Source organism: Dermacentor variabilis, chromosome 10 (assembly GCF_050947875.1).
Source record: "Dermacentor variabilis isolate Ectoservices chromosome 10, ASM5094787v1, whole genome shotgun sequence".
Classification (NCBI taxonomy): Eukaryota; Metazoa; Arthropoda; class Arachnida; order Ixodida; family Ixodidae; genus Dermacentor; species Dermacentor variabilis.
The window spans coordinates 50,164,363-50,436,991 of NC_134577.1; the positions used below are offsets into that span (position 1 = coordinate 50,164,363).

General features: G+C 44.4%; 7 protein-coding genes and 1 long non-coding RNA gene across 13 annotated transcripts in view; 3 read left to right on the forward strand and 5 right to left on the reverse strand.

Moving 5' to 3' along the window:
* Nucleotides 1–1,081, reverse strand: part of LOC142560508 (neprilysin-1-like) — a 7,210-nt gene extending 6,129 nt beyond the window's left edge. Inside the window, exon 1 of the mRNA XM_075672667.1 lies at nt 648–1,081. Coding sequence (XP_075528782.1) covers nt 648–878 — 231 coding nt within the window. The 5' untranslated portion in view covers nt 879–1,081. The remainder of the gene's footprint in view (nt 1–647) is intronic.
* Nucleotides 1,082–23,137: 22,056 nt separating this feature from the next.
* On the reverse strand, nt 23,138–44,050 carry Ada3 (transcriptional adaptor 3). Its single transcript, XM_075672668.1, has 5 exons — nt 43,378–44,050; nt 42,098–42,247; nt 39,658–39,839; nt 31,668–31,947; nt 23,138–24,269 (listed from the first exon to the last, which is right to left on the reverse strand). Exons 1-5 carry the CDS (start codon nt 43,714–43,716, stop codon nt 23,982–23,984), a joined length of 1,239 nt encoding a protein of 412 aa, XP_075528783.1. The 5' UTR covers nt 43,717–44,050; the 3' UTR covers nt 23,138–23,981.
* A 460-nt stretch (nt 44,051–44,510) lies between these two features.
* Nucleotides 44,511–69,446, forward strand: LOC142560512 (uncharacterized). Its single transcript, XR_012823383.1, has 3 exons — nt 44,511–44,696; nt 66,667–66,963; nt 69,161–69,446. It is a non-coding gene; the product is annotated as an uncharacterized LOC142560512 (long non-coding RNA).
* Sara (Smad anchor for receptor activation) lies at nt 60,039–115,532 on the reverse strand. 2 transcript variants are annotated; one of them, XM_075672670.1, is made up of 15 exons: nt 115,402–115,532; nt 114,703–114,794; nt 108,023–110,037; nt 101,253–101,352; nt 93,182–93,345; nt 88,713–88,893; nt 87,026–87,082; nt 83,653–83,721; nt 82,109–82,422; nt 80,332–80,458; nt 79,110–79,192; nt 70,403–70,636; nt 69,128–69,390; nt 67,738–67,884; nt 60,039–66,924 (listed from the first exon to the last, which is right to left on the reverse strand). In XM_075672670.1, exons 2-15 carry the CDS (start codon nt 114,758–114,760, stop codon nt 66,657–66,659), a joined length of 4,080 nt encoding a protein of 1,359 aa, XP_075528785.1. In that variant the 5' UTR covers nt 114,761–114,794; nt 115,402–115,532; the 3' UTR covers nt 60,039–66,656. The 2 variants fall into 2 exon arrangements, with proteins under 2 accessions (XP_075528785.1, XP_075528784.1); XM_075672669.1 differs by lacking the exon at nt 115,402–115,532 and adding an exon at nt 114,925–115,357.
* Nucleotides 115,533–125,032: 9,500 nt separating this feature from the next.
* LOC142560514 (putative phosphatidate phosphatase) lies at nt 125,033–171,105 on the forward strand. 5 transcript variants are annotated; one of them, XM_075672673.1, is made up of 7 exons: nt 125,033–125,328; nt 129,759–129,910; nt 131,633–131,734; nt 143,783–144,055; nt 145,813–145,995; nt 161,181–161,309; nt 165,522–171,105. In XM_075672673.1, the coding sequence occupies exons 1-7, from the start codon at nt 125,244–125,246 to the stop codon at nt 165,627–165,629; spliced, it is 1,032 nt and encodes a 343-aa protein (XP_075528788.1). In that variant the 5' UTR covers nt 125,033–125,243; the 3' UTR covers nt 165,630–171,105. The 5 variants fall into 5 exon arrangements, with proteins under 5 accessions (XP_075528788.1, XP_075528792.1, XP_075528790.1 ...); XM_075672675.1 differs by having other exon boundaries at nt 125,035–125,328; nt 161,181–161,235; XM_075672674.1 differs by lacking the exon at nt 125,033–125,328 and adding an exon at nt 125,794–126,001.
* On the reverse strand, nt 170,508–232,824 carry Rich (Guanine nucleotide exchange factor subunit Rich). Its single transcript, XM_075672671.1, has 26 exons — nt 232,307–232,824; nt 230,118–230,225; nt 227,737–227,816; nt 226,350–226,457; nt 220,121–220,266; nt 214,953–215,086; nt 213,850–213,941; nt 212,330–212,582; nt 208,669–208,788; nt 208,363–208,497; nt 206,515–206,553; nt 205,406–205,516; nt 203,754–203,843; nt 200,986–201,139; nt 200,248–200,513; nt 199,580–199,666; nt 197,729–197,831; nt 195,843–195,937; nt 194,521–194,567; nt 193,037–193,161; nt 186,844–187,034; nt 184,815–184,987; nt 180,799–180,945; nt 179,671–180,022; nt 175,740–175,858; nt 170,508–172,159 (listed from the first exon to the last, which is right to left on the reverse strand). Exons 1-26 carry the CDS (start codon nt 232,445–232,447, stop codon nt 171,997–171,999), a joined length of 3,579 nt encoding a protein of 1,192 aa, XP_075528786.1. The 5' UTR covers nt 232,448–232,824; the 3' UTR covers nt 170,508–171,996.
* A 751-nt stretch (nt 232,825–233,575) lies between these two features.
* Nucleotides 233,576–234,609, forward strand: EMC6 (ER membrane protein complex subunit 6). Its single transcript, XM_075672679.1, has one exon. It carries the CDS (start codon nt 233,717–233,719, stop codon nt 234,068–234,070), a length of 354 nt encoding a protein of 117 aa, XP_075528794.1. The 5' UTR covers nt 233,576–233,716; the 3' UTR covers nt 234,071–234,609.
* A 692-nt stretch (nt 234,610–235,301) lies between these two features.
* Nucleotides 235,302–240,234, reverse strand: mago (mago, exon junction complex subunit). The gene is made up of 4 exons (XM_075672678.1): nt 240,018–240,234; nt 239,436–239,494; nt 238,014–238,124; nt 235,302–235,533 (listed from the first exon to the last, which is right to left on the reverse strand). The coding sequence occupies exons 1-4, from the start codon at nt 240,106–240,108 to the stop codon at nt 235,351–235,353; spliced, it is 444 nt and encodes a 147-aa protein (XP_075528793.1). The 5' UTR covers nt 240,109–240,234; the 3' UTR covers nt 235,302–235,350.
* Nucleotides 240,235–272,629: the final 32,395 nt, after the last annotated feature.

A 272,629-nucleotide genomic window follows, 5' to 3' on the forward strand; every position in this document is an offset into this window, starting at 1 on the left:
CTACATTCCCATTTTTCTACACTTAAAATAAGTATTAAACTGGTCCAATTAACGCACATGTTGGTATCTACGTGAATCGGGCAAACAGACGCCATAACATTCCTCGTTTTCGGCAACGCGTCCTGCAGCACAGAAGTTACGTGCCTGACCGGGAAATCGGCGGGACGCGGAAACTACCACCACGCGACCCACGCGATGCGCGCGACCGCGCACTACACCACCTCCCGTATCGGTGCACTTTTTACCATGCCATCTCCGAGATAATCGCATTTTAATTGCACTATCTCCAGGACCGGCCCACCTTACTCGGCGAGAAGATGACCTAGCAGACATGCTGAACCCCGGCAAAGAAGGCACAGAAATGAATAGCTTTAATAAAGGAATTATGAACTCAAAGGCGCACATTTGTTGCACTAGGACACTTAAGAGTCTGTTGTTTCACGCGCAATTCAGTAGAGAATGGGGCCAGCAACTGGCCCATCTTTATGGGTGGTACCAAATGGGGTTACATATAAGCCGATTGAACGCTATCCTGTGTGCGTGCTACTCGGAAAGACTACGACAGCCGCAGCAGCCGCGGTCAGCAAAGTCTGAGACAGTTCGCTCAGAAAGTTTCTCGTTAAGAAAGCAATAACAACAGCACCCACCGGCGACGAGCACGACGGCGCCATAGCCGGCGACATCTTCGACGTGCAGGAGGACTCGACCATGGCCCCTTCGTTCGGGTATGGCGATGGAGGTCCGCGCAGAGCCGGCGAAGGTAGCGACAGCGACGGCGAAGGCAACACGGGCAGCGCCTCGCGCGAGCTCTCCGTGTAACCCAGCAGCTCGGACGAGCAGCCACCCCGAGGGTTGAGAATCTCGCCAACTGCCTTCATTGTCTCTGGTAAGTGCAGACGGCAGCCCGCCTTCCCTCTTCCCTTGCTTGCTCCAAACTTAACCACCACGGCGGGTTGGCCAAGAAGCGGGCGGCGCCGAAGGAACGGAGGGTTACCAGCTGAACAATTGGAATCGACGGATACGATAGCTAAAATGGGCTGGTGATCTTTAAGTAAAAAGTATACGGCTTGGTCGCGACGCTCCTTTCCCTTATCTTCTTCTTCTTCTTCTTCTTCTTCACCTCGAGGCTTTCCGCGCGCGTGTAGGGCGAGAGGTGACGATGATGATTTCTTTAACAAACGGCACAAACTCGCTGCGTGGAATAGGCCAAGAGAAGTCGTCAGCCGAGCACATCAATCGTAGTAGCTTTTCTTTCCTTTTCTTTTTTTTCCCTTGTCCTAATGACACCCACGTCAAGTGGGGAGGCCATCGGGACATGGAAGGAAATGAGGCGGCAACACGCCGCTACTCGCGAGCATACCAGCCGGGCCTTCCTGCCACCCCACAAAAGGCCGGACACCAACGTTGCTGACATCAACCTAAACTACTTGGAGCTTCTGCAACACCACCGACTAAGCAGAAGAACGTACCCTTCACCACACAAGGACCTGAGCAAAGAGGAAGGAGTCATCCTCCGCCTCCTACAGACAAACACGTATGTACACGGAATAATCATGCACATATTATATCCTACGCAGTACCCGTATATGTGGCCCCACTGCGAAGTTCCAGACACCAGCTTTTCTATGACGTCCTGGTCGACCAATACAGTCTGGTCGCCCAGACCAAGGAGACAGCCCAAGCCAGAGGGTTCCTGGAGTAAGGAATCCTCCCACCTAGGGTGAACCGGGTCCTTACTCGAATTACCACTTCAGAAAATAAAAGTTTATTTCTTTATCTCCTAATGGGGCTGATTTCTACGAGCCATTGAAAGCAAAGAACAATTATGTGAAGCGCAGCCTGTTGGATGAAGACCCGTCGAACACACGGGGGGCACGATTAACTGTAAATCCTACAAAGCTCACCTTGGAGGTTCATTGATTTGTGCATTTTTGTGCTGATCATGTACGCTGATTGATTGATTGATTGATTGATTGATTGATTGATTGATTGATTGATTGATTGATTGATTGATTGATTGATTGATTGATTGATTGATTGATTGATTGATTGATTGATTGTCCTACGGTGGGCATAAATATGGTGATGATGACGATGATGATCATCGCACAAATGTTAGGAAAAGATGAAGTAGACAGAGATGAAAGAAGACAAATTTGAAAGCGTCGTCATTTCAGTAAGGTACAAGAACAAAGTATGGAAGTCGTACCATGGAACAAAAATAAGCTGCGACAAAGAAAGGAGCGACGGCTGTTTTCCTGAAATTTATCTGGTCGCTTTGGCTTTGAGTCATTTCCGTTGCAAATTGTGGGTTCTCGGTTGTCGCTTTCGGTTTAGCGCTGTTTTCTAGCATTGTCAACTGTTGCTCAAACTATGGTCTGTGTCTATTAGGGCGCCGAATGAAAACGCCAGGAGTTCTTCATAGTTGCAGGCAAAGATTTCTGCTCACCCAAATGAGCTGTGCCACGTCAACGGCAAAGTGGGATGTTCAGTAATTTATCTACCTCAGTAGGAACAAAGAGACTTTTCGCTAGAAGCTTATCGTTTTATCCCGAATACTCCGCACACTCCATAAGAGTGTTGAATTGGGCTGATGGCAAAGCTAGAGTAGACAGACACGGCACTAACAACCGACTTTATTGCGTGCCGACGCCAATGTGTGTGTATATGTATATATATTGTAGATATACATCGGCCCTAACACATGTGCTGGACGTGTAGTACATCACTTAATTGTGGTGTAGTGAGCACGCTGACACCATTTGACACTTTCATCGGTGGAAAGGCTTCGAAAATTTCGCATGCCTGTTTCTCGTGGTATCTACCCAAAATTGCACCCTTATATCGTATACCAGCGCGCAATATACTATTGGGCACTCGAAAATTGCACATAATCTACCGCAAAATTCGCGCAACAAGCTTTCCTGCTATTGTATAAGAGGGTCAACAGAGGCGATCAAAAACAACGCTGCGCAGCCAAAAAGAAAGAGGAGAGTTTGCAACAATTCGTTGACTCTCTGAGCGCGGTAATGTACCGGATACCACTTTCCTGCAGACATGCGGATTCGCTAAAAGGTTCAGTTACCAGCCGTCTAGCCGACCACTGCAAGATATGCAACTGTGAACCCACGTTTGCTAAGCGACTTAAGTGGGTCGCGGGCATTGCTCAATTGGCTTTTGCAAAGTGATGCCACAGTATCACGTCCGATTGGATGTTCTTGATGTCATTTTTGGATACTACAACAGCATCGGCGTCTCGGATATACTTTCACGCTCAGCGCTCTAGTAACGACGAGCTTTGCTCGATGTTTAGACCCTGCAATCGACGACACAGTCAATGTGCCCGCTTGAAGAAGGCACCGTGCATAGGCCTTGAGCTGGATTCGCCAGCTCAAGGTTCTCTCGCCAGTCTAGCGCAGCCAAAAGCTCCAACAATTTCAACTTCCGTCCTCTCCTTTACAGTTTCTTGCAGAAACTTTCCACGATTTTTCTTTTGAGGGGAAGAGGGGGAGGGGGATGGGAGATGATCTGACCTCGTAGCTTGGGTGTTGCAATGCGGGTTTGTTAATACGTAATCTTGGAATACTGTAGTGTAGCGCGCACACATACGAGGACAATTCAAGGCACATGAACAGGCAGAGCGTCGTGTCTGTGTGCTCATGTTCCTTCTCTTTCCCTGGCCTGTGTGCGCTACGCCAGTATTCTAATTAAGCCGCCGTATAGATGTGTTCGCAGGTGGCCTGGCCATTGACGCGGCCAGAACCAAAGCAGCGCGGGAACGGAAGCGGGAACAAGTGAGACGAGCCAAAGAAACAACGTCACGCAGTCATCCTCACCATCGTCGTCACGCTAACGTCTTGTTGTTACACCCCCGCCGTAGCATTATACACAATTCAACGTGTCAGACAGAAGGTTTACACGGCGCAGCTACCACTGGACTTAGACGATGATCGCCCAGAATCTCTACCTAATCTCTTTCTTCACACCCGCGAGTAGCTCTGAAGGCACTAAATGTCTTTATCGGGTATGCAAATTTGTCCGCATAACGTGTACGGTTACCCAACTATCGTAAGGTCCTCGTTGTTCCGTCACTCTCTTTTCGGGTTCCGATCTCACCGACCCTAAGCGAGTAATTAATCCTCGCCGCGTATGACAGTCAGTGAAACATCGTATTTATTTGCGCAGAAAAGACGCGCGGGAAGGGCGGTATACCATGCACTCACGACTGCCTTGAGCCAGGCTTCCTGGATTCCCTTTATCACGTCTCTTTGTTTTGAAATGCGCGTTCAGCGGGGGCCAAGTTCCGTCTCTTTTCTAGCCACCAGCGTGTGCAGCATGCATGCATATAGACCAGCGCTACGCAGCGCGGCAAAAACAAGACACACAACAATCTGAGGAGGGCCCTCCTTTGACCCTTATCTTCATCGCTGTGCTATACCAAACCCCGGATGTGTGCTATAGAGCAAAGAACGTTATTGCTAGCCGTACCGGAAGTTCCACGCGTTTTGTTGGCAAGTTTTGTTGCTTTTGCGGTCCGCTGGTGAAGCTATAGGCCACGGCAGTTAGTAAATTAAAGCCGCTGGGAAGACACTGGGAGATTTTCCGGTTGGAGGGAAGCCAATGCTTTGCTCTTTGCGATAGCAGAGAGATAGTGCACAAGCAGAACTAAAGTAGAAGAGAAGGGGGGGGGGGGGAGGTTTCTCTCGAGTTCTGTCTAATTGTAAGCGCAATCTGCGGTTCGAGAGTCGGAACGGCAGATGGGCGTTGTGAAGAGACAGAACAGAAGAAACACGGATACTTCCTCATCTCTCTCTCTCTCTCGCACACACATACATCCCTCGTTCACAAACTTTCCTTTGCTCCACGCGCACCAATGCGTTCAACGAAGTGCCAGGACGGCGACGACTGGGGTAATCTCCTTTCTCCCTATGCGCTTCCTCGATCCCCCTTTCCTTCGCTGCGCTTGGCCGAGGGCAAAGCCACGGTTGAGCGTCGACGAACAGCCCTACAGCCAGAGAGCGAGAGAGGCAGCGCTTTCAAAAAGCAAGAGATCGTTGTAACACCACCAGCAGCAGGAGATGCAACAGCAGCACTAAACAGCGCCGCAAACGAGGCTGTTCTATCCCATCTCTCGGAAGCGTGGCGTATCATTTGCGCCGACACCGAACCAACGCAGCCACCCGGCGGCCTTTCGAGCTTGCGCCGTTGGGGCTACACGGCTTTGGCGCCGTAATTAGCGCGCCAAACCCGCCGATTATCGCTCGCTGCAGTAACGGACTATAGCGTATACACGCGCGAAGCAGCGCCGGGTGGTGGTTTCCTTGTTGGCGGGGCGCGCTTTGTTGACTCCACTGCCGCTGCTCCTGCTGCTGTTGCTGTCGGCGATGGTGTTGTTGCCGCTGCAGCGAGTGGACCCGCGGTCTAAAGTGGCCTTCTGCCACACAGCCCCATTTTCTTCCTCCTTCAAAGAACCGCTGCACGAGCGAAGATGAACGTAATGTCCTGGACGAAAAGTGTCCGCTTATGTGGGGCTGCCAGAACTGTCACTGGAAAAAGGAAGCCATCCGTGAATTTCTTCTTCGTTGAGCTTTTAAGTGGCAATTAAAAAAATTGACAGCTTTTTTTTTTTTTTTCTCTCGGCCCGAAGCACGCACGCGAACGGTGTCAGTTTCTCGTCTCTGCGCGCAACGCGTACGTGTGTGTGTGTGAGTGTGCATGTGGGTGAGAGCGCCCACGTCCTGCACTTCATCCTTCGCTCTCTATCTTCCTCGTGAATGTTTTTTTTTTTACTGTGCTTTTTTCTCGAGTGTATATCAACCGGAAAAGCGAAGCAGCATGCGAATATATATCCAAACACGCACACACACACATGCGTATGTTGCGGAGCGGTTAGTCGAACACTGATGTGGACGAGACGACCTCAGTCGCATACATATTAATTAAAGAGCGCTGATGTGGAGGTTCGCGGAGAGGCTATGGCTGCGACCCGTTCATCCAAAGTACCACTGTCCGCTGTACCAACCTAACAATGTGCAAGTACCTATGTCCGCTGCCAGCTTCCGCACCGGCCGATATTCAGCTCAGGATGTATCTGTCCATGATGTGTAAATAAACAAGGCTGTCATAATCATATTAGGGTTCCAGTGAAAGAATCAGCCACGAAAAGAAGCTCTGTTTGGTCCTCGCTCTGTAGTCGATATGTTTCGCGACGTATAGTCGTCCATGTCGCCATTGTCTGGGGTTTTCGGGCACCACTTCAGTCTAGAGGCACGCACTTTTTTTTTCGTCTTTTTTTTTCATTCTGTCAAGGAGAAGGGAAGATAGAAAGGACAAGTATGGAAGTCAACCAGTCGCGCGCTCGGTTTGCTACCTTACGTGGGAGAAAGGAATTAGGGATGAAAAGGAAGAAAGAAGAAACCGCAGCCACTAGCATTGGGAGCGCGTGGGGCTGCCCGTAACGCTTAATCATCATAGGCCACTGAGGTTAGGCGATTTCAGACACATATAGCCGCCTTGCTTTGCGGGCTTGTGATGGTCATGAGTTGCGATTTCAGGAAACGGCAGGAGACACAAAAGAAAATTTTTTGTACATATTTCGATGTTCTGCTCGCCAAAATCCTAACACGCTCTGAGTCTTATATGTTCGTGCATTATTAATGTTAAGGCGAAGTTACGTATCAGAAACAGAAACAGTAACGGCATTTAAGTTTTCCATTAGACGCTGCCAAGTACGGAAGGAATGGCAAAAACCTGTGATGATGCATAAAGTACGTGGCAAGGATTGGGTTGCGGCTTTGTTGGTACGATATTTCGGACTGGTGTTCTAGCACGAAATATATATTAATGCAAAGGCGCTCACGACAATGGCGCTTTTGTCGTGCTTGCATGTAAAGTCCTGACAAGTCTTGCACTAGAACACCAGTTTGTTGCATAACAGTTCCAAACGGTCGCTCTTGCATGGTGTCAAAAATGCTGAGAAATGTCTGTCCTGAACAAAATAATACCAGAGGTATGGCGAGCACCATTGAAGCGACCATATATGTATTTCAGCGACCATGAACGGTCAAGGCAGGCGACTATGTGCATTGCGATGCCTGGGAAATGCCGAGCACACCCACCATGGTTTCATGACTAGAACAGCAAGCACCGTCTTCCGATACGTACTGGGAAAAACGTAGTCGAATACTCTCTCTCCTAGCAGTACTTCGCGCTGTAAGAGAAATGAAGTATGTACGCTCTACCCTCAATTTTATTAAGAACAAGAAGAGCGCCTGCTAAAGAGCTCCGCTGCTAGGTGGCCATATAAAACTCGCAACTCAAAAAAAGACGACAAAAAAAAAAACGATGACGTACAAATTCAGCATGCTTTTCAAAACAAAAATGTAGCATTTGGCTCTCAAGCCTTATCATCAAAACAAAGTAATGTCACAAGTTTCGAACGAAAGTACGCCACAGCAAATAACGAAGTAATGAAATAATGGAAAACTCAGCAATGACTGACGTAAAACAAGGAAAGAAAGTTCATAAGCACAGCACAATTGTGTACAAAAATTGAAAGCCCTTGTTGCTTGCTTATAATGAAAGGAACTATACAGACGGTGGCACGGCATATGGACGAATCGCTCAACCACTTGAATGACGTCATTATCGATGCCCCGATAAATGGAAAGCAAAGCAAGGCCTACAGTCGCTTTTTTTCCCATCGCTGACCGAATCCCAAGTCTCCAGCCGGCGAGGAGTGTAAAAGCTCCTCTCTGCTGTGGCAACGCCTTATCGCCAGAGTCGCGAGAATGTGCGCCAGAAAGTATGTCGTAGGAAACAAGTCCTTGTCGCAAGCTGCAAAGGGCGCGAGGGCTGCTGTCGGCGGAAGGTGTGCATCACGTGTCTCTTTCTCGGCGCCAATTCGCGTATCCCACAAGCCATACTCAACGTGGAGCGCCCTTTCAGGACTGCACTCATCGATGCAGAAGTGATTGGTCCGTGCTCCTTTGTAATGCTGCTGCTAATTGGGCTATCCTCCGAAGTGCTAGTAGCAGTTACTGCCGAACGCAGCAAAGAAAACAGTTTAAGCATATCCAGCCGCAAGAAACCGTGGGTCAAAACGTCAAGAACTGCGAGGTGAGAGGAAGGCTGCAGCTGGGTCACGACCATGTGGCGTCAGACATTTAAGCCATGGGAGGGAGGGGGGGGGGGGGGGGGGGCTATCGCTTTACTTGTACAATCGTCTCCGATGGTTCTCGCCCAATGATTACTGCGCTGTGCTCTGCAAAATTCAGTAAGCTTGTTGGGCTACAAGGCTTTTATTTAATCCGAAAACTCTCATCCACAGACTCACGTCCGACTTTATTTAACAAAGAAGAAAGACGTCCGCGAATTCAGACCCGTGTTTGTTGTAGTATTAGTCATAGTTTAAGCGATTCAGGTGAGCAGAAAACGTTGATTTCCGCACCTTTCGAGGGAGCCGGTCTTAGCGTCGTGAAGGAGAAGAAAAAAGGAATGAAAGGCAATCAGTGTCATTCAGGAAAGCTTTGGCAAACCGTCTCCCTTGTCCTCATGAGAGCATCACCCACACAAAGCTACGACCATTATGCTCTCGAAAAAAAAAATGGATACATGGAGCTCGTTCACCTTTCATGTTTTCCAGCAAGCGCACCTTACCTCGAGTGCAACAGTACTTTAGAAACAAGGATGTCTTGGTTGAAAGCAACTTTCCAGGACAGCCAAACAGCGGTCCTTTATGTCTCGAAGAGGGAGGGGGGGGATCTGCCCCTAAATCTTCCCGTGAGGATAACTATGTATTGAATTTCAAGGATATCGGTGAGATGATACACAAGATCCGCTAATCGACGCCTAGACGCTCCGAGTTCGTCTCCGAGCTACGGTTCCGCTTGTTGGAATCTCAGTAGACATATACATTTCTCTTCTGACGCATCCCCACGCGGCTCCTTCGATGTCGCCGACAAGCTTAGATAGCCCACCGTGGTTTTACAAACTAAAAACTCCCCAAGCCCCGAATCAGCCATGAGACACCGCCGCGGAGTAAGGCACGTGTGCCGTGATCGGGGTCCCGGCCGGCTTCGATATGAAGGAGGTAGAGAGAGAGGGAGAGATATACAGACGGACATGCACGCACGCATACGCAAAACGCGAGTGGCAAAGTACCGAGGTGAGCGAACCTCTTATCTCACCCTATAGCGTCCAGCCACGCCCACTCGGGCGCTGCCTATTTCTCACTTGCCGTTGCACGAGTCATCTGCATAAAAACCAAATCCAAGATTACGTAACACAGACGCGTGCCGGCTGAATTGATGCAATGGCGAAAATTCCGAAGAATAAAAAAAAAACGTAGAGGCAGGCAGCCAGGGACAGAGAGAAGAGCAAGCTTCGGTGGATTACTCAGCGCCCGCTCTTTTGTCCGACGCGTTTGTCGCGCACTCGCCAGTGTGCATATGCGCGCACGTACGCGATCACGCAACCCAGAGATACGATGAAGGGAACGGAGTGCTCGGCGCTCTCTGTACGCTCGAGAACGGCGAGCGGGCCGCGTTCCGTTGTCGACGACGGTGACAACCGAGTGTGAGGCGACGGCGGTGGCAGTGTAGGCGTTTCCCGAGCGGGGTTGGCTTTTGTGTGCCCGCCGGACACGCCCACTTCGTGCGCTACCCTAGTGTAGTGTGTGTGCCCCCCCTTTCCCTGAGCTGCCAGATGAGAAAATCGATGCCCGGTGCGACATCACCGGGCAAGAGAGCCCCCCCTCGATGAGACACGCGTCTACGTGTGTGAACACGCGAAAAAAAAAAGAATACGCGATCAGTCGACGTTCGTCTCCACTGCCGCGACGGAAGCTGAAGTCGTATGGATTTACACTGCCAACCGGGCCTACGTAGGGAAATAAGTAGAAGCCAGCAAACACGGTTAGCCCTCTCAAAGCGAGCCCAAATTGGCGGCGCGACGCGTCTAAAATTAGCCGGAGACAAGTTCTTTCGGGGATTTCACAGCTGCATTTGCGGCTTGTCACTGGAGATCCCCGGTCGTGGTCGTCATGATGTCATTGTCCAGGGTCGCCACTAGTACCGCATACGCGGTCACTTGCAGCTCTGAAGCATTGCCAACGGAACTCGACGACCCGAGGAAAGTCCAACGCTCTGATGAAGAGTGCCGCACGCTCATCACGTACCCCGTGTGTTCCGACTGAAGTTAACCAAGCTCTTCTAAGAAAAAGAATATTTTAGAAAAATGCAGTGCAAGATACGATCTTAAGACCTATTGTGGTTGGTCCTCGATGTTTGACGACCGAGAACCGCATGTCCTCAAACCGAATCATGTTCTTTGTCTTTTTTTTATCATTTTCTTTGAACAGCTTGGCTTACGCTATAGCTGGGACACTCCATCCATATATGTCCAAAGGAGTGCGCAACCTCAGAAAAGTAAGAAACGCGCTGGCAGTCAGCTTCATTATTCCCCTTATTGTGCATATAAAAAAGCAATGAAACTTGAACCTCAGCATCTTGCCTCCAGCTGCCAACCGGTCCCTCCTGAGCGAGACTGTCGCCTTAGCAATCCTCCACGGGAGAGACCAAGGTGTCGCTGCAAAGCCAACGCTTGCAAAAACGTTTGCTGGCCGAACGTCATGGCGAAAAATCGCGGGACTAGTTGTCATGTGTGAATAGTGTGCCTCGGCGCGAAAGAACGCTTTTAAAGTTCTAATCTTGGCCGTTCAGCCTGTGGGAAGTTTTGAGTATGGACGTTTTCCCCTGCAACAGGCCGACGTTGCACCCTCTTACGCACTATAGCTGGATGCGGTCACGGAGTGCCTCAAGAGTTTGTTAGTAATGGGACTCCCAAGAATGTCAGGTGGTACATATGTTCCGACTTCGGCATCCACTGAGATAACTGCTTCTGCAAGTTCTTATGACTTTTACCTGCTAAGAAGTAGCCCTGGCTTTCCCCATTCCAATGAAGCAGAAAAGGTGGCTCGAAGCGGCAAGAAAGAGAGAGAGAGAAAATGATAAATGAAAGGTAGGGAGGTTAACCAGGACCACAGACCAGGACTGAGCCCGGTTGGCTACCCAAAACTGGGGAAAGGGAAAGGCGGACAGAAAGATTAAAAGAAGAGAAAGTCCACTGGGGATATCAGTCGGTCACTCAGTCCGGATCACAGACGCTGACTTAATCCGGTAGCTTTCAAATATCGCAGCAGCGCTTTTGTGGCCTTTTGTAGCTGCGATATGCGAGGCCATAGTCGCAAGATCTTGTTCAAGGTGGACGGCTTTCCATCTAGCTGATTAAGCGCTGTGCAGATGTCTTGCCTTTCATTTTCAAAAGATGGGCAGTAGCATAGTTCTATGGTTTCCTCGACACCGTAGGCATTGCACTCGGCGCTATCAGCCATTCCATTCAAAAATGCATAAGCATTGGTGAATGCAAGGCCCAAACGTAAGGGGCACAGCACTGTTTCCTCATTTCGCGGAAGACCTGGTAACAGCCGCAGTTGCACAGAGGGATCGAGGGAATGCAATCGATGCTGAATGAATTCAGGTATGTGCCACTTCTCCAATGTCAAAGATTGCGCTAGCTTGCCTAAGTGTTGGGCTGCGCCGGTCCGCGATAAAGGTATAGAAACAAGGGCTGCTCCTCCGTGTGCTTTCCTAGCAGCTTCGTCAGCGAAGTCGTTGCCGGAGATACCGCAATGACCAGGCAGCCACTGAAACACGACGCCGTGTCCTTTCGCGATAATGTGATGGTGCATTTCTCGTATCTCCGACACGAGTTGTTCACATGACCCGCGACGAAGAGATGACAGAAGACATTGTAAGGCCGCCTTCGAATCGCAGAATATTGCCCACCGATTAGCCGGTTGGTTATTATATAATCAACGGCACCTCGGAGGGCAACAAGCTCCGAACCGGTCGATGTTGTCAAGTGAGAAATCTTGTATTGGATGCTTAGTGATCGTGATGGTATAACCACGGCGCTGGTGGAGCTGGTCTGAGTGGAAGAGCCATCCGTATATATGTGGACTCGATCAAAGTAGAAAGTGTGCAAACAATCCAGAGCTGCTTGCTTCAAGGCCAAGGTAGGCAGGTCGGTCTTCTTTCTTATCCCTGGAACCGTAAGACGCACTTGAGGTTGTTTTAAACACCACAAAGCTGAGTTTGAACATGCTGAGGGTGTGAAGCCCGATGGTAGGGAGGCACGATGGATGTTGACCTCGTTGGAGAAGGACGCCTGTGGTCTTCGTTCTGGCAGGCAGGCAGGAGAGTTTGACTGCATCCGTGAAACATGACGAACATAGGCCCTAAGCGTGTCAGTGCTAATGTAAGTCGTGATCGGATGGTCTTGAGCCATTATAATGGCTCCTGCTGTTGAGACGCTCCGCGGACGTTCTAGGCAAAGACGTGGTGCCTGTGAAGTGCACACTGCGAGGCCAGTGTGCACTTCAGCACACTGGCCTCGCACGTGTTTGTGGTGTTGGGCCCAGTGCAGCGAGAACAGACGGTAGTGTTATTGCACACACTACTCACATGGCCAAGCTTCATGCACGTCCAGCACTGCAGCGGTTTTGGTATAAAGGGGCGAAATGCGTGTCGGAAGTGGCCCACTTTTACATTCGATGGGAGGGATTCGCCCTTAAGTATGATCTTGACACACCGTGACGTGCCGAGACGAAACGCGTTCGTGATGATGGTGTTTTCCGTAGCTGGCTTGATTAGGATTGACAGACCGGAGTCGACAATGGTCTCGTCAACATCGTAAATTACGCCAGTACGGACTTGTTTGCCCAGCAGAATATGAGGGCGGACTTTCATCCCGCCAAGTTCCGTGACCTTGCGCAACGAATCCAACGCAGCCGCGTGTTCTACGTCAATCGCTAGCACGTTCTTACGGGTGTTCGCTCTGATGTCTTTGATTTCATTTGGAACCAGCGCCTCTAGATGTGGCTCGCATGTTGAGGCGTCTCAGGTTGTCAGTGGCGAGAACTGGCGAGAACAGGATGGTGAGCTCCACGGTATCCCGCGAAGTTCTCACGGCGGACTCACTCGAATTCGATGATGCGCTGAGAAATCTTCGCTTTGCTTTAAGACTCCGCACCAGCTCGAAGGTGTCGTCACAAGAATCTTCACTGCTGACATAGTATGGTGTCGTCGCTGTCGGTGTCGCTCTCGGCGCCGTTGCGCTTCCTGGAGGCAGCCGCCGCGGGCACTGCCGAGTCCGGCGGACGCGCGTGAGACTCCATCTCCATCGCAAGAAAGTTTCCACGCAAGCCAGTTACATCTACTCTGATCAACTACCGAGACCCGCCGGGTGCCGGTGGGCCCAGCTCTGCTCAGCTTCTGGTGGACAGGCAATTAACCACTCGCATATACCAGGAAGGGAGCAATTATTCCTGCCCGAATGGTCGACTTCAGTTTAAGTGGCAGAGAGACATCCGATGTACAAAAAGCGAGAAAAAAGATCAATGGGTAGATATCTACGAATCTACACGAGCAACTTATACATATAATTAAGACCGCGAAAGTGTGTAAGGGTCCGGTGTTCTCGCATACGCATCACTATATCCGAGCTTTGCACAGAGACCTGCACTGTCTTTCCTTTAGAATCATTTTCAAAATATGCAACGGCACGAACGACCAGAACTCGCACACGCGATACCCACAAAATGTTTAGTCGATTTGGGCCCCTCTTTGCTGACCTCCAACAACGTGGAGCCAGTGGAACGGGACGTAAGGAACAAAAATTGCGGATTGCGTTTGATACCGACCAGGTCTCCGCACGCTGCCGTCGCCATTCACCGCCGCCTCACGAATGACAGCTCGGCTGTAATTATTGCCTGCGAGCACCTGAGCCCGCGCCCCCAAGATCTTGGAGGCAGTGCTGCGATACTCGAGACCGTCATCGTGCTCGACAGTTGCTGGCACTGGGATCAGGTGGAGCGAACGAGTTTAGTACGCTGTGGTAAACTACAGGGCACTGTGCAAAGCTCAGCTCGGCGCTCAAGATTCTATTGCACGAAAACAGAGAAAGGCGCACTGTCACAACGCAACTGTCACAGCGCAACTGTCATCACCTCGTGTCATTCACCGGTTCAAGTTGCCACAGTGCAACCTAAAAACAACCAACGAGGTAGCGGAACCCTACTGTCCAGCTAATCTGACAGGGAATAAACTGCCTCAACCAGCTACAATATACAGTAAAATCGGCACAACTGCAGTTACTCTAATTAGCTTCCATACAGTAAAATCACCACAGAGAAAAGTTTAATTACTCTAGTGCTACACTATGCACTCCGAAAGAGGCAGAGTTAAAGTACACCGAGTAAACTGCTCTACAAAAAAATTATGCGGATGCCACGCACTGTGGGAATCGATGTAAGAGAAGTTCCTGTGCTGCTTGCATTGAATGACGATGATTAGCGGTTAAGTCGACGGCGGATGTTCAATTTATTCAGTGTTTAGAACAACCACTGCTTTTGTCTGCGCAGTACACAGAACACGCAGCGAGGCTCACATGGCACATCGCATCTGGCAGAAGTGCTCAACTTAAATTGAATTATGGGGCTGTACGTGGCCAAGACCACGTTATTATCAGGCACGCCGTCGTGGCGGACTCCGGAATAAATTTGCCCACCTGGGGTTCTTTAACGTGCATATAAATGTAAGTACGCGTGAACGTTTTTGTATTTTGCAACCGTCGAAATGCGGCTGCCGTGGTTAGGATCGAACCCGCTACCTCGAGCAATGCCAAAGCCGTAAAAACTGCCACGGCGGGCGCTGTTGATTTGACGTTCGGCCGCTTCCGTGGTGTCGCCACGCTATGGTGAAACAATGAAAGGGGCTAGTTGGTGCACGTTCGTGATTAGGTTGCGCTGAGTTTTGCAATGGCAAAACAACGAGGAAGAAGGAAACAAGGGCACGGACGGACGAAGCGGAGTCGTCGCATTTTTGCCAGCGTAAAACTCAGCGCAACGTAATCACGAACGTGCACCAACTTGTGCACTTTTGCGTCTGCAAACCCTGCGCGAGTTGTTCGCTTGACAAAATTGCAGGGTGTTTATTTTTCAGAAATAGTACAAACGTATCATACCGTACTTTAAACTTAAATTTATCCAGTTTGCACTCAACCGCTGTTGTGTTCTTACGTCTTTTCCCTCTCCCGCCCTGCCTCCATGTACGCGACCTGCAAGCGCAGAGTGGCAAGGCTCTTATTCCTAGCGCGCCTCCATGCCCTCCTCACCCATCGCGGAGAAGGAGGTGCACATTGAGGCACCCTATTATACTAAGACTAGTTATTCCCTCGTTTCGTGACTGCGTAGGTTCTACGCATCATTTGCCTCCTCTCTCTACATCCTCTCTACCATCCTATCTACCTCTCCTCTGGACTGTTGCCCGTTAGCGCAAGGGTGAGCGCTACAGCCTCAGCAATGCTTTTGCGGTGGATCACGTATAATTGCAGCAGACAAGAAGGCTTTGTGGCGACGCGATGGAAAGGTCCAAACGAGTTTCTCGCGTCGCCTTTCCTCTCTGCCTCGCTCCTGCCTTGTATATGCGTGCTCTGAACCACCTGCCGACGCAGCGTGCAAGCCAGCGACAGCAGCAGCAATGGAAAAGTCGAAGGAAGAGGCAAAGTAAGCTTCACTTTAAGAACCTCCGTATATGTGAAAAGCAGCTACTCCATTCGTAGAGTCACTTTTCAACTTTAATACACCGTTAGTTTTGAGAGTATGCTGACAACCTCTTGATGCACGCAAGTTATCGCCCCGCTTTGCAACTTACTCGGCTGAACTTATCGCTGCATGTTAACGAGCCTCTTTATTCTTGGTGTTCGAAAGACGGCGACGTCGAAGCCACCCCTGGTTCGTCCTTTTGGTGTGTCTGGTGGTGCCATCTGAATAATGCGAGCTCTATTATCAGCCGATGAAAGAAAGGACTATTTGTTCTGGTCCAGAACTGCAGCTCAGTCCTGCTGCTGGTTTTGAAACAAGAATCGCCGGTGCTTAATTAGTATCCCGACGTGGAGGCACATCATGTGTATCACTGTGCTTATTGTAACAGGCGCGGAACCAGCTTCTCGTATACTTTCTCATGAAGGCCATTCTCGAAAATGAGAACGCATACCCACAGCACCTTCAGTCTAAGCATCCTACCAGTAACACGCTCGGTTTAAACACGCGCTAACTTTGACGAAAGCGGGCAACTATAACAAGCCCTGTTATTTTTCCTTTATTATGAGTGGCGCCGGGCAGTACGCCTCGCTTACTCACAACCACGCTATGCAACAGGAGCAACTAAAATAATAAGCGTAAAACACTCCTTTAAAGACATGTGTTGGCGCTTCACTCACCTGTCAGTTGAGCGGGTAGCAATGAACTATGCATGAAGTGGCAAGCAACTTTGACTGCTTAAGAATAGCATTCGCCATTCACAAAGGGAAACAGACAAGCTGTTTCCTTCTGTACAGTGTTTTAGTTCAGCTTTCAGAACCCGTCTTATTCACTACTTAGCCGCGAGTTGAGGCGTCTCCGCAGAGCCACCTCCTCCTAGAAAACTTTTCTCGGGCCTGTGCGCCTCGTGGAACGGAGTCAGTAACGTTAGGGCACGCCAGCCGACACCGACGTCATGCGCATTACAGCGCCTACGAGAAAACTGAACTCTAGCAAATCCGGATAAGAATGTTTTCTTTCTTTGTGTGTGTGTCCTACATGTACATAACATACTAACTAACGGTATTGCGATGACTATGGGCATGAACAGCCGCAAAATAACATGAATACATAGCAGACATACTCTTATGCCCACCTTTCGTGCTGTGCATATATTTTTCCACAGCTCTGTTTGCCGTCAGACTAGCAATATAGTTACAAGCGTCATACATATCCTTTCTTCCTAAATGGCACTCGTCCCAACTCTGCGACCTTTTCACGGGTCAAGTCACATAGAAACAGTTGATTATTCGTAATTATAAGTTTGTAGGAGGTAAAAGGGACGGCTAAGAGAAATACTGAATCAATTTGTACCAATTAAGTATTCATTGAACAAAATTTTGGCAGAACCCATCTCACAATCATTGTCGATGTTAATGTAATTGGCATTTAAGGAGTACTGACACGATATTCCAGAATATTCATTCGTTAAATGAAAGTCCTAGACATTTAAAGCTTAGAAAAAAATTGTGACAAGCCTCGAAGCACCGGTAATAATTTAATAATTTTTCTACAGCCAATTTCGGTTTCGTTTCCGGGAGGACACTGTGCCGTAACGTCACGACACAGTAGTTATAGGAGCAGAACACCGCGACGTTTTGACACTACCTCCGACTCGCTCGGTCGTCCGCTATGCTGCTGCATTGCTTTCGCAACGAGCATCAGCATACGAGGCGACTGACCATGCTGGAGCGAGTGTGAGGGGCGTTTTTCACTGGTCGATCTGGAGCGGCCGCCGAAATCCTCGAGCGAGCGCTCGGGTTTCACAAATCCGAATCGGCCAGCGGAGCGCAAAAACGCTCCGCGGCGCATCACACAGGAAGTCTGCGTACACGTCGCACGAACCGGTTCCGAAAACCATGCCCGACTTCCGTTCTGTACGTTTCCACGGCAACCAAACTCGCCGTCCCCCGTGTGTAATTTGACCGTGGTAGTTGCATAGTCCGTCATTTCCATGTCGCGCCCGCAAGGATTGTACATGGACAACGTGCATAGAAGGCTTCGTACAGCACCTGCTTCACTTCATAATCGCTGTCGTCCGAGCTCTCATCGCTAAACGCGAGCGCTGCAGCAGCACCGAACGCAGCCATCCTGCGAAGCAACACAAGGTGCGTACCAATCGGGTGCCGATTTCGCTTGAAGACGGAAGTGACGCGTGCTATTTCCGCCCGAATCCGCGCCTCGGCGGCGGAGCAAGTGCGAGCGATCCGGCGCGGAGCGAGTTGATCCGAAACGACCAGTGGAACGCGCGAACCCGATCCAGATCGACCAGTGAAATTCGGATTCGTTGGCGCGGAGCAAGAAATCCTGCTCCGAATCGACCAGTGAAAAACGCCAACAATGTCCTGCTCCCCCGTGATCACATACCGCATCGTGACGTCACAACGCAGTATCGTCCTGCTGGGAACCTAAACCGAAAGCGACTGAAGAAAAGCTATTATATAACATTATTTACATTGCTCTGAGGCTCGTCCCTTTTTCTGCGGTTTATAGGCACACGACCTTCGTTTAACGCAGAACAATGAATAGTAGAACATATGTCGGAACCCCTTCGAGCTACTTAGCGACACGCCGCATTGCCATCCGAAATGCGTTATGCATGAGCCGTGTGCTGCAGCGGGGCTCCCCTCTTGTGCTTCCCTTTGGACACGCTGCGCCACCTATTGGCTCTCTCGCGGAGTTCCGGTGTGGCCTCCGAGATGCGTGACAACACGGAGACTATAATTACCGAAACAGTCCGGAAAATTGGGCTAATTGGTTTACGGTGTCTCCCTTCTTCGTTCTTGTGTTGCGCGAAGCTAGCGCTATACGCAAGACCACGTTTAATAATAATAACCGCGGCGGGCTCTTGTGGCGCAGTGCGTTTAAGCGTCAGGCTGCTAACTACGTTCCGCCCATCACCGGAGAAATTTTAAACGTTTCTTTTATTATACGGCCGTACCCCGTATACACGCCGGGCGAAGTTCCCCGTGAACGCTAATCGCATTAACACGTTTTCTTTTTTTTTTACATTCGCGGTTAAAGGCTGATTATTATAGGCGACACATTGAAACCACTACAACCTGCGGTAAACGCCGCGGTAGTCAACTGTATGTACAAGACGGCCTCACGTGCAATGGGCCTAACGTATCACGAACTGTTGACGCAAGAAAATTAAATAACGCGAGCAGCGGTGATTGGGGGGATCAGACGTCAGAAAGAACCTTACCTGCTGGATTAGCGCACCGGCCACAGTTCCACAGATTTGCGGCTGATTCACATCCTCCGAGTGTTCCCACTTTTCGGAATCGAATGTACTACCCATCCATCATCCGCCCAATCAAATTATTTTCACAAGAGAAACTTGAAATACGCAACACTCGCTTTGCGCTGCATCTGAAGCCTTCCGTGGCACACATCGATAAATGCGTCAATAAAGAGCCGGCGGGAAACAACTCCGCAAACGAACACGGAGCAAGCGAAACGACGTTGAAGCCCCGTCAAGCTGCTGTCATGAACTAAAATCACTCGGGTGATGACGCCGCAAATTTGTGCGCACGCCCGAACGGTCACCTATGTGGGAAGTGCTATAGATAACAGAAGCTTGCGGCGTCAAAGCGCGCCGTGCTCCACAGGTCACGCTGGCTGTGCCCGTGACACTGCAGTAGAGCGTACACTTTCCGCCGGCCTATATTCGCGCCTTATCTCTCGGTTCCGCGACGTTACGATGCTTAGACCGATGACGATACAATCATGCGGATGCATTTACGATCGCCTACCGGCGATTGTCGCGCTCACGCTCTCCTCACGCCATGCTCGGCAGTGCAAAAGCAGATTCAAACAGCCTACGTGGATTAACACAAAACGAAAATGGATAGAACGACTGACAAACGCGCAAAAACCCTTCGCGCAGCGTGTCTCTGCGTGCCGGGGCGCCCTGACGCATGTACAGTTTTGTTTCTCGCGGGGCTCGTTAAGGCGGCGCTGTCCAGAGAACACTGTAGGGCCATGCTGTAGGGGTTTTGAGCACTGTGGCGACTACCAGGGAGCTCTTCGTGTAAAGGCCTTGAAGACCCCCAACCGAGGGCATGCTTTCTGACGTCACCTTTTCCCTCTTCCGCCCTCCTGCCATGTAAATTATACGCGTTCTCAACCATCCTCCAACGCGGCGCGCACGAGATCAGCAGCAGCAGCAGTGGAAAGTCGAAGGAAGAGGCAAAGAAATACAGGGTATATATATTCTTTGAAAAATGTCGAGAGAGAGAGAGAGAAGGGAAAAATGTCAAACATTTAATGTGCGCCAAGGAGGTCATATAACCTTCTTGGTGTGCACACAGCTAGTGCTGAATTTAATTACGCATCAACGTTTCAAAACCAAATCAAGTGGAATTATTATTCACCGTACATCGCTTGCTTTGCAAGGTTTTTTGTTTCTTTTTTTTTTGCTTTTTTTTTCGCCGGTGGTCTCGACAGCTGCACTGACTCCCTGCAGTTTCTTCCATTTCATGCATGCATCAAGCTTGAAGAAAAAGCCTATTAATTGATGTGCGTTTGATCGTTCGTTCAGCAACAACAAAAAAGGAAGAGCAGTGATATCACAAGGTCAGTGCATATTTTTTTCTTCTAAAGTTCCAAAGATATTCTTGGTTTTGAGCGCGATGGGACAGAGGAAACCTAGAAGCAGACAGGACGAGCGCTAGCCACAGATACCAAAACTGCGACGAAAATGGGAAGAAGTCTTTTTAACCCCCTAAGAGTTTGTTTATTTTGACCAAAGGTGAGCTTATTTTGCTTTATTAAGGCCTATTTTCAAACTACACTCCCTCGAAACGTTTTGTAAAGCTTTTTCTACCAACTTGCTTTATGTTTTTAATGCCAAGTGCAACGAAATTATGGACCACGTAAAAAGCCATTTCAGATAATTTAGACACACAGTAGCCTCTGCGGAAAATTTTGCACTTGAAGTGCGAGTGGGCATTTCACAAAACACTCGCAGAAGTCTGTGTTTATCATACCGAAACAAGAAGCCACGTCATTACCAGTCACTGGAAGTGACGTACCATTATGGAGACAGCACGCACCCGGGTCGTCTTGACAATTAAGGTAATTTAATTGGCAAATAGGAATAAAGCGAGTGGGCACCTTTCTACTCTTTGATTGGCATGCCTGTGTAAGGCAATCATGAAAGAAGTGAAGATATTGTGCCGGTGCCGAGATAGACAAGCGAGAGAGTTACGAGAGGCGAATCATATAAAAAGGAAGATGAATGTGTCAGCGACGCCTCAGTTTATCTGCACAACAATGAGATGAGGTTTATTGATGGACATAGTAAGGTTGCGCGTTGCTTGAACTGAAAGTTTTTGGGTGATTATGCTTTCTCCACGGACGCGCAGTGGTGTATTTCTGGGATGTACTTATGCGTGGTCTTTGTGGAACAAAGATTAGTTGCAAGACTTGTGCCTGTTCTCGCGTGCTCTCTCTCTCTGTGGTTGTTTGTTTGCGCAGTTATAAAACTGTTTGCTATTTTCCTAATGTTGGAAAAATAAATCAGATGACGATCTCCAGACTGCTCCTAACCCCCCTCCCCGGCCCCTCCCGTCCCGCTTTGGCATCCGAGGAATGTAATATATATAATATTTGGGGTTTTACGTGCCAAAACCACTTTCTGATTATGAGGCACGCCGTAGTGGAGGACTCCGGAAATTTTGACCACCTGGGGTTCTTTAACGTGCACCTAAATCTAAGCACATGGGTGTTTTCGCATTTCGCCCCCATCGAAATGCGGCCGCCGTGGCCGGGATTCGATCCCGCGACCTCGTGCTCAACAGCCCAACACCATAGCCACTGAGCAACCACGGCGGGTCTCCGAGGAATGTGGTCACATTACCCTAGTCATAAGGATTAATTGGAAAAGCACCCATCCCTCCAATTAGCAAGTTCGTTGATTTTGTTGTTGTTGATCAGCACTGTTGAACACAGTTCTGTAATAGGAAATAGCTTTTCACTCAGCTATTAGCTGAAAGTTAGCCTCGTCAACACAGTCAGTACTTTTTCAATGAATAGCAGTGTCCATTCAGTGGGGTCCTCATGACTTCATCTCTCCCTCAAAACAAAAGAAGTGCACAGATGTCGCACCTATGCACAAATAGTAGAGCCAACGAAGAATACTAAGGTCTCACAAGTATGTCAGTTTACCACAAGTCAAGATTTTAAAACGGAATATTGATATCAAGAATCCAAATTAAAAACACAAAAGAATGTGCATGTACACATGCACTGACTGCATTGTCTATTCTCCCTACTTCGGTCTTTTGCACTGCATTTGCTTTGCTCGGACACTATACTGATAAAGTATTCCTTGGAAACTTCATTTTCATTGAATTACAGTTAATAGGTTGGTTATTAGAATAGAAACTGAAGGCTAAAGTTGAATATCTTGAATTTCAGTCAGGTACATCAGTGTGACATCATGAATTTCAAAATATTTCTTTGTATTTGAGCTCATTTTGCTCAGTAGTACTCAAAACTTGCCAAGTTCAGGCTCTGGCTCTCTTAGAATACAAAGTACAGTCCATCTTTATCAATAAAAAATTAACAAGGCCCCAAGCAAGTGCAACTGAATCCATGACGTCCAGCAAGCTCGTGCAGGAACATTGCAGCAATGTCGCCATCTGTCATTCATTGTTGCATCTTTCTGGGCTTACCAAACGTCTTAGCAGTGTGGCTTTTTCTGGTTTTTTAGAACAGCAATTTATTAATATACAGCTCAAATGACATAATTCTCTTTAGTCTGTATATAGTTTAGTCTGCAGATACCAGTCTGTAAAAACTTAACCAACTTGCACCTTCTTGGATGCAGTGGCATTCATACTCTTGGGGAGGAAGAGATTCCCTTGACAAACATTGAAACAATCTTTCTCCTAATCCACTTCTGATGTATATTACCTCATTTTACAGGCCCCATTTTACAGGGTCTACGCTTCTGCTATTGATGTTCGCTGTTCAATGTTGCTAAAGGGTGGCCTATTCTCTAAAAAAAATTACATTATGGGGTTTTACGTGCCAAAACCACGATCTAATTAAGAGGTACGCTGAAGTGGGGGGCTCTGAACGAACTTTGACCACCTGGGATTCTTTAATGTACACCTAAACCTAAGTACCCCCCCTCCCCCCACGGGTGTTTTTGCATTTCACCACCACCGAAATGCGGTCGCTGTGGCTGGGATTTGATCCCACGACCTCGTGCTTAGCAGCGCAACACCAAAGGCACCAATAAGCAACCATGGCGGGTGGCCTATTCTTTGCATTTGTGCGAATGGTAAAGAAACTAGTTTTGTGGAATCGAGAGCTGGCGCGCTATACGCTGTCCAGTAAACAGTAAATTTTTTGTACAGTATGGAGCCTTTCATGCATTCTTGATCTTTCACTGACTTGATTGAAATCACTCTGGAATCACAGTGCATTCTGCAATGTATTCTCGTAAGCACAGAAACCACCTGTCAGCAGCAGAAAGTTGTCATGCTATTCGGTTAGCCAAACTTTCAATAATGCAGCATAATACAACTGTTTTGAGGCAATAAAGAGTCCAGACTGAGAACTGGCAAAAATGAGAGATTCAAGTCCACATACAGTGGTCCCCTCTGCACTGCTGCCTTTTATATCCTTCCAAAAAAATGTGATGATGATGAATATGGTAAACATTAACAGTATGGACCACATGTGAATGAAGTTTCACACACACACACACAAAAAACTTTAAAATGTCACATGATAACTGGAACTCATGTAACGTAAAGTTTGTGTTTTGATGCCTGCTCCATATTTTACAGACATGCTCCTTTGTTGCCTTTTAGAGATTGGAGATCAACAGCTTGAACAGTGATCTTCACTGTCAGTTTACGTACACTTGGTGCTACATCTTGAGAGCTAACTGTTGGCCTGATGATGGTTGCAGCTTGAAAACTTGTCTACTGTGCGGCACTGGGGCAACTAAGTTGCATATTTAGAATGACACTCACACTGTCACATAGAATTTGCTCACTTTCCTAGAAGCTTCTCACAGCCTAAGGAAGCCCATGATGCCAATGACGGATTGTAGATAGTCGAATGAAGAGTAGCTGCTTTACTGGTTACACGGCTTTCCAAGAGTTTACTGTCGCACTTAGAATGGCTCCTGCTAAAAGAAGGTTGCACGGATCCTTACTGGCTAACTGGCAGTCTTTCTTGGGCAGGCATTCTTTCGGTGCAATGTTGTACAGGCAGTCCAACTCATCAGCTCAACTGACACTTTCTTTCTGGGAATTTATCGATGCACTGCTGATGCTCGCTGCTTGAGGAGGGCTTGTCGGTCACGCAGTGCCTTTGCAGCCATGTCACGGTCCTTCTTGGATGGGGTCTTTTTGCGTTGCCGTGCCTGAGCCAACCGTCGCCAGGCTTCGAGAAGCTCATGGTCTGCCACTCGTAAGCGCCGGTTCAGTTCCTGCTGCGCCAGGCTCTCACGGGCACGCCTCAGAAGTGCATTAAGCTGAGCTCCATTTCGATTGCTGATACTCCGGAGCTCTGTTTGGCATCTTCGTAGTTCTGTCATGACCTGCAGTAAGAAAGCGCAGTTCCATGCAGGATTTATGTCAATAGCCAACTGCTTCGGTGCAACATGTACACACACACAGAAGACAAACAGAACTGACAATAGGGCTTTTAGGCCAAATTATATTGGGAGTAAAAAAAAAAAAAATTCATCCCAAAAGTAGGGCCTTTATTCTACCATAGTGGCCAGAAAGGCTTGTCAACACACTGCTACAAGCACTTGCGTGCGACTTAGTCTGTATTTTGACCAGTGTCATGTTGCCACTACAAACAGATGAAAGCATTGTCAATGCATGCACCAGACCTCCATTCCCTGGTAACTTCACCAGCGTTTGCCTATGGTCCACTAGTTTAACGAAAGTGAGTTTCATCGCAACCGTCATGTTTGGCACTTCCCTTGCTTCACTGCTGCCTTTATTGGCACTCACAACTAGTCTGGAGCAGGCGTGATTTGAAGCTGCCTTCATATTTCTGAGTGACAAAAATTCAGCAGGGACTGGACACACAGGATGTACATGAAAAACACACAAATGCAGCCTTAGCAACATAGCAGTCCGGCTTGCCCTGTGGTTGGAGCACAGTCAGTGATTAGTAGATTGACTAGTCCATAGCTATCTATAGCAGTAGCACCCTTTGCTACTTTAAATTTCATATAGGCCCGGGCAATGCACCAAACAAAAGCACTGCTCTCTCTCTTTGTCTCGGCAGTTAAATTGGCATGCAGTTGTGCATACTTAATGCAAACTAGTGAACAGTGCATTGTAATTAATGTGTCTGAAATTTAGGTCATCCTAATGCATTACATCTATGGTATGAGTGACAGTCCTGCAAGGGTGTCTGTATGATTAACAATGTCCGAATTGTGGATCAGCAACGGTACAGTACAGTTAACACTCAATATAACAAACTTCAGTGTGACGAAATATTTAACTTTTCATTCCTTTTTATCAAGAGAGCACCGCGTTGTTCGAACCTCGGTATTACAAAGTGTGTTTACACACGACTTCAATATAATGCAACTTTACTGCTGCTGCAAAGGAATACCGAGAATCTTGCATATATCTTGCAGCCACTTCCATGTAAGAAGAATCCATTGGAGACTGTACTTATTTGCATAAAAGATAAAATTTCAATATAATGAAATTTTGATACAGTTAGACATCTACATAATGAAATCGGTAAAATTGGCACTTTGTTTCGTTATAGGGAAATTAAATTTTTTATGCAAATAAGTACAGCCACCTATTGAATTTTCGTGCACAGAAGAGGCCGCAAAATTTTTCAAATTATAGAGCAATTGAGAAAAGTAAATTTGAATGAGAAAAAAAAAACAATTTTGCCATATTTGAGTCGGCAATTAAAGATACGGTTTCATACCGTGTTAATGATATCTTCATGTCGGCGGTACAAAGCGAAATTATCCACACTTTCGCATCCACTCCATCCCAGTGACTAATAGGTTCGCCTGCAGTGGGACAGTGCTATCGTGGAAAGCACCGGCAGCGAGAAATGAATGCTCCGTCTGCCTCTCGCTTCAATGTGTCTCACGAAAAACTCCACTCAATGGAGACTCATCAGTAACCTCCAGTATTAAACATGCAGGGAGACAGCGCATGTGATGGCAAGCCACTTCGGCACACCCACTTTTACACACGTGGCAGATTACCTCTAAAACAGGGCACGTCAGATGCGTATGCGCTCAGCCACACTGAGAGCCATGCACAGCCACAGCTGCGCTAGACCGACCTGGCTCCCCGCACTCCCCCCCTTCACACTTGATTGTGTTACCTTGAGCTCACTCTCCTACCCCATTTCCCCTTGCTCACGCAAAAACAGCACTCTTCCTTAGCTCAGCATTCAGCATTCTCCAGCAGTTTCAGTGTAATATAACAGGGAATGCCACATGAGGGTTCCTGCTAAACATGAGAAATACATGGTGGCTAATGCAGTGCCCTTTCTATATTCACTGCTAATACAGTCACTGTCAGATTTTTCGGACTCCGAAGGAAGCGTAAAAACGTCCGAAAAATCAAATGCATGCAGAAAACACACTGTTTTATAGGTATTTCTCAGATGGAGAAGATCAAGTATGGAGTATCAGATTTGTGCAACTCTGCTAATGTATCATTGAGGTGGCTCTGCAAAGAGTCATTTATAAAAATAAAAAACAATCTGACAGCGGGTGCCATCAATGTCGCCGGCGTTATCTTGAGCTGAGTCAACGGTGTCTGTTACTGCCTTAGCAGTGCGAAAAAATTGTTGATCCCCTTTTGCATGGTCTTCCGCTTACACGTGATTATATTTGCTTCAATTTCAGCCAGGGCCTTATTATCACTATGCACTGATGACAGCAACATTAAGTGCTCACATCAACTCTGAGCTTGTGAGGCACGCTGGCTCTTCTTTCTTGGTGTCGAGGCATCCAGATCCACCATCACTTGACGGATGATTTCATCATTGGTTAACGCTGAACAGAGTTTGCTATCTTTGTCGACATTGACGAATCCTTTGACATTGACGAATCCATTAACAATCCCAATTGGATTGAAACACCGGCGGCGCACAGGTTGTTGAATGCGAAGTCCATGGAAGGAGATTGATCACACACGCTGTCAGGTGAATCAGCTATCTCAGTGCCACGTGTGAAGCCAGCGTGGAGAAAACAGTTGCGAAGCGTCTCTCGTGTAACCGTTTTCCACGAGTCCACAAGCATGCCGACAGCACACGTATGGTCAAAGGTGTAACTTATGCCGCTGTCCAAGCACAGCACCATGCAATTGAGCACGTGTGACCTGTATAGAAGATTCAGGTAGCAGATCAGGTCTTGGTACATGGTGGTGTGGTGTTTGGCGGCAGAAACTTCACCTGTATAGCCCTTAGGTCTTTCACGTGGCCATGTGCACCACAGTTGTCCACAAACAGCAGAACTTTTCAATTCTGCCATTCGAACCTTCTGTCCAACTTGCAAATATACACTTTGAATAACTGCTGTGTTATCCAGGCCTTCTTGTTTGCCTTATACTGAACAAGTTGGGTTGCCCCTTAAAACACCTTGGATTCTTCGATTTCCCTATGACAAGCAATGGAAATTTCTCGCTGCTGGTCACTCCCACAGAAACGCACCCAGACTACCTAGGAGAAGCAAATGAGTGGCTAGATCGAGACATTAAAGTATGGGAAGTAAGGGTTACCCTGCCCAATCTTACCAGCAAGTCCGCTGCTGGTCCCGACCACGTTATGAACAGAGCGCTGAAAAATCTTAACGAAGCGGCCATCGAGAGCCTCATGACATACTTCAACAATTGCTGGCAAGCCGGGTCGCTACCCCGGCAGTGGAAAGCTGCCAAGATCATCTTGATTCGCAAGCCGGGCAAGCCACCTAACATTGAGAACCTCCGGCTGATCTTGCTTACGTCCTGTGTGGGCAAGGCGTTGGAGTATGTACTCTTGTACAGGTGGCAGAGGTACCTGAAAGATTCGGGGCTTTACCCAAACACCGTCATCGGGTTCCGAAACAAGCTCGGAACTCAGGACGCCATGATACAACTGAAAAATTAAATCCTCGATGATACTACCAATACGAAAGGCAAGCGAGCCATCTTGGGTTTGGACCTGCAGAACGCGTTTGATAAAGTGAGACACTCTGCGATCCTGGCCCAGGTGTCACGGCTAAACATAGGCAAGAGAACATATGCGTACATCAAGGATTTTTTGACGGAGCGGACCACCGAGATCATCGCCGGTGACCTGCGGTTCCAAAAGAAGAAGCTCGGCAGTATCAGAATCCCCCACGGCTTGGTCATCTCACCCTTATTTTTCAACCTTGTAATGATAGGGGTGGCCGAGCGGCTTTCGAGAGTCGCGGGAGTCCGACACACCATCTATGCCGACGACATAACGCTCTGGGTCCCAGGAGGAAGCAACTGACACATCGAGAGTACATTGCAAAAGGCGGTTCACACTATTGAGGAGCAGCTGGACGGGTCTGGGCTCGTCTGCTCCCCAAGCAAGTCTGGGCTGTTGGTGATTCCACTGAAAGGAGCAGCTAGGAAGAGGAAAGGCAACGAACCTGCGAGAGAGCAAGAGACAGTAAAGATCAAGACGAGCGGCGGTCACACGATCCCGGATGTCAAGAAGATCTGTGTGCTGGGGATGCTGATTGAGCGCAAACGAGTGAACGACGAGACGGTCAACCGCCTCACGGCCAAAGTCACCATGGCCATTCGCCTCATCAAGAGGGTGTCACAGAGAACAGCAGGCATGAAGGAACAAAGCCTCACCCAGCTAGTGGAATCCTTTGCTATAAGCCACATTGCATACGTTGTTGCTTTCCACAACTGGAGGCAGTGCGAGTGAAATAAGATCAATGCGCTCATACGTAAAGCGTACAAGGCAGCACTCGGACACCTCGACTGCACAAGCCCCGACAAGTTCCTGGCCCTGGGAGTGCAAAGCACCCTGGAAGAAATCGCCGAGGCACAGAGGACCGCCCAGCTCATGCGGCTATCGGAAACAAGAACGGGCAGACAAATGCTGCGTGACCTAGGCCTGAGGCCAAAGGAACGGGGACCCGAAAATACAGAAGTGCCTGTACCGGACACAATTAGTAGACGGGTACAGATATGTCCGGTGCCAAGAAACATGAACTCTGAGTTCCACAAAGAGCGGCGGGCGGCGAGGGCCAAGGCACTCATCGATCTCCATACCAAAGACAGGGGTGCCGTGTTTGTGGACGCGGCAGGGTATCCAGACGACAAAAAGGCATTTGCCGCAGCAGACGTCAGGGCACTGACCGGCGCAACGAAAACTGCGGCGAGTGTACGGACACGAGCGGCGCATCGAGCCGAGGAGGTGGCCATTGCCCTGGCCATCGCTGACCCCGAATGCACGACTGTGCTATGTGATTCTAGGACGGCAGTGAGAAATTACGCCAGAGCAAGGGTGTGTGGTGAAGCCGCACATGTGTTGCGTGCGGTCGATGTTGTGAGTGAAAATCAGTGTGTCGTGATAAAGTGGTTTCCGGCGCACATGGGTAGTGATGTGTCGGATCGCGACAACGCAAACCACAACGAGACGGCGAACGGGGCGGCACGATGACTAACCAACCGTGCCAATGCTACTGCAGTCAACCCGTCGTGGTGTTGGGGAAACCAAGGACAGAATGACCTCCTACAACGAAATTGTGAAGTGGTACAGACTAGAGAGGACTATGCTGCCACTTCATCCGGCCTTGACCCATAAGAAAGCGGTTTTATACCGACAAATTCAGACGGGGTCGTTATTCATGTGTCCGAGTGTTTATGTTAGTGACCTGTGTGGTGTGTGCTGAAAGGAAAGAGCCACTGCAGCTCACATCCTTTGGGACTGTGTCAAGAGCCCGCATGAAGCTGCAACGATGACAATGATCCCGCCATGGCTCAAGGCCACAATGAGGTGCTACGATCACGAGGTCCAAGCCCAGGCCCTCTAGCAGATTTCAGCGGCCCTCGAAAGGCAACGACCGAGCGAAACCGGAGAGAGGCTGCCACCGAAAAGAGGGACAGGCGCGGTCGATCAAAGGGAGTAGTGTGGCCACGGCTGGATTAGAGGCGTCACACGCCAGGAAGACGTCATGGCTGCGTCACGGTGACGCCTCCCTTACAGCGAAAGGCTAATCGTTCTGCAGGCATTCCTGATAAAGCTGCTTCGTTCGCTCGCTCGCTGCCTGACATGATGCTGCCAACAAGGAGAGTCAGCCGCTCTTCGCTGTGTTTGCTGCCATGGAAGGGGTCACCAGCAAGTGCAAGCATTTCCTCTATGAGCATTTTGTAGAACAATCCAGTTTCATTGGAGTTGAAAAAGTTCTCAGGCATGAACTGCTGCAACAAAGACTGTAGCTTTCCATTCCGATACTGCACAACAGCTGAATCATCGACAGCACCGCTTTCCCTGCACATCTTCTTGAACTTCAGGTCATAGTGATTCTTGAAATTTCTGAGCCATCCATCGCTGAACTTGAAGTCCCCGAAATTCATTTGAAGTGCGAAAGCCTCCACCTTTTGCTTCAAGATGTAACCAGAGACTGGGATTCGCTTTGCGGTCATGGTATTTAGCTACACAAGGAGCACTTCTTCAAGCTTTGGATAAAAACCCCGACTCGCATTCTTTTTTCGAGCCCCTGTTGACTCTCTGGCCACTTCCAAGATCTTCAACTTGCTTTTCATGAAATCCAAGACTGCTTCAAAATTTCGAACTCCTTTCTCACGCCAGCTTGTGACTGGCTGCTTTCAACTTGCTTGATGATGGTGGCTTTCTTTTCCATTGTCAGGCTACAGTAGGAATTTGCGCACTTCGTAGCCATAGGCGAAGATGAGAAAGGCGTAGTCGGCGCCATTGCTGTCAGCAGTGAATCCGCTCTATAAAAAGCGCAGCACCGAACAGCGGGAAGCTTCAAAGCAAACCTCAAAGAGAGCACACAGCAGCACAACACGATCACATGACCTATCACAAAGCTAACCAAAACACATGAGGATAAAGACAAAGGCTATGGCCATAGCTATGGCTGGCTATGGCTACCAACAAATTGGCTTGTGAGAGCACTGGTTTGAGGTGTCAATACGATATGGTGGCCGTGGTGCTGTGGCGGGCTATGGCTGGCTATGGCTAGCGGTTCGGTGTGCAAGAGTGGGGGGTTGAGGCTACGAGATAATTAAAATTGCGGCAATGGACGCTGCTTTGGGGGGGGGACCTGCGGTTAGGGTTAGGGTTTGAGCGTCCTAAATTTCACAGGTTTTTATACAATGGTTCTATGGGGCACTTTGACGGTGCTGTGAAGGAGTCAGAATTATCAGGCATGTCCGAATAATTGGGCATCCGGAAAATAGGATGTTAACTGTACTCCCAAAACAGTGCTCCGTGTCAGTGATCATGTCAGGGTTGCATTTCTCAAGTTCACGACACTAAGCAGCATGCGCTTTGATCGCAGCTGTAAGTGCTCATGAAGAATTCAATGAAAGACTATTTCACTGCCCATTAATTCAATGAGCATTAAATCTTCTCATGCTGTAAGCAGCCGCTGCCACAATCAAGTATAAACCTTACAACATGGCTAGCCAGCAAGGGCTCCTGTGTCGTTGTGTGAAATGTCTGGCACGTCTTTGCAATACGTTAAAAAGGGGCCACAAATATTCATCGCATCAGTGGTACTTCAGCAGTGTCCACGTAGTGCTCCAGAAAGTGCAGCTTACAGTGGACATGGGCTTTATTTTTAGCTCACAGGTGACACGGGCAGCAGCAGACCGACATGCATTTGGCCAATCGACAAGCAGCAGTTTTGAAATGAAGAGACAGTCAGGAATTTCGCAAGCGTGACGACTTGATAAAACTTAATTGGACTGGTGATTATGAAATATCTGATGCCAACCTGGTCATCTGGGTTGTCAGTCTCAGTCAGGAGGCCATGCTCACGAAGCTCTCGCCGCACGCGTCGCTCCAGCTGCTGCGCAAGGCCAGGGTTCGGACCAAGGGGGGGTCCCAGCTGGTTTTCCTCCAGGGGAGGGCACAAGAGGTTCTCCTCCAGCAAGCAAGAGACGAGCCGTTGTGTCAGGCTTCCCAGGGGCTCCCCGCCACTGCCTCCCTTGCTGTTGTTGCCGCCCGATGATGGCGTGTCACAGTTGAGGCTGCCCTTCGTCTGCTGTGGCGACCTGGGTTCAACACACCAGAAGTGCAATTTCAAGCTTCAGTATCAACCTTTCTGAACATGAAACAAACAGTAGCAATTCATGATGTTTACCTGTGCATAATTTTGTTATTGTCACGCATTACTGAAGAACTTTCGCATGCACATAACTTGAGCATGGGTTAATCAGGATTCACGCAAATTTTTCTTAGGCACAACCACTTTCGTTTTCGGCAGTAGACTGCGCCGTTTTGAATTGATATCTTAGGTCCAAAACCTGCACAGTCGGCTATAAATTAAGAAGGTACTGATATTAATGAGAAGCTGGAGAGAGCATAAGGGATGCCACAGTGCAAGGCTGTAGAACAGCCTAGCAGAACAGCCATAGCTAGTGATTCATAACTACATGCATTTGTAGACTGTAAGCCACATATAAAAAACCTAAAATGTAATTCTGGCAACTGCAAATCGTATTTAGGTTGTAAGAGACTTACATATGTGCATTTTCTATCCACGATTCTACATTAAAGGATACTTAAGAGGAAGTTCTAACTTGGGAGCTCCTATATAGTTACATGGAGACAAATACGTTGTTTTTATCAGCAACCACTGCATCGATTTTGAATAGGTTTGTCAAAACCCCCCCAAAAAGAAATGTAATCCAGTGCCTGTATGAAGCAGATTCTTTAATTTAGGCCACACATTTTTCCTGAAATAGTTAAGAAAATTTTCAACTCTGTAACTCACGAATAAAAGGCAATACGTATATCGCAATCTGTAAACTGCACCTAATAATACATCTAAAGCTAACAAAATTCATGTACATACACCACTCTAAAATATACCAATAATTTCTGAGTAGGACACATGCAACACCCTCATAAATGTAACAATTTTACGTAAGCTGTAAATTCACATATCAAATCTGTTTGCTTTAAATGCTCTAATGGATGTGGTTTACAGAATTGGTGATATCTGTTTTTGGTGCAGAGTTACAAATTTGTAAACTTCGCACTTTAATTTTTTTTATACCAATTTTTGGCGATTTCTGTAAAATGATTCCCAGCACCAAATACAATTTTGTTTCCTTTTTCTCACAAATGCGACAATTTCATTCAAAGCGGTCAAGTGGTTGTTTCATAAAAGCAAAATAGGTATTATTCGCACCTGTGCACCGAAGCAAGACAACTTTATTCAATAAGCTTGAAATTCCCTATGAACTGTGTTTGTGCTGAATGCTAGGCACTCAATCATATTAAAGGGACACTAAAGGTTAATATTAAGTCACCGTGGACTGTTGAAAGACCATCCCATAAACCTCGAAACGTTTGTTTCATGTGAAGAAGAGACTTATTTTAAGAGAAAATGCGTTCTGAAGCGTCCGCGTACCTCTAGCGCAGTTCAAATGACCCGCCCTCCGATCGAGGAGTATTGACGTCATGGTCTCATAGTGACGTTGCGCCGTCGGTGAGTAAAACGGCTCCCGCAGACAGCGCTACGGCTTTTCTGCGCAAAACGCAAACGTGCGGCCAGAAACAGAGCCAAGACAGAGCAGAGAGCAGCGCAAAAGCGGAACTATGGTGGCTAGCGGAAGGGAAAGCGCACTACGATAAGCTTGTTCTTTATTTTATGACGCCAACTTCGATGCTCGTTGCAATGGATGACCCTGACAACGACACATTGGCTCGCGATGCTGGGTTCGAGTTCAGTGATTTAAGCACTGATGAACGTGATCTGCTGCTGAGGGCTTGCGCTGCCGGCATCGTTGCATACTACTACGCCGGCGGCCTGCTTTGAAAGGCACTCCATGCGACTTCAGTAAGTCGGCGTTGAACTCGTAATCCTCTGGACGAAAGTGCAGCGAGCACACTACGTGATTTTTTGGCTCTTTGCCAGAATGCTGTGGCAGAGGTGCGGCACTTAACCATTTCGAACGGACAGGTTCACTCGTTGGCACACAGTGATAAGTAACGTTGCATTCGCCTCTGCAACTGCCCTTGGCCAAGTTCCGCGGACCGTTCGCGCATCCCACGACATCACATGGACGTGGCATTCTCGCTGCTTGTTCCAAATGCAAGTTTCGCGAGCCAGCAGGACCACCGCAGCACGACGCGATAAAGAAACAACTGAAACTCCAAAGCGCGCACGGCGCAAAGTCGAGCGCGCAGAGTCGAGCAAAAACGAAACCTTTCGATCACCCATGCTACTCAAGGGTAACGTCAAAATGTTACTTTTTCTTAGAATCGAATAGAAGTAGGCAAGTAACATTTGCTTCCGTCTTATAATCTAATGAAATTATCTTTTTAATAGAAGTAGTTGAGTACTAGTGACATAAACTGTGATGAGGAGTGCTTTTGTCATCGGGCGAGTACCGGAACGTCGCTGGGGGGTGTCAAATCGTGTCATGTATTTACCTCAATTTCTCGATTACTAAAGCTCTGTTCGCGATAATATTGACGCCTTAGACGTTCTAGAGCATTGCTTTATCACTTTAACTTGACTTTCTGGTAACCTTTAGTGTCCTTTTAAGGGCACACTGCTATACAAGAAAACTTAAAGGAGCCCTGAAACACTTCTTAAACATAGTAACAAAACATTGCCAATCTCTTAACAAGACTTCTGTCAACGTGTGAACCAAACATTATTGCCCTGCATCCAGCAGGGAAATTAGACTTGTGTCAAAACCAGTGAACAGACGCTTGCTCTCACATACGCAAATGGGCTTCTTCGATTATGCAGTCCCGGACTGTCCGCAAACCGACCACGGCTTCCGGTCTGACTAGCCCTGACAGAAGGGTATGCCACAGTCATGTGATTCAGCTCTTGGGGACTGTCCCTAGGTTTCACTTGAAAGCACCGCGACTGGAAGTCATTCTCCAGCATGCCGTCGTCTGCTCGTAGCTACTCGTACATAGCACCACTACTCAACAAAATCGCAATCTTGCCGAGCTGCTGTTCACGCATAAAGCGCCCGCCGTTATTCTCAAAGCTCACGACACCGTCAACAAAACGCACAAGTATCTAGGACAGAGCGCGTGTACACCATCTACCAATCTCGCATGTCAAAACACAAATGCTCAAACTTGGTGGCAGAAGGAATGATCGGCGAAGCTTCGATTGTGTACCAACCCAGCTGCCAGCATGAAATAGCCACATGCGACATCATATGCTTCCTTGTACACCAGCTTCACTCACCTGAAAAGCGGAATCCGTCTGTTTACTACACATACTATATAGCAATTAGCCATAACAGATTTAGTGAGACGCACAAAGAAAGTAAACATGTGTGCCTGATCGCTGTGCTTCTCTTTTAAAGAAACATGAAGACTTAAAGCTGCAGAATTTTCACGTCTCATGAAAAGCTGGCATGATGGCTCACAAAGCAATGACTTAACAGACACGATAGCTGAGTGCACAATATCTGTTGTCTAGAATGTACAAAGTACACAAAAGCACACGGCATCTTTCACAACATGGCGGCAAGCACCACATGCATCTTCTTCAGACAGCTGTTGTCTGCTAGCTGCTTGCGCTGGTCCGAGCAAAAATCTGCTGACAGCTCCGAGAGTGTGCGGACAATCCATGACTTCGGGTCCGCGAAAAACAAAGGCAATTCTTGCAGCTCTTGGACTGGTGGGCGGAGCTTCTAAAGCGGTCCAAGCAAATTGGAATGCGGCACAGCAGCGCCATGCAGTCCAGGACTGTCAGGGACTGATAATCACAGAGGCTCAATGTTGTAATCAAAAGCTGATCGAAAGCAGTTGGCTGTCCAATGCTATTGGCTGATTTCATGATCACGAAACCATTCTGTAATGCATAATTGCCAATTTTTAGCTAAATAAATGAAAAATATACCTGTCTGCAATTTCAAAAAGACAGAAAAATTATTTTATCTTCGCAGTGCATGTAGCTGCGTCTGCTGCGCGTGGCCTCCTAGATGGCAGCGGCGTTCTGTGTAGTGTAGTGTACCACAGCCACCACAGAGTGCCGCGGAGAGTTTTGCCACCACAACACTCAGCTTTTGCTTCTTGGCTATGTATCTTCCAACATACCAGCAAAGCCAAAAAAGAGAGAGAAAGCCAGGTATCGGTGAGATAACTCTTAAAGCTTAGAGCTTATACCTGAAGTATTTGAAAAATTTTTGCGGCTGAGATTCGTGGAACAATGTACTTCAATAGTGAGGCCATTCTAAGGTTTGTTAAAAAAGCATTTCAGGGCCCCTTTAACATGCATCAAAGAATGAAAAAAGTGAAAACGAGCATTCTTAAAGAATCTCAAGGCCACGACAAGAAAAATGTATGTAAAGTATGATGATGATGATGTGTGGTGTTTTATGGCGCAAGGGCCAGGTTTGGCCAAAGAGCGCCAAGCCAATGGTAATTAGATCAAAGTGAAGCGATAAATTATGAGCAATGAATGTTACAGGGCTGTAAAGGGGCCTAAAAGACGATCACTGTAAAGTGTGTAAGAGCTACATGTAATAAAACTATGACAATGACTATAAAGCATGCCAAGAACGCGAAAGGTGCATTGTAAAAGAGTTACGATGTGCTAAAATTGGTCATTTGGATAAAAATTCGAAAGAGCACTGCTGTCCTAACAGACTCTTTGAAGTGCAAGGACCTGAAGGTGTGTGCTGTACAAGGACTACTATCACAGCAGTATCCTCTAGAGAGAGGATGCGCTACGATACTATTGGGCTATTAACGTGTAAAACCACATCATTCAAGAAACCTAGGACAGCTTTGGTAGTAAAAAGGGATTCCTTACCAAGAAACATACCGGGATGGAGAGGGAGACAATATCGGTATGCTAGAGGAAAATGTTTCCTTCTTTCTCTTTCGGCTTCCAGACACTACACGAGGACGTGGAGGACAGTGAGCCTTTCACCACATCGACCACAGGTTGGCGTTTCATTTCCAACAAGCAGAAAATTGTGGGTACCAAATGTGTGCCCTATTCTGAGGCGACAGAATAGGAAATCTGTTCGCCGAGATTTTGTTGGGGAGGGCCAAAAACCTAACTGTGGCTTTATAACGTGCAGTTTATTATTTGTCTCTGCATTCCACATGCGCTGCCAGTGTTGTCGCAGTTTCCTTCTTGAGAAAGGCCTTAGATCTGCGACAGCCGTAGGAAAAGTGGATAGTGATGTGAGTGATGTGGCCATTTTGTCAGCTAGCACATTTCCCTCGATTCGCCTATGGCCAGGCACCCAGCATATTACTACGTGTCTATGTGATAGGTAAATATTGCATAAGAGCGAGTAAAGTTCAATGAAAACAGGATTTGTATGCTTTTGTAAGGAAATTTGTAAAGTAGAACACCATTGATATGTTCCTTGTTCATACGTTTTCCCAGGTATAAAGTCACTGAAGCCTGATCCTAGTAAAGGGTTCATAGACAGCAGGCTCGTACCCAGGAATTTTTTTCCGGTGGGGGGGAGGGCGCAACTCAAGGTAACTTTTCAATGTAAATGGGGGGGGGAGGGGAGTACCTTTACTAGTACAAATGTGAATAACGCCCACCATTCGCCAAAAAAATGCATAAACTCACAAAAGAGAAATGAAATAAGGTGTATTCTACAGGTACACCTGTGTGATACACCTCTCCTTTACTTGGCAAACAAAGAACTACGTCAAATGGACTCTCGCATAAAAGAAGCACAGGAAGAACACAGCCAAGAACAAGTAAAGAAGCCCCCAGAAAGTGTAAAATAAAGATTACTTTGGTAGAATAGAATTTAAAAACAACAGTTAGCAACAAAGGCACACGTACCACGCAGAGTTGTGTTATTCCGCCATCCAATCACAAAAGCAAACAAGATCGTCGTCATGCAGCCTTTTCAACATAGCATCGTACTTGATACCTGCGGAGCTCCTGCTGTTCTTGAAGAGTCTTTTCATTGGCGGAAGCAATGAGGTGTGCAAAAGACATGGACAACATGTATGGAGCCTGCGCATTTCGCATGAAACTTCACTGCCAACTGAAGTGAAACTTCACAACAAATAGTTGTAGCGAAGCAAGCATGTTATTTCAGTTTAATAAAGAATTAGGCATTTACCATTCCACTATAATAGGCAAGGAAAAATTACGCCCTAATAATTTTATTTTTGTAGTTACCGTCTTATTTGGGTTGCATAAAAAAGTTTGAAGTAAGAATTATTTGCAGCCTCGCAGAGGAACAGTCGCTGGCGGTAATAAGGGCGTGGGCAGGGCTTCACTGCAGGCTTAAGTTGTATCCGACTATAGTAGCGTTTTTTTCAATTAGCTCTGGAAGAATTATACAGAAATATATATTTGCTGAACAATCACAGTTCTTTTAGGCCCCTCGTTTACTGCTCTAATAAGTTAAGTGCCACAACCGACTCATATTGTTATTTGGGAAGTTACGTAACGATGCGTGGCCGCCAGTCGCGTACAACCGCGTATGGCGCAGGAAGCTGCAATTCTACACGTACTGCGCCCACCGCGGAAGGTTAGAAAAACACCTACATAAGCACAGCAGAGAAGTGGCAATACGTTAGGCGGCTTGAATGATAACTGTAGCAGCATCATTCAGACCACACGGAATTGTCCTCCACTTCTGGCGGCGTTTTCTCTACTTCCTTTTTAAATAAAAAGACGTTAATATATGAATATTTTCATAAAGAACGGTTAAATTTGTTCATTTTTGCTTTTCCTTCTTGTTTGGCTGTTGCCTTGGCACTCTCCCTTAGTAGATCGCTTAATTTCTCAAATCCTTGCGACTCTTGTTTCCAGTTGGCAATTTTGCGCGAAATGAGCTGTACAATTAGGGAAAAGCCAGACGAGTTAACGAGTGACAGTCATATTGCCTATGAGTGTAAGAGTTATTGCCGGGTTTGATGATGGACGCGGTCTTATTTTCCACTTTATCTAACCCGTATCATGGGTATAAGGTTCCGAGGATCTGTCAGCGTCACGGTGAGCCGTCACTCGAGGAAATAATGAAGCAAAAAGAAAAGTTAAACGCAACTGGCATTTTCTCTGGCCCCAACTCGTTCCATGTATGTTGACCACAAACTGAATCCCTTTCCTGGCCCCTGGATCAGTCTAAATGAAGAAGGTTGAACTAACGAAGCAACAACGATGCGCGTGACCGTCGAATAAACGGTGACAACTGAATGCATCTGAAGTTATCCGCGCGGCCATCGAATTGATGAGGAAACTGGCCTTCACATCCCAGGAGACGCCAGTAACTACCGCCAACCAAAAGGAGAGAAAAAGGCAGCAAAATGTTGAAAGCCGAATAGCTGTCAAGTCTCAATACTGATTTGGCAGCGCTTTAGGGATGAGTGTGAGAAGTGGTGGCTTGGGCACGGAGGGGGGGGGGTGTATGCATGCGCCCTAATTTCGTGGGGGGGGGCCCCCCCGGGCCCCCCCTTGGGTACGTGCCTGATAAACACCTGTGCATCAGAATTACCTCTGATACGTCGTCATTCCCACAACATTTCTGCATTATAGGTTAGCATTTCGGCATATAATTATAAGAACAATATGATGCGTACCGTCTACGCCACCAACATGCACTTTTTATGCATGGCCTTGGTTTTGGCAGAAATTTCAGACACCTTATAGCGCGCCGATCAATATCGGAGGAATGCTCGGGATGTTCAATATAATTAAGGTATTTTCGTGTCGGATGCAACATTATGACAAGGTTTCACTGCCTACTCTTGTGACTGCAAAGGGTTAAAGAGCAAGCACCGCACAGCACCTCGCTCCCTGGGCTCCACCGCCGGCGGCTCGTGCCCCCTGTGTTTGTTCCTCCTGAAGGTCCTCCTGCGCCCACCGCTGGGCATAGTGACGGCCAAGGGCTGGCACCTTCAGGTACTCCGAGGCCTCTTCCTCACGGGCACGCATCAGCTCTTCCAAGGCACGCACGTCCTCAGCTGTCACCTGCCGAGTGGCCCAAGATGAGAAACAACATAATGCTGGAACGCGGAAGCCAGACTAATTGGTTTTCCATATCGGGGCTTTTTTTTTCACCCAATTATCACAGTTATCGATTTGACACTCAGCGCAAGTCGCGCCTGCTGTGCTGTCCCGTTTCTTGCATATGCAGTTTCTACACGTGCTAGTAGCCCAAGATGGCTGCGACGATGATGTCAATGCAACAAATGTATGGTCTTAACAGTATACAAGGAACACTTTACGAAAAGGTTCCACCTTTTTGTAATGCTCTTGGAAGACCACGAAGGCAAAGATGTCCTCCAATAGGCAGGAGCTTTCTTTTAAAAGCCTCAGTCATATTACGAAGACCCACCACAATAGCTTAGCGGCTAATACTCTTTCCACAAGGGCGCAGAAAATGACATTAACTTGCTGATACCTTAAGACTTAATGCCATTCACAGGGTGCCACATGGACATGCTTAGTGGCATTATGTAAAACTTAATTCCATTTGCGATGTAGTGCGCACTTGTAACTCATTTGGCCATCAAATGGGTACTCTCATTCCCAATGTCTCCACATTCTGACAATACGAAATGAATTTGTAGCAAAAACAATTATTATATTCTTCACTTTCCTTAAGAAAGAGCTCTTTTTTTTTTTTTTGCAGCATAGTGCGTTCTCACAACCATCACAACTCACTTGGCCATCGGATGCATCTAAAGTTTTGGCTTCAAATAGTTTGCAGCTGGGTGCAAAAAGGACATTCCTGAAGTAAACTACATAAAATATATCTACTAATGTTTTTCGTGCCATTTCTTAAATGTTTTCTCCCTAAATAATTTTTTAATCTGTATTACGATTGGCAAGCAACCTTAACCATTTCACTGCAGCTATCGTCATTGCGACATTTAATGCCATTAAGTATGCCCATATAGCAGCGAACAAAATATAATGGCATTAGGAAACTTAAGGTCTTACATTTTTAGTGGCATTAAGCTCTCCTGTGTGGCATGGGTATAAGGTGTTGCACCATTGAGCTAAAGGTTGTGGGTGCAGCAGCTGCAATTTGATGGGGGTGAAATGCAAAGAAAAGCTTGTGTACTTGGATTAAGGTGCACGTAAAGGAACACCAGCTGATCAAAATTAATCCAGAGTACTTCCTCATTACGGCATGAATCGCAATCAGATCAGGGTTTTGAGATGTAAAAGCCAGGAATTTAGCAAATTAGTCACATTATGCATTGCAATGCATTTGCCTAGAGCTGAAGATTGCAACAATAGTGCATTTGAACCTATGACTGTTTATACAACAAAGAAAGATTGCAACAAACACAGGTGAATAATTTTCAGGGTTGGACAAAATTCAGGCACACACAAGCAAAAGTGACAGTTTCTGATATGATCACTTGCTCAAACAAACAAAGACTAGCAACAGTACACGACGTGATTATATAATGACATGGAATGAGAAAGATTTGTGGCATTTTACAAACTTCCTTTTGCCGCATCCAGCACGGGCCATTAAGTCCTCTGTATGAGTCAACAGCAAGTGCAGACTGTGAGATATGATCCAGACGAGATGTATTGAGGCTTAAAATTCTTAGCCTTGTGCAATTCGATGGTGCCATGGCACGTGCAAATGCACTCTCTCATGCACACCCATATTTAAATACCAACCAGACCTTTCTCAGAATTGTACGGAATGAATGTTACATGGAGCCCATACATACGTGACATGTACAGAAGCTTATTTTTGCATCATATTTAGAGCATTTGTATTTTAATATAAGATTAATTTTAGCCATTATAAGAGCAGTAATTACATTTGGCACAACGAAAATGGCATCATGGCAGTGTTTTTTCGGTTGTCACTATTTCACCTTATCTTATATCCGTGGAGTTAGTTATACTGACTCCATAATAGCAGTAGTCTACAACAGAATGACTGCCAACTGTGCTTGGTTAAATCTGATTTGCCAAATACCAAAGAAAAAAAATACTTTGTGTGTGTGTGAATCCACCATGCAAATGCAAGGAAAGATTACCCTACAAAGCACTGAAGCTCAAGCGGTGACACACTATCAAAATTCCAAACTATATCAGCCTTATCACACCTCTCAAGATAACCTTTCATCGTCCAGACATAGCGGTGAGGTAGTAGGACTAAATAGAAGCATCATAAGCTGTACCCAATCATTGAAAGTCTCACGAGAACAATCTATTATGATGGTAGGCACCTAACAGAAAAAAAGCAGGCTTACTTGACCGCAGTAAGGTTCCAGGGAAGCCCAAAAACGGTTTGGTGCGTCATTACGTGCCACTGACGGCCCTTCTTCACTGGTGACACCAGTGGCCAATGTAGATGAGCTCGATGCCACCTGCTTGCGCGGCGGCCGCCCACCTGTGAAAACCTGCAGCATGCAATACCAAATGAAGTTCACACTTCATTTCAGCGAAGATGCACACAAAGCAAAAACCCACATTCTGTATCTGATAGTTCGTGCAAAACATTGAATGACATTGGCACAAATAAGAACACAATCTGAAAGACATCCTTGCCTTTCCTTTGTTTATCTCTCCTGCATGGTAAATAGAGTTCTTCAGTAGAGTGATTCAAGCATTCGGCTGCACTTGGAAGGTACGTAAAGGCAGGGAGCTGGTACTGAAGTTTCTTTTGTGCTGCACAAGCTAAGCACTGCAAACAGTCTAAATGAACTCTCTGATAGCAATAGTCCATAGTGGAATGACTGGCAACTATGATTAGATAACACAAAAACCGGCTTTGATTGTTACAAGCAAGAACGCAATCTGATGTGTGCAAACAATAGTAAAAAAAATTCACTGTATGTCCAGGAGCAGTTTTCGGTTAACCAAGTAAAATACAACGGACTCCCGATAAACGAAGCTAATTTACATGGGACTGGAACAGGAACTGCCATGGTTTTCACTGGCTCTTGCATAGCCTTTGAAACCGTGGCAGTCCAATGACCATGTGGTAACGTAATACTAAACATAAATAACCAAGAAAATCAAATCTGCCTGGAAACTGCCGCTTTTACGGCAACGGATCCTCTGCAATATTTATGTTCCTCAGTTGCGAGTCCTGACGGTTATATAGTGGCTGCACTAGGTACTTACGAAAGTGATTCCATCGATCTGATAATGAGAGATAACAAAAAGGAAACTTCGTTTTCTGACTGGCTCATGCACTAAATTTGAAATGAGAGACAACGTTTACCTGGATTATTATTATTTTTTTATGTCAGATTTCGCCGACCTCCCTTTCTTTACCGACGTAAAATGTTCGGTAAATTAGACAAATTAATTAACTGATTTAAAACCTTGTTAACAAGACAGGCATTCCCCAAAATCTGCCACACACTTCCGTCCCCAGTGTGCAAGGAATGAGAGCCCGCACACCAAAAGCAGTGAAACCACCCTCAAATGTACACAATCGCCGCGCAGCCGAAACGTGCTTTTGAACGTGCCGCCCTTAGGTTGCCGGTCATTCCCTATATATCCCTAAAAGCGCACCGCTTACCTTTCCGCCGTCCCTGAACTTCTTCGACGGCTTGCCATCAGGCGACACTCGACTACGTTTTCCTGGTGCCGACGGTGTGCCACTACCGCCGACAGGAATCTTCTTCTCCTGCCACGAAAGCAGCAGCTGCGTCTCGTGCGCCAACCGCCGGCGCCTCTCGCACACCGACACCAGAAGCGTCTCGAGCTCGAGCTGCAGTGGCTCCAAGTCCTCGAGAGAGAGCGCAGCGTCTCCCTGGGCGATTGCCGTGTAGCGCGGGCACTCCTGTACGTGGTCCACCGGACTCACGTCTGGAAACTGCAGCGGACACTCCTCGGAACCTTTGCCTTTGCCCTTCATGAGCGCACTTCCACCGTCACAACAGTGTCGCTTAGGAGAGAACGCGGAAGCAGCGCTTCGTACACGGCGTCCCCGCACCACTCAAAAATAAAACAAAAAGGAAAAGCGCGGGTGCCGCTGCAACGCACTGTGTGAACCCAGCTCACGGATCTCCTCCTCCTACGTTGGCCATTTGTGCGCTTCTGAACTGGTAGCAGGCCGAAACTGTTAGCGGTGTCAGACTTTCTAATGGCAAGTTGGTCAGTGAAAGAGAAAACGAAGCGCGATATCTCACGCAGCGGCCCGAAAACGGCTAACGTCCGCCATGACAGGCAGGTAACAACGTAAGCACTATATGTGCTGTAAATAAACGCGTGTCGAAGCAGAAATGTAAGCAGCGCCACCTTTGAAACCTCTGCCTTCACTAATACTTCAAAATGTCCTAATTTTTATTTTTCTATTTTAGACCAACAGTAGAGTTTGCTGTTGCTTTAGTTGGTAAACAAACGCAGCGCAGACTAAACTAACGCAGCAGTACGCAAAATCTTGGCTTTCGAGCTCGCGTCTGCACTTCGGCATTCGTTTCGAGTGCCGCATTGTGCCTGTCATAGAGTTTCTCACTACATTACCTAGAGGGAAATCTGGCGCTGCTGCGCTGTGGTATGTAAAGGGACTTTAGTGGTATGTATGGGAATGCCGGTATATTGTGGATTCTCGTAGAGACAGGACACCTTGAAGACGCGCATGGCAAGTACCGTTCCGTCTGTCACAACGATTCATTTTCTACTAGAACAGCACGTAAAAAGCTGTTTTAGCTTTATTATTACGCCAAAAAAAGGTTTTTTTTAACTATGAGAACTTGTTATTGTGTGTACGACTACTTGTTACGTAAGAAGTATCAGCGGGCCGCTAAAGTTGGAGGACAGACGACAAGGTTCGCGCTCGCTTTGAAACAGTTGGTCGTCTGTTCTTGCTTTTCTTCGCTTGGTCATGCATCGTGGGTGAGTAAAGATGTAATATGCATGAATGGAAACATTTTATGAAGATTTTACTTTGAGAAGGCGTTATTTGCGTAGCCATATCCACGTTTTAGACGAAGCCTCTTACAACACGAGCCTCGCAGACACATAAACGGTGGCGCCAGATTACCCTCTAGGTGTTATAGTGAGAAACTCTATGGTGCCTGTGCCACACATTGTGTACCACACGACCACACACTTATAGTGCCTAGAATATACTGGCTAGTGTGCCGTCCGCGGTCTCCCGGGTGGCACCGGACATAGAGTTTCCTAAACTCTATTGGCGTTTTTGACTGGTCGATCTGGAGCGTCCGCCGAAATCCTCGAGCGAGCGCTCGGGTTTCACAAATCCGAATCGGCCAGCGGAGCGCAAAAACGCTCCGCGGGCGATCGCCCAGGAAGTCTGCGTACACGTCGCACAAACCGGTTCCGGAAACCATGCCCCACTTCCGCTCTGTACGTTTCCACGGCAACCAAACTCGCCATCCTCCGTGCGTAAGTTGACCGCGGCAGTCGCAGAGTCCGTCATTTCCATGTCGCGCCCGCAAGGATTGTGCGTGGGCAACGTGCATAGAAGGCTTCGTACTGCACCTGCGTCACCTCGTAATCGCTGTCGTCCGAGGTGCGTACCAACCGGGTACCGATTTCGCTTGAAGACGGAAGTGACGTGAGCTATTTCCGCCCGAGTCCGCGCCTCGGCAGCGGAGCAAGTGGGAGCGATCCGGCGCGGAGCGAGTTGATCCGAAACGACCAGTGGAACGCGCGAACCCGCTCCAGATCGACCAGTGAAATTCGGATTCGTTGCCGCGGAGCAAGAAATCCTGCTCCGAATCGACCAGTGAAAAACGCCATATGGCACCGGATGCAATGAATGCCGGCGGCTGCCGCTAGGAGCGCTGCAGTGCAGGTGGGTGCCGCGGCACCATCCAGTCTTCGTAGCCCGCCGTGTTTCCACAGCATTGGCAAGCGAGGTGCTGCGCTTTTTGTTTTTTATTAAGCCGTAGCAGCAGCACATTTCAAATGTGGGCAGCTGATTTATAAATCATGGTTTGTTTCGATTACAACAGGCTTCTCTAGCGCTTGTCGCTTGCGTGAAAAGCGTGTGCTATCTCAGCTCGGCTTCGAGCGGGGAACCTGATGTGTTTCTATGCTGGCGAAGAGAAAACGTAATTTTTAGGCAAATGCCTTAGATCTCCATGTTCCAAGGCCGTGTTGCGAGGTACAGAAAATATCACACAATCCAAGGAAGGCCAGAAACGAACCAAAGCATGTCCAGCCGTGTATAAGAGATGCTAAATGATTAGCAAATTTAATTATTGATTATAGTGATTGGATTAAGAGGGATTAGGATAAATTAGGGGGATTAAGGTGTATTAATTAAGGAGGATTAGGGTGCATTAAGGTGAATTACAGTAGGCTTCACAAGGCGTTCGCCTTCGTGTCTCGATCTTCGGCGATAGCTAAGGACACTTGTTTTTTATTCTAGCCATGATGGCAGCGTAATTTTTTTAAGGGTAAGCTTTAGGTTACATTTTTCATTCTAATAAAGTAAAGGAATTCTAAGGTTACGTTACTGTTCTATTGATGTTATATTAATGCATAACCATTGAAAACCGCTGTAACCGATCATCTTTTGAAATGACTTGAATTTCGCTGTACTTTCTTTTTATTTTATTTGCTGCTATTTCTGCCTATTATCTTATTGTTGTCCTCATAGGTTTGAATGTTTTTGATTGTTTGTAAAGCATGTACCCATCTCCTCATAATGCCCATTGGGCCACGAGGATAGGATAATAAGTAAAAAAAATTGCCTGTAAAATGGACTGCACGCGGTGTTCTGTGTACTATACATTTTTTAATACATGGTACACACGCGCAGATTTCTTTTTATGTCTGATATAAGTGAACTAAAATGGGAAAGAGATCTTTCATTTAAGCGTAACAAATATTTTATTCTCGCGTAACATCAGTCAAACACGGGCATATAAGACAGGCCTAGAGGAGATAATGCACACATACATGAAGAAGATAGATCTAGTGGCAGTGACGCAGTTTAAAGAGCTTCTGTCGTTGCCTTTGCGCTTCCCGCTCTTTGTTGATGCATTTTACAAAAAAAAAACCGAAACCTCAAGAAAACATAAAACTTCACAAGTGTTGTCAAAGCTGGTTTTTCATGCTCTGGGCACCCTAGTTGGGGAAAGGCCAGTGTCTGCATGCTGACATGAAAAATCAGCTAGACTCGCTAGATGTAACTTGTTTTTGCTAAAGAACACAGTAAAAGCATCTTCCACGGCCTTCACGGTGGTTGACAAGGTCTGACTAAGATAGACAAGGCCTCCATTGTCAAAATGCGTAGTGCAATTGTGAAGCAGCGTCGGCACTAGCTTCAGCTTTACTTACGCAAAGGAAGCCTGCACACTATGGTCAAGAATTTTGGGCAGTGATCTTTCGTGCAACATAAGAGTATAGTAGATCAAAGCACTACTGCTCCTTTTTTCTTGTTTTTTTTCCCTGGTACTCACGAAAAGTAAGGTGCATGCTTAGGATACTCAGGAAATATCGTGGGTATAGCGTACGGTTTCAGGCGTGGTTTATCGCGGGGAATCTCATGGACAACGCCGTTCACTGTGATAGAGAACGCACGCTGGAAACTGTTTTCCAAATGGTGGTGGTGGTGGTAACAACTTTATTGACACTCTGCTCAGTTATGACCTGGCAGGCCCGAGTCCTAGAATGGCCCCTCACGAGGAGCGACCCTTTCGGCCCAGGCAACGAGAGCTTTTTGTACTTTTTCTTCCGGCGTTCTGAGCAGCTCTTCCCACGCCTGTTGTGAGGGAGCTGGCAGGAGCGACCTGGGAGGGGGTAAGCCCTCGCACCCCCAAAGAATGTGATTTTGGGTAGCCAATGTTTGATTTGCGCAGTTTTTACATATTGGGGTTCCATTGCCCGTTGGTCATTATGGCCAGCCAATGTTGGTTGGGGAACTATTGGTCCAGATGGTGATATCATCGGCATAGATGGAGTGTTTGATATGCGGGATGCTTTCCAGTAATGGAGGCAGGTTTCGAAATGTTTTTCACAAACCACAGCAGTTGGTGCAAGCCTTCTGTCCGTTCTCCTGGTCATTCTTGCACATTCTGCTACTGCTTCGTATCAGATGGTGGAGTGAACAAGGATACACGCCCTTTGTTCGAGCGGTAACCGCTTCTACACAACGGCACAAAGCAGGTCCTCTCCTTGCACTCTAGCTTCGGCATTTTTTCACCGCCACCGCATAGTTCTCGTAATGACAAGCACACGAACACAGCAGCGACGCACTCACTCTTTGACAACACCAGGAACAAACACGCAACGCTGTAATAACACTTAAAACGCCAACATAGAAACCGACGCAACAGCTGCGAAATTGATATGCGAAGCAGACGACACGCGCAGTCTGCACCCACCCGTGTGGCAGCGACCTCTGTCGGCCTCTGTGGGCATCCATTGCAGGCGGCGCCACGCTCCTCCATTGAAAAGAGCGGGTGCACGGCACACTAGCCAGTATATTCTAGGCACTATACACACACTCTTATATCAAAACGACACCCTTTTGCCACACAACGATAATAGTTATCTGTCTTGTCCGCATTTCCTTTCTTTAACGCGGCGAGCCCGGTACTTTCCAGTAACGAACGGCATGCGCGTTATCAACATGACATATAGCATTCCCGACAGGAAAGTAACGAGCGCAGCGTTTTCAAGAAAGGAAATGCGGGCAAGACAGATGACGATTGTCGTTACACTCTTAGAAAAATTTACACCCTTTGGGGCGTATCTTGTCCCACAACAATAATCGTCATCTGTCTTGCCCGCGTTTCCTTTCGTTAACGCTACGAGCCCGGTACTTCCCAGTCACGAACGGCATGCGCGTTATCAGTGTGACGCAGCATTCTCGACAGGAAAGTAGCCAGAGCCGAGTTTTCAAGAAAGGAAACGCCAGCAAGGCAGATGACGATTATTGTTGTGGGACAAATACACACACCAAAGGGTGCAACCGTTTTAAGAGTGTATGGGGCATAGATACACCCCAAAGGGTGTAACTTTGTCTACATTCTTCGTTCTTAGAAAAATGTACACCCTTTGGGGCGTATCTTGTCCCACATCGTCATCTGTCTTGCCCGCGTTTCCTTTCTTTAACGCTGCGAGCCCGGTACTTCCAAGTCACGAACGTCATGCGCGTTATCAGTGTCACGCAGCATTCTCGACAGGAAAGTAGCCAGTGCCGAGTTTTCAAGAAAGGAAACGCCAGCAAGGCAGATTACGATTATTGTTGTGGGACAAATACACACCCCAAAGGGTGCAACCGCTTTAAGAATGTTATAGAAAAATTTACACCCTTTGGGGCGTATCTTTTCCCACAACAATAATTGTCATCTGTCTTGCCCGCGTTTCCTTTCTTTAAAGGGACACTAAAGGCTACTATGAAGTCAAGTGATAAAGCAATGCTCTAGAACGTCTAAGGTGTCTATATAATCGCGAACAGAGCTTTAGTAACCGAGAAATTGAGGTAAATGAATGACACGATTTGAGACCCCCCCGTGACATTCCGGTACTAGCCCGATGACGAAGGCACTCCTCATCATAATTTATGTCACTAGTACTCAACTTTAAAAAGAACATTTCATTAGGTTATAAGACGGAAGAAAATGCTACTTGTCTACTGTGCGATTCTAAGAAAAAATAACATTTTGACGTTGCCCTTCAGTAGTGTGGGTGGTCGAAAGGTTTAGTTTTCGCGTGACTCTGCGCCGCGCGCGCTTTGGTGTTTCAGTTGTTTCGTTATCACGTCGTGCTGCGATGGTTCTGCTGGCTCGCGAAACTTGCATTTGGAGCAAGCAGCGAGAATGCCACGTCCGTGCGATGTCGTGGGATGCGCGAACGGTCCGCGGAACTTGGCCAAGCGCTGTTGCAGCGGCGAATCCAACGTTACTCATCACTGTGCCAACGAGTGAACCTCTCTGTTCGAAGTGGTTAAGTGCCGTACCTCTAGCCGATCGAGCGCCACAGCGTGTTAGCAAAGAACCGAAAAATCGCATAGTGTGCTCGCTGCACTTTGGTCCAGAGGATTATGAGTTTACACCCAAATTTACACCCAAAGGGTGTAAATTTTTAGGACTGTAGAGTGCGCTCTTAGAATTTACACCCTTTGGGACGTATCTTGTCCCACAACAATAATCGTCATCTGTCTTGCCCGCGTTTCTTTTCATTGTAACGCTGCGAGCCCGGTACTTCCCAGTCACGAACGGCATGCGCGTTATCAGTGTGCAGGTAGCACAAGAGATACGTAACGTTTTCGTAGCGTTTATCCAAGACGATAAAAACGGGTTAAAGAAGACACGAATGAGAGAACTTCGGCGGGAAAACGTCGGATATCTCTGCTAATGTCCGGCTTAATTACTTTCTTGAGACGATCTAGAGCAGGTCTGCAAGACGTATTCGAAAAGCTGGTCTAGAAATAGGATTGGGAAAGACACAAGTAATCCCTTTGCCAAAACTATTCGTAACCAATTTCTAAACGTTTTTAGGACGTTATCAAAAAGCTGGTCTAGAAGCGGTCTTGAAAGGTTTACGATCATCTGAAGCTAATTTTCGCGGGTGACGGGCGCGATCAGACATCGTTGTTCAAAAAACGCGTTTAGTTTCGCCTCACGCGACTGGCCTATGCCGCGCAGACGTCGTCAGCCGCACCCGTTGGCACGGCCTAGGCCAATCGCGTGAGGTGAAACTGATCGGGCGTTTCGAACAACGATCTCCAATCGCGCCCCAGATGAGTAGAAGCGTCGGTGTCGACTGTAAGAGTCATGGCGCAGTGCCAAGCACTGTTCCCCGCATGGCCGGCGCATCCTCTACCAAGTCGCACGAAAATGAGCCTGTTAGGAATAATAAATCCTTAATACCGCCTTTTGTAAGCTACGATGCTTACAACCACAATGGGAATGACATCCTGCAAAGAACAAATGGCCACGTCTTGGCAGGTGGCTAGACCAAGCCCTTCATGCCAAGAGTGCATGAAATGAGAACATTGTGACAAAGCAAGAACACTTTATTAAAATGTAATGCTTATGCAAGGTTCGAACAAACTGTGTGAGAAATGCAAATAGAAATAAAAGCACATCAACAATGACAAAAGTCGCAGAAAGGATTCGTAATGAACTCGAAAGTGAACATTCACTAGCACATAAACAAAATTCCAAGTACACATACAAAAATGAACAGAAAAACCTGGAGTGTACTAAAATGTCTAATTTACATAGTAAAGTACGCGTGCTATTAGATGGACTAGAGTTATGCAGAAGTGACATCGGAGCGAATGGAAGAAGTAGACTGAAAAATGCAAGAGCATGAATTGGATGGTAACTGCCTCCAAGCAATGTTACCAATCATCTAGAAGCTTGAAAAGATCACAAAAAGAAATACCACCGCATACCATCATAAAGCAGTCCTGTGACAGAAATAAAAAAAAATGGGAACAATGCAAAATTGGAAATATTGCCTTTAGGATATATCAAAGAAGGTAATGGCGAGAAAAAATAACCATACAACAAAAAAGCAATAAAGTTAAATTAGTACAGAATACTTAAACGGGGGATTCAGTGTAACAAGTGAACACTACTGTAGTACAGCGAACGATGAGACAGTAATGCTGCATCTTGCCACTCCAGAACGTAGAAATGAATATGCAAGCCTCATATTAGAAACTTACATAAACATGGAAATAAACTGGAATGCACTGGAAGCTGCGTTTGTGTAACAAAGGAAGCAATGGTCATAATAAATAGTAAGTGTTTTATTTAAAAAGCCCTTTACAAGAGGCAAAGTTGTACCTCTCTGGCAAAAATAAAGTTGCAATGAATAATTTGCAAACCAGCAAATACATTAATTAGCACACTGACATGTCACACTTTGCGCACATCTCCAGTCTCCTAAAGTAAAAAAAAAGCACTCAGAATGAGAAAAACGTTTAACACATGTAGCCCAGAGCAAATTCTTTGCCAGTTCACTCACACTTTCACATCCAAAAACATTTGCCACAAAGTCCAGGCACAGTTCCACTGATGTTTACCAATTCACCCCCACTTTCACGTCCAAAAATATTTGGCACACAGTCCAGGCAGAGCTTCATAGATAAACAGCTTGAGAGCACCCTACTGATTATTGTGCAGTCCCGCTGCTGGAAATAGAACTGCCGCACATGCTGGTAGTGGTTTCAATCTAGACACACTTGCTGCCCTGGACAGGTATGTTCAGATATCTGCACTGGTGCTCTATTTTGTCGAAGTAGACACATTGATGCACTACGCTGGTAATTGAAATGTTTTGAATGCACAAGTATTGGCTTCACCAGAAAGACTTGCCCACATACCACCACTGGCATATATATGCACTTGCTCTTCACTCAGTAGCATTGAACTTAAAGTGTTCCCTATGTGGGAGCCATGTGTAAAACCGGTGTCATACGACCACTCTCGATCGCGATCAAGCCCGATCCGGATCGAAATTATCGATGCGACTGGCTCACTCTCGTAGCTTGCGCAGAGGAGCCATCACGACCGAGAAATTCGATTTGTAACGGACTGGATAGCGGCTAAAAGAGCCCCGTGTGAAACCGGTACCAAATAATGCATAGACGTACGCTAGGAAAATGTGTTGCACAAGGACAAAGAACTGCGACATGCCCTGTTGTGCGAAGCGCGCCAACAGAACACATGTATATATATATTTAAAAAAAACTGCGAGAGCGCTTCGCGAACTCCATGCGCACACATGGCACCCGCACGAACTCGGCAGGCCGCCGTAAAGCGCGAAGGGCGCACAGCGTACATTCCGACACATGTCCCAAACTGCAAACAATCGTACTACCTAAAGCATACAAGTTATTTTATACCAAGGGCATACTCGACTCACGTATGCAGTATGCACAAGCGAGTTATGCAGCGTACATGCTATATCCATTCGCCAAATAGTAAAATTGATAACAAGCACAAAGCTACAAGGGACTCAATACATTACTACCATTTGAGGCGTCAAATAAAATCGAATTTGGCCGTTTCATATATTGGACACAATATATGGACACATGTGGTACATGGTAATACCATGAAATACCCATCACGTGGCTAAAGGGGGCGAAAACACAATCGAGAACCTGAAGCGCAAACGATAAAAGCACGGTATGGTGCACGCAAAATTCTGTCAGTGCGCTGTAGCGCGAGGGAAGAAAATAGGGTGAGCACTTGACCTCACCTTTTGGGATACCGCACTAGTAGTGAATCATTAAAAAAAAGCCTGTTTGAACCAGTTCCCTTGTCTGCAACACTCTTGCTAAACGGGAGACTAAAATACCACGATGATGGCTCTATTGCGGAGATCGGCAAGGTGCGCACAGACAGAAATTTTGCCGCCTTTCTTCGCATTCTGCAAAATGCTTTCTTGTTAGGATCACGCATAGCGGCCGACCCCGACGCTAGGGACACACAGGCACGATTTCGTCCCTCTAACTTTCGTCCTTATACTGCCCTTAACGCCTTAATTACAGCGTCAGTGAAAAGGCGCCTCACATAACATGACAATGAACATGAAGAGGTGATTAGTGCCCTCCACTCCGCGCCCTCCAATTGAAAACACTACTGATTTCCAAATTAAACTACACAAACAGATCGCACAACCCAAACTAATCACAGAACGTCGTTTTCTTGACAGCAAAGCACTGCAACACTTACATGACAAAGGGCAGCGGCAGCACATTCAGAACAGTCGCAAACAGACCATAGTGCCATGCGAGTGCGATAACGTAACTATGCCCGGCTTCACGAATAACGTGGCCGCCTTGATCACATAACAATTGAAAACACTACTGATTTCCAAATTAAAACCACACAAACATATCGCACAACCCAAACTGATCACAGAATATCGTTTTCTTGACAGCAAAACACTGCAACACTTACATAGCAAAGGGCAGCGGCAGCACGTTCAGAACAGCCGCAAACACACCACAGCGCAATGCGGGTGCGGTGACGTGACGACGCCATGACGACGCGACTATGCCCCGGCTCGCCCGGCTGCCCGGCATCACGAATCACGTGGCCACCTTGGTCACATGATTTGACGACGGTATCGCCACCTTGCGCAAGGTTGGATCGCGTTGTTGGGTTCTTGAATATTGTAGAAGCCGCTAAAGAGGCTGACGCGCCGTGGCGTGGCGGTGGCGTTTTGAGTCGTTTGCAAAACGTATTCACCCCTCGTTTTTAAGCTGTCTGGCTTCCAACGTTATCAAAACGTATTCACCCCTCGTTTTTAAGCTATCTTGTTTGGAACGTCTTTGATGCGTCGATTTTGGTCAAAAATCCGTTTCAGACGTCGAATCCCTTAATACGACGTTTTCAAGACTTTGTGTGCTACCTGGGTGACGCAGCATTCTCGACAGGAAAGCAACGAGCGCAGAGTTTTTAAGAAAGGAAACGCAAGCAAGGCAGATGACGATTATTTTTGTGGGACAAATATACACCCCAAAGGGTGCAGCCGTTTAAGAGTGTAAGAGTGCAGAATTGGATCTGCACAATTTACGAACTTATCGTGCACCGCCGTGAACTGGTTCAGAGTGGCGCAGGCGAATCGAACGGATTTGAAAGTGTCCACAACAATCAATCTCCAAGGCTTTCGCTGGCAGCATAGAATTTCATATTAGTATAACTATACACTCTAAAAACAGTTGCACCCTTCGGGGTGTATATTAGCCACACAACAATAATCGTCATCTGTCTTGTCCGTATTTCCTTTCTTTAACACGACGAGCCCGGTACCTTCCAGTAACGAACGGCATCCGCGTTATTGGCTTGACATAGCATTCCCGACAGGAAAGTAACGAGCGCAACGTTTTCAAGAAAGGAAATGTGGGCAAAGACAGATGACGATTATTGTTGTGGGACAAGATACGCCCCAAAATGTGTAAATTCTAAGAGCGCACTCTACAGTCTTAAAATTTTACACCCTTTGGGGCGTATCTTGTCCCACAACAATAATCGTCATCCGTGTTGCCCACGTTTCGTTTCTTTAACGCTGGAGCCCGGAACTTTCCAGTCACGAACGGCATGCGCGTTATAGTGTGATGCAGCATTCTCGACAGGAAAGTAGCGAGCGCCGAGTTTTCAGGAAAGGACATGCAAGCAAGGCAGATGACGATTATCGTTGTGGGACAAATATACACTCCAAAGGGTGCAGTCGTTTTAATAGTGTAAGAAATGTTTACACCCTTTGGAGTGTATATTTGCTACACAACGATAGTCGTCATCTGTCTTGTCCGCATTTCCTTTCTTGAAAACGCTGCGCTCGTTACTTTCCTGTCGAGAATGCTGCGTCACACTGATAACGCACATGCCGTTCGTGACTGGAAAGTGCCGGTCTCGCCGCGCTAAAGAAAGGAAATGCGGACAAGACAGATGACAATTATCGTTGTGCGGCAGAAGGGGCACTCCAAAGGGTGTAAACTTTTCTTACACTCTTAAAACGGTTGCACCCTTTGGGGTGTATATTTGTCCCACAACAATAATCGTCATCTGCCTTGCTTGCGTTTCCTTTCTTGAAAACTCGGCGCTCGCTACTTTCCTGTCAAGAATGCTGCGTCAGGCTGATAACGCGCATGCCGTTCATGACTGGACAGTACCGGGCTCGCAGCGTTAAAGAGAGGAAACGCGGGCAAGGTAGATGACGATTATTGTTCTGGGACTGGGACAAGATAATCCCCAAAGGGTGTAAATTTTTCTAAGAGTGCACACTCTAAGAGAAAGTTTACACCCTTTGGAGTGCCCCTTCTGCCACACAACGATAATTGTCATCTGCGTTGATGCGTTTCCTTTCTTGAAAACGCCGCGCCTGCTACTTTCTTGTCGGGAATGCTATCATGCTGATAACGCACATGCCGTTCGTTACTGGAAAGTACCGGGCTTGCAGCGTTAAAGAAAGGAAACGCATCAAGACAGATGACAATTATCGTTATGTGGCAGATATACACTCCAAAGGGTGCAAAGTTTTTTAGAGTGAATGATCCATTTTCTAATAAAACAGCATGTAAAAAGCTGTTCTAGCTTTATTATTACGCAAAAACATGTTTTGTTTAACTATGAAACCTTTTTATTGCATGTACAATTATATGATACGTAAAAAGTATTAGCGGGCAGCTAAAGTTGGAGGACAGATGACAAGATTCAAACTCACTTTGAAACAGGTTGTCGTCTGTTCTTGCTTTTCTTCGCTTGGTCATGCATTGTAGGTGAGTAAAGATGTAATATGAATGAATGGAAACATTTTATGAAGATTTCACTTCAAGAACGCGCTATTTGTCCAGCCATATCCACGTTTTAGATGAAGCCTCTTACAACACCAGCCAACACAAGCCTCGCAGACACATATCCCGTCATTCCCACGACGGCACGGCGCCTCTCACTCTAAGAACAGTCTACACCCTTTGACGTGCCCCTTCTGCCACACAACAATAATTGTCATCTGCCTTGATGCGTTTCTTTTCTTTAACGCTGCGAGCCCGGAACTTTCCAGTAACGAACGGCACACGCGTTATCAGCATAGAACAGTTTACACCCTTTGGAGTGCCCCTTCTGATAACGCGCGTGCCGTTCGTTACTGGAAAGTTCCAGGCTCGCAGCGTTAAAGAAAGGAAACGCATCAAGGCAGTTGACGATTATTGTTGTGTGGCAGAAGGGGCACGCCAAAGGGTGTAAACTGTTCTTAGAGTGTGCTCTTTTACTGGTAATATTTGTCACACCTATTGCAGCAAATCTGCATATGGCTAGCCGATTCGTCCGTCTGTCCGTCCATCTGTTGGTCCCCTGTACACTGAAAACTTCTCCAGCACAACTCCATGCGCATACACGAAAAAAAAAAAAGAGAGAGAGAGAGAAAGAAAGAGTGGTGTGTGAATAGCCAACACCACCTAGATAGCACAAGGCCTGTTTACTACGATCCATGACATCACGCTAACTGGCCCGAAATTTCCATTGACAAGGCTTGCGTAATGAAAGCAGTGACATCAAAATCACTGTTGCCTACTCAGGAGCATCCTCATTAGATTGTATGGCAGTCAGGCCAGGTAACATGACATCATGGATCAGAATGAAGAGGCCTTAGACTATCTAGGTGGTGTTAGATTAGCTGTGCCACTAGTGACGTCGTTGCTCTCTGTCACAGCCGAGCATGCACAGCAGTTTCTCTCCGGCTCCGAAATGTGTAGGCCACGTGTCATTAGTACTCCTAAGGTGCAGGCAGCTCTTGATCAGCAACACTGGAAGCAGAACCATGAACAACGAGCTCGTCTACACTGTGCCGATACTGCAACCAGGGCACAGCAACAGGCTCGTGCAGCTGAGCGCAAGCAGCAACTGCGTTCCGATAGTCCAGCAGCCTACCAAGTGGTCGTTTAGTGAACCGTCAGGATTAACCCAGTGATAAACACAGGGGCCGCATGTTTCAGCTTCACTGGTTAACCATTTGTACAGATGTGCTTGGGTGGTGATTTTACAATTACTTTACCTTTTCTCTACTATCCTTATGAACCTAACACCTGAAACAGCACTCTCATTTTGCTTTTACTTAGACACAGCAACATACTAATAAAATATGCTCAATGGTTTCCACACTATTTATGCACGTTTCCTAGGTTGGCATACTCACTCACGAGTGCACTGGCTCATATTTGCTTCATACCCATTTCACAGGTGTGAGATAGAGCATTAGCAAATGACAAATGACATAGTGGATGTAAATATGAATGGTAGTGAGTGCCAATAAATTTGAGCAGATGTGCAGTATGAACAGGAGAGATGGGCTGGTTAATGTGAGTACAAACAAAAGTTGGTGATGATGATTTTGAGCAAGCGAGAGCATGAACATGGGCCACTGTTGAAGTGTGTGAGTGGACAAGAGTATGTGTGTGAGCAAGCGCCAGTGAACAGATAAAAGTGTGATTGTGACTGTGTGCCGATAAGTGCGAACGGAAGTGACTATGAACACGAGAGGAAATGAGTGGGAACTTTAGCGAGTGCCAACAACTGTAAGTGCATGGCCTGCAAAAATATTCATGGGAGTGTCCACTTATTCTACCGACAAATGAGTACTATGTATAGATAATTGTGAATGACAAGCCACTGAAAAGTATATATATATATATATATATATATATATATATATATATATATATATATATATATATATATATATATATATATATATATATATGTGTGTGTGTGTGTGTGTGTGTGTGTGTGTGTGTGTGTGTGTGTGTGTGTGTGTGTGTAAAACCTGAACTAAGAATGCGCATGTGCTCGTATGTTTATATGTATGTTTATATATGTTTACCTATGGGCCCCGGGTGCCAGATGACCTAGCTACACCACTGCTGTAATGCTTTTGGCAGCAATGTAATCTTTGTGAAGAGCAATCTTTTTCTCCTACTTATTTCTGTCAAGAAGAGGAGCACAATGCAAAAAGGTTGAAAAGCCCTTGTAGTCCTTGAACATGTCTCAACATGCCGCCAATAGTTGTTTCCAAATCATGACTGACATCACAATAAGCACCTCTCTAGACTGACTGGTCGTTTTTGTTTTCCAATGAGTTCACAAGGCACATTTACTGCAAATTTGTAAACACACAAAAATATTGTTATTAGTGTGCCAACAGAAAACATTTGTCCTGTTTGTATTCTTCTATTGAATAGCTGCTGATCAGTAATTATGCTATGGAGCCTGAATACCTTGACAGAGCAATAAATAATTATGTTGCCTCTTAAACTGACTAGTTCAAAATGTGTGCAAGGTACAGCACAGCTTTTGAACAAGAAAAAGTAGGTATTCCCAACACCAAAACCTGATGTGCCAGTCTTATGCCAGACACTACCTATGTGTACCACACGCTATCATCGTTCATACACCTCCTTGAAAACCCTTTCAATTTGGAGAAGAGCCCAGGGCCCTTGAAAATAAATGAGCTCCTTCATTTCCTTGAAAACTGTGGTTTAGTGTGGCTTCTGACTATTCAAAGTAGCAAACTCCACATCGGTGGCATGCTGTGGACGTTGTCTATTGGGAAACGATCCCATATAGTATCATCTTTTCAGAGTTTCCTCAAGCGATTGCAGTCCGACATGCCCACATGTAGATACCAAGTTGTTTTAAATAGCCATCGTGCTGCTACAACCGCTTTCTCTTAGTTGGTTTACATTGCAGCCATCATGGCTTCCTTTTTGAGGCTCGGACTCTAGAAATGATTGTGCTTAACTCTCACAAAGTACTAACACCATTTCCCATTAAATAACACAACTCATTCACATTTGCTTCTCACAATGGAGAGTATATTGGTATGAAGAAACCAGTGAAATTACAACTGATTAGAATTTAGCACGGTAATTAATATTGCAGTAATTAACTTGAACCATCCACAACTGAAAACTCCCTCCAGCATATCAAAAACGGTAGTGTGGGCTCTACATTGGTTTCCACCACTTAAATTAGAGTTTTTAGGCATCAAATATTCAGCATATCAAAAATTACACGGGGCTTTGTGGGGCAAAGCAAGTTTCAGCCATTCTGCTTTAACCTGACGAATATCTTTAAGAAGCTAGGTACTTACCTTCGAGTGAATTGCACGATCACTGATGTCCCACAAGTCGATTGACATTGTTACAGTGAGAAAGTTGACCTTGAAAAGACACCAAAAAGAGGTTGCAGCGTGCGTGCAATGCTTAGCTGAGAAGAACTGCAGCTGAGAATATATGAATATATATTTTTTTACTTTATGTGTGTGACTGACTCCAGCAGCCTGGAAACCCTTGAATTGTCCTTGAATTTTGCATCAAATGTTCTGCACTAAGACCATGCTGTCAAAAGTCCATTCAGCACATGACAGGACAAGAGTGGAGGGCGGGTTCCACTGCCCTCCGCTCTTGTCGAGAGAGAAACTATTGGAAAGGTCAATTTGGCAGCACAGTTATTGTATGGCCTTCAATCACTGCATCAGGCTGGCCGGCACAGTTGTTTATGATATCACGTGACTGCCATGTCCACTTGCAGTGACGTGAAGTACTCCGTCATGTCTGAAGCTGCATCACACTTCGCGTGCGAGTGCTCTAATTTGTGGCACTCTCAAGGAATTGAGGCTTTACACCATAATTACGGAGTTGACAGCTATTGGAAAAAAAAAAAAAAGCTAGGACGAAATTTTTGTTCAGCATTCCTCTAACCAGACTATGCAACAGGAAAACCAGAATCAAGGCAATAACAGTAAAAGCAACTTATTTATTGCGGTCTTGAAACCACGTGACACCATCTTGAATTGCACTGAATATGTTGCAGATTTCTCTCACAAGAGGCAATCATAGCACAGCTACCAATGTCCATGTTGTCATGACTCGTGCAAGTGACATGCCGGCACAAACGGTCCAGTCCATAGGCCAAGTGCCCAAGGTCAAACAGCAACATATGGTCACACAGTCATTGTGACGACCTATGCAAAGTGCTAAACAAGGCATCCTCCTCAACGAGGCACCAACCATTCACACTTTCCAAAAAGTAACCAAGCCACACAACTGAGGAAATAAAAATGTCGGTAACCATAACACTAACTAGCCACCGATTCAAATAGAAGCATGGACAGCAATTCTTTTACATCACCTATATTTTTTATTATTAAACCTAAAACAGTCACACGAATGCCTGGACATACAGCAACCTTTCACACTTGGCTGAGCATGCATTCTTATCTACATGAAGCTCTGTAACAACTAAATTCAGCTGGCCATTATAAATTTTTCTTTAATGAAAAGAGAAAACGTATTCTTGTAAAAGTAGTTATAAACAGTTAAAGATGCATGTTGTACGATGTTATCCTGTCCATCCCAGCAAGAAAACCTGCAAACGATATTGCACACACCTCTCATACGCCCATTCTGTTTAAGATGCCGAAAATAGTATGTAAGCTCCAAGTAGAACACGTGCAAATTGATTGGGCTCCAGTTAACCCTGCATCGAAGCCAAAGTAGTAAATTACACAGCATGCAAATGTCATAGATACTGTACAAGCAGCTCATACATAATCATTTTCACGACAAGCAAACGTGCCTAGAATAAATTGAACTTGTACAGCAACCTTAACATCGAGGTTGTTCAACGGCTTCCCGGCAGCAATTCACATCTGTGGAACAGCCTTGCGTGCTACCTAGGCACACGAACACTAACACACATCAGCTGAGTCATGTCAAAGGGTAGTGAGACTTTAGTTGAAGAAAGACCCATTAGCAGGCCACACATAAAGGCAGTTCCGAATGTTTAGTCAACACAGATGTTAAAATAAAGGAGTGCCTACATCTTTTTGAGGCTGTAGAAATTTTCCTCCACACTTCTGGCATGTAAAACAACAATGCTCAGCAAGTTTGAAGGTCGGGAAACAACTATAACATATAATACTAAAGTTAGCTTTGAAATACCAGACCTGGTGTCCTTGACTATTACGACACCACGATACAGACGTGGTCTGCCAACACCATGTAGAAAAAGAGCTAGATATGACAACATTGCTCATGATAGAGTAAACAAACGAATGTTCTTTTTCTGGCTGGGCTTGCATGTGGAAGTCATGTAGCGCGGAGCCAGCAAATGTATAGCAGCGTCATGACATATCCTCCTCCAGGAAACGAAGCCAAAACTGGTTCTTAAAGAAACACACTATAGTAAATCATGTGCTTGGTGCACTCTGATCGTTGCAAGCATTTTTTTTAAGGTTTAAAGGGCTTGGGCTATAGTTAAACAAAAAGAATGACAACTCGAAAACATTACGTCAGTACTCTTTACGCTTGTAAGCTGGTCTGGAGTAGCACAAATGGTCACGGGTTACAAATCCAAGTACTATAGTAATACGTCAAAAGCTCCATTAACACTGCTACGCCAGCAGCAACCATTGCAAGACTGTGACACAAGAGCTGCAGCTCTCAAGAGTGTGGCATCGTCACGTTTGCGCTACCTGTGTATTACCGGTGTATGGCGATGAGGTTAAGCTCAGTCAGATGCACAATAACCAGTCTTCTGCTAATAGCAAGTTTCTGCCGCCTGCCCAACCACAAAATTTAAAGCGCAGTGCAAAATGCCTCATTGTAGATATTTCAGTTAGCGAGTCAGCCCTGATGCGAAGCTCAGCAAGGCCAATGTTAGTCTTAGCTTTCCTGTATTCAAATAATGTGCAGCAGGCAAATTGAGCTTTATTTATTGAAGGCTGTTACGATTTAATAAAGGGGGCTGAAAATATAGATTTCACCCCTTTCACTCTTACGGGTGGAGATTGGAATTTTGACTTGCAGAGCTCACTCGTGTGCAGTGAGACAATGTCACGCTTTACCTTAAATCGCAGATTGAAATAAGCTGAAGAGAGCTGGTACATATATCACAGCTATGAAAGCAGTAATGCAAATGGGTACAAAAAGTTTTGAAAAACAAAAGTAAATTCAGACTTGTAAGCAAATGCACCACCGAATAGACTTCATATTACATTAAGCATTCTTTAATTACATTAACTATTCTTAGCACAGGCACTGTACTGCATCAAGTGCTAGTTTCAATTGGGGCTCTAACTGCATCTGCAATAGTAAAAGGAGCATTCATACATGACTTCCCTACATTGTCCATGATTGGCTTCTCAGGTATTCCTGACACCTGCTTGTGCACATTGTTGGTTTGGTGTGCAAATGCCAACAGCTGTGTCCAAGTCAGTTTGTTCAGAAACTAAAATTTCGTAGAACAAAGTGAATTAAGCTATTGTAGGGCATTTTAGGTTGTGAACAAAAGGTTCCACTTCCTCTCTGGTAACAAGCAGCGATGACTCCAGTGAGCCAAAACTGCAGCCTCCGAGATCACATTGCATGCCACAGAGGTAATAATGTGCCTCGATTTTTGGAAGCCATGCCAAAAAAAACTTGTTGCTTTGGTGCAGCAGGGACATCAAAGAGAAAACGAATTTAGCTGCATTATTATATTACTTTTCACAATACTGAAGAAAGTCACTCTTATAGTGAAAATGAGCAAAATGAGAACAACGTAAAGGTGACAGGATGCCTCATAAGCCAGGTGACGGTGCCACCATCAAATTCGCGCACCAGCTCACTGTGACATCACATTTTAACGGCACCTGCTTGTAAATAGTTAACTATATTCTTCCTGACTACACTGTAGACTGACCGCACTGTATTCTTTAAGGAGCCAAAGATTAAACTTGGCAATTTTCAGAACCTTTATTATGCCACAACAACTCTGACTCAAGAAAATGCTCTGAAAGCCTTAATGCAGCCCTTCAAGTACTGGTGCTGGGTTTCTGGCGCAAAGATTCAAGAAATTGAAGTTTTGCCTTCATTTTTTATTTCAGTAGCCGACCTCTTAAGGCAAAACTAATGGACTATAAGGTTTTGAAAGAATACTTATCATTCTGAACTGATATATTATTTCTCTTTTGTGTCCCTTTAAGCTGTGAGGAAGTGCCCTATAAAAGCAGAATGCTTGTAGACTGCTTTCTGATATGAGCTGCCATGAGCACACCTGCATCTTAGCTGTTCCCATGCTTGCTTTCCACAATTCTCATTCGACCTACTATCTCTTCGCATCGTGCGAGGAACTACCTGGTGCAATTCAGGCACCATGTATTTCCAAAGAGAAGATTAGCAGTGATGCACATCTATTAAATGCTGACCTTCTGCTTCGCATTCAAGTGCACACGGAGGCATGTAAAATTATGCCAACATTGAGGCTACCTAAGTGGGACAGTTATTGTTTCTTGTTGTAAAAGAACTTGAAGTACGTATAAAATAAAGCAGTTGCCTTTAGTGAGACAACACAGCTGGTCAATGCAGCTCATAAAGGACAGTTAGGCTTCAAATTCCTTCCTGTTTTTCCTGTACTGCCTCAAAGTACCATGCTGCACAGGCCTGCTTGATACCAAGGGAAGTTTGGGTTCTATACAGTGCAAATCAGCTATATAACATAGGTCACCAGAATCATGAAAATCTGCACTATAATAAAAACACACATGCGCAGTGTCTGTACACATGTGAAATCCTCAGCCCAAGTGGCCAGGAATACCCCACCATCATAACATCCAAACAGGATGTTCAATTTCCAGCACTCTTGCCACGAAAGCTTCCACTGCCTAACTTGTCTACAAAGTCTTTCAGCTTCTATTGCAGATATTCTGCACCAGATGACTGCATTATAGGTGTACAGTCGAACCCGACTATATCGAATCCTTTTACATCGAATTATTCTATATATCGAACAATTTCTGGACACGGTATAGTTACAACGAGTATATATAGCAAAAATTACGCTTACATCGAACAAAAATAGCAGCGACTCCCGATATATCGAATGTCGGTTGGCAGAAAGTGCCCCTGGAAGTTGGCTTTCCCTCGTAGTGACAGAAAAACTCGGCGGCGCGGCTCCAACCAACCGGTCTCCTTAACGTGACCACGCTGCCTCGGACGAGCCATCGACAGCCCCCTGCTAAATATGATCCTGGCCCGCCCGCAGCGCTTGCTCAGACAGCCAATCAGAGGCTCTTGTGCTCTCGTTGTGCAAGACGCCGAAAGATGCCGAAAGTGCGAGTTGTCTTGCTGCTTTTCTGGTTCATTATGTGCGTGCTATGTGGGCCTTCTCCCACAGTGTTGCTGTGATGAAGCAGCAGAATTCGCCCTTCGTCGTGAAGCTCGAAATCATAAATCGGGTCAAACGCGGTGAGAAGTCGGATATCCCCTAAGCGTACAAGATTCCGAGGAGCACTCTCATCACGATCATGAAGAATAAGGGGGAGATTTGGGCTAAAGCGGCCAAACTCGCGACCCGATGCCTGTGGCGTGCACCGTGCACTAGTCCGGTGCTTCTACACGAATGCGGAAAGTTGCGGCCCCAGCTGCTCCAACTCCTTAGACAATCTGGAAAGGTGCTTGCGTCGTAGGCAGCGAAATTGCTGCAGCATAAGAAAATATAGGACTATTTCATGCGAAACTAAGCTAGTTTCATTAACAGAAGTAATATTATAAATGGAATGTGCTTTTATGACATCCAATTATTTAGCAGGCTTATATCGAATTATGCTCTATATCGAACTGATAGGCATTTTTTTGCGAATTCGTTATAGCCGGGTTCGACTGTATAGTGTATGATCTTAACTTTATGATAGAAAAACCAGTATTAAGAAGGACTGCTTTATATCTAGATTTCCACTACATGCAGTTACAAGTGGTCTGAATTGTATAAAGAAAATTACTACCCACTGAAAACCGAAAGCAACCCAGAACAATGGTCAATAATTATGTCGGCAAGTAAATGCAATAATTCTTAATTAGGCATGGCCACTCGGGTTAGCAGATCTCAGTGCTGATGACATCAGAGAAGATATCAACAGCATGTTGTTGTGCTAGCCTTCCGGCTGTCTGTTCTTGGCTACAATAAATCGGTGAGCAACGGCTGGGCAGCATGTGTAACGGCACAAGTCTATGCTCTGTAATCAATGCGTTCACACTCCACAAACAAATGCACAACCCCTGTTTTCTGCCGAGGTTGCTACATGTAACCTCACTACTGAACCACAGTGTGCGATAATCTGCATATTTGTAGACCATACAAGAGGCTGATCCCTGGCTTTTGTTGCACCTATTACCCATGAAATCGTTACTCAAGCAACTACAAAAGCGTAGCTGCACACTTTTGAATCAACGTCTGCATCATCAGCACCATAAGAATGTGCCAAACCTTAAGTGAGAGTAGAACTAGTGAAGTTGGCATATAGGCACGCACATGTGGTCAAATTGCCAGGCAGCAGCGGGCATAACAGATTGTCCACCACTGAGCCATCTACCGCAGCATTTGCTGATAGTTTAATTAAAAACATCTTGAAACTAAGGAATAGGCTACCCACAATGGTAAAAAGAGCATTACCCCATACAAGTAATATAATTACCTTCAGCACTTGGCAAATCAAGCAAAATATGATAAGCAATAAGTTCTTCACATAACAGCTTCCACGTACATAAAGGAAGTGCGCCGACACTCTCACTATGGATGCAGCTGGCAAAAGCACAGGTCCCAAAATGATTGTGTCCTCTTTGCAAGCCTGAATGGGGTGTCATGGTCTAGCTGGGATTGATGCAGGTGTTGACCGCCACAACAAACAATGCATAGTGTGCGCACTAAATTCAAAGCCGAGAACATACGAGGCTTGTGTCCGCTTGTCCGTTTCAGAAAAGCTTAGGCGATAGTATCCCCATCACATGCCATAAGAGTGTTAGGAGGACTACAATGCTAACTATGCGGCGGCAGGTCCTCAATCTCTTGTTCTCAAGATAAGAACTTTGTAGCAATCAATGTGTGGGATAAAAGCAGCAAGATTGCACTGTCGGTAAAAGAAGAAAGTGGCATCGGTGACAAGCTCTCCAGGCCCCCCACAGAGTTCACAGGAACGGCCAGGCTTATGAAAATGAGCATGCACAACCTCTCGCACAAAAGTGAGTGGTAAAAAAGTATCATAGGTGTAGCTGTTTTGATCCCACTCGAGGAGTAAATGTGAAGCCGGTTCACAGGACTTCTCGGAGAGCTTTTCTCTGGGCAGTAGGCTGTTCACAATATTTCGGGTTTGATGAGGGGAAAACATGGTACACGTGACAGAGTGGAAGCCATGTAACACTCATCATTGTGGGGTGCCACTTAAAACAGCACACAAAGCGGCTAGCAAAGTCAGTCAGTCATTCAGGAGTGCTGTTGATGTAGTGTCCATTAGAATGGCTTGCTAGTGGAGCTGAATATACAGTAGTTAGCGCACATTTCTCATCCGGCCAGGCTGCTGCTGATATCCTGAATCCTTTCACTGGTAGATGACATGGAAGAGCATCTCGAGGTGCATGGGCTCCTGTGGCCCAGTAAGCAAGGGCACCAATGCGCAGTCCAGTGGCTCCTGACAGACAACTGGCAGCGGTTGGCCCTGCGCACCGGCTTCATAGCCGACTTGGTCAGGGCCTAACTGGGCACGGAGGCCAAGTGGAGACAGGGGCTGCAGCAAGGTCAGGTGTGGCAGCAGGGCCTCGCAGAAGGCCCGGGCCAGCCCCTCAGCAGCCCGCTGGGGGTCCTCGCACCTGTGACACACAGCAAAGGAATTCTTCTTAGACAACCAGGTTGAGACTGTTGATATTACATGCTTTTCATTTCACATCATAGGGATGGAGTAGGATGATCTGCCGGAACAAATAGTTACCCTTACTGATGTATCCAAATCTAGTCAACATTCAGCGACTCTAATTACGTCAATGTGCATGAAATCGATATTTCATATAGTATACCATATAGTATACGATATTTCATATAGTATACCTCTCTTGACTGTGATATGACACCTGTAGCACCCTCCTGCTTTGATATGTAAACACTCCATTTCTGTTGTACTTGTGATATTTTCTTACTTTCCATGGCATTTGTAACCTTGTTGTGCCTTATGATTGTATAATAATCCCCCCTATACAATGCCCCCTGAGCCCTTAGGGTATTGAAATAAGTAAATAAAAATAAGAACACCTCACTTGCGGCAAGTCTTTTCATCCACTTTCATTGTCATTACTTTTTATCATTTCTTTAATTCAATTAGTAAGCACAAGTAATTTCCCTTATGCTTTCCTTGGTGTCCTTGTTTGTTGGCTTCTCATGATATGATGAATAAAAATCGGGCCCCTCGGTTAACCCACTTTTTTTCTCGTACTAAAAGAATATGGGTGACGACAGAAGAGAAGGACCATCAAACATGGAAGCAGATTAAATGGTGTAATGAGATTACAAAATCTGTGGCTACAGAGTGGGCTCGAGTGACACAAGGTCAGGGGTGATGAAAGATCTCCAGGAGAAACCGCTGCTCTGCAGCGGCCTTGAAACAGGCTGTTGTTAATACAGCTGCTTACCCTCCCCACGTTGGTCCTCCGTCACAGGAAAGGAGAAAGAACTCGGTCCACCGAAGGCACAGGCCCCGAGCACAGAAGTCCGAGAATGCACGCAGGCGCACACCAGTAATGCCCTCCAGACTGCGGCCGTCTATTGGGCTTTGCACCCTGTAACAGCCGTGTCAGAAAATTAGATTAGGGCACCAAATGTGTTGGCATCATTGCCATTATGAATGTGGCTGTTTGTGCAGTCGAACCTCATTATAATGTCACATCCAGCAGAAAAGCAGTTCCATTCTATCGATTATTACTAGCTATCATATTTATTGTATTAATTACACGCTGATATCAGTGAAAAAGTTTCTGCATTCGTTATATCCGATAAAGGGTTACATCAAGGTTTAACTGTAAATAAAATTTCAAATAATCTGAGTATCTCTGGATTTTCTCTGTACAAGTTGTCAATGTTTCCAGGCTAATGTTGATATCAATCATGTTGGAAAACGAACATAGAATGAGGGACAAAGTAATCAACGGGGACAGGACATGCATGTGCCCATCACCCTTTATTTGTTCTTCATTCTATGAGCGTTCTCCACAACGAATACCAACCCAGCCAGTTCACTACTACAGCCAAAGACTGATTTTTTAGACATACCCGATAATTTGGACACGTTCACAGCCCCGCCACATGCCCTACAAAGCCAATTTCGGACACTACTCTTTGCCATCTGATTTTACAGACTGTTTGCTGTGACCGCAGGTCTGAAACAGCAATAATCAAAGCCACCGCTGCTGCCATTTTGTTTATCTCGCAGCATTGAACAAGCACTCTCACATGCCAATCCGCCAGCAGCCATAGCCACAATGGAAATGCTAGGCCTAGCTGCTTTGACGTTCACTACCAAGCTTCCTGCTTTTCAGTGGCATGTTTTCCATTGATAAAAAATATTTACCACTGTAGTAAATGGCACCGACACACCTTTTTCATTCTCGTAGATGGCTTCAAAGCTTGGGAAGTATAGCAAGGGTGTTGCATTGCATAATGCCGCCGCCCGAAAGTCACCTTCGCCGCACTACAGCGCTGTTACGCAGCCAAGCATACACAACGTATTAGGCTGATGCATAGTAAAGGTATGAAAGGGTCACTTTTTCAGACTTGCCAATTTTTTCGGACATTTTCGCGCCCTCTAGAGAGTCCGAAAAATCTGATGCTGACTGTATTCTCAAGGTAATATTGTTTCATGCTAGCACTATAGGAAGACCAAGCGCTCCACCAAACCATGTCATTCGTGTGAAAAAGTCAACATCTTTAATGAATTTGAGCAAGCACTGTGTTTATGTGGCAAATCGGACTGCTGACCAGGGAGATTACAGGTTTCCACAAAACAAGGATGCAAGTGTCACAAACCCTTTATTCTTTGGCCGGTCATCCTCTGTCCAGATGACGGCAATGTGGCCAGCGTCTTCGCCAGGCGACGCAGGAACCGCTGGAACATGCCAGTCACGCATGGCACGCAGCGCTGTCCGCAGACTTCCCATGCTGGCTGGCGAAAGCTGCACCAGCACACCGTCTTCGACGATGCTGTGCTTGGCTTCCCCTGGACCCTTGAGAGCACCGCTGAACACCACGAATGACGCCCCCGTGCATTCCACGGCACTTCCGGGACGTGCCTGCAAACAGAGGGACAGCCTCAACCAACAGACAACAAGTTTTTATTTTCCAATCAGCCTAGAATTTACGTTAGCAGAACAAAAGCACTTGAGCTGTGAGCACATTCCAGTTGGCGTGGCTCCCTTTTAGAGGTGAAAAGAGAAAATACCAGGGCTAAATAATATACCAGACCCGACAGAGCTAATGCATTTTCATGACCCGATTTTTGGGTTGAATCTAGGTCCCGATATTCAATTTTCCAGATTAATCGCTCATTCTGAGCCACGCTACCTTATCTTGGAGACTGCCATGTTGGGTTTTCTGCTGGCTTGGCTTCCAGTGGCCCACTCTAGAGCCTCCAAGATTGGGAGGTGTGCACTATCAACAAAAAGGGTGCATCATCCTTCAGTTTCGGAGGCCATGCCCGCTCTCCCTTGGCTGAAAAAACACTCCAAGGAATGGCCCTTTTTCTTTTTTTTTTTCTTTTTTTTGGTCAGCACTACTGTCATAATTATTTACTGTAGGATCTGTTTTTTCTAAAGTTTCAGTTGCTATTTTTTATGTGGTGTATCTACTGGTCAGGTGTGTCTCGAAGACATAGCATTTTTGTATGTGTTTGTGTGGCTTCACATTGGTGTTATCGGCACCACCTACTGCGCCTTTGTAAGAGCCAAGTGACGCAAAGAGACGTGGCTCCTTTCTTCGACCTCCATGGCAAAGTCCATTGGTGGAGATTACCAATGCGGTGACACACTTGTCGACTGTAGACGGAGATGACATCATTCTTGTGCAATTCCAAGCAAGTCTGATCGCCTCTAAGCGTAGTATGAGGCAGGGCATTATTAGATATTTTAAGCCACTCTAAGCTTAATACATTTTATTTTTTGGCTTAACGAATTTTTCAGACTGTGATTATTGTGGACTATTTTTCGATTCCCACGATACTGCTCCCACATGACAAGTTTTTTTTTGCCATGATTAAGTGACGAGGCACATGCTTCGATGGAGACCTGTGCTTTTGAAGCAGCTTACCTGGAGTGCCTGAGAGTGGTAGGTGCCTGCGTCAGGAGCCTGCACGCAGACAAGGTGAGCATCAGCCTCGGGGCTCATGTTCCCTGCCAAGGCAAGCACATGCTCGTTGCCGTCCAGGACCCGCACGAGGGCGTCATAGCGGTTCCGGGGCACCCGCACCGTCGTCTGCCGCCCCTCCAAGTGCACCAGAAGCCCCGACAGACTGGCCAGCTGGTACTGGAAGTTGCGGAAATCCTAGCACAGCGAAAGAGAAGGATGGCAGAAAAACATTTTCACATAAGGGCGTAGATGTCTTCATATTTCACAGTTTGCAAATGTCCACTATGTGGAGTTAGATGTATACAACTATGAAGAGTTGAAACTACAACTCTTCAGAGTTGCAGCTTCAGGGCTGTAATCTTTAGAGTTGTAAACACATACAGCTCTGAAGATGAGGAGAAGGCACTGTTTATACACTGGAACCTAATTATAATGAAGTTGAATGGGAGAAGCTGAAATTGCTTTGTTACTATATACATGACTTTGTCATACTGACTATTGTCCTTTACTGCAGCATATGCCCAATGGTATGCACAACTTTGAGCATGCAAAAAATACTATGGTTCTGCAGCCCACTGAACTGCCACGCAGTCGCGTATGCGATGAAAATTCAACAAAACAGCAAAGGACTCTCTGGCGTGTGCAACACACAACTTTTTAGCACCATGATGTGACAGCTGTTACGATAACATTATTATGTTCCAATGTGATGGTCCTTCACTTCCGTTTTTCACTTGGCTTGTTCATATTTTCGTGAAACCGGTGAAACAGTGATGCAGCAAAAGGGAGTAGCTTGCACGCTGTGATGCAAACGACGTTCATCGTGTTTGAGCACCACCACATGGCACACAACACGGTGTGCCGATGACGTTCGCAGCTGGGGCGCTATTTTCGGGTAACCTCCGTGACTTTCGGTGGTAGTTCAACCCACCAAAGTATAGTCGACACTCGTTACAACAGACCCTGATAATCCGGGGAAAAACGTTCATTTTATCCGAAGTCCGTAATATCTGAAAAGCCTCACTTTCGAAACTTTCATTGCGATGTCTAACAACTTTAACGTGAAGAGTGAGTGACGAACGTCAAAAGTAAGAAAAAAAAACATTAAAAGTCGCAGTTTCACCCAAAAGGTGAAGCATAGATTGTGATAGCAAATTAAGCAAGATAAGCGCAGCAGCAGTAGTGAGCAAACTGACCTTCGTGCTGTCTCTTGCTTCAACGCGAACCAAACGTTGAAAGCACAGAGCATATACGAAACTACCGGCACTGGGCACACTTTGTCCACATCGCAGGTTGCTTTTAAGGTAAGCAGCCGAACCAGAAGCAGCTGCCGGAGTAGAACCACTCTCTCTCGCCTCCCCCACCGCCCTGTGCATGAGAAGATAGCGCGTTTCTGCCCCACCTTCCTCCCTTGCACACGATATCGAGCCGCAATCGTTGACTGAGCCCTGCAAGTCAGCTGTCTGCCAGTGTTGACACAGTAAAGGTATGTTTTATATGCCCGATTTTGAAAAAGATTGCTGATAATTTCGTCCGCTGCCGCCGATAGCCTGTTTGTTTATTTATTTATTTATTTTACATATTTTCAAAGCCTGTAGGCGCTAGAGAAAGGAGTGGTACATACACAGAAAAAGAATGCAGAACAATGAATAAAAGATTTGCTAGACGGCGTGGAGAACTGCAGTCATGAACCTCGATGTGTCTGTAAAAGTGGTGACCAATGCGGAAAGGTGGTTCCAGTCACTGCATGTTTGAGGAAAAAAACGAGTAATAGTACGCGTTCGTACAACAAGATTGCACGAAAACTTTATGAAGGTGATCGCTGCAGGATGAAAAGTAAGAAGGAGGTGTTAAACATTTAGCTTTTTATACCAGGTTGTGGTAAATGTTGTGGAAAAGGTGACTGTATGCACGATGTACTGAAAGATCTGTTACGTTAAGGGTTTGCTTCATGAGTGTTACGCTAGCATGACGAGGGTGATTAGATAGAATAAAGCGGGACACGCAATTCCAAATGGCTTTGAGGGAGAGGGTTACTGATGCTCCAGGGGGATCCCAAATGGCCGAGGCATATTCTAATTTTGAGCGAACAAGTGTTTTGCAGAGCTTCAGGTTTAGAGATGCAGGAACTGCGTAAATGTTTCAGCGCAGATAGCCTAGCGTGCGACTAGCGTTAGACGTTATATATTCAACATGCTTGTACCATGATAGACCGTGAGTGATATAAAGGCCGAGATACTAGTAGAAATTAACTTGACAGAGTGGGGCACTATTCAGAAAATACATGCGTGTCTCAGTATTGTTAGTGCAGCGTGAAATGCGCCTATATCTACATTTATTCACGTTTAATTTCATGTTCCATGCCTTGCACCATATGGATAAATTGTTAAGGTCTTCTTATAGTTTAGTGGAATCAACGGGGTCACTAATCTTATGATATATTACGCAGTAATAAGCAAATAAGTTAATTGAAGACAATTTCACGGAGTCAGAGAGGTCATTAATATAAATTAAGAAGAGCAAAGGCCCAAGGTCAGATTGCTGCAGGACTCCTGATGTAACCGGAGAAAAAGTAGAGGAAGCGTTATTAGTAGTCACGATCTAGGTTCAATTAGAAAGAAAGCCCTTAATCCAAGCTAATACTATAGGATCAATGTTAAGCTGATCGAGTTTGAGGTTTTGTAGTTCATGCGTTACGGTATAAAGGGCCTTAGCATAGTCCATGAAAATAAAGTCAACGTCAAATTTATTGTCAGTTGCAGAAAAATCATCAGTAAAGCAAGCTAGTTGGGTTTCGCACGGGAACATTTTTCTGAAGCCATGTTGATAGGAATGAAAGAATTAATTGGTCTCCAAGAAGTCAACAAGGTGAGATTAAATGATGTGTTCCAAAAGTTCGCATGGGATGCTTGTCAATGAAATGGGACGGTAGTTCTCGGTAGCAAGCGCATTGCCTGACTTTGGGACTGAAACCACCTTTCCTTTCTTCCAGTCACGCGGGAGCGAAGAACACTGGAATGACTGAGCAAAAATTTTAAAAAGAATAACAGATGAAAACACCTCCATGCATGTTAATATTTTGGAATCAATACTATCAGGCCCAATAGCAGACGAAAATCTTTAGGTTATTGATTAGCCGGCTAATACCAAACCAGTCAATTATTGTGGGATCCATTACAGGGAAGTTTAAACTTGGTGCACTAGGTTAACCTGCAATGACATTAGTACAGTAAAATCTCGTTAAACCGCACCCGTTTAAATGTAGTAAATTCAAATCCCCGACTCAGCTGCCATTGAGCATATGTTTTGTATCCACATAAACTGTACCAGCTTATTGCGCACGTATCAGTTGACACGTACTGTTCCCACTTTTCGTCATGCAAACACGACGATGCGTCGTGTCTATTGGGCGGCCCGGCAGAACAATAAGCCTCGAAGATCAGAACGGCCTCTGAGCTGTGCGTTTGTGCGTGAAGCCACATCAACATCATTTCGGTGCCGTGCCAGAGAGCGTTGTAGTGTTGTGCGAAGAGGACTTGCGTCATGCCGAAGCTCGGAGAAAAAAGACGCCGGGTGCTCAGCATAGAAGAAGAATTAGAGTCGGTGCTGGCACGTGACAGGCATCTACTGTTGACTCCAGTGTGTGGCATTTGGAAGGCAAAGAAGTTGCTTGGCAGCGCTGCTGTGACCGCGAAGAGATGTCGGCTACAAGGTTTGGCTTTTCGCCATCGTTGCCTCTGTTGTTGCCGAAGTGTCGACTAGCGACAGTGATGAGGACGACACGGAAAGCGACAGCATGGGTGGTTCAGTCCTGACAGTGGCAGAAGCTGCGCGTTACGTCAGCCTCATGAATGCAATCATTGCGACGAGAACAGCACCCCGCAATGAAGAAAGTGCCCCACGACTTCTGCAGTGCTACCACCCGTGTGCACAAAGAACATGGAACGCCAACGAGGAATCTGCCATGTGAGTGTTTGCCGAGAAGAAGGGGCTGGCTGAAAAGCTGGTTCGCAGCTTCAGTAAGTTTGAGGCCGCTGTCGTCACTGCTGGGCTGCGGCGGCATCAAACGAACATAACACTTTTGTCGCGCGAAGTGAATAAATACTGCATGTCTTTTTCCTTTTCATCGCACTCTCTCCGAGTTCCGTATTTGACAGGTAAGTGGGCGATCTCATGCTATTTCGGTTAAGCAGTACTGCCGTTTAGTACGCACTTTTTCCGAGCTCCGGCCAACTACGGTTTAACGAGGTTTCACTGTATTGAGGAAAGAGACAAAGGCCTCATCAAAAACACTTCAACATTGATTAGGTGGAATACAGGTGCCATCAAGGTAAGTTAAATGTATAATGTCTGTTTTAGTGCCATTAACAAAACTCCAAAATTTGCGCGGGCTCGTTTGCAGAAACAAGGGCAATGTAACATTCAAGAAGGTATTGTTAGAATTTCCAGTTGTTTGGATGTACTCAGTTTCCACTTGACGGCACACTGACTAATGAGCAGGGAGATTTGTTTGCTTGGCCTGACGGAATAACTGTTTCTTTTTGTTTCGCAGGAATTTAAGAGAGTTGTTGAACTATGGCGATCGTGTGCTTGAGAGTATCTTTCTTTGAGGTACATAGCTGAAAATTAAAGATAATAGTTTATTTTTGAAAAGTTGCCAGTTACCGTAAAAACTGGACTATAGGTCGGACCAGAATATAGGTCGATCCCTCAACTAATGAATTCTAGAAATGAAAAAAAAAAAAATCTTTTCCAATGGCAAATGTACCGAAAGACACCCTTACCTTGAAACAAATGTGAATCATGCACAACAGTGACAGTATTTATTTAAATGCTGCTCGCATGTGCACCCGGACAATTTTTAACAGTATCGCGCTGCCATCGACCTGCATGCTTGTCAGCATTTTATTAATGGCGCTGAGCGGCGAAACAAACGTGATATGCGCATGTGTACACGTGCGCTTACTTTCGCTATTTCGCCGCTCTGTGCCGTGATGATAAGGTGCTAACAAACACGTAGGTCGATGGTCGCGCGATACCGTTAATAATTGGCTGAGTGTAGAGTACACAGAAAGGCACGAAGTGTGCAAGCACTACTCCGAATCAGGGAAACGCCTTTGATCAGAGTCGTCCGAACTAGAGTCGGATGACGAGTGCTTCTCACTGCCCAGTCCAGAGGCGCGCGCGATCTCTACTGTTTTCAAATGGATGCATTCGGCAGTCACAAGCAGCGATCCTACACGCAGCTCCCGGACGAACTCTGCGACCTTGTCATCCAGTTCTGCGGTCCGCACATGAAATGACATTTTCTGTTGGTATGCTGCTTCTACCTACGCCGGTACCGAATGCTCTTTTCGGATACTCCAAATCCACACTGTGCCGTGAGGTTGCTGTGGGCTTCCGCCCACTCAATCGCCTTGTTCTTGAAGGCGACGGTGAATTGCCGTCGGCTTCCGCTCATTTTGAAACAAAATGTGAAAAAGGAGCCATCAACCAAAATAACTTTGTGACAATGTGAACGCAAAGTGGCGATGCCACAATGTCGCCATGCCGCGCTGCTGCTGATGGCAATGGCGGCTCTTTACTTTATCCGCCCATTGTTGCAAGACTTCCGTAGTTTCTCTGCCAATGTCCGCTATATAAGACGAGGGTCGACTTTTCGCAAAGGTTTTTTGAAAAAAAGTTTGACCTATATTCAGGTTTTTACGGTATCCTCAACTGAGTGGTCGTCAAAACTGGTGATGTAAGCAGCTGTGAATGATTCATTCCATTACTGCCGTGACAGAAGCCGTATCGGCGTGCTTGTAATCATGAACTACCTTAAAGCTCTTTTTAGTAGAAACACGCACATGCAAAGTGAAATGAATAAACAAGTGATCACTTAAACCAGGGATGTAAGTAAACCTGGAAACTAAGCCAGGTGTAAATAAAATAAATTATGGAGTTTTAAATGGCAAAACCACTTTCTGATTATGAGGCACACCATAGTGGGGGACTCCGGAAATTTCGACCACCTGGGGTTCTTTAACGTGTACCTAAATCTAAGTACATGGGTGTTTTCGCATTTCGCCCCCATCGAAATGCGGCCACCATGGCCGGGATTCGATCCCGCGGCCTCGTGCTCAGCAGCCCAACACCATAGCCTCTGAGCAGCCATGGCGGGTAAGTCAAGTGTAGTAGTAAAAATGAGGTTAAGGATATTAGCAGAAACTGCAGTAGTACGAATGGGTTCGTCAACAAGTTGTGCGAGGTTGAAATCGGAATAAACATCAAGAAACCGTGCGCATTCCGAAGAATATTTTGTAATAGTGGCAGAACCATTGTGCCATGAGATGTTTGGAAAGTTGAAATCTCCCAGTAGAATATAGTTTGTGACATCCATAGGCAGAACAATTGTACTTTGTTAAAACGAGGTTTTAAGTACAGTTGCCGACTGATTTTCCGGACTCCAAAAATTCGGACATGCTCGATTATTCGGGCTGCTTCGCGGCACTGCCATACTCCCCATAGACCATAATGTATAACAACTGCCGAAAGTTCGGACACCTTGCAACCTCTCGTCTGATTTTTCAGACCCTCCTTGACCCAACTCGATCGAGCACACCATGCACCAACTCTGACCGGTGCATGGTTTGACTTGCTGAACGCCATTTTTGTTTTGAACGGAGCCTCCATGCTGCCCCGCGTAGCGCTACTGTAAATCCCCGCTCATCATCATCGTTTCTGCTTGGTTCGATAGAGTGGCTCTACAGCAGTTCTGGTTTCAGCTTAGTAAGCCATGTCAAGACAATCCAGCAGCTGATCTGTTTCTTCGCGTACGATGCTGCGAGTAGGCCACGTTTTTTGTTTGTGCGACTGGTGTCAGCATGGTGGTGTTTGCTTTGTGTGCTGTGTCGAGGTTCTAGTGATCCAACGCGGCATACGGAAACATAGTGTCAAGTGTCTAATAGCGCCGACAGTGCCAGCGCAGGCTGCGCTGGGGAATGCCAGCAAGTGGGTGCTGGGAGGCCTAAGATTTGTCGCCTTCTGATGTGCTCCCTACTGACGCGGAAAATGTTCTGCCGAGACCTGCGCAGTGGTTGCATTGCGATTTCGGACACCGTCTCATTTGACAGTTTCACAGGTGCTGACACTGCTGTACTGACATGCGCAGAACTCGACAATGGTGAGATCATTCGTCAGGTTTCTGCTGCACTGCCAGACGACGACTGAGTCGGAAGATGACGCACCATGTGCTATGCTGCCGTCGCATGCGGAGCGTGTACAAGCAGTAACTGTGCTTTCAGTCACCTATAGTGACCGTACGACCCTCTCCGAGATTCAGGCTTATCTGATTGCGCATAAAAGGAACAGCGTGCAATGGTGCATTCACGATTTCTTCAAGCCTATTGCCGAGCCCGAATAAGTGCGTGGAAATAAAGGATTTTATTTTTTTTTTCTTACTCTGCTTTTTCGGACACCCGTTTATTCGGACATTTCCGCAGTCCCCGTGAAGTCCGAATAAACGGTCGGCGACTGTACATGGATCTCTATGGGGATTTCAAGGGGAATTGCATTTACTTTGTTATTTCCAATCTCGTTATAACAAGGTTCAAGTGTACTTCCTTAATGACTCCTGCGAAGCTCAACCATTTGCCTTGTCTGTCTTTCCAAAACTATCCATGACTCTTGGCCAATAGGTGGCTGCAGGAGTGTGCATTCTGACTGGCCAAGCTAGACAATGCAAAAGTGCATAAAAGTTGAAAGAAAGCAACAAGAGCTGGAGGAAGTTAACCAACCAAGTGATAGAAGTCTAAGAACAGGTAAAGTCAAGTTTGCCCCTTTGTTAATAACCCTTCAGCCACAGGAAACAAGCCAAGATTAATTAATTAATCAAGCAAGCCAAGAAATAAGATGTTGCATAATAACCTGTACAAAAGTCCGCTTTTTGAGAAAGCACAGACAAAAGAACTTTACAGTTGGCATCACAAGCTTACGGACCACAGGATCTTGAGAAAAGCTGAATATTTCCATGGGCTGGGCATGCACCCTGGTATTTGGATTTTCAGCCTGCACTAGTGTATACATGGAAACAGCATAGTGTCATAAGGGTTTAACAGGTACGACACAAACTGCCCAGAAACAAATTTTTTCAGATCCCTTAGTTCATAAACTTTTAAAGCCGACTTTACTCTGTTGTCACACAGCTCACATAGAGTGGGATAAATTAAAGCTATGCGTCGCCTGCAGTGATGCTAAACATAATGCGCAGAATTAGTGAGAATGGAATGGTGGCATCGTCTGTCATTGTTAGGGCTAAACCATGGGCCATGAGAGAGAGCAAACTGACAGATGGCACCACATTACAGATTAACATAGGCGACGCATACTTATACACTAATTTATTTTACACTAAACAGAGAGGCAATGCACTCAAACATGTTCAAGAAATGATTCCACTGTGATATTTGAGCCTCCGTGCGAAATTTAACCACAAACGAGCCAGTGGTTTAACGTGGAGAGTAATGCGTACCTGGCACTCCTGCTTACGCCGAATTCTGTATATGCGTATTCATAGATCATGTGAAGAAAATGGCTATTACTGAAGAGAATAGATCGTGTGAGTTCTGTCAATAGAAGCAAGTGACTCAACCGGTACCACAGCTGCAAGCAGATGTTCATCACTCACCAATAGAACAGTCATAATAGTGTGGCCGATTTCAGCATAGACAGAGCGACGTCCACGGACGCTGACCATTGGGTACGGGTACACTGCAAGAGAATAGTGAAACTTAAATAACAATGTGCTCACTAACCACCTCCTCCATTTCAAGTTCAAGCTGGACAGAGTTAAATGTGCAAAATCAAATGGGCAGTGAGGTCGACCTCGATGTACCTGCCCTCCCACACTACTGAAGTCATTCCAAAAAAGAGAGTCAGAACAGTAATGACCCACATCAACTGCACTCGACTGCTTCACGTTGCAGCAAAGCTGTCTCTAACACACTTGATGGAGGTCCTGTCCCCTAGTTTGTCTATATCCTGAGCTCCTTGGCTAAAAACTTAGCAGTGCGGTGCAGTCCCTACCTCTTGCCACATTATAAAACAGCAATGTTGCAATGATGCAATGAACAACATGATTAACAACATGATCAACAATGATCAGCAATGATGAAAGGAATTAAGCAACGTACAGTCAAACCTCTACAGCGATGTCGGTAAAATTGACAACTTGCTTCGGTATAATGAAATTTTTTTATTCTGAAACTCAACCTTTTATGCAAATACGTAATGTCTCCAGTGAATTTTTCTTACATAGGAGGCACCACAAATTTTCCATGTTATCAGGCAACCAGAAAAATCAAATTTAAGTTAGACAAAATGTTTTGTTGACTGAAAGTCGGTGACGAATGACATGATTTTGTGCCACGGCAATGATATCTTCACATCGGCAGTACGATACAAAGCCAGCCACATTTTTGCATTCACTCTGTCCCTTCGGGTGATCGTGTTTCCTACAGTGGGACGACGCTATCCTGAAAAGCGCTGGCAGCAGCAAGTGAATGCTTCGTCTGCCTCTCGCTTATATGCATGTCCGAAACTTGAGATTACATGACCTTCAGCACTAAACGTGCAGAGAGACGGCGCATGTTGCCACAGCATCTCAGCTCGCCCAGTCTCTTCAAAAGCGGCAAATTACCTCTAAAACAGGGCACGTAGGCTGTGTTTGCACTCAGCCATGCTGAAAGCCTTGCGCAGCCATGGGCATGCTAGAAAAGCCAACCTGCCCTCCACTGCCCCTGCAGGTTGGCCCTGAATTGCTGCCAGAGTGAAAGAAATTGTTTTGCTACAATCGTTTCTAGCATGGAAAGGGCTGAAAGCAAACCAGCTTCTTGTGTGACAGCGCTCACCTTCGAATTCGGCTCCAAGCCTCAGCAGAAGGCGAAGAGGCAGCAACCGAGCCCAGGGCATTTCCATCCGTTGGAGCAGGACGGCACACAGCCATGGGTGACGGGGAAGAACAAGTCCACCCATGCGCTACCCAAACAAAAAGGTGGCAGGAAGAATGTGTTGATGCACTTTTCCACTTCCTTGCTGTCAATTTAAATAACCTTGCCACTTCTGCCCACTTTGACACCAGAAGGAAACACTTATCTGAGAACACAATCTTTGCCGAATTGGGCACTAAACTTGGGCTAATCCGTAAGAATGCACAAAGCGCTGTTGCTAGTCTCCCTGCAACACAAAAATGAGAACTTCAGATTTTAAACATTGGAAAGCTGTATGAGATGTGAGACTGTCGATGTCAATTGCTGGAACTGTCAGCATCACAGGTGGTTGGCATATACAGTAGAACCGTGTTGATGCGTTCCCTTTACGTACGTTTTCCCGGCACCAAAATTCGCAATAGAGAGCACAAAAAATGACCCAACAGAGTTACTCTCAATTTTTACCGGCTCATACGTTCCCGGAAAACACGATTTTTTAGCAACAACGTTCAGTGCCTCACCAAACTGCGATTGTATGATACATTTTCTGGCCGCTAGGTTTCACGTAAATAATAAATTGCGCGAGGGTGCGAGCGATCGTGAAAAATATGTAGCTGCCCGCCGCGGCAGTTTCACTGCAATACCCACCTGCCTGTCTCGCGTGAAAACGCCGGCGCACCCTCAATTCCTCGTTTCAGTACCAGCAAATCTTCTTCAAGGTCGTTGCACGTGGTATTCACAGCTATCACCGCCAATCCTATTGATATAAGCATTTTACAGCGCGTGGTGCCATAGGAAGCATAGCACACGCTTTTAAGGGGCCTTCACCAGGTCTGGCCATTTTGAGCTGACAAGCACAGAGCATACAATGCACAATAACGATCGTGTCTGCGAAGTATTACATCACTACCCACCGTGAAAAGATCTGAAATTCATTATATAATTATACATAGCAATACATTTAAATATCCGGGTAGACAAGTTGTGGAGTTGCATATTTTCTCGTCTAATGCACACACACACCGAGTATGCTGCATGCATTTCTCAAAATCCATCAATTTGCCTCTTGCAATCTTGCCGTCTTGTATAAAAGTTCCAGCTTTGCATGCTTCGACCTCGGTCTATGACATTGAAATGTCGTTTCAGTCTGAATAATTCCACCACAAGCCAGTAAGCATGCACTACATAACCAGTGCCAAGCGATCAGCGCGCAGCTGTACTCAAATAATTTAATATGGTGCTGCCTTAAGCATTTGCAAAAGACTTCCGTTTGGATGTTCAAAAAAGTGTGCATAATTCAATATGTAGCAGTCAATTCTTTAGGTTCCATGATTCAGGAACGGCGAAATATGCTTGCGACTAATGCCTGGTGCAAAAAATATGGATTTCACTGGCTGGAAGCAGGAAGGAAAGAGCGATAGGAGAAGGGTAGAATGGTGCTTCTGAGAATATTATACTGTTGGTCAAGTTCGTTGAATGCTATTTTTCAGTGCAAAAATGAAAAAACTGAATAGACAATTCCAGACGGCACTCTATCTTTTCTATTTGGTTGTTCCACCTTAGCAATGAGTCGGTGCTGTCCGTTGTCTGTCCTTCTCTGTTGTCCTTATCTCACTTCGGCTGAAGTTTCAAGATGAATCGAGACTAACTATAGCCCAGCCTTCGGTTCCTTTCTTTTTTTGCTCTCTCTTATGCACACCTGTCCCATGTGAGGCAGCAGGAGGAATCCACCGTGGTCGCTGCTGCCAAGCACCCCCTCAGGAAATGGCAGGCACTGGAATGCCCCCAAGACAGTCGCCGTCGTCATCGTCACACCGGGGGCAACTACACCCAACGGTCGATGGCCCCCCGTGGCACCGATACCCTGCAGGGTGGCAAACAGCCGCAGGGCATCCCGTGGGAACTGCGACTCCCCTGGCTCCCGCTCCAGCAGGAGCACCACCTCGTCAAGGCCCAGGGTGCAGAGGCCACGGCTGCAGAAGTTCCAGCACTGGCGCTTCCCGCCACACTCCACTGAACACAAACAGAAAGAAACGAAGAGGCAAATCAAGTGGAATGTGCTGTACACAAGCTGCGTGCTTCAGTGTGCTGTGTTACAAGCTGTGACTCACACAGCCTAAACAACTGGCATCACACAGTTAAGGTAACATGCGACATGTGCACTTTGTGACATTGCAATGACATGCGGTTCGTCCACACTGGGCTACACAAGGGACAAACGCAAAGCACTCGCATGTCCTCAGCCATGACAAAATTCAAGTACACTGAACCAAAATACCGAGCAAATGTCAATAAACAAAATTCCTACACCGCTGTTGTTGTAAAAAGGGCTCAACAACTTATGTTGAATTCCAATGGCGGAGTCGGAGCAGCCGACAGACTCCGCGAGTGAGCACTCGACTCTGGCGTAGAGCAATGCCTCCAAATCCGCGAGTGGAACACAACCTGCGCCGCCAGAGCAAGGCGGAAGCGGAACTTCTATCGCCGAGTTACCCAGGATACCTTGCGTGTTGTCATTTCCTTCCACTGTTTGATCCCAGCACTGCCGCACTGATCACTTGTCTCTTCAGCACCGTTCACCCGCTGTTTTTTTAAAAGTGCGGAATGGATATCTCGCCAAGCGTGCAGCAGCTTTTGCTTCCTCGCGAGTCATGACCGGTGGCGCCTCCCAGCAGACAAACGTGGTAAAGGAAATACGTCACCCAGAGTTCTGGTCCACTCCGCCGATTTTGGCGGAGCATCTTTTTCTGCTCCACAGAGTGACTCTTGCTCTCAATCCACTCTGACTCTCTCATTGGAACACCTTACTCCCACCCTCACTCTGTCATTGGAACAAACTTGCTCCGAAACGAGCAGAAAAACTTGCTCAGACTCCGCCATTGGAATTCAACATTACATTTTTTGTTTAAAATATATCTGAATGACAGCATATGGACAAAAAATGTTTTTCTCAAGCGGGAACTGTTTCCATCTTTGCCATAAAGCACCCTTTTCATATTTGTAAACTTAGTGCTGTAGTGTCAAGGTTTTATGCAAATTCCACAACTATTTACTTCAACAAAATTACTCGACACTGTTACCATTCACTCCAAGTTTGCTTAGAACGAGAAAAATTGATGCACAAGCCTAGTATGCAGGCTCAGCGACGTGATGCCTTTCAGTAGTACTAATAAACAACAACTCACAAAGCAGGAATCTTCTTTGTGAGGGACAGTAAGCATAAGTGGCATGACTGTTACACACCTGTGACAATCTTGACCAGCACGTGCAAGTTCCTTGTGAGTGCAAATGCCACGGGCTCCACATTTGGGTCTAAAATGAAAGCAAAAATTGTCTTGCATAAGGAAACTGTTGTGCACAGCAAAGACACAAATCTGAAGAGTGCTTATGCCCAATTCATTTGCAAACAGTGAAACTGCGAGCAAGCCTTCTTTGACAGTACGAAGTTTTAACCAGAGTGCCTGCACTGCTGGGATACTGTAATGAACTTGTTTTCTTGGAGAACTCATTTCCCCAATTATCATGAACAGCTTGCCATTAAAAAAATATTGGCTTTCCCAACAAATGACACATTATAATGTACGTCCATGCCTTCCACTGAACAAAATTTAGTGACCATAAATTATTCTGAAACATAATACTGGACTGAAAATGCAGAATATTTAGCTCACTCCCAGAACTCCCAGCCTTTTTAAGAGCACAGGAGTGACAACACTGAAGATATTCCTAAAGACCTGTTTCATCAGAAATTGTACATATGTATGCTACTGTAAACTGGCATCACTTCATAAGGAGGCAGGTTAATCAGCTATGCATTTCTGGGCGAATATTTTGTTGTGTTTTGTTTCTTAAATATTAAGGTGTACGGATACTCAAACACCAAAATAAATCAAATAGTGAATGTTTGAATCATTAGATTCGCAAATCAAACATCTGCTATTCAATTTTTCGAATATTCAAAATATTCTGTGAAGAGACCCACATGGTGCCACATCTCACGTCATCCTTGATGCTGCCCAAGTGGGTGTCTCACTTAGTTTTTGGTGCAAAAGGTGTGCCGAGCACACTGTAAATGGGCCTCCCCTGAATGCTGCTCTATTAGCATAAAATGCGTCTAGGACATCAAGACCAATCAAAATGATAATGCAATGCGGACAGAGGGAACAACAACCGATGCACTACGAATTTCATAAAGTGCAAAAGCACGTGCAAAGATTGGGCCGATTAGCCATTGATAGGCACGCAGATTATCTAACCTGCATGAGTGATCTCAGGACCAATCACTCATGAGTCACCCGTATGAACATATTAGTAGCAAGCATTCTGGGATGGGTTGGGGCTTATGACCACATCGACCAGGGGGCGAATTTTCGTAACTGCCACACTGCCTAGGACATTAGGCCTAATCGGCGCTGTTTCATCAGGCATCAGCAATTAAACTCACAGTTCAGTACCAAATCAATGCAGACTTATTCGCGTCAGCCCCGTGACACTCAGAAAGCTGATGAACCGCCTAACAGATGAATGCAAGCGCATGGAATGACAACAAAGTTTTCATGGCCGCTATCTTTGCCACACATCGAACAGTGGCCTCTTGTTCTGGGTACCGTTCGTAGATGCGCATTGGTCTCTTTTTGTAGCTTTGAGCAACCCGTCACAAGACTAGTTTTCAATTTGAACAGCAGGTGTGCGAGTGTCATGAGCCGGTTGCATCAATTTGTGCAGACAGCATATGAAAAGAAAGGGAAGTCAGGTCACTTGACTTGACCCTTCAGATTTCAGAATCTTTTGACAGGTAGCAAATCATGCCGAACTTGACAATAAAACGGTGATGATGGTGCCTACTTTTTACTATTGGCACCAGCTACACGCGGGGCAGTGATAGTCACATGATGTGCAGTCCTTTTGTCTACAGTGCAGATTGGCCTTATGATAACCCACCTGCTGTAAAGTTGGGATAGCCCAATTGGATTTTAAAGAAACACTGGGGGAAAAAAATTAAAAAGGAGAGAGAGAGAGAGAGAGAGAGAGAGAGAGAGAGAGACTTCGTATGCAATAAATATAAGATTGCTGAAGAACACAGGTTCACTATTAAACTGGGAACCTCATTGGTTTTCAATACATCAGAATGTGACTAATTCATTAATTTTAGAGGAAAGAAAGAACACTTGATTCTATGCAACAGAAATTCTTTTGATAAAAAAATATGTATTTTCCAGAACTACATATATTAGAAGTGAGCTGTAATCAGTACTGGCACACTAATTTGGTGTTCCCTTAAATATGAGATATACAGCAGACCATGCTGTATATCTCAATTCCCATTTTCCAATGTCGCTGAAGGCTTGCTACTTCCTCGTTTTGCAATGCTAGGAGATTGCGGAGCATGTGCAATCCTGTATTCCTTTAACCAAAATTTGTAGGCCTTAAAGTGGGAAATATTTATGGCAATCAATATTCGACTCCATATTTTCTCTTGATTCGATATGATATTTGGTTTCAAATTTACTATTCAGTATTCGCACACCTCTATTAAATATAGCTGATGCCAACCTGGGTAGGCATAACAATGATTCTATTTCAATTATATTCCTTTTTGCTCATCAGTGGTCCACGCAGCACCCAGGTTATTACCGAGGTTGACTTGCCATTAACAGTGAAATTGACCCTTTCAGGGTCAATGACGTAAACATACAGAGCCGCAAACAAGCCCAAAATGGTCGATGCCATATATTTACGGCGCCATCTGTACATTTAGAATGCGTGCCTATTTCCTAACTTTTTCGTTTCTGGCATGTGCTGCTACGATGTGGGAATACAGGGAATTTTTTTCTCATGCCTCCCTCTTTCGGTTTTCGTTGCATGGTTTGTTTCAGAGCTAGTTTGCTCCGGCGTGTGTATATACTACCGCTCGCAAGTTGGTGTGCGCGGTAAAACTATTTGCCTCTGTTTGGTGATAAGATGAAGATTAGCAGAAGTTTGTCACACGTTTTGCTTTTTTGACGGGCACATAACCACACAGTTTCCTTAAGTGCGCTCACCTACGCAGTTTGATTACACTATGGACGTAAATAATAGTGTAAGAGCGGGAACATTTGAGAGTTGTGAAATATTCTCGTGTGCACATTTTCTAAGCCTTGAACGATGTGTATAACAATGCATCAAATTTTGATACTTATAAGTTTATTTCCTTCTTTTATTGTTGTTATTCATGAATAAACAGTACATATAGACACACGCAAAATATTTTTTTCTCACATTACGGTCACCCGAGAAAAATTATGGTAATTGTTTTTTTTTGTTTTTTTTCGAAATAGGTTCCTCAGAAGAATTGGAATCTGCAATAAAAAAAAATCGACCCTGGGCGGTCGCATATGGAAAAAGAAAAATGACCCTGAAAGGGTTAATACAATTCAGTGAAAGGACTCATTACATTATGGAGGCACTGCAACCAGAGAGGTGAATTTAAATTCACTGTTCTTTTTAAAGCTGCGCATCATAATACTGCACAAATTAAAAGCCTGCACGAGATGTTTGCATGGGGCAATCAAGATCAACTCTCCCAACCTGAAAATTGAGGCATTTTTTTTTTTCCCGAGTGCTTGGTTTGTCTTACCTTGGAGCACAATCATCAGGTCATTCTCGTTCTCGAGCTTCAGATCTCGCTGTGACACTGTAAATTGATAATACACGGTTATTGAAAAAGCGCTGAAAAACTCACCAAAGATTTAAAAATAAATAAGATAAAGATGACCATCAGCTCTTATGCTTCTTTGCAGGTACAAGTAGAAAGAGCAATACAAAATAACAAAGCGTTAGTGCTACCATCAAGCATATATGCAGTGAACCTAGCAATTACTATTACTGACTACAGCCAACTCCACCCCTACAAGGCCGATGTGGAGGTATTCTTGAATATATGTTTATCTTACCTGCAGTTCACCTTGAATGAAGTGCACTGAATTAATGAGAAATTAGACAATGTCTACCAAACTTTTTAACTTATCAGTTCATTCTGAAGGGAGTTTGCTTCATATTAAATTTAGAAGTATTTGCCTGACACTAATGGCAAGTGTAGGACCACCGTGTTCTTATATCAAATTGCAACTGCAAGTAAGTTCAGCACCACGTACAATACAATATACAGCACCACATCCAGAAAGGTGCAATTTATAGTTGCCCTGGCATGGCTTTGACTGATTGCCCTCACTCTTCTCATGTGAAGACTGGCTTCAGAGTTGCTCCAAGGCACACGCGCATCAATGAATGATCCCACTTTGTGCGAATACAGAATGCCAAAAATAATTTGTTCCTCACATAAAAATGTGCAGCAAATTGCCACTTTGCTCACTATTTTGCAAGCAAGTAGCCGCAAGATAAGCTGCGTGAGTATTCCAGCTGCAAGCAGCGATCTCTCATTGTCAGAGTGGAAGGCTACTGAGCTATGCCGTTCAAATACATACCTCAGATCTTATAACATACCTATGTGCGGCAAACACTACCTTCAAGGCAATTCACTGGTTACCACCAAACAACGGCACTGCACATACTGTTGTGGATTTAGTCCTACGTGATGCGTAATATGAGGGCGAACCAGAGAGTCTTTGCCCCTATATTTTTATTACCCAAAATGAAGTACATACAGGTAATTACAAATATGTGTGCTGTTTTACACACCTTACACTATTTCTCCGCACAGTACCCACAGTGGTTCGGACATCCGTCCCGTCGAAGCAATAAATTTAGAGAAATGCTGTCATTAGTCAGCTACGCACACAGCTTCCCTGAATGCTCATTGTCATGCAAGTCTTCACAGCCTTTTACAAACTCAAAACACCACTACCTCATACTTCTCAAAGCAAGACACCCTTCCCCATACATTGCTGCATTTCCCTGTGGATTTTGATGGGCGTTCGTCCCTTGCTCCATAACAAATGAATCACACCTCGCTGCTCGTATACTGTGGACAGTGAAGCACAATCGCTGCCTTCAACAACTGACAGCAGTGCCGTGCCGCGGAGCTACTGGCAGATAAGGCTGGGCCGGTCCAAGAACAGTCCCCCACTGGGAATGGGTATGTTGACTTCACATTTAAAGTCGTAACTTGCCTAAAAAAAAAGGGGGGGGGGGGGCAAAGACTTTCTAATTCACCCTCATACTTATTATTTGCAACAAATACTGTATTTAACAGCCCAATAAAAAAAATATATAATTTTCTTGACATTCCCCTCTCTCGCAATTTGAAGCACACATGATCTCTGATCATCAATTCTGTATCCCGATTGTGGACACAAAGGGCTCACCACTGAGTGCCACTGGTGGTAGGGAGCCTTCAATATCTGACAGGACTACCCGACACTCTTGAAGCAGGCCCTCTGCGGGTCCATCAGGGCAGCTGAGCTCCCGAGGTGGGCCCGGCATTGCAGAGGGCATCACTTCATCTGACAAGTCACCACCAGGCCGTATTCCATCTGAGAACATCACCTGTAAGCCAGACAACAGTGCTTGTAAAAATACAGAGAGAGAAAAAGAAAAGAAAGAAAGAAAGAGAGGGAAAAAACACACCATTCCTAGGAGACAAGATAGAGAAGACATTTTTGTACATGATTTGCGCTAACAGTCGAATATCGATAATTCGAACTCAAAAGGGCCCAAAGATTTGTTTGAATTAAAAGAAGGACTCATTCTTTAAGTATTTGTGCACCATAGCATGATGCACGAGCAGTATGAGTTGTCAAATATCGCAACGCGCAAGCACACAGCGAGCAAGGACCACGAAATTGCCCATGCTGGCCAATGCTCGCTTCCCGATAACGGCAGAAAACGATACTTCGGGGAGCGGGATAAGCTGGCGCTGGGCCGGCGGGGCTGGCAGCGCTGGTGTGGTGGCGTGCACACATACAGACTGTCGAAACTGAATGAGTTACGAGGGAGTTGAGAGGGAGCGTGGGAGGGAAGCAGATTTGCTTTCCCGCCAGCTTGATGGATGGCGCTAGGCTTTACTGCCACCTAAGACTGCCACCGAAGCAGCAAAGTTGCTGAGGCCAGACTGGGCCTCCGCTGCTGTTTGCCTCTACATGCTCGCATGTTTTTTCCTTCATCTGCTGACAGGTCGGCTGTGTTTATGTTCATCTTGCGTTCTTAACACGAGTCATCTCTTATCGAGATGACGAAGACGTTGCCGCTGATCATAATCACGTTGGTGTGCTCCCTTCTGTTGCGGCGTCGCCACATTTAAAGGGACACTAAAGGTTACTATTAAGTCAACGTGGACTGTTGAAATACCATCACAGAAACCTCGAAACGCTTGTTTCGTGCCAAGGAGAGACTTATTTTAAGAGAAAATGCGTTCTGAAGCGTCCGCGTACCTCTAGCGCAGTTCAAATCGCCCGCCCTCCGATCGAGGAGTACTGACATCATGGTCTCATAGTGACGTTGCGCCATCGGTGAGTAGAACGGCGTCCGCAGACGGCGCTACAGCTTTTCTGCGCAAAACTCAAACGCGCGGCCAGAAACAGAGCCAAGACAGAGCAGACAGCAGAGCGAAAGCGGGAGTATGGTGGCTAGCGGAAGGAGAAACGAATTACGTCCCACATTACGTCCCACGGCACACGGAGAGTCTGTTTTCGTTAAACTATAGGCTGCGGCGAGCTTGCAGCGTGGTCGGCGTGGTCTGTGAGAAGTGACGAGCCTTTTCGCACTCGCAACAGGGCATAAAAAAGTGCGAATCGACGCAAAACTCGGCCTAGAAACGTGCTTCGACACAGCCAGGGCTCAATACGACCTAAGCTGGCGCAACCCAGATGTCGTTTCCCGCACCGCCACCAGGCGCCGCTATTATACCTCAAACTCCAGCGCAAGACGCCCATAAGCTGGTACTTCATTCTATGACGCAAACTTCGGCGCTCGTCGCAATGGACCCTGACACCGACAGATTGGCTCGCGATGGTGGGCTCAACATCAGCGATTTGAGCACCGACGAGCGCGACCTACTGCTGAGGGCTCGCACTGCCGGCGTCGTTGCGTACTACGACGGCGGCCTCGACACCGGCTCTCCGGAGCGGGAAAGCAACGAGGGCTTTCCACGACATCACATGGACGTGGCATTCTCGCTGCTTGTTCGAAATGAAAGTTTCGCGAGCCAGCAGAATCCTCACAGCACGACGCGATAACGAAAGTACTGAAACTTCAAAGCGTGCGCGGCGCAGAGTCGAGAGCGCGGAGTCGAGCGAAAACGAAACCTTTCGGACACCCATATTACTGAAGGGTAACGTCAAAATGTTATTTTTTCTTAGAGTCGAATAGACGTAGACAAGTAGCATTTTTTTCCGTTTTATAATCGAATGAAATGATATATTTAATACGAGTAGTTCAGTATTAGTAATACAAATTATGAGGAGTCCTTTCGTCATGGGGCTAGTACAGGAATGTCGCTGGGGGGTCTCAAATCGTGTCATGCATTTACCTCAATTTCTCGGTTACTAAAGCTCTGTTCGCGATTAAATTGACGCCTTAGACGTTCTAGAACATTGCTCTACCACTTTAACTTGAGTTTCTGGTAACCTTTAGTGTCCCTTTAAAGACAAGGAGAATGAGGTACTGGGTGTTGACTCCGCATCCTTGTACTCAGGGTCTGTCTTGTACAAAATCGGATATGGCGCACTGTCGCCAACAACCTTTCCATCAGGACGTCTCGGTTTAGACTCGTCATTGTAAAAAAACAAGCGCGAGCGAGACCAAGCCAAGCCAACCAAAACAAGCACGAGCTGACGTGAGTGAGAAACAAATGGTCCGAATGAACCAAATGCAAGTACAAATAGCGCGGTCGGGTGTGTCCGCATGAAACCATTTCTCGCATGTACGTCACTGTAAGGGCCTCATTGGTCTCCTCCACTTGCGGCTTGCTTGTTGCCGTGAAAAACCGGCCCAGGATCGATTCCTCCCTAGGCGCACATTTTGCCACTAGAGTGGCTCGGGCATTACGGCAAGACGCAGAAGCAACGACCTTGCCTTAAGTGATTAAAATTTCCGCCATGTATTTTTCTCTCTCTTTTTCACGCGCTGTTGAGGGGTCCCTCTTCAGCTTTTCCTCTATGGCAAGGTCAGAGCAACGCTGGTCGGAGGCGCCGCCGCATGCTTTGGTGCACTGCTGAGAGCATTGTCAAAGCGCGGTATGTACGAATTAATGGGCATTTTCTCTCATTGGCATACACATAATTTTAGCGGGGCCACAGTATCAGTTCAAATAAACCAGAAGTTAAAATTAAGCATGTTCAAATTAATGCGATTTGGTTGTATTAATACACATGAATAAAACAACAATATTTTATAGAGTTAAGGGTGTAAGAATTTAGACAATACACAAAAGAAAGAAAAAGTACACACAACAATTATAACAAGGACCACTGATATGCAGTGTGACCATATAACATTTTTCATGGCATAACATGCCATTGGCTATCCGCACGTGTGCAAATGGTGGTGATGTTTTCACTAGGGTTGTGTTTGTGCAGATGATACCATGTGGACACAGTGCTCTTAGTTCACAATTGTCAGCAAGCTGTTAATGACTCCTCGAGAGAAGCTGCGTCGTGAGACAGGAGCTGGGTTGGCTTTTCTTTTTCGAAATCGCTGTTGAGACCAGTGGGTTTCTACAGTCGCATGCACAGTGACCGTCTAGGGTGTAGTCACCAGCAAGAAGCAGTGCTGGCAAGTAGTGGAGCCAGCAGCAAGCCTGCTTCTCTACTTTCGATGCAATGTCCATCTTGTGGGGAATCTGGGTGCATGCTGGATTTGCATGACGCAAAGCGCTTGAAAAAAGGATCGGGTCCTTCCCACTTGCTCTCTTCTCCCTGGACAGATTCTTGTGCTCGTTGCGCTCAGTCAAACTTCCCTCACATACTGCGCTCTTCTCACTGAGTTCTCTGGGAATGCAACAGGCAGCTGCAGCAGAAGGCCTTTGCCTATTTGTCCTATGTGGAAGTGTGTGTTCCAATAACACCAGTCACTTTTGATCATACTCCTTTAACGTCTCTCTCAAGGTGCTCACCATGTCGTCCTTAAGTTGCTTCGTCATATCCGATCCCACTGCTGCCACCGATCATGCAAGATGATGAGGTTGGCTGTCTATCATAGTTTATTTACGTGCCATTCTTAGTAAGTGGCCTGCAATCCTAATGCCCTCGTCTGCCTCACTATCTCCCTGCATCCACGGATCTTCCTTTGGAGCCGAGTTGCTGAAGATGCTGACTGTGGGTTGGCCCTTTGACTTTCATCCGTAACAATACTGTGGTAGTGGCTCAGGCCTTAAGAACTGCTTTGTGCATTGTACTCTTTGTTGCACATGAATTCAAAGCAAAAGTGTCTGGCCTGTGCCTCAATACTGAGTGGTTGGGTTTTCCTCAGAGCCCAGCTGTTAAGTGGTTGAGCTTGCCATATTTTGAAGTGCCTAATGGGGAACAGGCGGTGAAGGCACCACCTCGAGTTACATTAAAAAGCATGGTCCTGAAATATGTATCATGCAAGATTCTGTCACGTGCCCTTTTTTAATCCATTCTTTATGCCTTTTTCCAATGGCTTGCACATGTTATTCTGTGCTGTTCTTGCTAAATGAGCTACTCGGAACAATAATCGTGGGCATGCATGTCACGTGCGCCCACGATTATCACACTGCAGCATTGGTCAATTTCTAGCGTCATGTATGTGTCTGGCAACATCATATGAGTGGGTCACCAGTTGTTAGGAAAACAAAGTACAAGTGGAAATGACTGACCTGCTTGGGGGCCTCTCCATCTGGTCGTGGTCCCCGGCGTAGCACGGGAACTAGGACCGTGAGGGGTGGCGACTGTGCTGCTCCGTGCAGCGGGGGTGGACCCCGCGAGCAGTAGGCCGCTGGATTGGCTGGGCTTGGACCGCCAAGCCGCTCGACCGCAGCCACTGCATGTGCCAATCAACACACATTACTAAGCCGATGAGCTGGGACTAATGAGAGTTAGAAAGAACCAACTGATAGGCTAGATGATATTGAATTATGTGATGTGTAGTGCAAACTGAATAAATGCAAGACAACAGGGAAGACAAAGACATGGTGCTACTCACAAACAACATGCAACAACTTAGAATAAACTGTCAGTTGCTAGTAGCGCCATGTCTAGGTTAATTCTGCTGTCTCCTCTGTCACATCCGTGCCATGCGTCACATAAAACTAATGGGAGGTGGTGCAGTCTTCTTCCTTAAATACTTCGCCTATTTGTAAGAACACTTCAGGTGAAGTTCACTAGCTTATCGGTTAGCAACAGTGACCCTGACGATGGCGCCAGTCCCAAAACAAGTTGCCGAACAACTTACTGAACACAATTACACAAATATATCTTAGTTTAATGCAAACCACCCTCTGGTCTTGGATATTGAAATGCTCATCAACTAAGAGCGTAAATCAACGGTATGCATGACTCGTTGCAATACTTAGAAAAATTGACAAGTCTTGTACAGGCGAGCCTGTGCTTAACCTCAAAAAGCATATTGAACCTCCTCTGGTTGCCAGATGCAACTATATGCCATACCAATCACAAGCAGCTGAGTTGGCAATGGGACACATAAGCGAGAGAAAGCTAAGTACAGTACTTACGTTAATTCCACCTTGATGGGACTGATAAAATTAATCGAATTATCTGGCGGGTCGAAATAAACAAGAAGCAGAAAAGACACCAGAACACATCGCCTAATTCAGTTATCAGGATTTTCCCAGATTCTAACACGCCTCTAAATTAAATGCAGGCCCACTTTTTACTTGTCCAAAGTAAAAGAAATAACGTAGAACCTTAAATAATAATCCAGTTGAGTTGGTAACCACTTATAGTACCTCGGTGTTCACATCCATTCCGACTTAACATGGAATCATCATATTAACCTTACTGTTGCATCATTTAATCGGTCTTTTAAAATGTAACTTGAAGCATGCCCCTTCCCACCTCCGATCACGTGCTTATACCACTCTAATCCGACCTAAAATCGAATATGCTTTGGCAATTTGGGACCCCCATCAAGCATATTTAATAAATAGCATTGAATCACTGCAGAACTGTGCAGTTTGTTTCATCTACTCCGATTATTCACATCATACCAGTATCACAGCATTTAATAAACATGCTGGCTTTCAAGAACTATCTCTCCACCATAAAATTGCATGTTTATCACTTGTTCACAAATTGTATCATCACTCAACCCTTCATAACTACTTTTTTTTGTTTGCCATCTGCTATTTTTGATAGACGCGACCATCCTTTCAAAGTCAAGCGCTTGTCATGTCGTTCATTTAACTAAGCCCATTCATTCATTCCACACACTATAACTGACTGGAATGCTTTGCCTTCACGTGTTGCTACCACCACAGATCACGATAAATTTCTAAATCTACTATCTGCCTGTACTACAGTGTAATCCTTGTGTAAACTGTTATCTATATGTGCATTGGTGTTTTTTGTTTTATTCCTTATACTTCTATGCTGATTGTCATTGTTTATTTCAATACATTTGTTTGTAGGATGTATAGCTGTTATTAATTTGTATGGTGTTACATAGTGTTATGACTGTATAACGAAATTCTAACTTGTTAGTACAGTGTCACGTGTGTTCTTTTTGTCGTAATTGTGCCCCCCCCCCCCACTTATGCAGTACCCTCGTTTGCGAGGGCCTTTAGGAGTATTTTGTATAAATAAATAAATAAATAAATAAATAAATAAATAAATAAATAAATAAATAAATAAATAAATGACATTAAAGCACCTAAACAAAGTCGAAATCTAACGCGCACCCGACTGTTTAGCAAGAAAAATGATCTAAATGTGTGTCCCACTACGGCGACGGTTTCTTTAGGTCACCTTCGCCGCAATACATTACCGTTATGCGGTAAAGCATACGAACGCCGCAAAGGCAGTATTGGTATTGTGTCCGACCGTGCAGGTAATTACCGACCCAATTTTCTTGGGAAAAAAAAGCCGGGTGTTAGAATCGGCTATATAACGTAATCAAGGCATTGTGAGCTACACTTAATGCTTGAAAATCTTAAGGGAGGCTGAAAATTGGCGTCTTCGAAGGGCGATGACATGCGTTCAATGCATTCACGGTCCCAAGAACTCCCCCCAAACAGACGCTGCCACTAAGGGGTCGCTATTGGGGTCACCATAGGGATCAGGCGCGTGCGTTCCGACTGAACAAGTACGAATCAAGCGGCGAAGGCTAAGTTTACGATCAAAATAACGAAGGTTTGGGCCGATAGACATGCATGGGACCTTCGGCCGGCATTGAATTAACCGAAAAATCGAATTAACCGGAGTCGAATTAATGGAAGCCTACTGTACTAGCGTCTTGTGTAGGCACCTAGCAATGATGTATTGGTGTGTCAGCATCTTGTCTGGAAAATGATGCCCTAGAGTGGCATACACATTTGCGTTTCCAACAAGGCTGAATTTGAAAAGAAACTTCTGCAGTTGCATTTGTTCAGGTGCACAAAGTGCAAAGCTTGTTTCTAGAACACAATACTGTTTTAAAGGCTCCCAAAAGACACGAGGTGTCTTTTACAAGTAAGAGTACATATGGCAAGAGATGTAACGATGTCAGCCTTTCACAAAAAAGGCCTTGAAAGTATACGGTCTGCAAGTATTCTTATGTGCTGTCGATGGCTATCAAAGATGATATATCCATATGTCTTCGACCATAACATGTCATATTTGCCTGTTAGAATTTGCCTCCATCCTTGTCTCACTCTGCACATATCATGGTCCATGTCGATGAACCAATTCTCGCTTGATTACTAAAGCTATGATGCATTCAATTCAGCAATTGCTTAGGACAGAAACCACTCAATTTGCCAATTGCTGGTGGCTCATTTTCTACTGCAAAATAGCTCAGGTGTTTAGCATACAACAAGTGCTCCCCTGCTCAACCAAATGAACAAATGCTTTAAGACACAAGTCAATTACTTTTTTTTAAGCAGTCTCTCTGAAGCTCTGTTTATGTGCGAACAGTACAGTTGGTGGTCTTAAAGACAAGGCGGAATGGCAGATCCATAAAGGGAACGCTCTTCCACAACCATATTTTACGATGCTTCGCACTATCTTTAGAATACAATGGTTAAAATATGTACAGTTGCTTATCATACATGCATACCTTCCCGTCATCACATGTGCGAGCTAGGAAGCTGCATAAACAAGAGGGAGGAGTACGTGTCGTAGCACATTTCGACAACAGTCGGTACAAGTTTGGTGGAGGGCTCGCTATTCTAACAAAAGAGGCATTTAGAAGCGGCTCTATGTGTTAAATATGCTATAAGACAAGATGCTAGTGCAGAATGCATTTAAAATGCACAAGAATTGCCCTTTCAAACACTGAAATCACAAAAATGATGCAGCAAAGCTCCAAACAGCTTTGAGGCAGTAGTTAATATGACAACTAAAACAACTAATTTCCACGCTTCAGCAGTGGCGTTGATGTAACAACTCTGTCTACCATGCTGCAGTTTCAGGTTCGATTCCCCCTTGGAGTTATTTTCTTTCTAGGTTGATTTAGTTTTTTCTTCCTTTTTTATATTATTTCCTTTTTTTCCAGTAGGTCTAACGTGGTGAAAACATTTTCGATACTTAGATCTGATAATGGCAAATAACAGCAAGCAATGCGTTCTCACTGCCACTCAACAGCCAGATCTAATGCACCATCGGTCACATGCTCAAGTATGTTTATTGCGCTGTTTCTAAAATATGCTTATTCTGCTGTTTTTTACACGTGTTGTGAAGGACAGAGCAAGAAACTTACTTAAATGCATGACCCGACGGTCTAATGTGTGTGGCTGCCCGGCAGCAGTAATGACGCACTGCTTCCAGTCATCTTGACTTGTCAGATGTAAACAGTGAAAAGGCTTTTCCCACATCAAGCAAACAACCACAGACAAAAAGAAAAAAAATTTTTATGAATTGGTATCCAACCCAGGTACCCAGCGCAAAATCAGAGATTTAATCACATAATTAAAAAAAAAAAGAAAAGCAAACTTGCCTTAGTTTACGTACTTGTAACATTAACCACTAACTGCAGTGACAGTGACAAGAACTTTATTAGAGTGTCCTGAGGAACTCGATTGGGGGGACCGATCAAGTTGGTGGCTCCGCCCACGACGGGACAGGGAGGTGGTGACTCTCCGCGACGTCGCGGGCCCTCTGGACGGCCTGTAGTTGGTTTGTGAAATCCGAGCTCTTCAGCAAGGCGTCCCACTTGGACTTGTTATGAAAGTCGGAGCCCGCATTGTACGGGCACAGCCACTGCAAGCTGTCCAACTTTCTGCCACGATTCTTGCACTTCTAAAAAGCCAGTTCTTGTGCACTTTAGGTACACTCTACTCTAACCTTTAATTTGTAAGATATTGTAGGATTCGGGAGTCATGGCCTCAGAGTCTGGTGTCACACAGAGGGCCGCTCTCTAGCCTATGCCACCAGAGCGTCTCGTAACGGGTAGCTGTTCTACACTACTGGGGCATCACACGGGGGCGATGCGGGCCCACATCATTGTTCGAGCTTACTTGATGAATGTCGCTTCTTTAGTGAAGAGTACGAGGTCGAGAGGATGAGGAACGGAATAGGGAGTTTACTCACATTGAAAAGGCAAACTTATTTCCATAGACCAAGGGGTACTTGTACTGGTCGGAGCATGGAGTGCAGTCTATCGTTTTTGTAGCGTGAGCAACAGGTCAGACCAGACTGCATCTTTCTGGTGAGCACACATCAGAGCACCCACTAGCCCACCAGAGCTACATCGAGGTGTCCACTTTTAACCCCTCTGTCCTCCCTAGATCCCTAGGCCAGGTAAATCCACGGCCACACCATCTTCCAGTAGGAGCGCTCATAATCTCCTTGAGGGCGAGAGTGCGCACCATCACTCCGGCACCTTTGTTCATGGAACGCCATTCCAGAAATACCCCCGGGCGCACATGGCTCATGGTCCCAGAAAAAGAAGGGGATGCTTGTAGACATGGTTTTCACACTTGACTCCATTCATGCGTCTTGGCTCCTGGTATGGCCCAGCATCGACTGTAATGAAGTGGCGCATAATGCACCTTCACAGGAGTGCCCTGGTCTCAGTGTTGTAGTCGGCGACCAAGTGCCATCCATTAACCCCTAGCAGTCAAACTTGTCTCACTTTCGTGTTGCCGCTGGTCTGTCCGAGGCAACGTAATGAGTCTCATGAAGCAATCCGTCACAGTAGGATACAAGAGGCTGGAAGGTCGCTTCCCCCACTGGCCAATCGTAACAGTACTGAACAGAAACAGCCACTGCATGCTTAGTCAGAAAAGTGAGCCCTCAGCCGCTTCTGCACTGATTACCACCAAAATGAGCTACTGTATTTGTATCCTCAACCCCATTTGTGCAGAACCACATCTATACAGCATTCACTACATTAAGTAGATCAAGCAGCATTGACATAGAAATGTGTATATTCTACTCATAGAGCATGATACAATAGTTACTAGAGGGAACTCTGGCGTCAGTGTCTACAGGATCTGCAAATGGGGTGGTTAAGGCAGCATTGGAATGATGGGTAGTACATGGATTTGCCTAAACTTCGTCCTTCCTTAAAACGGCATTGTGACTTTGTAAACTCATCACTTTCAACAATGTACTGTGTAATGAATAATTAAGTAAACATTATTAAAATTGCCCGATGGCACACAGGACCTCAAACACAGAAGCCTGATACTGATACTGTGCCAAGGATGGATGCATCGACAAGCAACATAGAATGCCCTTATGAATTTCTCGCAGGCAAGCCAGCACACTGAAACACTTAGTGGGTTTTGATTTGGCCAGCTCAACAGGCTGAACCGCTGCAATTAGTAGCCGCTATGTGTGTTCGCAGTGCCTTCTGCACTCAGAAAAGTACAGACTGCTCTGAAATTTAGGATAATGAAAGCAGATAAAGGTTAATAAAAAGAGTTACAAGAACATCTGAATCCACAAGCATGAAGATCAGATAAATCCATGTACTACCATCAACATGGTGGCTGAACGATTGCAGAACCAGAGTCTGCTCTAGTAATTACAGTAGGAAACCATAATTCTACTGACATGGACAAAAATGCTCTTAAACTTATGCAGAATAATGATGTCTGATATGACGCTGCAATTTGCACTACCCATTTTTAAGTTCTTATTATTGGTCAGCTTAGTGGTGTGATTAAATCAGAGTCCCAAAGAAGCATCAAGAAAGAACTGCTTTGAGTGACAAAGCAAATTGTAAGACAAAGGTCACTTGTTCCTGTTTAGGAAAGAAAACTGAGGGTGCCTTGAAGAGCGGTCCATGGAGCTAACTGTGCAGAGAAGAGTTGTGCTTACCTGCTTTTGTTAGTTAACAGTTCTGTTAATTTGTGGATTGCAGCTTCGACTTTGACAACTTCATAATTGTGAAATGCTGCCGCACGAAAGGATTTCAACCAATCACTTAGTGGATTCATAGCAAAATGTAATTTAGCTATTGCTCTATTTATGATAAGCACACGTCATAGCATCACATCGAGGCGCACCAAATGGAACTCATTTTTATTCCTGCAAAAGTGCTCATCAACACTGTGGAAGCAGATGCAGCAGCTGTTACAGCAATGATGAGCCCACCAGTCTGCATGCTCTGCGCCGAAACACTCATGCACTCATGTGAGGAAAGCACTCATGTGAGGAAAACATTTAACTTTTCAACGTGCTTAGGCTTGACGGGTCCTATTGTGAAGCATGGGGGGAGGGGGGGAACAGAAAGAAAAAAGCCAACAAGGAACGTCAGATGTGCTTTCATAAAAACACTGATGGGTCTGTTTAACATACCCGTAAAAAAGTTGGAAGGAGACGGTGGACATACCTTTAGCCACAGCCTTTTTTAATACAGTAGCCTTCGATTAATTTGACCTCTGCCGAAGGCCTCGGTCTGCGCCTATACATTTGTAGGGGCCATAACTTCCAACATTAATTATTTTGATCTTGAGATTGGTTCTCCCTAGTCATTCAAATTTGACTAATTAGAACCCACAAACCTGACCCAAATGATCAAACTAACACTGACCCGAATAGCAATAGCATCTGTCTTGGTGGATATATAGCAGAAAGTGAATGTGACGATGACAAATTATATATCTCCCATTAAAAACGCATACTTTCAGCCTGTCCTAGGTAGGTTCTCAAGTGAAACCAGTAGTTCACAATGAATAATTACCATATTTGCCCGAATCTAACACAGGCCTTTTCTTTAAGAAGACTGGTACAAAAATTGCTTATGTGTTGCAATTTGATAGAAAAATGAAACTGCATTTACAGCTTTTGCAACCGCTTACGAGTCAAATCCAGCATCACCGCACTGTCATCACAAGATGGCGATGATGATGCCCTACATTCAGTCTTTAATTGCAGAAGCTCATTCACATGCTAAGTTTTGTTACATGCTAACCCAGTGGTAACAAAGCTGCATCACGTGTTTTAGGTGTTCTAGAGACTCCATGCACAACATGACAAATTGGCGAAGTGGTTAACCCAGGCGCGGGCAACCACACTGTTGGAAGCTCTCGCGGAGTCATTCAATAAATGTGAAATGTCAAATGCAATGGACTACCCCGCAGATGCATCATCAGCAGAAATAACACATACAAATTTTTTCTGCTGAATAGTATATTAAATACCATTGGTCCCATCAAGGTCAAATTAATGGAAGTACAACACTGTATTAAATCTTCAGGTCATAAAAGAAATTATGAAGTCATGAATGGATCATACTCTTTGAGTAAATAAAACTGAAAGGGCATACGAATGAAGCTTGCTTACCCCTCTGTAGAATGGTGAGGCAGGGAAGGCAAACACGACCTTCCCGGTTCTCCAGGCAGGGCAGTGGTGCCTTCTGGTTGCAACACGAGGAACACAGCACCTGCGTATTTTACCTTGGCTCAGAGGAGACCAAATATTGAAAGGCAAACTAAATATAGATATAACCAGAGTGCTGGGTGCATTTCTTCTGGCTGCACTCGCATGTTGCAGCAGTAGCGATAACATGAATGGAGCAAGTCAACACATAACGACATCATGACGTGCCCACCTTTGTGTGTGCTGAAATAAGGTTCACAGAACAAAATATTTTAGAGTAACTTACTTACGGCATCGTAATGCTTGCAAATATCTTTTACTATGGTTTAGATGGCTTGAACTTTCACTTATTGAAAAAAAAAAAGGAATGGCAAGTCACAAATGTCATGTTAGTGCTCCTTTAACACCAACAATGTATAATAACGTACAACGCAATTCAAAATTTAAATCACGAATCGTAGCAAGAGGGTTTCACTAGCAGTTGAGAAAGAACTATTCCCACAGGTAAAGACTATTACTCAAGCAAGCCTTTTGTTCATTTGAAAAATGAGAGGTATACTAAAAGCAAAAAGCCTGCTGGCCATGAACTTCGCTGCGCAGCTTGCGATGATACTACTCGTAGCATGCACCTTTAGAATGGAACGTAACCATGAGCAATATGAAATCATAAAATGTGATTCAGGCAATTCTGTAACCATGACAAAGAAGTTGTATTGTGGTTTTACATTTTGCACCAACTACTGGCCCATGCAACAGTGGCCAATTTGCATTAAACCACAGAATCAAGCATAGGGGGGCTCATTGGTTAAAATTTCCGCAACTTTGGCATGCACTCCAAAGTAATTAACCAAGAAATTATTTATCTAATTTTTTTTTTTAGTTATAGCAAAATTGCTAATGCCTGCCAGCATGAATAATGCGTAAGTGAAAAAATAACCTCATTTCTGCTGCCACTCTGGAAGTATTAATTTGTCATTGTTCAGATAGCTGGTTGTGGTTTGGAAGCAGAACAAACTCTTGCCACGTTGGATGATATAATAGTACTGCAGAATTTTTCACTGAAAACACTTGTGGAATTCCCCTATCATAGGATGTACAAGGGTACACCAACTTCAGGTTCCATTTTTTTTTCTTTTGCATACAATATGCAGGTGTTGCACCAATCTGCAATGTCATGTTGGTAGACTGTGACATGAGGCCACTGTGTTCCACTAAAATTCCTTTGAAATTCCTTCTTTACAATCAAAGCGCTAGACTGACAAGGTGATCTGAAACAATGAGAAGCAGGCATAACAGTAATGGGCAAGCTGTGCTGTTACAGGAGAGTTACGGGTAAAGTAATTGTTCAACACAGATGGGCTAGTACAAAACATGACAGTTAATGATCTTTTTCCCATGCACTGCTAACAAAATCAGTAGACATTTTTTATTGAGAAGCTTTTGAAGAAACTAGATATTGCGATAAATAATGCATTGCAATAAAACAAGGACAAGGACGAATGACAGAGATAAAACTGCAGATGTGGTGGTAAGCCTAAGAAAGAAGGAGAAATCATATGGAGAAATTCTGGAAATGTGGATTAAATTTTCCCTCTCTGCCGCCATATGGTGCATGAGCCCTACCACTCCTAAGACTCCAAAACTTGTAAATTTCAGGAATAAGCAACCAAGAGACATACATGGATGGGTCACTGAATTTGATCGACAACACCATGGGAAATGTGGCAAGAAATAAGAAAACCAGGGGCCTCATTATTTATTATTTCTTTTCATATGATTATATTAATTTCATATTGTCTGTCTTGTCGAATGGACAATCTCAGGGATAACAGGAGTGCGGCTTCGTGCTAGCCATTACGAAGGACAAAAAGGAAAAATGAAAAGAATGCATAGTTACATAATATGGGCCCAGGGCCAGAAACAAACTTGCATTTGTCTTATCAAAATACTATATATCTTCATATGCCAAAATTAATTCAGTACTGCTCGAACGAGAGAGAGAGAGAGAGAGAGAGAGAGAGAGAGAGAGAGAGAGAGAGGAGCGGGGGCAGCAGGTTAACCAGAGGGGAAGATCTGCTTAGCTACAGTACTCTGGGGGCGGGGGGGAAAGGGGAGTGGGAAATAAACTGATAGGAAAGTAGAGAGAAAGGAAGAAAGGGAGCATAGATACACAATCACAGTCGGTCACTATCACCGCATACTATCACCGTACGGCACAGTGGTACTTGTAGCACTATAAACATCAGTTCAGATACACATTCACAGTCGGTCACTATCACCGCATACTATCACCCCCCAGCACAGTGGTACTTGTAGCACTATAAACATCAGTTCAAGCTACAGCTACTTGTCCAAGTCTGTTGTCCTCAAAAACTGCAAAAAGCCCTCGTCGCCCTCCACTACGATGGCTTGTGATGTTGGCATTCTAAAATTAGTTCATCTGTTAAAGTTCTTTTTTCAAAGTGTGCTATTGCGATTGCGAGCGATCATCTCTGTAAATTGTTGCGAGGAGAGTTGCAGAAAATGTGTTGAAGAGTCTCCTCACAGTCATCAGATGAGGCATTGTCAGCCCATCCAAGTTGAAAAGCAAGAAATGTCATAAAAGCCACTCCCAGCTGTATTCGACAAAGCAAGGTAGCCTCGTGTAAGCAGAGTCCAGCTGAGTGCATGAGTTGTTCTTAACGAGTACAAGCACATATCACCATTTTTTCTAAATGAAGCGACTATACTTAAATAAATGCAATTAAGCAAGTGCGATAATGTGCTTTAGTGGCACATTGAGATAAATTAAAGCAGAAGCTCTAAGGACATTCTGTGATTCTACTCTGCGAAGTACTTTCATCAGTAATCATTAGTTTCTGCCCAAATTGCAATAACTGCAATAATTTTCATAGGCTCAAATAGTTCAAGTAGTTTAAGTATATGGATCCTTTACATAAAAGACACTGTTGATGTATGCGTGATATGTGAATATGCAGAGGATATAGTGCTATGGAAGTTATTCCTATTGACTAAAAGAAGGCCTACTACATTTGAAAAGACAACGACATAACCTTGCATGGGCTGTTTGTTCTGGGCATTGCTACATATGCCTCCGTAAATGCACCTGCATAATTCTTTCCATTGCCTCTTTCTGCGTAAAATTTTCTAAATGGCTGTTCCACAGTTCATGGCCTGTTCGTAGATACTAAAGAAAGTCGGCGCTTCCATCATAAAGTCAGGTAATAATTCCTCGCGTCCAGAATTTCTGTACTTGATTGACAGAGTGCACTATTTCAACACAGCCCCTTGAGGTATATTAAAGTCCAACGGAGAAGCAAAACAATTACAAGCAGCCGTTCTCCAGAGTTGTATCTGCTATCAATGTCAATGGCTCACAGTTCAATAAAGAATACTGACAATTGTCTCTCTCTCTCTCTCTCTTTTTTTTTTCTGACACAAATACCAAGAAAGAGCAACACTGTATGTTCCCATCTATGCAGTCACACAAAAACTGCCATTGCAGCCTTTGCTAAATGCCTCGGCACTTATCTGCTGTTTAGATCAGGAACCTATATATTTTGCACATATTTTTCTTTATTTAATACCTGCCTTGGTTATTGTTGTGAAATATGGGGCTTAACATATAGAACTTACTTAACACCTATACTGCAGTAAAAGTGCACCCTAGGAATAGTAGCATTCTCCTTTCTTCATAACCCTAGTAGCATTCTGTTTATTGACACAAAATACCAATCATCAACTTCCCCTTATCCAACACCACATTTAACTTCCCACGTGCAAACACAAGGCAAGCAACTCACTTTACTTAAACCTTCCTTATCGCAGCAATTTCTATGGTGAACAATTATGAGAGTTCCTTGTTGATATAAATTGGAACACTGTGCCTGTGGAAATAAAAGCAACAAGAAACTTTGACCTTGCATGCAAACACTTCTTCATGTCTAGTCAAATGTAACAACTCTTCCTTAGCAACTTAATACTGTTCATATAAACAATGTTCCTTATTCATTGAGCAAATACATACATAGTTGACCTATACATGTTTTTTCTGCATTGGACCAGGTACTAGCCACTTAGCTATTGTTCCAACTATTTTTGTACATATTCCTTGAATTGTTTAAATAAAGCTCATTTTTGATAGATTGAGTGAAATGATGATAGCTCTCCCTCAAGCAAGGCACGTGGATGTCTGCAGTGATAAGAGATTACTGCCTCTAGACCTACCTATTCTTTTTATGGTGCATTGGCACCACTGCTATCAGCTGCAAGACAAAAGCAGCATTCTCTGCAACTGTCATCAATGTCACAGTGATAAGGCCGACAACATGTGTTTTCCAGGTTACTGCTCCTTGACTCACTGTGAATCACTGAGGAAGAAACTAAATGGCTGGGTCTGCCAGAACCATTAAACCTGAACAGCAGCAACGCCTCATGAAGTTTTCCAACGAGAAAGCCATGGCAGAAAGTAACAATCTTGTAAGAATAAATTAAGATAAGCATGTCACTGCAGTACCAAGGGCACAGTGAAGTCCTCTTGCTTAAAAAAACAATGTAATTATAAGGAAAATGTGAAATGTGACAGAAAATCGTCTTAAAAGTCTCCGCACTGCAGGAGTTCAAACATAAAGCAATCCCCCTTTCTCACTGTGCTGTAATAACCATCAAGCTATTGAACTGATAGACATTTATAGCCAGGCTAATATAAAAAATGATGGATAACAAAGGGCCTACAGATCAATTCTGACCATGTAGTGTCTGTTCTTCAACAAGCATCAGGGCATCAGCTCACAGCCACTTTTGTATTACGACTCCACCTAGCTGGTATGAGCGGGAGCTGAACCCACCACCTCAGGCTCAAGCAATGGCATGCCATGCCACTAAGTCATTACAGCAGGCAGCCTAAAGAGAAAAAATCCGCACCCCTTTGTTATTGCGTTCCAACTGTTGACAGAACAAAAGACGTACAAGCTGTCAAGGCACTAGTCAGCCAATTCTGTTCCCTGACAATAGAAACACATTGCCTAAAGATAAGCAAGAAGCACTCACTTATCTGTCTGTACACTTGTTTAGCCACAGCAAGCTAATGCTTGAGCAACTGATGCAATGTTTGTTAATTAAACAGCACATGATAGGTTCTGGGTGGATCATGACCAACAAACAGCAAGGAATTGCACAGAGTATCTGGCAAGACACCTTTCCCAAGTTCAACTTCTGCAGGTTTCCCTCAATTACTCTGGCAAAATTTCCATAAATGAGAAAGCTGGAAACGTTAATGCGGCAGCCACACGGAATGTTACTCTGAAGACAACTTCAGTCTGTTGATGCCCAGTATCATCCCCAATTTCCACAGCACAAATAAGTGCACGTTATGCCTGCGAAAACATGCTTTATATAGCTACATACTAAAACATCAAACGTGTAGCATGTGTTTTTATCCTGATAACACCAAGGTTATTATGCTTAAAAATAAACAGGCATGCAGGTGCTACACACTGAAGGCACATCACCCATTAAAGCCTCAAAAAATAAAAACATCTCCAGAGCAATTTTGTACCACCTTGGATTTTACAGAATGAATCACATGCATGTATAGCTGTCTTCCACCCTATTGATTCCTCAATCTCCTGGTTCACGCACAGTGTGCCAGATGTCAACACATATCTCACCGTCACGTAAGCGTACCCCTGCTCGCATGGCAAAATCAAAAAGCTTGAGGAGCAATTGTGGGATGGGAATAGCTGCGATATTTTTGAAACATACTTTGTAGAGCAATAAAACGATATTTGTAGCAGCTATCTACAGTTCTGCAGCAAATTCTTGCAGACCAAAATGTAATGCAAATGCCTAGCTTTCAGCGCCTCCTGGAGAGCAGCTGAAGAACCAAAAAGATACAACATAATGCAGAAAATAATTTTCTTTGATGAGAAGTTTGTGCAGTTTTCCCTTACAGTCAGGTGGTTTCCAAGGGAAGCAGGAGTTCCAACTGCCTGTTTGGTGACAGTATATAATAGCTTTTCATTTTAATGCTGGCAAACCATCTCCCACCTGCATCTAAAATGAACAATTGTGCATACCTTGGAAATTTTATTTTATTACTATTCTTTTTTTTTTTGCTTATTCCTTAGCCATGAAAGCTATGGGTGAAGTACTCTTATGCCAGTGGCCTTGTTCACCCAAAACAAGTTTAGTGTGTCTCCAACACGCACCTTTATAGACTGTAGCAACTGCTGTAGTATGTGTTGGTAATTTGGTGGATGTAATATGTTTGAGTCAGAAATTTTGTTTATGGGCATACAAAGAGCAAAAAGGAACTTTGAACAAAAGTGGCAAAAGAAGCCAAGTGTCAAATTAGATATACCGTTACAATGGAATGCATTTATTTAAAGATGAAGAGTTAAATGACTGCTGCTGTGCCAGCACCTAGTCGCTTCTCAGAAAAGCACACTTCATCCTTCTTTCCTGTCCCTCAACTTTAGTGTAGCAATACTGTGAGTTTCAGCAAAGACTGGCAAAATTATCTAAAAGTCATCTGTAGCACGGAGCACAGTTCTAGTCCTTGCACCAAATATGTAATTTGAGATCACCTTACGTCCACAAGCTGTAATTGTAGTTGCATGATGAGGCATGCAAAGTGATACTTCTGTGCATAGCTTCTGCAGCGTTGCCTGCCAAGCATGAAATCAAGTATGGAAAACAGCTAGTACATCCACAACACTGGCAAAATGACGCACCTTTCCGCAGGCTCGGCAGTGATGTCGGCGCTTGAGCACAGTGAAGCGCCCAAAACACAGCATGCACGCGGGTGCCTCCTCGTCGGGGATCCAGAAGGGCTTCACTTTGCCCAGCATCTGCTCCTCCTCGCTCAGCGGTGGCAAGAAATTCCGCTCGCCTTCGCCTTCTTCTTCCTGCAGCAGCCGGTCAAGCTCTTCATCGGTGACATCAGGTGCTGTGTCAAATCCAACCACAGGATCTTCGTCTAGGCAGCGGGCTTCACTTATCACAGTAGCCTCGTCCCCGACTGAATCCGCAGGGACACCCTCAGAGTGTGAAGTGTCGTCGGGTACATCTGTGGATGGGCCCGTTGAAGCAGATGACACTGGAGATGATGAGGCAGATGAAGCTCTGACTGGGGAAGCAGGCAACACACCAGGAGGAGCAGATGATGACCGTGGTGGGGAGTAGGAGAGCATGGCAGGATCAGGTGTCCGTACTTTCGGTGGGGAAGCAGGTGGCGTTGCAGGTAATGCAGACGATGCTTCAGATGGAGATGTTGACATTGCATCTGCATCTTTAGTCGCATCTTGTGTTGATGGTTGCATGCAAGCCTGTTGCTCCTGAGAAGCAGCAATGTTGGCAGGGCTGAGAGACTGGAAGACAGGCTGTTCAGATGTGTCACAGCCTGGCACTTCTGCCGGCTCAGCCAAAAGGACATCATTTCCTTTTGAAGGTAGCACAGAAGTAGCTGGATCGGATTTGTGGTTGTCTTGCAAGCACAAATCACTAATAGGGCCTTCCGACACTACTGTAGGAGCCGTTTCGTCCTTGGATTCTGGAGAAGATAGATGCAAAGTGTGCTGTGCGGGACAAGTAGGACTGTCAACAGTTTCCTGCTTGGTAGCATTGTCTCCAGATGCAGCTAATAAAGGCTGAGGCCTCTGCAGAGAAGCAGAAACTGCCTGTGAATCTGGCAGTCTGCTAGTTACCAAGTCAGTGCTTCCGTTTCTAGAACTGCTGGAGGCCTTGTTAAGGTCAATGTCTGGAGGACAGTGTTCACTGTCAAGCAATGAAGGAGCATAGTTTGTTTCATTGTTTTTTGTTGAACCATCTTGTGGAAACAACTTTGTGCCATCTGCATCTGGGATCTTTGCACCGTCGGGAGATAAACTAATGAGTGACTGTAGCGGTTCAGCAGTCTTGTGCACTGAGGTATCCCCAACGGGACTCAAGGTGAGCAAATCAGGGTACTGAAAGCTGTCTTGAGGAACTGAACTCTTTGGAAGCACTTCACTGAAAGCACCATCATCAGAAACTCTATTTGCATCTGCTTCAGATGCCGCAGGCAATGTTTTTGGTTCCACACGTAACACTAACTGTTCAGTTGCAGCATTCGTTCCCAACCTCGCTTCATCGCCGCAACTACTCACTTGCCCATTGTACATAGCACCACCATCACTGCTGTTGCAGACATCAGACTTGGAAACAGGCCTGCCACAAACATTTGAAACAGTGTTGCCACTGGGAGCCACTAAAGGCGGCAGTTGTGCTGAAGAGTAGCTGGGCAACTCAACTGAGTCTCTTAAACCACCGGTTCGGTCAGGACCACTGACTTGCACTGGAACGCACACATTGCGACCAACGCTGCATGCACCAGGAGAGTCAACACATTCTCGTAAGTGACCAGCTGTAGCTTCCAAAGGGATGGACGGTGAAGCACTCGAGGGCATGTGCGCAGGAGCATTCCTGACACCTTTCTGCGAGTACAATGATGTTGTAGTTGAGTCGAGCACTGTTGCCGGACTGCCATCCCAGAAGAACGCCTTGCCGCTACTTGCTTCATCGCTGTTCGGCTTCTTGGAGTCTGTTAATCCTTGTGCACTGGCAGAAGGCAGGACCGGAGGAGGCACGACACTGTGGTCCCCATTTTGTCGTGGCACATCTCCACGACACTTGGGGATTGTCTGAGTCGATGGTCTAGGCACTTCAAATTCGTGAAGTTGTGTCTCGGGAAGCTTTTCCGACAGCAAGCCTGCAAGAATCAGACACCACAGATTTATTAACCTTTCTTTTCAGAGTTTACCAACTGACTGAAGGGGGCTTAATCTCCCAGAGCAACACGCAAGTGCCTTAACAGAGGGCTCTGGATTAAAGGCCAACTACAATAAAATTTCACCTCGATTAAACTGGCTATGAATCAATAGTATTTACTACCAAAACAATCTTTGCAAAGCTGCAGGGCTGGTAATTGTCTAGCTTTCTTGTTAGATGCCTTCAAATAGCACGTAAAGAGACAACAAATGTAGCTGCCGGTTAGCAAATATGATGTACATCCCATCACGTCAGCTTCAAGATATTTTAACATGCCGCAGGTAGCCACCGTGCTGCCTAATCTCAGAAGGTCATGCTTAGGAGCTGCGCTAGTTCTTAATGTTTGGGGTCATGTGTCACTTCTGGCTAGTGGTAATGGCAGTGTTTTTCTTTTTACTTTCAACATTAAGAACATTATTTTTGCTAGCTTTTCCTTACACTTTCTATGCTGCTCTACATCTATGTAATCTGAAACTAGGCTCTTTACACAGCCCCAATTTCAGGGCTGTTAGCCTCTTAATTTTGAACAAGTGGTGTTTCTTAATGTACAGACAAATAGCAATACACAAGCATTTCTGTACTGTATGCAAGCCTTCGGAATACGGTTGCTGCAATCAAAAATTGAAACAATGTTTTGATGTGCACGAGAACACCACTGCCACTGGAATTTAAAGCCTATTCTTTGCACTTGGAAGACTGACTCTCGAAAAATGAGGGGCTCAAGAATGTACAAGCATGGAGTGCTGGCCTCCTCCTATTAACTAAAATGTAAGGCATGTGTGAAAACAAATTTTTAAAAACTAAATGGAACTGTCACAATACCAAATCAAACACTTTTGTAATACTGGCCATTAATTCTCGAATTCTATCTGAATATTGAACTTGAATTGCGCTATGAAGCAATTAGTCCCCAGGAGTTTCCTTTCTTTTTTAAACTGAACACATCTGAAAGTGCATTGTGCCTTTGGTCAGGTTTTTCACTTTTGGATCTACAGAATAGAGCTTCCCAAACATGAGTCCATGGACCATAGAGAATGCACTATGGCAGACAATACGTACAATGCCAGGTACCTTCTGAACAAAGTTGACAAGCTCCTCAACTCAAGAGGAAGATTTAGCTTGGGGTCAACGCTGATGCTGCCAATTCAAATACATGTAAAATGCAGAAATGCTTTTGGAAGAAAACTGCTCGATCGATCTGAATGAAATTTGTTGCATTCGAGAAAAAAGTTAAACATTAGTGACTACAGAAAGAAAAATTTTGATTTAGGGTCTGGAATTGTTTTAGAAAAAATTTCAAAGAATGGGAAGATAAAGAAAATTTAATAATGAAGTTCAAAAATCCGTAATTCTTCATCAGGACCTGATACCACAGTTCTGTAAACTGCATCTGTTAGCATCTTAAGTGGACAAACTTGGCATGTGTGTGTGTGTGTGTGTGAACATCTTTTATATGAATAAAATAGTATCTTAGATGAATTTGATACAGTATATATAAGGGAAAGTCCTACTCACATATTGGTGGTAAGTATCAGAACCATGTATAATACACCAATTTCATCCACTTTAGATGTACTATTAGATGCAGTTTAAAGAATAGTGATATTGTTTTTCAATGCCGAGTTGTAAACCTGATATTTGCTTTCTTTTATTTGCAATTTTTATGAAGTTAATAAAAAAGCTGACAATTATTTGAAATATAGCATCTGCTTCCTAGAGTCAATACATTTTAACTTTTTTGTAATGCAGTAAATTTCATGAAAATTGGTGCAGTGGTTCCAGAGAAAAAATATTTATCCATATTTAGACCGATGCTCGCAAGCTAAAGCTTAGCCTAAGAAAAAATGCAGGGCAACATGTCGTTTTCCATGTGCCTTCACCTACGTATGTGTCTTTAACCCTGTTCTTGCTTGAAAAAGAATACCTAAGAAAGTAGTAAAATCATTGTTAATTGAAGATAATCTTCAACACAGTTGTTGAATTCATTACCAGGCCTTACAGTGTATTTTTCACAGCTGCCTTATCTGAGGCTTGACTGTGTAATACAAAACTATCTCACAATGTTTGACTTTGTTATGTCGTTGTACATCCGCATTTGAATGTGCAGGTGTTCAATTGTTGCATTTTCCTGTTCTGTCATTTTTCAAGGAGTGTATGATACCTGAAATACTTTTTACTCATTTACATGTAAAGCCACTACTGTGAAACTTGTATTTGCTTATTTTGTTATGAATTTCCTGCTTGTCAAATTGTGCAGAAGAAAATTCTTCTGTCAACTTATATAGATTCTAGTTTTTCCTTAACTTTTTCTGTATTCAAACCTTGTCTGTAACAGAAAGAAATAAAAGTCACAAAAGGAAAAATTGTGAGTACAGAGAAAGACTGTCCATAAGTTTAGGTCTTCAGCTGTGTAGGAGTGTGACAGTAGGGTGCATAGGCAAGCTGGTGCTTTTTTTTGCTAGCAGCAGCTTGGGCTTCGTTTTCCATACTGGTGTTAACAGCAAATGTAGACGGGGACACGAGATGAGAAGACACCACCACGAGCGCTGACTTTCAACAACATTTATTTGAAAACGTTAATTTGAAATCTTTCAAATAAATGTTGTTGAAAGTCAGTGCTCATGGTGTCGTCTTCTCATCTCGTGTCCCCGTCTATGTTTTGCGCTGTTAACACCAGGATGCTTTATTATTTTTTTTTGTAACAAAGAAATGGTGACAAGGCAAATAACTGCACTATTTAAATCACCCACATAAACGTTTGATACCTGTACAATAATTGCTGCCGTAGCCTAATGGCTGGGACAACTCTCCCTTCTCATTTCAGGGCTTGCCATCAGCTGCACTAATGTGCTAGACATGCACAGCAAACTCGTGGCTGTAAAGCTACTACCATAACTAATTTCTATGAATACTAAGCATAACTAAAATTTTAGATCTACCAAAATACAGATTAAGGGCATGGAAATTGGTGTGAACAATGGCAGGAAAGTTGCAAGGGCTGTTTTGTTTTTATGTCTACAAGGTCACTGCCAGCACCATCAAATGACACCATATATTCCTGAACGCTATTGAACACTAAACAGGTGCATACATCTAGTCTTATGAATCACTGCAGTTTGCAAACAAATATTTGGTAATGGCATTACAATTATGAGAATTCAAAAATGTACTTTATATTTGGAAAAATAATTACAAATTTAAGTTGAAGGCCTAAAATTCGTCAAATTCAGATGCATGAAAATGAGAGGCTTAGCATTATATGAGAGAAGTGACTAAACAGACTTGCTGTAGCACAAGGCCAGGATCTCGCAGTTTTCTTTCTCAGTCTGTGCCACTGCAGCAAATAGCCCCAGCATGGCTAAACTGGCGATAGCAGGTAAGCTTGCATTATATGCATCTCTTGTATTATACGGGTGTCACACGGTAGACTTTTGATTGCGATAAAGCCTGATATGGATCGAATTTCTTGGTCATGATTGGCTCCTTCGCACAAGCTGTGGGAGGGAGCCAATCGCAGTCAAGAATTTTGATCCAGATTTGGCTCGATCATGATGAAAAGCACGGCGTGTGATGCCCATATTAGACTACTCAAGACTATGTTGTTCTGTTATTAATGCCAAGGTGATAAAGGTGTTGCACAAAGATGACTGTTCTTATACTATCTGTTGCTGAACTTGAAAAGTAGATACTTTCTGTTGTTGCTAGCTGGATGGCCAAATTCTCAACTTGTACACAATATTTGAAGTATATTCAAGAACCAAGTAAAATCAAATAATGCAACATTGTTTTGAATGGAAAGTTATCAGTATTCAATTTGGTATACGGAAGTGGTTAAATATTCATATGTTCCTACAAAATTGGTGAGCATATTGTGGAAAATTAGAGGTTTAACAAGTGGTTTGCAAGTTATGATGAACCTTTAGATATCGAGATCACTAGCTTACTTTGAAAACTCCATAAACCATTACTAGGATCAACAATCCTACGAAGGTGACAGGTCAATTGCAGTCTGCGCCACCATAATAAGAGGCACCTTGTCAATAGTACATGTAGTGTCTAGTGGCGTCAGTTTCCGCAAAAGCTCATTCAGTTTTTCAACCTCGCTACTAGGAGCGTCTCTGCAGCATTTCCTATTATCTCTTCACCTGTAAGTGGCTTTAAACAATCTTTTAGAAAGCATCTAGGCCAAAGCCTCGGACTACGCCACGAGCTTTCATCAAGCAATCAACCTTGGTCCAGTTGTCAATGATAAGATGCAGGGCACAGGGGCTTGTCAGGTGGCTCGAGGTCAGTTCAAGACAATTAGCGAGATAAGTTTGCTGGCGAAAGGATTAGGGAACACCGCGATGTTCGCCGCACTGCTGTCTGATGCCGCTACCAACGTTGGCCGCTACGAAGTCGCGCACGCATGTCGGCGTTCGAACTACCAGAGTACCTCTGGAACTACTAAGGGCGGAACCAGTAGCAGTGATTTTTTTTATTTCACAACACAGCAATAGAGAACCGAAAGACATTCTCCGTTAATTTGCCTCAGCATAGTAAGTCACGCCTCCTAGCCGCCTGCTATCAACAAGCCCGCGAATGTCGTGAGAGTCTTAACGCCCACCTTCGCTTTGCTCAAGCTCGTCAAGCACTTTGTCTAGATCCACTGCAAACTTGTCCATCGCTGCCTGGCATCCATGCCACGTTTCCGGATCACTGTAAAAAAGAAATTAAAGGGGGAGGGCGCGAGGAGCGAAAGAGAAACGAGCTCACAGTTTTGTAGAGAGAGGGAGATTAAAAAAAAATGTAACAACAGGAACTTCGCAGTGCTCTGTCGGCGGCTTACCTCTGCTGAAAGCGGCGGTTGTATCATAATTCAATCGACCACGGCGTCGAGTCCCTCCTCGAGCAGTATTTTGTAAAGCTGCCTTCGCGTATCCAACGCGAACCGGCAGAATACCAACACGGCAATAGCAACGACGTAGCAAATACACTCCCGCTGTGATGACGATCACTGGGCCAGTACACAACACACCACACGTCTCCAACGTCCGTCCGAGCGCTCCGTGGGCGAAGGAAAATAACCGCGCAGCGGAGTCGCGTATGACGGACACAGGACCTACAGTGGAGCGCACAAAACGCCTAATCCCAAGGGTGGGCAAGTATCGAGCAGTCGAGGCACGGGGAAGAAATTTTATCACAAATTACAACAGTCAATAAACCACCCGAAGAAAACCCTACTGTCGACAGATACCACCACACTGGACTAAAAATGTATATTGAGTGTATCCACGCGCGCGAACAAAAAAAAAAGTTTACTCACCCTTCGCAGCTCTTCGCTGCAAGGCTTGTAGCGCTGTAGTCGCTAACGTACAATTATTGCCACGACGGCATCGTTACCAACACCAGCTTGATGTCGCTGACGATGCACATGAGTCCTAGCATGAGTTCTAGGCGTGCGTCTAATTGTCGTACAAAAATCCCTCACGTGACCTGATCCTAGGTGCCTAGGGACAGGATCGTTTAGGGACTTTTGAGAAGGCATGATGGTTGCGCCGAGCGACGCCGCGGCGTGTTCGTTCTCGGCGTGATCGTTCACCGGCTCGCGCGGACCGCGCGTTGTTCAACGTTGCTTATGTGATTGTGCTTGCGTTGCTTGTGTGTTGGTTGTAGCGTTGTAGGTACTTAGCGGGAAAGCCGCGAGTAGTGGTGATGCGACAGTGCGGCTTTCGCCTCGGTGAGCTCTGGCAGTACAGAATCTGCGTTGTGTGACCCGTGCTTCCTTGACAATTGAAATGTCGAAGTGGCCTAGCGCCTCGGCAGCGAAGTTCTGCGAACCGCGATGCCGTGGCGTGCGTTGAATCTCCGGCCCACGCCGACCGCTGGTCGTGTGTCTCCGCAGTGGGTTCAGTATTTGTTGGCTAAAAGTCGCGCAGTAGTAGTGGTGTGGCATGTCGGCTTTAAGTCTCGGTGAACTCTGGTGGTGTGAGATCCGTATTTCTGAAGAATTCATTGGTGCTGACGATTGAAATATTCAAGTGGCGTAGCGCCTCGGCAATGCAATTAGCCAACCGGCGCTGTGCAGCAGCGTCGTCGTGTTCGCCCCTTTTCGGCAGCGTCATCACATCGCACATGCACTTTTACTTGACGGGACTCGTAGGCGGAGGTATTGCACGTGTGTTTCGCCACGACTTACGTAAGTAATATAATGCTTAAGGTGGTGTTTGCTCACAACTGTTCACGCGTCCTTGAAATAGGGCAGCGCATGTTTTCAATCGTGTTCAGCGCTAGTGCACTATCCGTCACTTCATATGTGATTTACTTTTATCGTGGGCTTTACGACAATTATCGCGTAGTGCTGTGAACATAACGGAGCTTTAGTAATGTCACATGATCTGCCAGAATTCCACGAAATGCAGAGCAGATGTTTAATATTATTCCTACTAAGGGCGCGATAAGCACAGTGAGGTGGAGCCGAATACTGTGCCCTGTAATCTTCAGCTGCATTTGTGCCCGTTTTTCGCGCTCTTAGGACGGGATGCAGGGTTCGGTGCAAAGTTGGGACGAATGAATGTGTATATACTTCTGCAATAACTTCACCGCAACACATTTGTTACCCTGAACATACTGCCCCGCCCGCTTTACTATAATCTCAGGTGCTCTCGAACTCTCTATTTGCCGGTATTTTTTATTTTCACGTGCGGAATGGTCCTACCGCAATACATATATATAGTGAGGTGAAGCTGATTAATGTTGCCAAATGCTTTGACAGTGTCAGATCTAACAGTTATAGAATGACATGGCCAATACAACAGCTCACACCTTCACTTTAACAATTCTATTAGGACTGTCAAACTAATCTTACGGCACAGAAAAGCAACGTAAACACCTCAAGAGTTGATTAGCAAGTAATACTGGAAAGTTCAAGTCTAGTGACCAAAGGTGTGGTGAAGTGCTTTAAACATTCAACCAACACACCTTAAGTGCTTAAGTATTTCTAGCATATTGATGCAGGCTGATCAGACTTACTTTGATATTGGTTGTTTTACAATGAAAATAATAGTACTGCATAAGAGGACGCAAGCAACTCGTGTGCTGCTTGGTTATGCAAACCACATGGGTGCCAGAAATACCCAAACATGGTGCTTGTTTACACACGCTGCTTGTGTCCACTAATCTAAAGCTCTCTAATGTCAGCAGTATAAAGAGAGGCTGTAAAAATATGGCTTTAAATTTCAGAACTCCAATTTTGTTTCTTCTGTACTTGTACAACCTATGCTTTCGTGACAGCATCTGCCTAGCTCATTGCCACATTTTGCGACAAAAGCAGTGATGATTCAGTCAGAGTTGCCTGTCCTAATATTACTCCAATAATTCTTTAAACAGTTCATTTTTTAAGCACGAAGCATGTCATGCCCAACTAGAAAATTAACCATGCAATAATCTACTAGAAGTGGCTAAAAAATCAGCAGTCTTCTGGAGTCAGCTTGATTTGCAGCTGCTAAAATTGGCTATTATTGAATTAGGGCAAGGAAGAAACTGCTTGAATAAACATATGTCTCATCAGAAAGTTGCGGTGGTGTGCTGCAGGCTAAAAGCCGTTTTGGCATTGGTCTACCTCTGTCCCAAAACCAGGCACCACAGCCAAGGCGACTTCACTTGGCTTTGACAGCTTCAAATTCGCTTTCACAAGCACGTAATACTCAGTCGAGGTGAGCTCAATGCACATCACCCACACTGGGGATGCAAAGACATACGGCCAAGAGGATGCCACCTTGACGAAGCAGACACCACAGACTTCGAATTAACAAATGACACCAACTATCCCAACTGGTATACCCTCCATTCAAACCAGAAGGGCAGTACACTTACCTAGCATGGGCAACTAGGGCCTTCATCCAGAGTGTCAATGCGACTCTGCCCCAAGAGGAAGCGACCATTATGTGATATAATACTTGATGTAGGGGTGAAAATGTGCCACATATAAAAATCGGGGTTTCAGGCTGGGACCGTTTCCGTGATGCACTTGAGTGTGCAGAATGTGAAGGTGTTGAAGAATCGCTAGCAACACGCATCCTTTACACACTGCAAAGAGCGACATGCTAACTAGAGCTTACTGGGCGCGTCATTTAAACATATAGGCCTCAGTAAGCTGTAACACATTCTTGGCTATAACAGGATGCACCAAATACTGTAATACTATTGAAAACATGCTGCTCGATTTTCAGTGCACATCTGAGAAACTTGAGGAACAAGCGGCAGATGTTTTCCCCGACCACCTCACAGTGACTGACCGTCGCCTGAGTTGTACGCACCTTAATGACCACTTGCCAAGGAAGGAATGGAAAGCCTCTGTATACGATGGCAGAACCTGTTGTTGCTCTCGAGCATGTCAACACTTAAAGTGCACATGGCAAAGATGGAGTCATTTTTCAGATGTTGAGGAATCTTGCCGAAACAAGGAAGCAAGCACTATTGCTTGTAATCAATGAAATCTGGAATATTGGAATTCCCCACAGAGTGGAAACACTTGGTCATGATGCCACTACCGAAACCAGGCAAGAAACCTGACACCATAGACAACCTTTGATCAGTCTCACTCACATTGACAGTGTGCATATTGACTGAAGGAATGTGCCTCGCGAGGCTGAACCAGCATCTGGGAAAGACAATAGCCTCTTTCTGCATCAAACCATCGTCAATGCCAGCCGCTTTGGAGGAAAGATGTATTGGTTCTTAGTCACAGTCCAACCAAGAAGGATGTTGAGCACAGTCTGCAATGAGGAGGTACTGGTGGCCTTTCGTGAAGCCTGCCCAGTCATTAGTGGTGTGAAAGCCTCTAATGCAACCATATGTTTGAATATGAAGTTATAGTAAACAGCCAAAGACTTTTACCAACTGCACAGGTGGAAATGCAGGTAAAACCCGGACCAGCACACTTGGTTGCAGGAGTGATTCGCTGATGAGGTAAGAAGGTGACTTAACAGTTGGTGATAAGGCACACCGAATGCAGGTATGCGCAGTATGTATACATACTGTTAGGCTGAAACAGATTAATTTTCTCCAAAGCAATATCAAAAGCTCAATTTTGTTTAGGATGCCACTCATGTGCTTTAGGTAAGTGTGGACATCATCATCATCAGTCTGGTTACACCCACTGCAGCGCAAAGGCCTCTCCCATACTTCTCCAACTACCCCGGTCATGTACTAATTGTGGCCATGTTGTCCCTGCAAATTTCTTAACCTCATCCGCCCACCCAACTTTCTGCCGCCCTCTGCTACGCTTCCCTTCCTAGCAGTGTGGACAGGGTTATATACAGCGGCATAGGCAAATGATACAACTAGGTACAGCTGTTGTGCGCAATATTTTTTTCTGGACTAAATTCTTGCTCCTTGAACTCATTCGAGATCATTAACTGTAGCACCGAAGTAGTGGAACACTACCGAACAAAGGCATGTAGCGTGCACATCTCAATTCTTCTTATGCCAGTCTTCTTTTTTTACACCAATAGCTGCTATGGGCCAACTCCCCTGGTTCTGATGTGTACTGGTGTTGTCACTCTAATTCCCAAATTTATTGCTAGAATATTGCAGATAAAGTTCTCATTGTGATGTGTGGATTCAAACATATGATCAAAAGATTGGCAGTCCACAATTCTACATCTCAGCCACTCTGCTGAAGGTATAGTCGTGGCGAATACCGATCCTGGAGAGTGCGATCTAGCCAACAGGTGCCATGATTGGCTAACACCTGTTCAGTGTCTGCGTGCTGTATATAGAGCTGACATCCACGCCTTCAAATTCTTACTCATCACTTTCCCCACTTGTGAAGGCAGTACTATGTTAATTTTTCTTTGTGAAGGCAGTACTATGTTAATTTTTCTTACATGTAATGACAGTGATTGGGTGCATCTGCTTTATTAATCTTCTAGTGCTTGGCTTCTCAGATTTACTGGATGGGGCTGAGCGAGAGACCTAGCAATGGGCAGCGCAAATATAGATTTGAGAAAACCAAATTAATTCAGCAGTAAGAAGCTAAAGGGTTGTTTTTCTGGAGACCAGAGACCAAGTCTGGATGTGAAAGAGGAGGAACAAAACTTGTCTTTCCACTTCAACACTGGGAGGCACAACTCCCACTTATTTTACTTTAAAGGAGATTACTGACTTGCACTGGCAAGTGTTCACTTCAACAAACACCGAATGAAGCAAGCTTCCTGCGCATATTTCACAATTTATTTCATCACTTTCACAGTATGAGTGAAACTCCAATTTTCGTTATGCCACAACTTGCCCAATCTTGTGTTTTGCAGTAGGATTTTAGCAGTGCTATTAAGGCACTTGCATATTCGTGAATAGTAGTAGAGAAAAAAAAGTAAGAAAACAGTGGCTCTTTGTGCATCGACTATGCATGCACCTGGTGCTCTCATGTCCATTTTTTCCGCTATCTGCTAAACCATTCTAAACAAGAAAAGCTTATACACAATTATTGTGCAGAGTCAGACAACTAAACCAGTATCCTTGGTAAGCAAGGTTTATTTATTTGGTAACATTTTCTGTGGCCCTGCTATTGGGCTTTCTTTTCGTCCTTTTCCGCTGTGCAGATTCATTAAGAAGTGACAAGACAGTTTGACAATTTTAATCATTGAAAGACTTAGCGAAACCTTTTTTGGGTTGTTTTTCCTTGCTTTCAGACTCTGCACATTGCCTTTTAAGGCATGTTTCAAGTGTTTCTTTTGTTTATGGAGAGGGCATGTTAACATCTTTTACACCATGTCAATTATGTGGTGCCATAGTGTGTTCTTGGATGGAGTCTTGCCCTTTCATTCAGTACAATATAATGTCGTTTTTTGTGTCGTAGGCCGTTTTACATTTGAGTATGAGTGTAGCATTTCGCTAAGTTTTGCCTCTGTCACCCAAGCTTGCTACCCACTGCTGTTGACATGTGACACACATGTGACTTTTGTTCAATAAAAGGAAGTCTGTCACTTTAACTGTGCACTGGTTGTCTTTTTGAATTACAATTTGTTGCCTATATTAGTTTTTTTGTTGTATCTCAGATTAGGAATGGCTATCACAGTTGACATCATTTAATCATATTGCACACAATGTGGATGATATGTACTTGCAATATATGGCCTCCATAAATAGAAGTTAATTCAAGAATAGTGCCTTTGCATGGTGGGGCAGCCATGAATTGTAGCTATAAGTTACCAGCACTGCAAGTAGCACTGTTTGTGCAGAATATAGTTCAACTCTACTACTTTCAAACATCATTGTTTTTATCTGCATTTGTATAGCTCCAGTTCCTGTGAACAACACGCATCTGGCGGAAGAGTGGCTTGCACCTGCACTGGGGCCCAATGAATAGCCAAATTTCTGCCCGTTTTCATGTTATTAGCATACTAGTTGAGGCAGTCGTTCTTATAGTAAACTGTCTGCGCAGTGTAGAAGCCACTGCAGGTGTCAGGATCTTGTACACATCTTCAGCTTTGCAGGGGACACAGCATCTGGCACATAGTTTGTCACAGGCCATGTTTTTGGGGCAAGTTGGGTTTACTCACTTGCAAAGAGAGAACCAAGCTTGTTGGATATGAATTAAACCGCCTGTACACTCGGTGGCCTTCTTCATTTTGTGTGACATATGGTTATAGCTACTCTTGCTTTATGCACTTCTTGTCTGGCAGCAGTTTTGCTTTTGAAACACTCAGGATAGCTTTCAGCAAGCTGGACAGGAATAGCACTGAAAAACCAGCAGATGTTAATTGTTGCACTTGTCATGCGAAGCTTCCTACAGTATGATGAGGACGGAAATTAATGAAGGTGTTCCTCAAGGCCTTCTAGCTTGTCATGAGTTTGGAGCAACGTGATGTACAGCACTTTTCTGATCGCATACTATAGGTTCAGCAGGTGTGGCCATGGTTGAAGTGCAGTGCAAGGTCAAGAAAACAGATATCTATGAGCAGCACACTGGTAAAGGAGACGCTCGGAAAACTAGTGGGAACCCTGTTGAACATCTAATTGACCAAGTTGCTGGCTTCATCAGGCAAACTGTGATAAAGAGAAGGAAGTCATCAACACATCAGAAGGTTTTTGCGTATAGGCACTGCTAAGGTTCTCAGGCACGTCTCTTGTAACACGCCAACAAATCTTAGTGCGCAGGCTATGCATGACCAACTACATATGCCTTCTGTTTGGACAAAGAACTGCTCATTGTAACTGATGAAGATGGAGTGGACAAAAAAAACGGCAGCTCCACTAATCTGGTTTCACTGGTATCAGCAGTGCTTTGTAAGCATGCATCGCCATACTCCCCACTGCCTTCTTGGTTGACATCAGCAAGGACCGGCTTTAGGCAAGGGGTAATATACATCTTTACAAGCTAAAAATGCATGCATGCATGGAGCACACATTGTGTCCAAAAAGTAGGCACTTCACAGGGGCACTGGAGAAGAAACAGATTATTGACAGTGGCCAAAGGCAAGCTTATCTGCTACTAAACACCCAACACTGTTGCCACGTGACACCTCTGAAACAATCCTTCTGAAAGAAGAAATCATCCTTGTGCATCCATAAAGAGGGCGGATAGGCAAAGCCCCTTCATCAATGCTGCCAGCTTCAAAAGGCCCACTTGGCACATCCTGAATGCTTCCTTCTTAGACTTTGCTGGGTGCGAGCATTCTACTGTCCAAAAGTTGTCATTGAGAGCACTGTTGGTTTGGTGGCAATACAGTTCAGAAGCGATTGCAAGAAACCTTTCTTCCGAGTTGGTCTGGAGGCTCATGGTGCTCACAAAGCGACACCATGAGACAAGCAAGGTGACCGGATGTCTCCAAGCCCTTGTTCGTGTATCACACCGTTCTGTTAGTAACAACCATCAGATCTGAAACCAACAAGCTCAAGTTCAGCACTCGTGTGGTTACTGTGGAGGATCCATAATAAAAAGCACAAAACAGAAAACTGAAGGGAAAGGATAAGGCACCATTTAACACCTAGTATTGCTGCAGCCCACCCCTTTTATTTTGTCTGGTCATGCTACATTTCTTTCTATACATAGGCATGAACTTATCCTGTGCACAGCTTACTGCAGAGAGCATAGGTGATGTTCCCAATCGGTGTCCGATTTTTATATACACTATATGCTGGCTCAAAGATGCTCGAAACACTGCAATGGAAGCTCCTAATAGAAAAGGTGCCTGGAAGAAAAAAAAGCTGTGCTGCAACCATCTTGGCAACATCTTGTCCCCTTAATAAAAATTGTGCTTCCGCATAAACTTCAGCCCTCCAGTTTAGAGTAAAGTACCAGTGCACTTATGAAAAACGAATCAATTCTCAAAGAGCATGTGCAGTCCAGCCAGAAGCATAGGTATGAATCCGCATTGTGCTCCTGCATTGAAGGTGAATAATGCGTTACAAAATGACGAATGTGCCTTAGTAAGCTTCCCTGCAATATGAATTTGTAATGTACAAAGAATTGTCAATTAAGCTTACCAAGAGCACAGATGCACTTGCAAATTATATCACAATTGAAAATAATGAGCAAACCTATGTGCCCTTTCCACTATTAGTATGCTTTACTGCACGATGCTTATTTCCACCTCTGTATTGCGGTGTAGCAAGCTACGAAAGAAACTTTGCATAATTGAGCTTTTTAAGATTACCTTTTTTGCAATACACCTATGTTCTGCGGTGAAGCCTAAGCAATGTACTGCGTTGAAGCATACTAAAAGTGGAAAGGGGCCACTGTCACTGGACATAAAAAGAGTTCTTTAATTATACCCTATGATTATACACTCGCGCAACCGCCGCCTCTCAGGTCGCCTGAGTGGACATACTATGCTGGGTGATAGCGGCCCCCTCCCACTTTTAGTATCCTTTACCGCGTAACTAAAATGCACTGCGTCGAAGAAGCAGTACATTTGTGTTGAGTGAATAAACAAATGGTTTTTACAGCAGTACAGAAATAAACGCGCACCATGCATCAGTCTACCACATGGAAGAGCGTCGCAACAAAAGGTAGCTGATTCACACAGGCTGTGTAGCCCACTTATCAGTCGTAAAGGCTATTCTGGGTAATTCATAATTTCACACACACAGAAATATGTTTATATGTTTACGTTCGTACTCCTTGCGTAATAAGACTTCCAGAACTTCCACAACAGGAAGTAATTTACAACACACAAACGAAAACAACAGATAGATATGCCTTGTTTTCAACTCGGTCGTCATGCAAATGACATATAGCACGGAAAAACGTGAACATGCTGTGTGTTAGCATCGTAAACTTCATACTAGGCAAGGAGCACACCACAATTCCGCGACAGCCGCTAATGAGACCAAAACGGGAGCACATATCTGTGAACGTGCAAATGGAGACCCTAAGCCACTCTGCTCCTCCACCACCCCCCGCTGCACGGCTGAACCACTCGTTTCAAGCACAGCACACCTAACACACATTCAGCACTGAACAGTGGGCGGTCGACGCAGTCGCATTTACATGACTTGTAGCGAGCAGCACATCCCTCGATGTCCGTTAAGCAAAGTCGGACACGGCGACGCCACATCGCGGTTCGCAGAACTTCGCTGCCGATGCGCTAGGCCACTTCGACATTTCAATTGTCAAGCAAGCACGGGTCACACAACGCAGATTCTCTACTGCCAGAGCTCACCGAGGCGAAAGCCGCACTGCCGCACCACCACTACTCGCGGCTTTCCGCCAAGTAACGCAGAACCTACAACCAACACACAAGCAAGGCACGTACAATGACATGAGCAATGTTGAACAACGCGGGGTCCAGAGAACGATCACTCCGAGGACGAACACGCCACGGCGTCGCTCGGCGCCAGCATCGCGCTTCTCAAAAATCCCTAAACGATGCTGTCCCTAGGCACCTAGGATCAGGTCACGTGAGGGATTTTTGTACGACAAATAGACGCACGCTGAGTTCTAGAATGATTCCAACTGAAAGTCGAGCGTAGGCCCACTGTGTTCTGTACCCACAAGTGCTGCCGCAGTTGGCCAAGTTGACGCGCTATGGGTGGTACCGTGGGACGGTGCAGCCAGGTGCAGCGATAAAAGTACGGCAGTTGAGTGAAGTTGCAAAATTGCGGTGCGCTTTTGATAGGCAGGAAAGAGACGAACACTGCTGCTGGTTTTCGTTTTCGTGAATGCCTCGAGGATCGTCGTCAGCAATGCCGCAATGCAATAACCTTGCGCTCACCGTTGCAGTTCACTTCGTGTGTCTCTGTGCAGGTGAGGTGGGAAGTTTCCTGTTACACCACGCCTTGAAAGTGCTTACGGACTGTTTGCGCTCAGCGCGGATGTTTGATCTATCTTCTCGCCGAGCGTCGCGCGTTTGGAAGGCTCCGATGGGAACTTCATGACTGCCGGCCTGCGGCGGCGATCGCGAGCTAATGTCAACTTTCAGCTTTCTTTCTATTATTTAAAAAATCAAAAGGAAGTCGAGCATAGCGCGAGCAAGTTCCGCGTCACATTTCCGTTGGCTATAGCATCGGGGGACAGTACGCTGCTCCTGATCACGATCCTTTATTTTTTTTTTTAAAAAAGGAACCCTCGCTGTTTCGGTTTCGTAATTGAGAACACGCGCTCGATTACCCGTCAGACCACCACGAGGTTTTTGCATTGGTGCGTTCGGGCGACTGTACGCTTCCCTCCGTCTCTAAACGCTGTGCGATTCATAAATAATGCATCCTTACAAGGACAGCTGCCCAGAAAGGGACACGCCTACGATTGCTAGAGCAGCACTGATTGAGCCGGAAACAGATTGTATGTTTTTGCAAAGCGCTCGCTAAAGTAGAGAGAACATATTTAAAAGGAAAAAAAAATTGTTGCGAGTTTAGAAAAGTTAATGAAGTGCTCGATGTATGTTCTTCGATGGGGATCGAAATTTCAGCGTCTCCCAAAGGTCAGTGGAGACCATATGCCATAAGTAAAACTGATTTTTTAAAAGGAGCGAATCGGGGATGGAGACAATTATAATCGCTGCTAACACAGGCGCGCGCTAACGGTCACACACACTTAGATAAAAACACAAGAGAAAAATATGAAACAGAAAGTGCAACCATGAAAAATAACTGGAAACAGGAACACGTTGGTGGAACAGGTGTTATATGGAACAATGCAACAAAGCGCTGTATTCGGAACTTCTTTGAATATTATTTATCTGTGCTTTCATTAACAAGCTATGTCTGTAAAACGCGTAAAACTGAGGGTGTCACACAGTGCACTTCAATCGCGATCGAGTCCTGTGGGGCTGGATCGCAATCGAAAGTGCTCGTGTGACACCCGTATCAGTGATTGCTCACGTAAACCACGAGAGTTATCGAAGAGGTATAGTGGGTAGGTTAGTTGGTTTTGATTGAGACCAAACATAATGCTCTAACAGGTGACATGAGAGAGATGAGAGAAATAACTCGTTTTCGCGATCTTTCCTGCTAGATCAGTGCTTATATTCAGCCAACGAAGGTACTGTGACCTCACGGCACCAACACAGTATTATCGATGCGCCGAGCTTGACACTTAAAAATGCTAATTTAAGTCTGAGAAACTTAATGCAAAACCCATAGTAGAATTTGTGGCACACTTAAGCAAAATTTTAGTTGCATATAGATCAGCAAAGCAATTACTAATTTAATAATTAGTATACTCATTTATTGCTTGACATAAAGGGCATAAAGTTCAAGAGGTTGATTAAAAGTATCTGGTTTTTAATTTTTGTGAGGTTGACAATTCTACATTTCAATTTTTAAAATAGCTTAGCCTCCCTGTGCTTTAAATTCATGTTAATTTCTTTAAGCTTTCATTGGCTTCGATCATTGTCTGTTGGCTTCATATGATTGCCCAGTGCAATTTAATCTAAGAGGCACTTAGTGTTGTAGCGGGTGACAGAGTGACGGAGACGATCCAAGAGCACGTACCACACTGCTTTATTTCAGTGACAGCAAACTATATATATAGGCTGCTTGCCTATGACGTAACATAAACGAACGAATCATGTTGACACGTGTGGCACAGCACTTCATATCACTTAGTGCCTCGTAGATTATATTATGTAAATATATTACTATTATGTATACACCACCACATAGAAGCAAGCATTTTTTTAACTGCTAAAATAATACAGTTGTAGAAAAAATTGTTTACAAATCCTTGGCAGAGTCAACTATTTAGTATGTTTTGACTATTTATGGATTAGCATCTTTTTATAAATTAAGAATAACAGATAACATATTACTCAAGAAATTATATCTTTTATTTCCTGTGGAACTTTTCGGGCAGCTCTCTAAATATATTAAATGGCTCTGTATTACAGTTAGAAAATCTTCAATTCAGACATTCTCGGTCATGTCTAAAGAGTGATCTGAATAGTTCTGGACAGTATTTTTACAGAAGGCTTTTAAACATACTTGTCAACAACAGAATCGTAAGCAACATAATCATATCAGATTAGAATACATGATAGTGCTAAAGTCTGAAAAATGAAGCCAGAACATTACAGATAAATAATGGGTGTCAAGTCATTGAACTCCACATTCAAGCGAAAGAACTCTGTTAAAAGGTCGCCTATAGTAGTGTATACATGGCACCCCGGAGGAAAAAGGATATCTTGGCCATGAGGCCCCACTGGTAGAAGCAACTGTAAATTCGACTCACTCGGAAGCTGAAAATGAAACTGCGGATATATTCCAATTATTTGGCATCGCCACTGAAGTGCACTTGAATGAACATGGAAATGCTAAGAAAAACCGATGCACTGATAAAAGTGTAAAGAAATTCACTGTTTCCAGGATTGACAAGTGTGTGAGCAACATGAAGGATGCATTTTGCCTCTCTTTTATTCAAACACACATTGACACACACACACACACACACACTGCACAAACATGCAAGTGAGTAGTCACTTTAACACAGTGCAGCTCAATGCTGACTGCCGACTAACAAGCGATGGGTCCCATTACAAAAGCCTAGAGCAACCTGAAAAATAAGAGCATTGATTTGTCAGCATGTTTTGAGGGTGACATTCTAGCCGCGACCACATGCAGAGCTTACCTCTTCTGTGAGCAATGAACAGTGGGAAAAAATATACCATAAAAGGAATGGGCGTAAAATCTCCACAAAAAGAAAGAAAGAACTTGCTACCCTTGGTAATACTGTTTATTTGTGAAGCCTTGTGAAGAGAGGTGCCATTAGGTTTACCATACAGTTTGGTTCGGCAAAGTCATAGCAGGTGTATTTTATTATTTATGCCTGTGCTACAAGAGTGGAGTTGCACCTTCCGAAACGGGAACTATATGTTATGTTATGTGTGCATTTCTGATTCCCCAAGCTGCCATTCAGCAAGGGCTTAAGTGTTTCTTTTTAGTCCAATTTTAAATCATCCTCGTGTCTGTGTGTATTATTTTTTAAAAATGCATTCAGTCTTTCAAGTAGCAGCTATCCAGTTTGAGGATTAAGTCAAATAGGATGACCAATTTGACGATTGAGTCAAATGGCTATCTTAGGATACTCCTTGTTTGAACATCTCCCCGTAACATTCCCACACCCCTGCAAAAATTGCTAAGCGCTTATTTACACATTATACATTAGAAATGTAGTACACGGGTTGATGGTACATGCACAGTTTAACTTTAATTAGCGAGAGCAACTAGTGTTGCATTGAGCTGATATGAGAAATCAATTAGCAAGGCACAATTTTTGTGTATTCATTTAGGCTTTTCCTTAACAGATAGCATTGCGCAGATTGACATCTCCGTAGTCAGTTTGCAAAATACAGGACACATTGCTGTGATTCTATCGCCACTTTCCTGCTAGCTGTCCAAGCAAGACAAAAGTTCACAGGAAGATGAAGGCATGAAGCAATAAAGTGTGGTTAAACAATGAATGTCACTGGAGATGCTGCGGCATTCCTTTTCTGTTCGCGACTTATTGTCTTATTGCTTTATTACATTTATTGCAGCAAGCTAAAGTTGTCTTAGTGCCTTATTACATACTCACACATGTACATTGCTTGTCTTTTTTTGGTGACCATTTCTCACCAGCATGCCACTGTTACAAAACTGTCACTTGGCGCAAGACATGCTTTCATGTATTGTAACTTTCTCAAATTGTTGTTGCCGATGTTATAGTGAAAGGATCTTGCCTAATCAGATTACGTGCTCAACATGAATCATGGTGTGCAGGCCTGGCTACTGATAGCAGAAACACAGGAGTCATGGTATCGCTCCGCGGAGAGCCCCACCACGGCTCCTCATAAACTCTTGCGGCACAGGTACAATCTATTGGTGAAAAGCCTGACAAGTTGTGTCCTATGATGAGCCGCCTACCAAGACTTCACGAGATGCCGGTGGTGGCGCTCCACGAAGCAATGTTATGAGCTCCCGTGTTCCCGATAGCAGTGGCTGCACCTGTACATTCTGTACTGTACGTGAGCAGCAATGATTATGCCGGAATGTGCAATGGGTCACATATATATAGCTCACACACTTGACCCGTACATCAGATTTTACCGACTGATAACTGTGCTCACCACTATCATTGTGCTTTCAGTCGCTGTTTTTCTGGGTGTGAGTTTGCCCAATAAAGAGTTATATTTGAGACTTACAGTTTCGGTATTGTCTGGTTCATCACCGTTGCTACAGTGTGACAATATTAATCTTTTTCAGTTGGCGTACCTATCCTTGTCCTCTTCGTGGCAGGCAAGCCATTTAAACGTGGCTTCTTCTGCGATGATGAATCGCTGATGTATCCGTTTCGTGACTCCACTGTCACATCACCAATGCTCTACTCCTATGGCATCCTCATACCTATTATCGTGGTGAGTGCCGTGAATATAAGTTCCTTGCTTGCTTTTGAAAAATGACAAATTGCACCAAACATTTTAGAGTGGCAATTTGAAGAATTCTGGTGCGTGCCATATCACTTGCCGTGCTTGAACAGTTATTTTATGCCTTTTCTTTTTGTAAACAGGAGGAATATTCCTTAATTTGATATGCACTTTTAAATAGTAGCATCTGACAAAGCAACACATCTTCTACACTTCCAACAAGTGGCGAAAGAGCATATATTAATGCTGCTTATTTGTTTTTAGAAAAAAGAAAGCTTTTCTGAGAAATTTTGCAGAGTGAGAAATGTGAATTAGAAGTGGATTAGTTTACAGTGACATAGCTTGGGAAGCTGCTTAAAAAACATTGGTTTGTCTGCTTATTGGCACAAGGAAAGGAACTCGTCATTACTTGAGAAATGAAAAAAATGTCTAATTGCTGGCATGTTTACATTAATAATCCAAATTGCAATCTCAGCAGCGCCTTAGGCAGATATTTATGTCTTGCGTGCTTCGGTTCCAAGCATATGAGACGCAGCGTACGTATCAAAATAAGGTCAAAGGGCAGAAGCTTGCAGGAGGCAGCACTGCATTAACACAGATGCACAGCTCTTTGTTCACAAGCAAAAAAATGTTCTCATGTCACATGTAAGTTTGCTTTTCTCACTTTTTGAGGCAAGGCTGACAATGGTTCAGATTAGAAGCTGATATCACGGAAAGGAAAAAAAACTTTTAAAAAATCTCGCAGACTCTTTACTCTAGTGTGTGAACAACATCTAATTGTGATAGCAAAAGGCTATAGCAAGCCCTTCACAATGAAGTTATGTCATTTACTATGTGTTGACATTCTGTTGCAAGGTTTAGAGATTGCGTATTTGCTGACATTGACAAGTGTTCAAAGTTCATTATTCATGACTTGAAGAATCTTGCTGCACACATAAAAACAGCTGCAATTTCATAATCACACATAGCACTCCAGTGTTTGCAAAACATCAAGTGCAAGTCCTTTATAATGCAAGCGGAAAGTGGGACCCCTCACTGCATGCATTGTGCATGTTCCAAACTGTGCAACATGCAGTCTCTGTGGCAGTGCCGCTGGAATTGCAGACAGCTCACAGCATGTGAAAGGGGTCTAGGCAACTTTGCCTCTTCTAATGAATTATGGCACACCCAGAAGAAGAAAACACAGATTTGACCACTCAAGTTTTACAAACATGAGTGTCCGAGTTGAGAGACGTACAAACTTTCTCTCAACTCAACACTGTGTCTTAAAGCTAGAAAGCAGAAGGTAGTGCTGCATCTGAAGTGAGCTGATTGATTGTGGAGCCAGAACTTTATGAACACCTTCAATTATTTACTAGAGTGCTCTGGCATGAGGATGTGCTTCTCCATAGACATTGCATTGCAGGCATCATCGGGGCACGTTACTGGAGCACAATGCCTAGTTCAGCCTAGGAAGTTCTCTCCTGCACTTGCACCTAGGAATAGCTTCAAGTTGAGACACACTTGGAAAAGGGCCCGATTCTTTCTTTTTTTTTTTTCTTTCCTAAAAGGCGAGTTGGCAAGCTTAGTTGGAAATCATGGATAAAGATGCAGCAGTGACGAATGTCTTAGGGGCTTGGGAGGGAAGGCGGAGGCAGGTGTGTATCTGGGTTGGATGGCTTGACAAGTTTTGCTGCTACCTACATTTTTGCTTGCATTCTTTTTTCTGTGAAGATGACTGTGCTGGAGGGAATGCGAGCCAGGCTGCATGTGCAAGAGACGATCGCCACGAGCAAGAAGCTGCTGTACAAATGGAAGGTGCCATCGTCACTACAGGTATGAGTATTGTACTGTACACATTGGCATAAGCTTTTCAGAGGAACAGAGAGGTTCACGTTTTTTCGTTGAACATTTATTCTGCACTATCAAGAAATAAACTTTCACTTGTCAGTGCACCTCATTATTGTCTTTGCTGTTTTTGTTGTCCTTCAAATCCTTTGGTGCCATTTCCAAGCCATGCAAGCCATCCTGGAGTGCCTCGCTTCCTCACCCGAGCTAATTTGCCTGAAGAGGACGTGCAGGCATCGTAAATCTCCCTTCGGGCACCCTCAGTGGCCTATACTCTTTCTGTTATGCCATTTATAGGTGCTGCTTTGTCACTTCTTTGCCAGGCATTACAATCTTTCATGAAATTTATTGAGAGTACAGGGCGAGTTAGACCAACCCTTCTTTATCCTGCTGCCTTAGTCCACAACCAGTGATGGAACTAGACTCCTAGCAGCATGGACACATCATGCCCCCTCTGCTTTAACTTCTCGTTCTCATATTTGACCAACCTTTCCCTCAGAGTCAGTGGTGCACTTTAAATGTCCTCTGTTAAGTTCACCTTGTGAGAGAAGAGTACATGCCTTTTCCTCTAATAGAACTTCCTACTGTATTAGTGCTAATAAAATCGAAGAAGCGTATTGGCATTAATGCACAGAACGTTACATGAGAGGCATTAACTGCATCTTCTAGCACCTTTGCAGCATAGCAGCCGGAAAAGCAGTTGAACTTGTTGGTTACTTACTTTCAGCAAGTAACATCAAGAGCCTTGTATGTATAATACAAGAGCAAACACAGGAAGCCAGAACTATCTATACCCAAAAACCCCTCCTCCCATACCCTGGAAACGAGTCGCACTCTACGGTGTAATCACGAAGAAATTACATGTACACATCTGCGATGCATTATGGTCAGCTTCAAGCAATTTCATGCTTGAATTTTTTTGGTGAATTGTAGAAGATCTTTCACATTCTATGTAGCAAAGTGCAAGTGTAAGTGTGCACTCATTGTCAACGAACGATGCAGGAATGGCCAGGTTTATAGTTACTGAGCATTGCTGCCAGAACACCTATGCTGAAGAATGAAGAAACACGAGGCACTACTACTAGGGCTCTTCTGACCACTGGGGTTTGATGTGACCAATGTGCACATGCTCAGTAGTCGCGACATGGGCTTCACGAAAGCCGTGGTGGTTTACCTCCTTTTGGTTTCACTTCCAGTTTTGGTTTCCACGTGCCACACGCATATTGCACTTTAGTCCTTCTTTGCGCCACGCTTCTCATGCTAATGGCACCTGGCAGCACAACACATTTTGGAACAAAGATGCCCCTAACTGTATGATCCACATATATCATTTATGCAGTGTACAGATAGTAGCATTGTGGAATACTGGCATCAGACATGCAAATGGCATAAGTGCAGCAAAAAAATTTGTGCTCTAAAGAATCGAAGAAAATCATTTCTGTGCTTTGTGTATTTGCAGCAACAATGTTCTGCTTTGCTGGTATCTAAAATGGGCTTTATTTACAGCCTATATTTATTCAGAAAATAGCGAATACTGAAAAACAGAGATATGACTGTTGTGCTCTATGCTACATTCAGAGCATGTACGCAAACATACCTTGTTAGAATGATTAATGGATGTAACAAAGTAATTGCCATTCCTTTTGCAATCCGTTTAAATGGATATAGTGAACCTTTCTTCTTTAGTTCTGAATGAAGATTTGCTAATAATTTTGTGTTGATAGGACCTAAATGTGGTGGCACACTTTCAACTCGTCTGAATCAGCAGTTTAAAACTCCCACTAGCTGTCGACCTTTTGGCAACGCTTAGCCCATCGCACTAAGCAATGTCGAATGCATGTGATAGTTGCACGGTGGCAGCGCGAAGGAAGAGCCGCTGTCTAGTAAAGAGACGGTTTATACAAATGCTGAGGCACCTCTCCGAGTCCAAGCCCGAAACTCTGCTCTCCCCCACACAACCAAAACATGACTTTTTAAGCCCTCAGTTGCATGAAGGAGTCACAAACCAGCCAATCACACATGCGAGTTCACATCATTGCAACCAAAAGCACAACCACCTTCGTACCGCACATGGCATTGGTGGAAACAGTGGCACACTTTACAACACGCCAGGGGATATTGCTCAAAGACACTTGTCATCTCCCTCTCCCCTACGTTAGGCTCCGAGTATCGGCCCTTGATGTCCTCCCGTTTTCTCCTGCAAGCGGCTGCCACGCAAGCTGCAAGAATGTTTCCATGAAACCACAGCTTATCGACTGCATGTCTGCTGGACAGTGGGCTGCCCTGTCAGTAATTAGAAAACTCTGTCCCCCGTGCAGCTGTGGGCCGGTTCACTTGAAATCCAAACACCATAACTGGGACCCCATGGCAATGGCACACAAAAGCATCCATCGGTCATGGGTGGCTAAGTGGTGGTAAAGCTACCGCCATTTTCACAGGCATTCTCAGAAGGCGCACGCAGATTCCAAACACTGACACTCAAACCGGCTGGGCAGTGTCATGTCGCCCAATTTCAGTGACTGAGATGGTCGACGAGACATGTGGGAAGCGCATGGGCATTAGCGGTGGCGGTAACCTCAAGCACCCCTACCTTTATCTTCATGCCCGTTTCCCCGAATACTCCCCTTCAGCTCGGACCGTCTACCCTTTCCGTGCAAGGGTGCAGATCTAGTGCCTCTTCTATGGCACAGCCACTAATCCGATTTATTTCCACACATGGGCGTTTCCCGTGTCCCCTCTTCGCGGAACCCGCCTGCGTCCTTCGTTTCCAGTTATTGGCCGATACAGCAGTGTGTGAACATGTCCTGCGCTTTGCTATAGTCGCCTAAACTGGGCCACACAACAACAACGAGGCCAACTCCCTAACCTCATACTGACTACATTCATGTCACCTAATAGGATAATTTCGGCATCATTCCCCAAACTCTTAATATCAGTGCTTAGGCATTCCACTTACTCTTTATTCTTCTCTTTGAATTTTTTTCCTGTCCACAAATATGTTTCTCCCAGCCAAGTTTTCTTTCCACGCATTGTGCATGATAACCAAAGATGCTCTTGACATATTGAATTTACTCTTTTCCATTTAGCTCCCTGATGGATGAGCATTCCGACTTCCCCTCCCTTTCTTTCCAATTTAGTTCTGTTGCACCCTTCCCATAATTCTCAATCACTGGCAGCTCTCACAAGTCGCTAAGGTACGTTTCTGTAACTGCATACACCACTGTTTGTTCTCTATTTAACTGCTCTTCAATCTCTACCCACTTTTCCTTTCTTCTGCCACCCTGCATGTTTATGTAGGCTATTGCATGGCGAGCTCTCTTTCTTGTTTTCCTCCTTTTTCTGTTATTGACGATGATAGAATTATGAGGTTCCCCTAGGGGACCTTCTTCTTCATTGCTACCTACTCTGGCCTCCTGAGCACACGTGGGGCCCCCTAAAAAAGCAACTGCGTGACCAGCAAGTTGCCAGTCCAAGCCTGTGATTGAACTGGATCCCGTCTCGTTGAAAACCGCCATACCTTCCCACTTCCCTGTTTACTTCTACAACCTCAAAACCTCTCTCTCGGCTCTGTATGGAACTTTCACGTATAGGCACCTCCGGCACCATGCACTCCACAATCTGCATCTGAGGAGACATCTCGTGCAAGTCATCTACCCCCATCACCAAGCACTGAGCTAGCCATGTCCCTTTTCTGTTTAGCATGTCATTTAGCCCACCTGCTACTATGACAAGGTTGCGTCCTTGGGCATTTTCTATGAGCTTTCCTTTTGCTCACTCCACGACAAGACCTAATGTACTCCCTGGAAATGTCCCTACCACTACTCTTATGTCGCCTTTAACCCTCTCCACAATTACCTCTGAACACCTAGCCAGGTTTGAGTCGCCGGCAATTATCACCCTTTCACTGTCTCTTACTGGCGTGGCCTCTCCCTGCTTCCCTTTGTCATGCTTTTCCAGGTGATTCGTACTTGACAAAGGGGCATGGACCCCTGTGTTTCTGCTTTCCGTTTTATATGTCGCCATCGGTGCCCTCTAGTGTGCAGCTGCGAGTCTTATATGTTAGAGAGCCCTGTACAGCTACTCTACGGCATTCTAAAGCCTGCATGGAATACTACGCTAGCAGATGACGCGTGCCACTGTACTTCCCATGCTCACCATACTAAACCATACATTTTCAGAAAATTTCACAGCCACATCTAGCACACATATGCCAAGTACACAGCACTGTAACTATGTTACCATGCCCTCCATAACTGTTGCATTGCTCCATCCGGTGTCGGTAAGCTTATTGATGGACTATGCATTCATTCTGCTCCTGGATATGATTGTATTAACTCTAAATTCTTAAAGAACACTTCATATTATTCTTCCATCATACTATTCAAAGTTTTCCAGCAATCCCTTGACCATTGTATGCTACCTAATGAGTGGAGAATAGGCAAAGTGATTCCAGTGTATAAATCCGGCAGTAAAGCATCCCCTAATAATTATCGTCCCATCTCTCTCACCAGTACATGCTGTAAAATGCTCGAACATATTATTTTAGAGCGCAGCTCTTTGGCGTCCGTTCCTGGGTTTCGCGTCGTCGTCGGCGTCGTCGTCGGCCTCGTAAACAGCTCCGCCCCCCTTTCATCCCCCCAGCGCTAGCAGCGACCGACTGATACCGCTGGATGCCGCTGACGCCGCTAGAGAGTCAAGATAACGTGACTGCATAGAACACCGTCGCCGCCATGCAGAAAGAGGAGGAAAGGGTCCCCCCCCCCCCCTGTTCTTGTGTGGCGGATAGCTGGGGTTGACTCACTATCGCCGTCAGCGGCATCAGTCAGTCGCTGCTATCTCTTCCCTCCTCCCTTTATCGTGTTGTCCGCTTGCTGCGCGCGCTTCTGCCCCCATCGTTTGCCGCTGGGTGTACACGCCGCCCCCCTCCGCTTCCGCTTACTGCTGGTTGCTCTCGACGGCGGCGATGAGCCTCCGCTTCGGCGGCGCGAACTGCAGGGTCTTCTCGGCGGCGGCGATGAGCTTCTGCTTCAGCCTCGCTTACTGCTGGTTGCTCTCGACGGCGGCGATGAGCCTCCGCTTCGGCGGCGCGAACGGCAGGGTCTTCTCGGCGGCGGCGCTTAGCCTCTGCTTCCCCCACGGCTGTGACAACCTCGCGAGGCACTTGTATAGATCTCGTCTTTGAGAATCAAGCATTGGTGTACCAAGTCGAACATATATCAGTCTATTTCTCCGACCACAAAGCTTCCTTCATGACTGTCAAGAACTGTTAGTGGAGTCTTTGTTAAAGGAATACGTGTGAAAAATAGAAAAAAAATTATGTGATAGCGCATACATGTGTTGCTCGATTTCTTTGCCTCAATCTATCCAAAAGGAGAAACAGCTTATTTGCTGCGCTCACATTTCGCATTAGGAAGTAACGTAATCGTCGGTAATTTTTTTACCAACCTGGTTAATTTCCTTGAATTTAACTCATTTTTTAAGTCAGCACAGCACGGTTTTCGGAAATCTTACTCCTGTGAAACCCAATTAATATCGTTTACACATGCACTACACCATATTCTTGACAAATCATCACTAGCTGATTGTATATTCTTAGATTTTTCAAAAGCATTCGACAAGGTGTGTCACAAACTATTAGTACTTCATAAACTAAAACAACTTCACATAGATGGTAACCTTTTGAAATGTATTGAGTGTTTTCTTCTCAACCGCTCGCAATTTGTTTGTGTTAACAACATTAACTCCGGTTTTACAGAGGTCCGTTCAGGTGTTCCACAGAGTTCTGTCCTTGGACCCCTACTGTTCCTAATTTACATTAATGATCTTCCCTCGCTTATCAACTCCCAGATCCATCTGTTCGCTGATGATTGCATCATTTTCAGAGAAGTTGCCAATGCTAACGATATTGAATTACTTCACTTGGACCTTACCACTATAGGAAACTGGTGAAATGAATGGTTAATGGAGCTCAATATTAACAAATGCAAAGTCATGCGTGTTTTCTAGGAAAACATCTAAAATACCGTCGTACTACATTAACAACATGCCGTTGGAATCAGTTTCTTCATATTAATATCTTGCTGTTTACATCACTTCTAACCTAAGCTGGTCTCTTCATACTGAGAACATAATTAAAAACGCTAATTGCATGCTTGGCTACCTACGTCGCAACTTTTTCAACGTACCTACTAATTTGAAACTATTGTTATATAAAACTTTAATACGACCCAAACTCGAATACGCGACTCCGGTATAGGACCCTGCTCATGAAAACCTAATCACTGACCTTGAGATGGTTCAAAATAACTCTGTACGTTTTATTCTTGCTAACTACAATTGCACAGCGAGTATAACTAACATAAAATCTAATCTTTGCCTCCCATCGCTGGCATCTGACAGAAAAGTGTCTTGTATTGCCCTCTTCCACAAGTTGTACCATCACCATACTCTACGAGATCACCTCATCCCCCATCCAATTTATGTATCCCGTCGCATTGATCATCAGTACAATGTCGGCATTTTGTCATGCAACATTAAAGTTTTTCACAATCATTCCTGCCGCGAAGCTCACGTGACTGGAACCATCTTCCTGCCGAAGTTGTAGGCCTTATTAATTGTGAACAGTTCCATGAAGCCTTAGCTAATATTGTCTACACAGGTGCCATTTAAACACTCATGTAACTAACTGTATTTGTCTTCTTCATTCTTTTGTATTTACGACTCCCCCTCTGTAATGCCCTTGGCCCTGAGGGGTATAATAAATGAAATGAAAAACTCTCCGCCGTGCGCGCACTCATTCAAAGGCGTCTGTGTTTGTGTGTATAAGGTACACGGTGTTTATGTGCGTGAACGTGATAGTTCCTTGCAACACGAAGACAAGGTTTTGGAAAAACACTGCTCGAGTTGCTGGCCGATGTATGTATGTATGAGTGGCCGTGGCCACACACACACACACACACACACACACACACACACACAAGTCAACATAAGAAGACACCGACGACAGCATAGAGGAAATTACTTGTACTTACTGATTGAATTAAAAAAATGATAAATAGATGGTAATGAAAGTGGATGAAAAAACAACGTTTATTCTTAATGAACCACAGATGAAGTGGAAATTTGGATGTGATTAGAAATAATGTGATAGCGATAGTGTAATGAGATTAATTGGCAATAAACATGCAGTCACGCTTGTGGTGTCGTCCTTTACTCAGTGTCCATCCTGTTTCGTTCACGCTGTACATAAATATGCTATAGTCATCCTGCGAAGGGTTTCTGCCACATTATTTTTTTTTCTCATGGCAGCTGCTGTGTAGAGACGCTATCTGACATTACACTGCCTTCAGTATCAACCCAGGTCGGCAGCAAAAGGCATGTGCCCAGCGCTACGTGTTGTGTAACAGTGACAAAAGCAAGAGACATGTTTGCGGCCAACGTCACGCGAAGTCGCGCATGCCTCGATGTCATGCCTGCACTGGACTACGAGGCGCAGCTGTGCAACTGCGGTAGAAAACGACGACCCTTCGACTATGTATAAACAAGAAAATGACAAAGACACAATTACATTCGATAGCTTTTGTGCAGCTTATTTATATACATAGGGGTAGACAGCGTCATGGCAGGCTCGAAACAGGCTCGAAACAGGCATAAGTGCATTTTCGCTGATGTCACTTGTCATTCACATGGCATACCATTAACCGCTATACCATTACGGCCGACACTGCGAATACAACAGGAAAGTTCAAATGACAGCTATTTCTGTGATAGGAAGATTTGGCCTGACTCATAGTATTACCGTTGCCGCATACCTATGCATTCAGACGAAGCCACGCACACCTCTGGTTGCAACGAACTCTTGCTTTGCATGCGTAATGGCGCAAACATACAGGTGAAGGCATGCTATTCGTGAATGTATCAATATATATTTTTTATTTTGTTTTGTTGATGAGCAAAAACTATGCAGCACATGAATCTATAGCCGATGTTTACTGTTGCACACAACATCGCTGGTTGTCGCTGGTAGCGCTGCTAGTATTAGTGTCACAGGAACACTGTGCTGTATACTGTCTTTAGGGCTGTAATGTCTGGTTCCACACGGAGCGATTTTGCAATGCGTTTATCGGAGCTGCAATGCGATATCTCATTTCAGTGCACCTTATTGTGGACGACTAAATTATTGTTTGCGTAGGTGTATGCAGTTGAATTCAATGAAAACGTGTTTGAACTCGTTACTCTGATTATTATAAATAATGATAATAATCGTGCATGCAGACCACTGTGGCATGCCTCATGATACGCGCTGACATTGGTTGCCGCCCACGCCATTCGCGCGATTTTGCACTGAAGTTCAACACTCTAAAGGGGTCGGCGCGGCTTACTTGCTGCAGATGCATGCGACGTCGCAAGTGCGAAATCGATAAATATGCGTCAGGTTATAGGGCTGATGGCTTCACTTCTCGGCCAGTTCTGCATAGGGGAAAGATGCAGTGGAATTTGAAACTCGAGGCGCAAAACCCTTATCTCACAAATATTTGCTCCATTGAAATACACATTCTCCGTTAAGCCTTTGTACTGACATATGCTTCACACCTATCAGATATGTCATGGTGAAAAACAGTCGTGCTTCTGCAACATCGCTTTATACAAGATATCATACAGATAAGCCGCATTCTTCACAATCGCCATTCATTTATAGATCACGCGTTCCTAGATACTCCAGCTCGGTGCGCGCTCCTGTATGCAGACATGTGCGATGGCTACAGTACACTGATAGCATTGTGTGAAGTGTTGCAACGCACACTGATGCCTCCCTTCTGCCTGTGTCTGCTAAGTATTAAAGGTCAAAAATGTCAATGCTGGCATTTTTTCCCCCAAAGACGCGACTAATTAGTCGAGTTTTGTCGCTCTCCCCTTTTTTTTTTCACCGGCGAACAGGCATGTACCCCCCCCCCCCCTCCCCTTTCCGTGCCACGACTCCTCACACACATCGCTAAAGCGCCGCCAAATCAACCTTGAGACTTGACAACTATTCGGCGCTCGACATTTTGCTGCCTTTTCCACACCTTTTGGATTGCAGTAGTTATCGGCATCTCTTGGGCTGTGAAGGCCAGTTTTCTCATCGATTCGGTGCCCGCGCGATTAACTCAAGACACGTTCAGTTGTCACCATCTATTCCAACGGTCACGTGCATTGATGTTGCTTCATTAGTTTAACCTTTGTTTAGACTGATCCAATGGATCGGAAATGGATTCAGTTCATAGCCAGCTGGCCTGTATGCTCATGGAGCGAGTTGCGACTAGAGACAACGCCATTTGCGGATAACTTTTTCTTTTGCTTCATTATTTCCTCAAATGACGGCTCGCCACGACACTGGCAGATTCTCTATCCATATACCCGTGGTGTAGGTTAGATAAGGTGGAAAATAAAATCATGCAAAACAGCATCCATGATCAAACCCTGCAATAACCGTTAAACCCATAAGGAATATGAATATCACCTGTTACCTCGTCTGGTTTTTCCGTAAGTGTACAGCACTTTTCATGCAAAATTGGAAACTGGAAACAAGAGTTGCAAGGAGTTGAGAAATTAAGTGATCTACTAAGGGAGAGAGCCGAGGCAACAAGCAAAGAGGAAGGAAAAGCGAAAATTAACAAATTTAATTGTTGCTTGTGAAACTGTTTATGCATCAACATCTTTTTATTTAAAAAGAAGCAGAGAAAACGCCGCAAAAAGTGGGGAATGATTCCATGAGTTTTGAATGACGCTTCTACCATTATCTGTCTAACTGCCTGACATAGCCACTTCTTAGCTATGCTTATGTGGGTGTTTTTCTAACCTTTCACGGTGGGCGCAATACACATAGAACCGCAGTGTCCTGCATTCTATGCAGTCGTACAGGACTGGCAGCCACAAATCGTTACGCAACTTTCGAAATAACCATACGAATCGGTTTTGGCACTTGGTAGAGCAGTAAACGAGGGGCCCAAAAGAAGTGTGATTGTTCCACAAATATATATTTATCTGTATTTCTTCCAAAGCTAATTAAAAAAGAACACAACTAGAAATCTTTATTTTACACTTTCACTTGTTTACTTGTTCTTGGCACTGTTCTTCCTGCGCGTCTTTCTTGTGCGATTCCATTTGATGTGGTTCCTTGTTTGTCAAGGAAAGGAGAGGTCTATTTCACAGGCATATACCTGTGAGATACACCTTATATCATTCTTCTTCTGCAGGTTTACGCATTTTTATGGCAAATGGTGGTCTTTATTCATATTTACACTAGTAAAGGTACCCCTTCCCCCCCCTCATTTGCACAGAAAAGTTACCTTGGGTTGGGCCCAAGGTAAGGTTAAATGGTTGCACCCTTTGGGGTGTATATTTGTCCCACAACAATAATCGTCATCTGCCTTGCTTACATTTCCTTTCTTGACAAATCGGTGCTCGCTACTTTCCTGTCGAGAATGCTGTGTCACACTGATAACATGCAAGCCGTTTGTGACTGAGAAGTACCGGGCTCGCAGCATTAAAGAAACGTGGGCAAGACAGATCACGATTATTATTGTGGGACAAGATAAGCCCCAAAGAGTGTAATTTTTTTAAGAGTGTGCGCACTCATCACTCTAGAAACAGTTGCACCCTTTGGGGTATATATTTGCCACACAACAATAATCGTCATCTGTTTTGCCCGCATTTCCTGTCTTTATCGCTGCGAGCCCAGCACTTCCAAGTCATGAATGAAATGCGCATTATCAGAGCATGACAGATTATTCTCAATAAGAAAGTAATGAGCGCAGCGTTTTCAAGAAAGGAAACGGAAGACATATGACAATTATAGTTGTGTGGCAAATATGCACCCCAAAGGGTGTAACCATTTTTAAGAGTGATGAGGAAAGGGTGTTATGGCAACTCAAAGCACCCATTGTATGGGTGTTTTGGTTTGTGTAAGTGCTTTTTTCCTACACACACTCTTAAAAAAGTTGCACTTTTTGGGGTGCATATTTGTCCCACAACAATAATTATCTGCATTGCTTGCGTTTCCTTTCGTGATAATTCCGCACTGGCTACTTTTCTGTTGAGAATACTGTGTTACGCTGTTTGGGAGTTGGAAGTACCGGGCTCTCAGCATTAAAAAAAGAAAATTCGGGCAAGACAGATGATGTTTATTGTTGTGGGACAAGATAAGCCCCAAAGGGTGTAAATTTTTTAAGAGTTGGTTGCAACCTAAAGACTAAGTATAATACCCTTAAGAGAGTAAATCTGTTTACAGCTGCAGCTCATGAAACCTTTGCTTTGCATTGGTTCCCACAGTGCATGGGATCTGCATGTATATATATATATATATATATATATATATATATATATATATATATATATATATATATATATATATATATATATATATTTTCTTTTTTTTTTATGAGAGAAAAGCAGTGGTTGACTGGAGCAGCTTTGCCTACGACCCCCCATGCAGATACTATTTGTGGTGGCAGTTTCACTGAAGCAGTGGTATTTGTTTTGTTGCCCTCTGTTAAGAGGGCAGTATCCAAAGGTTCAGAGCTGCAGCAATGTTCAAGCATGGCCTGGCAACGTTTCTGACTATTTTCAGAGTAGTCATGTAGCTTTTGATGGATAATGACACAACATAGCAGTGACTATAGAGTTTTAGCTTGTCTGTATCCACATTAACATTTACAGAAATACCGAATTATGATAAATGTGAATGGCTGTAATAACGATGGTAGCGACATCTTGTGACGCTCTGTCCAGCAATGTGTGAAACGATTTTGTGTTGTGTGGGCATGTTCTCGTCAAAACAATGTAAGACAAAATAGACTGCATGTAGTAGATTGCATCGCTGCCGACGCTTTATACCGGCAGATAAGTAGAATATAGTTGGTTATATAATAATTTTGTCTTTTCTTACTAAACATTACACCACAAGATGGCACCATCAGCCCAGGCACTCATGTTTATGCCCTCGGTAATCGAGCATCCCATTAAGTTGTTTGCATCCATGTGCGCTGCTTCTTGTAGGTGCTCTATATGCTGGTCGGTGTGTTCCTGATGGGGGCAGCAATAAGCCAGCTTCTCACGGACATTGCCAAGTACACCATCGGGCGTCTGCGGCCGCACTTCTTTGACTTGTGCCAGCCTGTCAACCTGAAGGTCCTGTGCGCACAGCCGTATACCTATGTGGAAAACTTCACCTGCGGCAGCAATGCAACGGAACACCAGCTAAAAGAGATGCGACTCTCCTTCATGTCAGGGCACTCGTCTTTCTCGGCCTACACCATGATGTACACAGCGGTGAGTGTACCACAACATTTGGAATTGGTGCCGCTTGTGACGTTGGTGTTGCAGTTTCAGGGATTGTGTGGGGTTGAAAGATATAGAGTATACTAATGTCACAAATGCACGTAAAACAATAGGGTGCTATGCTCAGCCATTCTTTTAGTTGCTGACTGTTATTAAAGTAACGTGACAGCATGAGTTGTTGACCAGCCATGAGATGTTAGGCTGCCCAATGGGCCAAATGGTTATTAAGGTATACAGTTGAAAGTTAGGAAGGAGCCATGTTCTTGTGTTACTAACAACTACGATAAGTGGGAAAAGGAAATAAGGGGACCAACTTGCTGCCAGTGGGAGCCGAACCCACAACCTCAGCACTACGAGTGCGTTGCATTTCCGATTGTGCTACAGCGGTGGCTCTTCCCATGTCCACATTTTCAGTATTTATGTATGTGTAGGAAACCTAGCCCGGGGAATGTTAGCCAGCGCTACACGTGCCCATGGCTGCGAGTTGCACTGGCAAACAACTATAATACCTGACAATCCTCAAGCAGAGTGTTTGATGAAAACTTTGTTGCAGTTGCAGTATTGCAGCATGCAATGCTGAATGTGCTCATGTGGCTGGCAAATGTGACTGGTTCTTCTGTCTTCACCTGTCCCCTTCAAAAGCTGGTGCCTCATCAAAAGAAAAATTTCTTTCTGCCAACAACCAACCATCAAACCCTGCCTCCAACTAAACAGTGACTCGTAGTGCTGCATATAGTAATGTTGCCACCGTATGAATGAAAGGTAATAGTATGCGAGTGTGTATTGGCAGAGCATGAGCTGTGTATGCCTGCAGGCTATATGTAAATGCTTGAATGCATTGCTCATTATGTGGTGACATAGTGCATTTGTAGCTTGTAATGGAGCAAACAGTGTGTGAATACACTTGAATGGCAGAATGACTTAGTGAAGCAGCTACCTGGCCAAGTGGGCAGGCACCTGTTAGCAGTTTTTTTCTATACATGGCCTGCAGAACTGCTTCATCACGACCAAACCATTGTTCACAATGTTGGGTGGGGTGTGCCTTCAGGTTTGCCAACAGCTACAGGCTTTTACAGCTCATGCTTTGCTGCATGTTTGCACATGCTCTCTTGCATTTCTGGCGACTGTGTAGGGTTGAATTGCACTTGGTAACAGACAACCAAGTAGTTTGAGCATACAAAATGGGGCATTCATGCTCTTTCTGCACAAGCAAGCTAGCTGATATACATACAATGACTAGGTTTTCGATGAGACATGCAGAGTAATTGATGTAGTTCACTTTTCCACGCAAGGATATAGAGCAAAAAATTTTCGCCCGTGTCTGACACCTAAGTTTTTTGCGGGTGTGACCATGCAAGCAGAAGTACATCCAAGCGATTGTATTCACCTTTGTTGTTACCACACTCCGGAATGCACGAATGAGCATGCTGTCAGTGCACATGCACTCACCGTCCCGGAGCAGGAGGAAGAAGCCCGTTCCTTTCGGGCTCGAGTTATCTATGCTATCAAGTGGAATTCACATTGGAACATGCGCACCATCTCTCGTCATAGCTACGACAATTCCACCATCACGCATGTGTCATTTGGATAAACCAAACAACAGGAAATCAAGGTTCATATGCAAAAGATGAACGTCAGGTGACACGAAGGAGTCGAGTGACACCACAGCTGCAGCCAAAACTTACACATATTGAATGCACTTACCAGGCACGGGCTGTAATTGCCTAATTTTTCTTCTTGTTTCCCAGCTGTACATCCATGCACGGATGCCATGGCGCAACTCTGTGGCCATGGCTGCACGTACGGTGATCCAAGTGGCACTGCTGTCACTGGCCTGGTACACAGCGCTCTCTCGTGTCTCCAACTACAAGCACCACTGGAGCGATGTGCTAGCTGGTTCAGCCGAAGGCTACCTGGTGGCCATTGTCGTGGTGAGTTACATTTTTTACTCACATGTGTTCTGTATGGAAGCAGAGAATGCTTTGAAGCAGCTATTTGTAGCGGCAAGCATGGAGGACATGGGTTACGGTGCATGTCACTTGTGGACATTACTATTCTTAAGCATGAAACAATAGCGCGACGCAAGATGAAGGAAAGAGGCACAAGTCAGAGTGCTCTGTCCTGTTCCTCTTTCCTTCGTTCTTTGTTGTGTTGTTCAAGTGGTCTGCTGTGTGACAAGATGTACCAACCAGCCCGAATGAGCATGCTGCCATGAAACATAGAAAATGTCCCAGGGGTGCCCAGTCATGCTGGTTGGCACGTGTTACAGAAATACTTAAGGATTAGAGATGCAGGAAAGAACCTAAAAGTGTGGTGTTCACCTAGAGGAACAAGTTATTTCACTTGCCACAACTTATGTGAAGGTAAGCACAAAGAAATGACAAGCAACAACAACAAAAAAAAGCATGTGCCTACTATGCATACCAAGGGCAATTTAAAGTAATTGTGCATGAACCTTCCTATTCTGTGTTGGTCTGTATTGTTGGTTGTTTCTTTACACTCGCATGTGGGGTAGCTTGTAGCATATCATTTATAAGCTTTCAATGGAAAGGCACCAGTGGGTTTTCTAGTTGCATTCCTGCGTGCCTTATACGAGTCACCCCAAACGCTTCTGAGCCTGGCAAAAAGTAAGTGGTTACAACAATGTAGCAAACATTACAAAGTACAAAAACCTTTAGCCAATATGTTTGACGTCCTTATTTCAATGTGCTCCAGCATCATTTCCATGCATTGTGTCGTGGCTGGTGAAAGATGGATGTGCATGCCTTTTCTGCATGCTGCATGTAAATTGCAAGTCACCACTTTTGTAGCAGTAAAGCCATAGGTTATTGAATAATGAAGGTTTTTGGATGTTCTGATGTGAATAAAGGTTGTGTACCTGTTTGCCTCACTGAAAGTAAGGTAATTTTACTATAAGGCAGTACTTTTACAGCAAATGGAAGCAATTGTATTGCGTTGTATTGGCTGTAAAGAAGAATGCAAAAGAAAAAATAAAGAAATAAATAAAGACTGGCAGCTGTTACCAGAAAGAGCACAACACCTCCTTTATTTCTAAGTGGTGGAAACATAAAGGCGACAAATGAAATGAGAACCCATGATTCTAGATAACTCGTCAGTTTGTCTACAATGGTAGACGGTACAGGCTGGAACCAATGAGACTGCTCTTTATTCAAGGTCCCTGATCAAAAAAAGTTCCCTTGTCAGAACATTGGCACTGTCCTGCAACATCCATTGTTTCAACAATCATTGTTGAAAAACCGACAGGGTAGGTAATCTAAGGTTCTCATTTAGTTTGTATCTTTTCTATTTTCATGCCTGAGAAAGAAAGCACATGTGCTCTTTTTTAAGGTTGCCAGCCTTCCTGCAAGCCTCTCTCTCAATCAATTTTTAAACTTTACCTTAGAGCATGACAGAAATGTGGCTCCCTTTCTGTAGCTGTTGGTACGCAGCTAAAATTAAAGAAAGAAAAGTAATGGGCAGTATGGGCCTGGGCAATGGGCAATATGTCAGGGGTGTTGGCACAGTCTCAGGGGCCACATCACGTGTGAACTTTATTCACTGCCTGTAGTCTGCTGGCATACTCGACAAATTTTGCAAGGCTGGCATCATGGCCACCAGGGAGAGGTCGTGTGCAGTGCGGCAGCTTAGCAAATGTTGCTAATGCAGAAATGTTCATGGCAAGAGTGTATGCATTTGTTGAAAATAAGAAAATCGCACATGCTTCAAGCATTCATACACACACAAACCTCCTGAGAAAGGCACACTCAGATGGCATTAATCACTCTGGATTTACCGCATAAAAAAACTGCTGTGCAGTGTCCCTGAAAAAGTAATTGCAGAAACTTTCCCCTTGATGGTCTCCCAGCACGAATGAGTAGATCAACATCTGATCTAAGAACCTTCTGTTCTGTAAGATAAGGGACCATTCAGTGCTGTACCAGCAGGTTTGGTGCGTTTGCTGAGAATATGAATGTTTCTTTTTTTATGCTGTGCACACAAGGGACGGAATCAGTATTGAGCGATTGCATTCGGAGGGTCACTTTCGCGAGGTTTTACAAGACGTGGCACTGAACACATTGAAGTAGATTGCCAAAAGCATTCCTGGTACCGCGTGAAAACAGCCAGCTTGGTACCCTGCCATGAATGCTGTCAGTCGCATACTCCGACGTGTCCGGTGCTTGGTCGTGTGAAATTTCACGAGAGTGATCATATCCCCAAAGTCAGCATTAGAGAACACTGGCTTGGCTTTAATTGCATCAGTGCTGCCTCTTGCATCTATTAGAAAATGGCTTTTGTTGAACATATTAAGAAAAAAATTAGCATGGCAGCTGATGCAGCCCGTTTCAAACGCACATGCAGTGGGTGACGTTCTTTGGCTCCTCGTGTCACCGCCATACCAAGTTGACTCCGGATATCGAAGCTATGTCTGTGTCCCAGAAAAAGGATGACTACGGCACAATCTGAGCCCAAGGATTTCTCACTGTACATTCAATTTGCAATACTGTGATTTGTTAGCTAGTGTGTAGACTCAATTACAATTATGTGTGATAAGGTGGGGCACACATTATTTAAAGGGACACTAAAGAGAAAATTAAGTTTAGCTGTATCAGTAAATTACACTTCTATAATACCAAAAATGGCACTCTCACCATAGGAGGAGGCCTGGTAAGTCACAATATACACAGAAAGGAAACGCGAGAGGCAACGCCACTTTGAAGTTCCCGTACAAGCTTGCCTTGACGTCATCGATATTGTCAGCACCTGCTGAGGCCTAGTTGGTATTTTACAGATGTGGGCAAACAAATAAGCTTTTCAGAAAACGAATTAAATATCAACAGAAGTATTGAATATCGAATTGAATATTGAATTGTCAATGGTGATGCATATATTTACAGCAGGAATATATTTATTTTGGTATAGTTAAGTGCCAATGCCTGTAGTGACTAGGGCAAGAAACACAGCTATCAGATACAAAGAATCAATTTTAAGCACAGGATCACTAATTGTCATTTAAAAACCTGTACGAATAGCCTCTCAACATCTTTAGAGCCTGGTTATGAACAAGCTTTAAAAAAAAAAAAAGAAATGGCCACTGTGTGATTAGCTTTTCAAAAACTCTAAATAAATTATTGTGAAAAAGACCTGGAAAAAAAAAAGCTGCTAAAGGACTTGTGTGCCATTTGCACATGTAAAAGGGCTCATTACACAGAACACATCACAAGCTGTAGCATAAAAGATAAACACTGCTACCTGACTAGACTTCCAAAAACACAAAATGACAGACTACAAGCGATAATCACAGGTTGTCATTTCTGCAAAACCAAGCGTGACTTTTGAATACTAGCACAAATATACATAGCAGGCTATGCTGTGGAAGCTATGGAAGTAGCTTTAAGAAATTTTAAATATGGTCTGTGGAAGATAGCACAATTCTAACTTTTGAACTAAAAATCGTTTATTGAGGCAGACATTGCATCCACAAAAAATGAAATGCGTAATTGACGAACTAACACAGTTTTACTAATTAACTTACAGCACATATTGCACTTTACAAATTGTGGCTAGTCAGTTCACAAAGCATATCAACTTGGAACAAATTCTAAGGATGGCACTTGTTTCGAGATATGCACCATCAACCTTGCTTAAACACGCACTGTACTTGCCCTTACCTTTTCATTAAAATGTTTTACACATTGAAGCACGAAAGTAACTGGAATGCCAACATATTTTGTCGACCACTTTGAAAATTAACATCCCGAAACTGTTGCCAGCCTGAGAATTCGTTCCAAGCAGATATGTCTTGCAAACTGACTGCCTACCACTAGAAAATTGCAATAAGCGCTGTAAAGTAATAAATTAAATAGTTAATTAGCGTAATTATGTCAATTATTCAATCAAGCATTTTGATCTCCCATAGAGATAATGTCCACCTCACCAAGTAGTTCAGTTCATCGGTTACAATCGTGCTACCTACCAAAGGTGATTTTGAAAAATTTGATGCATCTTAAGATGGTACATTCCTACTGCTACTTGCAGACGCAAGGTTATGTCAAATCACATGTTACTTATGCATATTTCTGCTTTTAGTGGGCAGCATACTATGTTTCGACACAGCGCAAGTTGTGGCTGCTGGTTGCAGAAGTATGTTACACCACTCGTATGGTGGTAAATAGGTTTAGATTTCGGAAGCCTTTCGTGTGTAATAAGTACGCCATGTTTTGTGACGTAGAAGTACGAGACCTAATTTTACCTTGAATTACACGGTGCGCATGTAATGTCTTTCTTTCACATGTGATGTACTACTTTTTGGTTATGGATGCAGACAGAGAGCTCTAGCCTTCGTAACATAGCCTGCTATGCAAGAAATGGATAGTTAGCACCAGATTCTTTTCGAAACTTCCAATATTTTCCCAACCCTAGTTTTTTTTTATTGGTAAACATGGACTACATTAGGTTATAAAGGGGCCAAAGAGTGAAGTTATAGAATCTGAGAACATTTAAAGCACTGCAATGACATATAGGCAAGAAAATGCTTAAATATCCATGACGTCACACTGGCATACAGGCACTGGGATTTTAGCACGAAATTCAAGGAATGGAAGTTTGGCTTTTTTGTCTATACTTGCAGATGACTTTTCTTGGCAATGAAGTAATAGCTACAGGGGTGGAGCTTCCGAACAATTGTTACTACGTCATGCAGCCCTAGCTGAGCTTGATGGCGCTCGCAAGTTTCCTGGAGCAGATATTAAATCAGTGTAGCTTCCACATGTGATAATCTTGCATTAGGAAAATTGGAAAAATGAAAAAGTTGGATTTAACACTGAGTGGTGTATTTTAAGGCCTTAATTTGAATAGGAAATAAAATGTTCGTGCTTTCCGTTCCCCAGCTTAAGCTACCGCAAATGAAAGAACTTTGGAGCCTTAGCGCAGTTTATATTCACAGTGTGCTACATGCGCACAATTTGCATCTGTGGCTTTCCTTTCACTGTCACAGAAAGTTGTCTGCCTGTGTAGTAATGAACATGTTGCAATGAAATTAACAAAAAGCAAAAGTTTTGAAGGTCTACTGTATCAGTCTATACTGATTTATGGTTTCTCTTTAGACTCCCTTTAAGTACTATATACAGGGTGATCATTTGTGAGTCTTACGGAATATTTAAAAATTGCCTGTGGAAGAAAGCATAATTCTTGTAATTGAACTGTATTATTCAAAGAGACGGACAGCGTTATCGCGAGAAATCGACATACATATTCGACTAATTAAGGGAGGATGTGGCACTAAAATAGCATTTCCTCCAGAAAAATGCGTTTTATAATTTTGTTTGAGTTCCCAGACATCACCTAGTCTGGTTGCAATCTGCACATAATTCTGGCTGTGGTGCCCATGTCTACAAGCACAGACAAGGGCACTGGACTGCTCTAAAGCTGAAAAAAAAAAAAGCCGAAGACAATTCAAAGCAATTGTCACAGAGCAAGTTCAAATTGAAGAGAAGGGTCAAACTTATGTAGCAGGGCACCTTGATTAATTATTCTTGTTCCTAAAATAAAATTACGTGTTCTGACATCTTTTAGCTTGCTTTTCTCAGTTCGCACTTTTTGGCTGAACAAAACCTGTAGGAAGGCTATCATTTCCAAAATGCTTCACCAAAACCTGCTTTCAAAGTAGTTCTTGGGCTAAAATTTTGTCAAGGACAAGGCGTAGTACTTTTTATATCACTAAATTATTATTAACACAAAGAATTATTACATATCTGACATATAATGACAATGAAAAACTTCGAACTTGGCCTCAAAGTGGTGACATTGTTACAAAAATGCAATGAAAAACACACAACTGGCCTTATCCTGCACTATAACCCCCTAGAAACTATTTAACAATAACAATCAGTGTGCCCTCATTATCTTTGAAATGATTTTCCCTAAAGTTACATCCCTAATTGGTCCTTATGACAGCCACACCTTTTTTTTCTATTTGACCTGTATTAATGAAGTTTTTAATGTGTACTCAAAACAAGATACATAAACCTGGAAATTTTTATAAATATTCATGTAACCTGCATCCCTTTAACAAAAATTGACTAATTAACTTTCTAACTAGTTACTTTACAGTACATGTTGCAATATACTAATTGCAGCCAGTGATATTGCAAGAAATATCCACTTATAATGAATTTCTAGCATGATACGAGTTTTGAGATATAATTTCCCAAAGTGCTGGGACGAAATGCATCGGTGTTCTAGTTACTTAAATGCTTTAATGCATAAGAGAGCGTTTTGTTAAAAAAGTAAGTGAAACAACAGTGCATTTTTATGGCGAGTTTGATGGCATGTACCTCCAAACTGGTGTCATTCTGGAAATGAATTCCAAGTGGATATGCCTTGCAAACACACTGACTACAATTAGTAAATTGCAATATGTGTACTAAATTAATTAAGATGAGTGAATTTTTGTTAATAAGTTCAATATACATTTCGATTTCTCATGTAAGTAATGTCCACCTCTATCAATAATCCAGCTCAAGGACTAGAATTATGCTATCTGCGAGAGACAACTTTAGAAAATTGTGTAAAGCTTGAGAATTATATATATACATCTGACAGGTTCAGGGGGTGTGCGAGGCCCTTGCTCAGGTTCCCAAAACATTTGCTTTCTCAAAACAGGTCTTTTGCTGTCTACCACCCGCATGCAGGCAAAGGGCTCCTCTTGCTGGACAGATTCAGCTGCCTGGCTCCAATGTCACAAGACATGAGCTGGCAAATCTTAAAGGAGTTAAGCATGTTTGATGTCGCTAGACCTGAGCTAGAGAAAGAAACCTTTAGTTTAAAGGGAAAAAAATTAGGGAGAAGGCCTTTTTAACTGTTGCGCTGCTCCTCATTTGGCATTCGTTCAGCAAAAGATTATTTCAATCTAGTTGACAATCAAATATGCTTAGCTATTTGCAGGAGTATGCGGAAAATAAAATTGGTATAGAAGACCAGAGAAAGCACAAGTCTTGTGTATGCATGCTCCTATTTTGTTTTGCACTGTAAACATTTGTGTCGACGCACATCAGCCCCATCATTGATGCTGTCACAAGAATGACAGAAGGTGCCAGTGGCAAGTTGTTTTGCTATATATTTTGAGTCTAAGTGATGCCCACCTCGTTTCTTAGGACCTCACAGCCTTAAAAGAATTTGTATGAATGAAAGCACCCTCTTTGCATTTGAATGTAGGCTGTATACACTTGAACCAATATTCTCTCAACATTTGTAAACATTTTAATGTTACCGCTCTATCGAAACAGTGCCGAGTACCAGAACACTAATTCATACAACAGCACTGGTGATGGCATTTGGTGACATTGTGTTCAGAGTGGAATGTACTGGCGCATGCTCTTGTGTGGCATCTTTTGGCGAGGGCAGGTTTAGTATTACAGTAGCCTTATGTTGGCTGCGAAAACCTTTATACCAGCATTGTGAAGGGTAGAAAAGACCCAGACTACTACGCCGACGAAAATATAGATTTAATATAAAGGATATTTCGGCTCCCACACAGGGGCCTTGTTCACTAGTAAAAGTGCCATACCAGCACTTCGTACCAGCAGATAAAAGCACATGGCCACATAACGAGGATAGCACTGCAACATGTGCTGCTTGTTGACGCAGCTGACACATCCTGACACAGCTGCATGTGACATCGTCCTGGTATCCTGATATAACAGTTACACTAGTATGTCCTGGCTAAGAATCTCAATTATATGCAATATCACAAACAGGCACAATGGAACAGAAAGGCAGCTTTCTTCGTGGGATGTTGAGAGCAGGAGAAGCAAATGAAGCAGTATCATGAAATACACGTCGTACACAAAGTGAATGGTATGAATTGGTGTAGTGATGGCAGGCAGCATTCTACTTTGCTGACTATAAGTTTCATTATGTTTAAAGTGCATTAACCTGGTTGATTTATAGTTTATAAGAAAAAATGTGCCTTGCTTGTATCTTACTGGCAATCAAACCTTGCAGCGACAAATGATGTCTACGACGCTCCACTCGTCATAGCTAGCACTGAGCTTTTGTGCATTTGTGCCACTTTAGTAGCATAGTGTACTGCAGTGGAAGAATATTAGTGTTAACACCATAGAATACAAGAGGTACATAGTATCCACTAACCAAAACTGAAATGGTACAAGGTTGTGCTATTGCCTGTTTTTTGGCAGCTTGTATATTTACAAACATCCCACTTGACTAAGGGGCTATGCCCACAGTCAAAAACCTTTAAAAAAAAATTCCATTATCAGTGTATTATATGATACACCAGTAACAGAACACTCACTTTGTTGTGATACTGCTTTAGACATGAAACAATAGCAATACAAATTGTCAAATTACTCGTATTATCACTTTAATTCAGTTACATGATTCTGCTGTGAAATGGATTAAAAAAAATGTTTTACCCTTAAAGTGAGACTTGTGATAAATACAACAAAGCATGTGAGCAAGAAAAGTAAGCATTTACATACAGTAAGCTCTTGAATTGAATGAATCTAGGTGAAAGCTTTGCCACAATTTGATGATGTTGCTTTGTCAAAATGGTTACTAGCGCTACAAAGATCTGCAAGCTAGTTGACAAGTTGGTCCTTTTCGGCTTCCATCATCAGCTTAGTTCTCAGGTGCTCCCTCAGGTGCACATTGGTTCTAGCAAAGCAGGCAGCTTAAATACTTCAACAAAATGGCAGTTTACTCCCTACAAGAAACTTTAAATTATCAGCTAGAAGCATCAGGAGCTGCAGAGCGTTAGGTTAGGTAAGACCTAGGCTATATGATGAAAGGTATTTGCTGGCTCATGCACTTCATGACAAAGGTATTTGACTTCATTTTTCGTGAGTAGTTTGTTGGGGACACAGTCTTGGACTACTGTAAAGGCTGTGAGGTGCTGTGTAAAACGGGGTTGTGTAATTGGAGGCTTCCTGTCCTGTTGCTGAAAGCAGTGAAGTGATATGTTGAGTGATAGTATTATTTAACTTTGGCTTTAAAGCCTCTAACATTGTGATAAATGTTGTTACATTATTTAAGAATGCTGGAACTTTATTGTTTCAGGTAGTCTGCTTAAGCTTTCAACCTGATTGCTCAGTTGAAAGCTGTGCTGGTGCCTTCACATTTCCTGTGTACATACATATAACTAGCCTGGCAAATGTGTGACATATTGAAGCTGGAATTTGTTTTATGCTCCTTGCTTGTTTTTAATGGTGTTATTCTCACCTTCTTAATTCTTTGACAATTTTGCATGCATTGCTGATGCAACATTTCTTTTTGCATGCTGACGCACTGGCACAATGTGCTGTACTGTGAAAATTAACTGAGACAAGTATATTGAAGCAAAACTTTCTGCTCCTACTTTTTTTTTTATTTGCTGTAAATAATACTTTGAGTCAATGTGACAAGTGTGTCTGTAAAGTTGAAATCAAGTGCGTTTTCATGTGATTACTTACCCATGGTTCCAATGTAGAAACTCATCCCATGTAAAGTTTAATGAAATGCTTTTTGTAATTTGCATGTGCCACCATTTCTCCATGTTACGCTCTTGTTTGAAGTGAGTCATGGTAGTGTCTGTAAGAAGCGCTCAATTTTAACTAACCCGCTAGTTACGCTCACAGAAAAATGGAAATTGTTGAAGGATATGCTGTGATGTCTCATTACCTTAATAATGTAGTCATAGCGATCAGTTAATTTGCCTTTGTCGAGGAATAAGTATTCAAAACTGAAATGTCTGATGCCTGGTTGTATTGAATTTTCCCTGCATTCCCACAAAATGCTTATTTTATTAAGCTAATGTATACTGCTTTACCTTAGTTGCTTTTTGCAGCTTTCTGAAATTTTTAGCCGCACTGCTTTATTTCTTGCATTCTACATTAGAAGCCACATGATGCCGATGCTATGCTTTGTTGTTTTGTCCTGATATTCATGAATTTGGAGTAGGAAAGAAAGCTTAAATTAACGCAATGTACATGAAGTGATGAATGTGCACTTTCCCACTTTTCTGGTAGGTAGCTTTATTTTGCAAAGAAATAAAACAAGCTTCCTACCATTAACTTGATTAGTACATGGTCATTAGCAGAATGTTACAATAAAATGAATGTAGTAATTTTTTTCCATTCTTATAGCACAATATGTAGGTGCTCTGCAGTTATGTTTCTTCATAGTTATATATGTGTGAAAAAGAAAAAGGCAGAAGAAAACGCTGGCAATAAATAAACACCCACCACAAAAGTTGTCTTATTTGATTTTATACTCCACCACCATCTGCTTTAGATGTGATTTCATTTTCTTATATTAGGAGTGCCTCCCCGAGAGAAACACTCGTTGCATAATTAGTGAGACATAACAAATGTTAAGTGAAAGTTACATTAGTAAATTAAATTCAGGGATGTTATGTGCCAAAACCATAATCTGATTGTGAGGCACACTGTAGGGGGGGGGGATACGGATTAATTTTGATCACCTGGGGTTCTTTAGCATGCACCCAATGCACAGTAAACAAGCATTTTTTTGTATTCCACCCCCACTGGAATGCAGCCATGTGCGACCGATGTCAAACTTGTGACCTTGAGCTCAGCAGCACAATGACGGGCTATGCTGGTGAATTACACAACTTATACTCACTGCAAAGCATTGTAGCCAACGCAAGCTCAGTGAGCCAGAGAAAGCATGCAGAAGTGAAAGTCTGGTGATGACACCACAAACTCCCACAACAGCTTCCGGTGGCATCATGAATTCCAACACCTTCTGCTCACCATTAGTCAATAGTTTACCAATAAAAGTGGACCAAATTACATTCATAAGTAAGCAAATACTCAACCTAGCAACTGTTGCAAACTTTTCTTCAACTGCAAGAACAGCTGCGACAAGTAAAAAATGCAGTAAAATCTATGATGTCGCATGAACATTGCTGGCAGCATTGTCTGACAAGTATGTTCTGCCAAGAAAGGCTAATGACAATTTTAATGGATGCTCTACCATTCTAAACAAATTTCATCGTCAACCTGTTCTGGCCTACTTCAGGATGCAGGCTTCTCTCAGCAACCTCCGATCATCCTCGTTCAGAGTCAGCAGACTTGATACACTTTCATAACATCCCATCGCTCAATACAATACTCCACTACCCCAACTGTACTTCTCTTTCCTTAGCACCTATTCTATTGCTCTTCAGAAACCGTTGGTTATCTACCCTACGCATTAAAGGGGCCCTGAACCACTTTTTTATCGAAGTGGAGAAAGGCATCTGAAGTGGAAATAGGCTATTTCAGAAATACTTTGCCGCAAAACGTACTTCAATGCATTCAGCAGAAGCGGAGTTACTGGTAATCAAACACGGCCTCCTCTGTACTCCCGTTTCTTCTTCAATGCCTTGCAGTGCGAAGGCTATAGCGCATTGTGCCGTGGCCACAATGCTCCACCTTCTAAATGTCACCGTGCTGCGCAGTTCAAATTTCATTTTGGACATAGACGCCACGACTTAGACATAGACACCATGACTTCCGCCTTTGGTACCTATGATGTGTTAAACATAAGCCAAATGTAGTTTTTCTCAGCAAGCCACAGTGCACTTGACCAGTGGACTGATGGTGGCACCCCATGGTGGCCACGGTATCTACACCATGTACCTGACCACGATGTCAGCTATCGGCCAATAGCAGCCGTCTAATGGAATGATGAAATAGTGCGTCTAAAAGAGACTGAGGACACGGCCTTCCATTGAAAAAAAAAAGAGCATTTGAGAGAAATGTGACTTTGGAATCCGCTTGCGATCTCCGCATACCGCGTATGACAGCAAAACTTGGCTGAGATGTTCACAACAGTGTATGCTACCCGTGGACTATGTTATTTCATTAAGCCTGAGGGGTGGTTCAGGGCCCCTTTAAACGACCTGTCCAATTCCACTTCTCCTTAATCCCTACCACTACCACCTGCATTAAACCTATAATCTATTCTGCTATTTTCCTATCTCTAAATGTTACAACTGTCATTTGCTGTTTCCAAAGCTTTCCTTCACTTTGCTCCACATTTCTTTGTTAATTCTCCACATTGTGGCCCCATAGTTTAGCATTGGCAAAATACACCAATTCCATACATTTATCTTTTTCATTCAATCTTCTATGAAAAAAATGCTTATCAAAGACTTTACCAAAGACTTATTTTCTTTTGAACAGTGGCAAACGTCATCCCAAACACACAGCACACCTCTTGAATGCAAACAGATCTTTGACATAAAGTTTGTATTTTAGGCCGATAATGGCAGTAGTATGAATATTTAACATAACATGGTCAGGATGGCAAATAACAGTCGGCTAGCATCTGTTAGTAAAGTGAAGCACCTCCTGTTACACTCTGCATGATCAGCTCTGACAAAATCAAGAGCAAGTCCCTGCCTTGGCTTTTTTGCAGCTAATATGATGGCCAGGCCATACAACCATGACAGGCATCGTTTGCGGATGTACACAAGGTTGGGCGATAAAAAGGCCCACCTGCCCCGAGCTGCATGCATGCTCACCGAGATGGAGTGGTGTCACATGATCAAACTAAAAAATGGCAACATAGCCAGCACTTCCATTGGTGGAGCTCGCATGTTATGATCAGTGACAAAAAGTGCTGCTGTAGTGTTAAACACTTATAACTATCTCTGACTATACAAACAGAATTCAAGCCACCAGGAATACATGTGTGCTTGAAACAAATGGCTCAGAACAGTGTATTTCAGTTGCTCATGCATTCGCCATAGCACTAAGAAGCTTGCACCACCTTACTACTGGATTGCCACGTACAGTTTCTTGCCCACCATCTCGGCTACATGCTAGTTTGTACTTGCTGGCTAATCAGTACCACATATGCAAATGGCACGTATTGCTAGTATACACAAAGCCAGCAGGTGGCCAGGGCAGTAATGGCAAAAAGAGTTGCCATACAGATACTATGGTACAGATGCTACGGTAATCCACTGCCCTATAGGCGCAGCATTTTGTGGGAAGATGTACCGTACAACCAGCTGGATTTCCATACAGTAATGTAACACGACTAAAGCTCTTCAATGGTCACTATGTGACATGTGTACTGGTGTGAATATTAGTTCAATAAAAATTAAAAGATTGGTTTCCATACCAAGCACATGAAAATGTCAACACCTGCATGCATATGAAATGTTCGCTACAAGGCCTCCTCTGTGGTTTAAACACTTAGCCTTAATCGCATGCACCTGATCACATGCAAGTTTACTGTATTGTACTTTCAAAGTTAAACTTTCAATAATTTCATTTGGCCCCTTCAGTGCCATTCCATTATCCTGATCTTGGACAAAAATGGCAACATTCTTTTACTGTGGAACCCTTTACAGAAAACAATATAGGCAATACCTTAAGTGTTGGTTTATGCAACATCTGAAACATTTCTTGCAAAAGTGAAGCTTTACAGCACTGTACAACATGGAAGGAAATGCAAAGTATTGTCAATGAGAAAATGAAAATTGTGGGAAAATATGTATCATTAACAAACTGAGCCCGTCCTTGGTCATTTTTACTAGAAACATGCAAAAGAATGGGGCTCGTCCATGGCACGAAAAGGTTAAAACCCGAGAGTGTATAAGTAAAATTTATTAGTCTTTCAGTTGTTGTGTTTTGGGTGTATGTTTATATCAGAAAGTTGAGGACTGTCATAATCACAAGGCAAGTTCATTTTGTTAAATTTTTTTAAAAGGCTTGCGCTCAGAGATATTTTCCAAGAATTTCCCACTAAATGGGACTAATTTTGCATCCCGAGATGAGAGTGCTGGTTCCAACACACTCCGAGTGATGCAGCTTGTTGTATAATTATCTTTTTTGCCAGGCATAAGTGACAGCACACCTGCAGTCAGCTCCACCTTGGACCAGCACACAATGCATGATGCAATGCATCGCTCTAGAGCAAACCCACACCACTTGTGCAAAATGAATTGGCATAGCTTACATAGCATTTTACATAAAATTGGTGAAAGCTTAACTTGGAGGGCATCATATTGTACGCTGCCACTATGGCAAATCAATTATGCAGAATTCCACAAGGTGGAGGAAGGTTCATGAAAGGAAAAATTGACATCCACCCGTATGCAGCAAGAAGCTACAAAGCAAACCCACACGGGTTTCTCAGAAACAAAGCTTCGTAATTGAAGAAAAATTTGTCCTGGTCCAGGATTTGACCAACACCTTTCTTTGGCAGTCGCTCTACCGTCTGAGCTAACCAGGAGGCTAGCAGATTGCAGTGTGTGGGCGAATTAATCGACAACTCAAAGCACAAGGACGCTGAATATAGCAAATAAGTTCTGCGGAATTGTGCAAAGTGGAGGAAGGTTTATGAAAGGAAAAGTTGACATCCGCCCGTACGTAGCATGAACTTATAGAAGAAACCCACACAGGTTTCTCAGAAAGAAAGCTGAAGCAACCTGGCGACCCTCATAACGTGCTATAACTCACAGTGGCCTAGCTTGTTTGACTGAACTCATTCACTGTTTGTGTTTCGCAGTGAATTAAAAAATACAGAGATACCTGAAAATTAGCGATGTAAAGTGTGCATTACCTTGCTAATGTAACTTCGCTGTACGGGAATGCTGACTGTTTTTTACAACCAGTTGATTCATTGATAATGTGGTAAAATAACTAAATTGCATAACAATTTTAACAGAGCAGGCGCCAAAGCCAAGGAAGTATGGAAACACACATTGTTTGCCTAAGTGCCTGACCCCCGTTGAATGAGAGTTGAAGCTTTGAGTGCATTTCATGCAAAAATGTGGCATTTAAGGGCGTTATATAATCAGCTGACTGTAGCCAGCGCATTTGATTACCATAAAATTGAGCCAAATCAATAACAGGGAAGCGCCGCCATGCACATTTTGATGCGTGCTGCCAACCACCCATCCATACTAACGTGGTGAGACTGCCCGTAGTTCGATCCCACAGTGAATAGAGGTGACCTTTGAAGGTCTAATAAACCAGTCTTGTCCATTCTCCTATGTGTATACATGTCCATCTGTGCCCCTCTCCTCACAGCTGTGTGAAACATTGCCTGTAATTGTACTCCACACCTGGCTGACATTTTTGTCTCTACTTGCATGCAGGTTTGGGGCATCGCACCACTCTTCAACCCCCATGGCGGCTACCTGATTACGGGAGGTAGTGAAACACCTATCAGAACGACGTACCAAACGGATCTACCCCTGAACTTGAAAAGCAGGAGTTTTCATGATGTTGGTGTGCCCTAACTGATGCTCCCTGGTTAACTGCCAGCCCAAAAGTAGCAACTTGGTTTGAGGGAGGCTCACACCTTGGTGCGGCACGGCGGCTAGTCGCTGCAAGGACTAGGCCAGTCAGTGCCTATTCGTAACAAAGGGCAGCAGCTTAGCAGACAGAATTTCACAGCGGCGCATCTCCTCTTTAAGTCTGTTGCCTGCCGTGTTGCTACCTTTTGTTCTGTAGGAATGATGCCTGGGGCAGTGAAGCCCCAGCAGGCAATGGGCATGCACTGTTTGGCTTTCATCACTTCACTTGATTTGCCAGTGAGATTAAGTACGGCACGGCAGGACTCGGACATATGTTGTAGAGAAGAGGGTGCTGTTGCTTGTAGTTGCAACGAAACAGTGGCCAGCTAATGTAGGGTGTGGAAGCTGGCATGTTTGACTTTTGCTACAAGCATAAAACATTATTCATCATTTTTTATTTATCATTTTTTTAAATGGCCCATAAATAAATAATGAACACAAACTTCGAATTGGTGGTGACAGAGCACACCAGCAATTTAAACATTACTTTTATTTCATAAAGAGTTGTATTGTTGGTGTTTTTAGTAGGTAACTTGGATGTCTTCAGAAGCACTTCTGCCATTTTTATTTAGCACTGTATAATAGTCTGCTCATCATTTCGATCTCTTTTTCTCTGACACACAAGTGTGTTACGTTGCGCCTTCACATGTGATTGGTGGCCATGGCGACTTAACACGTTTTGCTTCTTTTAGTGAAAATCGGGTTAGGCAGGACTGTAGATAAATTTAGACATCTGTAGATAGTTTAATCAGAGTAATATATCATGGGAGAGATTTCTTTACATAACACATTAATAGTTTGCTTATTTTTTGCCCTTCATTGTTCATCGACCTTGCCAAAACCTCAGCACGTCACATTGCACTGTCACATTTGATGGCCTGCCTCAGCCACCCGCTGCGGGGGCTCAGCAGCTTTAGCTGTGGTAGCATTCTGATGAGGGTGGCTTGCAAAAGTGTTCATGTACATCTGTCTAGAAGTTCCTTCATAGCCAGCTTTGAGATGTAAGACCCCAACTCAACTCTCCATCAATCCTAATTGCTCTTGTGAGCGTACTATTGCCATCAAATGAAATGCAAACAGAGGAGTGTGTGCCCAATACATAACTGAAGTACAGTGAGTGCGATCACCAGAGACAAGCGCACACATCTGGGTTGTACGCAGGGTGCAACGATGCTTGTCCTATTGTGATAGTTTTGCTTTTATTCTTTGATTGTCTTTGATTTGAAAGTGAGAAAACTAACAATCAAAGAAAACTAGCAAAGCTACTGCAGTACAGCCAGCATTCTCGCACCCTGTGGGCAAACTAAATGTGTGCCTGTCTCTAGTGATGAATGGCCGATGACATGCATTGTACCCTCAGTTATGCTTTGGGCATGCACTCTGCTGTCCACATTTCATTTGACACTGATAGCACCTTTTGTCCAAATATATCGCTCAGGCAGAGCAAACCCTACAACTTTAGTGTGTCACATTACATTGAGTTGCTCACCTTGCGTACTAGTTTTCGTGTTGTGCACTCAAATTAATGAGGCAGCTAAAGGTAACCATTGGTTGTTTTCTGAGAACAAGTTTTCCTGCATCCTGTTGTTGCATTTGTCATGGTTTAAGATTTACCAATACTATGAGCATGAGATTATTTGCGGCTACAATCGGTATGAGTGCTGATTGTGGCCGCAGTCTCCAGAGACATGGATTGAGTTTGGTTTTAAAAACGCTAAAGTGAAGCGGATGCAGCATTAATGCTACGCTCAATCACCTCGCGGCACAAAACACAAGTTGTGTCCGCCATATCGCGGAAGTTTTGCTGCGGCACATCCTTTACATTGAAATGTGTAGAAAAAAGGACCTTCAGACCCCAAGCAATTGATTGAGCTCGACGACATCAGGAATGAAAGCACCTAATCCACACCACAGCTAGCCGTAACCTTGTTATGTTATAGTGTATGACATGACGTTACATACCCATAATTGTCCTGCGAGTCTTTCTACTGAGGTAAGCGTGGAGAATGCTTACTTGCAGTCACGTGCTGCGCTAAAATGAAGCAGTGTTTTCACTGCCGAACCATATTTAGAAGATGTTAAAACGCGATAAGAGGAATTATTGTTTTGAGGGTAGTGCCTTCACAGTGCTTGGGTTCAGTTTGGGAACACGTGGCAGCAGTTGAGCACAAACTATGGGCAAAGAAAAGAGACCAGCTGTTCGAAAAGATATACTTCCCTCTTTGTTCCAAACAGAAGCATGTGAGAATTTAAAAAGAAACCTACAACATGAGGCAAGGTTGAAGACCGTATTGGTTATGGAGACTGAAGCACATAGCACACAGAAATGTACACAGACCTGTCTCTGTGTTTCTGGTCTGTGCTGCAGTGGGCATATCTGGTAATATGGAAGTCAAACATTTCGGCAGAATTGCTCGTCTTGTTGAGCTAATTTATTACGAAGTCAATATCATCTCCTACAAAATGTTGGGATTTATTAACGTATTGGGGCAAAAGTGGCTCCTGAATTCTCCAAAATTTCTTCCTTTCAGCATTTGTTGTAAAAGAATTACACAGGCACAAATAAAATTGTGAGTGGCAAACACCTGCTACAATTTTAACTTATATGTAAACAAATGTCACTAGAATTGGTTCGAAGGTGGCCTGAAAGATCACTTTTGCATTTCACATGCATTTGAATGGCAGTGTGCGATTTAAAGCTTCCTAGATCTAGACCTCATTTGTCGTTATAGTACTAGGTAGCTGAAGTGCTTACTTAAAACTTCAGTATAGCCAGTTCAGTGCTCATTCTGGATGAACACTACAAATTATTTTTGGTTATTAAGTCCAAGACTGTTGCACTTGGTGCACTAAACCTTTTGTTCCTCTCACTTGGTGTTATGAATTGTGGTGGTTCCTTTTCTGCACAATGTTTGATGTCATAGCTGACTTTGGTAACAGTGTTAAAAGTAGTCATTGCCGTTAAACTGTGACCAAGCTAGTTGAGCACTTGTGTATAACCAACCGCAACATGTTGCTGAGCAGGAGTTTACAGGCTAGTTAGTTCGACATACTATGGAGCACTGAACGCACCAGCTATTGCGCAGCATCCTTCGTCTTTCCTGTGCTGCGGCCTTAGTACACTTAGCACAACATATAATCTTTAATGGTCAATGTTGAGATTATTGAAAGTGTCACAATGATGCTTGGTGCCACGATGATGCTCAGCGTGCTGGTGTTTGCACATCTCATGTAATGTTGTACTGTAAGATCTGCTTTCAGCACCAAGCTAGGTGCCTTAGCTGATTTAGGTGACGGTGTTAGTAAAGTATAGAATGCTTCAAAACAAGGTTGCTGAATGCTCTATTACTGTCTTTTCTGTGCAATAATCATATAGTCACTAAGATAAGCATGTTTCATACTTGTAAAATGCACATGCCATGACATTTAGTAAAAATTTGAAATAAGAAATATATGTGCCTTCATTTAGAGCCAAACCATTGGCTCACTGATTATTACTTTGCGATAGCCTTGGTCATTTTGAGCAGCCAAAGTACTCTGCATATGCTTGTTATTTGCCAAATAAGAGATTGCTACTAGATTGCTTGTTTTTTCACATTGTGTCTGACCAACTTGCACAATTTCTGTTGGGTTCTCCAGCAGCTGTGGCTACTTATCAGATTTTATTACTTGGTTGATTTGAATTGTTGCTTGCATGGCGCATGTACCCTCTAAAAATGGTACTGAAACTTGTGTCTGTGTTTGGAACGCACACTGTTACAAAAACGACTAAAGCTGAAGAAGTACATTAGCTACAAGTGGCAGCTTGCTGGCAACAGGCAGCATGAAGTGAAATATAACTGTTGCCACAGAAATGGTACTGGTTGTTTTAACCAGCTAGCACTTTGCACTCACCTGGCTTTTAAAAAAAATGTTTTACTGCTGATTATACTTGGTATTGCGGAACAATACATAATCCAATTTTGGTGCTCTCTTGAGTGCAAGTTGCAGGGAAAGAGAAGGCACTAGCTGTTTGAAATGATACTTGCCTGTTTGTTCCAAACGTAGACACAAACCCCACCTCATGACATAAATGAGCAAGGGCTTAACCACATATTAAAAGGGCTGAGAAAAAACTGCCAACTCCATCTCTCTCTACAGGAACCGTTTCTCCTGAAGAAGAGCTCTTGCGAAAGCATGAATCGCCAAGTCATGCAGCATCAGTGTAGAGAAGCAGTGGTCTCACCATGCTACGATTTGGGATACTGATATTCACCTTCTCGGCATGCACTTGCATGAACTCTATTGTCGCGATCACATAGACATGCTGGCTTGATGATTTTTCTGAATGCGCTTACATTTCCTAGCTGCTGTTGTGGTACTCCTTCTGTTGCACGTAACTGAGTTTTGTCAAGCATTTTTCACAAAGCTCTGGCACTGTCACCTCGATAGGCCACTGAGTGCACTTAAAGATAACAACCAAGGCCAACAGTTATTACCACATAGTGACTCAGTGCACACATAGTAAGCTTTAAAGGGCCCCTAACTGCGTTTGATATTTTGAGTAAATATTAAAATAAGAACGTACATTGTAGACAGAATGCTGCGATGGTCATCTTTCATGAACATGGCAATGCTACACACTGCTAGAAAGTTAAAAAATAACTGTGCCTTTCTCTGGTCTTTTCTGGTCTCTTTTTCACACTTCATGAAGCCAACAGGGTCACGCACATCACGTCACTTGGGCAAAAGCTATCGATTGGTTTCTCTATGAGGAATGTTAATTCTGACTCGACTGCCAGGCAGCTGCACGCCCGCTGTTCCTTGTCATCTTGCTTGCCTGTTGTGTGCAATCAAGTGATTTCACATTGTGTAGCATGTTCTGCAATGTGTGTGCAGTGGCAACAGCATGCAGCCAAAAAGTATGGAGTCACGGCAACCAGAAGTAGATGGTGTATTCAAACTAGAAAAAAAGTGCCATTACTTGCTATCACTACTTGCTATCGTGCGGCCAGTGGCCAGGTATTGTCTGAAATTGCAGAGGCAGAGAGATTCCCAAACTCCCCAGCCAAATGTTGCGAGCGATAATTTTCACACTGGCCAATCATCTTAGCTGCACTATTGCAACTAGTGTGAGTGCTCTACAGCTCTTATATGCACATACATTAACTTATTCTGTCACATCAAAGTATAGGCATTTTGCAAAGGGTCACGCACCAACTTCAGGGTCAACAAGTGTTCAGTACCGGAGGGCACAGGCGAAATATGCAGCCTACCTTTCTATGTTGACCGTTTAGTTTGCTGCAACAGCAAAGCAGAATGTGTACTGCATCACAACTACAGTGTAAACGTCTGTGTAAACCCTATATAGCATTTTTGCGTTGTGATCGTGGAACGGCCTTCACCTCCCACTGCCACCGAAGTTATATTTACATGCTTTGTTAGCACTTTCTTTAACCAGACTTTTGCTTCACTTTCTTTAACCAGTAATTCGCTTAGGAGCAAAATGCAACTTATGGGGCTCTGGAGTGGTCTGCCGTTAGTTGCATTATATATGCATCCACAATCACTTTATTATTGTTTTACTGCAAGAGTGCCCACTGATGTTTAGCTTTGACATTCCACTTGTTCTGAACCAGTTTTACACAACCTGAGCTGCTTTTATTTGTGCTTATTTTGGGAGCGCTTCCTGCTTGTTTGCCTAGGGGAATGTTGAATGCTAGAGAAAACCAGGCAGTTGAAATTGATTCTAACTGTAGCTCTGGGAAGTAAAGCAGCATCAATCATTTTAAAAGAGCCCTCCACCACACATTAAGCTACCACTTTTCTTTGTTGGCTGCGCAGCATGATGGCTGTAGCAGCTTTTAACGTTCATTGCAGATTGAGCTATTTATATTTAGTGTTGCACCATTCTTGTGTGAAGTGCAAACATTTAATGAAGACACAAATAAACAAACAAACCAAATTTTCACATAAAAATGATGCAGTGTAGAAGTATTTGTTTCAATATGTCCAAGAAATTGAGACAGTGCTGACTGCGCTACACAAAGCATCAGCTTTCAGCATTGCCATAAAGGAAGCCATCTCATTCGTTTAGTATTTATGTTTTAGCCAGTTCCTGTAGATCATTTTCATCTTTAAGCCTGTTCTTTCTCTGAGATAGCGCCTTCACGATTGATTTCAGAGTTATCACTACCTCAACATCTGCTTCTGTGCCGAGGCAATAAAGAGAAAACCACACATTTCCAGAAAGTACACTTTTGAAATATATATACACACATATAGGTCAATTTATGTTGCATCTTTCACTCTCTGATGCGATGAATGAACAGGAATTATTGTTTATGCTTTATAATGTCAGTGTAACCATACAAATGCAATGTAAACACAACTTGAGGGACTTTAGAACACTTGCTTGATGCTATATTGTCTTGAATGTATTTGAACTAGATGTCTAGCCCACCTACAACCTTTTTTTTTTTTTTTTGCGTGGTTATGCAAGTGCCTTGTCTCCATGACGGTGAGTTGGTCGACACCATAGTTTTGCATACAAAATCTCCACACAAAAAAATCTGTCATGCCAACATGACAGTTTGGTGAACTTTATAATCATGAGAATTATACAGTCCTTAACACAGTTGACTTCAAGCTACCCTGCGGTTGGTGGTAAATAAGCTTGACGCCACTTGATTATCTCAAGTTTGTTATATGTTAATCTTAGTTTGATTCAGCTTCTGAGAGCTGCAGCTTCTATGTGCTGCCATTCAAGTTGAGAGTATCAAAAACAATTTACTCTATGTAAAGATATTACTTAGATTTTGCTACTCACATGTAAAAAGCAAATGTCAGCTATCTGATAAGATGAAAGCTCCGCAATGAACAGCTTGATAAAACATTGTTATAAGGGTGCATAATTAGGACGGGACACAAAAAGAATGCACAGAGGACAGACGCCGGCGTCTGTCCTCTGTGCATTTTTTCTGTGTCCCATCCTCAAAACGCCCCGTTATAACCATGTTCCATCAAGCCAGTAACCAACTAGCCCATCTAAGTCTCTTAATCTCATCGAACAGAGTTCAATCTGAATGCTAAACATCTCATGGCTGTGAGATGGCACAGTGATGTGAATGAGAAAAAAGTGACAAGTACATTCTTAGATAACTACTATCATCAGTAGGATTTCTTGATGAGATTACAAATGCTAAATCTTATATATACAAGCCACAAAGTGCCCCCGTTTCAACAAACATGGGAACGATGGGCAGCACATGAATTCGTTAAGACTCTGGCCTTTCATTTTTTGGAATATTCTTGTGGCTTCCTACCTTAACTTTTTGAAGATAATTTGTGGCCATGAATTCCCTGCACGTCAACGAGCTTTAGAAATATGGGACAGAAACCACTGGGTGTAAAAAAAAATGCAAAAGGCAAACAGAGCAGTTGGAGTTACACCATTAAGCATGCATGTGTGCTTAATGGTGTAAAAGGTTCGTTTTCCTAATTATCCAAAGGAATCAAGGGATAAGGACAAACTCGGTCTTAAGCATCATTAATATATATAGGCACATGTATGGCCTGGTGCAAATATTAGTGCAGGCAGCAAGCACATTATGACCGGTTTTGTTATTAGAGTTACCAGAAGGAGGCGTCATTAACATACATAGGCACATGTATGGCCAGGTGCGAATATTAGTGCAGGCATCAAGCACATTATGACCGGTTTCATTATTGAAGAGGTACCAGAAGAAATACATAATCTTTTGCATCTTTTACTTACATCTTTACATACATATTTTACCTTATTTGAAATAACTGGCCAATATGAGGCCTAATGGATATCACAAAAAAAAAAATAACAAGCTTTCATTCTCCTATCAGTGGTTCAATAGAGGGGTTTTCCTCTAAAGGCAGACAATCCTGTACTCACGGAGGCTACAACCAAGTCGGAAGAATCCATGTACTGGACCCATAATTGCCATTGTGGTTGGATGATTGCAGTAGTAAACTTGTATAAAACAGTGTGTCATCATCTTTCCGTTGCCCAGGAGAGATGCCTTTATGAAGTTAGTTGATTGAACAGCTATTTACTTTGTTTACTCATCCCTAATGTTCACATCTTTGAAGTGTTACTGTAAGAACATCAAACATTATACCAAAGTTTTTTTCATTAATGGGCTCAACACTAGTGGTCAATTATGTCTGTAAGAGAACCGGCTAGCACTGCAGATTTATTATATATATCAAAGATTTTCTTTTGTATGGAGAAAGTGGTGGCCTTACAAATAATTTATGGTGCGAATGTAACTTCAAGTATACTCACTAGCCATTGGTTTCTTTTTTGATACTTTTCATATTGTGTTTGCAACATAGGTTACATTGCAGTGATAACTTTGTTTTGTCCCTTGAAATAGCTTTCCAAATGCAGCTACCTGTTCACAGAGGAGATCCATCATAAATACAGGTCATAAACAGAAGGGAAACTTATTGTTAACCTTAAAAACATTAAACTGCTTGTTTTGTTGAGTGTGTGCCAAAAATGTGCCTTGAAAAAAAGAAGTGTGAAAAACATTTTTTTTTTTTTAATGTGCACTGCTGGCTTTGCTTGCAATGCTTGTATGCCAGTTCTTGCAAATAAAACACTGCCCTTTTTTTCTGCCAAAACTGTCTCTATGTTCAATGCTTACCTTTTTTGTTTAAATAACGGTGTATGTGCAATACTGTGTTTTATGTATATTTCTCTGCTGCTCTTATCAAAACCTGCAGAGCTGCTAACCTGATGCATATTGCGACAGAGAAGATACGGACAAACAGTAATTCTGGTGGCTAGACTGTTTGACAATATTTCTCATCAAAGCATGCAAAACCCTTTCTATGATGATTTACTATGTTCTAGCCATTTCACTCAACTAGCTGGCGCATAGGTGCTGGCAACGACATAATCCTCGTGATTGTATTTCTGGCATTCTTCTTTCTTTTTTTTTTTTTCGTGATGGGGGGCAGAGCTGCACAAATGTGTTTTTCATGCATTACCATTAAACATGGCCTTACAAGACATCTTTCGCAGTGCCGTGGTTCCTTATCACGTCTCCTGTGTTGGAACACATGCCAGGTTAAGATCTATGTAATGATCCAGGCTTGGACAGTGCAATAAAAACAAATTTGTTTATGCATACTATATCACTTTGAAACAGTCACCACCAATGCATTACATAGCTAGCCCATGCATACATGGGCTGATATCGGGACTTCTCATCTCTCTATTTGGCGCACACGTCTTTACACAACGCCGAAGTTAAAAAGATTTCCATGGTTGCTTACAAAATGGAAGGGCATGGTAATCCTGCAAGGCCTCCTTGATATTAAGTGCAGGCATTGCAGCACAATACATTAAGTGAGCAATCTGAGAGTTGAGTGGAGTTGCTTATATAACTAAAGGCCAAGCAACGCACCTTTAAAAACCCTGCTGACTTCATCAGAGTCCATTTACAGTGACCAAAGGAATGTCAACTAAGGCGTACAGAGCAACAATTGAATGTTGGAGTAAATTCACCATGCTTGACAGTTTGGGCTTCAGTCTTCAGAAGGACGGCCACAGCACTAATAGTAGTGTACAGTTCATTGCACAAAAAAGAGATCAGACCTGGGAGCCCACAGGTAGTGGTACCTTGTAACAAGTCTTTTCACTGCTGCACAGTACTCTGCAGTCTTAGTGAGGCATAGCTGAATGAGGTCATAGTGCAGGTTTGTTGCGTGCAAAAAGACGTAACCTGTACCAGAAAGCCAAAAATAGTGGCGGTCCATATGCTCTGGGTTCACTGGGCCTGCTCGTGCAGTGATGCAGGCCAATAACAACTGACAGGTCCATACGCTGGACTTGTCCAAAGCAACTTGTCTAGGAATAAGACAGGCTGGTCAATGGTGGCAACCACATGCCAGCACTGCATGGGCAAAAAGCAAAAATAGCCTGCGTTTAAAATTTTCTTAAGATGTGTTTGCGAGTTCATTGTGTTCACACAGCGGCTGGTTTCACCACAATGAGTGAGGTGGACTTTGATGGACGATGGCATTATCAAAATTCAGCCACTCTGCATAGAGACATTTGCTCAAATGTAAGGTGCCAGTTCGAGCGCAAGTACTATGCAGGGAAATTTCTAGCTGACTGTTCCTGAGCACTGCATCATGTAAGATGGCATGTGGCACCCTTGCTCTTTGTATGCCTGGGGTGTAGTGGTAGTAGTAGTTGTAGTAGTACTCTCATTCCTGTGCAAAGAAGGCTCAAGAAGTGTCAAGCAGCCCAAAGCAGCTTTCTCCTTGCGTGTCTGCAGGCAGTAGGTCGCAATAAGTACAAGAGTTATGACTCTTCTCTCTTGAATGGAGCACTTAAGCCTGCCTAGCCTCTTGTTTAGTTAGAAACGCCTCCGCTTGCCACGTCTTCATGAACGCAGAGCAGAGAGCTTAAACTTTGTCAGCTGTTGCCGCAGAGGGGAGCTGCTTGACATCTTCACACACGGGCTGCAGACGATTCGTCACACACCGCCTGCACCACGCCTGAAACGATACTTGGCCATCTCGCCGTGGCGTGCCCCTTGAACAGGAGCTGTAGCCTCGGCATTGCACCTAGCTGTTGTCAGGTGCATTATGACACACGGCAGCCTTCTTCTGGTCCCTCAGTTACAGCAGTGGTGACAGCAGCCATCCTGCGAGCCTCCATGGGGCTGCTGCGTTGAACCACCCCGTTGGAGGAAGGTGTGTCCGAGCCACGACCTTGAACTTGACGGAGCAGTCCCACATAACCAGGGCTGCAATGAGAACAATGGAGGCGCCAAGATGAAAAAAAGGCACACAATACGAATGTGAAAGTGGGTACAAATAACATGGAGCAAAGATATTGCACGGGACCAGACAATATGGTAAACAAACTCACAAGTGCCTGTATGTACTCTGACTAATTCAATCCTTCACAGCAAAAAGATGCTGTTAAAGAATGTCAACCAAACTATCTCAGCAGTAAGTATCGAGAAAACACTGAGTCAAAATAGATTGGAAGATGGTACAGCTATCAAAGAGAAAATGGACCACTTGTGCTGACAGCGAGGAGTTAAAACTGTGGAAAAGAAAAGGAAATTTAGAAGCTAAACAATTTTTGGCATTGCAGTTTTTAAGTATCAAAAGCAGCTCACCATGATGCCAAAGGATGTCAACACCTTGCCCAGGCCACGTCACTGTAAATTTCGTTCTAAGACGTTCCAGTTGTGTCCACAGTACAAAGCACACTAACTGGCACTTTATTGTACACAGTAAGATGCCAATCGCTGTTTTGCGCTCTATCAGTTGCAGAAAACAGCAATTTTAAACCAATCTGCTTCAGAGAACCACAACGAAATAAGTGCACAGGATATAGTGAAGCATTTGCCAATTTTCAAGTAGATTTTGAGCATTAGCAAATCAGACATTTATGTCTTCCGTAGGGTGTGTGAAGTGCCTTATACAGCTTCACAGTCTTTGATAAGTTGCTTGAATTTGCATACATCTGCAAAGGATGTTTGTTTTCAAGCAGAGATGAGAAGAGCTTGAGGTCCACAACTATTACAGCGCAAGATATGAAGATGAAATGGAGACATGACAGGAGAAGCCTATGTGCTGTAATAATTATGAATAAATACCAGCTAGCCCAATTCACCATTTCCCTAATAAGATCTTGAAATGTACCTAGAGCTGTCTTGCCAGGGTGAACTATTTCGACTGAGCGGTGCTTGGCTACTATGTCCTATGAAATTAAATGATACTTAATGAACTGGGCTTGTATGCTACACAAGAGGGGTGACAAAAATGAGGACCCCACACGCTGTGGGAATGGATATAAGCAGAGCTTTCTTTGCTGTCTGCCTTGATTAACGATAATTACGGCAAATGTTAAATTTCTTCAATGTTTAGTGCAATATGAGAGTGGTGAGTTGGTGTCAAACGTTACCTTGCATGCACCACTGCTGTTTGTCTGCGTAGTACACAAAACACACAATGAGGCGTGCTTGCTTGAGGTGTTGCAACGCATCATTGTTCATAACCTCCAAGACAGTAGCATTGTCACTGCTTCACATAGCACATCGCATTGTGGCAGAAGCGTTAGTTTATTTGAATTATGGGGCTGTAAAAAGGCAAAACCACAATCCGATTATGAGGCATGCCGTAGTGGCAGAATCCGGATTAATTCTGACCCCCTGGACATTGTTTAATGTGCATCTAGATACGTACATGAACATGTTTGTATTTCAGACCTGCCAAAATGTGGCTGCCGCGGTCAGGATCGAACACGCAACCTCGAACAACGCAACAGCCGCAAAGCTACTGTGGCTGGCACAGAAGTTTTGATTTGATGTGCTTCCGCTTTCATATCGTTGCTTAAATGCTATGGCGCTTTAATGCAGCTATGCGTCTGCACACCCTGCATCAGTTGTCCACATGACAAATTTGCACGGTTTTTATTTTTTAGAAATAGCAGAAACACAGCGCATGGTACCTTGAACTTAAGTTCATCCAGTTTGTCCATAACCAGTGCCATGTTTATAGCAGTAACATTTCCTTGTCTTTTTACATCGCCTTTTCCCTCTCCTACCCTCCACCCCAAGTATGGGATCTGTGAGTGGAGAATGACAAAGTTGTTATTCACTCGTTTCGTGACTGCGTCAGTTCTACCCATTCTCTGCTTACTGTCTACCATTCTATCTTCCTCCCCTCTGGACTGTTGCATGTTAGTACAAACGTAAGCACTGCAGTTTCCACAATGCTTTTACGGGGGTCACAGATAATTGCAGCCGTTGGAAGGGTATTGTGACAATGCCCAGGGAACTCCAGAGGGCATTGTGACGACCATTGATGGAAAGGTCCAAACGAGTTTCTCGCATCGCCTTTCCTCTCTGCCACACTCCTGCCCTGTATATGCATGTACAGTCGAAACCCGCGATAACGAAATACCGCAACGACAAAATTCTCGCAACAACGAAACATTTTCGTATCCCCGGCGAATGCCCATAGGATTCAATGCATTTCATACCTCTCGGCAACGAAATGTTGCTGTACTGCAAACCCGCATCAACGAAATTTGCTGGAACTCCACATATTGCATAAGGCTAGCAGGCTCCAAAATGTGCTCAAATGCAATTGTTTTGGACTAAAACTGCGTAAAATACCACCACATTACACTTTTGTGGGCGCTGCCATTTTTTTTTTTCACACACAAAAAAAAGAAACCAAGCTCTGGAAGTGATCAGTGTGCTGTAAACGCGTCATGGCCGCCATCTTGTTTGTTGATCACCTGTTTGAAGCGGCACCATGAGCGGCACGCACGTTGCTACCAACAGGTGATGACGGTGTTTGCATGCCTACCAGGCGAGATTGTAGATCGTTGTTTAAAACACGCGTTTAGTTTGTGTTCCTAGCGGCTGATGACTCCGCGAGGCCTAGGCCAATCACGTGAGGCGAAACTGAAAGCAAACGGGACACGCATTTCGAACAGCAATCCCCGATCGCGGCAGTGCACTGTGTAATGTGCACCTCGGTGAGAAAAATGCAGCAAAAACAAAGAAATTCACGTTCTACCTACATGGAATTGTTTATGGCGCTTGAGATGGCGGTCGCGACATATGGAGTGTCACGCATCGCGCCATGAGTGAGTGATCGTCTGGGAATATGCATTCCTTGCTTCAAGAATACTGGTTTTGGTGCCACCTGACAGGCATCGTGTGCAGATTCAGCACTGGACGTAGATTTGCACGTAAGGGCCGTTATCTCGATCATTTGCCTTCGTGTACACAAGATACGATCACTTTTGCGATTGGCACTGGACGTGTCGGCGCCTACGGGCAACAATGTGCGCTGGATAAATGCTGCTGCATGCGCTGTTGCTCTGTGTCCGGTGCCTAGTTACGCAAAATCTCGCAAAGTGATCGCATCTCCTAAAGCAGTTGACCGAGAATACTGTGCTACGGCAGTACTGCCACTGCTGGTCGACGCATGCGGCACACTTTGTACTGTCGACAATGCAGTTCTATATCCTCGAGCAAAGCTTGCAAAGTAGGCTAACGGAATTTGGACAGTAATGTTTTGTTCTGCAATGCATTATTTATCTGTGCTGTCTCTTTTCGCAACAACGAAATCCTCGTGAAAGCGAATTTTTTTCGCGTTCCCCACCGATTTTGTTATTGTGAGGTTCAACTGTATACATGATGAGAGTGTGTATGTACATGCACGCTCTGATCCAACTCCAAATGCAGTGTGCAAGACAGCAGCAGCAGCAGTGGAAAAGTCAAAGAAAAAGGCAAAGAAAGCGTCAATTAAAAAAAAACATGTAGTTAAAAAATGGCTGGAGCCATTGCTGTGTACCATTCAGCCAATGCCCACTGCACCAGCTTGTCCAGTGCATCCGGATTTGCCACCAGGGGTGCTACCAGGGTGTCGCCGAGCATCAGAGCCAGGGGTAGAGCCCAGTCACAGCAGCGAGCCTGTACAACAAGCAAAACACATTGGCAAAAAGAGGTTGACCAGGTTGGGAGCAACAGAACATCACTGCAAGTTTACCATACTTGAGCATATATAACTCACCCAAGGCGAATTGTGCATATGACTTACATAATTAACTGCTGACAGAAACATTGCAATCCTTGAAAAAGTGACCTGCCACAACACCAAGCAAGGTTCATTTTGTAGGGTAAGTCAACATCACCTTTACTGTTGCTCCCTGCTGAGGTGTCATCCAGCGTTACTGCAATGTGGAACAAATTTCTATAAACCACTTTACAATTTTAGTGCCATTCCTGGAAATAACAAACTAAATTGCAGTAGCCTTCTATACCATGTGGTTTTTAAGTAAGTATAATAGTAAAAATTTTCAGAGCACCCATAGCTGCTGCAGTGATTTCGAATTAAGCATGTTTCACATTATTGTTTCATTTGCTCATCACTGTACACAATTAAATCGTGAATGTGGGGGCCAAATGAATAAATGTATAGAAAAATCAATGAACTGAATGTGGGGGCCGAATTTTTAAGGTCTTTACTTTGTAAGATACCTACGTGTACAGTATTACAATTGTAGTACAAGCTTATGTTATGTGTAGCCAACCACAGCCAAGATCCATTAGCTATTTGTGATCTATGGGCAGTGGAGTAGTAACACCTGCAGAAGCCTAAGGCTAACACATAAATCTGCTCTGAACCATGTCTGCAATGTTGCGCAGAAAAAAAAAAAAATTGTTTGACTGTGGATATGAAAACAGCATTAAGCATGCTACAGTATTGCCCTGGAAATTTACTAAAAATTATGAATGAATGAATGAAAGAAAGAAAAAAAGAAAGAACTCTGACTAATAGGGAATTTCAGCATCATAGTCTTCTCGAGGCTGTAAGAGTGGCAATTGGAGTGGTAAAGAAATATACTAAAACTCTTCACTGCTCAGTGCAGCCCTGCTTTAACAATGACCCACACATTTAATATACCATGTAGTACCAAATATACCAATACTGTAACCACAGTTTTGAAATAAAAAGAAACAATTGCAGCAGAACCTTTCTCGCGACGACTGTTGATGGTAATGTGTTAGCAATTGATTAATATAGCAACACGGTGCACTGCCACCATCAAAACAAGTTATATGTGAGGCATGTATTCCAGTGGGACTCCTCTTTCACGCATCCCCTACGAACGCTCGGCACCATCCACAGCCGCTGCTGCAAAGCTTGTGCGTGGCCTCCCAAATCCATGGCGTGCCAGTGTGTATGAACGATGAGAAACGCATCATGTGGCAATCTGGCTCCTCTCTCGCACTTCTTTCTGGACACACTGTGCTATCTAGTGGCACTGCCAAGAAGTCCATGCGTAGCCTCTGAGACCACAAGCGTGGCGTGCCGTTGCCTGCAGATGCTGAGAATTGTCCAATTGCTTGCCGCACGCTCACTGGCATATAGTACTCAGTGACCCAAGTTGGCGGGTGGTACATTGAAAAGCAGCACACACCCTGTGTATTTGTGCTCCAGCCTGCTAATGCATAGGGTTGCTGCCATTGAGGAACACTTGTGACATGGGTTTGTGTCCACTCAGCATCGGATAAATTTAAGGGATCTTTTCTGTCATTGTAGATGCATTGTAGGCACATTCCCAGTGGCACATAACCCAGTGATCTAGTTACCTAAGTTGGCACCAAAGACTTTCATTAAACCTTTCAGGGTCGATTTTTTTCGCCATATGCGACTGCTTAGGGTCGATTTATTTTAACTGCAGATTCCAATTCTTCTGAGGGACCTATTTCGAAAGAAATTTACTGTAATTTTTCTAGGTTGACCTTAAAGTGAGAAAAAAATATTTTGCGTTGGTATATATGTACTGTTTATTAATGAATAACAACAATTAAAAAAGGTGATAAACTTGTAAGTATGATACATTTGATGCATTGTTACAGTCAACGCTTAGAATATGCGCACACGAGAATAGTATTTCGCAAGTCTCAAATGTTCCTGCTCTTAAAACTAATATTTACGTCCATAGCCTAATCGAACTGCATAGGTGAGCGCACCCAAGAAAATTGTGTGGTTGTGTGCACGTCAAAAAAGCAAAACGTGCGACAAACTTCCGCTAATCTCCATCTTATCGCCCACCCGGGGCAATTAGATATCGCGAGTCTACCCAAAAAAAAGGAAAGGAAAGGAAACGCATGCACGGGGGCATCCTTCCTATGCTCACCCCTGTGAGCACTAAACAAATGAGAAACAGGCGACCGCCCTTTGAGCGATTAGTAACGAGATAGCCATCAGTTTTGCGAGCGTGAGAAGCCGAAACCACCTGCGGAACAAAGCCGAGACCGCCGCCTGCGCGCGCGCAAATACTCGAGCGGTGGTATACAGACATGCCGGAGCAAACTAGCTCTAAAACAGACCATGCAACGAAAACAGAGAGAGGGAGGCACGAGAAAAAAATTCCCTGTATTCCCACATCGTGGCAGCACATGCCAGAAAAGAAAACGTTAAGAAATTGGTGCGCTTTTTAAACGTACAGACGGCGCCGTAAATATACGGCACCGACCATTTTGAACTTGTTCGCGGCGCCGTATATTTACGTCATTGACCCTGAAAGGGTTAAACAGCGCCACACACCTACTGGCACATACTCAGCGACCCAAGTTGACATCGAAGAGGTTCATTAGGGACCAGCACAGATCGAGGGACACATACCTAGTACTCCAATTCAGCGTCAAAGAGTTTCTTCAAACAGTGGTACCTACGCAGTACCGCGTCTACAATGACCAATGTCGGCATGAAAGAGCTTTGTCGAAGAGCGGCACCTATGTCACATTGCCGCATACTCAGTGGCCCAAGTTGGTTCGATGGTTGGTTCCGAACCCTGTTATTTCCACACAGCAGCCCAATGTGCCACCCGTTCCACCACTGACAACCCAGTGACCCAGGTAGGTGGGAAAATGGTTAGACACAAACATACAAACACAGATACAAAGACAGGTAGCCCCTGAAAAATGCATGGAGTACCCAAAGAATGCTAACTAGGGGTGTGCAAATATCAAAATTTTTGACTACGAATCGAACACGAATACTTAGCTTGGAATATTGAATTGAATATTGAATAATGATATGCATATGCATTTATTACCAAGTTGGTTTATTTTAACATGTTCTAAGATTGCAATTACATTGCAATTTGTAAAAAGAATTAAACTATTAAGCCGCTATACTAAAAGATTGTGTATTTGGCTCATGTTAGCTTTGGAAAATTGAGTAATTTCTGCTAGTTGTCTGTCCTCGCCAACCTGTGCCTTATTATACCACATCAACTTCCCGTAAACTCGGAGCCATTTGACCCTCTACCAACCGTCGCTCATCGCATTTGCTGTCAAGCAATAAGCTCTGCATTCAGGGTGGAACTTGCAAAAGAGTGCAGCCTTGTTGTTCACAAACTTGTCCCGTTGCTACCGTGCCCCTTGCCACTGAGCTCAGACGTCCAGTGAGTGAGTGTGTTTAACAGGTGAAATTTCGCCAACAGCATGAAATTATCCCAAATTCTCCACAAAATCAGATTCGACTTGGTTAGATTAGATAGAAATAAATGCTAAGAACCATGTTTGCTCCTGCACAGCCAGCAATGTATTTGATTTTGTTTCAAATATTCGTATCCAATCGAATATTCAAAAATTTTCAAATACCTAGTTTTCGATAGAATATGAATATCAAAGATATAACATCCGATGATATTCGAAATTCTCTAATATTTGCACACCCCTAATGCAAATGCATTAGAAATCTTGCTCACCTGTCCCAGTATGTGTAGCAGGTACCTGGCCTGGGCCTCCACTTGTGGTGAACCTCGTAGTTCGGCGGCACTGGCCGCGTGCAGTCCCACCTCCTCCTCCTCTAGCCACCAGCTTTCCTCCGAGGTGCTCTCTGAATCAGCTGGCGAGCCACGTGTCACACCCCCTTCCGTTCCTCCGTTGCGAAGCTGTTGTCCGATGGAAGCAGGCGGCGTGGCTTCGTCATCTCCTGCCCCGCCAACTTGGGTGGCCCCAGCTGCTACCGTGACGGGACTGACCGGCATCGGCCACTCAAAATCTGCGTGGACTGCCTTGAGTGCTGAGACGAAGTCTTCAACCTTCGCGGCCCGCAGTCTGGAAATGATGTGCCATTGCAGGGAGGCAGCAAGCACTGCTATCAAGATATTACAATAATGGTTCTCCTGCTGCACCTGTTTTATCAAGAGGCCACTTGTTCCCACAGTATCAGAACCAAAGGAGCTTTTTTGACTGAGCGGGGTGACATCCTCCAATACTCAGAATGTACGGTCTTCAAGAGATACGGTCTTCACGAGATCTTCAAGGTGGCTTCTCGGCATCGCGCACCGCGATGCCATGAAGCCACTCTAAAGGCGGTATTTTCTTTGGGTCCCCTAACTGGCATCCTCGCGTTATAATCGTGAACACCTTATAATCGAATAAATACGGTGTGTAATTTTCAGTTTCGATTTTCTCCGCGATATCACCTTCTGGTGTTGAAAAAAATGGTGAAATACTACCATGATTGTAATCCGTCACTCTAGCTATACAATGTTAACCTTTAGTGTCCTTTTCAGAAGTTAATGGGGAAGCAAATGGCTCGGCAAGCTACTGTCTGGAATTCCTATCAATGGATTAGTAGTTCCATACTGAGGCATGGGTGTCTAGCTCGGCCAAATTCACACTGCATCAGGCAAAACTGAGCACATTGTTATACTAAGGGCCGTGGCCAACACAAGGCTGCTACTGCAAAGTGCTCCAAGCATATTCCGCAACATAAAGATACGATCAACTTCACATGGGTTCTTTTCACCTATGTCGAAATTCTAAGGTGTGCTTCGACATGTCAGCATGCTCCAGATAGAGTTGACTGTACTGTAGTGCAAACTTACCGTTCCTTCTCAAGGAAGCTCTGGAGTGGGAAGTCAAGGTGTGCTGCAAATGAACCAAGCTTGCGCAACTGTCCTGCTCCCAGCAGCTTGCGGGCATGCCGTGTCAGAATGACTTCCATGAACACTTGATTCACCGTGTCCTCATCTCTGAAAGAGACACACGAACATTTTTCTGTGTTCTCTTGCAGATGACTTCAATGACCACTGGCTTCATTACGCCATTTCAAGCATAACAGTTAAGTTTTCTTACGCGATTTCAAACTTATGAGTTAAGTTTTCTTAAGCACAGCATGGTGGTGTGAAGAATATCAAGAAAAGAATTAGGCAGAGAATTTCAATGCACTCAACACTTAAAAAAGCACTTGTGCATAATGCAGTCACAAGGTGCAACACAGATATATTGCACCTGTTAATTTACAAAGAATTAGGCACAAAATTTTAGTGTACCCAGCACTTTTAATAAGACCTGCGTACAATGCAGTCACAAGGTGTAATACAGATACACTGCACCTGCTAATGTGCAAAGTTGCCCATGGTTAGGAGAAGCTGTTTGTGTTTAAACCACGTTAACTTTAACATAGCCTACTCAACAGGAAAAGTGAGAAGAACATAAGGTCCATGTCAAGTCAAAGCTGTTGTCTGTGCTAGATTGCTAAGAACTGTTTTGGACAACCTAGTACTTGATACTTCACTTCTTAGTACAGCAGCATCTCATTTATATGATTTGGAAAAAAAAAAACAAGAAAAAAACTCAACAACCTAAAAATATACAATCTGTAGTAAAAAAAAAGGTCGCAATTTGACCTGAAATGTGAAGCATTGATTGTGACAGCAAATTAGTGGACAGCTATACGAAGTAAGGATAGTAGTTTTATCAGCTGTATAAACTTGTGAACACAGGCGTACTAACTTAATTAACAAGCATGGTGTCACGCACACACAAGCAAACATGATCAGATCTCACTCAAAGACCGCAGAAACTTGCTGTCAAAACGCTGGAGCAAGGAAGAGCAGAAGCAGCAGCAGCAAGCAAATTGACTTTCATGTTGCGTCTTGCATCAACGTGAGCTAAGGTGCAGAAACACAGCCCACAGCAGACTGCGTCCCCGACGCAGATGGCTTTCAAGGTACAGCAACCAGGGCAGGTGTGCACGGCTGCTCGGGCCGCCCGGGCCAGAGGAGTAGACGCGCCGCCCTCCCTCGCGGCTTCACTCCCTTGCATGTGTGAGATTCACTGGCTCACCCTCGCACGCTTTCACTCGCACATACAGCATAGGGTGCGCGGCGACGATCTTATCGCCCTTGGATGCTATACGAAACCTCACGCCAACGCAGATGGCAGAAATGCACCTGGAGTGTCCATGTAATTGCTATCGCACTAAAAAAGAATTTTGTGGGCTCAACTGTAGTTGTCGTATACATAATGCGAAACATTACATGAATTATTGCAGCACGAGACTCCAACACGCACTCAGCTGGTGGGGCCTGAGCGGCGCAAGACTCGCATTGTCGTTTTTGTAGCTTTGGCAAGTTTATGCAGGCGCTCCTTGAATTTGGCCAGGGTTGACAGCTTCTTCAGGCGGGGCATTTAGGTGCGAAGTACAAGGATCGGAAAACAACAAAATCAATCTGGTGGGCAACGCAAGAATATGATGCCCCTAAAGCGAAACATGAAACTTTATTTGGGCAGGCAACTACTGTCCGGAAGCTACTGTGACAGGCGCCTACTGCTCTCGATCGCATGTGCCTCATGCCTTTTTTCGTTAACATGGGATCCATCAGCAGGAAATGTATCATACGATCAAAGTTTCATGATGTACTGAACATTGGTGCCGAAAGAATGTGTTTCCCGGGAACATATTAGTAACTGGTAAAAAAGAAGCATAGCTGCACTGGGTCATTTTCTGTGTTCTCAATCATGAATGTCTGCTCCAGGAAATCGTAAAGAATAGGACTGTATCAACGAGGTTCTACTGTAGTTACGGCACAAAAAATAAATGGGAAGGATTCATGTATTAACCGAAACAAACGATGAAGCAAAGATTGCATGAGATGAACAGAATAACACAACTATTATGGCACTCGCAAAATATGCATGGAGATATCACATAAAATAATAACTAACATATCACATATCTAATAACTAATATCACATAAAATAATAACTAAAAAAAAACAAGAACTAAAGAAACTCAGTGCCTTTCCATTCTGTGAAGAAGGATGACCAATGAAGCTCTGTATGTAGGACCCTTAATGGCAAACTGCACTTCTGCCGCGGGTTGGCCCGGTATTGCACTATCTTCAGGCTCAGCCCCAGTATGGGCAGTGCTTAATGCCTAGTTCATCTCCGCCGCGGGTCGGCCCGGCATTGCACTATCTTCAGGATTGGTCCACGTCCGGGAGTGCTTAACGCCTGCTTCACTTCCGCCACGGGTCGGCCCAGTATTGCACTAGCTTCAGAATTGGTCCACATATGGGGAGTGCTTAACACCTGCTTCACATTCGCTGCGTGTCGGCCCGGCATTGCACTATCTTCAGGATCAGCCCATGTATGGAGAGTTTTGTGTCTACACACGGACACGATCCTGGGGGAACTAGCTCTTAAAAGCTTCGCTGTAAAAATAACGATAAACATGCAATCACCGCCATGCAACTATTTTGACTAACACCACAATCAGTACAGAAGAGCGAGTCAGTGTTAGCCACAAGTCAATCTTGCTGCCATGATGACACATGTTCATAATTATACAAGTATTGTAGAATCTCGTTAATTCGAACTCAAGGGGGACCGGAAAAGGAGGGCCCCTTGAAATATAATGACAGATCAATTGTGTGACACAACCCACAAAACGTGGCGTGCACTGCTTTGCTTGCTCCAGTTTGGTCCTGGCTTCTGCGCATTTTTGCTCATCATTCTTACGGCACATGACATTATGGTAGCTAGCGATGCACTGAACCTTTGCCTTTGGCACAGGCCTGTCTGAAAAGCGGAGCATGGGGTGAGAGATTTTGTTTGAAATAACTGTTGCACGGCTTTAAGGGTTGGAATTCATGGGAAATCTCTATTCAAATACAGTCAATGACCAATCTCCCAGATGGCCGATTTTTTGGACATGTGCATTAATTCAAACGCCTTCATGGCATCACCACATACAATTTAGAGTGGATGTATAAGAATGTCTGAAATTTTGTACACAAAAAAACCTTTGCTGTCAAATCTTTCGAACTGCCTGCCATGTCCGCAGGTCCAAAACGGCATTATTCAAAGCCACCACCACTGCCATTTTGACCATCTCGCCGCTTCAAAATGGCGCTCTCGCCCGCAGATCTGCTGGCAGTTGTAGACACCTCCCAGACGCTATGCCTAGCTACTTTGACATTCGCTACCAAGCTTCTTGCAGTTCGGTGCTGTGTTTTTCATTAAAACACTTGCCCACTGTTAGCAATGGCACTGACTTCGCCTTTGTAATCCTCGCCAATGGCTTCGAATCTCGGTAAGCACGACGCTTTGCATAATGCCGGTTTCCGAAAGCCAGCTTCGCCTCAATAAAGAAACGTTACGCGGTAAAGCATACGCAAAGTATTGCGGTGAAGCATACTAAAAGTGGGAAGGGGCAATTGTCATAGGACACAGTATGTGTTCCTTAAATTATACACGCTTGCACCCCATCTCCCACCACAGTACGAGAACTAATATGTCTAATATGTTTACTGGCTGGCCTTCAGAGCTCTTTTGCCCACGCCTGTGGCAATTTGAGCCTTTGGGGGCAATAAAAGGCATGCGTTCATTTTTTCGGACTGCTCAATTTTTCAGACATATTCGCGGCTTCTAAGGAGTCCAAAAAAAATCAGACGCTGACTTGTACACAGGACTTTGCTGTGACCAACTGCGCAATTCGAATTAGCATTTCGAGTTATCGGGATTCCACTGTATTGATACAAAGTACTTTGTTGCTAGAATAATGCATGCATCCTTAAATTTCTACCATGCTATTTTTAGCCAATATGCAACTCACGTTGAAGGGCCAGCCGAGAGTCGCGGAGGTGAGCAGTCTGCTTCAGGGTTGATGGCGCGCAGGAAGCGCACCAAGTCGCGCGCCAGGGTCCAATGGGCGCCATCGAGAGCAGCTCCCAGCAACAAAGTAGCATGCTGACGGCTAACGAGCGGCACTTCCAAGTTCTGCAGGACCTGCACCATGATATGTTATGCCTCAAGCTTATATATATAGTTCTCTCTGACCTGTTAGGCAACTTGTAACATTTGTTTAACACCCAAACTCAATTCCACAGCAAGGAAAATTAGTAAATGTTCACCTTTACTTCTGGCTATTTAGAACACATTTGTATAAACAAACCAAAAACAACGAAACTTTATTTCAGCTAAAGCTTAATTCGTATAGTAAGTAATTAACTGGTAGTTGGCTTGCTAATCTATCCAGAACAAAAAATCCCTCCAGCATATTAAAAATGCCACTATAGGTTATTCGACAAGTTTCCAGCATTTAAATAAAAATTTTGGGGCATCAAACTCAGTGTAGCATATATGATACGTTGGACATTACCACAGTATTACCACAATGGAGGCCTTGAACACTATCTCTCATACAACTTCACTACTCAATATGCAGTGTACACCAATTCACATTTTCGCCACAGGTAATTAGAACTTCACGTGAAATGATTATATACCTGGGTGTGTATGACTGCCATAATAAACATTCTGAATCTCATTTACATGTAGCAGCTGTAAAGAAATCACTTTTTTTTTTCTGCAGTCCACAAACTTTTGTTCCTGGGCAGGACACAAACATTACTTGTGATTGTCTCTTCACAGCAACAAAAAGTTACAGTTTCACCCACAATGCAAAGCAGCAATGTGACAGCTAGCACTTTTTTTTAGCAATGTCAATTGGAGTAAACATTTGTGGATGTGGGTGAGCAATCTCATTATGAGAAGAAAAAGTTCTTCACTGCTGACTTTAGTCCATGCCATATTTGTTAGTGGGAGTGGATCCCCCAATGGTGGAGAAATGGAGAGAACAGCTGTTTCTTCATCCTCTTTCCTAGCCTGCCTTTCACTTCTTACCGCTGGCCTCATTTAAATACATTCTCTTCTGCCTGATTTACAGATAATCTGCAGAGCAAGGTGTCAATCATAGCACATGAACCGATGACAACACAGGCAGCACGATCGACTCTGCAGACAAAGTATTTATTCTCTGCTGTGGCTTCAGTGGAGTGGCTCAGAAATAAAATCTTCTGAATGGAAATGTCCAAAGTCCAATTCCTCATAAAGCACTACACATTTTTTTCTTTAGTTCATTACAAACTGACAAATCACTCTGTGATTCTTGCAACAGATGCCAGCAGATATTGAAATGACTAGGAGAGTGACCCCATATGCAAAACAACGATGAAGAAAAGGCGTGACAATGGGAGAAAAGAAAATGTCTTGCAACATTGTGAGGCAGTTAATTACAAATTTTTGTTAGTCCTTTCAGAGTAACTTAAGCAGCGGCAAAGTATTTCCACCTTGCTGTAGAGCTCATATGCGAAGACGACAGGTGTCTTACAGTCATAGCTCTTTTTATAAAAAAAGATCTGTAATGTCTAAAAAAGACACGTATAATAAATAACTTCTTGTGCTTTTTATGCCTGGTGTGACCACACAAAGATAAAATTTACCATGCTATTGCTGAAATATCACATTTGATCACACATATTTGGTTATTTCAAGCATTTACAAACAATTAAAAAATATTTGTATTCATGAATTGCTACTATTTGATTCAATTGAATATGACATTATTCAATTCATCATTTGAAAGTTTTGGACGTTTGCACACAGCTATTGGCAAAACTTAAGCAGAGAAGGTAAGAGATGCATGATAGTACAAGGGGATCACGTAAAATGTTTCATCCCTCTTGGGACATCGCATCACATGGAGATAGGTGCAAGGCCTTTAACCTTGTGACCTTGTGGAGAACACAATAAAATCAGGTGTCAGGGTGTTTGGCCCAGTGTGCAAGAAGTGCGAGCTGTACCAGTAAATAGGAGGCGGCTGTGTCCAGCTGTCCTTGCAGCAGGCACTCCTGGAATAGGTCCTTGGGATTCCCCACAGATGCAAACAAGTGAGGCCACAGGGCCAGCTCAGTTTTGCGGGCACACTGCACTACCGTCTGGAGGAACACTGGGAACTCACGGATGAAGTCAATCACCCGTGGAAGCAGCGCATCTGTGCACAGAGAAGAAAAGATAAGGTCAATACAATTCCTCTGCACTTTGCGAACTGGTTCAGGACGTGCTGCACCGTGCGATTTGTTTCAACAGTGAAACACAGCGTCGTCTACACATCGTTGTTTGTTTGCCAAAGCGCAAGCTTCATTTACGACTAGTTCACAGCATTTCCTGCACTTGCAAGAGAGGTAGCGCAGGGCTCGTGCAGAAGGTGCTGGGCTTGTTCTGCAACAGCATGGAACGGGCACCGACTCACAATGAACCCTTCGTGAAGAGCAGGGCAAATAGAATACACCTATTATTTCGGGTTCACTGCCATGACTTGCAAATGAAACATTACACACAACATGGTAGCATGTTTTCGTGTGCGTTTGCTTTCACCACTGCTGCGGTGCTCTGTTTGACACTTGACTGGCTTGCTACTCAAACACTGTAACCATTACACAAACTCAGCGTGCAGTACCTGCACAGCACATCATGACATAGAAGATTCAATTCTCATAGTGCATAAAGGTGCCCAAGCTCGATACTGTCTGATATACTTCTCTTGGCACATCTATAACCCTGTTCCTCGTAAGTAACTTAACATTGCTTGTAATAAAAGATCAGGAAAACACAAAAGAGACACTGAACACCTTCCAACTTGCCCAATTTACGGTCCTAAACAAGATTAAAAGCCACCCTTGCTGTGGGTAACTGCTGGCTAACTCAGTGTCAATGCACATAAGCTGGCAAGCTTTCTTCCGCTACAGACTTAAAGTATGCACTAAATATAAGAAAGTCAGCTTTGACGTGTATACACTCTGCACAGATATCAAAGCAAACAATTATTTCTGCATTCAAACTGTGAGCCCTCAAGAGGGAAAACTTCACTCACTGTAATTTGTTATACAAGTTCTTTCTTTGAAAAATCCATCTCATTGGCTTTTCCTTTATTGAGAAGAAACAAGAAAATCTGCTGGATTTAAAGATACAGTTAAACCTCGATATAACAAACTTCAGTATAACAAAATTCTCAATATAACGAAGTAGTTAACTTTTCGTAACTTTTTGTCCATGGAACAACATGCATTCAGAACCTCAATATAATGAAGCGTGTTTGTACGCGATTTCAATATAACAAAACTTCACTGCCACGGAAATGATGTCCCGAAGTGATGTCCTCTCATGGGAGTTTTCAAGTGCAAGAACAAAAATAAGTCTGGGAGAGCCACGTCAGGACAGTAGGGCAGCTGGGGAACCATTGGAACCTTTGAATTGGCCAGGAAGCATGTCAAGAGGAAGGCGGTGTGGGCTGGCACATTGTCACAGTTGTACCATGAGACTCATGGTGGCCGAGCCCCCTGATGTCAAAGAACACAATGAACATTGTCTTGACCTTTGACTTGCTCATTCTGGCTTTCTTGGGGTGAAGGGATGCCTAGCTGTGCCACTTGGCACTTTGCCCTTTTGTTTCGTGTCGTATTCAAACAACCAAGACTCTTCAACCTATTAAAAAGTGAGAGGGTCACTTTAACAAAAGTCCCAACGTTCCTGGCACGTTTCAACTCGGCGCGTTTTTCAGTCTTCCGTTAACACCGTGGGCACTATCTTCGTGCACACTTTTCACATCTGCAAATTATTCATCAGAATTGCGTGAACAGTACTTTTTGGAATAACATTTAGTGTCTGTGCAACTGAAAGGACACTCAAACGACGGTCTGAGTCCGAAAGATCTCACACACGCGTCACATTTTTGTCGGTGATGGTCGCTGATGGTCGCCTAGTGCGGGGTTCACTGCTGTCCTCTTCACAACCTTCTAAAAAGGCCTTGTGGCACTGGTAGACTTGACAGTCTGACAAACAATTATCACCAAATGCCGTCTTTATCATAGGAAAAGTTTCCACTGTGGACTTGCCGAGTTTTCACACAAAACTTGATGGCAATCCTTTATTCCAACGAGCGCTGCATTACGGCTTGCACAGGAAATGTAAAGAGTTTCATGGAAAAGCCTGTTTTTACTTTCCAGGTGGTTGCGGATGGCTGTGCGACCACGTGTGGGTAAGCTAACTTCTCCCTCCACCAATCCCAACTAGTCCTAGCATGCTGCAACGTATAGTTGCTTCACAATATAATCGCTGACATTACTTTTCGGACAAACGCTGTATATAATGTCCCCTGTCATATTGGTGCACAGAGTACATTAGAATTTAGGAAAAAGTAGTTGTATTTAGGTGTTTCAACTGATGGTAGCACAGCGAATATATTTAGGATTATAAATAAAGCAAAAAAAGAAAAAGCAGTAGAGATGACATGTCATTGGCAGAGTTGTTCAATCTTACTAGCTCAGAAACTCCCCTTTTTAGCTCCAGGCAGCAACCTACATGGGTTAATTGACTGACGCCATCCACCATTGAGATAGAAATGAAAGCTTGCTTAGGTTTGTTGTTGCTTGTTATCAGTTAAGAAAGCATGCAAAGTGGAATGTCGATTTACAAAAGCACCAGTTAAAAACAATACTTATTCTGGCATGCTCAATGTGACACTTTCAGAATTTTTTTCCCCTGTTTGTGGCACTTCACTTTACAGTTATTTTTTTTTTCAGCTGGTGACATGACAATTGGCAGATGCCGACACTTTCTGCCAATCAGAGTGGCCAGATTCTGAAACATGGATCTTGTGAACAGGTTCACAACTGGTATGATTAAAGGACTCCAGCCACTGGTAGAGACTGGGCACACAACCCAGGTGCCATCAGACTGGCCTGCAGGGGCAAGTCAATTAAAGCACGATCCAAAGTGTGCAAGCGCAACTTGAGGCAAGAACAAAACCAAAGAGCAAAAAAAAAAAAAAGAGAAACAAGTGCAGTCCAAAGCTATGCCCTTACATTTTCTATCATGCAGATTGAACAGCAGTAATATCTCATTAATACAGAGGATTGAATAATTCAGACTCATTTTCTGGTACTGGCAAATGCATGCATTATTTAATGGCATCAAGGTCTCATCACTATGGACATATATGGCTGCACACGAGATAATTAAGACAAACCCCAGGGTGCACCAAGCTCAAAGTGGCACCGAATTTCAATGCAACAAAGCAGAAGTGGTGCAGGTGACGCTAGCATCCGACTAAAATGAAATGGAAAAATTCACAATGCCACAAGGATCAGCGGGAACAGTACAGGTGTGATACCATACAGGAAGGAAATAAGTGATCTGTGCTTTCTTATTTCAATTAGAGCTGCTCACAGCACCACCTTGGCCATATGCCCTTAGGACTGCATGGTCATGACGATAGAAACACCAGATTAAACTTCAGTAGTTGTGGTGGGCACTGCTTTCCTTTTGATTCAGTGCAAGTCGTGCGATGTCACAAGCACTGCAGAAGGCGTCGGGGATAAAAAGCAATTCTGCTGCTGCTCATGCACTGGCATGAAACTTGCCAACCAGCTCACGGGCAAAAAAATATCCAGACTGCATGCACAGCTGTGAAAAGCACGTACAGTCAATGAGCTATTTATCGGACAGCCAATCTTTCCAGACATGCACGATAATTCGGACGCCCTTCATGGCGCCACCACATATCCCATAGGGCCAGTGTATAAGGACATCTAAAATTTCAGACACTGAAACCCTTCGCTGTCCGATTTTCCGAACTTTTTGCCATGACTACAGGTCTGAAATGGCATTAACTCTTTCAGGGTCAATTATTTTTGCCGTATGCGACCGCCTAGGGTCGATTTTTTTTTATTGCAGATTTAAATTCTTCAGAGGAACCTGTCTTGAAAAAAAATTTGCATTGGTATATATGTACTGTTTATTCATGAATAACAACAAAAAAAGCAAATAAACTTATAAGAATGAAAAACCTGATGCACTGTTATAAGAATAGTTCAAGGTTAAGAAGATGCACACATGAGAATATTTCGTAAGTCTCAAATGTTCCTGCTCTTTGTGATGTGTGGTGCGCGACATGATGCGGTGTTCGGGACGGTCAGGAGCAGACGACACTGAGTGCACGCGCGCCGAGGTGGAAGGAGGAAAACGACGCCGAAGAGCGTCCGGCACGAGAACGCGCGGCGCATGAAACAACAAAAAGAAGAAAAGCAACCAATCGGAAAAGACCACGGGGAGTCAGGCAGCCAATCCGAGAATGCCGAATCGGCCAGACCAGAAGAAAAAGCGTGGTGCGCTGGCAGAAAGAGCGGACACTCGAGGACACGCAGGGAGACGCCGGGGAGACGCCAGGAGAGTCCCAGGAAGCGACGGCAGGAGGAGGTCAACCACCGGAGCGGGCGTTGAAGACGGGCCGTCGGGTTCCGGACCCGAGCCGACCAGGACTTCACCCGACCGGGGCCTCCTGCCAACCTGTTCCTGTGCGTCGCCCGTCTACCTGAGCGTGCCGTCAGCTCCTCAAGGCCGGTGAGCTTCTGCGCCAGTGGGCAGGACGAGAACAGTCGGGCTACGGGCCCGAGTTCTACGCCAGCTGCCCGGCCAGAACGCCGCCCCGTCTGTCGTGCCGCCTGCTGCCCGAGGCCGGCGTTCGAGCTTCCGTGCCCGTGGGCGAGACGGGAACAGTCGGGCTTCGGGCCCGAGTTCTACGCCAGCTGCCCGGCCAGAACGTCGACACCGCCTGCTACTGCCACCCAGCCGCCACGTTACCTCGCCTAGCCAGAGCTGGCGCGCTCCCGGCGCCCGGTCAGTCAGCCTACGCCGCAACCTTTGGTGAGACCGGCGCCACCCCTTCTGCCAGCTTGTCGCCGCGTTGCCGTGTCGAGACTGCGACGCGTCCCCGCCCTCGTGGCAAGCCCAGACTCGCGCCCTCGCTAACCACATGCAAGCCCTATGTGTGTTCCTTACTGCAATGTCTGCTTGAGTGTTTATCTTATGCATGCTTTCTGTTTCTTTTTATTTGCTTTATGCCTTTTTTAGTTTGATTAAAAGTCTTTGTGTGTGTGCTTCAAACCAACGGCTTTGTCCTCAACTGGGTTCTCGGAGGCTCCGCCTAAGAGAACCGTTAAAACATTGAGTACCCGAACCTTTGCCCCCATAAGTGGGTAATCACACTCTTACAGTAATATTTATGTCCATAGTGTAATCGAACTGTGTAGGTGAGTGCAATAAAAAAAACTGTGGTTGTGTGCGTGTCAAAAAAAAAAAACGTGACAAACTTCCGCTAATTTTCATTTTATCGCCAACTAGAGGTGATTCGTTTTCGCGAGCCTAAAAAAAAAAGGATATGCATGCACGGCGGCATCTTTCATATGCGCACTCCTGTGAGCAATAAAAGAGCGCGTAACAGGTGGTCACTCTTTGAGCAATTAGTAACGAGATAGCCATCAGTTTTGCGAGTGCAAGAAATTGAAACCGCCAGCAGAACAAAACTCAAACTAACCGGCAAGGATGAAACGCTGCACTATGTGGGAATCTAAATATTTGCTTCGCCGCAATACAGATGTGTTACGCGGTCAAGCAGATGCAATGTATCGCGGTGAAGCATACTAAGGACTGCAAGGGGGCCACCGTCACAGGACACAGTATGCATTTATCATACATGCGTGCACTTGTCGTCCCTTGTCATAGAGCAAGCACTGATAGACCTAATAAGTGTACTGGCAGGCCTTCAGACGTGCCTGTGATGATTTGAACCCTTGGGGGCAGTAATAGGCATCCAATTAATTTTTCAAACTGCCCGATTTTTCAGATGTTCTCAGAGACTGACTGTATGCTTCAATGAATATGCATCTTGTGCTGCTACCAGACTGCAGAGACAGTTGTAAGGCCCTTACCACTGTGAGAGCATACCAGATACGTGAAGAAAGAACTGAAGCTTCTGCACCGATTTCTTTAGCAAATAAAATTATGTGAACAAAGTGAACATTTGTTTGTTGTTTTCTTGGGCCATTTAATAATTTCAAACTTAGTTAATTCAAGCTTATTTTTAGTCCAATGAAATTCCCAAATTCAGATTCTACTGCAGCCCAATCTTAAATGTTATTCAGTCAATGGTGCCCTTACCTGGAATGGGCTCGGACGACATGGCCTCTTCTTCGAGCACCTCATGCAGCAGCAACTCCAGCGAGTGGTGGAAGTAGGGGAGCTCGGTACAGCTGCGTGCTATCTCCCATGCATGGTAGCCCAGGCTGCAGCAAGGTGGCAGAAGGGCTCATACCAACATCGCACCTCTTAAAATGCCTGTATTCTTACAGAAAACTTTGTACTGGCTCAGCTGTTTTGCCATTACTATCATTAAAATCCCAAGATTTCCCAAGACTGTCCCCATTGTGACAACTGGCCACCCAGTTTCACAAACACTGCAAAGCACAAACGAAATAAATGATTGAACATTTCATACCCAGAGCAAATACTACAATACCTGCACAACCGTCACGGTACTTTTCTTTTTTTGTTCCCCTCTTTCTTTTCATGTAATTATATACTAGCTTAACAAAGCACTCCCTGTAGTGCTTGGAAACAAGCTCCAAATAAAATGCAAGTTATCTAATGGTTGCATGCATTACGTGGTCTGCTATGCTTAAGAACATGCTATAGGGACTGAGATTAGGTCCATTAAAACAATGTGTAAGACAATGAACAAAAGGCCTGAGAACGGTTCAGACCAATGGCAAGAGCCGAAGAACTTTTTTTGTTCTTCTTCTGACCTCGCAGCACAAGAAACACACGCTAGAGTGTGCCATATATATAACACCACCAAGGAGGATAACGATGGCTGCTAGAAGGCGAATGCAAAGCACATAAAGACATAGGTATATACAACCAAAGCAACTGCAGCCCTAAAACTGCAATATGTAAAAATAAATAAATAAACAAACAGTCGAATCCTGATATATTTAATTGTGTATAACAAAAAGCGATAAAATCCCCTTGAAAATGTTTATATAAAATGTTTATTTTATATATCAAATTATTGATATATCAAACTGTTTCAGAATCCCCTTCGAGTTCGATATATCCGGGTTCGACTGTATACAGCAGCGAGCAAAAAGATGCATATTTCCACTTCTTCAGATGACCATTTCATTACAACTGCTAAAAGAAAATACCAGTTTGTTTTTCACAGAGTTAGCAGCTGCAAACACCTTAGAGACACCAATGGCTTTGCGTAGCACCTTTGTAGCACTAGGGGTGTGCAAATATCAAAATTTTCGTATATGAATCGAATACAAATCGAATACGAATACTCAGCTTCAAATACTGAACATAGTATCGAATAATCATACACACATGCATTTATTAAAAATTTTTGTTATTTTAACATGTTGAAACAAAAAAATTACGTTGCCAACAGTAAACAATTTGACTAGTAAGCCATTATGCTAAAGGATTGCGTATTTGACTCAAGTTAACCTGGAAAATTTAGTAATTCCCAAATATTTATCCTTTGCTGCTAGTTTAAAATAAATTTTTGCTCCCCAATGTATAAATTACTGAGCATTACGCTACCTAGGAAAACCTAGATAGAGACGCATGTATGCACTCACTTGCGGCAAAGTAGCTGACGCAGAATCAGGTGCAAGTAGACTTGACTCTGAAAGACAATGACAGCAACATTTTGCTAAGACACCCAATATGCTAGGTGGCAACAACTTTCAATGTGAATAGAATTTTTTATGATCTGTTTGCATAAAAACAGCCACCTGTATGCTTATATTGTACTCGCTTCACACACAAAATGGGATGCAGATTATATGCGAACTTTGCCCTGCAATGCAACTGTGCAACACATCCCTCAGCATTGCTGTGAAGCCACATCGTGCTTCTACAGGGAGCAATGACTAAAGTAGTAATGACTGAACACTGAGAAGAGAAAAAAAATTTATGCAGAAACTCCTCTGGGAGTCGTCTAAGTATGTGTAAGCATTGTGCTACTTGCTCATATCCACACAGCATGGTGTCATTATCAATGTTATGAAACTTGATCCGACCAGTACAAACGACAACGCTGCAGCAACACAAACAGCTGCCGAAGGCGACGCAAGGTGAATTGATGACGCAAGCAAACTACTGCAGGTGGTGGCACCAGGTGTGCTGATGACGCTCCAATCATTATAAGCTGTTATCGCTTTTTAGCGCCTTATCTGTCTGCGTCGAACCATTATAAACCGTGATCACCCACACTCTGGCAATGGCTGCGTCTTGCGTGGCCATGAGGGCTGTACCTTGAAAGCGATCTATGATGGCAACAAGGATCACAGCTGTACAAACTGTACTGTGCCATTCACTCCATAGACAACCTAAAAAGTTTACAGTGCTCAACGATTGAAAACCGATACTAGGAGTGTGTGGCTGCCGGCCCTTTTTGCACCACATGTTGCCACTGAAGACATGGAGTTGATGCATTCTTGTATTACATGAAAGCGAGAACCTTTGTGATGCACCATAAACTGCATTTTGCTCCCCTCCCCCAGCGATCACCCAGGGCCTACCAGTGGCGCAACAGCCCAAATATCGCATTTCGATCGCTGAGCACTGTACATAGCACAATCTGACGGGTCACAGGCAACTGGTTGCATTTTGTTTTTGGCTGAATGTACACCGTCATACCAACCATAAATTTACAATTTCCCTTTTGCCAACACATGCAACGCTGCTTCTCAAACGATTGCTATGAGTGCAGGATTTATGACAGTTAGCAAGTTGTGACCACCACGACTTGAATGTGAACATAGCCTTGTAGAAAATCGTACAATTTAGACTCTGAAAGAAAAAGTGTTATGACGGCTGATTTTTATTCAAGTCACTGAGCAAACTTAACTTACATCAAAGCTTCGAAAACAATGACACTGTTAAACGCTGAACTTACTGACTTGGAGACAACGCATAGGGGGAATGGATCAGTGCCGCAGAGTGCTGTGTCACTTTCTGCACCGAGAACCACAGCCTCCTCAAAGAGCACGGCTGAAAGAGAGAAGACACAGTAGCATACAACAAAGCCAATGAAGCAAATATGTTTTCATGGTTCAGCAGATAAAATTAAGCCTTCTGATAAGCTAATCATTTAGGGAAATTCAAGGAGTCTGTTGTAACAGGTTAAGGCATAGCCTGTGTAATACAGTCTAGCTTTGACATAATAAATTTGCATCTGACACAAACACCCTCACTAAACAGTTAAACCTCGATCTAATGAAGTCAGTAACACTGACAATTTGCTTCGTTATATCAAAATTTCATTCTATTGAAATTCAACCTTTTATGCAAATAAATACAGTCGCCAATCTATTTTTCTTATACGGAAAAGGGCTGCAGAATTTTCCAAATTATCCGGCAATCACAAAAAGCAAATTTGAATCAGAAAACAATTCATTCTGATAAATTTGGGAGTCGGCGACGAATGATGCTGTTTCATGCCATGTACATCGATGATATCTTCTTGGCGGTACAAATTAGGTGAAGCCAGCCATGCTGTCCACGCATGTGCACTCTGCCCCCACGGCTGATAGCATTGCCTGCACTGGGACGATGTTATCAGGCAGGAAAAGTGCTGTCAGCAGGGAGCGAATGCTTCGGCTGCCTCTCGCTCCAATTGGTCACCAAAACTCAAGATTACGTAACCTCCAATACTAAACACGCGGTAAGACTGCTTACATGGAGCCATGCCATCTCGGCATGCCCACTCTTCGCATGCGCGGCAGATTACCTCTAAAGCAGGGTGCACAGCTGCATATGTGCTCACCTGCACTTATAGCCATGCGCAAGCACAGCCGACAAGTGCCAGAAATCGAGACGTGTGCTAACTTAACCCCCTTAACCCTCTCCCCCCTCGCACGCACTTGATCCCTTTACTGTGAGCTCAGTCCTCTCCCCCTCTTTGCCTCTGCTCGCGTAGGAAAGTGGCACTCGTGAAGCCACCATCTTTCTTGTCCCACCCTTGCACATTTTCACTTGTACCTAAAGCACACAGTGCGCGGGGTGTGATAGGATCTTATTGCCCTTGGAACATGATGCAGCTTCATTTCGGCAGGCGCGTGATTTGAGAGGTGCGGTTGCAAGCAGCTGCTTGTAACTCAATCATTTGACCATCTGCATCCATGTATTGTCGCAGCATTGCTTTGCGGTGGCAGTGAAATTTCGTTATACTGAAACTGTATACAAATACACTTCATTATAGCGAGAACTTCATTATATTGAAGCTCGTTATATCAATGTTTAACTGGATCGGAGAGTTGTTATAAGCATATATTTGTTACTTGCTAATACTAATGTTAAAAGTATTGGATTCATTTTGTTATAATTAAAGTTCATTATACCCATGTTCGTTATGTCAAGGTTTGACTGTAGCATTCGGACATTGATTACAGCAAAGACATGGTATCAAGATATGGCCTGTAGATCTTTTTTTGTGTGTGTGTGAAGAAGCCCACATAATGCATCACATCGACCACTTTTTTCATGGAATATTGAAGAGATGCTACAGTCGCACTGCCTTAATTACTAGTTAGGCATTCCCTTTAATAGTAGACCATTCTGTACATCGACAGACACTAAAGAAAACGGCCTTTTGTAGTAAGAAACAAACAAAATCAAAAGAGCAAAAGTAAACAGAGCTTGATAAAATGCAAAGTGCTGTGGCGGCACCTTGCTAGAGAGCTTCAAGTTGTCCCAATTGTTTCCTTGCTTAATTTGGTCTTACAGTGAAGTCCTTTGCTGTCAAACCTACATCAAAGGCACTATCTGCATTATCCTGCTTACCGAGGGGGTAGATATGGACGGCAATAGGCAACATGATACGCTTGGCCATGAAGGCATGCTTGGCGCCAGCAGTGTCACCTGGCAGGAACAGTGGCAGCCATACCTGTTTAGGAAGATGGGAAAGGAAGTCAGCTTGGTTCGACGACCTGAAAGGTTAGAGTTCTACAATGTTGCACAGCATCGTATCAATGTCAACAATACAGAGTAGAACCACTGATATGTTCCTAGTACATACGTTTTCCCATGACCGTCGCTAAACCCTGGTCCCAGCAATACTCTCATAGATACCTATGTGTTAGAATCCCCTTTGATAGGTTGTGATTTCCACAACATTCCAGCGTTATACATTGTAACCATTGGTGTATGACTACAAGAAAATATCAAGTGCACTCTCTACAACTGAAAAAAATCTAATAGAAGAATGTCAACCGCACTAGACACTCTAGCTACGCACTTCCGACTACCACCGTGTGCTTTTGACGCATGACGGCTTTGGCAGTAAGGTCTAGGCATAAATTTTGAACACCTTAAAGCATGCTGTTCGACATTCGGATTCAGCCTGCATGACTGCGTGCCAATTTGGCCACAGAATCGAGCAAAAATAGCGATGTGTTGGTTTTGATATGTCGCTGGCATGGGCATCGGTCATATTGCCGGCGCCTCCTTGAAACCAAAACTAGCGAAGCCTCCCCGGTCTAGTAAACACCGAACATGCAAAAACTGCACGGCAAGCCATGCCAAGCTGCTTTGTGTTAAAAGGCTGCATTGGCTGCATTTGCTGCTGCTCGTGAGAGTTCCACGTGCGCAGCATTTGCTCATTTACCTGTTAAATAGCAACACGGTCCCGGCAACTTCTTCAAGCAGTTTCAAGTGACACCAACTCCAACCACAATATGTGCACCGACGAGTGCAGCGATTTAAGTGAGGAAAGCACCGGACAACGACTGTTGCGAAGAAACCAGCGGTCGTTAGGGATATCACAGCTCAGTCGAATTCTGTCATGTTGCCAAGGGATGCAAATTCAGCGCACGCATTGACTGTACTTTCATCTGTCTGTAGCGACAGCACAATAACGGTTGTCGATGTGCAAAAGCAATCCAGGCACTGTGATAAGATAAATGTGCATGGCACTGTGTCATGACTGCCATCACTCCTCGTTTTAATGTTCAACTGCACAATCACGCTAATTTGAGAGCATGTTCACGTAATGTGTTTCCTGAGCATTACATTTCTCCCTTGCGGTTCCGTGGAAAACATATTAGAGGAGTTCTACTGTAATGAAATCACAAATATTGTGCAGGGTTTTACTTTCCATGGGTCTGAAAGAAAAACAAAATACGAACACAGTGCAACGTTACGCCATGTATGCAGTGAACTCACATAAACTGATCCGTTCAAGACTGTACAGCCACCATTTCTCTCTGAATTCGAAACAGGAGCTGAAGAAAATATGCAACATGAGAGGTACTTAATGAGTACGGGAAACCAAACAGATCTCATGCAATAAATTCTTAAATACCAGTTGGGTGTTCTTATTTATATTATAAAGTCTTGTAATGTAATCACGGTCAGTCTTTACACAGAAACAAAAGGCACAAGTGCTTGTACAGGTGCTGGCGAGCTGAGGGTGCAGTCTGTTCATAGTGCATCCCGTGGCCTCTTAATGCACATAAACAGCACAACCTAGCAGAGAAGTTGTTTTAAAATTACACTGTTTGGCCCTATTTGAAGAAAGCGAGAGTACAGCAAGGTTTCCTTGTAGCTTAAATGTTTCCCTTAAGCTTCTTATCTTGGAAGAAGTTATATCAAGAGCAGAGAATACACTTGCCTAAAGCATGGCACTGGTCATACCTGCATGCCCTGGACGCCACAAGCAATCCACAGTGCTTGAGTCAGGTGTGGCATTCGAGATTCAGGGCAGCTCTCAGCCACCCAGACCTGGAAAAGGCCAGTGTGAGAAACATAAGCATAGCCTGATCAAATTTCTTGTACCGTGAACAGAATCACAAAGAGTGAAAAGACTTCTTAATAGAAAATGGCCCACAAAACCAAAAGTTGCGAGAGTTAGTAGAAGCACAGAAGAATTTGAGGCCTTCTTATATGTGGAGAGATGTATAAGATAAAAAGTGAAGACAACAAAACTAGTATTGGCAACTCGCAACCTCTGCATGTAACCTTCTGTGCTCCATCAAGACAGCCACCTAGCTGTCAGATAAAGAAGTCCACTCATATCGGGCAAGATTCACAAAGGTCGCATGCTCCAGTTTCACACGGTGCTGGTCAGTTAAGCCACAGCTGATTTGAAATGTGTTTCTCAGTAGTGAACTTGGCAAATATTCATTCGTTCATGCATGCATGTATTGTAGTGCACGATCCTGTCTTGACAAAAATGTGTAACAGCTGCAGCAATTGGAAACTAAAGAGATATCAGATTTTCCCTGTCACAACTACATGTCCGGTCACCCTAGAGCAACAATGCATCTTACACCAAATTTACATCATGAATGCCTACACCTCACCCTCTCGACGCAAAAGGCAAGCACAGTGGGGGCGCTCCACTGGCGCAGTAGCGGCGGTGCTGCCCCCCGGGGTGGAGCTAGTGGGGGCGGGGCAGAAGCAGGGTCCTGCTGCAGCAGCACCAGCCGCCCAGCCACATTGAGCAGCACGGCTAGCTTGGATGAGGGGCCTCCACGTGCCCCACCCAGCTGCACCAGGGTGGCAGACACCACACACAGTGGGTGTGGCACCAGGGCAGACAGGTCCAGCTCTTGCAAGCGCTCCAGGCCTGCACCATGTGCACAGACAAGGAGGGGGAGGCGATAAAGGGGTATGCCAAGGTAATGAAGCAGTGGCAGAAGCCATTGTAAGAGCCAGATGGCTTGATTGGCAAGGAACTCTCTTATTGGGCTAATTGGTATGGCTGTGAAATTTATGCACATGTGATGCAACCATAATTAAATGCTGGAGTTTAATTGAGGCCTAAAAAATAAAAACAAGCACATTACAGCAATGAAAGTGCAACCTGCTATCATGTAAAGCAACGAAAGATATGCACCTGCACTTTCAATAAAACATTCCCTGTAAACCTCGGCTTAGATCTGTCATCAATACCCTTCGGCATGGCACAACCTAAATAAAGTAAGGGTTGTGACCAATGTGACCCTGCTGCTGCAACAGCTCTGTGCTACAAGTTTTTTCTCATCCAGTGTTTTATGTCATTCAATAGATAAGCAAACAGGTTTGTTCAGTTTGCTCACCACTGTGGCTGATGCGATGGAGTGCAAGGCGGCTGTTGGAGGCAAACACGAGCAGACGGTCTTCGGAGAGTGCAAGCTGCAGCACCTGAGCGTCCACACGTAGAACTCGCACAAAGATGTCGTCCAGTTTCGAGGATCGCGGGTACAGGCGTACCTGCGCGCACCAAAGGGTAGACACTGATAATGCTGTTCACAAAGGTGGCGACAGAGTAATACTGCTAACCAAATTAACCCACATGCACATGACTTGTGCAGGGCACCAGCACGGTAGAACGAACATTGGCCACCAGGTACCAGAGAGTAATGTGGTTTTCACTACCCAGTGGCACTGCCCATTCACGCTCACTGCTCACTTGTGAATCACATTCCCTGCCCACCAACAGCGGATGTGATTGCCCTAGCTGTTATGTCACAACCAATGAAAGGGGCTATTCCGCCTAGTGTTGACAGGCCTGGACACCCCAGCCATGTCAGCACGGTTTGGTCAAGTTCGATGGTAACTACACTTCATTGTTAAACCGAATAGGAAGTGAAAAAAGGGCAATAGATCCTGGGCGAATTGTAGCCAATGTAGAAATGTAGACAGTAAACATTACATAAATCTGTGCCTCTCAATATCCACATAGACAGAATCAGTGGAGAGACATCAAAGAATACTGGCATTACCTAGTCAACCACAGGAAAGGAACAGAGAGCAAGAGAATAAACAAGAGAATAAGGGACTCTGAACCACCTTTCTTTGAAGCCTCAAAGACACTTAGGAACAAGTACAGTGTGTAAGAATATTTCACCGAAATGATTCTTCCGATAGAACTGGTACTAGGAGCACAGTGTTTACCTTTCCCATTCGCCCCCAACATTCTCCGTTACAAAGGAATGGAGCGGTGCTGGTGCACCACCTAAGCTGTAACGTTACTTGGCTTCAATTCTGCGTGGAAAGTGATGGGCACTGTTGGCAACACTTACTTCCAGTTACTGTTAGTAAAATAACATTGCTCTCATTTCTTTGCTGTGCTACAGAATATTACAGTGCAGCTGCTTTTTCTCATACCAAGTAGCATGAGTAGCCTATGGCTTACCTCTATGGACGTCACACTTCAGAGGCTCAAATGAAACGCTGTCTTTATGTTCACTCATGCGAGTATGTTGGCAACACACACATCAGCTGAGTGATGGGTGCTGCACCGCTGACTTAAAATAATTCCTCACATAAAGAGCTTCGACCGTGATGGCAATGCACCTCGAAAGTGTGGAACTCGGGAAGCAGACAACCTGTTCCCGCCAGATGCGGGTGCTTGGACTGGCTCACATTGTCGCGCCACATCACCACCCACAGAGACCAATCAGAGCATGTGGTTTATGTCTTGATGGCAAGAGGGCTTGTCCTAGCACCCTGTGGTGTCTATGCTATGCAGCAGATGCAGCTACACACAACTGCACTGCGTAATGGTTGCTATGTGTGCAACAAGCCTGGAGTGCGTGCTTGCACTTGTGTGCTCCCACTTGTTGGACGTGCTACATGGCACTCAATGCCTTTTTCCTGCAGGGATATACAGTCTTATCTCGTTAATCCGTATACACTTAATTCGAACTTCTGGTCTATTCGAACCGGCGCTGTGGTCCCGTCAAAGTTATGTGTATTCCAATGGGCGAAAACACTCGGTAATTTGAACGCGCAAGCATTTGCGACAGTTAATTCGAACATAATGCGTTCTGACAATGCTCTCAGCGGCGCGCCAAATCACACGGTGGCGCCTCCAACCAGCATTGTTTTGGGTGGCTTGGTTGGTCTCATTTACGCTTGATTTATGCTTGTTTTTTTACAATATCGTGCCTAAACCGAGACATCTCAATGGAAAGGTTGTTGGAGACAGTGCGCCATATCCGATTCTGTACAAAACAGATCCTGAATAAAAGGACGCGGAGGCGACACCCAGTACCTCATTCCCCTTATCTTTTGAACACGGCGATGCTGCAACAGAAGGGAGCACACCAACATGATTATGATCGGTGGCAACGACTTTGTCGTCTTGATAAGACACGACTCACATTAAGAATGCAGGACGAAGAACGTAAACACAGCACCGATCTGTAAGCAGACGAAAGAAAAAACACACCAGCACACAGAGGGTAGCAGCAGTGCAGGCACAGTCAAGCTTCAGCAACTCCGCTGCTTCGGTGGCAGTACGTAGTGCCATGCAGCAAGCTGGTAGGAAAGCAGATCTTCTTCCTCCCACCCTTTCTCACAATTACGCTCCCCTTGCCCTCCCTCTCAGCTCCCTCGTAAATCCCAATCCCTCAGTAGAGTCATGCGGCCGCGCCATTTGAAATGGGCAATCACCAACCAAGACGGCGGCCATGATATGTTTCGGCACGCACAATTGCGTGTGGAGCGTGTTTCTTTTTTTTGTAGCCAAGAATGGCAGCACCCATGCAAGCGCAATGTGATAGTATTTTACACAATTTAATTGCAAATCAAAAGTGTTTGAGCACTTTTTGGAGTCGGTAAGTAGGTAACATGTGGGGCAATGTTGCAGCCAATTTTGTTGATGTGGGATTTAGGTTCAACGGCATTTTTTTGACAAGAGGTAGAAATGCACTGAACCCTATGCGCGTTTGCCGGGGATACGAAAATATTTTGTTGTTGCAAGAATTTTGTTGTTGTGGGTTTCGAGTGTAATCTAGTTTATGTTCAAGGATGCTGAAGGCGCACCCACTAGCAGTGTTAAACGAGTAATGGCACAGGATGCCATCAGGATGAAACGCACCTCATCAGAGCCGTCACGGAGGTTGATGCAGCCAAGCACGACGAGCGACTCCCACCAGAGAATGCCACCAGTCACCACAAAGTCTTGCTCCTAAATCAGATGTCAAAAATTACAAAGCATGTTAGATGGACACCAAAGGCAGCGATTGAGTGTAGATAGAAATTACACTCATGAAAAGTCACCTGGTGCTTGTTCTCCTCCAAGAGAGGAGTTAGTTGCGGAGGAAATTGCAATCAAAGCATGTCCCTTAAATTTTAATAGTCCACAAATAAGAAAAGGCACAAGCTATTTCCAATTGCTTTTGCTTCAACTCCATGGAGTATATAAAAAGCAGCCTTAAAAACTAACGCTTTAAAACCATGGTGCTGGGAGAACTAGGCCTGCTGTATAGAATTGCACAGTACAGTACAAAATGCTGTTTTCAGAGCTGCTCTAGCATTTTTATAAGGTTGCATGCAAACATTCACGGTACTAATGGAGGCACTGAGTCAGTTTCAAAAGTAGTCTGCTTATCGTCATCATCATCAGAAGCAGCAGCCTGGCTACGCTCACTGCAGGGCAAAGGCCTCTCCCATACTTCTCCAACTACCCCAGTCATGTGCTAATTGTGGCCATGTTGTCCCTGCAATCTGCTTACATATCAATCAAAGCAAAAAATAAGTAAAAGACCTGCCAGAAAGTTTTAGAAGCTTGACTGAGCTTCCCTTATGATCTCCTTTATACATATCAATGGCATTTGGTTAACTACAAACTATAGTTACCACTACCTAAACAGAGCATGGTGATCATAACATGCGTGTACCTTTCGTAGTACTAGTACCTCCAACTAAACGTTTTTTTAAAGAGATCATGCTTTAATGTGGAATAACATACTGCATAGGGACACATGCATTTGTACAACTGCACTGTTGCTTGGCTGGCACCAGCTATAGATTCCATCCTGCTGTCACATTACTGTAAGACAGGGTGCTACGCTGTTTTTTTAATTCAACAGAGTTTTTCTTCCCCAAAAAGTTGCACAGAGCATAAGCGCAATTCGGCTTGTTCAGGATTACCTGAAGAGGTAGATGTTACTCGTACGACAAGTATCAAAGTTTAGTAATTACCAACTTTCTTTTGTTCACTTTAGGACACATGTTGCAACTGCTAAATTGAAGCCAAGCAGTAGTGAAGTCATGTCCACACAGCAGAAATCCTAAGAAGAGCACCATTTCTATATGCTCGTCCTCAAAATATGCTGTGAAAGACACTCCAGTTAACCTGCAACAACAGTGCATTTTTAAAGACTATTTTGGAGGTAGGTATCTCAAAAGCAATACACAGTAGTGTATGTTATCTGCGGACTGTGGTTTTGAACCAAGCTTGAGAGGTGGTTCAGGATCCCTTTAAGCCAACATGACTTTAATACAGTGTTGCTTTAGTTTTGCAATTTCAACATGTATTGTAAAGAGGATAACTAAAAAGTTAATTGGCGCATTTTAGGTGACAAGCCAAATCATTGCTGAAATTTTTTGTGCTGCTAATGTCTGCCTAGCCACATAGTATAACTGTGAAAGGAGCAGTAACCTAGACATAACAGTTCTTTTTTGCAAGTGTTCCACATAAGAAAGAACACCCAGCACACATATCTCGGTATCGGCAGGAATGCTTACCTGGGTTTCATTGCCGAAGAACTTCCATTTGTTGTGTGCTAGTGAGCAATGGGCGAAACCTCCTCGGCCAGCCACTGCAACATGGTGGCAGCCAGCATCTATTGCAGAATACTGTGAGGTACGCAGGAAAAAAAAAAGAAAGAAGGTAAGTTTTCAGAGTATCCAGAAAGACTTCTCGGCCAAGTTGGTACTTAGATTTCCTAAGTCTACTTGATTGTGACATGAAACACATTTTGTAAAAAGGGACAGACAGTTTGGCACTTCACTCTCTTCTTTATTCTGTCCCTTTTCATGAAATGTATTTCGTGCCACAATCAAGTATGCCTAGGAAATTCCTGAGCATCGTACCAGAGAAATTCTAAACTCAAAGCTCTTTATGCACCCCCTTGTGGTCAGCCTTACAGGAGAATTTTAAAAAAGATGCAACATCAAAATACTAACCACACTTTTTTTTCCTTTGCTGGAATATTAATCATGTATCATCAACTGTGAATGAGCATATAATAGCCACACTCCCATAATAACTGACTCTGCAATCATGAATGGAAATTTCAACTCATTAGGACTGCACAACCAGCACCACTGAGGCTATCTAGAAGCCATTGGAGGCCATCCTCACATTCATGTTGCTAATGCAGTTGGCCAGTGCAGCTGGATGGTATGACATTGGGTCAACAAAGACTTGGAGCATGTCATCAAGAAAAAGTTATCAAAACTCATTACAATGAGTCTCTGATTCCTAAGGTGCCATGTAATCCTTGTTTAATATTGAACTCTTAGCTAGGTCAAAGTAGGCAGCGTCAAATTCTCATGATGTCATGAAAAGCTAGCACAGCAACTTCAATCAGTCTTTTGTCTTGCGGCTTTTCAGGCTTATCAGAATTCCGTTCACAGTAAGACTGATGTTTCTAGTGTTCCGTAAGTCTAACCACCAATCCACTTCAAAATTTCAATTAAGCATCCCTCTAGGTATGACGTCGCGTCACATTACATAATGGGGGAAAAAAGATGGTGTAAGGATTTAATGCCACAAAAAAAAAAAGCATAGTGGCTAAAACTCAGGTGAGAGCATTATTTCTGTGCTGCCACAACTGCAGGTACCAACTCACCCGGATTGGCCAGTTGGCTGCCAGGTAGGTGTGTGGAACCTGCAGACCGAAAGAAAAAAGATTAATTAATTAACTGCCTTTGTGACTGAGCCTTTCATTTGTACTCTGAATAGCAATGCATGAAACATTTATGGGTATGCAACAACACAGGTGTAAAAGCGTCAGATTGCCTCTTGTGCCTTTCTAATGTAAATCTGTTGTGACATATGTGAGGAAATCAGCACATGTGATGCAGAAAGCAGAAAGTGGGATGCTCACTAACATGAACGTACACAAAAGCAAGTGTTGTATGGTTCTTGAAGGAGTGTTTGAGAAAAGCTCAGAACCAGAAAGCATTGGACATTTGGTTCACGAGGCCTCATCTACAATTGAATGCAGCAGCACAAGGTGATCTGCCTCCTGTCCAGGGACCTGGTGCTTTGTAATGGCCTGGCCCAGTGTCCTGGTCCTAATTGTTGTCTAGTCATCTCCGACGCTGGCCATTTAGCCGCTCTATACCAAAACAACTTGGGCCCACTGCCATATTACGCGAACGGTTCTTTCCTCCGGGTGCCACAAAGACACACAAGTTTGTGAGACACATGATTAGCGAAAAATAAAATCATTTCAAGAAGTGTAAATTTAGTTACACGCGACACTACACCAACTACACTTCAAAATGCCAGGCTTTACACAATGTCCGCAAGAATATATCGAGATATTTTTTTTATGACTTCAGTAATTTAAACTCCTCCTTGTTTGGGCGTACAGATAAGTTTTACAAAATTTGCCTGCATAAATTTTCAAAATGCAGAAAAAGCCCTTTCTTTCAACTTATGCAATTGACCCACTCTGTATTTGCAAAATGTCTAGAAAGCCAACAAAATAGCAAGGTTTCTGCAGGTGAATGGCACAACATGCACACCTTTAGTACAGTTTTTACGAGTAAGCACATCTCCAAATATATGGTCATCAGTATGATGAAAGGCATTGCAGCATAGTCCAAAATCTTAACAGTGATGAGCAAGACACACTGTAGTTACTTGCGTAAGGCCCGCACTTCTTTTTAGGGACTTCTTACAGGCTGCAGGCCTTACACAAGGCAGAATTATGGCTCCTCAGTCAGACATTGAATTTTGCTCAGACTGCTATAAAGAATAACACAGCTAGTGGCTTACTATGAACACTTTTACTCAGTTGTTCTCCCCAATTGGCAAGCTCGCCTCATCGGCACCCTCTCAAAGCTAGTCATCTCAGCCATTATTTGACATACCCGTTACCTTGAAGCTCTGGAGGAATGTTTCAAACAAAGCCACACAGCAAGCCTTCAAAATCCATGCGCACTCTTCTCGCAGCAATGCCTTAATTCACTCAAAAGCACATTGCAGCTAGATATGATAAACAATACATCTTGGCACAGCCAATACCGGTGACACATGCTGGATCTATGCCAGTCTATGCCACTTGCACTATGTATGATACAACGGGATATGGTCATACAGCGACGTCGATGATGCCATTATCAGCAGGGCAATAACTAGTGCTATCTAGTGGCAGCTTGCAGGAATTAACAAACATACAGGCATTGCCTCCGAGACAGCGGTGGTGCCAGTGCAATCTCAGAGGCCATGTATGCAGGAATATGTTAGGATGGTTAGCGTAACTTTTTTTCAAAATTTTAATGCTCCAAAGTGAGGGTGCATTTCTTACACAAGGGCAAGCCTTACATGAGTACATACAGTAACTTACAAGCTTTTAAGTCAATTGATAAGCTAACGGGTATACTTGAAACAAATGTTGATTCAGTAAACTGTTCAAGGATGGCAAAGAAAAAGCTGTATATAGTTATTCTCAATTTTAGTGCCTCACCAGCTCTACCGTCCAGTGCTTATTTCCTCGGCACCCATCCTGAGGCCATGGTGTGTCACGATCAGCCAAGTCAGATTCCGAACTGACCAACACTCGATCGGAGCCTTGCAGTAGAACTTGCCGAGCACCACCACACTGCATCCATGGTGGCAAAGTATGGGTTGCCGATTTCAAAAGCACGGCAAAATGTGAAAAGTTCAGTCATTTACTTGCCGAAAAGCAGCAGACGATAAATGCAGAGGCAAGCATAACTTGACAATCGAGGTGAGCCAAAATCGCCACAATGGGCTCTGTGCTTTTACTCACAGTTCCAGGGTTGACAGTGGAGGCACTCTTGACAAAGTTCATTAGCATGACGTTGCGCTGCTCGGGGTGGTCACTTGGGGAAGCCACCATCCATAGCTGGTATCCTTCAACGCCCCATTCCTGCAACATGTACAGTGATGGAAAGTGCAGCATGGGTCACAGTGACGAAGGTGGAGTTTCAATTGCAAACACTGTTACCCATGATGAGCGCACGTCTTGAAAAGTAGGGACTTTTACCAATTTTTAATGAAAAAGGAATAGCTTGACTTTTTGTTTCCTGAAGACCTAGCAACTTTATTATGTCAGCTATTAGAGAGTACAACATGCACTGAAGGAACTGCCTTTATGACTTCACTACAGCTTGGCGGCAATTTCGTAATTGCAGCAGTTCAAAGAGAACGTTCAGCCCGTAAGCACATGTGCCTTAAGGTGAATAATAAGAAAGCTATTTAGTGAATCTAAGTATATAGACATCTGGACATTGCAATTTATAATGCATATAATATATGGGGTTTTACGTGCCAAAACCACTTTCTGATTATGAGGCACGCCGTAGTGGAAGACTCCGGAAATTTAGACCACCTGGGGTTCTTTAATGTGCACCTAAATCTAAGTACACGGGTGTTTTCGCATTTCGCCCCCATCGAAATGCGGCCGCCATGGCCGGGATTCGATCCCGCGACCTCGTGCTCAGCAGCCTAACACCATAGCCACTGAGCAACCACGGCGGGTCTTTATAATGCATATAATTTCAGCTTCTTTTAGAAGTGCATCTGAAAAAGCATAACAGCACTCTCTGCCATTGTTAATTTTTTAAAAAATCTGCTTGCAGAAAAATAGGTGGTGCAACTTACACATTTCATTTATGCAATTAAAAACTGAAATTTTTGTTCAATGGAGTCTAGTACAGCTCCTTTAAGTCAAGGTATATAGCAGGCAACTTGACACTATGTCATACACTGATTAATTCAGCAATGTGTGCACTGTTTTAATCTTTATTCACACATACAGCAGAATCTTCATATAATGAACAGATACAACAAATTATTGATATAATAAAGTAAGCTGAAACACTTCTTGCCAATATCTGTATGTAACAAGCTTATAATGAATACAGTTACCAATTTATTACAACCAACGGCCGATTTTTTTTACACGCGTGATAATACGTCCAAAATTTCAGATGCTGAAACCCTTCACTGTGCAGTTTTCCAGACTTTCTGCCATGAGCGCATGTCTGAAACAACATTAATTGAAGCCACCACTGCTGCTACATTTATTATCTCGCAACTTCAAACTAGCACTCTCGCATGCCAATTTACTGGCAACCGCAGCCACCATCGCGGCAACGCTAGGCCTAGCTGCTTCAACATTCACTACTAAGCCTCCGGATGTTCGGTGCCGTGTTTTTCATTGAAAGAATTCGCTGCTGTCATCCATGGTGCTGACTCCACTTTTGTTATTCTCCCCAATGGCTTCTAAGCGAGGAAAGCCTGGCAAGGGTTAAGTGCTGCATACGGCGAGGTCTCAAAAGTCAGCTTCGCCGCAATATAGCGATGTTACGCGGTGAAGAATATATGTATTATTGCAGTGAAGCATACCACGAGTAAAAAGGAGCCACTGTCATGGGACACTGTATGTAGTCTTAATTGGTCACGTGTACACCTGCCATCTCCTGTCATGTTACGGGCACTGATACGCCTAATAAGTGTACTGGCAGGCCTTCAAAGCTGTTTCAGATGTATGTGCGGCAATTTAAGCTCGTGGGACATGCTCGATTATTCAGAAAGCTTCGCGGCACTGTCACTTGCCCAAGAGGAATAACATATAAGTACAACGGAAACTTCAGACACATTACAGTGTTTCATCTAATAATTCAGCGTTTGCCTTTATTGCCGTGTGTTATTTTGGCCACGAAGTTGAGCAGAAAAAGGGATGTTGTTGTTTTCATACATCACGACCTGGAGTGGTGGCTAAGACTATGGCGTTGCACTACTAAGCACGAGGTCGCGGGATCAAATCCTGACCGCAGCAGCCACATTTAAAAGGGGCAAAATGCAAGAACACTATGCATGTTGGAGAACCTCAGGTGGTCAAAATTAATCTGGAGTCCATCTTCACTATAGCGTGCCTCATAATCAGATTCTGGTTTTGGCTCATAAACCCACAGAACTTAGTTTTCTTCTATACACCTCTAGTGCCACGTCAAAACTGAAAGTAGAAAAGCCTAGTCAACACAGTAGTTGGTGACCTCGCCTAAACCAAGCAACAGGCCAAGCCCAGCCGTTAAGTTGCATTTTTCAGAATTGGGGTTTGCTGTCTGTGTTCCACGCATTCTGTGCCTTGTACCTACACTCTAAAAACAGTTGCACCCTTTGGGTTGTATATTTGCCACACAACAATAATCGTCATCTGTCTTGCCTGCGTTTCCTTTCTTTAACGCTGCGAGCTCGGTACTTCCAAGTCACGAACGGCATGCGCATTATCAGCATGACAGAGAATTCTTGACAGGAAAGTAACGAGCACAATGTTTTCAAGAAAGGAAATGCAAGCAAGACAGATGACGATTATTGTTGTGTGCCAAATATACACCCCAAAGGGTGCAACTGTTTTTAGAGCGTATACATGTGAAATAGTAACATGGTCCCAGACAACTTCATTGACTACTCTTTGAAATTTTTGTCACTCAGAATCATGAGGAAGCTTCAAATGGTGCCAACTCAACCTTACCCACTGAAGTGGTAACCTGTGCTAAGCACTAGGTTGAAGGTTCGATTCTTGGCTGCGGCAAACAAATTCGATGAGAACGAAATGTAAAAATGCTCGTGTACTTTACTTTAGGCGCACTTAACCCTTTAACTGGGGCATTGTTTACCTGAGAACGACCACACCTTGAAGAGTATTTTTTCAATATTTTGTTTTAAACAAGAAAAATGATTTTTATGAAGCATTTATACATGCATGCGACTAGGCTTTTCCTTCCTTTGTTTTATAGATACAACTACTCTACCATTTTCAATCATACATTTAACAGTTTTACATTTTGGATGCATTAAGTAAATAAACGCGAGCCAGTGACACAGCCTACCGTGATTGTCAAATATCACTGGGATAAAGAAATGCAAAGCTCGCCACTGTCAAAATGCATACATGCCATAAATTCAGATTTTTGCCAGCCAATAGGAACATTTCCTTCATGCACGCAGTAACGAATCACAACGATCGTTTTTTCTCTTTTCGCATGTTTCTTTGGTTTTTAGCTTTGTACAAAATCAAAATACAGCACTGCTACTATCTGAAACTCCGATCGCTTCTCTTTAAGATGGTATCAAGATGGTTGCGCTGAACCAATGGTTAAGTCGCACGATCCCAGTGCGATGGTTGCTCCCAGTTGCTACCTATGGCAGTGCTACCACATCATCATGTGATTATGGCATAAAACAATGCTAAAATATGTTCCAGAAACATTAATTCTGTTCAACTTTGTGGCAACAGGTAAAAACAACCAAGGTATGAACAAATAAAATGAACTAAGCAGAAAAAAACAAAAATTTAGAAAGCTTGCAACTTGGACCAGTAGTACCCGTCAATAAATATCAATTCAAAACCAGTAACTCCCAGCATTTCACTATCACAATAGCCGTGTCATTGCCAGACTGACCAGAGCATGGATGCAGGCAGGTGGCCCACCATCCCAGTTGAGGGAGCATGCAAGGAGGGAGCCAAAGACACTCCACAAGGAGAAGCCACCACGGGCCCAAGCCAAGACCAGCGCGCAGCCATCAGGGGTCCACTGCAGCTGCGACACAGCCCCGGCCCCCGACTCTGGGAAATCCTTAGGCGACAAGCAAAGTCGGTGTGAGGCCACAAACTGGCCACTGGCTTCGTCCAGGTAGAACACGGCACCTTGACCACTGCACAGAGATGTTTGACCTTTAATTGTTGAAGGTATTTTGATGCTGTGGAGAAAGACTTAAATGTCAAAGCGGCTCAGTTAGCATCAGAGTTGTCTGTGTTTCTCAAGACAAAGAACACAGTTGCCAATAAGTTTTTGATACATTGAGGGGGCAGAAAATGTTCAAATAATTGGACAATAAAAAAAAACGTCAACAAAAAATAATCTATTCTTTTGTATTTTACAGAACATTTTACAGTATTTATTTAGAAAATTTATTGGCAGGATTTTATTCAGTATTGTGCTCCAGTGAAGTGACATTACTGGAAATGTGACGGTTAATGCCACCGGTATATGTCTAGCATTCATCCGTTGTGCAGCCCGGTGTGCATTGAGCATCGTCACGATGCAGTGAACTGTAGATGTCACATATGATGTCGACAGCACAGCGCTGGCAGTTTATGCTGCAGTGTGCAAATACAGCTCTGAGCTTTCGGCATGCCTAAACGCAAGTTTTTGTCATTTCATGTCAGTGCATACAAACTTGAAAGGGGGTACCTCAGTGCTGCTTCTATGGCTGTCAGCCTCGCCTGTGTGGGCTATCTGAGGCTCTATCGGTGGTGAAGGTTACTGCACTCACTCAAAATATATATATGTTTTATATTTGCCCTGAGAACACAATTTTTACGGCACAGTTATGCATTTATCAATGGTTTATCATTAGACACAGCACACAAGCAGCAGCAAACTTGTAACAGCAAGGACTAGCAAGTAATGCATTGTTTCTAGATCACAGTGACCATTCATGTGATCTTCCTGTTGCCGATTTTGCCTGCTTTAAGAACTTGTCTGAATAAACTAGTTTAAAGCAACCATCTTTCTGGCACATGGCATCATGAGATTCCACGATGGTACCATTAAATTATCTTTCTCGGACACATTTGTTCCAATATTGTGTCATCCCATCAACCTCACTTTTTGTAAAACTTGACACAACATGCGCAAAATCGTAGCATAAGCCCAAATTCATATTTTTTTTTGCGAAAATTTGGTAGGGCAGGCAGGTACAAAGCAGAAAGATGGGCCAGTGCCTGCACTGCGACAAGCAAAGTCACCTAATCCTGCTCCAATACTGTGTCGCCATTCTTTTCAAGAGTCACCTTGGTCCATCATTTCACCTTAAAGTATTCGTTGTTACGAATCAGCAGCAACATTTCGAGAACAAATAAAAGCAGTAATGGTAGTCCAGCCCAAAAAAGGAAAGGAAACATGATCCAGAGACTCACTTGGCAAGTCCAATGGCGACCAGCCTGTAGCGATGATTCACAGCAGTCACCGTAGCTTCAGTGACATCAGGTATCCAAACAGCATGCGCATCCTGTTGAAAAATATATATTGGCCAGTTAAGCAAAGATTGCCAAGGGTTTAGCCCTTCGCAGTCTGGGTACATATGTATAAACTTAGTTTCTTACAAGATAGACTAGTGGGGCAAGATCCTAGGCGTCACAAGTTACTTCAACAGTGCTTGCTCATAGGTAAATTCTATGCAGTGAATGGCAGTTGCACAAAAAGAAAGAAACAAGTAAAATCTACAATGGGCCCAAAATACATTGCAGGGAAGGTCTCAGCTTTAGTGCAATATCACACAGGAGCCTACATAATTTATTTGCTAGAAAAAGATAAAAGTCAAGTGCTGTAATAATTACATAATAAATCGAAATAACAAGCACTTAAAGCTAAGTCCACTTTGGTATAGCAATGTGGCAGCCACTTCACCTGGCTACAAGTTGATTTGTCTTAATATACATTTGAAAGTAATGAGCCGCACATTACAAATACCACCTTTAAATCAGCCGCCTTAGCCTCAAATTTGGCACTCTCAATGACTATGAGGTTACATACAAGGATTTATTGACCAGCTGCTGTTCCTGAAGTCACATACTACTGGACGCCTGCAGTTAAAAGGATGTTCCACTTCTGCCGCCTTGGTCATGAGCGCTGCTGTTAGGACTCCCAGGGGGACTGGACCGCCACGGTAGCTAAATTTTTGGTAAAGCAGTGTAACGCAATGCGGAAAATGTGCATTTGGCTCCCACCTGTCGCAAGTTGTCTTTTTGTCATCTTTATTTTCCACTTACCTTGTTATTTCTACACTCTAACGAAACATAATTTCCCTTACGGCCTCTTTGGCAGATTCCTCATATGGTTGAGACTAAAAATTAAACCCCTCAGATCCCCTTATTCTTGTTGCTTGAGTGATATATTATAATTTACCTGGGTACATTAATAAATAAAAATGGAAAAATAAAAAGGTGGAGCATGTCATTAGTTTTAAATAAATGCTTAGGTTTGATCCAGAAATATTCGATGACAGCATGCCGGTGGTCACCTTGGACTCAAATTCAGGGCTGGAGCTCAGGACAACTGCAGCACGGCCATTCCGGAAAACAATAGCCAGTCCGCCAAGCAGTGGCAGGTACTGCACATCTCGCACCTCCAAAGAGCCCCTGTGTGGGCTTGGTCCTGTGCACCAAAGCAAGGGGTGTGACCGGGCTAGTTGGTAATCCATTGTAAAGAACAGCACACCAGTGAAGGTCTGACAGAAGAAACAGACACAAATGGTTGCGTCCGTTTTCTTGTCAGTCCTCTGTCCACTGGTGCACTGTTTTTTAACAGTGGGTTACCTTGTAACCAAGTTAACGGAGGAAAGAAGTGAAAGGAGTGGAGGGGGGGATTAACATCTGCCTTCCAAAAACACGAAAACAAAATGTCTTTAAATTATTCAATGCTACTACCTACGATTGTACTGTCAGCAATGCTTCAAATGTGAACACTTAAACATGTGTTTACAGGTACATGCAGAGCTGTCCAACTATAAACACCAGCTACATGGCTTCAGGACTGGCTATAATGTGCCTCAGGCACTGCTTTGTGAAGCAACAATTTCCCACTGTGCTATAGGGTTGGTAACATCCAGTTCAAAGCTTCGTTATCTCAGCTTATGTGCATTTCATGCATAGTGTTGGCAGTACCGGCAGCTGCACCGTATGGTTGAAGTGCGTTTTTGTCTATTGTTGTTATTAGTATGATGGCATCGATGACAAGTGAAGGGCATCAATATTAGAAAGTCGGATGCGGTTGGGAGCAAAGTTTGGGCCAATGTTTCGCTGGCTATTTATGCCAGTGTATTAACAAGAATGAGAATTAAGAATAGAAGAACATGTTACAAGTGTAAAATACTGGTAAAAGAACAGTAAATACAATGCAGAGATGAGTGTCATTTGCCCACAGATGCGCCTACATTACTAAGGTGCAAGGGCTGCAGTGAGAATGGCATAAGAGTCGCTGTAGCACTAAGTGCAAGCATCTCCTCACAAAGCACAATGCATAAGTTGATGAATCCAAATGCCAATGACTCATCACTAGGCTGTGCTGCACTTGCTGACAGCAACACACTCCACTGTTTGCATTTGAATATGTCCTGATAGTGCCCTTAATTTTTAATGAAGTTATTGCACTGCAGTATTGTACCTACTCCTGCTATAGCCATAGATAGAGTTACAGTATATAAAGTAATACTCCTGTCACACAGCAAACCTAATGTCATTTACATCTAACAACATTCACTGATAATGCCATTTGTTCGCTGTCACATGATAAAATGCAATGGCAGTAGTTGAAAATGACATTTCCAAATGAATAAGCTCGCTAAACTCATTTGCATTTATTTTGGAACCAAATGTGCGTCCTCGACACCAGGAGCCTATAGATTAGCTTTGCAAGCAGTATATGCTTTCTTGTTGTTCAACAAAAGATAGCTATTGTCCTGTCAATTTTATGAACGAGTTATTACTTTAATGATGTTCAAGTGTATCTGAGGGCATAATTACAGAAAGCTACTCTCAATCCAGTGACTCGATGGCGGTCTTTGGCTTTGGCTGTGGCAGTCGTGTTTGTTCCACTGGAGCATCAGGCCCGGCCACTTCGATTGATTTGACGTGAATGGATGCACGTTTTCCTATGGCACACGCCGACGATGTGGATATTAGGAGCCCGCATGCAAATCAGAACGACAATGACATGCAACTGCCATTCTCATTCCTCTTCAGCAGAGGTAGCGGACACTCCCGTCGTGCTTTCCACCATGTTGCTTGCCTAATTTTTGGCTCGGCTTGACTCAACTTGGCTGGCAGTGTCAACCAGTTGGCAGTGATACAAAAGCACAGTGTGAAAGGGAGGATCACAGACTCCAATGGAATTTAGCATATTGGAAAATAATTACTGGACAAAAGTAGGTTTGATGCTATTTTTGCCTCTTTCTTTTTTACTATCATCCCTGTCATTTTAAAATGACATTAGCTTGGGCCGTGTGAGAGCGTGCGGTCATAATGAAATTAACGGCGACAAATGTCATTTGTTGGAAATTACATTAGATTTGCTGTGTGACAGTGCTATAAGTGACTGCTGTGGAGCTTCATAGATATTTGATATCAGAATACATCACACAACTCTTGAGTACAGATTTCAAATTATGACAGCATTTACACACCATAGATGAGCACACAGTACTTCCATGTAACCTTCAAGACCCCAGCTTGCTAGACTAAAAAAGACGCTGTTCGGAAACACACACCATTTCCCTTTTCTTAATTTATACAGCCTATACACTGCTTTTACAGCGTAAGCTGTTGTGGGCTCATTCCAATAGCCGTTTCAGTTGGCGATGTTGTCTGTTGCCACCAGTGTCCGTCGCAGCTATCACCAGGAAAAAATGAAAGAATACCGCCACGATCGAACCTGGGCCCTCTGGGCGGGAGTCACTGCGTATGCCAGGGCTTTCTAGCCGCTGTGGAATGGAATGGAAAAACTATTTCTCTATATCTCAGAGAGATTGGCGGAAGGCCGGTGTCTTCATGTCTTGAGTCCTGGCCCTTCGCTGTGAGAATGTGCCCTATACGTGCGTCCTAGTGCGCGAGGAGTCACGCAATGTAAGATGTGGACCACGTAGTGTTATACGTACACTTTGCAGTGTATTTATATATTATTGCGCCAGGTGGCATACAATGTAGCGGTTGCATAGGTAGTGGTACAAGTAGCGGTAGTTTGCGTTTCCTATCAATTATGTGGCTCCTACCCACTGTGGCGGATTGGCCAAGAAATGGATGGATTGTCTCGAGGAAGAAAAAAAAAAAGGTTAATGAGATGTATGCAAAAATTCTAGAATAAAAAAAGTTGCAGTTTCATCCAAAAGGCAAAGCATAGACTGCAACAGCAAATTAGTAGACAGCTACGTGAAGTAATGATGGTAGTTTTATCGGCTGTATAAACTTGAAAACATTCACTTACTAACTAAATTAACAGGCATGATGTCAGCATGCAAAGGCAAACATGAACACCTCACGCTCGATGATTGCGGACACTCGCTCTCAAAACACTGGCATGAGGAAGTGCAGCAGCAGCAATGAGCAAAGTGACCTTCGTGCTGTCTATCGCTTCAACGCAAATGTACCGGTGAGAACAGAGCAAGCACAAAGGCATGAGCCCTCGGCGCACCTACACCTCGCAGCTTTCAAGATAAGGAGCGCGACCATGCACAGGCGTGCAATATGCAGTTGTTGCCGAAGTAAACAGCACCCTCCCCCCCACAAGACCATGCGTGCGACGGATGGCATGCTGCCTCCCCACTTTTCTCTCTCACATGCACCAGACTGAGCCGCGATTGTTGGCTCTTCTTGTGCACCTTCACTCGCATATACTGCATACGGCGCACATCAGTGGTGTCATAAATGGCGACGGTGTTCAGAAAAATAAATTAATGAAGCAAACATAAGTGCAGACTATAGATACTACAAAATCAATGGATAAGGATACAGAAAGGTTGAAGAAAAATAAAGGCACAAAGGGATTAAATGGCTTGAGCAGCAAAATGTTCGAGGCAGAGTATGAGGCAGAACTGCAAAATTTCCAGGAGTATATCCTGTGAAAATCTTCTGCAACACAGGAAAAGAGAGGCAATATGCACGTTGAGATCTTGCACAGTCTGCCTTCTACAACTGCCTCCACAGGTGCCCAGTCCCTCGGTTATCAGTGCCACCTTGAAGCAGCTGAGTGTGCACACCGCATTACACTTTTTTTTGCTGGGGAGCGCTCGAAATAGGACAGCCAGAGCAAAACATGAAAGCATGCGCAATCCCAGAGGTCTTGGCACAACCCAAACTCTCACGAATTGAGACAAATGTTCTCCGCCTACTGTGGCTTGGAGTGTCTTTTATGAATACATCTGCTCGGCACATCAGAATGGCTGACAGTTCTGCCTGTGATAGTTGCGGCGGCGAGGAAACAATTGAACATATCCTGTGTCACTGTCCCTGCTACAGCTCCCAGAGACAATCACTCGTCACGGAGTTGGCATGCCTCAATGACCAGCCACTTTTTCAGCAGACGATCCTAGAGTGCTGGCTGATGCGATCTTCACACCAGAAGGCGATGAAGGCACAACTGAAGTTCCTCCGGTCAAGCAACTTGTTTGAACAACTGTGACACTCCTGAGTTCCTTCGTGTGTGTGTGTGTGTTTTTCCTTCTTTTTCTCTTATAATCGCCCTTTCTTTTTATGTATGTGCATTTTTCTTTATCTTTCTGTCTCCCCTTACCCCTCCCCAGCGCAGGGTAGCAAACTGGATATCTAACTTCTGGTTAACCTCCCTGCCTTTCGTACCCCAGTTATCTCTCTCTCTCTCTATGTAGTTTAACCCTTTGTTCCCCACGAGGATGTCAGCAAAAATTTTTGCCTATTCTTCCTTATATATGAAGGAAGAAAGGCAAGATCTGATGTTTTACTTTAGTATAGAAGTATCACATATGTCACCACTGAAATTAAAATTTTTTGCCATGCATAGCCCCATAATGGGGCTATGCAATTTAGCCCATAATGCCATAGCCATAATGCCATAGCCATAGCCCAATTTAGCCCCACAATGGGATAATGACACATGTACAGTTGTAGCAACAGTTGTTGCCGCTTGTGAACAAAGGGTTAAAGTTTAGGATTTTTTGGGTGTGGGTGTTGGATGCCCTAAAATGGCACAACTCCTCTGAGCAGTATCCCACAAGCTTACAGCAATTAGCAGCGCGACATAGTACAGTGGAACCTCAATGTAACGAACATAGATATAATGAATTATTCAATATATCGAAATATATTTTAAGATCTTCTTGTTGACATCACCGTGTAATGACAATATGCTTGCTATAATGGATATCAGATATAATGAAGGTATACCTATTCATGCCGGATGCAAATTCGTTCTGACAAGACTTGACTGCAATTCCACAACCAGACGTGAGACAGAAAATGATGTTGGCTATGGGTATGGGAAAAGGAGGGAGCCACCAAAGGGAAGCCATCAGTATTCACAGCTCATCTACCTCCCAAGGACTGATGTAGTCCAGTGCTTGAGAGGCCGACCATCTGGGAAGACCGAAAGCTGGGAATACCAAATCCTGAGAACACTGTTTACTAGGAACATTGAACACTGGCTGCAACAAGAAATGCTCACTAGGTGCAGAGGGTGCTCCACTGTGGAATGGCACATCACGAAGATCGAGGGTCAGCTCCTGATGCAATGCAGCATCCCATCCAACGCGCAGCATCAGACCACTGCCACAGCACAGCAGGAGCTCTTCCGCACCAAAGTTGAGCACACTGTAGAGATAATGCAAAAAGCCACTCACACCCATTGAAGCGTCGTTTTTCCTTTTTTTTTCCCCCTACAGGTTCCTTTCCTGATATACATTTGTGCTCAGTGGCGTGAGTAGGTAAAAGAGTTTCTTGTGTTGGAAAGGGTGCATAGAATGAAAGTCAAGCAGAAGGTAGAAGACCAAACACATTCGCAGGCTACAAATGAGCATTTACTGAAACACACATAGCAGGCACACTTGTCCCGTCGTTTGTCTTCACTTTATATATATATTTGTATACAGTTCAACATACTTTTTCCAAATTGAATGAAAACCAACTTACCCCCTCGCTATTAGTCTCAACTTAACAGATTTTCTCAGCCCATTGTTCTTGACTAACCATCTCTTTACAGAAACAAACCGCAAAAGGTGATTTCATTGCTTTTAACAAAGTCAGCAGTACAGAAAGCTTACTAAATGCCTTTTTGCAATCTTGTTTAACCTTTCAAGATAGTTACGCATTTTTCATCCCCCGAACATGCACTCTGTTATGTTCTCCACATTTCTGCAATGGTGGCAGAAAGTGCAGGATCTCACATGCAAGGCTGCACAAGTTACCGGCATTGTATGTTGTGTTGCATGAATTAAGTTTTGAGTTTAGCAGAAGACTGTCATAACTAGTGAATAACGACATAACGACAGGTAAAAGGTAATGACAAAAGTTTTAATTATTTTTAACTTTGTAAGATATAAACTTCTGCAAAGTCTTCTTTGTACTTTGTTTTGTGTTTAAGGAGTGAGACCTTAAAAAGAATTGTACGGACTTTTTTTTCTTTTTTAAATAAGGGCACTTAGCAAATTGACAATTGACCACATTGAATCAATCTGTTTCAAAACCTTCATTGATACACCACTGAAAATCAGCATGTTCCTCTGAAACATAAGGAGCTGCCTATGAAGCTCTAGGTTAGGTCATGCTCAATTAATGAACCATATTTTGAGATCTCTTTTTAATAAGGAAACAATAAACTGCTTTTATCAGAGCATAAAATCTTCGTACATTTTGCCGCTACTTCAACAAAGTGGGAGGTGCATATGTAACTGTTATGCATTCCTTTAAATTAAATTATTTGCTTCATCACAGGATACCAAATTCAGTTTTTATACTTTTAAATGGATTGCCCATCATATTATACGGCATTATTATAAATATTAAAAAGCATGTGAACTTTATATGAAGAACAAGTGGCCAGGCTGTAGCATAAACGTTATAACAAAGCCAGGCTGACATTGTCACATGTTGAAAACAGCGTGCAGAGATGATTATACGGAGACAAATGCGAATCTACTTGTGTCTACAACAACGGCATCTTTTTGTCAAGCAGTGCAACTGCACAAACATTTTAATTTTTGTCCACATTGCTAGTGAAGTTGTAGCCATTCAGGCCTTTCGCTACAGGTTCAGTTTTTGCATATAGGTATCAATCTTAAAGCAGCAAAAGGCATACTGCATAAGAGAACTCACAGAGCATTTCAATTATCAGGAAAAAGAAATACAGTAGAACCTCGTTGATACGATCCTATTACATACAAATTCCCGGCACCAGTGTTCGCAATCGAGAAGAGAGAGAGAGAGAGAGAACAACTTTAGTAAATATGCCTGCAGAGTCGGTTAGGCTCCCTCCATGCAGGGAGGACAAGCTTTTACCGCGACGCGGCCACTACGTCAGTCTCGTGCATTGTGCTCCTCGAGGTCTTGGTTCCTCGCTACTTCCGCGGATCCGAGAGGGCCGCCATCCCCTTCCTAGGGGTGCTCCCCCTTCTCCTCGGTTTCGCGAGGTCGCTGCCTCTCTAGAGCTGCCGAGACCTGCTGGACGGCCTTTAGTTGTGTATCTTGGTCATAGGTCCTCGTTGCAGCCTCTAGCCACGGCGGGATCGTCGTCTTCTCACTGGCTTCTCGTGGATTTCTACTACAGTCCCAAAGGATGTGAGCCGCGGTGGCTCTCTCCTTAGCGCACAGTCTACACACGTCACTCGCGTACACGCTCGGACACACGTGCTTAGCTAGCACCGGGGTGAGCAGGGACCCCGTCTGTAATTGCCTGTATAACACTGCCTCCTCCCGGGTAAGCCCCGGGTGAGGTGGCGGCATAGTCTGTCTGTTAAGTCTGTACCACTTCACTATTTCGTTGAAGGTGGTCATCTTGTCCTTGGCACTGCACCGCGACCAACACTCCGAGTCGGCCGTGCTTGCAGCTGCGCGGTTGGTTAGTCCTCGCGCGGCCGAGTTGGCCGTCTCGTTGTGGTTTGCGTTCCCGCGTTCCGACACGTCACTGCCCATGTGGGCCGGAAACCACTTGATCACCACAGCGCTTTTGCGTCCGATGTCTTCGGCCTTGCGCAGTATGCGCGCAGCCTCACTACATACCCTACCCTTGGCGTAGTTCACTGCCGCAATCGAGAACACAAAAAAATTACAGTGATGTTTCACTTCATGAATGCAGGTTAGGTGCAAGCATATGGGTGCCATTCCTATATAATTGTAATTATATGGCCTCTCCAAGCACATTTCTGCCATTGTCGTCACTGCAATGTTCCGTATAAAGTGCAAGGGCACTAATATCGTCCCCGCGTGCCATATGCTGTATGCACGCGCGGGTGAAACCATGCGATGATGAACTGGTGATTGTGGCTTAATCTCACGCGGGAAAAGGAGGGAAATGGGAAGGAAGCACGCCTCCTTCCTTTGCGCACTAGGCTCTGGGGGAAGGGGAGGGAGGGGGACAGAAAGGGGCTGGGCTTTAAACAGGTTCCACACTGTTGAGGAGTTTCTAAGCTATGACGTTTTGCCTGACACACCCGCAGTGTCGCAAGCTGCCTAGCACATTCCTCGGGAGTCTCCTGGGCATGTGAAACCCGTGCCTTTTACCGGACTTGTTCAGGTGCCCGGCGCTTGGAGACAACTTCAGGGTCGGTTGACTCGTGGTCAGCCTGCCGCCGCTTGCGTTGCTGCTCTGTCCTTCTCGCTCGGCCACTCGATCACGAGACAAATGTGGTACGTCTATAACACACATGCAAACCAAAGCAATTGCCAGAGAAGGTCAGCCTAGCGCGCACCACCTACCCTCCTCCTCCGCAACACTTCACTTCGCGTCTCCGTCCCCACGTCGCTGAATGCCACGTAGACTTTCCTCTAGGTGGCATTGCTTCACCGCATGCTCAGCGCACTCCTTCATACTTTCTCCAGTGCGCGATTCTCTTCTCTACCTCCAGGTGCCTTCCTCCTCTGGCACTCGCTTCCTTCACGGCTTTAAACATCGCATTGCCGATTTCAGTGGCAAGCCATGTATGCTCGCACCTAAAATGACCCAGTAGAGTTACGCTTTCTTGTTTACTAGATCATACATTCCCAGAAAATGATTTTTCGGTGATAACGTTCAGGACTACGCCAAACTGGGACTATATGACATGTTTTCCGGTCGCTAGATCACATGTAAACAAGAAAATGTGCAAGGCACTCGTGATCAGCAACAGTGTACAGCCACCCGCTGTGGCAGCTTCACTGCAATACTTGCCCGCCCGTCTAATGTGACAACGCTGGCACACACCCAGTTTCTGATTCCGGTACCAGCAAATCACCTCCGGGGTCGTCACACACCGCATTCATAGCCATTGCCGGAAACCCTATTATGATAAGCAACTTCACCTATCTGTTTTACAGAGCGTGGGGCATATGCGAATATGCGATTAGTATTGTGGCAACCTACAATAATAATCTGTAAATTACTCACTATTTGCTTTTTTATACCTATGGTATACAATGCAACCTAAAATTTTAAGTTGCACTACTTGGGGTGTAAATGATTACCTTTGCACAGATTCTGTCCTGACAGGTCGCGCAGCCATGACTGAAGCAGAAAACAAATGGAACAATTTCAGGACCAATCCAACATACGACGGCAGGTCTATTCAACGGCGTGCAGTTGGTAGTGGACTGTAGTAGTAATAATCCAAATGCGCCGCCATTCTCTGCTGCAGGCAGCATGATATGAGTGCCACGTTATGCTTTCGGGGCATCCGGCGTCGCCCACCAGCTCGATTTCGTTTTGGTTTCCTGTCGCCACCTTAAAACACTACTTAAAAGGAAAACAACAAAAACATGTTCCGGGCTACCAAAGCCCAACCAGCCTGACGCGCATTGGCATCTTGTGTCTCGTGTGCAACACTTCACATTACGGAGGTGTCAACTGCAGTTGAGTCCGTCTAGTTTTTTTAGTTACTTTGGATTGTACATTTTCTCAGTTAGTACGTTTTTTTTTCTCATTTTTTTTTTCCAGAACATATGAACGAGCTTCTACTGTAAATGTGTATCAGCATTTCTTCAGTCACAATGTTTGATTATGAATGTTATTTTCTGAACACGAAGCATTGATATTCCTGCAGTTTTGTTGCAGTTCTTGTTTGTTTTTAGAATTCTGTCAAACTTTATACAATGTGCGAACTTTAACCAGTTACCGTATTTATTCGCGTATAACCCGCACCAAAATGTGAAAAAACGCGTTTAAAAAGTGGGGGTGCGGGTTATCTGCGAATTTTTTCCTTGGGAGGGGGGGGGGGGGGTCGGCTTCACCGCAATGTGCGGCGGCCTCCCCGTGTAGTCCGCCATCCCCATCGTCATCGACGCTTGTCAAGCCGATGAAGGGCCAACGAAAGGCCAGCATTGTTGAGCCTCGCGTTAGGCGCTGTTTAGTGTACTTACCCCAGTTTGCACTGTTTGCCTGCTTTGTTTTGGCATCATGAGTGCGACTCGACGGCAGTGTTTCACAGCGAAAGAGAAGCTAAAGATTATAGCCGCTGCCGAAGAAATCGGCAACAGAGCTGCTGCAAGACAGCATGACGTCGACGAGTCGTGCATTCGCGACTGGAGGAAGAAAAAAAGAGAGTCTCGAAGCAACGAACCGGAACAGGCGAGCGTTTCGGGGTCCGAAGACTGGCGCGTACCCCCACCTCGAGACGCAGCTTGCGAAGTTCATTGAGGAGCAGAGAAGTCGTGGCCACGCTGTTTCGACTGAGATGGCGCAAATGGAAGCCCTGAAGTTGGCCCGGGAATTGAACATTCCACGTGAGTTTCGTGCAAGCCGTGGATGGCTTCAGCGCTTCATGCGAAGACATGGATTTTCTATGCGGCGGCGAACAACCATGTGCCAGCGGCTTCCTGAAGCCTACGAGGAAAAGTTGTTGAACTTTCAACGATATGTGATCGCACTTCGGAAGGAGCACAGCTATTTGCTGTCTCAGGTGGGAAATGCTGATCAAACACGTCCATGACGTCCATGCTACAGCCACTCGACGTGTGCCTGAACAAGCCGTTCAAGGCACACGTGAAGCGGCTGTATGCCCAGTGGATGGCCGACGGCATGTACGCCCTCACACCGACGGGACGCGTGCGAAGGCCTGATATTCCATTGCTGTGCCAGTGGATCGTGGATGCGTGGAAAGCGATACCGGCCGATTTGGTGCGCAAAAGCTTTAAAAAATGTGCGATCAGTAATAGTCTGGATGGTTCCGAGGACGACTACGTCTTTGAGAGTGGCGATGAAGCCTCGGATGGCAGTAGTGAGAGCGGCGACGATTAAGAATCGGATAAGCAGTGACGTGGTGGCGGTCGTTTGAATAAATGTTCTGAAAACGAAATGATCACTGAGTGTGAGTTGCATCTTTCTAGCGCTCATTTTTTTTTTTTTCAGGTAAACGTGCGGGTTATACGCGAGTTCTTTTTTTTTTTTTCCGCCGAGTTCAAAGTTAGGGGTGCGGGTTATACGCAGGGGCGGGTTATACGCGGGTAAATACGGTATGTATAATCAGTCTTTCACATGCTCCTAATAAAGATTAGCTGCAAGTGCAACACTGTTGCACAGTGGTCTATTTTTTTGTCTGTGTTGTATTTGTATTCTTGTGCTGTATTTCTAAAATGCATTTCAACTAACAAGTGCAAGTCTCATTGTATATTTGGCTTGTATTATGGGTCTCTAATACATTAGTTGAAGTGACTTTACATTTACTTGTTACTTTACACAGTATCTGAAACACAACCTACTACAGACTTACCCGGCGACATCAGCTGAGGTTGAAAGATGAGATGTGGGTATCAATTTAATGGGCAGCACACGGTCTTTGACAAAGAGCTCTGCACTCTCCCTCTTGAGGTTGGCTTGGCTGTAATAGTAAGAACAGCGCACAATATTAGTGAACTGTGTCAGCAGAGGGATGCAAAACAGTTGTCACACATGCGATCACCAGAGGCACAATTAGGTTTCCCACACTAGTAAAACAGGCCCACTGAAGTAATCAACTGATGAGGTTTTCCCAATTTAAACATTTAAACAGGCTCAAACTAGTGACAGCAAAGTAAAACAAAATAAATGTAGTTTTGTGGCACAAGGAAAAAAGGTGAAGAGGGGGCCTGAAGTACTAGCCACTCTGATGCATCTCTTTTAAAACCATGCAACATGCACATGTGACAGCTGCAGTTTAAACTGATTTACAACAACTATACTCGCAGCAGTACCCTCAGTTCAACATTTAAAGTAAACTTTGCATCACAAACTGGTGTCATATATATTGGCAACCTACAAAACTAATCTGTAAATTACCCACTATTTGCTTTTTTATTCCCATGGTATACAATGCAACCTAAAATTTTAAGTTGCACTACTTGGGGTGCAAATGATGACCTTTGCACAAATTCTGTCCTGACAGGTTGCGCAGCCATGACTGAAGCAGAAAACAAACGGAACAATTTCAGGACCAATCCAACATACGACGGCAGGTCTATTCAAATCAACCAAGTTTCTCTGCGCCTTCTACACCTATTCAAGGTGCACTTCACCTAGGCACTTGACTCTCAAAGGTGCGGCGGCGCCCCCTACGCCCTGTCCTCGGTGCATGGGAATGCAAGGTAACGTGCAGTAAGGTGCCGCCACAGTGTATTGCACCCTTGAAACTTGCAGCAACCATAACTTGTACCACCTGTACCTTTTCGTTAGCGGTGCTATGCACCTTCTCTGAAACGAACCAACCTTACATGCCATACCAAATGCTGCATCCAACATGTTCCAACAGTCAAAGCAGTCACATGTTTTTGAAGCCATGTCGTACCACTTGTCTCCTAAAATAGGAAGGTTTAGCATAATGCTACTGCTGACTATTACCGTTCACAGCCACCTGACAGACAACAACATCACTGCGAATGCTAGCTAATTCACATTTCCCTGCCAGTTTAAAGTACAGCACAATTTCACTAGGCCACATGAGGGCTGGCAGGTGACTAAGGTCTTAATGGTAATAACACATTTTTCCTTTCAGGAAAATTAAACAAGCAAACATTATCTTAGCTATTTTTTTTTCTCATGCAAAAATTCAAAACAGTGCAATTAGCTGACAATACAAATTGACTGCAAAATGACATAACTTTGAAACTTTACTGATAACTCACTTGCTGTCAATTTGTTCGAACAGTGGTGGTTGAGATTCCTCAGTGATGACTTGGTACATGAGTAGATGGCCCTTGAATGTCTGTAAGCAAAGTATTGCAGCTTTTGTGACAGAATGAAATGGCACACACATCAAGAAACTAAAGTATGAGGAGGAGGGAAAAATTAAGCATTCCGATATCTATATTTCAGAAATGTGCGTACTTAACTCACTGCAATATAAGCTCGAGCAAGAGTTGACACTGATTGCATATTCTTTCAGAACACTACTGGCATTTATTTGATAGAAAAGAGTTCATTAACAGTAATCATAGTTAGGCAAACTTTCCCGTTTGAAACACTGCTCACAGACTGCAGCACTGTTGATGCAAGTGCAATGTTAAGAATTTCATGAAATTTTCTTACACTTTAGGTGTCGTTGTGTAAGAAATTTTGGCAGGACTTACTACATTGCATCTTGCTTACTTTCAAATGCAATCTTTCTTTATGGATAAACAATGACACCTAGATGTGCTGGTGCTAAATATCAAGGTGGTGGCATGACCTGCCATTCATTTCTTTCTCATTTTTGGCTAGCTGATACTCGGCTCCTGGTAGCATGGACCTATTTGTTATTCCAAAACTCAAACCAAACAACCTCGCTTAGTTTATTCTCTGTAGTGTCACTTTAATAAAGCCACAGCCAAAAACAGGCAATCGTAAGAACGACGATTTAGTCTAGAGTTTGAAGAAAAGTCATCTGGCAAGGGACGCTGATAGTGGAAGAAATTGTGGACAAAATACAGAAATAAAAAATATATATATATATATCATCGTCTTGGTGCCTGTGCTACCTTGAACAAGGCACCTATATGGACATCAATAGGTTTGTATATATTTTATTTCTGCATTAGTGAGCATGCTTTTTCTTTTACTGGCAACACTGTAGGTTGCTTGCTGCATTTAGATAAATAACGCTGAGTGGCGTTGTTCATGGCACACTTACTTAAAAAATTGATAAGTACTTTTAACACATTCAAAAAATGTCTAAATGCCCCAGTAACATCTCAAAAACAGGTACCACTAGAATGACCCGCAATGACCAGTTGCTTTTTTCATTTGTCCTTTTGCTGCATACTCGGAAAATGATCAGCTAAATATAGGAAATTAGTTTTGCAGAAATCCACAAGGTAGAGGAACATTTATGCAAGGGAAGAAATGTGATCCACACATAAGCAGCATGAAGCTGCAAAGGAAACCAATATGGGTTTCTCTGATTCACAGCTGATGAAAAATCTGCCCTTTCTCAACAATTGTTTGCCCTTTCACAAATGGATCAGCTGTTTGTAAAGCATGCTACCCGCCGTGGTTGCTCAGTGGCTATGGTGTCGGGCTGCTGAGCATGAGGTCGCGGGATCGAATCCCAGCCACGGCGGCAACATTTCGATGGGGGTGAAATGCGAAAACACCCGTGCACTTAGATTTAGGTGCGCGTTAAAGAACCCCAGGTGGTTGAAATTTCCGGAGTCTTTCACTACAGCGTGCCTCATAATCAGAAAGTGGTTTTGGCACGTAAAACCACATAATTTGATTTTGTAAAGCATGCGACGATGAATACCTTTTGTGATGGCTCAATGGCTATAAAGCCTATCAAAGAAGTGGTCATTGGTTCTATTACCAGCGACAGCAGACATAGTCTATTGGAGGCAGAATGCAAGAACACTCATGCAGTTGGCCTTGGACACTTCAAGGCCAACTACAATGAAACTTTTGAACTGCATGAAAAGCTTAGTTCTGGATAATATGAATAATAGAGCAGCCTCAATGCAAAATTTTACGTCTTAAATACAAGTGGATGCATCATGGAAAGCTTGCTGAAAGAGAGGTTCTCGATGCTGAAAATAAAAGTAAAGCCACCATTACCATCTTCAGGAAAGGATGCAGAACCGAGAATGTTGAGAACCAGCGATGCTACTAGGCATGACCTCAGAGATTAGGCGATGCCCATGGCGTGTCAAAAGTCTTGGAGTCAATGTTCCAAGATTTACATCATATCTGCTAGCCACAAGGTCTATGGGTAGTCTGCCTAGGTGCTATTTAAAGGCTGTTAATAAGAAAATTGGACACTTAACAGCCCACAGTCTTTGTCGTGATTGCTTTAATAGCACGTGCTACTCATCTATAACCAATTTGGATGAACTAACTTTTTGTTAAGGTTGGCTTTTACACTTGAATGCACGAACAAACCTTTGGGGTTCATAATTAATTTGAAGTCCTCCACTGTGTTGTACCTCACAGCTTACTGTGCTTTGACATAGAAACTCCTCAAAATTACTGGGAACCTGTTAGCTGTGCATAAAGGTCAGTGCAAAGGGCAAGACATGATGCACCCAATTACACTCACAAGGACGGCCAGCATGGAGGAGTCCCGCTTCCAAACCAGCCGCGAGTTGCTGCCATGCTTGCTGAGTGACTCGCTCGTCCGAACATGAGATGCAATCTGGACACAGAGCTGCCAAAAAAAAAAAAAAAAGAACCAGGAGGAGAAATGTTTGTGTCATAACACACAGAAAAATCTAAATGTTGCAGTCCGGCCACTGGCACTTGGTGAGCAGTCATAAGCAATGCAATAATTTATTACTGATCTAAATGACAAAGGATACGCATAGGCATATCCATGTGCATAGGCATATGCACACATAGGATATACAAAGTATATCCTATGTGTGTGTGTGTTTTGTCAATCACAACATTTCACTCTCTGCCAAAGCGAATGCAGCAGACAGTGCTTGAATGGAACTCGAAGGGATAGAAAAATGTATTCTGTTTATTCAGTTTCATTTAAGCGAAAAACAAAAGTCGTCAACAGTAATTTTACTCGAAAAGCATCCGAATGCTCTGATATTGCTGTGGTGAAAAAAAAAAAAAAAAGGAAAGGCATTACTTTGTTCTGTTTCTGATATAGTAGCTTTTCTTGTGCAGGGTTGTATTCACGAGCGAAAGGATTCCTAATAATTATCCGCAATTCTTGCGTCTGTAATAGCGCTGAAGACTTTCAATTGCATCTCTTGTTATCAGGTCCGAAACAGTACCGCACACTAGAACAGTGGTATCTATGTCTTTCGCGTGAACTTCACTGGTATTTTCAGTTGACTCCTAAGAGCAGGTAAACGGCATAGTTTGAATTCTCTTATCTCTGGTAGTGTGGATGCAGCAGTAGCGGCAGCCTGACTGCAAGATCCAATGCTCTCTTCCTCCTCAGGGACTATTACTTTCCTAGCAAAGTCCTCATGATGGAAACACAGTAGGAACTTTGACATCATTAGTTGGTTTTACCATTTCTGCAACTTCCTCATGGATTGGATTTTCTTCACCGTTTATAGCACCCCTATTTGACATGTTTATCAGCCTTTCCTCTTCCATATGCCAATAAGGTAGATGGCAGTTTCGTTTAAGTTTCACTTAACCAGAGTCCAAGAAAAGGCAGGTTTTGTTTAACCCAAGTTTGTAAACATTGTGTCGTAAACATGGGCAGCCAATGCAAATTTGATACATTGTTTCTATCGTTCCATTTATCTGTCATTTCCATTTAAGCACGTTAAATTTATCTGGAGTCCATTGTAGTTCAGCGGGACTACGTTAAAGATCCCCTGGTGGTCAAAACTAATCCAGAGTCCCCCACTATGGCGTGCCTCATAATCAAATCGTGGTTCTGGCTCATAAACCCAACACTCCTTTTATGCTCCTTCAATATTATGCACTCTACCCAAAAAATGAAGCAAGCGATATGGAGCTCATAAACCCAACACTCCTTTTGTGCTCATTCAATATTATGCACTCTACCCAAAAATTGAAGCGGGCAATATGGAGCTCATATTGCAATATATCACCATGCAAAAGGCAAGATGAAGTTGCCTTGAAGTGATGGAGTAACATAATTTTGCACTCCTTTAGTAAGCAGCACGCTAAGGTATGCTCAGTTATCTTTAATGTACTTTTGTATGGGTGCAGAAAGCACTATACAAACTTTAACATATGGTGCTGAAGAGATATTTGCATAATGCACTGCTTTTGGTGATAAAACTTATTTTTATAATTTGTTTATTTCATGTGAAGTAGGTCAGGTCATTACTATGGAAGGTTTAACCTACTTGGGTGCATCATATGAAGTAACGCAAGACGTGTAGAAGCTTTGTCGAGTTTCTGTTCTCTCAGCGTGCTCGTACAATAGTCCGAACATGCAAGAGCAAATGCGGACAAAAGGCTTCCAGCAAGGTCGAGAGCTTTTGGAAAAGGAAAGCTCTGCAAAAGAAGTCTCTCATTTATTGACGAGTAGTGTGACAAAGTACCGTGACATCATCAAGAATGCGATTAAAACAGAGGAAAACTAATGACTTTGTCACGCGGCATACAGAATGTCCACCGCTTTTTGACAGTAAGCATTCTTCTGTGACATACAACTTCCTTTAATGATTGTCATGAAGCATTCTAGGGGAAAATTGAAGTCCGCTGTGACAGTACGCTATCGTTAGTTCACCGAGACTACCAGTAGACGTGGAACGCCTGGCCGGAACTTGCCCCTTTTCTGCTCACCTTCTCGAGCCAAATGCCAATGCTGTTCTCGGTGAGAACAGCAAAGAGCGTCCTGTTGTAGTCCGACGCGATCCATGTCAACGTCGAACTGGCATCCCTGTCAATGTTGAGCACTTGAGGCCACCGGATCGGAAAATACATGACTGTGGCAAGGGGGAGGACGTGTCTCTCTTGAAAGAACGGACTCGCTCTGTCACCGAAACACACTCAGCCTTCGTGTCACGTCCCACCGATTGCCATGCAGAGACAACGATCCCTTCATGACACACAGCATAGAGCTCGAGGTTTGGGACCCAGTGAAAAGCGGCAGCAGTGTACAGACAGAAGAAGCAACAGTTTCAAGAGTTCGGAACATTTTCCAGGCATCTTACATAAGCCATCTAATTCGGAAGCAAAATAACGGCACTGAATAGATATGAAGCGAAGCTAGAACTTGGAGCGAAGCTGTTGCAAGTCAAACCGGAAGTAAATGTAAAACGCATGACGACGATGGAGCTGACCACAACCAATGCCTCCTTTACTAGATGCCTGCCGCGTCGCTAGTCTTCCTATTGGAGCGGAGGTTCCCGTAGTTCAGGGTAGTCGCGGAGAGACGGCGCTCGGAGCCGACCCACCTTAGTGTTCCTGTATATGCTCCCGCAGGAGCATATACAGGAACATACGGGAGCATATACAGGAACACTAACCCACCTCTGTTGCGGAGGAAGTGACGATTACTAGGCTGGCGCGCGCTCGACCAATGGCTTGACGAGAGACTGTGGGTCCTGTGCCTCCGGGATCGCATCAGACGCCGCTGAAATCTCGGAGGCATGGCTACGTGATTTAGGTTTGCAGCGGCCACCGCAGCTAGTGCTCGCAGCCGACCCGGGTTAATCCGGGTGGGGAAGAGTAAAGAGGAAAGGGGCAGGAACCAGCTTCTCGGCTCACGCGGCAGGCATCTAGTAAAGGAGGCATTGCCACAACCTACTGGAGATCAGTAGGTCGTGGTGCTGACATCTCGCGCAGTCTACAAAAGCCTTCAAATGTTTGTTGTCCAAACTTTCATAAAAAGTTACACTTTACTTTGAAGCGTCGTTTCATTAAAAATAATGATTACACAGGCCGTGAAAACAAAATTATTTAATGTTTAATGTCATTTAATTTAGACGTGATACATGCTAGACGAAAATAGATGCAATGTTCCAGACTGGACGTCACGTCCCAGCTTGGGTTAAGCATCTCAAAGGCCATAATTCTGTCATAAGAAGAAAACTTCACGGAGAAACCAATGGGGGAGTTTTCTTCTACTATACTTCCATAAATGAAGACTAAAAGCTCTCTAGCAGTGCTGTGTGTGCCTGTGTGCGAGAGTGTGAGGTGGAAGTGGAATCGCGGCGAGCCGATTCATTGCCTGAATATACAGCAAGCAGCATGGCGGAATACAGCCGAAAGGTTCGCTCGAAGAAGGAAAAATCAGGCGAGACGATCGCGTACAGCGAAGCTGCCATGCGGCACAACGGCGCCGTGCTCGAGTACTGCCGCACATCGCTTGCCGCATTGTCGGGTTGCACGGCGGGCATTTTGGGTCTGACGGGCCTCTGGGGTTTCCTTTTCTACTTCGCCACCGCGCTGGCGCTGTGGCTCATGCTGGTGCTCCGCACAATGAACACCTGGCACCGTTTCCTGCGCAGCCGTACTACATTCCTCACGACAGGGCTGTTCGGTGGCCTCTTCACCTACGTTCTCTTCTGGACTTTCTTCTACGGCATCGTTCACGTCTACTAACGAGTCTGTGCGGCCACCGGGAATGAACAGTGCTGCTCTTTGCAAAGTCGTGGATACCTGTCTCGACAGCAACTGCCTTTCCTTTAGCTTGTCTGGCGTGCCGGATGAGCATTTAGTTGCACAGCAGGCGCTGTGGAGATGCATCTAGGAGGCACTGGCGGGACGCTTTCACCACATGTTGAATGCACGGGTTGACGCTGCAGCGGCAAGCTACACACTATGTGACCCGTGTAAACGACCAATGCGCGATCATGCTAGCTCATTTGTTTAGCTGGCGTTGCGTGCTGCCCCCACTTTACGAGGCGGAGTGAGAAAGCTACAAACGGTCCTTTGAAGCGCCACTTCCCAACAGCTACCAGTTTTATTGTCATTTTTCTTCAAACATAGTCTGTTTACATGTGCTGCACCTTTATCAACATGTTAGTGTTGCAGTATTGCACGTGTGCGCTTTACCGAGATTGTTTGTTCTTGGTGTTGCTTAGCTGGTGTTTGTTTATACAAATTGCCCGGTGGATTGCATTAAAGATGTACGGCTTGTAGTGGTGGTCCATGTTACATTTTCTTTGTGGTAGTTGGTTATATCGAAGCATTTAGATCACATTTGAAATGCATAAAATGTTGCACCTCTGACACTATTGTTCCTGTGTTGCATGTACGTAAACAGGGCCAGCTGGAGTGCAATGTTTTGGCCTGTCTCTTTTGTGCAAGTGACAACACACATTATGTTACATCAGAAGGTTGCAAGCTGCAAGCAGAAAAGTTGGCTTTCAAGTACCATAAATCACATGCTTGTAAGCTGCAGGGTGATATGCTCTTAATGCAACTGCAGGAACATATTGCTCGCAAGTTCTGCATACATAGCTTGACTCACCAGAACAAGTGACAATGCATACATAAAAAAGCTACCTTGGTATTTACATCCTGTGGCAAAAAATATTAAAGCAAACATTTTAAACTGAACAATATTATAACTTTGCATGATAGATTGCATTGGCTCAAGCATGTTAAGGCAGGAATAATGTAGAAATGCTCCAATCTCGTTTAATTCCAAATCTGTCAGCCTTCCGTGATAGGCCAAAATGGCTCTGGAGATTATGGCCGTGTCTGTAGTACAATTGGGAGGACTGGCCACAGTTCGGGAGAGTTGGAAGGTATGTAGCTATATCCCCGTTTGTCATATCGAGGCTCGACCATATCGTTCAACCACATCAGAAAGGACGCTCGCGACAAATTTGCCAGTTGGCAGAGTAAGCACGCGTTTATTGTTGTGAGAGCCCCATTTAGATTGGTTTGATCTTGAAATGCAGGCCAATGAGGGAGAAGACGAGGCATTTGAGGTCCTGCACCAGGTAGTAAAAGCAGCGCAGGCCCTCGGGATCCTTGCTCTGGTTGACATCCACCAGCGAGCCGATCTTGGACGTTGTGAAGGACACGTGCTCATCGCCCATCACAATCTCCAGCTCCTGCAGAACCACAAAGAGAGGAGGGAAGGGGATGGAATACAGTTTGTGCACACATCACAACTGCAACATTAACCAATCAACGATTATGGAGGGCTTAGACTGTTCTTCAAGCTGTCTAGTTTCAAAACATTCCAATCTAAAATCATATGCTGACACTAAGCGTTGTTAATTCAAGACCGCTTAACTTGAGCGTGACCAAAGGCCCCGGTCGGCACCCATGCATTTCTATGGGCCAAGACTCGTTATTTCAATCCTGAAATCGATCCTTGCCAGACAATTCGAGCTTGATCAGTCGGCATGCAGATGCCTGATCCTTCATGCCCTTTCATGGCTGATAGTGAAAACAATCATGACCCAAAGGCTGCAGTGTCTGCCTTGGTGGCACCAGGGCACAGTGGATGTGCCAGAGACATGCATATTTCTTGCCGAAAAAAGACTATTTTCAGTCTGCTATCAGCAGAGTTTCAAGTACAATGGACGATTACTGCACTTGCTTAATTCTAACAGCAACACATACCATCTATTGCAAGAAAATACAGGATATGCAAAAATCTGCAAGTATGCTTTTCAACACACCTAGTTTACCTAACCACGATGGTTAAAATCATAAGGTGTAAACATATGGTCTGCTGACACCAATCCTGCTTGCCTTTCCTACCTCGGATTATCAAAGCTTTGAAAACATGTGTCTGGTTTAACAGCGCTACTAGTAGCTCGAATGTGACTCTTGGTCAGGACAAATTAGCTGTGTGAGAAAGCCTGCTTACAGAATTTTGCATAGCATCTATTGGTTCAAAAACTGCCCACACTTTGCATTCAGATACAAAACAGAAACAGTATGGTGGTGTTGCCAACACTCTATTTGTCAGAGTCGGCGTCGTTATAAAAGCTCATTCAAAAAAGGAGTTATTTTACGAACTAGGCTAGCAGCAACAGAGCCATCTTGCATGTTTTCGGCACATTGGTGTAATATGCCACATCAAGAACTGGCAAAGCAGCCAGTCTAGACGTGGGCTACCATCCCATTCGCAATGGTGGCAGAGTCATTAAAGAAATCCGAAGCATCAAATGCAGTCAAACGCACAGAGGACATGTGGCCCACAATGCTAAAGAGCTGTCTGAGAGTAAAGGTAATTCTGCAGGAAACTCCGCCACACTTTCTTACCTAAGCTCTCAACTGTTAAGAGCCTCCTCGCTGCTGCAGACACTCCACAGCCCTGCTGGACGTTTGCTCCCATGATGTCTCAATCTCAGTAAAACCCCTACCTAATGAGCCTATACTTCGTATAAGACATTGCGTGCAACGCTGTGGAGGCTAGAGAAACTTTTTGCAGTTCGCACTTAAAAATATTTCTATGTCCTTTACCGCAATTGTGCAAGACTGTTCATTGTATAGGCTCAGAATTGAATGAAAAATGTTTTAATCCTTAGATACAAACAAACTGTGATATACGGCCGCTAATGCGTTGTTTTAAATAAATTTACTTTTTTGTCGTTTTATTTGCAGCCGTTGTGGTAGCCTCATGTGAAAGCTTGCATGAGCATAGACGGAACGCGCAGTGAAGCATTGACGAAACAAGCGGAGTGACAAATTTTGGTGACCAAACTCCTTGCACAGCAGCCATGCATAGTCAATTAGTGGTGCAACAACCTGGGTCTATGTGCCATGACTTGCGGTGTATCTTCAGGTATATATATACTGGTGCCATTGGCAACCTGACTTCAGGGTTTCTGATGCATCGTTTAGGAGAATAGACTAACCTGTGAGCTGTGTAGTGTGAATGAGCATTGCATCCTCTACACACCGCTGCTTACTCTGTTGGACCTTGCACAAGCAAATGTTCATGATATAAAATCCAAAAGCTATGTAATGAATTCCTAAGTCCGTGTGAGAAGCGGCGCGAGCAGTAGCCACGGTTCAGGTAGGCTGGCTAGCCATGGAGCTGCGGGATCTCGGGAGCAGCCAATCGCATGGCCGCTCAAGTAGAGTGCGCCAGCGTATTTTTTTCTTGCGCTACCTGCGTGCGAGCCATCTTCTTCTTTGTCAGCTTTAGAAGCGATAGTTGCGCCGCTACACTCTTAATTAAAGACTTTTTTTTTTCAAGCGCAACTACAATAGTTCAATTATTTGTTATACGCCTTAACATCATTAGAACACTGAGCACATTATTAGAACATAATATGTAATTATTGTGGGAAATATAATGTAATGAAAGGGATGATGAGAGAATCTTTATGTTGTAAGTAGGGCTTATCAAAAGCCAATATGGACGATTACTCATGATGAGCTGAGGTCATCAAGATCCTGTAGAGGGTTAACAGCTACCCACCATAAAAAACAAATACAGACACTGGAAAACCAGTGCCCACAACTTTGTTTAACATGCCTTTACACTGTCCTCATTTTTTTTTTGCATCAATTAGTAACATAATAGCTAGGAACCAACTAGCCCAAACAAGAATTTTCGCAGATGACTTACCTGCCGTCCAATACGATCTGGGTGAGGCCAGAGCCCATCATCCTCACGCATGATTTCAGAGTCGTCAATGATGCGTTTCAGCTCTTCCATGACACACTTGTGAACGTAGGCCTGCATGTAAAGTGTACCCAAAGATCACCATCACTTCACTAGTCTCGGTTTCAAAGACTCACTTAAATCTTTCCAGCCAACTTAGAGGTTGGAAGTGGCTCACAGTGCTGCTTATGGTTTGGACAGTTTGGACGCTAATAACAATGAGGGTCTCTGGCAACTATAATGGTTCAGGTTTTCACACACTATTGAGGTTCTCACACAGCACTAACTATTGAATTGCACATTAATGAGACCATGAGGCAGGCTACTATGGTAGGTGACAAGCTACTGCTTCAGTGCAAGCTCTGCCTACAAAATCGCTGTGCATGTGCCCTTTGTATTTCCCTATTCTAAAACAAAGCTCCTTAGAGATGCTGATTCTGAACGTCCACGTCCAGTATGATGTATGACGGAAGTCATTTGAAGTTCTTGCCGTCACAATGTTGTACAGAGCAAAAAAGCCTCACAAGCTTGCTACCGTGGGCTGAATGCGTTCTAATGTGTACCATGTGTGTACCTAATAGAAGTGAGTGAATGTAACCATTAAGCAGGCCATTAAAAACCTGCACCCCCTGCAGCTCAACTTCTAGTGAACTTCTGTGAGCGGGGCAGTTTGTTGGAACAAGAACGACAAGGAAGAAGACGAGGGAGTCCGCATGCATCAGCCCATGTTCAACAATGGCTTGGAGACTGGCTGCAGGTTAAGCTTAATAAGTGTGTTCTTCTACATGTTGGAAGGCTTGATTTCCTATAAAGCCTGTGCACATAAAACCTTTCCTGGAAGCGAATCTGTATAACGAATCTCAGTTCTCTCATACTGTACCTTGCATTAACATTTACATGCAGATACAAGAAAAAAAAAAAGAAAACTAGATCGTAGGATAACACATGGTGTACAGTGAGCGCAAAGCTCTTTTTCTGCCTGATTAAGCTACCAAAAAGTAGACGATGTCACCACACACATTAACGCAAATAAAGCTTCACCAATAATGATTCGTGGTAACTAAAACGAGTTGCGTCCACATGCTCTTTTAGCAGAAATTTAACTATCGTGACAGATTCATGATAGGCATACAAACACACTGTCAGGATGTCCTGGCTCTCTGAGAAGATGTCAATCAGCAGCCCTTAAATCACGATATAGTCAAGCGTGCTAACAGTACCACTTTCGTAAGAAACAATACGGCGTATGCATTAGCAACGATTACGAAAGCTCGCTGTGTTTAACTTTGTGCTGGAATTTCGCTGTCACACGTAGACGTAAAAATGTACAGCGGCATGATACGCAAACGCAGGCTAAATAAACAGGATTTTTGCGTACAAACTTGCCTCTTTCCGGATCATGGTGTCGTTCTTGTAGTTGGAGTTGTTTGCGTACCGCAATTTGCCTAGAATGTAAACAATGAATTCAGTAAGAACAGAGAGTAGCGCTGGATGCAAAGTAGGGAAGCCGATCGCAATAAAATATTGTATATAACCTAATGATCGGCAGGAGTTGTTTACTTCATGACAGAGCCCAAGTTTCAGTGGAGCGGAATGAAAGCGTACGTCAAAAGTATAATTCTGCTTTTCCACGGAAGCTTCCAAAGAAGACAACGTGTCTTGAAGTTACGGTGTGGGCAGCTCCGCACCGACAGATGTGTGACGCTGAAAAGCATCAAACAATAACTAATACGCTGATCGAACGCTGTGGAGTCACCAAGTACCTGCTGATGACTTCGTGGTTGGTGAAATGGTCACGGAACTTCTATCACATGCGCGAATTCAAAAAACCACCAGGCAAAGTAATTAGCGCTACAGTATTTGGACAGTGACACAAAAATGTGATCTCTGCGCACATGGGTAGCAGAGAGCGTCGCCTCTAAGCCGCGGGCACGATGCTTTCATCGAGCATTACGAGCGGGTACGTACCATCTGGCCGAAACTCGAACTCAAGGAACTCGTGGCCGAATTTGCCCTTGTGACCGACGTAATAACGCAGGTAAAAGTCCGTGGATGTCATCTGAAGTTTTTGCCGTCACAACGTTCCACAGAGCAAAAAAGCCTCACAAACTTGCTACTGTGGGCTGAGTGCGTTCTAATGTGTACCCATGTGCATAACTACGAGCTCGCCAATCCACAAGCAAAGCTGCATCCAAAGACGTCCAAAGAGACAGCTTCTTTTCTGCGTAGTTGACGTTAACTCTACTTACCATGACGTATTTCCGGCGTTTAAAATTCCTTACCGCCGCTAGAGGCGCCCTCGTCGATGCTGGAGTCGCATTCCACATTGTAGTTTTAGTCACATCTGCACGGCTGCTACACCGTATAAAACGGCAACCACACCGCAAACCGCAACACCCATGGAAACACCGCTTTTAACCCTGCGCAGAACGAAAAAAAAAACCAATAAACGTACACCAATAAAATACACTAAACATGTCTATGAACAATGTGCAATTTCGTAACAAAAGAAATAGATAAATGGTTTAGTTCTTTGCCAGAAGAAAACGCCACAATCATCAAATACGTATTCTGAACCCTAAAGCAAGTACAACTTAAAAAAAAAGCTTGTTTATTAGAACCACAGAGTTTCTAAATAAATACCCTAGAGGGAAATGTGGCGCTAGTGTCTACGGGGGTTCTCATGAGCGTTGCCGCAACCAACATGGGAATGATGGGAACATGATTAGAACCAAGCAATTAGGTAACAATGAAAATCGATAAATAATTAATTTTTTACAGGATAGGTAGCGCTACAATCAACAATCTCGTATCTTAAACCCAAAAGCGACTTCAATTTACAAAACAAGTGCTACTAAACGTGTTTCTTAATAACACGCTATTTAGTAGCAAAAATTATTAATAAATGGTTTACTTCCTCGTTAAAAGGTGGCGCTACAATTATAAAACCCGTATTTTAAAACTGAAATCGAGTATTTTTTTTTTTAAACATCTGCTACTAAATGTGTTGGTTAGGATCGTGCAGTTCAGTAGCAAAAAAAAAATGTCAATAAGTACTTTATTTATCTTCCAAAAGGTGACGCGAAAATAATTAAATTTGTATTTCTGACACGAAAGTGTGCTCATTTTTGAAACAGGTGCTATCATAGAGGTTTTCACAAGTTATCTAGAGGGAAATCTGGCGCTGCTGCGCTGAGATATGGTGTACTGGAAATAGGGTAGTGTATCGTCCAAGGGCGAAAGCGTGCAAACGTGCCTTTTTTTGCGATGACAGCCGGGAGTGCTGGAGCACGCTGGTCTACTGGAGCGCCATCTGTCGCTGCAGCCTGGAGTCATTGCTGGCAAGAGGAAAACTAAGCGTGCAGCACAGGGCCTCCGAGATTGGCAGCTATAGTTGTCGCGGAAGTCGTGCATGCACGTTTGGAGCTCGCCGATTGCTAGCTGTGGTTTTTCCTGCTACGTTCGCACAACCTTTATGCGCACGGCAAGCGCTGGGTTTGCAAATGTACTTTGTGTGTGTGCGTGTGTGTGTGTGTGTGTGTGTGTGTGTGTGTGTGTGTGTGTGTGTGTGTGTGTGTGTGTGTGTGTGTGTGTGTGTGTGTGTGTGTGTGTGTGTGTGTGTGTGTGTGTGTGTGTGTGTTTGTGTGTGTGTGTGTGTGTGTGTGTGTTCATTTGACGTTCCTGTATAACGATCACAACAATGGGCTGCTTTAGATCGGACACATTGAGAGCATTGGGTGTATTCTTTCCCTTCGGCGCCCTTTTACGGAGAGAACTATCTAAACGTTAGAAGCTGCATTCGTAACAGAGCTGTATTTTTTTTTTTTTTCTTCAGTGAAACCTGGCGTCCGCTTTTCTGGCTGATACATAACGAAAGGAATCCAGTGCAACTGACCAGGCTACGGCCGTGCAGGTGCTCTTTCCGGGATTTTCATGCTTGTGTCTTTCGAGATACTAAAAACATATGCGTGCTTACCGAACGGAACAAGCAGACGAGTGTTTGTTTTCTGCAACCGAAACGCTGAGCCATTGGCTGAGCAGTCATTCAGGAACTCTGCATAATCTGTGGTTGGAAACGTGCAAGCATAGACGGCGTTATTGATGTATGTTAACAGTTTGTATGATTTATTTTATGCAAATTGTAAAAATTTTTGTTGTGCTTTGAGATCGTTTTAGTTTATAAATGCAGAAAGTTTTGCACACATGTTTACATTTCGCGCGCTAGGCACGCTGGTCGATCGCAGCGCCTACTGGTGGCGTCATTGCAGAAGCGTCCCCAGTTCTCACATTGTTTTGTCGTACAGACCGTAGAGTTTGACGATGTACTGCCACATTCCATACACTATAATTGTACCAGAATGCTAGAGTGTAGAGCATGATGTAGAGTGCATAGAGTTTCCTACAAAAATTACTTTTTATTAAACTCTATGGAGTGCAGTAGACAGATACATCAAAATTGGATTTAGCCTCTCTTTTTGCGCATGCGTGAGCGCAGTAGTTGCGAGATATAGATAAATGTGGGGACTTTCTGCCCTTGAGATTTGTCCTGCCTTTGTGTGTTCCGTTCATCCCTAGCGGAGCTGGCAAACAGAATCGACAAAATCGCGGCTGGCGCGGCGAAGAAGCCGTATCCGAGGCAAGTTTGTTGCGACGGTAGCGTATATAAATTCTGATAGTCCCAGACTCCCAGGAGGCCACGTTTGGAAGTGAACTGTCTCCTCTATGGTGTCTCCTCGGATGACTTTAATGGCAAAGACTTACATCCTGCCGATGCATTCTTGTGTGTGAAGTGATTTTTGGAAAGGAAACGGAAGAGATGAGTGCAGCGCCGTAACTGTCTCTCACAGGAGGACACCTCAACAGCACTGCACGGGGAAGGGGGAATGGGAAGATGATCATTGTGAGAGCTTTACAGCAACAGTGGCAAGGCATTACGCCGCGCCGATGTTTACGAAAACGCCTCGATTAATTGAGGCACATGTTAAATTAAGAAAATTGAACGTCGTCATGCAATATTTCATAGCCTTATATAGACTCTTGTGAAAGCTGTACACATGGTACAGCTTCGTAGTTATTCCGGGGCGCGTGCGCGCTTGTATATAATTAATGGACGCGTACCTGATTCCCGTTACGATCTTGGGTACGTGACGTGCTAGGCGGGCGAAACAAGCGCTCAAATCACTACAGCCGCGTCCGAAATATCTCCGAGGGCCTGTCAGCAAATTTATTAGGTGTATCTGTGATTGCACTGTAATAGGATACGTGACAGCGAGCGCCGCGAGTATCGCACTATATTCAGTGCCAGTGGACGCTTTACAGTCTTAGTGTGCTTCACCGAACACCGATGCATTGCGGCGAAGCTTACAGTAGTACTTCATTTGGGCCTAGTTGGTACATAATTCTGAACTTAACGTTACAGCGCAAACACCTAAGACGATCCACAAAAAGAAAGACACGACACACACTGGCGCTGCTGAGCCAAACGCTTACAGTAGCTTACAGTAGGAAGCCTGCATTATGCAGCTCGCAAAGCTGCTTCTCAGTGACGGCGAATAGAAAACACGTAAGCGTTAAAGAGCTTTTCGCCGATCTTTACATCTCTTTATTGAATGTAAAGGATAACGCACGCCTATGTCCGTGAGTTAAAAGCTTGATAAATACTCTGGGCACTTGCAGTGTGCAAAAATAGAAATCTTGTTTATGCAGGTATCCATGCATCATGCTCCTCTAAGAAACTGCAGTTCAGTGGTGACCCTGTGGAGCTGGATGCGGCCTTATGGAAACACCACAACCGGCTCATCAGTCGCCGATTAGGAGCTGAAGAGAACACTAATGCTGACATTACAATTCATTGTTGGTACTTGTGGTTAGCCAGTCACAAAGGCATTGCACTAAACATTGAGACAGTGTCTTAATACGCAGCGCTTACGTGGCGAACAGGAGAACAAAACGCGAGAACGATTTTTTTTAGACGAGGCGCGAACGCCTTCATCTAGCTGCGTAGTGAAATCATGTTTATTATTCTTCTTGATTAAACAAAGGATTACTTACTCGTGATTATAAATACAGATAAAGATATGCGGGAAATCGTACAAGCAGGCTTGATTGCAAAAGAAGGTGCAAACTGCATCCGCGCTCCGTCGATTACTCTAAGCAGAAAGGAAACTGCATGCCTATCTGGAAAATGTTGGGTTGCGTGTGCGATGATTTCCACTCGCTTGCCGGTATAATTACCATGCTTTTCTGAAATAAAATTCATATGATAGTGCACGTCCTGTCGTCTTTCTTGTCCGTGTCAGTCCAGCGCTATGACTTCAATTGATGTATTCTTCACGTTATAGAACACAGCTGCCCCATATTAATTTATACATACAATATTTCTCTTAATCTAGGAATATTTCTGGTTGCCATTAAAAAGGCAGGAGCTGTTGTCCTGCATGGATCAGGATCAGTAACTATCGAAGAGTACATATTACTAATTCTTTCTACCAAATTTTCGAATAGGCAGGAACGAGTAATGTTTTTGAAGACTGGTGCGGTTTTTCAATAAACTTAATTGTCACGAAAGTTCGGCTCCCTGAGCTGCCACTGACGAATCATTTAGAGACGCTTCAATTATATTGTGTACCGCGCGATGATGTACAAACGCAGGTTTAGATTTGCTGTTTTAACGCGACAGCGTTAAGGAGCTCGTGTCGCAGGAAAGCCGGTGTCGTCGGCGGCGTTGGCCGTGAGCGAAAAATCCAGGAAGGCAATTCATAAATTAAAGCAACTTGCAAGATAGGTGGGAATCGAACCAGGGTCTCCGGTGTGTGAGTCGGAGACGCTACCACTCAGCCATGAGTTCGATGGTTCAAAGCGAGACAAAAGCGCCTCTAGTGAATGCGGTGTTACCTTAGAAAGGTGCCGTAGAACGTTATACTGCGGTGTATATCGGTAATTATGAGCATGTAAATTACAGAACTCGCTGTTAAACGAGTAGCGAAGTACGTTTCCGCTACATTTCTTCTGCGCTTGGCGCACACGCAGAGCCATCTTGCGGCAAACAGAAGACCCCCTCCTCGCAATGTACGGCGCTGCCCCGGAAGGTGGCGCGCCACTCGCCCGCTTCTCCCCTTCGTCTGGTCAAGAGCATGCCGAGCGAATGAGTGGGCGGTGCGAACGGGGTGCGATAACGCTATCGCGTTCCACTCTTGAAGGCGAAGCTTAAGCGTCCTACAATTTTTGTTCTTCAATTTGTTGTTCAATTATGTTCCACTCGTATTTGTACCCTCTGCTATCGTAGCATTGAACAAGGCTGCAGTATATGAAAATATTTGGATTACGTATCTAATTTGGCGATAAGGCGAGCTCACGGTCACTGATTTCATTCCAGAAATGGCATGTCAATTTTCCGCCGCGTCAAAGTTGTCTGCGCCTATTGGTTCTCCACAGTGATTTGCGGGCAATAGTTGCTTCATTCGGATATTTGAAATGTGCGTTTCTTTCCTCCGTTGGAACCAGCCTCTAGGAACGTATGTAAGAAATTTCCATGGCACCGCTGTACAGCCCTATATCCTTACTGTCGTATCCAGTTCTGCACAACCCCATTGTCAAACGTTTGCTAAATCATTATAATAATAATCATCATTATCATAAGCATGTTTTGTTTTATCCACTGCAGGACGAAGGCCCCTCCCAGCGATCTCAAATAACTCATGTCTTGCGCTACCTGATTCCAACTTGCGCCTGCAAATTTCCTTATTTCTCGCCCCTCCTAGTTTTCTGCTGTCCTCGACTGCGCTTCCCTTTCCTTGGCACCCATTCTGTATATCTAATAGTCCACCGGCTATCTGGTAATAGCCTGCCCAGATACATTTTTTTCTCCCAGAATATCGGTTAATCCCCATTTGCTTTCGGATCCACACCTCTCTCTTTTTGTTTCTTGACGCTACACCAAACATTTCTCGCTCCATCGCTCTAGGCGCGGCCCTTAACTTGTTCTCGAGCTTCTTTGTCAACCTCCAAGTTCCTGCCCCAAGTGTTAACACCGGTAAAGTGCAATGCTTGTACACTTTTCTTTTCAAGGACAGTGACAAGCGACAACGATATATATATATATATATATATATATATATATATATATATATATCCCCGCAGGGGCGTCTGCGCAAGCAGGCTTTGGTGTGTTGCGACACCACGTACCCGAGCACACGAGGGTTGGACCCTCCCGCGTGTAGTCGTGCGCGGCTTAGCCGTGTCCGGGGAAAAGGGGATCCTGGGAGTTGAGTCTGTGCCGGGTGCTTGGACCATTACGGCCCCCCAGCGGCGGCAACACACTCCTTCGGCCTCTGCTTCACGTAGACGGCACCTCCGGCCTGACCCGACCGGGGGAAATCGGCAGTCGCCTTTTCCTGTCCTCCCCTATATCTTTCACTTTCCTATCTCCTTTCTCACAACTCTCCTATCTCCTCATCTCTTCTTGCGTTTTCCCTTTTTTCCTTGGTGGCTAGGGTTAACCTTGTGTGGCGAGCTGTCCTGAGTTCAGCCATATTTGGTTATAGTTGCGCTGTACAGCTGGCGTGGGGAGGACTTGCTTACAAGTTCCTCTCCCGTCCCCTTGTAGGGCTCCATGGTGGGTGGCTGGCACCGCGGCCGAATAATACATTTTTCCCATGGCACCTCCTCTCTCCAAACCAGATCGCCCTCACAAAAGAGGGCGGACCGATGTCACAGCTGATTTTTTTCAAAAAACCAAAGAAATCTTCCCTAAGTATCACGTGATACACAGTGAAAAGCCAGAAAAACCGGCTAGAAAAATATCCCCGTTCACAGTAGCAAGATGTCTGAAAGAAGCCATAGGCACCAACTATAAAGTATCAAAGCTCGCTAGCGGTGACTTACTGCTAGAAATCCAAAGCAAAGCTCAAGTGTGCAAACTTGCTAATATCGTGTCGTTTGAAGACATCCCCGTCTTAATTTCAACCCACAGATCGCTGAACACAGTGCGTGGGGTGATTTCTGAAATTGACTTTTTGGATCTCTCCGAAGAAGAAATGCTAAATGGGCTTTCCGAACAAAATGTCAGCAACGTCCAGAGAATTAAAATAAGAAAAGACAACAAAGAGTTACCTACCAAGCATCTAATTTTGACTTTCACTTGCTGCGCACTTCCAGAGACAATTGAAGTTGGGTATACGAAAGTTGCAGTTCGCCCATACATACCGAACCCTCGACGTTGCTTCAACTGTCAGAGATTTGGCCATGGCTCCCAGAGTTGCCGTGGTCGCAAAACCTGCGCGAAATGCGCATCCAAAGACCATGCTTCTGAAATATGCGAAGCAGCACCTCACTGCGCGAACTGTGAAGGAGAGCATGCTGCATACTCCAGATCTTGTCCCTCATGGAAGAGAGAAAAAGAAATCATTACATTGAAAACAATTGAGAACATTTCATTCAAAGAGGCTAGAAACCGCATCCTAGTTAAAAACACGTTTTCACTGAAACCGAACATGAACTTCGCCGATGTGGTGCGACAGGGCGATCCATCACACCGGCCTCCGGCACCTGCCCAGACCACACATAGTGAGGCTGGGACGGAGCCATCCTCGCCCCCGGTGGGAGCAGCTCACGCTGCTCCACCAGCCGCAAAGCAGGCTATGCCGTCCCTCGAGTTGGCAAGCCTCAAGGCCTCTGCCCACGAGGAGAGGTCTGAAAAAAGTGCCGACGTGCAGTCTGCACGACCCTCCAGCGCCTCTGATGAGGTAATGGAGACGAGCCAGGGTGGTTCCGTGCCGTCAACGTCACAGGGACGGCGGAACTCCTTGGATACTGTGTGTAAAGAAAACCCCCGAATCACGGGGCGAAAACCAATTAAACGTATCCCGACCCCACACACATAAATCAATATGGCGTTCCTAATACACTGGAATTGCAGAGGACTCCTAAATAATTTTAGTGATATAAAAGAGATAATAAATTCTTTCTCTCCTGTAGCAATGTGCCTACAGGAAACGAACTTAGGTCCTCAGCATACAAATGTACTAAAAAAATACAAAGTCTTTCGCCGTGACCGAGAGCAAGCAAACAGGCTCTCAGGAGGGGTAGCCATCATTGTACAAAGTGGCATTGCAGCTCGTGAAGTCAAAATAAAAACCAAATTTGAAGCTGTGGCAGCCACTTTGCTCTCATACAAAACGATTACGGTGTGCTCTGTGTATTTAGAACCACAGTTAAAAATAACCCTCCATGAGTTAGAGGACCTGTTCCAACAATTACCAGAACCCTATCTGGTAGTTGGGGATTTTAATGCGCATTCCAGTTTTTGGGGAAGCGAGAAAACAGACGTAAGAGGACAAATTATAGAAGATTTTATTTTAAGCAATAATGTTTGTTTGTTGAATTCTGGCAAATCAACATACTGCTCCCCAAGCTCAGGAAAGATGAGCTGTATCGATTTATCTTTTAGTTCACCTTGTATTTTTAACGATTTTAAATGGGACGTCATAGATAACCTATATGGAAGCGATCATCTACCAGTTAAAATCACTCTTCCATCCTCACCTGCAATCATTCCAAACAAACCACGACGATGGAAGCTCCAAGCAGCTGACTGGACACTGTTTAGAGAAAAAGCCAATCTAGATGAAGTCTTTTCTGAAGACCTTAGTGTCGATGATCTCAATGAACAACTCACAACCTGTATTTTAGCCGCTGCCCGTTTAGCTATCCCCCAGACTTCAGGAGTGGTGAGACAAAATCACAAGGTGTGGTGGACTCGGGAATGCAGAGAAGCAAAGCGAAAACAAAATAAAGCCTGGGGTGTCTTTCGCCGATATCCCACTCAGGAAAACCTCCTAATCTTTAAAAAGGCACGAGCTAAAGCACGATACGTCCGCCGTAATGCCGAAAAGACGTCATGGCAATCATACGTTTCATCGATAAATAGCACAGTCACATCAAAAAACATGTGGGAGCAGGTACGTAAGCTCCATGGTAGCTACTCCCCATTTACAATTCCTCTCCTGACAACCCCCGGCATCCAAACAAGTATAGAGGAACAGGCCAACATATTAGGAGAACATTTCGCTGCAGTCTCTAGTTCTTCACACTACACTCAGTCATTTTTAAAATATAAGAACGTGGCTGAAAAGCAAAGGCTTCCGATTAGTGGCAGCACAAATGAGCCGTATAATAGTTTAATCACTCATCAAGAAATCACTAGAGTACTGTCTGCCGGGAAACAAACTGCACCAGGGCCCGATGAAATTCATTATGAAATGCTGGCACATCTCTCCGAATCCGCTATAAATGCACTTCTGAATTTTTTTAACAAGATACTGTTACAAGGGAAAATACCGGAGGCCTGGAAAAAAGCTATTATTGTACCCTTTTTGAAAACCGGAAAGCCACCGACATCTCCCGGTAGTTATAGGCCAATAGCCCTTACCAGCTGTCTGGCGAAATCTTTCGAAAGCATTTTGAATATTAGATTGATGTTTATTCTAGACTCCCGTGAACTACTCGACATCCATCAGTGTGGTTTTAAAAAAACATGCTCTACAACTGATCACCTCGTTCGACTTGAAAACACAATTCGAGAGGCATTCATCCACAGACAACACTGCCTTGCCGTCTTTTTTGATCTAGACAAGGCTTATGATACTACCTGGAGGTATGGCATTCTCCGCGACCTAGTAGATCTGGGCATTCGCGGCAGGATGTTAAACTGCCTGCGTGATTTTTTGTCCAACCGTTCCTTCCATGTGCGCCTCGGTTCAACTCTCTCAAGGAAGTTCAGTCAGGAAAATGGGGTACCACAAGGGTGTATCTTAAGCACTACACTCTTTATTGTAAAAATGAATTCCCTAGCACAAATAATTCCGAAATCCATTATGTATTCAGTTTACGTTGATGATCTCCAGATAGCTTGCACATCATCAAGCGTATCAACATGCGAGAGGCAAGTACAGTTAATAATAAACAAACTAGCAACATGGGCAGATAAAGATGGGTTCCAGTTTTCTCCACAGAAAACAGTGGCCGTTATGTTCTCGCTGAAACGAGGTTTACAGGCTGATCCCATCCTACACCTTAATGAAACCGAACTCCCAGTGAAAAACGAGCACAAATTTCTTGGCATTACATTTGACAAAAAGCTAACATTCCTACCTCACATAAACACGGTGAAAAACAAGGCCTCTAGAGCACTCAACATACTTAAAGTCCTTTCACGGAAACGCTGGGGTTCTGATAGGGCATGCCTTCTACAAATATACCGCTCCGTCATACGCTCCTCCTTAGACTATGGGTGTATAGTGTATGGCTCTGCCAGATCATCATATTTGAAACGATTGGACCCAGTACACAATTTAGGTTTACGCTTGTCAACTGGTGCCTACAGGACGTCGCCCATAACCAGTTTGTATGTAGACACTAACGAACCCCCACTTGCCGACAGAAGAAGCATGCTGACATGCTCGTATGTTCTAAAAATCCGTTCCATGCCAAAACATATATGTTACCCAATAGTTAACAAATGCCCATCTAGAATATTATTCACAAACAAACCCCAGGCTATCAAACCACTCCTTCTCCGTTTTGAAGAGAAATTACAAGAGTTACATGTAACGGACACACTGCCTAATATTGCCCAGAAACCCGATCCACTGCCACCATGGTATTGCTTGCCTTCTGTTTGTGACTTATCATTAACACGTTTTCAGAAAAAACTAACGCCGCAGGAACATATATTACAAGAATATTTAGCACTAAAAGAAAAATATGTGGAATACACAGCATTTTACACCGATGGTTCCAAAGCTGCACACTACGTGGGATGTGCTGTGATACAGAATAGCTGGGAAGAAATAGTACGGCTGCCACAATGTGCATCAATTCTCACTGCAGAGAGTCATGCAATTTCCATGGCTGTGGAAAGAATATTACATGAAAACATTGAAAACAGCATCATTTATACAGACTCACTAAGCATACTTACAGCACTTCAGCCTAGGAATGCAGTTCTGCCAATAATCGGTGACATCCTACACAACATAACAGAAGCCGCGAGGCGGGGACAAAACATCAAATTTTGTTGGGTGCCGAGCCACGTAGGAATCTGTGGAAATGAGAAAGCAGACGAGAGTGCAGCGAAAGCTCGAAATAAGCAAATCAAAAACATAAGAATTCCTTACAGAGATTGCATGAAATTAGTGTGCCATAAACTGAAAAAAAAATGGCAGTCCGCATGGAACAACCAAACGAATAATAAGCTACGCCTTGTAAAACCCATCATTGAAGAGTGGAAGTCATGTTCACACCAAGAACGTTTTATTGAAGTTGTCTTATGTCGACTCCGCATTGGACACACACACCTCACCCATAATTACTTGCTGACAAAAAAAGACAAGCCTGTTTGTGACAAATGCGGAGACGAACTTACAGTAACCCACATTTTACTCTCCTGCAGACGACTTGAGACATTGAGAAAAAAATATTTTACGCCATTTTACAGCGAACGCATTCCTTTTCATCCTTCATTGATTTTAAGCGAAGATGCACTGGTTGGCACAATTCATGTATTTAGCTTTTTAAAAGAAACTGGTTTTCTCGAAAAATTGTAAAGCTTGACCTTGTTCTCTTTCACATCTAGTGACACACCTCATCCACCTTCTCATGTCTGAGAAGAACGCTGAGGTGTTTATTTAATTTGTTGGAATCCTCGGGGTCCTCTATCAGAAAAGGACCTTTTGAGGTTACCCAGCTTTTCCCTACATTATACCTTGCTGTTGGCGCATGATGGCCTTAGTTGCTTATGCGCCATTAAACTCAACATCAACATCAACTCATATATATATATATATATATATATATATATATATATATATATATATATATATATATATATATATCGTCCCCGCAGGCTGCGGATTGTGCGTATATCCTTTTTCGGGACCAAATCGAATATAAAATCTAGTAGTGCGAGAAACGAATCGTATCGAACAATTTTCGAATAGTTTTCAAACAATGAACAGCCGTTTCCAACACAAATGTAAGGCGATCTTCGCATCCTAGTATACTATATTCACGGCGTTAGCAAGCTCCTGCGATTGCAGTGCGTACTACAAACTATTGTTTACTAAAAGCACAAATAAAATATTAGTAGCAGATTGGTTGTTCATTCGCATATCAGGACTCATTGGTGAGATCGAATGATAGCGGTTTGTGCCGGAAAAGTCTGGCTCCCTGATGGACGTAGATTGGTTCACTAAACGACGTTTGTCGTGTTTTATGTGCACCTTGGCCGCCGGAATGAACTTTAACGCACTTTCACTGCAATTTTTCGCTTGATCGCGCACAGTTGGCGATTTGAAATAGTAAAAAAATTCTCGAAATGCATTCGTATTTATGAATAATGCCCTATTCTATTCGGTTGAATTGTTCTAACTGGATCGAATACAATGAAACCTCGTTATAGCGAAGTCGAAGGGGGAGCCAGAATTAGTTAATTATGCCCATCACTTACCTATATCCATTAACACATGCACTGCAATACGAATCTCACCGGGGATTTCAAGGGGAATTTCACTTACTTCGTTATTTCCCGTTTCGTTATAACGAGGTTTCGCTGCAGTTAGCCCAATACTTGATTCGTTATTTTGAAAGCTTCGAATATTGGCGCATCGCGACGTTGTATTTTGCCTTCACTCGATCGGGGCTCGGGCGACGTGCGGATAACCGCGTTCGCAGCACCGTATACAGGCTTGTACGTGAGCGGACTCAGTGGGGGTGGACGACGCGTCCACCGAAGACTATGTACCTCACCTCTGTCACGTCGTCACGCAGTCAGTTTGCCGCGCACGGTAAGCTCTGCGACGCTCGCGATGGTTGACCTTGATCCCTTGAAAGCCTCACCCGCGCTCTCGCCGCCCCGGTCACTTTTGTATGCGCAGTAGCGAAGAAAAGCCTCCCTGTCACGGTCACACACGTGCCTCGTACCTCTCGCTCTTTTTTTTTTCTTTCTCAGTTTCCGTTCGCTTGGAGATGCGGCCGTGTCTCGTACTGGTTATGGCCCGTTGCTGTACCTTTAGGGTCTGCCGTACCATATCGCTGTCAATCGCGGTTTGACATTCATTATTTCTTTTCTAGAGCCACGAACTAGTTCCCATAAACATGCAAAAGCACTATTAAAAAGCAGTCATAAAACAGCGCCTGTTTACGCGCTCTGAACTGCGCTGACTTCGGACCAAGTTTGAAAGGTTTGAAACGTGACCCGATTAGCAGTCTCAATTACGACGCCGTATACGTGCGGAAACTTACCAATTGGTTCAGCAGTGCACTTTGCTGCAGATTTCGAATACACGATGCTCTAAGCCGTTGCAAGGCACAGAGATTCCAGCAAACGATTACGCTCTTGAGTACTGTCCGAACTTCAACTCTGCAATTTCAAAGCGCCCCTTAAAGTCGATAGCTTTATATTTACTCAGTGAAACGCCGTTATTTACTAATACTATTGGCAACAACCGCGCAAATTCACATGTCCTTTGCAGCTACGAATCTTGGTCCGTAAAATAACTATATACGCAGGTCCAACGCACGTTTATGTGAAGCCAAGCTTTCGTGAAGCAGTCGATAGGTGCCTTAAAACTAAATGCGATTCGTACAATTGCTTTCCTTGCGTTCCCATGCAACTTGTACTCACACGTGCGCCACATAGGTCACAATTTTCAGGTCATGCAAAGTTTATAAATGTTCATGCATTGCAGTGTTCACAAGCTATGCCGAAGTGCCCAAACAGCCGTAAATATATGCAAACGCACATTGCGAGACGTCGACGTAGATGTGAGCGAGTGAAAAAAAAAAACTTTATTTCGAATCATAAGGATTCGCGTCCGGCGAGTTAATGGGCGGGGGCACCCGCCACGGTTACGGCCAAGAGTGCTCGTCTCCCTGCGGCCTTGACTGCCCAGAGTTGGTCTTACAGGTTCGAGCTGAGCAGCGCGGCCTGCCATCGCACCGCGGAGGCTGTCGGTGGAGGTGTCGCTCTCATTATCGAGTATTAGTCCCTGGCATTCCCATAGCGTGCGTTCTAGCATGACTCCAGTGGCACACAATTTGCATCTATGTGTTGTGTATATTTCTGGATAAATAGCGTGCATTATAGTATCGGACTCTTGTATTATTTGGTTCGTAGTTGTCGCCACTGCATGCACAACTTGCGATCTCTTGAGTTGTGGATAGGGTGGTGGATAAGTGCATCTTAGCATATTGTAATGGTTGGTGATATCGTGGAACTTGGTCATTCCGTCTTCCCATTCCCATACCTCGGAGGACCCCGTCGATGGGTCCACGTGCAGCTTCGGAAAGTGGGTCCTCGAGCTGCGTTGTGTGCCGCCGCGTTAGGGTTGTCCTCTCCCGGTACCCATATAGGATTTGGACGCAGTGATGTCTCGAGTACATATGCCACGTTTGATCTCGGTCGAAGAAAGAATGATTAGGATAGGTGCACGCAGACAGAAGTACGACGTGAAAGGGCTGAGAAGATTGGCTACTATTCGCCCTCTTTCATTCCTGTATCTTTGGCGTCATGGAGACAGGCGCGCGCACAAGCGATGCAAAGTGACGCACGTGGCAAACATCTCGCAGAGCTGATCGTCATTGGTTCGAGAGAAGTATGGATGCGGTTCTGGCCTTACGATTAAATCGCTTGGCTGTTGTGCTGCGGAAGTTCGATCTCGGCTTTGGATCCGTAATTGTTTCCTTTTCTGTGCCCGAGCCATTCAGCAAGACAGCAGTATGCAGGGGCAGCAGAAAACTATCAGCAGAAGCCAAGGAGTCAGCAGTGTCTTAAGGGTTCGCCATGTCTCTAATTCCACGAGGTGACCTTCGCACAAGCGCGCAGGGATAAAAAGCTTTATTTCTGAAGAACCCGCACGGTTTTCATTAAAAGCAATATGCCGCAAATATGGTGGATGGCGTGTCCTTTCGCGAGACTATATCCAGGCTGCCTATACACTGACGATTTCCGCAGAACTTGTTTGGTTGTCAGCTGCCTCCGGGCCATGTGTACGCCGCGTCAGCAGCGTTCCTCAGAACTTCTAACGCGCCACAATCGGCGTCAAAAATTTTTGGGACGCCGGCTCTGCGAAAAAAACGAGTTATATATGCACATTTTTAGCTTGAAGTGAGTAAATCGGTATATCACTGATTGCCTACTGTATAGTGCACGGATGCCATTCCGGACAATAACAAAATTCCGCCATGTTGGTGTTCAAAACCAATCAGAGAGACCGCAGCAGTCCTAGAGCCAATCATAACAGAGCAGATGGCGCATTTGAATATGCGGTGTAATGTGACCATGTCCAGGCATCAAATTTGAAATGCAAGCTGTGCGCCCAGGATTGGGTGTTATGCAGTTTATTTGTCACATTCTGCGCCCTCCTAAACTTATGACGACAGGACAGGACGCGCTAGATTATATTCTGGGGTTTTACGTGCGAAAACTACGATCTGATTATGAGGCACGCCGTAGTGGGGTACTCCCTATGAATTTTGACCATCTGGGTTTATTTAACGTGCACCCAATGCAATGAACGCGAAAACCGCCTGCTTCTTGGCCAATCCCCCATAGCAGGTATGTGCCAGTCTTTGGGGAAACGAAACGAAACGAATTGGGCGTTTTTGCATTTCACCCCCACCGAAATGCGACCGCCGCGCCCGGGATCTGATCCCGCGTCCTCGAGGACGTGTCGCGCTTTCTTAAGGCACGGCTCTGGGTTCCGGGAGCAGACTAGGAGCAGTTTCAGGAGCAGCGGGGAAATCTTTTCAGGGATTTTATTTTTCATTGAAGAGCGCCGCGAACGACGTTAGGCCCACATTTTTATACTATAGTACCTTCGGTATCGGCCTAGATTTCAAGACTGCACTATCTTCGGGATCGATTCCCATTTTTGGTTATATAGTTAGATAGCCGGAAGAAAATTGGTCTGACAGTGACAAGAACTGCAATATTAAATAGCCCCATGTGATATACCATAAGAAGCCAACAAACATTGACACCAAGGGCAACATAGGGGAAATTACTTGTACTTACTAAATGAATTAAAGAAATTATAAATTAATGGAAATAAAAGTGGATGAAGAAACAACTTGCCGCAAGTGGGGAACGATCCCACGTCTTCGCATTAGGCGTGCGATGCTCTACCAGTTGAGCTATCACGTACTCGTGACGCCTGTGGCAGAAAGGATGTTCGACATCCGCCGCCAAGGTCTGTGAGTGGCGGCGCTGGCTAACACTCCCAGGGTTCCGGTGGGAAACAAATACCCAAGAAAGTGGATGGGGAAACGGCACCGCGGTAGCTCAATTGGTAGAGCTTCGCATGCCTAATGCGAAGACGTGGGATCGTCTCCCACGTACCTGTGGCAAGTTGTTTTTTCATCCACTTTCATTTCCATTAATTTACAATTTCTTTAATTCATTTAGTAATTTAGTACAAGTAATTTCCCTTATGTTGTCCTTGGTGTCAACGTTTGTTGGCTTCTTAAGATATGATTAATAAAAGTTAGGCCCCTCAGTTAACCCCCTTTCTTCTCGTCCATGTGATATATGTTATACTCAACTACATGAAGCCAATAGACAATAAGTTCGGGGAAACACACAAGAGAATACCTGCGGTTTTAATTGAAGTGCAGAAATAATTAGGTAAAGGGAAATGAAAGTGGACGAAAGATCAACTCGCTGATATATAGTGAGAGCCGAACCCTCACCTTCCGCATTACGCGCGCTATATATGTACTACCAATTGAGCCACGACGACGGTTGTTCTTCCGTCCACTTCGAAATTTCGTGTACGCGTACAAGATCTGACCAAGGGAGCTTTAGCCAGCACCACTCATGAGCACGATGGATAATGCGGAAGAAGTTCCTCCGAGCGGCCGCTGCTTCTTCGATGAGATATTATTTTCTGTTTTCTCCGAAGCATCAGTGCTGTGTTGAGACTTCACTGTTGTCCAGAAAGAACAGACATCCCGTGGGATTCCTATGTGCCAAAGATCACGCACAATATCGCGTGTTTTTGCAGCGCTCCGCAGCGCATCTACGCCTACCACGGTGGTAGGCAGCAAAGAACACCGGCACGAGCCATATGTCCGGCAGTGCGTTCCTAGGCGCATGAGTGCCGCAGAATCGGTGCCGCACTCGGAAGTGCCACAACACGCGCCTGATGTCATCAAGCCAGCGACACTAGTTTTCGACGCTGCCCTACCTTCCAGCGCACCTTCAGTGAATATGGCTGAGACAAGCGAAAGTGAAGCCAAGAAACCACCGGTTGATGACGACAGGACATCTACCTATGAGCTAAGTGAAGATGAAGACATAGACTGCGATGAAACGCCGTTCTCCTTGGTAACGTATAAAAAGAAGCGGCCTGAGGTAATTCCTGTTGTTTTTCTACCCTCACAGGAAGGACTCAACTTCTGGCAAGTGAATCCAAACCGCGCTGCGTCGGAAATTGTCTCCGCGGAAAAGGAAAAGGTACAGTCATTCCGCGTGAATAGAGATGGAAGTTTCTCTGTCAACGTTACTTCAGTCTCATCTGCAAGACATCTACTGTCGATGAGAGAAGTGGCTGTTTTGGGAGTCAATTAAGCCATTCATTCCGGCATCTTACACCAAGAATGTTCGCAAGAAACGCCACGTGCCAGTCGAGTATACGGAAGAACAACTGGTTGACTTCCTGAAGGATTTTGGAGTGACATCTGCCCGTCGTCAGGCGCGCTAAAATCGCCAAGTAGACGGAGCGGTATAATCACGCCCTCTGAGAACCGTCATTCTCCATTTCAGAGAAGACAAACCAATGCCGCAACGAGTTCATTTAGATTCCACGAGTCATCCCGTAGAAGAATATCATGACCCTGCTCTAAGATGCTACAACTGCCAGAGATTTGGACATTTATCGAAGAACTGCCGCAGTCAACGTCGCTGCAAGATATGCTCAGAAGACCGAAACCATTCAGAGTGCAAGTCTGTGTGTCAGCCAAAATGTGTCAACTGTGGCGGAAACCATACAGCTTCCTGCTACGGGTTCCCCCAAAGCAGAGCTGCCTCAAGGTTACGCAGACATGAGTGGAAATACGGAAGGCTGCCTCCTCGTAATGCGCCCCCACCCAACCTTGATGCTGTAAGATGCGCGCCTCCAACTCCTAACAAAGAAAAAGAGCAAGGGGTCAATATGAACTATTCTGCAGCTCTAAAGCCCTCAGGCCGACAACGTTCTGAAAGTGAGCGACATGATCCGCCTTCAGAGAATTCTACTCATCTTGCCCAGGCTTCGAGTGAAATTCGCCGACCTTCTCACCAACGCCCTCGGCCATTGACACAACAACCTCATCTAACATCTGAGCGACTACCTCAGCATTCGCCTCAACTACACCAGTCATACCAGCGACCATCTCAGTCAACTCTTCAGCGACCTGCTTCGAGCACACATGGAGCTTCAGCGTCGTTTGGTGATTACGCGTCTTTACCCGTGGCACAGATGATCTTGCCCATGCTATTCACAGCTCTGCGTGCAATTCTCAGTGCCATTCCACAAGCAGACAACCTACCAGAGGTAAAAACACTGCTTTCTATGGAATCGTTGGTGCTTCCACAAGCACCAACAGCGCCACGGCAGGCTTACTATGAATAATCGTTACAATAATGTTTTCGTATTTCAGTGGAATGCTAATAGCCTTCGAAATAAGTCAGCTGATTTTCGCAAACTACTAGCTCAACATAACTTTCCTGTTTTATGTATACAGGAGGCAGGCGTACGAGATGACTTTCGTCTTTCAAACTATGTTATATATAAATCATCGCACATTGCTGGAAGTAGCAGAGCGATGTTATGCGTGAGAAAATATCTGCCGTCCTATTTAATACAGTCGAGTGATTTAAATATACCTGAGTTCGCAGCATGCGAGACATCTTTTAGAAATAGAAGCGTCACAGTGATCAGTCTTTAATCTATAATGTTCTAGAAGAATATCAGTAGACAGCTTGGTGAATGTGCTGGTATCGCAAACTCACATGTGCTGTTTTGTGGGGACTTCAACGCACATAACGTCATCCGGGGCAGTGAGTATAACGATCCTTGCGGAAGCATTATAGAATCTGCCGCAGAAAAAAAGTAATCTGATCGTGTGAAATGACAGCTCTCCAACGTTCTTGCGGGGGTTTCGTTACTCAGGCTGTATAGATGTTACGCTCTGCTCACGAGACCTTCTTGATGGCGTTGAATGATCGACGGACATAGAAACGCACGGTAGGGATCATTTTCAGATCCTGGTAAAACATCGCCTCATACGGAGGAAGAGGACCCGGCGCTACTCAAGATATACTAATTGGCAAAGTTTTCGTCACCATTTAAGTAACTCATTGGGCGAAAATCCAAACTTTCAAAGTTTTGCAAATATGTTGTGTGAGTCTTACAACATCTGCACAAAGCAAGTCATTGTTCCGAATGAATACGCTGCAGTCGACGGGGAATACGAATGCCTAAGAGCAATTAGAAGACGCGCAGAACGGGCTTACCGCCGCAGTGGAAAGCTGGATGACTACAAGATGGCACAGAAAGTTCAGTCAACTTCGCGCAGACGCTTACAAAAATGAGGTATGAGAAGATGGCAAGAATACTGCGCGTCGTTGTCTCCGTTTACTCCAGTTCCCAGAATATGGTCAGTTGTCCGACCTTTTAGTGATCCATTTACCCAGAGCCATCTTTTTCGAGCCCTTGTTGTAGCTCGAAACACTCCGGAAACATCTGTTGCTGACAAATTCTGTCAACTTATATCCAGACCAGGAATTCCGTTTACTTGCCTACAATTTACAAGTTCGACAACACTAGCGGAACAGAAGGTTCGTGCGTGCTTTATGTCACAACATCCTCAACCTGACTGTGAGTTTAGTTTAAATGAATTTAAATGTGCTCTTTCGTCATGCCGTATAAAGACAACCGCAGGCCCAGATGGTGTTACGTATGTGATGTTAAAGAACCTAGGTCCAGCAGCAAGAATGGCTCTTTTGGAGATATTTAATGATATCTGGATAAGAGAGACTCTTCCAGATTCATGGAAATTAGCTCGGGTAATTCCAGAACTAAAACCAGGAAAGACCCCTTTGTCTTGGCTCCTACCGACCCGTCAGTCTCACAAGCTGTTTTTCCAAACTAATGGAGCAAATGATGGGCCGTCGACTGCAATGGTGGTGTGAACACACAAATGTGTTTTCCAACTACATGACCGGTTTTCGAGAAAATCGCTGTACAATGGATTCAGTATTAGACACTGCCACATGCGTCGAACATGAACGAAGTTGCGGAAATGTGACAGTAGCAGTATTCTTAGACATTCAAAGAGCATTCGACACTGTAAGCCACATACACGTCCTTGCTGGTATGTTAGAGCTTGGCCTATACGGTCGAACCCTGCGATGGCTATCAAATTTCTTGAAAGATAGAAAAATATTTATGGAAACAATCAAAGGCGAGAGTAATTATCACAGCATCACACAGGGCGTTCCGCTGCAGGGCAGTGTTCTCAGTCCGTTTTTATTCAACTGTGTCATGGCAGCCTTGCTACAAGAACTCCCGTCTGGTCTACAGTATTCTCTGTACGCAGATGATATCTGCATATGGGCCTCTGGATCTCATATACAAGACATTCAAACAACACTGCAAGAGGGTCTTGATAGTATCGACACCTTTTTTAAAAAAAGAGGCATGAGTCTTTCATAAGCAGACAGCCGTACTTTCTTTCACCAGACGACAGCTGAATAATTTCCAACTTACTTTTCTTGGGCAAACTTTGATGTTTGTGAAAGAGCATACATTTCTTGGAGTTATTCTTGACCGCCAGCTAACATGGGCTTCACACATCCGCGCAAATGAAAAGCAGACCAACGCAGTAATAAACGTACTTCGGCGACTCGCTGGCACAACGTGGGGGGATCAGTATCTTCACTACTACAAGTTCATAACGCACTCATAAAACAAAAAATTGCTTATTCGGCACCTATTCTCCATGGTTTATCGCAAACTTCTGTGCAACGTCTTCAACGTTCACTAGCAAGAGGGCTGCGAGTGTGTCTTGGGGTTCCGCAGGCGACCTCGAGTTCTTTAGTAATTCCTGAAGCTCGTCACCCACCATTTGCAGTCATACGAACGCTTGAAACATGCCGACATATTTATCGAATCTTAACCCAACACGAGAAGCATCCATTAAACCTCGCGCTTACCGAAAGAAACAAAAGCAAAATTCACGATGTTGTTCGAGAACATAAAGCATTGTTACCAAGATTTGAATTATGCAAAGTGGATGTTTGTTACCCTCCCTGGATGTTAACATGTCCTAAAATAGAATTATCAGTTGACGGGATTATATCTAAGAGCGACATGTTCATAGTAGCCGCACAACAGCTGGCACTCTTCCAAATTTGCTCATTATATCCGCAGTACATCCACGTTTATACAGATGGTTCGTGTCATCAAAATTCCTCGACTTCAGCATTCGCCATTCCACATTTAGTGCTAAACATTTAAATTATCCCGAGAGACACCTTCCACCGTGGCAGAACTGTTTGCAATCCTGTGTGCTTTGCGTTTCATAACATCAGAAAAACATTCGCAAAAATGGGTTATCTTTAGCGATTCGCAAGCCGCTCTCACATTACTACAGAGCAATAAGAAAAATTATTTGAACGCTTTGCTATTGTGTGAGACACTCAAAGAACTTACAAAAGCAAGCGCAATGAACCACGTAATTGCATTCCAGTGGATACTTGGGCACTGCAATATTCCTGGTAATACTGCAGCGGACGCAGCTGCGAATCGGGCGCACAATAACGCAGAGACAACCAATCTTCCCCTATTGCGTAGTGAAGTCCGTCTGCTCCTGACACAGATTTCTTGTCGCTTCGGCAAAACTACCTGGTTTGATCAGCCGACTAAAAACTCGGGGTTACACTTCATAGAACTATGCATAAACTTATCACTGCCGGGAAATCTAAGACACAACAGAAAATTTGAAACATTGGTACACCACCTGCGTCTTGGTACTGCATTTACGAAACACTTCTTGTACATGATAAAACGTGTCTCTAGTCCGCAGTGTTCTTGTGGCCATCCAGACGAAGACGTGCATCTTCTTCTCCTCGAGTGCACGAAATACGATCCACAAAGAAGGGTACTGCAAGCAAATTTGTTGATATTAGATAGAATATCGTTCACTCTAAAAAAGATACTTGGCCCATGGCCGACTGCGGACGTTCAAAAATGAGCACTTCTTGCTCAGAAAAAGTTTTTAGAGGACACCAACATTTTGGGAAAATATTACGTATCAGATGATCCGAATACGCTAAAGGAGTAACATAAACGTTGTTCGTGGTTCATAATTAGTTTATGTGGTGATCGCAACTTTTACGCAATATGTATAATTCTGTTCTGTACTTGCAGTGTATTACATGTGTTGTGTGTTTTGGCTGTTCAAAATATCTGGCTTTATATATGCGTACATGGACTGAACTAATGCACATAATTTTGCGACTAATGTACTGTTGGACTGTATATTTTTTATTCATCCAGTGTTCTACTGAGTGCCACATATTGTGTCGCTATTCTCCCTTTTTACCCAAATTTGTTTCCTTTGCAAGTGACAAGGAGTAGCCGGTGCCACCATAAAGGCGCCAACCTCTCCTAATATTCATTTCAATAAAAAAAAACGGATAATGCAAACATCCTGTTCACCAAAAGCATCACGATGTACTTGAACTTAGGAACACTCGTACGCTGCCTGACGGCATCAAGACTGCCAGAGTAGAGACCAATTCAATTTGCGATTAACATTCTTCTCGCTCGTATGATTTATGGGAGCATGGGAATTTTATATGGAATCCCCGTATGTACATATGAGATTAGTGAATACGGGGATTATGGGACATACGGATTTCTTCGATGACGCTCGATAAAAAAAATATTTTACGAAAGTTTCTATTTAACAGTACACTTAAAAATCCCTGGCACATAGAGGACCTAACGCTAGGGAAATTTTGAAAGAACGAAGTGAATTTAACGTTACACTCGATGTAACAACTTCTTTACAAAAACACACTGTAAGTCTATTGTGGACAGAATCCTCCAAATATATGCATCGCACACCGCGAAGAGAAGTTTCTACCGAAAGCAAGAATTGTCCGTGCCCTCAAAAGTAGGCGCAAGAAATCATGTGGCCGCAGAGCACGGCATTTCTCAAAACACGCTGTCCACAATTCTGAAAGCGGAGAGTAAGGAGTGTTATTGCTCACAAAGCCCGCGTGGGCACTCTTTTTTTGTCTCACTCAGTTTTTTTCTTGAAAGCGACAGCTCTTAATGAGGCTTTGTGAATAACTTTAGCGTGCGCATGCATTTCCGTGGATATGTGTGTCGACTTCGTGATCCCTTTCTATATCATATCTCTCACCTGACACCTTGAGTGTTGGGCGACAGATATTCCAAACCATCAGCCATATATATATATATATATATATATACTTCACAACTGGTTTAAACGACTTCGACATAACGAATTTTTCGATTTAACGAAAGAATCCTCGTGCCCCATAGACTTGGCTCAATTGAGTCTCAACAGGTCAGGTTCTCAGCGACCATTCACCACGAAAATGCGACGACGACGTTGTAATGACATAAAATACCCGTGCATAAACTATAGCACTGCCGGAAATCGACCATGTAGCTTTAGGCATTCATATTTCGATCAATACACCGCCCAATAAAAAAATAACAACACGCCATTTGTTTCAAAATAATAACAGAAACAAAACCCCATTTAGATCGACTGTGTTTGTTTCGAGGAAACCACCGCTCATCGGGCTGGAGCCGCGTTTCTTCGCCACTCTATAGGTTCTTCAAAGACCGCTTCGCATACGAGGCCGCGCCGCGCTATCTCAAGTCACCCGCTTCGTCGTGAATACAAATTAGTCCGCGTATAGTCGAAAATTCCGTACGACGCGCTCTCGGTATATCGCGGGTCGGCACAAAACGCCGACTGGCAAGGTTCATTGAGTTCGCGCGACAGATTCGTGCTTACGCGAGCGTTATATCGCTACGGGACATCTTTCTTCAATGAATGAAAAGAGACGCTCGCAACTCGAGCGTGTCCTTCGGCTCGTCTGAGTGCTGAGCGCAAACGCTCAGCGTAAAGGCTGTTTACGAGCCTGTTCAGGTTCGAAAGTGAGTCGATCGCATGGCGATAAGGGAAAACGCTGAGGTCATCGGGGTCGCTGGAGGAAAGGTTTCTTGAAATTCCCGTCTGCTAAGTTTCTGGAGGATACGCACATACGAGAAGAAAAGACTAAAGCGTATAGCCATGCTGGTTAAATGATATCCGGCGATTAAACCGTAGCCCAGGTGTTGCCGTGGCGTAAACAAACAAACAAACAAACAAACAACTATGGAACGTCATGACACGACGGTCATCATCATGATGGTCGGGACATCAGGACGGAGTGAGATGCAAATGCGAACCATTCGCGCAAAAACCCCGTCGTTTTCAAGTTCGCCTTGTTTCAAGGTCATTCAAAAAGACTCGTCCGCTCACGCCACGCGTGTCGTAAGAGCCGCCTCGAAAAACACCCTGGTCTCATGACGGGGCCAGAAAGCCCCGTCTGCCGAGAACAGACGGCTCTACTTTGCCGTTGTTGTTGTTGATTTTCGTGCACTTTGTTTTCCATCGCTCGTCACCGCTCAAGAACCAAGCGCGGACGTCGAAATGACGCCAGGGAGACCGTTCTCGAAACGACCGGGCGGCACTTAGCAAAGCCTCCGGCAGAGAGGCCACTAGCCCGCGAAACTGAACGGGGAGTGATTTATTCGAGACGGCTGGGTTTTCGATGTTCCGCTCTAGAAGTGTTTATTTTTACGTTTTCGTTTCGGCCGCGCGTCCGGTTGGGCACCATGGACCAAAAAACTCTGGCAAGGCGTCAAGTGCGTCGCGTCCGTGTATGTGGCACAACGGTCCGGATAGCATTCTGCAGTTGCGTGCACTGCGCGGACACCTGCGCCATTGGGAAGACATCACTGGTTTGACTTTACATTTGCGAACACCGATTCATTGCTAGGAAAATGCGTTCATTTCTTCTCATGTTATCATAATTTAGCCCGTGAATAATATGTACTCTGATAAAAACATTATGGTGACAAAACAGCATCGTATCTATCTATCTATCTATCTATCTATCTATCTATCTATCTATCTATCTATCTATCTATCTATCTATCTATCTATCTATCTATCTATCTATCTATCTATCTATCTATCTATCTATCTATCTATCTATCTATCTATCTATCTATCTATCTATCTATCTATCTATCTATCTATCTATCTATCTATCTATCTATCTGCCTGCCTGCCTGCCTGCCTGCCTGCCTGCCTCTCTGTCACTAATCACCACTTTTATTCACAAATGTTGCATAATTTAATTAGTAGCATGGGCAACAACGGCTTTCTTGTGCTGTTGACGATCTTGCAAACATTGACGGCTAAGGCGTATACACTACAGGTACTGATGGAAAGTCTATATCCAGTGCTTGTAAGCCTCCGAAAGTAAGTATAATGGCTCGTCCAACGACACTATTTAATGAACTGGATACACAGGCGTTATCGGACTCCTTTGTGTTCGCTACTTCACAGCGTCGACGAGAGGCAAGCGCTCTTGAACGCACTTGACGAAACCTCACATACTTAGGTTCACGTCATATAGAAACCCGTGAGGTAGCTAATATTACTTCCAAACCCAACGCTGCGGCATCATTCACCACCATGGAGTTAATATGGGACGTTAAACCAGTTTGATTTAATTATGGTTGCGTTAAGAGAGAGAGAGAGAGAGAGAGAGGAAAGGACACATTAACTTGACACCGCCACAAGCAGTAGTATAAAAAAATTACATCTGTTTTCAAGGTTGCTTAACACACTGGCCGCAGCATAAGGGATTTGTAGATCCCACCGTTTACAAACAGTGTTCTCGAAAGGGTGGCGCTTTCTGAAAGAGGCTGCCAAATTTCTTCGGCACGAACAGACAGTTTGCAACAGTCCACCAGGGCAGGACGCCTTCCGTTTAAGTACTTTTCGTCCTCTAGCTATCCAAACTTCTGTTATTAGTTGGAGGCCAGGTGTATAGAACGTCTTCACCAATCTCCTCTACTCCTGGTTCACTGTACATGCACTTACGCACACGACAGATGCGCACCAAGTGGTAAAGGCTGTCGCGCACTAACACATTATTGGCCCATACGAAATACCTATCCAACTATATGACTCGCATTATGAGGCGTTCAGCTTCACTGCTGTCAACGATGCTGCAGTTAAACTGCAACCTACTTATAGAGATTGTGCGGACGCGCGAACGTCAAACCACCTGTGGCAAATATCTCGCTGCAAATGGCCTTCAGCCATATGTCCCTTTTCATTTTATCCACATTTTCGCGTTACTACCGCTTAGAGCTGCCTAACACGGGCGAAGCTGCATGCTCCTCCTAAAAGTATTGTCAACGTCTATGCAGAACATGCCTGTGCGCTGCGCCTTTGTCCTCGTATTTGAATGGCCTATGATTTCGTTCTTATCATTGTCATCAACATGTCCTCGTCACCACCCCATTTAGGCCCGCTTTAGAGCGAACATATTCGTTAAAAATAAAGGCAGACGCCTTTCCCAGCGATCGCATGTTACCTCTTTCCTCTCACGGCAGAGTTTGCCTTGAAATTTCGCAATCTCATCACGTTGCATAACCATCCGCGACCCTCGACTGATTATGCTTCAGCACCGATTTGGTAACTCTAACGGATTGTCAGTATGCCTGTTCTACGGAGTTACATCACCTCAACAACTCCAATTCTTCCGCCTAATCTCAGCGACGATATCAGCTACCACGGTTTGCTCTCTGACACTTAAGTGACACTGCCGTCTTCCTATCTCTGTCAACGTCAAGTCTCTCACCTTTAAAGCCAAACTCTCTCTATCTCTCCCCATTTTTCGTAAGCTGGGAGAGGCACTAAACAAGTACGGTGCTACCCGCGAATTTGAATCTGAAAGCGAATGTTAAGCGAATAGAAAGCTTCGCTTAAACAGATAAGTTTCATTATCAGTGTTGTTATTTTAAACCTGCAATTTTCCTTGCCTAGCCCACTTTGATTTCACGTACGTCGGTCGGTAGATCTCACGTGATAGAGCACAGAAAATCGGCATTATATAGCATGGAAATTAACCACACACACACAGTGCGTGCGTGTGTGTGTGTGTGTGTGTGTGTGTGTGTGTGTGTGTGTGTGTGTGTGTGTGTGTGTGTGTGTGTGTGTGTGTGTGTGTGTGTGTGTGTGTGTGTGTGTGTGTGTGTGTGTGTGTGTGTGTGTGTCTTCAGAATGGGTATATGTGCAACCGTGACACGAGATGTACAGAATCGTTATCTGTTTACATAAGTGTTGTAATATGTGCCTCATGTACCTCTCATCACCATTGTTTCTTCAACGAACATCATACATCGTCCTCGTTACATCAATGCGTATACGCCTCACAACGTGCATCCAGCCGATCCGGTGTTTGCATTTCACCATAGCTGTGAACGGTGTAAAGCATAACCATACGCATTACTTGGCACTTGTGACCTGTGTATTGCATACGCATAGACATTTGCACGAGGTCGCAAGTCGCCTAGGACCAAAACAAACACTCGTACGCATCGCATTTAGTTTGCACATGTCGGAATTTGCGTAAAGCGAAGATGTGCTTTACATCTGCGTAATTTTCTTTCTGTTCCGTCGTTATAGTTACGAAGTCTTTATTTAGCGTACAAGTTCCCTCGTCTAACTTTATGTTTCGGCCACATGGGATGATAAGACGCATTGAAACTTCATACACTTCCCTGTCGATGACGAAGTTATAACCATTGCGCGGTCATGCTCGCGAAGAATCAATTGCCCTAGCATACGCCCTAGCATATGCTACACACTCCTGAGCCGTGAGCTACGCTGCCCATAATTCACCGTTGGCATTGCGGCGAAGACGCTCACGCTGTTTGCGCGCTATACGGGACCTATTATCGGCGCGGTCTCGTGGTCCGTGACTTCGCAAGACCTTAACTTCTACACGTGGCGAGTGGCGCCACTAGGGCCTCTCCGCGATTCGCCAACTTTTTTTAACACGTGCAGGTGGCGAACACCTTTTACGGGGTCGACTGCGGTGAAAAACGAGTCTGCTCGCAACGCCTCTCTCTCTCCCTCTACCCAACGCCTCGTCCTCGCCCCATGCCCTCCTTTCTTCTCCCTCCAGCTTTTGCTACGTCTGATCCTTTGCAGTGATGATGGTAGCAGAGCTTGGGTAACGTTGTTACGAGTTCCTGAGCAGAGTCACTCGTGACAACGTAAACGTCACGAGTGACTATGACGAGTGTGAACGCACTATTTGGGAACCTTGTCACTATTACGCACGTGGCGCAAAGTACGAAAGAAAGGGTAAAGGTAACGGAAGAAAGAGAGAGGGGGGAAGGGATGTAAACCAGGCAAGCGTCTGGTTGGCTATCTTGCCTACGCTGGCGGAAGGGAAACGGGAATAGAAATATGAGAGAGAGAGAGAGAGAGAGAGAGAGAGAGAGAGAACAGGCGGTGGGCTGCAGGATTAAAGAGGCGGAGTCGTACACAACGAATGATTCAATGAAAGATAAAGATAATAACTGATGTAGCCTGGTGTTTCAAAGCTACAGTATGGGGTCGCAGGTGCTTTGGTGTATAGAGCCACCGTTTCATGTTGACTGCTCTCGCTTAGCCGGTGTCTCTGGCACAAAGCAAGCACTTGACCTTCTTGAATTTGCCAGCAGACATGTCCCCCCGTTTATGCCGTAGAGTTTCCCACAAAAATCACGAGGAAACCGTGGTGCTGCGATCGTTCTGCTACCATGAAAATCTCATTCATGGATTAATGTAATCTTCGTGCTTGTGGCGTCAAATTTCCTTGTGACGTTATAGTTACGCTCTCTCGTTTCCATACTTCAAGGCCCTCATAATTTTCTTAATACAGCGAGACAATTAGTACCTGCGCATGCGTGCAATCATTGCGAATGCTTGCATTTATAACGCAATATTTTATTGGAAAGGATCAATTTTTCAAAGTCACAAGGCACTTCGAAGCTCTGAATGCGAAGTTTAGAAAAATCCACATAATGGCGAATTCACTCGCACATTGGCTGAACCACCATACTTATAGCTCACGTAGACACTACTAGTGCCTGACTTCTTTGTAATAATTTTATAGGAAACTTTATCGTTTGTTCCTCAAAATATATGGCACTATTAACAATATCTGGTTGCCTCCCTTACCAGCTGCTTCTCATCTCTCATTGTCCATTCAATGAAAGTTCGGGTGCCAGAGGGCAAGGAGAAAAGTGTACATCGAATATTTCATTCCGGAAACGAGCGAGGGCCGAAATTTACGCTTTATGCGAGTGAAGTGACTGGATATCCTCAAAACGCCTGCATTTACAGACAGCTTTACCGTTTTTGAAGGAGGTAAGACGTTCACAGATTCGTCGACGAAATAAATTTCTGAACCCTTCCACGCAATCTGCGAGCTACTTATACGCCTTCCTCGGTTGTAAGACCTAGCAAAATTGAAAACAATGGCGTGCACTTCCTGCGTGACAGAATCCGTGTCACTTTAAAGGATAGCGACACCCAAAATTTGCGCAGATACAGGATCATATAATCGAAACACACACACCAAAAAAAAATATTGAATGAAAAGAAGGGGGTGGGAGAAGAAAAAACTTCTGACGTATGCATTTCATCAAATATTGCTTTTATAACTTTAGATGCCACTTTATATTGAAATACTTCTGCGACAGTGTGCTCGGAAGCCTAACTTCATGACTAACGACCACTCGTATATGCTCTAAAAAGGCACTTTTTCCCTTTCGTTCTTTTTTTGTGTGCGCGGGGTGGGTGGGCGGGGGGAGTGGCACTTACATCAGGCCCTAACGCTACAATTGCAGGCATACATAGACGCTATATAACGCCCTTTAAGCAAGTATGGGCTGAATTATTAAGAACTTCTGTGCATCCGAGGATTTTCTAAGGAAGAAAGCACACTAAATCCCTGTTTTGTGAAATGAATGTTATTTGCTCAAAAAAAAAGAAAAGAAGGAAAGAGTTAAGTTGCATAGGTTACAGTATTTACCTGAAATCTAGTTGGGCTAAGCACTTCGAGAGAAGTTGTTCTTCTTCGTCATTTGAAAAGTGACGAAGAACATATATACTGCGGCTTGTCTGGTGGTGGAGTCCACGTGGGAGTTTCTTGAGAAGCCACTTCTAAGGCTGCCATCCATGTGGCGCCGTGCTGAGCGGACATTTCTGTTTGTTGGCAAAGTGTAACATGTGGTGCCCCCGATGCTTCTGCAATGTCAGTGGCTTGTTGAGGTCTTGTATGCACAAAAGAGTTTGAAATATGTAAACCATCTTGAACTCTAAGTGTAAGCTGTTCATCCGCTGCTGGTGAAAGCGCGTTGTCTTCCCCGTGAAAAGAGCACACGTTGGTGGTGCTTTCCTTCGGACCTGTTGTCGGATAGCAAGTCGGCTTCGATATATGAGAAAAGTAATAGCTGTGCTGGAGATGCGGCGTTTGTTGACAGCCGTTGAAGTGTCACGTGACTAGAAACCCGGTGGTGCGCCGCGCGTGCAAGACAACGGTGTGAGCACGTCAGGTGGTTCAGTGACATGATTCTTGCGGCGGGTCGAGAGCGTGGATGGTGAAGATCGTTTTACGGTCATCATCATTATGCAAGGCATGTGTATGGGCGTCGTCTTCTCGGGAGGATCGCTACATAGGAAAGCTGTCGGTTATCTGTTCATACGTGACTTTGGTTGCTACTGGTGATGATCGCTACGTGGAGACTGTGGATGACCGCGGCGATCCAGTTGCAATGTCTCCAGCTGTTGGATAATGAGTAGGTCTGCAGCGTATACCTCAAATCGACTGATCTCTTCCTTGATTTTCTGCTACGAATCGTTGTTTTCAAAGATGTGCGTGAGGTAGAAGCGAAATGCCTCATCGGTCCAAATCCGACCATATCTCGTTCCAACCTTGATGCAGCGCATGCGTGGAACTCGAAGAGGAGGAACCAAACTTCCACGGGCCCATCGTTTACTGATCCGGTGTACTTGAGTATGTCCAAGGCTGTCGATGACGTGATCATGACGCTGGTCGGTGTAGGTGGTGGATCTCTGCGCGTGCGGTTCACGGCGTGGCATGGAATACTTCCGTGTTGATGCGCGACTGATGAGGTGACTCTCAGGTTTTTACCCTGTCTACTTGCGTGACGCGAGCAGGAGGTTGCGGACGTACACAAACATATATGTTTGTCTACAGATCCTTGGGATCGAGTGGCACGTACCCACTCTGGAGGATTGGCCAAGAATCGGATAGGCTATAGTAAAGTGCAAAATAAGTCAGAATTTCATTATAGGTAACCTATAACCGAAAGATAGAGATTGTAGAGCCTGCATGATTTTATGAAACTGAACATTCCACCGGTCTTATTATTCTTCGTCTTCTTTCTTCACACTACTGAACTGCACCGTCCTTTTGCGGTTCGTCATGTATATATTAGAGCGCGAACGGGCGTAGTTAGTAGAGATTAAGCTAGTTAAGATTAAGAGGAGGAATTGGAGTTTGACAGTTCGCGCAGACTCCGGAGAAGTGGAAGCGCAGTAAAAAAAAACGGCCGAGGATTAGATGTTGCGACAAGGTTACGAGATCTGCTGACACAGGACGAATCCAGCTGACGCAATAGTGGGGTAAGTTGGGGACACCGCTGGTAGAGACTTTCGTCCAGCAATTGAGATAAAATGTACGCTGCTGCTGGCGATGATTATGATCGCCAGTGGGAATCCTGTAGCTTACAGTGACCAGACCTCCGCTCAGATTTCGGCTCTAGCCTATAATAGGCGCCGAAAGAAAGAAAAAAGAAACAAATTGAGGCGCGGAAAACCGAGATCTCTTTCAGGCATGCGTGCGGAGCCCCGTGAACGAATATGATGGTGATTGCGATTGCGCCAAAACCCGTGACAAGGCGAAGATATGGAAGCTCGTGTTCTGTGGAGCGATCGTCACGCGAGCGCGTACTTGCAATATTGAAGTGCTGCTAGTATTCTGAGAACCGCTGATAGCGCTGCGAGCGGCCTGCCGACGAACCGACAACTTTGTATGATGATGCAACATGCGCTCGCTATTTCTCCGCGCGTTGGCAGCTGGGCTCCGCCGGGGATCGTTCTTGAAAGGGCGCGCAAAATTTGTACGCGTGGTCACGAAGCCACGAAGCGAAATTAAAGGGAAAAAAATAAACGAAAGAAAGAAAGCTGCGATGGCTTCACCGCGTTATCGCGCTAACTTAATATGCGGGGTTAGCCGCGTCCGACGAAACTGCACCTGAATTGTTTCCTCGCTTCGCGCAAACGCTGCAATTAACATTCATCTATAGTGTTATACGATAAAACGTCATACAGTGTACGCTACCTCGATC

What these genes read in the sequence shown, in the direction of transcription:
- Ada3 (XM_075672668.1), bottom strand. Translation starts at nt 43,716, where the DNA reads ATGAAGGGCAAAGGCAAAGGTTCCGAGGAGTGTCCGCTGCAGTTTCCA. An exon ending in TGGAACCTTACTGCGGTCAA is followed by an intron (nt 39,840 to 42,097) that starts GTAAGCCTGCTT and finishes GCCACTCGGCAG; the next exon opens with GTGACAGCTGAGGACGTGCG. An exon ending in GGTGGAGCCCAGGGAGCGAG is followed by an intron (nt 31,948 to 39,657) that starts GTGCTGTGCGGT and finishes TGTTGAACCCAG; the next exon opens with GTCGCCACAGCAGACGAAGG.
- Sara (XM_075672670.1), bottom strand. Translation starts at nt 114,760, where the DNA reads ATGGACAAGTTTGCAGTGGATCTAGACAAAGTGCTTGACGAGCTTGAG. An exon ending in ATGGAGAGGCCCCCAAGCAG is followed by an intron (nt 88,894 to 93,181) that starts GTCAGTCATTTC and finishes TCTGGCTTACAG; the next exon opens with GTGATGTTCTCAGATGGAAT. An exon ending in GGAGGACCAACGTGGGGAGG is followed by an intron (nt 66,925 to 67,737) that starts GTAAGCAGCTGT and finishes TGTGTGTCACAG; the next exon opens with GTGCGAGGACCCCCAGCGGG.
- LOC142560514 (XM_075672673.1), top strand. Translation starts at nt 125,244, where the DNA reads ATGCCTCGAGGATCGTCGTCAGCAATGCCGCAATGCAATAACCTTGCG. An exon ending in TCCTCATACCTATTATCGTG is followed by an intron (nt 129,911 to 131,632) that starts GTGAGTGCCGTG and finishes TTTTCTGTGAAG; the next exon opens with ATGACTGTGCTGGAGGGAAT. An exon ending in ACACCATGATGTACACAGCG is followed by an intron (nt 144,056 to 145,812) that starts GTGAGTGTACCA and finishes CTTGTTTCCCAG; the next exon opens with CTGTACATCCATGCACGGAT.
- Rich (XM_075672671.1), bottom strand. Translation starts at nt 232,447, where the DNA reads ATGTATTTTCCGATCCGGTGGCCTCAAGTGCTCAACATTGACAGGGAT. An exon ending in GCCCTGAATTTGAGTCCAAG is followed by an intron (nt 213,942 to 214,952) that starts GTGACCACCGGC and finishes ATTTTTCAACAG; the next exon opens with GATGCGCATGCTGTTTGGAT. An exon ending in TGCTACACATACTGGGACAG is followed by an intron (nt 175,859 to 179,670) that starts GTGAGCAAGATT and finishes CTTGTTGTACAG; the next exon opens with GCTCGCTGCTGTGACTGGGC.
- EMC6 (XM_075672679.1), top strand. Translation starts at nt 233,717, where the DNA reads ATGGCGGAATACAGCCGAAAGGTTCGCTCGAAGAAGGAAAAATCAGGC.
- mago (XM_075672678.1), bottom strand. Translation starts at nt 240,108, where the DNA reads ATGACATCCACGGACTTTTACCTGCGTTATTACGTCGGTCACAAGGGC. An exon ending in GTTCGAGTTTCGGCCAGATG is followed by an intron (nt 239,495 to 240,017) that starts GTACGTACCCGC and finishes TTTACATTCTAG; the next exon opens with GCAAATTGCGGTACGCAAAC. An exon ending in CAGATCGTATTGGACGGCAG is followed by an intron (nt 235,534 to 238,013) that starts GTAAGTCATCTG and finishes GTGGTTCTGCAG; the next exon opens with GAGCTGGAGATTGTGATGGG.